General features: G+C 45.0%; 3 protein-coding genes across 13 annotated transcripts in view; all 3 read right to left on the reverse strand.

The window, feature by feature from the left end:
- The window catches only part of HPRT1 (hypoxanthine phosphoribosyltransferase 1), a 71528-nt gene extending 69755 nt beyond the window's left edge, over nucleotides 1-1773 (reverse strand). The window contains exon 1 of one of the 2 annotated variants that reach the window (XM_077285323.1): nucleotides 1568-1773. In XM_077285323.1, coding sequence (XP_077141438.1) covers nucleotides 1568-1588 — 21 coding nt within the window. In that variant the 5' untranslated portion in view covers nucleotides 1589-1773. Of the gene's footprint in view, nucleotides 1-1251; nucleotides 1509-1567 lie in introns of those variants that run through there. The other variant, XM_077285324.1, reaches the window with a different exon arrangement.
- A 73848-nt stretch (nucleotides 1774-75621) lies between these two features.
- Nucleotides 75622-112751, reverse strand: PHF6 (PHD finger protein 6). Of its 3 annotated transcripts, none has more exons than XM_077285335.1 (10): nucleotides 112241-112751; nucleotides 109674-109844; nucleotides 109425-109526; nucleotides 101891-102024; nucleotides 97617-97660; nucleotides 96862-97031; nucleotides 93882-94025; nucleotides 84111-84215; nucleotides 77147-77280; nucleotides 75622-76415 (listed from the first exon to the last, which is right to left on the reverse strand). In XM_077285335.1, exons 2-10 carry the CDS (start codon nucleotides 109809-109811, stop codon nucleotides 76286-76288), a joined length of 1101 nt encoding a protein of 366 aa, XP_077141450.1. In that variant the 5' UTR covers nucleotides 109812-109844; nucleotides 112241-112751; the 3' UTR covers nucleotides 75622-76285. The 3 variants fall into 3 exon arrangements, with proteins under 3 accessions (XP_077141450.1, XP_077141451.1, XP_077141452.1); XM_077285336.1 differs by having other exon boundaries at nucleotides 112276-112413; XM_077285337.1 differs by lacking the exon at nucleotides 112241-112751 and adding an exon at nucleotides 112210-112216.
- Nucleotides 112752-122121: 9370 nt separating this feature from the next.
- On the reverse strand, nucleotides 122122-206135 carry CCDC160 (coiled-coil domain containing 160). Of its 8 annotated transcripts, none has more exons than XM_077285332.1 (3): nucleotides 145673-145708; nucleotides 126325-126383; nucleotides 122122-123248 (listed from the first exon to the last, which is right to left on the reverse strand). In XM_077285332.1, the coding sequence occupies exon 3, from the start codon at nucleotides 123231-123233 to the stop codon at nucleotides 122328-122330; it is 906 nt and encodes a 301-aa protein (XP_077141447.1). In that variant the 5' UTR covers nucleotides 123234-123248; nucleotides 126325-126383; nucleotides 145673-145708; the 3' UTR covers nucleotides 122122-122327. The 8 variants fall into 8 exon arrangements, with proteins under 8 accessions (XP_077141447.1, XP_077141441.1, XP_077141446.1 ...); XM_077285326.1 differs by having other exon boundaries at nucleotides 126268-126383; nucleotides 145673-145705; XM_077285331.1 differs by lacking the exon at nucleotides 145673-145708 and adding an exon at nucleotides 145554-145665.
- Between the last annotated feature and the right edge of the window lie 82223 nt (nucleotides 206136-288358).

A 288358-nucleotide genomic window follows, 5' to 3' on the forward strand; every position in this document is an offset into this window, starting at 1 on the left:
AACACAGAGGGGCTCCAGAGGTGCACATCTGTACAGAAACCACAGGGCCACCATAAGCAGCGCGGAGCGATGTGCACAGTCACACAGGCGGCACAGGATGCACGGGGGCCGCACAGCGCAGGGTGCACTGATCAGTTTCTGACTCCTTAGGCCTCTTTCACACTTCAGTTGTTTGGCGTCAGTCTAAAACCGACAGTTTCCTCAAATAACGGATCCATCATTTTTTTTGGCGGATCCGTTATTTTCCCATAGACTTGCATTGGCGACGAATTGTGACGGATGGTCGTCCGTTCCATCCGTCATGCGACGGATCCGTCGAAATTTGGCGGACGTTGTCTAGACATTGAAACGTTTTTTGTCAACGCCGAAATGACGGTTCGCGGTGGATCCGTCGCGTCCGTCATTCCATAGAATGGCCGCCTATGGGCGACCGTCATTTCGGCGGATCCGTCGCCCCAATCCGCTTTTTCAATTGCGCATGCTCCAAAAAGTAGATACTTTTCCCAGACAACCCCCAAGTAACGGATCCGTCAAAAAAACGGATCCGTTTTCTCAACAATTGTGATGGATCCGTCACTGTCAGAAGTGACTGACGCCAAACAACTGAAGTGTGAAAGAAGCCTTATTGTTGGGTCACCAGGACCCCTTCCGTCAGCCGCTCCTCCATAGTCTCACCTCTGACATTTCAGACTAATCATATGAGATCAGACTTGTGGGACCCTGCAGCTGGTGCCCACATCGCCCCCATCCGGCTACAGTCTGCACAGACCCCACAGCACCACGGGCTGCACGTCTCCCAGGACGCAGTGTCGCCATCTAGTGCACGTCCTCGTCATGACACGTCTCTTATCCCCGGCAGCACGTGCTCCAGGCATGACACGCGATGTGGCTCCTGACATTATCCCCTGTATATAAATCTACAGACTGGGTCACATATCGCAACCCCCTGCTATATCACAACATATCCTGATACACCGCTTGTTCCCCGGCCACACACTCAATATGAAGAAACAAACGCATCCCGACCACTGTAAGCTGCACTCCCTCTATCACGATATATTCCCTGATCTCACCTGTCACATACACAGTTACCCTCCATCTATGCCCCGATAGTTATTGTAAACCCCTCATTACACCAGGGAACTGGCAGTATAAACATACACTACATAATCTTATATCGTGACATGCACGACTCACTGACCACTAGCCAATCCCTTCATTAATACTTCCAGTCCCCAGGCGCACACTTACCTCACATTACCTGCCTCTATCTCGATACCAAACCATTCTCTCCTATACGATATCACAGCTCGCATCCTTATCGTGACATAGAGCGACCTTGGACCCTAACGCTCGGCCGGCACTCCCCACCCTGTATCGCGATATACCGCCCCGTGCAGCAGGTGAGGCAGTTGCCATGGCGCCTGGTGATCACAGCCCGCGCTGCTGCTGCATGGAGGCTGCCGGAGCCGTCCTGTTCCGCCGGTGTCACCTTCCTCTCCTCCACACACAGGCTGAACCGTTACCAGGAGCGGAGTCCCCGAGCACCGGGCCCGGCCTGACTCACCACGACACAGGGGCTCGCCATGTCTGCTGCTCCGGACCGCGTCAGGGAGACGACAGGCTGAGTGTGAGTCCTCCTCCTCCGCCGGCGGCACCGCGCTCTCTGCTCACCTCACAGGCCGCAGCCTGCAGACACACACATGGCCCGGGGCCGCCCGCCCGCCGGAGGAGGAGCCGCCGTGTACCGCGCCGGGGACTGCCGGAAACCGCGTCCTGCACATAGTATTCCCAGCACTCACTTTACTGTCATTTTTCTCCTGCTTAAACCTTTTGCTCAGGACATGCACACGTCCTGTCACACAGCTATACATACAAGTGTACATTATACTGGGATACATGTGTACATTATACTGGGATACATGTGTACATTATACTGGGATACATGTGTACATTATACTGGGATACATGTGTACATTATACTGGGATACATGTGTACATTATACTGGGATACATGTGTACATTATACTGGGATACATGTGTACATTATACTGGGATACGCGCGTGCGTTATACTGGGATACATGTGTACATTATACTGGGATACATGTGTACATTATACTGGGATACATGTGTACATTATACTGGGATACATGTGTACATTATACTGGGATACATGTGTACATTATACTGGGATACGCGCGTGCGTTATACTGGGATACATGTGTACATTATACTGGGATACATGTGTACATTATACTGGGATACATGTGTACATTATACTGGGATACATGTGTACATTATACTGGGATACATGTGTACATTATACTGGGATACGCGCGTGCGTTATACTGGGATACATGTGTACATTATACTGGGATACATGTGTACATTATACTGGGATACATGTGTACATTATACTGGGATACATGTGTACATTATACTGGGATACATGTGTACATTATACTGGGATACATGTGTACATAAGGCTGGGTTCATACCGCGTTCTGGCAGTCCGTTAACGCGGCCATTAACCCCTATTTCAGGCACATCACCAACGCATGCCATAATGGGTGTGCGCTAGCGATGTGCCGCCATTGAGTGACAGACCCTGGGACGCGGGCTGCAGCATTTCCGGGTCCGTCACCGCTAGCGTAGATACAGCATCTGCTAGCTCTATCTGCGCTAGCGCGATCGCATTTCAGCACTTGCGTTAACGCAGTCTATTTAACGCATGCATTGAACGGGCTGCTTTAATGCAGTATGAACCCAGCCTAAATCTGCAATCGGCAATCTCCAAACCCCAGTGCAAACTAGGTTCACAAGCAAAAATCCACAAACTGTCCACAATCTGCAATAAACCAATTCAACAAGACTAAGGCTACTTTCACACTAGCGTTAACTGCATTCTGTCACAATGCGTCGTTTTGCCGAAAAAACGCATCCTGCAGAAGTGTTTGCAGGATGCGTTTTTTCCCCATAGACTAACAATAGACGACGCATTGTGACGGATTGCCACACGTCGCACCCGTCGTGCGACGGATGCGTCGTGCAGTGGCGGACCGTCGGGAGCAAAAAACGTTGCTTGCAACGTTTTTTGCTCCGTCGTAAACGTCTTTTCCGACCGCGCATGTGCGGCCGGAACTCCGCCCCCACCTCCCCGCACCTCACAATGGGGCAGCGGATGCGCTGGAAAAAATGCATCCGCTGCCCCCGTTGTGGGGCGGAGACAACGCTAGCGTCGGGAACGTGGGCCCGACATACAGCAACGGGCCGAGCCCGACGCTAGTGTGAAAGTATCCTAAGGCTTCTTTCACACTTCAGTTGTTTGGCGTCAGTCTGCTCCGACATAGTGACGAATCGACGGATCCGTCACAATTGTTGAGAAAACGGTTCTAATGGATCCGTTTTTTTGACGGATCCGTTACTTGGGGGTTGTCTGGGAAACGTATCTACTTTTTGGAGCATGTGCAATTGAAAAAGCGGATTGGGGCGACGGATCCGCTGAAATGACGGTTGCGACAGATCCGTCGCCCATAGGTGGCCATTCTATGGAATGGCGGACGCGACGGATGTCCGTCTATGTCTAGATGACGTCCGCCAAATCTCGACGGATCCGTCACATGGCGGATGGAACGGACGACCATCCGTCACAATCCGTCGCTAATGCAAGTCTATGGGAAAATAGCGGATCCGCTATTTGATGAAAACGGCGGATTCAAACTGACGCCAAAAGACTGAAGTGTGAAAGAGGCCTAAGGCCTCTTTCACACTAGCGTTGTGCACTGCACGTCGCTATGCGTCGTTTTGCAGAAAAAAAACTCATCCTGCAAAAGTGCTTGCAGGATGCGTTTTTTCTCCATAGACTTTTATTAGCGACGCATTGCCACACGTCGCAACCGTCGTGCAACTGTTGCGTCGGACCGTCGCCACCCAAAAACGTTGCTTGTAACGTTTTTTGGTGCGTCGTCTGCTGCATTTCCGACCGCGCATGCGCGGCCGGAACTCCGCTCCCGCCGCCCCGCACCTCACAATGGGGCAGCGGATGCGTTGGAAAACTGCATCCGCTGCCCCCGTTGTGCGGCGCTTTCTCAGCTAGCGCCTGTACATCGCAACGTCGCATAGCGACGTGCAGTGCACGACGCTAGTGTGAAAGTAGCCTAAGGCTTCTTTCACACTTCAGTTGTTTGGCGTCAGTCAGCTCCGACATCGTGACGGATCCGTCAAAATTGTGAAAACGGTTCCTACGGATCCGTTTTTTGGAAACCGAGGATCTCAATGTGATTGGCTACTGGAAACTACTGGGAAACTATATATACAGTGTATTTACACCACATCTTTGAAAGGTTGTAGAGAAAGTGCTTTGTAGAGAAAGATGGAAGGAGTACTGGCGAATATTGTGAAAATATGTGCGGATTTCACTTTTGAGGCTAATCGGTTGGCAGTCATCGTTCGGGACAAGGAGGAAGAAAGAAAGCGCATCCTGCGGCAGCGGCGGAAGAGAAGGCTGTGGATCCATCCTATCACAGCCCAACGCATGACCCGTGGCGTTTATTCCACACTGTATATTGAATTGAGGGAAAATCCAGAAAAATTCTTCAGCTATGTGTGAATGAAAGTGGAAAATTTTGAAATTTTGTTGGGCCATGTTGGAGAATCTATACGGAGACGAGACACCCAGTTGCGCTTCTCCATATCACCAGCAGAGCGTCTCATGGTGACTATTCGGTAAGTTATTCTTTTTTTTAATGATTCTCATTCATCTGACTTATAACTGTAATGTTGTTTTTTGAAGTTTTTATTATTGTCTTTTCCTTTTGTTAACAGATTCCTTGCAACTGGAGAATCGTTTTCATCCCTACATTTCCAGTACCGGCTTGGGATATCCACAATCTCAGGGATCATCAGAGAGACCTGCCGGGCATTGTGGGATTGCTTACAGGCGGAATACATTCCAGAGCCATCACAGGAGAGGTGGCTGGAGATTGCCCACAATTTTGAGGAAATATGCCAGTTCCCAAATTGTGTGGGAGCAGTCGATGGCAAGCATATGATTGTCAAACCTTATGGCTCTGGATCTGAATTTTACAATTACAAAAAGTTCTTCTCAATTGTATTGATGGCCATAGCCGACGCACACTGCAAATTTATCGCTGTGGATATCGGTGCGTATGGACGCGCAAATGACTCCCAGATTTTTAAAACTTCTCCAATGGGGCGTCGTTTGTATGGAGAGACATTTGACTTTCCGCCGCCTAGACCTCTCCCTGGAACCACCGGTCCACCATTACCATTTGTGTGCGTTGGAAATGATGCCTTCCAGCTTTCCCCACACTTGCTTAAACCCTTTGGAAGTAGTGGACTGACCCAGAGGAAGAACATTTTTAATTATCGGTTAACCAGAGCACGAAGAGTTGTGGAATGTGCCTTTGGGATATTAACTGCTAAATGGAGAATCCTACTAACTGCAATTAAACTGCAGCCTGAGACTGTTGATGTGGTGAACGCTTGTGTGGTACTTCACAATTTTGTATTATCCAAAGAACATGTTTCCATGGAGGAAAATGTGTCAGAAACCACCTTGCGGGATTACCACAACACAAGTTTCCACAGTCCAGTAGCAGTCTCCAGAATGCGGGACAATTTTGCAGACTACTTCATGTCTCCTCAAGGATCAGTTGACTGGCAGTACGAAATGGTGTAAAATGTTAGATTTTTTTCACACTTGTAAATATACCATGTTTCTTGTTTTGTTACAAAACCTTTGGACTTTAACTTCGCAGTATTGTATGTTTTGTACCGGTACCCCTTTACACATTTCCTGCTGTTACTTTTACCATAACCTTGGTGGTTTTTATACAGTTTTAAAAAAAAAAAAGGAAAGACAATAAAATTGTTTTTAAACCAAAAAAAGTTTTATTTATGTACAAGTTTACAGGTTCTCATAATTTGGGGTGGAGTTAGTAGCGGAGGGGCTGACAGGGCGGACCACGTCGATAGTGGGGGACAGGACATCACGGGGAGGAACAGAAGTGGAATGGGTGGTAAAAACATGAGGTTGGGCAGGGAGTTGAGGTACAGATGTGGACTGTGGGAGGTATAGTGAAGGTGTTGGTGGGATTGGGAACGGTGAAGGAGTAGAAGGAGTATGGACGGGAGGATAGACGGCAGCTTGAGGGGGGAAAGGTGTTGAAACATGAAGGGCAGGGGCTTGCGACATCGCCTACGCTAGAGCAGTGTGGCAGCCTTGCATCACATGCATCTGCAGGTCAGGAGTTAAATTTTCCATGTGCCTGAGGACTGAAAAAAACAGTCTTGGTGACTGGTTTGCATCTGAATGCATCCTATCCAGACGACTGCTGAGTTCAAGTATGCTTTTGTTAACCATATTGTACCCAGCAGATGTTTGCTCATCCAAAAGCTGGATGGCATTCTGGAAGGCTGCATTCAGATGCAAAAACTCAGGCGCATAGCTCCTTTCCTGACCTCTCTGGCGCTGCCGTCCTGACCCCAAAGGTGGTCTAGATGTTGCGGCAGTGTCAGAGGGGTGGGGTAAAGGGAACTCTAAATCACCTGCAGCTTCATGTGACAAAGTCCGCCCTGCTGCTCCAGCGCTGGTGGATGGGGCCGAGGGATCACACAAAAGGGAAGGTACAGATACAGAGGGGTCGGGTCTTTCGACGTGGTCCCCGGTGGCAGACTCCTGTGAGATCGCTCCAGAGGGGTGCAACTCTGATGCAGGCTCCTGAGTGCTGCAGACAGTGCTGTTACAGAAGAAAAAAAAATTAGTATCTTGATATTACAATTGCCCTTGTTGCCAAAAAAAATTGAAGGTTACACATTTTAACAGTTTGACTAAAAACATGTGGTGTTGAATATTTACCTTCTGCTCAGCAGCGTCGACCGGAGGAACGACAGGGCTCTGGCATATTTGTACCTGCTCCTGCATCCTCTAGATCCACTCGGAGCCTGCATCTCCTTGTTAAACTCCCTCTTGAAGCGATCCCTGAGTGACCGCCACCGCACGATAACCCTGTTACCTGGAAAGATATAGCAAAAATTGGTTACTATACAACACATTAAATCATGCTAACATAAGTTAATGAAGTGTGAATACTTACGCGCTAGATCCTGGGCCCCAGCGTCGAGTTCCTCCCAGTTCTCCAGAACAGCACCGCACACTTCCTCCCATAGCCGTCGGGTGATGAACTGGTCAGCATGGCGGCGGTCCGCCATGTTCCACAGCGGCTCCCGATTTTGGACCTCTTGGATGAGGGTGTCCACATCTATCCCCTCCTATTCCTCAGCCTGTTCGGGAGCACGCTGTGAAGCCTTAAACAAAAAAAAAATTAAAAAGGGAAAGATTATACCACATGAATTTTAAAATTTACTAAACACCAAACCAAAAAGGAACTTACTCTTCGGTGACCGCCGCGATTAGCATTCCGACGGGAGGTGCTTCGAGGAACTCTAGGGCGAGCCCCGGATTGTGAAGACTAATAAAAAAATAAAATAAATAAATTATGTGCTTGGATGGAGGCATATGTATTGTGTGTGCTGTGCTGAATGTTTGTGTTGGGTGTAGTGTGTTGTATGTGAGGATCTGTCTCTGCAAAACTTACACTATGCGCTCCCGCTCCTTGCATTTCTCCACCCTGCCCGTCTCCTTCTGGAAGCCCCTCTGCTTCAGCTTCCTGTGAAAACAGAATAAATACATATAGGGTTCAAAAACATATGTTACCATAGTTGTACCAAAAAAAATTTATGAAGAAAAAAAATAAACACCTCAGGTGGCTGACGATGTGATGGGGGCTTCCAGAAGAAGACATTATGGTCCCTGTTTCAAACTTAGGGGGCCTGCCTGCGTCTGTCTTGGGTCCCTCTTGGTCCCTAGAATCTGCAAGTATAAAGAGAGTTCTAAGCTACTATACAAAAGGATAGATGCAGCTTTCGGGACTTTATACTTACATCTGTTTTCCAAACTTCGGGGGCCTGCCTGCGTCTGTCTTGGGTCCCTTGCTTGGTACCTCTAAAATCTTCCAATTTAAAGACAGTTTTAATTAGAATGATTATGCATTGGTATGCCAACTTAGGCTGGTTTCACACTTGCGTTTTTATCTGCATGCGTTCTTTAAAAAAACGCATGTAAACGCGGTAAAACGCATGCATTTTTTAGACGCATGTGTTTTTATAGAAAAATACAAGAAAACACAAGAAAAAACAAGAAAACCCTAACCCTACCCCTACCCCTAAACGTGACTGAAATACATGGCACTGAAATACGTGGCACTTAAATACGTGATACGTGGCACTGAAATACGTGGCGCTTAAATACGTGATACGTGGCACTTAAATACGTGGCACTTAAATACGTGGCACTGAAATACGTGATACGTGGCACTTAAATACGTGATACGTGGCACTTAAATACGTGCAACTGAAATACGTGGCACTTAAATACGTGGCACTATGACTGTTAGAAAATGTTCATTAAACGGTTAGGGGTGAGGTTAGGGGTAGAGTTAGGGTTAGGATCCCTTTATCACCTTGATGGTGGTGGGTGGCTTTTCAGTGTGTTTTCTGTTTTTTTTTCTATAAAAACGCATGCGTTTTTAACGCAAACAAACGCATGTGCTTAAAAACGCATGCGTTTACATAGACAGCAATGCATTTTTTTCAAAATACTGCAGGTTGCATTTCTGAAAATGAACGCATGCAGAAAAAAAACGCATGCGTTTGAAAACGCGACCAAACGCGTACAAAAAAACACATGCGTTTTCAATGTTAAATATAGGGAAAAAACGCATGCGTTTTTTTGTGCAAGAAACGCTGCAGACAAAAACGCAAGTGTGAAACCACCCTTACATTTTGATTCCCCCCCCCCCACAAAAAATTATTACCACACCCAAAAAAAAAAAAATGAGTGTTAACTTGATATGCTTGATGCGCAAGCTGCCAAACCCTCCACCTCCTGTTTCCCCCACACAAAAAAAGACAAAATTCCTTGAAAGCAACACCAAAACTACTTCAAACTTGATATGCGCCATGCGCATGCTGGCAAACCTACTCCCCCCCCCCCCCCCCCCCAGACAAAGTATCAACCTTATAAAAAATTTCCCTCATTCAAAGTTAAAATACCAATACCCAAAAATGTCAATTATGATTACCCTACAGTTACTATTTTCTAAAACCAGATAACATTTTCTATACCAATGGTTTGCATTCTGCATTTGTATATAGAACCTTTATTGCATGTATACCCAGTTTTAAATTTATCTTGAAATCCGACTACGGACAGTTTTGTGGAATTTTTATTACTATTTTTTTTTTTTTTTTTTTGGAAAGTAGGAGCTACACTGCTCTTTATTTTAAATACCAGTACAGTATGTTAATGTATGAAAAATAACAAAAATGCAGGACACACACATCACATGGCATTTATACACACACCACACACACACACATGTCCCAGCACAGCCGTTCAAAATACCAGCACAGTATGAAAAATAAAAATATGCAAGGCGGGCACGCACGCACGCACGCAAGCACGCACGCACACAAGCACGCACGCACACACACACACACACACACACCGCAGAACTCATGCTGGATGTCAGTACTCACATGGCAGTCTCTGGCAGGGTCTGTCTTGCTGGCTGCTGGCAGAGTCTGTCTTGCTGGCTGCTGGCAGAGTCTGTCTTGCTGGCAGGGTCTGTCTTGCTGGCTGCTGGCAGGGTCGTCTGTCTTGCTGGCTGGCACTGTGTTCTCTCTCTGCTTCTCCGCTTGATGGCACATTGAGGAATGAGGCCCACCTGTCCTGTTTATATAGTTTTGGGGTTGTCTGGGCAAAGTATCTACTTTTTGGAGCATGCTCAATTGAAAAATGCGGATTGGGGCGACGGATCCGCCAAATGACGGATCGCGACGGATCCGTCGCCCATAGGCGCCCATTTTAGGAACTGGCGGATGCGACGGATCTGTCGCGAACCGCAATTTAGGCGCAGACAAAAAACGTTACAATGTCCGTCAATGTCTAGACGACGTCCGCCAAATTTTGACGGATCCGTCGCATGGCGGACGGAATGGACGACCATCCGCCACAATCCGTCACTAATGCATGTCTATGGGAAAATAGACATTTTTTTGACGAAAATGGCGGTTTCAAACTGACGCCTAAAGACTGAAGTGTGAAAGAGGCCTAATCTAACCTGCCCCTGACTAGATGTCTCCCCTCCCCCCAGACATGCGGCTTTAGGCTCTTAATATTCAGTTATTTAAGTAACTTTGCCCCTTTTTTCTTACTGTTTGTTACATTTTTATATGTTTTGATTTTGCTAAAATTGGGGTAAAGGGTAAACAAAAAAGTAAATTATGTGTGTATATATATATATATATATATATATATATATATATATATATATATATATATATATATATATATATATATATATATATAGTGGGGCAAAAAAGTATTTAGTCATTCAGCAATAGTGCAAGTTCCACCACTTAAAAAGATGAGAGGCGTCTGTAATTTACATCATAGGTAGACCTCAACTATGGGAGACAAACTGAGGAAAAAAAATCCCGAAAATCACATTGTCTGTTTTTTTATCATTTTATTTGCATATTATGGTGGAAAATAAGTATTTGGTCAGAAACAAACAATCAAGATTTCTGGCTCTCACAGACCTGTAACTTCTTCTTTAAGAGTCTCCCCTTTCCTCCACTCATTACCTGTAGTAATGGCACCTGTTTAAACTTGTTATCAGTATAAAAAGACACCTGTGCACACCCTCAAACAGTCTGACTCCAAACTCCACTATGGTGAAGACCAAAGAGCTGTCAAAGGACACCAGAAACAAAATTGTAGCCCTGCACCAGGCTGGGAAGACTGAATCTGCAATAGCCAACCAGCTTGGAGTGAAGAAATCAACAGTGGGAGCAATAATTAGAAAATGGAAGACATTCAAGACCACTGATAATCTCCCTCGATCTGGGGCTCCACGCAAAATCCCACCCCGTGGGGTCAGAATGATCACAAGAACGGTGAGCAAAAATCCCAGAACCACGCGGGGGGGACCTAGTGAATGAACTGCAGAGAGCTGGGACCAATGTAACAAGGCCTACCATAAGTAACACACTACGCCACCATGGACTCAGATCCTGCAGTGCCAGACGTGTCCCACTGCTTAAGCCAGTACATGTCCGGGCCCGTCTGAAGTTTGCTAGAGAGCATTTGTATGATCCAGAGGAGTTTTGGGAGAATGTCCTATGGTCTGATGAAACCAAACTGGAACTGTTTGGTAGAAACACAACTTGTCGTGTTTGGAGGAAAAAGAATACTGAGTTGCATCAATCAAACACCATACTTACTGTAAAGCATGGTGGTGGAAACATCATGCTTTGGGGCTGTTTCTCTGCAAAGGGGCCAGGACGACTGATCCGGGTACATGAAAGAATGAATGGGGCCATGTATCGTGAGATTTTGAGTGCAAACCTCCTTCCATCAGCAAGGGCATTGAAGATGAAACGTGGCTGGGTCTTTCAACATGACAATGATCCAAAGCACACCGCCAGGGCAACGAAGGAGTGGCTTCGTAAGAAGCATTTCAAGGTCCTGGAGTGGCCTAGCCAGTCTCCAGATCTCAACACTATAGAAAACCTTTGGAGGGAGTTGAAAGTCCGTGTTGCCAAGCGAAAAGCCAAAAACATCACTGCTCTAGAGGAGATCTGCATGGAGGAATGGGCCAACATACCAACAACAGTGTGTGGCAACCTTGTGAAGACTTACAGAAAATGTTTGACCTCTGTCATTGCCAACAAAGGATATATTACAAAGTATTGAGATGAAATTTTGTTTCTGACCAAATACTTATTTTCCACCATAATATGCAAATAAAATGATAAAAAAAACAGACAATGTGATTTTCTGGATTTTTTTTTCTCAGTTTGTCTCCCATAGTTGAGGTCTACCTATGATGTAAATTACAGATGCCTCTCATCTTTTTAAGTGGTGGAACTTGCACTATTGCTGAATGACTAAATACTTGTTTGCCCCACTGTATATATATATATATATATATATATATATATATATATATATATTACAGTACAGACCAAAAGTTTGGACAGACCTTCTCATTTAAAGATTATTCTGTATTTTCTTCACTATGAAAATTGTACATTCACACTGAAGGCATCAAAACTATGAATTAAGGCTACTTTCACATTTGCGTTTGGAGCCGCTGCGGAGGGCTGTGGACTTCCTCCGTGAAGCCCCGCCCTCCGCCGCTAGCTCCGCCTACTTCTGCATGCGGCCGGCATGCGACCTGGGTACCTATATTTAACATTAGGTACGCAGGTCGTGCCGCAGTATGCGGATGCTGCCGCATGCGTCGTTTTGACGATGCGGAAAAAAAAAAAATTGCTACGAGCTGCGTCGTGCGCTGGTCTGCGCATCGTCAAAACGACGCATGCGGCAGCATCCGCATACTGCGGCACGACCTGCGTACCTAATGTTAAATATAGGTACCCAGGTCGCATGCAGGCCGCATGCAGAAGTAGGTGGAGCTAGCGGCGGGGGGCGGGGCTTCACGGAGGAAGTCCACAGCCCTCCGCAGCGGCTCCAAACGCAAATGTGAAAGTAGCCTAATACATGTGGAATTATATACTTAACAAAAAAGTGTGAAACAACTGAAATTATGTCTTATATTCTAGGTTCTTCAAAGTAGCCACCTTTTGCTTTGATGACTGCTTTGCACACTCTTGGCATTCTCTTGATGAGCTTCAAGAAGTAGTCTCCGGGAATGGTCTTCCAACAATCTTAAAGGAGTTCCCAGAGATGCTTAGCACTTGTTGGCCCTTTTGCCTTCACTCTGCGGTCCAGCTCACCCCAAACCATCTCGATTGGGTCCAGGTCTGGTGACTGTGGAGGCCAGGTCATCTATACAAGAAAGACAGAGGGCACCATTGACCACAATCAAATGAAGAATTGGGATCAATCCTAAAGCGTGTGATAGAACAATGTATAAATAAAAAAGAGGAAAAAGATACGCTAATATAATAATGCTTTATTTAGGTGTGCAAACAGACCAAAAATTGCCTTAAAAACATTTAAAAACACACAAACAGTTCCCCAATTGATGGAAACCACCCCATGAGACCACAAATGACTGGTAATCACAACATCATGAACAACATAGGAAACTCTGGCATATGTAGCCTGTGCACTAGTAGGCAGTATAGTATAGCAAACACTAGTCTTGGCACCTGGTAGGAAAAGTTATTATTCAGTCATCTATAACAGTATCCTAACCTACAGTCCAAGTGAATGCAAATACCTTTAGTACCAAAATGTCACTCAAATGTATAGCCTATGAATTCAAAATGCCTGGACCCTAATAATATCAAACCTATGGATGATGATACTAATACCCCCAAATATGTCAGGGCATCGATATTAATATAAAGTGCATATCAGTGCAGAGAATGCCTACTGAACACGACCAACCTAAATGCAGATAAAAGGAAGGAAAGTATACATTACAATAGGCAGACTGCAATATGGTGCATGCAGTCGCACTAGATTCCACGGGGGCCAAGGCTGCTGCCAGGAGTCCGGATAGGGTCCATGGGAGGCCAGGTCATCTGGCGTAGCACCCCATCTCTCTCCTTCTTGGTCAAATAGCCCTTACACAGCCTGGAGGTGTGTTTCAGTTCACTGTCCTGTTGAAAAATAAATGATGGTCCAACTAAATGCAAACCGGATGGAATAGCATGCCGCTGCAAGATGCTGTGGTAGCCATGCTGGTTCAGTATGCCTTCAATTTTGAATAAATTCCCAATAGGGTCACCAGCAAAGCACCCCCACACCATCACACCTCCTCCTCCATGCTTCACGGTGGGAACCAGGCATGTAGAGTCCATCCGTTCACCATTTCTGCGTCGCACAAAGACATGGTGGTTGGAACCAAAGATCTCAAATTTGGACTCATCAGACCAAAGCACAGATTTCCACTGGTCTAATGTCCATTCCTTGTGTTCTTTAGCCCAAACAAGTCTCTTCTGCTTGTTTCCTGTCCTTAGCAGCTATTTTACCGTGAGGGCCTGCTGCACAAAGTCTCCTTCTAACAGTTGTTGTAGAGATGTGTCTGCTGCCAGAACTCTGTGTGGCATTGACCTGGTCTCTAATCTGAGCTGCTGTTAACCTGCGATTTCTGAGGCTGGTGACTCGGATAAACTTATCCTCAGAAGCAGAGGTGACTCTTGGTTTTCCTTTCCTGGGGCGGTCCTCATGTGAGCCAGTTTCTTTGTACTGCTTGATGGTTTTTGCAGCTGCACTTGGGGACACTTTCAAAGTTTTCCCAATTTTTCGGACTGACTGACCTTCATTTCTTAAAGTAATGATGGCCACTCGTTTTTCTTTACTTAGAATTTGAATTATGGCAAGAAAAAAGCTGATAACAGTCTATTCAGTAGGACTATCAGCTGTGTATCCACCAGACTTCTGCACAACACAACTGATGGTCCCAACCCCATTTATAAGGCAAGAAATCCCACTTATTAAACCTGACAGGGCACACCTGTGAAGTGAAAACCATTCCCGCTGACTACCTCTTGAAGCTCATCAAGAGAATGCCAAGAGTGTGCAAAGCAGTCATCAAAGCAAAAAGTGGCTATTTTGAAGAACCTAGAATATAAGACATAATTTCAGTTGTTTCACACTTTTTTGTTAAGTATATAATTCCACATGTGTTAATTCAAAGTTTTGATGCCTTCAGTGTGAATGTACAATTTTCATAGTCATGAAAATACAGAGAAATCTTTAAATGAGAAGGTGTGTCCAAACTATTGCTCTGTACTGTACATATAATTACAGTATGTAATCATAAATGACCACTAAAACTCATTTTAAGTTGTGTTTCCCTTCACATAACAATTGATTTTATAGATGGCACATATGTTTTTGCTTTTTTTTATGGGTTTTGGCTATGAACATTGAGTCATTCTATTAGCGGCTTCTTTTTTTTCCATTTATTCAGCTTTTTCCCTGATTACTCTATTTTTGATTTCACGCACTGTATCCTCCATAAAGTTATGAAAGACCTTTGGGGGCATTTCAACATTTTCAGACATTTCTTTCCATAATACAGCAGATCACAGCCCGTTCAAGAAACATCACACAACAACATAAAATGTGTCTTGCCTTTATTTACCCCCCTCTAAGGATCGGGCCCTGGGTGGGGAGTCTTGCACATAACCCAAACACTTAAGGTACTGTCACACTCAGCGACGCTGCGGCGATATAGACAACGAGCCGACCTAAACTAGATCGCTGGAGCGTCGCTGTTTAGGTCACTGTAGAGACGTCAAACACAGCAACTCCAGAACGATGCAGGAGCGATCCAGTAACAACGGCGACTCACTTCTCGTTCTCGCTGGTTGTTAGCTCCATTACATCCATTGTTAGTGTCATTGCTTTTGATGTCAAACATGACGATACACGCCGAACTGGCGACGAAATAAAGTTCTGGACTTCTAGCTCCGACCAGCGATGGCACAGCGGGATCCAGATCGCTGCTGCGTGTCAAACACAACGAGATCGCTATCCAGGACGCTGCAACGTCTCGGATTGTTGTCGTTCTCTTTGCAAAGTTGCTGAGTGTGACGGTACCTTTAAACATCTTTTGATATGTAATGCGCCTTCTTTCAGGAAGGTCCGTAAAGTCCTGTCTGGGGTTGAGCAGCAATGAAGCCCCCTGCAGAGAAGAACAATGATGCACCCCCCTCCCCAGGTGCAGGCCAGGTGAAGGTTAAGACCCTTATGTACATTAAACTGACCTTTGCCCGATGAGACCACAGTATTCTACATAGGGGCCACCACACGTATGTTGGGGGAGAGAAGGATCCGACACGTCTAAGTTTTGGACCCCTGATCCATTAGTTCTCCAGGTGATAAGTTACTGCTAGGGGAATATGGTAGCAGTTCTCATAGGCGACACATGAATGCACGGCCAAGCTGTGGGAGATAGATATCCATTAAATGACCTTATGGGTGACATCTATTGTGTAAGTTACGATTTAGGGTGCATTAACACTGGCTCAATATTGTGAACTAACTTTCCTGGGAACGCACTTCTGCTAATCCTGCATCGTAAACAGGCTGTCAATCACCCAACAACATTCTTGGCAGCACATCGCTGTTTGTAAAGATGTGCTGCCGAGAACACGATGCTTTATGTGCACGGAATGATCTATTAGTCTACGTTCACATTTGTGATCTGCGCCGCAGCGTCGGGCGCCGCAGCGTCGCCGCATGCGTCATGCGCCCCTATATTTAACATGGGGGCGCATGGACATGCGTCGCACTTGCGTTTTGCGCCGCATGCGTCCCTGCGGCGCCCACGTCCGGGCGCAGAGGACACAGCAAGTTGCATTTTTGCTGCGTCCAAAATCAATGAAAAAAGACGCATGCGGCGCAAAACGCAAATGTGAACGTAGCCTTACTGACATTTCTGTCTGTCTATAAGCAGGCTGTTAACTTACCGCCGATCATTTGACGGCTGCTATCGTCTAGTATAAACCCGCTCTTACAAAGGGCAAATTCAGCCTCCTGCCTGCTGTAGAGCTGCTCTGGGTGTGTTAGAATCCCACAGCTCCTGCTTCCTCCCAGTAACAATGAAAACATGGTCGCAAAGACTGGAGGAGGCGTCATCGGTGCTTCTGAAAGTGTATGCACAGTCCGTGAATATAGTGATCAGGAGCGCAGAGATATGAATAAACCATCTCTGCCCTCTGTGAGGAGTACGGCCTTCTCTAATGAGATTGTTCTGTTGCTCACTCTGCAGTGACATTCCAAAATATAATTGCAGAGTAAGATATGAGCTTCCCTGACATTTTAAGAGGAGCTGTCACTAGGTCAAAAGTGGCAATTTTGCTCTTATTTAATTCCTGTTGCTCCCCTGAGAATTCTGCTCTGCTATACAACTCCCAGACATAACGGCCTTTTTATTTAGTGCTAATTTCTATGGTTTTTACCAGAGGGCATGGCTCACAGGATCCTCTGGGGTGTGTCTTCTAGGCTGTTTTGCATTATTATGGTACTTGTGAGCTACTCCCACTGGAAAAAATAAAAATTACCACTAAATATGAACTATATGGTGAATTAAAAACAAAAAAGCAACAAAAAACTTGGAAGCAAAAAGGATAAAATAAGAGCAAATACTGGCCACTTTTCACATGATGACAGATACTCTTTAAATAGCTCAACACAACTAATATTACCAGTGGGTTCTCCAAATTCATAACAAAATGCCACTTTTACCAACTGTCTCAGAATTATTCACCCCGTCTTGACAAGCGTCTTTAGTACTTAGTAACCCCTCCGGCTGTTATGACCGGTTACAAATATGAAGCATAGCCAGACATCTGCATCTGGCAGCTTTCTTGAGGAATCACAGCCCAATTCTCATGGTCAATTGCCTCCAAGATCACTACAATTCTTGGATTTGAGTGTTGCAACCACCTTCTTCAAATCCCATCAAACATTTTCCATAAGTTTCAATGCAGGCGATTGTGACACCACTCCAGAATCTTTTAAAACGTCTTAAACCAAGCATTGGACTTTGAATTATGCTTGGGATCATTGTCTTCTTGGAAGGTCTAATAAGGCCCAAGTTTCAGCATCCTCACAGTAGACATATTTTCTCCTAGGATCTACTGATACTTAATTGAGTGCACCTTGCTCTGTATCAGAGAAAGCAAAGGAGCCTCAGCATCACCAAGTCACCACTGTGCTTCACTGTCGGCATCACCAAGTCACCACCGTGCTTGACTGTAGGCATCACCAAGTCACCACTGTGCGTCATTATACACAGTGTTCTTTTCAAAGTTTTTTTCACTCGTCCTTCAGTCAAATTGCTGATCCATGGGCCCAAAAAGTTTGTTTTGTTTCATCGCTCCATAGAACAGAATCCCAAAACTTTTAGGAATGCTCACTCCTGCTAATCGGCCAGTGTAGATACACCTTAGGAATTCTGCCATAATATGGTGTCTGGCCAAGCATCACGTTTGCAGCAGGTCATAACCAGGATCGTAATGACTGCGGACACACAAATCGTGACCACGCCGGTGCGGTTAGGAGCCCGCCGGTGCCAGCACAAATTTCAACTGGAAGTGCGTCCTCAGATGCACATTCGGCTGAAGTGTATTGCAGCACAAAAAACTGTGGTCCATGGGCTGCAGCCCTGCTCTATGTAGTAAAAGCAATTGGATTATCGCAGCTTCTAGTCTCCCATGGGGACTATTGAAGCAAGTAAAAAAAAAGTTTTTAAAAAATATACAAGTTCAAATCACCCCCCATTCGCCCATTGAAAATAAAGTAAAAAAAATCAAATATACACATATTTATTATTACCGAGTTCAGAATCGCCCGATCTATCAGTATATAAAAATAATTAATCCAATTGGTAAACTGCGTAGAGAGAAAAAAAATCGAAATGCCAGAATTATGTTCTTTTGGTCGCTGCAACATTGCAATAAAATGCAATAACGGGCGATCAAAAGATTGTATACACACCAAAATGGTATCAATAAAAACATTAGCTCGGCACGCAAAAAATAAGCCCTCACCCGACCCCAGATCCTGAAAAATGTAGATGCTACAAGTCACGGAAAATGGCGCCATTTTGTTTTTTTTTGTAAGCCCGCAAGGGCAGGGTCCTCGCCCCTTTGTATCAGTCTGTCATTGTTAGTTTGTTTACTGTAAGGGTACTGTCACACAGTGCCATTTTGATCGCTACGACGGCACGATCCGTGACGTCGCAGCGATCGTATGATTATCGCTCCAGCGTCGTAGACTGCGGTCACACGTTGCAATCACGGCGCTGGAGCGATGCCGAAGTCCCTGGGTAACCAGGGTAAACATCGGGTAACTAAGCGCAGGGCCGCGCTTAGTAACCCGATGTTTACCCTGGTTACCAGCGTAAACGTAAAAAAACCAAACAGTACATACTTACATTCCGGTGTCTGTCCCCCGGCGTCTCAGCTTCTCTGCACTGTGTAAGCACAGCGGCCGGAAAGCACAGCGGTGACGTCAGACGTCACCGCTGTGCTCGCTTTCTGGCTGGCCGGCGCTCACAGTGCAGAGAAGCTGAGACGCCGGAGGACAGACACCGGAATGTGAGTATGTACTGTTTTTTTTTTTACGTTTACGCTGGTAACCAGGGTAAACATCGGGTTACTAAGCGCGGCCCTGCGCTTAGTTACCCGATGTTTACCATGGTTACAAGCGAACACATCGCTGGATCGCTGTCACACACAACGATCCAGCGATGTCAGCGGGAGATCAAGCGACGAAAGAAAGTTCCAAACGATCTGCTACGAGGTACGATTCTCAGCAGGATCCCTGATCGCTGCTGCGTGTCAGACACTGCGATATCGTAACGATATCGCTAGAACGTCACGAATCGTACCGTCGTAGCGATCAAAATTGCACTGTGTGACAGTACCCTAAGTGATATCTGTAACTTGTATGTAACCCCTTCTCATGTACAGCACCATGGAATCAATGGTGCTATATAAATAATAATAATATTATATATATATATATATATATATATATATATATATGTGTATATATATATATATATATATATATATATATATATATATATATATACATATTGCAGAATATAGAAGAAGAGATCAGAGGTTCAAGTCCCCAATTACCGTAACTAAAATTCTATGTGAAAAGTATAAAATATATATATATGATTTTTTTTAAATTTCTGTTTTCTTTAAGCCATTGGAATAGTGAAAAAAAACAAAACAATAGCTATTAGGAGCATTTTCCTATTGTATTTCACTTAATTACTCTTTTACCTTTCTTTTCAAACCAATAAATCTTTGACTTTGAAAAAAAAACAAAACCTATGTTTGTCATTGCCGTAATAATTTTCAGGTCATTTTTACTGCAACAATTATTAGTATAAAATCAAAGCCGAAGCTACAATGGTGAATTGCTTTTTTTTTTTTTCAATATTTCACCTCTTGGAATATTTTTCCACACTTTTCTGTTTAATATAAGGTAAAGTTAATGGCATCTTTAAAGACGACAACTTGTCCTGCAGAAAACAAGATCATAGCATCTGTGTCAATGGAAAAATATCTTGTGGCTTTTTGAAAGAGGGGGAAAAAAAAGGAAAACACACCAAAAAAATTGACTGTGTCCATGATTGCACACTGACATTTCCCAGTTGACTCCAGTATGTGATCTTGGGCTCTTGATAAAGGCCACAGCAGGGACTATGCATGTGATGTAAATGCTGGGTCACATTTCTGTTTTCTCTCTGGTAATGTATTTATTTACATGAACAAAAGCCAACAAAATATTCCTGAGGGAAAAGCAAATGAGCTCCCTGCGTGCATCCCAGTGTAGACATTATAATAACTGAGTCTGATAGCTGAGCGCTCTGCTATTACGATGTGAACAGTGGCTAGTCTCCAAAACCAATATTCAGACATTTCGGGGTAATAAATGATTCTAGTAACAAGAATTATTTCAGACAATCATACATTTCTATTAAAAGATTATGGTAGTTTCAACAAACTTTGTATGAATAAATAGTGTAAGCGAATGTAAAACTTTGTAATATATCTTATGAAGAAATGTCCTTGTTTCTCCAATGATGAGCCCCTTTTTCTCCTTCCACCTGAACTTATCTTTTCGTCTGAAAATAAATAAATAATGGGGTTTCGGGACTTGGACCCTCAACAATCAACACTGCTAATTAACTATTCTACTATAAACACCTTATTAAAACATTTAAAATGTTTTCTTGTCCTGTTAAGTACCTTAATTTTTTTTTTACATTTTTGACAACTGCAGGAAAAATACAGTAAGACACTGTGGCCTCGATTCATCAAAAAGTTAATTTGCTTTGAAGTCATAATTTTGTTTGTGCAACATGGAATTGTGCAGAAAAACTGCGGCTTTTGTCATATTCACAAGCATGATGGGGACGTGACGCCACTGCTTGCCTAATTTATGATAAGTTGTGGCGTAGCTTAAGCCGCAAAGGCAGAGGAGAGGTCGGGCATTGGTAAGCACTCCATGGAGTAGCCGAAGATTAAATGTCATGCTATGTTAGTTGAGGGGATGGAAAGCTTGTGTTACTACAATGGCACATAATGTGACAATTTGGTATATTATGAGGCAATTAAGGGAGATTGTGAACGGGGGCATAGTAGAGCGAGGGACAGTGGGGTGGGGGGTACTTTGAAAGAGGCAGTTTAGGGGGGAAGTATGGAAAGGGCAGTATGTGGGGCAACATTATGGAGAGGGGTGGTGTGGGAGATACTATATGGGGATATCATAGAGGGACAGTGTGGGGACATTATACAGATGAACAGTGTAGGGGAGCATGTATTGACGATGGTTTTGGCGCTGCATTTGCAGCGCCCCCACTGCCACAGGGCCGAGGGGTACCCGGTACCGGGCCTCTGAGTCTCTGTTCTGGGGTTGTCACGGTGGCTAGACCCGGTCCGTGACCCTGCTGAGGGGCGTACAATGATAGGTGTGCGGGATGGTGGTGATGTTGTAGTGGTGCGGTGCAGGTTGCAGTAAATAACGAGGACACCAGGTTGCAGTCTCTTTACCTCTTTACTGAAGGCTTCAGGATCCTCAATCCGGAATACGTTTAACCGGGCTGCGCAAGCCTGGCCGGTCCGATGGCACATCCAGAGCTCCCTTTGCAGGTGGAAATCTGTGCCTACCCTCTAGCGCTTGTGTGTTGTAGTCCTTCCCTGCTAAGCACCACGGGATAGTCCTCACAACTGTTGTGTCTGTTTCTCGTGTTCCCTCACAACTCGATTCTGATGTTCTTCCACGTCCCCAGATCTTATGGTTAGGACGCACCCGTATGACGGGGAGGCTCGGAGCTCTTCCGGGACTCTAGCGTCGCCCCACTCCTGTTGTTACCCCCCTGTGTCTTCCTAGGTCAATGGGGTGAGACAGCCCGCCTATAACTGACTGTCCTGCCGTAGGTTTGAAGTTTGGCCTGGAGCTCTATACTTCCTCGGCGTTCCGGCCACCGGTTATGCGCCTCAGTAGGATGTTGCCTCGTCTTACAGCACGACTCCTACTGGTATTCTCCTTGTTGCGTTGATCTCGTTTCTCACTCAGCACAATATACCTCGCTTCTTGTCCTTTCTTGGGGTACCGCCGCTATATCGTGCAGGCGCGGTCCCGTAACGTTCTCTCTCGTTGCTAGGCCTCTGTCAGGATCCCACCCCTGACAGGGACCCCTCCGAATCTTCCCCTACAACACCCTCTGCCACAAGGTGTTGCCTGGTTCCAACCCAGTCAGCTTTCTCTTCTAACTTCCTGCCTAACCCCCAGTTTTACCAGATTGTGAGGAGTGGCCTAATAAATAGAACCCTTAGCTCCCCCTGGAGGCCAGACTGTGAAATGTATTGGTGTCTGTGATACCTGGTCAGATGAACTCCTTCAGTGCCATCAGACGTACCATAGCCCCCCTTAGCGGCGGAGCAACAGTACTGCAACGACCAGGACTCTGGGGCGCTGCACTCCCCCCCGGTTAAATCCAGTACTCCTGGACTGGGAAGAAAACAACAATACATGTCAGCAAAAAGACATACAATTTTGAAAATGCAAGTACAAGTAAACTTTTTAACAGAGCTTCCCTTTATGGGAGGTGAGGACACTTGAACGTTACAAACATGGTTAAATATTTAAGTAACATACTATAAATAACTTCTTTTACCCAACCGGTTATTCTAATTAGTGCAAATTTCTGAACAATAATTTAACATTGCCTTTAAGGACGTACTCGCTAAATCCACTAAAGACCCTCTTATAAAACATTATAAGGCTATTCAACTTTTATGCATTCTCCTTCTTTACATCTGCAGGACCGCCTGTCCTAACTGCTCCAGACCTACTGCCTCTCCTTTCTGTTACAGGACCGCCCCTTTCTGCCCGGGCCTACTGTCTTTCTACTACTATACACAGTATAGAACATATCATCCATCTTTCAGTTCGGATTACTGAGCCATCTCTGTATGGCTCCTAAGAGGACTCACCACTAACCCCTACGGGTTCACTTCCTGTCCCCATTTTCTAGCACATTATTAAACATTTTCTATTAAATAAAACATTAAACTTCCTTCATTACTTTCTTACTGACATGTATGCAGGACGCTATGTCTACCCCTACGGGTCTGCTGCATCTTTCTTCTAACTTTCACCTTTACAGGACTTTATTTCAGAGCACATTACCAACATTTCTTACAATCAACTAGTTAGTTACATTTAACTTCTTCTTTCAAGACATTATTGCCATTTAACCATCTTAAGGCAACACTGTTCATAAGTGCAATATGTGAACATTCCCTTTAAGAGGGAACCAAGTCTCTATGAGGTAGTGCAACTTCTCAAGCTGCAAGTCTGTTTGCAGTAAGGACTCCGATGCTGGTTCCTAGACCAGTGTCTTCGCAAAGAGTCCTTTCCTTGTGTAAAACCAGTAGAGAGCACCTTTAAGAAGGTGCAAACTATTTACAACATAAGTTTTTGAATCATTCACCGTCCATGATTCGGCAGTCTCTTGATAACTGAGGCAACAAGTAGAAAACAAACAAAAGGCAATAGGGATCCCGGGTCAACAAAGGGATCCCTTTAAGAGTTAACCCTGGACGGGTTTTAGCAAAGCAGCAGAAAAACAATGAACTATTTACAATCAATAAAGCATTCTTGCTTACTCAGTTTTCTTGCGGTGTGTTAGGATAGTTACTTGAACCACTCAGGAGGCAGCACCGGCGGAGGCAACCCCCTAGGGTATTGCGCACCGCCTGGTACTGCGTAAGGGGAAGTGTTGTCCCATCTGGGGGTCTGCGTACCCACTGTCTTCAGTTCTGGAGCAGCAAGAGCACCACCCACCTGAAGAGGTGCCTCCTTTGCCACGAGGGTGGTCGAGGTGACGATGCTGCATGTCGTGGTCCTGACCATAGTGCACGTTGGGGTGACCTCGGTGGTCCTGGTGATGATCATGGGCTGACCACAAGGGGGCACCTTTGCTACAGGGGTCAGCTTCACTGGCACCTTAATCGGGGGTGTCACAGGGTTCTGCCTCTTGTGGACATTCAGGGCAAACCACCCCTTTTCCCCAAAATGCCTGGTGTAACTAACTTCGTCCCCCGGGTAGAGATCCCGGTCTGGGTGGCCCTCTCTGAGATGAGACTCCACATCCCTTCGGTTGACAAACACCTCCGCATACAGACCCGGCTCTTTAATAAATCCCCAGCCTCCGCGGAGCTTGAAGGTGGTGATGGTGCCCTGCCTGCGCGGGGCCTGGTGAGCGGCGGGGTCCTTGCGGGCCCGGTCCTTGACTGCCAGGTCTTTTTGACGGTGGGTCTCCAGCCCGGCCTGGTACTCCTTTTCCTTTTCCTCCCACTGCTGTTCCAGCTGGGTCTGGTATTCCTCCCAGCTCAGAGCCTGCACCATCTCCCCTTCCTGTGTCTACACCCCGGAGAACCCCATGAGGTTGGATCCTGGGTTCACCCAGCGGCATACCGTGCGCTCTGCATGGGCTTCACACAGCAGGGTAGTTGGCAGAATCGGGGCTTTCAGGAGGTGCTCCATACACGTTGTCTCCTCCCATGGTAACAGGCACTGGAGTCTATGGGTCCCAGGGGGAGGGGGTGCCGCAACGGGGCCTACTAGCAAACCCTCTGCCAGCGGGACGGGGTCGGCGAACTCACCGGCCAATGCAGGCTCCTCCGCGGCGGGTTCCGCTGGCGGTGTCGGCGAGGGCCTCAGCAGCAACTCCGGTAGCGGTACAGGATCCGATGCCAGAGGACTTCCTTCTGGCGCTACCTGGTGCGGAGCCTGGGCCTTCACGTTCAGCTGAAGGAGCTGGTGGATCAAGTCTCCCATCTCAGCCTGCAAGAGGTCAGCGCTGTCCGTGGAGAATTGGCTGTGGTGCTCGTCTGGGTAGTTGGGGGAGACTTCTGTTTCAACCCCACATTCGGGTTCCGAGCTGCTGGCCATGGCGTCCTCCACGTGGGTCGCTTCCTGATCCTTTTCCCACTCTCCTTCGTGGGCGGTTTCGTTTTCTGTCTCCGCCCACCATTAAGAATCAGGAGGCGGATCTCGGCTGCTGACGGACACGTCCTCACGGTGCAGAAATATTTAGACTGGGCGGCCATTGTCTTTCGCGCTCTTCAGCTGGTCCACGCCTACTCCACGCCCCTCTTCTCCTGCGCTCTCCTTAGCGCTGTAATGGCGGCGGTTTTTGGCGGCAAATGGCAATCCACAGTCTTTGCAACAAGTCACAGTCCAAGTATAATAAATCACAGTTCCAAGGCACACATGACCTGATTCTTCAGGTTTAAGTAGATCCTGTTCGTGACGCCAAAATTGCAGCGCCCTCACTGCCGCAGGGCCGAGGGGTACCCGGTACCGGGCCTCTGAGTCTCTGTTCTGGGGTTGTCACGGTGGCTAGACCCGGTCCGTGACCCTGCTGAGGGGCGTACAATGATAGGTGTGCGGGATGGTGGTGATGTTGTAGTGGTGCGGTGCAGGTTGCAGTAAATAACGAGGACACCAGGTTGCAGTCTCTTTACCTCTTTACTGAAGGCTTCAGGATCCTCAACCCGGAATACGGTTAACCGGGTTGCGCAAGCCTGGCCGGTCCGATGGCACATCCAGAGCTCCCTTTGCAGGTGGAAATCTGTGCCTACCTTCTAGCGCTTGTGTGTTGTAGTCCTTCCCTGCTAAGCACCACGGGATAGTCCTCACAACTGTTGTGTCTGTTTCTCGTGTTCCCTCACAACTCGATTCTGATGTTCTTCCACGTCCCCCAGATCTTATGGTTAGGACGCACCCGTATGACGGGGAGACTCGGAGCTCTTCCGGGACTCTAGCGTCGCCCCACTCCTGTTGTTACCCCCCTGTGTCTTCCTAGGTCAATGGGGTGAGACAGCCCGCCTATAACTGACTGTCCTGCCGTAGGTTTGAAGTTTGGCCTGGAGCTCTATACTTCCTCGGCGTTCCGGCCACCGGTTATGCGCCTCAGTAGGATGTTGCCTCATCTTACAGCACGACTCCTACTGGTATTCTCCTTGTTGCGTTGATCTCGTTTCTCACTCAGCACAATATACCTCGCTTCTTGTCCTTTCTTCGGGTACCGCCGCTATATCGTGCAGGCGCGGTCCCGTAACGTTCTCTCTCGTTGCTAGGCCTCTGTCAGGATCCCACCCCTGACAGGGACCCCTCCGAATCTTCCCCTACAACACCCTCTGCCACAAGATGTTGCCTGGTTCCAACCCAGTCAGCTTTCTCTTCTAACTTCTTGCCTAACCCCCAGTTTTACCAGATTGTGAGGAGTGGCCTAATAAATAGAACCCTTAGCTCCCCCTGGAGGCCAGACTGTGAAATGTATTGGTGTCTGTGATACCTGGTCAGATGAATTCCTTCAGTGCCATCATACGTACCATAGCCCCCCTTAGCGGCGGAGCAACAGTACTACAAGGACCAGGACTCTGGGGCGCTGCACATTCGTGTACTGATTGTGGTTCTGGCATAACGTTCATGTACTGATGGTGGTTTTGGTGCTGATTTCATGTACTGATTGTGTTTCTGGCACTGCATTCATGTACTGGCAGTGGATCTGGCATTGCATTCATGTACTGACGGTAATTCTGGTGCTGCGTTCATGTAATTGTGGTGGTTCTAGTGCTGCATTCATGTACTGGCAATGATTCTGGCACTGCATTCATGTACTGACTGTGTTTATGGCGCTGCATTCATGTACTAACATTGGATTTGATGCTGTATTCATGTACTGATAGTGGTCTTGAGGCTGCATTCAGGTTCTGATGGTAGTTCTGGTGCTACACTCATGTGCTGACAGTGGTTCTGATCTTGTTCAAATGTAGCAATCCATAACCTGTTTCATGGCTATGTTAAAACTTAAAAAGTGTCAAAACTTAGAGATTATGAGGAGGATTTTGCGAGTTTCTGCTCCATGAACTCCATTTACGTTAGTATGTGTTCACACTGATTTATTTGGAGCATAAACTTTCCAAATCCTTCTGAAAGACTCAAAATTTGGTCCAGCGCTTATGCTTAGCGCATGAATTGGCCAATTTATGCACTAAGCTTTCTAATTTTTTCATATTTCTAGTGGGGTACTGCAATTCAATTTTCATATTTCATGTTTGGAAGCTATGGCACTACAGAGTGCTGCCTTATTTATTTGATTGTATATGAGTTGGTGAATCTAGGTAAGCACCTGTTCACACCTAGTCTATGTTTGGATGTGACGGTCATTTTTTTAAATTTTTTAAGACTCCATGTGGACATCCTAAAGGAGTTTTCCAAAATCTATTCAGAAAACCACTTTAGGGCACGTGTATGGCGCCTTTTTCAGGTAGACTCTGCTTGAATTGTGAATTCAGCAATGTAAAAATGACATTACTGTGCACATGTTCAGTATTGTGTTACTTATTTTAACATCTTCAGGGTTTGGAAGCCTTGGAGTGGCCTGGAGAAGTAACATATTCGCACTGGAGGTGAAGTGTAAAGTATAGGGAAAAGAAGTCTAGTACAGGTGGGCCATTTATATGGATACACCTAAATAAAATGGAAATAGTTGGTGATATCAACTTCCTGTTTGTGGCACATTAGTATATGGGAGGGGCAAATCTTTTCAAGATGGGTGGTGACCATGGTGGCCATTTTGAAGTCAGCCATTTTGGATCCAACTTTTTTTCCCAATGGGAAGAGGGTCATGTGGATTGAAGAGGGTTGCATTGACATTCACTCTTGACACACTGATAGCAACACCGCAGAATAAATGCTAGCACAGGCTCCCAGTAATTCCAAACAGCGTAGATACTCCAGCTCCAGACAGGATGGTTAAAAAAAATTTTTCTTTATTAATCCAACATGATAATAAAAAGGAAAATCCTTACAAAAAGTATACCAGACAGGTGATTGTAAAAGTTACGGCAACGCGTTTCGACCAATATAGGTCTTACTCATGCCTGTGAGATTCCACAATTGAACACTACATATACAGTGGGGCAAAAAAGTATTTAGTCAGTCAGCAATAGTGCAAGTTCCACCACTTAAAAAGATGAGAGGCGTCTGTAATTTACATCATAGGTAGACCTCAACTATGGGAGACAAACTGAGACAAAAAAATCCAGAAAATCACATTGTCTGTTTTTTTATCATTTTATTTGCATATTATGGTGGAAAATAAGTATTTGGTCAGAAACAAACAATCAAGATTTCTGGCTCACACAGACCTGTAACTTCTTCTTTAAGAGTCTCCTCTTTCCTCCACTCATTACCTGTAGTAATGGCACCTGTTTAAACTTGTTATCAGTATAAAAAGACACCTGTGCACACCCTCAAACAGTCTGACTCCAAACTCCACTATGGTGAAGACCAAAGAGCTGTCAAAGGACACCAGAAACAAAATTGTAGCCCTGCACCAGGCTGGGAAGACTGAATCTGCAATAGCCAACCAGCTTGGAGTGAAGAAATCAACAGTGGGAGCAATAATTAGAAAATGGAAGACATTCAAGACCACTGATAATCTCCCTCGATCTGGGGCTCCACGCAAAATTCCACCCCGTGGGGTCAGAATGATCACAAGAACGGTGAGCAAAAATCCCAGAACCACGCGGGGGGACCTAGTGAATGAACTGCAGAGAGCTGGGACCAATGTAACAAGGCCTACCATAAGTAACACACTACGCCACCATGGACTCAGATCCTGCAGTGCCAGACGTGTCCCACTGCTTAAGCCAGTACATGTCCGGGCCCGTCTGAAGCTTGCTAGAGAGCATTTGGATGATCCAGAGGAGTTTTGGGAGAATGTCCTATGGTCTGATGAAACCAAACTGGAACTGTTTGGTAGAAACACAACTTGTCGTGTTTGGAGGAAAAAGAATACTGAGTTGCATCCATCAAACACCATACCTACTGTAAAGCATGGTGGTGGAAACATCATGCTTTGGGGCTGTTTCTCTGCAAAGGGGCCAGGACGACTGATCCGGGTACATGAAAGAATGAATGGGGCCATGTATCGTGAGATTTTGAGTGCAAACCTCCTTCAATCAGCAAGGGCATTGAAGATGAAACGTGGCTGGGTCTTTCAACATGACAATGATCCAAAGCACACCGCCAGGGCAACGAAGGAGTGGCTTCGTAAGAAGCATTTCAAGGTCCTGGAGTGGCCTAGCCAGTCTCCAGATCTCAACCCTATAGAAAACCTTTGGAGGGAGTTGAAAGTCCGTGTTGCCAAGCGAAAAGCCAAAAACATCACTGCTCTAGAGGAGATCTGCATGGAGGAATGGGCCAACATACCAACAACAGTGTGTGGCAACCTTGTGAAGACTTACAGAAAACGTTTGACCTCTGTCATTGCCAACAAAGGATATATTACAAAGTACTGAGATGAAATTTTGTTTCTGACCAAATACTTATTTTTCACCATAATATGCAAATAAAATGATAAAAAAACAGACAATGTGATTTTCTGGATTTTTTTGTCTCAGTTTGTCTCCCATAGTTGAGGTCTACCTATGATGTAAATTACAGACGCCTCTCATCTTTTTAAGTGGTGGAACTTGCACTATTGCTGACTGACTAAATACTTTTTTGCCCCACTGTATATAAACCACCAAGACCTTTGACACACCCAGGGCCGTATTTAGAGTTTCTGCTGCCCTAGGCACTTTTAGTGCTGCCTCCCCCTTTGGTGAGTATGACACTATCGGCAGTGACTTTTGGGAATAATCGCTGATGTGAAAGTCGCCTTTTGCAGCAGATCGGGCAGTTTTTCTGCATGTGCCGCGTAACGGATCACTTACAGCAACACTGCGTTCGGGATCATTCATTCCCTATGGGATTTGTGGCACTTGCCATGATCTGGAAAATGCGGTACCATACCTCCCAACTTTTAAAGAAGGGAAGGAGGTATAAAGTTTGCGGCGCACGTAGTGCGCCGCGGCAAATTTTATGCCACGCCTCTGACCACACCCATTTCACAACTAGTCACACCCATATCCACGTTCCAACCACAGCCATTTAGCACTGCTGATCACACTGTTTTATATACAATAATTATAAACAAAAAAAAATATGGCCACAGTGCTCCATACTGTATAATGGCCAGACATGATGCTCAATACTGTATAATGGCCACACATGATGCTCCATACTGTATAATGGCCACACATGATGCTCCATCCTTTATAATGACCGCACATGATGCTCCATACTGTATAATGGCCATTGGCCACACATGATGCTCCATACTGTATAATGGCCATTGGCCACACATGATGCTCCATACTGTATAACGGCGACATGATGCTCCATCCTGTATAACGGCCACACATGATGCTCAATACTGTATTATGGCCACACACAGTTCTCCATACTGTATATTGACACCCCCCCCCCCCCTCCTGTATGCATGGCTCATATTCACCTCCCTGTATGCATGGCTCATATTCACCCCCCCCATGCATGGCTCATATTAACCCCCCTTCTGTATGCATGGCTCATATTAACCCCCCCTTCTGTATGCATGGCTCATATTAACCCCCCTTCTGTATGCATGGCTCATATTAACCCTTCTGTATGCATGGCTCATATTAACCTCCCCCCCCTGTATGCATGGCTCATATTAACCTCCCCCCCTGTATGCATGGCTCATATTCACCCCCCCCCTGTATGCATGGCTCATATTAACCTCCCCCCCCCTGTATGCATGGCTCATATTAACCTCCCCCCCCTGTATGCATGGCTCATATTAACCTCCCCCCCTGTATGCATGGCTCATATTAACCTCCCCCCCCTGTATGCATGGCTCATATTCACCCCCCGGCCCCGGCCGTATGCGTGGCTCATCTCCCCCCCGGGCCTGGCTCTGGCTGTATGCGTGGCGCCGCGGCTCATCGGCTCACCGACGCTCCCATCCTGTGTGGCCCCGTCCCGTCCACCGCGGGCCTCCTACATCCTCCCTGGCTGACGCTGTCAATCATCATTCATACTCACCTCACACACACCGCGCAGAAGGACGGAATCCTCAGAGTCGGAATCCTCCGCCAGGCTCTGTCCCTGCGCAGCACCGTCCTCCTCGCCTCGTCCTGTGTGAGCGCCGCGGTCAGGTGGTACCGCTTAATGAGGCGGCACCATGTGACCGCTCACACAGGGCGAGCTGCAGTCGTGCAGTCGCTGAGAGCAGACCAGCCGGCACCGCTGGAGCAGGTGAGGTGAGTATGAGACAGACAGTCAATGGGGGCTGTGCCAGCAAGGAGGCATCAGCAGCGGCGGCGGCGCTGGGGGGGGCGGTCGGACCGGACCAGACAAAGTGATATAAAAAAAAAAAAAAAAACCCTGCTCAGGTGCCGCCCCCCCGCATTGCCCCGCCCTAGGCACGTGCCCTCACGTGCCTAGTGGCAAATACGGCCCTGGACACACCCCTCATGTCACATGATTAATCTGGAAGGTCCTGGAACCACACATATTCAGATGAAAATCCAAAATAGCATATAAACAACAAACGTATTAAAATATTAACAATAGTGGTACATAATTTTGTTTCTTTTATTCATGCCTGCGGGGAAGCGAGTATTCAAATTATAAATCCAAAATGCCTCTCTTGTGAGGAGGCGTCTCTTAATATCGCCCCCGCGATTTGACAGATAGATTTTTTCAGTGCCATGTACTCTCAAAGCCGTAGTATTTCCATTATGCTTCGTGCCAAAATGTCTTGAGACCATTGAGACATTCCTATTTATCATATTAAAATTAATGGCATCTCTCAAGTGTTCAGTTACGCGCGTTTTTAATTTACGTGACGTGCATCCTACATAGGATATGTTGCATAACATGCAGTCTATTTTATAAACCACATTTTTAGTGTGGCAATTAATAAAACTATTTATTTTATATTCTTTAGTTTTTTCTGAATCTTGAAAAATATTACCAGGCTGCATGTGTGCACACGTACTGCAAGCGGAAGTACCGCACCTAAAAATAGAATTATTCTTACCGTTAATTCGGTTTCTAGGAACCTTCCACGACGGCATATGGAGGTTGCCTCTTTGCCCTAATGGGGAACAGGAAATGGAGAGGTTAAAAGGCCCTCCCACCTCCCTCTCACCAGTGACTTATAACTGAAAACCATAGCACCGGTTTACCTTGAATCCCAGATTTAAATCCAGGAGTATAGGGAGGGAACTAGCGCCGTCGTGGAAGGTTCCTAGAAACCGAATTAACGGTAAGAATAATTCTATTTTCTCTAGTCACCTTCCACGACGGCATATGGAGGAATACCAACTGATTGGCGCTAGGGAGGGACAACGGCCTGGAGTACTTTCCGGCCGAAGGATAAATCCTTGTTGGGCATTACATCCAATCTGTAATGCCTGGAGAAGGTATGCAAAGAAGACCATGTGGCTGCCCTGCAGATTTGCTCTGCTGATGCACCTGCTCTTTCTGCCCAGGAGACTGAGGTTGATCTAGTCGAATGAGCCTTGATTCCCACTGGAGGAGTTTTGTCTTGAGCAAGGTATGCTTCTGCTATTGCTTTCTTTATCCAGTTGGCAATAGTACTTTTGGCTACCTTTTTACCCCTATTTTGTCCTGATGGGTGGATAAATAGATTGTGGTCAATTCTGTAAGAACTGGTTTGTTCTAAGTAAAACAATACAGACATCCAGCATATGAAATCTCTCTTCTTTGGAATTTGCAGGATTTTGGCAAAAAGAAGGTAGAATAATTTCCTGGGAGCGGTGGAAGTCCGATACGACCTTTGGGAGAAAGGAAGGGTCTAGGCGCAGCACTATAGAGTCATCTCGAATGGTTAGGTATGGTTCTCTTATTGAGAGAGCTTGTAATTCTCCCACCCTCCTTGCTGATGTAATAGCCACAAGAAAAATTGTTTTGTAGATTAGGTTTTTCTGGGAGCAGGAGGATAATGGTTCGAAGGGGGGACCTGTGAGCCCCTGTAATACTAGGTTGAGATCCCACAGTGGTACTGTTATTTGCTTCTTAGGGTTCATTCTAGAAGCTGATATCATGAATCTCTTGATCCAGCGATGATTTGCCAGATCCTGATCAAATATTGAACTGAGGGCGGACACCTGGACTTTTAAGGTGCTAGGCCTGAGGCCTATTTCTAAGCCCTTTTGCAAAAAGTCTAGAATTTTTGAAATATTCGGGTTGAAGGGATCCGGCACCTCAGGAAGACAGAAGGATGAAAATTTCTTCCAGATTTTATTATATATTGCAATGGTTACAGGTTTCCTAGATTTTTGAAGTGTGGAAACCACTGCTTCTGATAGTCCTCTTGCTCTTAATATTTGGGCTTCAGTAGCCATGCTGCCAGATTCCACTTGTGGGCATCTAGGAGATGGATTGGTCCTTGAGAAAGAAGGTCTTTTTCTATCGGAAAATGGAGCGGCCCATCCACCTGAAGGTCCACTATCAGGTTGTACCAACTCCTCTTGGGCCATAGTGGAGCTACCAATATGGTAGGCGTTTGTTCTTCTCGCACTTTCTGTAAGACTTTTGCCAGAATTGGGATTGGTGGAAACGCATAAGCTAGCCGGAAATTCCACTTCTGGACCAGTGCATCCACTCCTTTGGAGCCATCCCTGGGGTTCAGAGAGAAGAATGCTTCGACTTTCGCATTTCGGCTGGATGCAAAGAGGTCGATTTCTGGGAGACCCCATTTGTTCACCAGCATCTCGAAGCTTCGGTTGCTCAGGCACCGTTCCCCCGGATGTATGTCTTGGCGACTTAGATAGTCTGCCTGAATGTTGGACGAGCCTTTCAGGTGAACCGCTGTCAGAGATAAGAGATGTCTTTCTGCCCAGGAGCATATCCGGGCAGATATATTCTTCAGGCAATTGTTTTTTGAACTGCCCTGATGTCTGATGTGGGCCACCGTGGTCACATTGTCCGAATATATCCGAACGTGATGTCCCTTGACAAGATGACCTCCTACTAGTAGGGCTTCTTCTACAGCTTTTAGCTCTCTGTAGTTGGAAGATTTCTTGCTTGTTGACTGGTCCCAGAGACCTTGGAAAGGGGTGTGATTTATCATGGCCCCCCAGCCTCTCTGGCTGGCGTCCGTTGTTACTGTGGTCAGTGGGACTTGCGTCCAGCTGACCCCTTTTTGTAGATTTTTTGGGGACATCCACCAAGCCAGGGAGGCCTTGACACGACCTGGTGTGTACAACCTCTTGTTTAAAGAATTGGGATGACCGTCCCAATTCTGCAAGATATGTGCCTGAAGAATTCTGGAATGGGCTTGGGCCCATGGTACCGATTGAATGCAGGCTGTCATCGAGCCCACAAGAGACATGCCTACTCTGACTGTAGGGGATCTGGTGTCCCTGAACGTTTTGACCTTTGATAAAAGGGTTTGAGGGTGTTCCACTGGGAGGAAGGACATTTGTTTTGCCGAGTCCAGGAGAACTCCCAGGAATTTCCTGCATTTGGAGGGTCGTAGGTGAGATTTTTCCAGATTCGGTACCCATCCAAGAGATGTCAGGATTTCGAGAGTCTTGGATACATGGGACTCCAGGGCCTGTTTGGAAGGAGCTATTATCAGAAGGTCGTCTAGGTACGGCACTATACAGACGCCTTGCTTCCGGATAAAGGAGACTACCTCCCCCATTATTTTGGAAAATACTCTTGGAGCCGAGGAAATTCCAAATGGGAGGACGTTCAATTGATAGTGCTCTATCAGACGCCCTCTCTGTACAGCGAATTTGAGGTATTGGCGATGTCTTTGGTGAATAGGGATGTGAAAGTAGGCATCTTTCAGATCGAGAGTGGCCATGAAGTAGTGTGGACCTATCAAGGGGATGGCATTCTTCACTGATTCCATCTTGAATCTTCGGTACTTTATATGCCGATTGAGATTCTTTAGATTTATAATGACACGGGACTCGCCCGATGGCTTGGGAACCAGGAATAAGCGAGAGTAGTGGCCGTGATCCCTCTCCGATTCCGGTATCTGGGATATCGCACCTGACATCTTTAGGGCTCTGAGACCGGACGCCAATTTTGACTGATCTTTCAGGGAGGGTAGGGAGGTGACTTTTAGACCCCGTGGGGGGGAGGAAATGAATTCTATTAGGAGACCCTCTTTGATGATATTGAGGATCCAGGGGCAAGAGGTGATGTTTTGCCACTGGGAGTAAAAATTTGAAAGTCTCCCCCCCACTGGATCGAAGTCACCGTTTCTCCTGTTGAGACTGCTGCTGCTGTTGCTGAGGGATGAGGATGTTTCTCCCCCCTCCCTTCGGGTAACTCCACCTCCCGGACTTGCCTTTCCCTCTCTGAGAGGTTTGGGACTGAAAGGGACGAAAAAACTTCTTTTTGGGAGTTTTTTGTTCTGGGAGGGCTTTCTTTTTATCGGTTGCTTTCTCCAAGATGTCATCAAGAGAAGGCCCGAAGACGTAGTTACCTTTAAATGGTATGGCGCATAACTTGGCTTTGGAGGTGATATCACCAGACCACATTTTTAACCACAGCGCCCTTCTGGCCGAGTTAGTCTGTACTAACGACCTTGCAGCAATTCTGATCGTTTCCATCGAAGAATCTGCTAGGAAACCCGTGGCTCTAAGGAGACTAGGAAGGGAGTCTAACAACTCAGCTCTTGAAGTGCCTTGGGATATGTGAGACTCCAGTTCACCTATCCAGCGGAATAGAGCTCTAGCCACGCATGTTGATGCGATATTAGCTTTGAGGGCTACCGAGGAGGTCTCCCATGATTTCTTTAATAGACTCTCTATCTTCCTGTCCATCGGATCCTTTAATTGTGACGAGTCCTCAAATGGAAGAGCCGTTCTTTTAGCCACTCTTGCCACCTGAGAGTCAACTTTAGGGACATCCCATTTGGTCATTTCGCCTTCTAAGGGGAATCTACGCTTCATCTCGGATGGAGTACTGAGGCGCTTTTCAGGTAATTCCCACTCTTGGTCAATCATATCGGAAATATTCTGGTGGATTGGAAACCCCACCCGTTTACCCTTAGTTATGCCACCAAACATCTGGTCCTGTATGGACTGGGGTTCTGGCTCCTCCTCCAGCCCCATAGTACTGCGTACTGCGGCTACTAAGTCCTCAATCCAGTCAGAAGAAAAGAGATATTTTCTGGCCTCAGATGTAATAGAGGATGCAGATTCCTCCTGACGACCTGAGGATGAGGCATAAGAGAGGTCTGACTCAGATTCAGAATCCTCTTCCTGGATCTTCCTTTTTTTGGCTGGAGAGTGTGGCGGAGGGGGTGGCGGAGGGGGTGGAGGGGTAAAGGCTGCTAGGGAGGATTGCACCTCTTGCTTGACCAGGGATCGGATTTCCTCTAGTAAAGAAGGTTGCTCTGCCCTGACAACTTTGTCAGTACAGGTCCTGCAGAGTTTTTTCTCCCATGAAGGTGGCAGCTTAATGGTACAGATGGCACACTTCTTTTTAACAGTAGTTTTGGGGGTAGACCTTTCTCCCTGCAATGAGAGGGGAGAGAGAGAGTGACCAAGGATACCCCAAAGTTACTACCTAAGGACCCCTGTCCCTGCGGCACTTACTGTGGCAGGGGCAGCGCTGGGCTCTGCAAGCGCAGGGCAGGTACCGCTCTCCATGACAGGAACAGTCTTACCTGCGACGTTTTCTGGCAGGTTTTATACACGGTGGAATGCACCTGCCCCCAGCGATCACCTCTTCCCCTCCATAGTCCAGCGTGGAGGACGCCGTCCTGCACGAGACACCGCCGGCGGAAGTGCCTCCAGGGAGCGCAGAAAGGACCGGAAGTGACGCGCGCGATCACTTCCGGGTTGCCAGCAGCGTGTGTGGAGGGGAAGGAGACCGGAGAGCTCCAGGAGGACTCCGGTCAGAACACTAGCCTGCTTTGCCCTCACGGGGGCGCGGGAAGGCTAGGCACAGGTCCCGAGGACACCGCAGCGCGGCGCGACAGGAGCAGCATAGGAGGGGAGGTAAGATACGACCCCATGCTGCCCGGTTACACACAAGCCGACGCTTGTAAGATGCAGCAGTCACCGGCCACCACTGCATACGAAGTAAACCTCTCCTGTCCCATGGGGAACAGGAAAAGACACTGGTGAGAGGGAGGTGGGAGGGCCTTTTAACCTCTCCATTTCCTGTTCCCCATTAGGGCAAAGAGGCAACCTCCATATGCCGTCGTGGAAGGTGACTAGAGAAAAAAACCTTACAATCAAGCCATCTATTAGATTTGTCCTTAGGTAAGATTGAATTGGGGGCAATTCTCTCTCCAATAGTTTGCGCTCTCCTTGCTACTACACTTACTCCATCTTTTAATATATCGGATAGTGTATTATCCTCATACAAAATAGGTAATCTGTTATTAATTATTTCCTTGATTTGGTTAAATTGAGAGGAAAATTGTAAACAAACATACGGTTTTCCATCATATTTTTTCTTTTTTGAGCCAATAGCCAAATTAGGCACTAACAACTCTTCTCTCCGTTTTTTATCCACTATATTTATGGCTCTATTCAGAGTCCAATTTGGGTATTTACGGACCCTAAGTTTATTTCTAAGTTCACCAAATTCCTTTAATTTATCTTCCTCCCTGCTGCAATTTCGTTTTAACCTTGTAAACTCCCCCACAGGTATAGACTTAATCGTGTGAGCTGGATGGCTACTATCCGCATGCAAGATCGTATTTCCACTAATTGGCTTCACATGTGTCCTGCTAACAATATATTCCCCAGCATAACCACACAATTCCAGATCCAAAAAGGATATACTGTGCTGATCATACACAAAAGTAAATTTGATACCAAAATCATTAGAATTTATGTATTCCACAAATCCCGGTATGGCAGACACATCACCCCCCCAAATAATGAGGGTGTCATCAATGTATCTGCCATACCAGGAGATGTGGTCAACATTTGGATTCTCCGCAGAGTATATGAATTTCTGCTCCCAATATGCCATGGTTAAATTGGCTAAAGACGGTGAGTACTTCGCCCCCATTGGGACTCCTGACTTCTGAACATATATTTCACCATCAAAGGAAAAAATATTATTCTGCATGAGAAAATAAAGGACCTGTAACGCAAAATTAATTAGATCCTCATAATATTGACCAAAATCTGTCAAATGAAAACTCACAGCTCTCATTGCCACATCGTGAGGTATACTCATGTACAAAGACACGACATCGCAACTCAACCAAATATGATCCTGTCTCCACCTCCAACCAGTAAGTGTTTTCAAAACTGCTCTTGAGTCTTTAATATACCCTGGCATTTTCATAACAATAGGTTGCAATAGTGAGTCCATCCACTCACAAAGATGTTCTAACATAGATCCAATACCCAACACAATCGGACGCATTGCTGGCAAACCATCACCTTTGTGTACTTTTGGAAGACCATACATTATAGGTAATTTCGGGGACTCTACATATAAATACTCGGCTTGTTTTTTACTGATAACGGCCAAATTAACCCCCTCCTCAATCAATTAAGCAATATTAGCATTAGCCTCTCTTGTTGGATTTCTTTTAAGTTTCTCATATGTAGACACATCAGAGAGAAGTTCATACATTTTGTCCTTGTAATCGTTTTCATTCATTATTATTATTAAACCGCCTTTATCACTTTTTTTTATGACAATATTTTTCAAAGATATCAGTTCATTCAATGCCCTCCATTGTTTCTGAGACAGATTATTATGAATCTTTCTGTTCTGACTATCTTGTAAGATTTTTAAATCTCTCTCAATCGCTTCTTGGAACTTATCCATACATTCAACTCTCGTCTGAAGTGGATAAAAAAATGGATTTTTAGTTTTACATTTTTCGGATATATTAAGAGAACCCCCCTTTACTTCTTCCTGATGTTCATTCGATAATTTCATTAGGCAACTCAGTGCCACTTGTTCTCTAAAATCTAGATTTTCAAATTCATTTATCTCCGGATTCATATCATGTCTAGATGTTGTAGCTTCTTCCATAAAAAAAATTTTTTTTATAGTTAAATTTCTTTTAAATTTATTGACGTCCAAGATAGTCATAAACAAGTTGAAGTCGACATCCGGTACAAAATTCAAACCTACAGCAAGTACATCTAGTTGATCTTGAGTTAATATTTGGGAGGATAAATTGACCACATTACTCTTTTGAGTTATTTCTGTTTCTTTTTGTGTCGGGTCATTATTCCTGGCAGATTTTTTGTGCTTCCTTCCACCCCGTCTTGTCCGTTTTTTGATGCTTTACCATATCTCCTCTTATTCTCTGATGTGTTACTTATTGCCGAAACATCCGATGTACTGGCATTCGTATCCGAGGAATCAGGCTCTGTTGAGGAAAAATTCACTTGAGGTCTATTGGTTGGTCTTTGTCGAGCTCGGCTTTTTTTCAAAATGGATTTGGGAGATTTATATACTTTTTCCCAATGTCCCCATTCATATACAGTATCGGTTGAATAGTCATTAAGATCCCTCTCGAACTTCCGTCTCTTACGACTAATTATTTCATCTTCCAGAACACATACATTTCCTTTTACTTGTTCCAGTGATGATTCATAATGCGGTAACGATTTATATTCCTCCAAAGTATGTTTTATTTTTTCCACATTTTCTTGGGTTTCTTTTAGTTTGATCTCCTCATTTTTTATTAGAAGTTTCATTAAATTTAAGGAACAATCCGTTAGTATCTGATTCCATTCCTTCTTAAATTCGTCGGAATAAGAGGTTGTAGAAATTTTCTTAATCCTCAAACCCCTTGGAATCATCTCCTTTGTTAAATAATTCTCCAGAGTGGTATGATTCCACCATTGTCTTGTTTCCATTTTCATGAGTCTTTCAACTTCATTCAGACATGTAGCAAAATCACCACTCCCTGCTGGATCAGATCCAACATCTCTGAACACCTGTGCCACTTTGGCTGATGTATCTTGCGATTGCATCTTGGATAAGAAACGAAATTCAAACAATACACCTTAAGTCTACCTCAATTCAATTGTAGGATAATAGTTTGGAGATCACGGCATAGTCAAGTATTATCACACAAATAAAAAAATCGGCTAAAAAGCCGCAGCCAGCTCACCAACCAGACCATCAAGCACGGGGCACAGGAGTTCGTCCTGACCTGGACGTCGAACAGCAGCAATTCCAAACAGCGTAGATACTCCAGCTCCAGACAGGATGGTTAAATTTTTTTTTTCTTTATTAATCCAACATGATAATAAAAAGGAAAATCCTTACAAAAGGTAGACCAGACAGGTGATTGTAAAAGTTACGGCAACGCGTTTCGACCAATATAGGTCTTTCTCCAGCCTGTGAGATTCCACAAGTGAACACTACATATATATAAACCACTAAGACCTTTGACACACCCCTCATGTCACATGATTAATCTGGAAGATCCTGGAACCACATATTCAGATGAAAATTTAAAATAGCATATAAACAACAAACATTAAAATATTAACAATAGTGGTACATAATTTCGTTTCTTTTATTCATGCCTGCGGGGAAGCGAGTATTCAAATTATAAATCCAAAATGCCTCTCTTGTGAGTAGGCGTCTCTTAATATCGCCCCCGCGATTTGACAGATAGATTTTTTCAGTGCCATGTACTCTCAAAGCCATAGTATCTCCATTATGCTTCGTGCCAAAATGTCTTGAGACCATTGAGACATTCCTATTTATTATATTAAAATTAATGGCATCTCTCAAGTGTTCAGTTACGCGCGTTTTTAATTTACGTGACGTGCATCCTACATAGGATATGTTGCATAACATGCAGTCTATTTTATAAACCACATTTTTAGTGTGGCAATTAATAAAACTATTTATTTTATATTCTTTAGTTTTTTCTGAATCTTGAAAAATATTACCCGGCTGTATGTGTGCACACGTACTGCAAGCGGAAGTACCGCACCTAATAAAAACCTTACAATCAAGCCATCTATTAGATTTGTCCTTAGGTAAGATTGAATTGGGGGCAATTCTCTCTCCAATAGTTTGCGCTCTCTTTGCTACTACACTTACTCCATCTTTTAATAAATCGGATAGTGTATTATCCTCATACAAAATAGGTAATCTTTTATTAATTATTTCCTTGATTTGGTTAAATTGAGAGGAAAATTGTAAACAAACATACGGTTTTCCATAATATTTTTTCTTTTTTGAGCCAATAGCCGAATTAGGCACTAACAACTCTTCTCTCAGTTTTTTATCCACTATATTTATGGCTCTATTCAGAGTCCAATTTGGGCATTTACGGACCCTAAGTTTATTTCTAAGTTCACCAAATTCCTTTAATTTATCTTCCTCCCTGCTGCAATTTCGTTTTAACCTCGTAAACCCGAATTGGACTCTGAATAGAGCCATAAATATAGTGGATCAAAAACGGATCTGTCTATCGCGGGAGCGATATTAAGAGACGCCTACTCACAAGAGAGGCATTTTGGATTTATAATTTGAATACTCTCTTCCCCGCAGGCATGAATAAAAGAAACGAAATTATGTACCACTATTGTTAATATTTTAATGTTTGTTGTTTATATGCTATTTTAGATTTTCATCTGAATATGTGTGGTTCCAGGATCTTCCAGATTAATCATGTGACATGAGGGGTGTGTCAAAGGTCTTAGTGGTTAATATATATGTAGTGTTCACTAGTGGAATCTCACAGGCATGAGTAAGACCTATATTGGTCGAAACGCGTTGCCGTAACTTTTACAATCACCTGTCTGGTCTACCTTTTGTAAGGATTTTCCTTTTTATTATCATGTTGGATTAATAAAGAAAAATTTTTTTTAACCATCCTGTCTGGAGCTGGAGTATCTACGCTGTTTGGAATTGCTGCTGTTCGACGTCCAGGTCAGGACGAACTCCTGTGCCCCGTGCTTGATGGTCTGGTTGGTGAGCTGGCTGCGGCTTTTTAGCCGATTTTTTTATTTGTGTGACAGGCTCCCAGTAGCCGTTGTTTCAGATGCTGCACATCTCGTATCTTCACATGGTGTGGTATATGGAGTACAAAGATAGTGGTGCCATTCTTCATCAATGGAAACCTCAATGCCACTGGATATCTGCTACATGATTATGTGTTGCCCTCTTTATGCACTGAAGATGGCACGTTCCCTGAGTTTTTCCAGCAAGATGGTGCACCACATTATCGGTGTCCGGTCCGAGCATTCCTACATGAACAATTTCCTGGAAAGTTGATTGGTGGCCATTCAACTGGCCCACGACAACCAAGGTCTCCCGATCTGACCCCCTTGGACTTTTATCTTTGGGGTCATCTGAAGGCAATTGTCTATGCTGTGAAGATACGAGATGTGTAGCATCTGAAACAATGGATATGGAAGCCTGTGCTAGCATTTCTTCTGCGGTGTTGCTATCAGCGTGTCAAGAGTGGGAGAATAGGGTTGTATTGACAATCCAACACAATGGGCAGCACTTTCAACACATTTTATAAGTGGTCATAAACTTGTAAATAACTCATGAAGGAATAAAGTTATGTTAAAACCAAGCACACCATTGTTTTTCTTGTGAAATTCTCAATAAGTTTGATGTGTCACATGACCATCTTCCCATTGAAAAAAATAAAGTTGGATCCAAAATGTCCAACTTCAAAATGGGCGCCATGGTCATCGCCCATCTTGAAAAGTTTTCACTCTCCCATATACTAATGTGCCACAAACAGGAAGTTGATATTACCAACCATTCCCATTTTATTTAAGTGTATCCATATAAATGGCCCACCCTGTACTTGCAGATGATGACAAAAGATGTGTTTTTTATGTGGATCTTAAAGTGGATTTGCCTAAAAACAATCCATCACTTTACCACTTTTGTTTTGTTCTGTTTTTGCTTTTCTGTTTTTTGCTCCCCTTCTTCCCAGAGCCATACCTTTTTATTTTTCCGTTAATATGGTGGTGTGAGGGCTTGATTTTTTTGTGGGACGAGTTGTACTTTTGAACCATTGGTTTTACCATATTGTGTACTGGAAAACAGGAAAACAATTGAAAGTGCAGTGAAACTACAAAAAAAAGTGCAATTGCACAATTGTTTTTTTTTATTTTTCTTACCATGTTCAATAAATGCTAAAACTGAGCTGCCATGATAATTCTCTAGGCCATTATGAGTTAGTAGATACCAAACATGTCTAGGTTCTTTTTTATTTAAATGGTGAGAAAAAAAAAAAACAAAGTTTGCAAAGAAAAAAAAAATGGTGCCATTTTCCAAGACCCCCTAGCGTATCCATTTATCCATTTTTTGTGATCTGGGGTTGGGTGAAAACTTATTTTTTGCACACTGAGCTGACATTTTTATTGATACCATTTTGGGATAGATACCATTTTATTGCATTGTGGCTGCGCCCCAAAAAACGTAATTCTGGCGTTTTGATTTTTTTTTCTTGTTACTCCGTTTACCAATCGGATTAATTATTTTTATATATTGATAGAATCGGGCAATTCTGAAAGCGATAATACCAAATATGTGCTTTTTTATGGTTTTAGTTTGAATGGGGTGAAAGGGGGGTGGTTTTAACTTTTATATCTTTTTAATTTTTTATTTTTTTAAAACTTTTTTTTGTTTTACTTTTCACTGTCTCCATGGGAGACTAGAAGCTGCAATCAACCGATCGCCTTGGCTACACAGAGCAGAGCTTCAGCCCTTACATTTCCTGCATCGTTTTTGTTGCATTTGTGACTATTTTTTGCTAAGTATAAAGTACTTGAAAAAAAGAAACGACATTTATTGCATGTTTTACAAGCTAAGAAAATACTTTTAAAAATCAGATGTGAATGAACCTTTATAGGCCCAAGAGCTTGGTCTATTTTTAAGGTCATGTGTACATAGAGAAGTGATAAAAAGTCTGGATTGGCTTAGTTCAACTTTAGTAACTGATGGCAAATAAAAATAAACATCAAAGCTTGGACTTTGATCAAACCTGGACAGGTCAATGATTAATATCCTTTTCAACACAGTTAATTGCAAAATATGCAGTTGGAATGGTTACATTTAGGAGTTTTCTTAGTATCGGCTATCGATGTGTAATTTGTTGTCCCCACTGGTCAATGGAACAAAGGGTTTATGGTCCCCAATGGTCACGTCTGGTCCTTTAATAAGAAATATTCCTTGAGAGGCTCATTTCAGGTGTGAATTAATTTGTAATATTTCTTTCTTCACTTCTTGTGATGCAGATGCTACTTTTGAAACATAGATTTCCTGCTCCGACATTCAGTCTGTTCCCGCACAGCTGCTTCTGAGCCTTCTTCATTTCTCAGCATCCCAAGTCACCTTTTTGCACTTCTTAGGCTCAGTGACATCCAGTCTGGTCATTCGTGTCAGCTGGATCAGAGCAGTGTTCGCTTCTGCACCTGGGATCCCGGGGGCCTTTTCTGCTTCCAAGTCCCTCTGACATACGTCCAAATACACGGGGTCATGCATGCGAGCAGGGAAGTGAAAACTACCAGATTTACTGTAACAGTAAAGGCATTCTCCACTGCTGAGGAACTCCTTCTTAATAGCTAAAATTTGAGCCGCCCCCCCCCCCAAATAAAGTAATATATACGGTAAATATATATCTATAGTGCAGTGAGACCTGGCGGTTCTGAGTGTTGCAGTCACTACCCGACGCCTGTGAATAGCCAGAACTTTCCTGTTATTCGCAGTCACCAGAGCCAGATTCGGAGACTGTGGAACCACACATTGGAGATTAGTGGGAGCATTTTTACAAATTGGTGAACGAGGGAAAAGTCTCTCATGTTTATCTGTTTTATGTTTGTCAGGTATCCATTTCTGGACTACTTCGGATGTGGTGGATTATGGTAGACATGCATTGGATTTTTTTTTTTTTTTCAATTGGGGAAGTCTTTATCCAAAAAGTATTTTTTTCTGTGTTTATTTATTATTGGGTTCATAATGGGGGTGTTTGGTAGACACTTCTCCATTACTAACCAAAGGACTTAATGACAGCTGTGATTTTACCCAAATCATAGCTGTCATCAACCCCATCGACCATTACTCCGATTGCCACCGCACCAGGGCAATCGGGAAGAGCCGGGCAAAGAGCCAGAATGAGCACATCTCATGTGGTGCTCCACGTCTAGGGCGGCTGTGGGCTGGTATTTTTAGGCTGGGAAGGACCAAATAACCAGGGACTGTCACAGCCTGATAATATCAGCCAGTAGCTGTCGGCTATACCTTGGCTAGTTATCAAAAATAGGGTGGACCCCACATAATTTTTTTTTCTAATTTCTTAAGTTAAACCAATCTAAAAACCACCTGCACTTACAATGCAAGTGCTTTTTTTTTTTTTAACTGCAGATTTTCCACATCTATCGCAAGTCGATGGGGAAATTGCACACAGAAGACAGAGCATTCCAGCAAGAGAAATTGACATCCTGTGGCTCAGATTTTTCACAGCTTAAAAAGGAAACACAGTGGGCATGGGATTTCTGTTAATCCCATCCACTGTTCTTGTACTGTAGTGGAAAAGCAGTGAAAGTGCGCTGTGTCCAGAATGGTAGAAGTAGGGAGCGCGAGAACCTTGGAAGACATGACATGCTGCAGATTTAACTCTGCAAGGAAAAAATAAGAAAAGCGTGCAAGAGGTTTCAGGAATCCCATGCGCTTTCCTGGTTTTGTGACAATACTGAGCAGAAAAAATGCAACAAAGATGTGGCAAAACCGTAACGAGATTTTTATCTATATATATTTTTTTCTGGCATCCACTGTACCATGAAAACTCTTATTTGTTCACAGTGCCAAAACATCAAAGCGTAAATAAAATGGGCAATTTCAATTGAGATGGTTCTACTCCTTAGGCCGGAGACACACTGGTGCGAGAGACGGCCGAGTCTCGCTGGTTAAAAGCAAGCTGTGGCACCTGCACTCTGGAGCGGAGCGTGCGGCTCCATAGCAATACATGGAGCCGCACGCTCAGCTCCGGAATGCAGGTGCCACAGCTTGCTTTTAACCAGCGAGACTCGGCCGTCTCTCGCACCAGTGTGTCTCCAGCCTTAATTGGAGGACAGCAGTGTTTAAACTGATTGGACTTGATTTGGAAAGGCACACACCCGTCTATATAAGACCTCACAGTACTTGTCAGACCAAATGAGAATCATGGGGTCAAAGGAACTGGCCAAGGAGATCACAGACAGAATTGTGGCAAGGCACAGATCTGGTCAAGGTTACAACAGAATTTCTGAAGTGCTCAAGGTTCCTAAGAGCACAGTGGCCTCATTAATCCTTAACCCCTTCACCCCCAAGGGTGGTTTGCACGTTAATGACCGGGCCAATTTTTACAATTCTGACCACTGTCCCTTTATGAGGTTATAACTCTGGAATGCTTCAACGGATCTTGGTGATTCTGACATTGTTTTCTCGTGACATATTGTACTTCATGATAGTGGTAAAATTTCTTCGATATAACTTGCATTTATTTGTGAAAAAAATGAATATTTGGCGAAAATTTTGAAAATTTCGCAATTTTCCAACTTTGAATTTTTATGCCCTTAAATCACAGACATATGTCACGCAAAATACTTAATAAGTAACATTTACCACATGTCTACTTTACATCAGCACAATTTTGGAACCAAAATTTTTTTTTGTGACGGAGTTATAAGGGTTAAAAGTTGACCAGCAATTTCTCATTTTTACAACACCATTTTTTTTTTAGGGACCACATCTCATTTGAAGTCATTTTGAGGGGTCTATATGACAGAAAATACCCAAGTGTGACACCATTCTAAAAACTGCACCCCTCAAGGTACTCAAAACCACTTTGAAGAAGTTTATTAACCCTTCAGGTGTTTCACAGGAATTTTTGGAATGTTTAAATAAAAATGAACATTTAACTTTTTTTCACACAAAATTTATTTCAGCTCCAATTTGTTTTATTTTCCCAAGGGTAAGAGAAGAGATTGGACCCCAAAAATTGTTGTGCAATTTGTCCTGAGTACGCTGATACCCCATATGTGGGTGTAAACCATTGTTTGGGCGCAGGGCAGAGCTCGGAAGGGAAGGAGCGCCATTTGACTTTTCAATGCAAAATTGACTGGAATTGAGATGGGACGCCATGTTGCGTTTGGAGAGCCCCTGATGTGCCTAAATATTGAAACCCCCCACAAGTGACACCATTTTGGAAAGTAGACCCCTTAAGGAACTTATCTAGATGTGTGTTGAGCACTTTGACCCAACAAGTGCTTCACAGAAGTTTATAATGCAGAGCCATAAAAATAAAAAATATTTTTTCACAAAAATGATCTTTTCGCCCCCATTTTTTTATTTCCCCAAGGGTAAGAGAAGAAATTAGACCACAAAAGTTGTTGTGCAATTTGTCCTGAGTACGACGATACCCCATATGTGGGGGTAAACCACTGTTTGGGCGCATAGCAGAGCTCGGAAGGGAAGGAGCGCTATTTTACTTTTCAATGCAAAATTGACTGGAATTAAGATGGGATGCCATGTTGCGTTGGAGAGCCCTTGATGTGCCTAAACATTAAAAACCCCCACAAGTGACACCATTTTGGAAAGTAGACCCCCTAAGGAACTTATCTAGATGTGTTTTGAGAGCTTTGAACCCCCAAGTGTTTCACTACAGTTTATAACGCAGAGCCGTGAAAATAAAAATTCTTTTTTTTTTTCACAAAAATGATTTTTTAGCCCCTAGTTTTGTATTTTCACAAGGGTATCAGGATAAATTGGACCCCAAAAGTTGTTGTCCAATTTGTCCTGAGTACGCTGATACCCCATATGTGGGGGGAACCACTGTTTGGGCGCATGACAGAGCTCGGAAGGGAAGGAGCGCCATTTGGAATGCAGACTTAAATGGATTGGTCTGCAGGCGTCACGTTGCATTTGCAGAGCCCCTGATGTACCCAAACAGTACAAACCCCCCACAAGTGACCCCATATTGGAAACTAGACCCCCCAAGGAACTTATCTAGATGTGTTGTGAGAACTTTGAACCCCCAAGTGTTTCACTACAGTTTATAACGCAGAGCCGTGAAAATAAAATTTTTTTTTTTTTTCACAAAAATGATTTTTTAGCCCCTAGTTTTGTATTTTCAAAAGGGTATCAGGATAAATTGGACCCCAAAAGTTGTTGTCCAATTTGTCCTGAGTACGCTGATACCCCATATGTGGGGGGAACCCCTGTTTGGGCACACGGGAGAGCTCTGAAGGGAAGGAGCACTGTTTTCCTTTTTCAACGCAGAATTGGCTGGAATTCAGATCGGATGCCATGTCCCGTTTGGAGAGCCCCTGATGTGCCTAACCAGTGGAAACCCCCCAATTATAACTGAAACCCTAATCCAAACACACCCCTTACCCTAATCCCAACAGTAACCCTAACCACTCCTCTAACCCAGACACACCCAGGGCCGGACTGGCCATAGGGCACTTCTGGCAAATGCCAGAAGGGCCGGTGCCAGTGGTGGGCCGCTCAATCCGCCGCCCCCGCCGTCGCATTCAACTATACCGGCATATAGACGCCGGTACAGTTGAATGCAATGATGGAGGAGAGAGCGTCTACAGACGCTCCTCTCCCATCATTCCCCGCTCTGCCTCTGACACTGCGGGTGCGCGATGACGTCATATCATCGCGCACCTGCTGTGTCCCGGGCAGACTGCAGCTGCTGAGACAGGAGCAGGAACCAGGAAGCAACGCTGGGCACGAGGAGAGGTGAGGAGAGTTTTTTTTTTTCTGGACTGTGGGGCCATTCTCGGAGGAGGTGAGGGGAGGAAGAGATGTGGGCTGTATATAGTTCTCTGTGGGCTGTGCTCTATACTGCTGTGGGCTGTATATAGTTCTCTGTGGGCTGTGCTCTGTGCTGTATACTGCTGTGGGCTGTATATAGTTCTCTGTGGGCTGTGCTCTGTGCTGTATACTGCTGTGGGCTGTATATAGCTCTCTGTGGGCTGTGCTCTGTGCTGTATACTACTGTGGGCTGTATATAGTACTCTGTGGGCTGTGCTCTGTGCTGTATACTACTGTGGGCTGTATATAGTTCTCTGTGGGCTGTGCTCTGTGCTGTATACTGCTGTGGGCTGTATATAGTTCTCTGTGGGCTGTGCTCTGTGCTGTATACTGCTGTGGGCTGTATATAGTTCTCTGTGGGCTGTGCTCTGTGCTGTATACTGCTGTGGGCTGTATATAGTTCTCTGTGGGCTGTGCTCTGTGCTGTATACTGCTGTGGGCTGTATATAGCTCTCTGTGGGCTGTGCTCTGTGCTGTATACTGCTGTGGGCTGTATATAGTTCTCTGTGGGCTGTGCTCTGTGCTGTATACTGCTGTGGGCTGTATATAGTTCTCTGTGGGCTGTGCTCTGTGCTGTATACTACTGTGGGCTGTATATAGTTCTCTGTGGGCTGTGCTCTGTGCTGTATACTGCTGTGGGCTGTATATAGCTCTCTGTGGGCTGTGCTCTGTGCTGTATACTACTGTGTGCTCTGTGCTATATATAGTTCTCTGTGGGCTGTGCTCTGTGCTGTATACTGCTGTGGGCTGTATATAGTTCTCTGTGGGCTGTGCTCTGTGCTGTATACTGCTGTGGGCTGTATATAGTTCTCTGTGGGCTGTGCTCTGTGCTGTATACTGCTGTGGGCTGTATATAGCTCTCTGTGGGCTGTGCTCTGTGCTGTATACTGCTGTGGGCTGTATATAGTTCTCTGTGGGCTGTGCTCTGTGCTGTATACTGCTGTGGGCTGTATATAGTTCTCTGTGGGCTGTGCTCTGTGCTGTATACTACTGTGGGCTGTATATAGTTCTCTGTGGGCTGTGCTCTGTGCTGTATACTGCTGTGGGCTGTATATAGCTCTCTGTGGGCTGTGCTCTGTGCTGTATACTACTGTGTGCTCTGTGCTATATATAGTTCTCTGTGGGCTGTGCTCTGTGCTGTATACTGCTGTGGGCTGTATATAGTTCTCTGTGGGCTGTGCTCTGTGCTGTATACTGCTGTGGGCTGTATATAGTTCTCTGTGGGCTGTGCTCTGTGCTGTATACTACTGTGGGCTGTATATAGTTCTCTGTGGGCTGTGCTCTGTGCTGTATATAGTTCTCTGTGGGCTGTGCTCTGTGCTGTATACTACTGTGGGCTGTATATAGTTATCTGTGGGCTGTGCTCTGTGCTGTATGCTACTGTGGGCTGTATATAGTTCTCTGTGGGCTGTGCTCTGTGCTGTATATAGTTCTCTGTGGGCTGTGCTCTGTGCTGTATACTACTGTGGGCTGTATATAGTTCTCTGTGGGCTGTGCTCTGTGCTGTATGCTACTGTGGGCTGTATATAGTTCTCTGTGGGCTGTGCTCTGTGCTGTATATAGTTCTCTGTGGGCTGTGCTCTGTGCTGTATACTACTGTGTGCTGTATATAGTTCTCTGTGGGCTGTGCTGTATATAGTACTCTGTGGGCTGTGCTGTATATAGTACTCTGTGGGCTGTGCTGTATATAGTACTCTGTGGGCTGTGCTGTATATAGTACTCTGTGGGCTGTGCTGTATATAGTACTCTGTGGGCTGTGCTGTATATAGTACTCTGTGGGCTGTGCTGTATATAGTACTCTGTGGGCTGTGCTGTATATAGTACTCTCTGGGCTGTGCTGTATATAGTACTCTCTGGGCTGTGCTTTATATAGTACTCTGGGCTGTGCTGTATATAGTACTCTGGGCTGTGCTTTATATAGTTCTCTGTGGGCTGTGCTGTATATAGTTCTCTGTGGGCTGTGCTGTGTATAGTTCTCTGTGGGCTGTGCTGTATATATTACTTTGTGGGCTGTGCTGTATATATTACTCTGTGGGCTGTGCTGTATACTACTGTGTGGACTGTGCTGTATACTTCTATGTGGGCTGTGCTGTATACTACTGTGTGGTCTGTGCTGAATACTGCTGTGTGGGCTGTGTTATCTCCTACGCGAGCTGTGCTATAGTATGCAGGCTGTGCTGTATACTATGCGGTTTGTGCTATATAATATGCGGGCTTTGCTATATACTATGGGGAGTATATTATATTCTATGGGGGAGGCCATGTTATGTACTATGTGGCTGTGTTATATACTATTGTGGGGGTATATTATATTCTATGGGGGAGGCTGCGTTATATACTATGGGGGGCTGCATTATATTCTATGGGGGGCTACATTATATATTATGGGGAGGTGGGCTGTATTATATTCTATGGGGGTTACATACTCTGTGGGGTGGCTGCATTATACTCTGGGGTGGCTGCATTATACTCTGGGGTGGCTGCATTATACTATATGTGGGCTGCATTATACTGTATCGAGGACTATGGGGAATACGTTATACTATATGAAGAACTATGGGGTGCATTATACTATGGGAAGTGAATTGTACTACATGGATGACTGTGGCGGTGCATTATACTATATGGAGCACTATGAGGATTGTATTATGCTATATGGAGGACTATGAGGAGTGTATTATACTATGTGGAGGACTGAGCAGTGTATTTTAATATATGGAGGACTATAGGGAGTGTATTATACTATATGGAGGACTATGGAGCACATTATAATATATGGAGGACTATGGGGTGTATTTTACTAAACAAGTAAAATGCTGAATATTCGGATTGTTTTTGCTGGAACAAAAAGCCTTGTTGTCAGCAGCACATTGCCAGTGTAATCTGTAGATGTGCTGCTGAAAACATGATACTGTATGGTGATCTGTTAGTGATCTATTAGTGATCGTTCTGTCTCATCATTATTCCTCAGCTGGTGGAAAGAGGCCGGGAAACAAGCGTTGAACAACTTCAGTATTGTCGATCAAACTCGTTTAGCGGCCTGAACTCAGCGCACGTAAATACAACAGAAAGGCTTCTGTGTGATGTGCAATATGTTAGCATTTGGGGACCCATTTTAAACTTTGCCTAGGGCCCCACTTTGCCTAAAACCGGCCCTGCCTACAAGTGTACAAAGATATTATACAGTCACCATGTGACAAGTGGGCCTGTGTAACTTCAAATGCCAGGGCTGAATTTTAGTCCCAGTCCGGCCCTGCACCCAACCCTATTCCCAACCGTAAATGTAATCCAAACCCTAACCCTATCTTTAGCCCCAACCCTAACTGTAGCCCCAACCCTAGCCCTAACCCTAGCAATAACCCTAGCCCTATCACTAGCCCCAACCCTAGCCCCAACCCTAGCCCTTGCCCTCACCCTAACCCTAGCCCTAACTCTAGTCCTAACTTTAGCCCTAACCCTAATGGGAAAATGGAAATAAATACATTTTTTAATTTTTTTATTTTTCCCTAACTAAGGGGGTGATGAAGGGGGGTTTGATTTACTTTTATAGCGGGTTTTTTAGCGGATTTTTATGATTGGCAGCCGTCACACACTGAAAGACGCTTTTCATTGCAAAAAATATTTTTTGCGTTACCACATTTTGAGAGCTATAATTTTTCCATATTTGAGTCCACAGAGTCATGTGAGATCTTGTTTTTTGCGGGACGAGTTGACGTTTTTATTGGTAACATTTTCGGACACGTGACATTTTTTGATCGCTTTTTATTCCGATTTTTGTGAGGCAGAGTGATCAAAAACCAGCTATTCATGAATTTCTTTTGGGGGAGGCGTTTATACCATTCCTCGTTTGGTAAAATTGATAAAGCAGTTTTATTCGTCGGGTCAGTACGATTACAGCGATATCTCATTTATATCATTTTTTTATGTTTTGGCGCTTTTATACGATAAAAACTATTTTATAGAAAAAATTATTATTTTGGTATCGCTTTATTCTCAGGACTATAACTTTTTTATTTTTTTGCTGATGATGCTGTATGGCGGCTCGTTTTTTGCGGGACAAGATGACGCTTTTAGCGGTACCATGGCTATTTATATCAGTCTTTTTGATCGCGTGTTATTCCACTTTTTGTTCGGCGGTATGATAATAAAGCGTTTTTTTTGCCTTTTTTTTTTTTTCTTACGGTGTTTACTGAAGGGGTTAACTAGTGGGGCAGTTTTATAGGTTGGGTCGTTACGGACGCGGTGATACTAAATATGTGTACTTTTATTGTTTTTTTTTATTTAGCTAAAGAAATGTATTTATGGGAATAATAAATATTTTTTTTAATTATTTAGGATTTTTTTTTTTTTTTTACATACGTGGAGATTTTTTTTAAAACTTTTTTACTTTGTCCCAGGGGGGACATTACAGATCGGTGATCTGACAGTGTGCACAGCACTCTGTCAGATCTGCGATCTGCTGTGCAGGGCTGCAGGCTTACCAGCGCCTGCTCTGAGCAGGCACTCGGTAAGCCACCTCCCTCCCTGCAGGACCCGGATGCCGCGGCCATCTTGGATCCGGGACCTGCGGCGAGGAGGGAGGTTGGAGACCCTCGGAGCAACGCAATCACATCTCGTTGCTCCGGGGGTCTCAGGGAAGCCCGCAGGGAGCCCCCTCCCTGCGCGATGCTTCCCTATACCGCCGGTACACCGCGATCATGTTTGATCGCGGTGTGCCGGGGGTTAATGTGCCGGGGGCGGTCCGTGACCGCTCCTGGCACATAGTGCCGGATGTCAGCTGCGATATGCAGCTGATACCCGGCCGCGCTCCCCCCGTGAGCGCGGCCGATCGCGTATGACGTACTATCCCGTCGGTGGTCATACGGGCCCACCCCACCTCGACGGGATAGTACGTCTAATGTCAGAAAGGGGTTAAAATGGAAGAAGTTTGGGCCCACCAGAAGTCTTCCTAGACCTGGCCGTCCAGCCAAACTGAGCAATCGTGGGAGAAGAGCCTTGGTGAGAGAGGTAAAGAAGAACCCTAAGATCACTGTGGCTGAGCTCCAGAGATGCAGTAGGGAGATGGGAGAAAGTTCCAAAAGTCATCTATCACTGCAGCCCTCCACTAGTACAATACAAATAGCAACAGAGACACTAATTAACTCACTGACGAAGGAAGCTACTTCCGAAACGCACGTCGGGGTGTGCACGCCATAAGGACCTAGTGGACCTTAAAAGGTATAGACCTCCCATTTCCACATCTTTTACAGTCACTATGCACTTTGCTTCTATATGGAGCCCTTTTTTTTTTCCTTTTAGTGTGACATTATTGCACTTTGATCACTCACATTTGTAGCAATGTTATCTCTTTTACTGATAATTTTAACGTATTACTATGTGATTATAATAAATATCAATCTTTTTTTGTGGGAGGTGCTCTACAAGTGTCCATATTGCCACTCTAAATATACTGGTCCACCTTCTTTATTGATTTTATTTATTTTTCAAATATATATTTTAATATGTCCTGTGTTGTGTGCATGTTTTTAATTAGTATCTCTGTTGCTATTTGTATTTAATTTGTATTGTCTATATATATGTATATATAATTGTCTAAGGGGTACTTCTGTCTTTCTGTCGGCAACTTCCGTCACGGAAATCCCACGTCGCTGATTGGTTTCGCCAGCTGCCTGTCATGGCTGCCGCGACCAATCAGTGACGGGCACAGTCCAATTAGTCCCTCCCTACTCCCCTGCAGTCAGTGCCCGGCGCCCGCTCCATACTCCCCGCAGTCACCACTCACACAGGGTTAATGGCAGCGGTAACGGACCGCGTTATGCCACGGGTAACTCACTCCGTTACCGCTGCTATTAACCCTGTGTCACCAAGTTGTTACTATTGATGCTGCCTATGCAGCGTCAATAGTAAAAAGATCTAATGTTAAAATAATTTAAAAAAAAAATAAAAAATCATTATATACTCACCTTCCGCCGCCTTTCCCGCTCCTCGCGATGCTCCAGTGACCACTCCATGCAAGCGGCAGGTTTCAGTGGCAAGGATGGTATGCGAGAAGGACCTGCCATGACGTCACGGTCATATGACCACGATGTCATCACAGGTCCTGCGCTCATACCAACCCTGGGACCGGAAGCTGCCGACACAGGCGACAGGACTACAAGGGGCCCTCGGAAGGTGAGTATATGTTTATTTTTTAACCTGTGACATACGTGGCTGGGCAATATACTACGTGGATGGGCAATATACTACGTGGCTCTGTGCTGTATACTACGTCACTGGGCAATATACTACGTGGCTGGGCACTATACTATGTGGGCTGTGCAATATATTACGTGGACATGCATATTCTAGAATACCCGATGCGTTAGAATCGGGCCACCTAATGGGCAAGAGATTGGGGGGAGGGAGAGGGGGGTTGGTTAGGTGGTAAGGGTGTTGTTTAGTAAAATGAAAATATATTATCAGGTCATGTATCTAATGTACGGTATTTGTCTGGAAATTGTATCGGACTGTGTTAATGGCGTGTCATATGCTTTAATAAAATACATGATTTAAAAAAAAAAAAAAAAAAAAAAAAGAATCGGGCCACCATCTAGTATTTAATAAAGGCATATATTTTGTCGGTATAATCTTGCCTGGTATTTTATAGTTATCCATGGTTGTTGGTATTTTATCCTCTTGGAGTAGATTTTTACTCTTTTGATAGTACATCGGGGGCCTTTTTAATATATATTTTGACATGTAATGATGAGATTTTTTTAAAATTGTTTAGAAAGTTTTTGCTGTTATACCTGAGGTGTTACTATTTTGTTCTGACATATAAGGTAGGTAGCTTTTCTTCCTTAGGGTTTGTAGAGTTAGGACAGAAAGATGGTAACACAATCTCCTGTGACCTATGGAATTTTGAAACTACCTTAGGCAGATAACACGGGTCTAATTTCAAATGTATCCTATCAACCAGAACCTGAGTGAATGGAGGATCTGCTGATAAAGCTTAGATGTCACTTATTCTGTGGGCCGATGTTAAGGCTACTAGCAGGGATGTCTTTAGCTACACTTTTTTTTTATGGCTGAGGCAGAATCCAATGGTTCAAAGGGGCTCTCTGTTAATGCTGTCAAGACTAGATTCAATTCCCAAGAAGGGGCTTTACAGGATGAGATTGGTCTAGATCTACTACAGGCATTGATAAATCTAGAGACCCACTTATTACCCTCTAGATCAGAGGTGTCAAATTGCATTCCTCGAAGGCCGCCAACAGGTCATGTTTTCAGGATTTCCTTGTATTGCACAGGTGATAATTTAATCACCTGCACAGAATGATTCCAGCACCTTGTGGAATGCTAAGGAAATCCTGAAAACATGACCTGTTGGCGGCCCTCGAGGAATGCAGTTTGACACCTCTGCTCTAGATTATAACTGTACAGTGCTCCGAGGGCTGAGACTTGAACCTTAAGGTACCGTCACACTAAGCGACGCTGCAGCGATAGCGACAACGATTCCGATCGCTGCAGCGTCGCTGTTTGATCGCTGGAGAGCTGTCACACAGACCGCTCTCCAGCGACCAACGATGCCGAGGTCCCCGGGTAACCAGGGTAAACATCGGGTTGCTAAGCGCAGGGCCGCGCTTAGTAACCCGATGTTTACCCTGGTTACCAGCGTAAAAGTAAAAAAAACAAACAGTACATACTCACCAGCGCGTTCCCCAGCCTCTGCTTCCTGACACTGACTGAGCTCCGGCCCTAACAGCACAGCGGTGACGTCACCGCTGTGCTTTCACTTTCACTTTGGTGCCGGAGCTTAGTGTCAGGAAGCAGACGCTGAGGGACGCATGTAAGTATGTACTGTTTGTTTTTTTTTACTTTTACGCTGGTAACCAGGGTAAACATCGGGTTACTAAGCGCGGCCCTGCGCTTAGTTACCCGATGTTTACCCTGGTTACCAGTGTAAAATATCGCTGGTATCGTTGCTTTTGGTGTCAAACACAACGATACACAGCGATCAGACGACCAAATAAAGTTCTGGACTTTATTCAGCGACCAGCGACATCACAGCAGGATTCTGATCGCTGCTGCGTGTCAAACTAAACGATATCGCTAGCGAGGACGCTGCAACGTCACGGATCGCTAGCGATATCGTTTAGTGTGACGGTACCTTTAAGGAACTCCAGGATAGATGTTAAGGGTACCCCTCCTTCTAGATTCACCCCTGTAGAGGACAAGAATTTTTTTCAAGTTCTCCCATAAATTTGTGTAGTTATTGGTTTCCTACTGCTAAATTAGGTAGATACTAATCTAGAGGAGAACCCATTTTTTCCCTAGAATTGACCTTTCAAGTTCCAAGCTGTTAAATGCAGCCCGGACACTTGGACGTGATGAAAAGGCCTTTGGGTTAAAATATCCGGGTCTTCTGGGAGAACCCACGGATCCATGACGAGAGATGGGCGAACCTGAACAGTAAAGTTCAGCGTTTTCACTAGGAAGTCCATATTACTGTTTGGGTTCGGCCCCTCGAACACCTAGCATTTGTTGCGCTGTTATGTGCATGACAGAGTGACAAACACAGCTTCTGATCAGCGGTAAAATCATCACCGCCGGTCAGACAGCCGCAGTTCCCACGCTGTCAAATGACTACTGGTCCCATCAGCAGACGCTTGCTGCCGCTAATAACAGTGAGAGAAGGAGCAGCTGATGGGAGTATTCATCAGCCAGTCTGTGCTGTAAATTAAAAAAAAAAAAAAATAATAATACAAACAAGGTGGGTTCTCCTGTATTTTTGACAGCCAGGCAAAACTCACAGCTGGGGGCCGCAACTCTCAGCTGTCATCTTCAGCAAGGCTAGTTATCAAAAATAGAGGGGTCCCCACACTGTATTTTTTAATTATTTAAAACGGCATGGGGTCCCACCTATTTTTCGACAATCAGCCTGGCTAAAGCAGACAGCTGAGGGCTGGTATTCTCAGGATGGTAAGGGGCCATGTATATTGGCCCTCAACAGCCTAAAAATAGTAATCTGTGGGCTTGATGTCACCTGACAATACAAAGGTGACATCAACCCCACAAATATGAACCCCACTTTCCACCGCTACAGGGCATGTGGGAAGAGCGGGGCAAAGCGCCAGAATTGACACATCTAATAGATGCGCCTTTCTAGGAGGCTAGGGCTGCTATTTTTAGGCTGGGGTCCAATAGCCATGGCCCCTTACCAGCCTCAATACCAGCCCCCAGCTGTCTGCTTTAGCTTGGCTGGTTGTCAAAAATAGGGGGACCCCACGTTGTGTTTTTGTTTAAATAATTAAAAAATATGGCATGGGGATCGCTCTATATTTGATAACCAGCCTTTCTGAAGCTGAGGGTTGAAGCCCCCCAGCTGTGAGTTTTGCCTGGCTGGTTATTAAAAAAAAAAAACGGGAACCCAGTTTTTTTTTTTTAAATATTTATTTACAGTGCAGGCGCCGGCTGATGAATACTCCCATCAGTCACTCCTGCTCTCACTGTTATTTGTGGCAGCAGGTGTCTGCTGATGGGAGTAGTCCCATCAGCTGACACCAGTGACCAGAGGTAAACTTTATACTCCGATCACAGCTGCGCAGTCACGCTGTCTTTTGACAGCATGGGAACCGTGGCTGTCTGACCGGCGAAGATTTTACCACCGATCAGAGGCAGTTTGCCACGTTATGTACATGACAGCGAAAACACTGGATGTTCGGGCCCCCATTCAAGTGAATGGGGTCTAGGTTCGGGTGCTATTCTGGTATCCGAACCCGAACTTTTTGTAACTGTTTGGCCGAACTCAAATATCCATGGGTCCGCCCATCTCTGTCTGTGACTGACATTGCTCTCAGTCAAAAGAACCATGGTCCCTTTGGCCAAAATGGGGCTAAGAGTATAATCCTTTCTCTGACCTCCCTGATCTTCTTTAGGACAGACTGGATAAGACATACTAAGGGAAATGCATAGACTAGCCCAAGGGTCCATTTCATACTGAAGGCGTCCACCATATGAGGGTTCTCCCCCCGGTTTAAAGACCAGAATTTCTGGACCTTGTTCTTTTTGGAAGCAAAAAGGTCCATTTGTGGGAGACCCCACATGACTACAATCTGGTCAAACACAGCCTTCGTCAGTGACCATTCTCCCTGACATAATTGTTTGCGGCTTAGAAAGTCTGCCTTGCAATTTTCTTTTCCTCTGAAATGCAGCGCCGATAACGAGAGGAAGTTTTGCTACTGACATGAGTGGTCTGGAACGAGTACCCCCTTAGTAGTTTATGTAGGCTACTGTAACGCTGTTGTCAGAGAGAACCCTCACATGGTGGTCTCACAGCTAAGGTAAGTTTGTTCTTCGTGTCCTTTGTTGCACACCCAGGGTACCTACCTCGGGACCGATTTTATTTCCAGCCACCAAAAGAGAGAATGGACCACAGCCAAAGGCTACTTTGTTTTCCAGGATAAACCACTGCAATTTCCATGTATGAAATTGGGCACACTTGACTACCAGAATACAGGCGGTTAGAGAACCCAGCAGGGACATCGCCTTTCTGAAGGACCTAATTGGATTCATCACTGCAGCAGATATGAGGCTTATAATCGTTTCCTCTTTCTCCTCCGGGACACAGCATTCCTGCTTCTCCAAGTCTATTATAACGCCCAGGAAGACCACGACCATAATGGCTGTAGCTTGGATTTTGTGAGATTTCAGCACCAACCCAAGCTCTCCAAAGCTCTGCTCACCTCACTGACTTGTTTCTGATATTGATGGAAGTCGTCCAGATATGGGACTACTATTTTTTTCCCGGAGGTGAGCTGTCACTTCTGATATTTTCATAAAAGATCCGAGGGGCCATCGCTGGTCCAAAGGAAAGAGCCCTGAACTGAAAGTGTCTGACCCCTACTCGTCTCAGCACTGCTACTCTGAGGAATTTTTTGGTATTGCACATGTATTGGTACATGGTGGTAGGCATCTTTGAGGTCCAGGACTGCCATATAACAGCCAGGGTAAAGAACCTTCACTTTCGTTCTTACAGACTCCATCTTCAACAAGTATTTGTTTAAGGCCTTTAGATTTATTAAATCGCCCTGAATGAAGATTTTTTTTTTTTGAATCACGAATAAAGGGGAATAGAACCCCTTCTTCTGGTGGATCCTTTACCAATACGTAACTCTCTAGTAAAGCTAGGATTTCGGTTTCTAGTTTTTGTGGGGATGTTTGAGGAGGCGTCTCGACATATCTTTCCCATAGATAGGTATGAAACTTCAGTTTTAAGCCTGATCCTATTATGCGAAGGATCCAGGCACTGGAAGAAATCTTCTCACAGGCTGTGAGGAAGAGACAATCTCCCTTGCACTTGGGGAAGTCGGATCTCACCTCCTAGGACCCACTGCTCTGCCACTCCATCACCAGCAGGTAAATCCAAACTAAAAGACGCAACACCCCCCCCCCCCCATTTTCCGAGGCAAAAAGTGCATCTTATAGTCCGAAAAATACGGTAATTGTGAGACAATGCACCAAGGAATATTTAAGATACCCATAAAGTATTGTCCAGAATGCAGCCAATCATATGTTGGAATGTTTGCACATACCATCAACATTCCAAGCTAAGGGTGCTTCCACATTGCGTTCATGCACCCGTTCAGTGGTCCCGTTCGAGCTTACGTCTGAACCCCCAGAAAAACGAGCTTCAGGCATACTCGCCGATGGATTGACCGTGCTCTCTGTGGTATATACGTTTTCAGGCATGTATGCCTTCTGGAGGTGGACACTCAGACATGGAAGACTTCAGCAGGTTGTCAGTCTCTAGTAGGAATAGACACCCAAAAATAATGCATGGCAGAGCACACATTCACCCTGTCAGCACCATTATAGTTTATGGCCCCATCGCTGCACAAGTCCAAATCCCATCTTGCAGGGTACTGGATGCAAGCCCTGAAGGGGCCACTAAACGGAGAGGTGAAAGCACCCCAAGCTGTCCATTCAAGGACAAAAAAAACAAACAAACAAAAAAAAAAAAAAACAACTAACACACAAAAACCTGTCAGAACACATTTTTGGCATAGTAGTCCACTGTCAGCCATCCCAAATGATTATTTGCATATTATTTTCCAGGGAGCCATTTTCTATTTTACCTGACATGTGTGGGGTGCTTTAAATATGATTTTTTTTTTTTTTTTTGCAGGTGTTAAAATAGTATTGAATCAAAACCAGCATGGATTTTATTACCGTTACCAAATAAACAATAGATCTCAGCAAGTCTTTTGTAATCCTTTTAATAAAAAAAAAGTTATTACCATAAGTGTTAATAAAATTAATCCTGTACAGTAGACAATCTTTCGCACTACAGTGGTCAGTTGTGCACTTTATCAAGGTTTCCATCCTTGCTGTACATCAAATAGGAAAAGCATGACAAACCGCTGCCGTTATATCTCTACTTACCCAGAGCCAAGCTTTAGTAATCCCTAGTAAAGCTTACGTGAGAAAATCATAGCTATAAACAGATGGCAGAAGTGAAATAAATGCATGTAAATGTTACATACCACTATAAATAATTCTTCATGCCTAACTAGTACAACTACATATACCGACATAACACTAAGTACACAGCGATACATTATACTAAACTGTCACTATCCAGAAGATGCTCGTCAGGAATATACAAATACAGGTATATACATGGTAAGGCACTTTTCAAGAACAGGACACAACAAGAGCACGCATTATAATAGCAGGGGTTACCAAATCTTTAGAAAGCAGCTCCTATGGGGATCCATGTAAACCATGCATGTGCCCTGATATCCCAGCTGCTCACGATTACCTCGCTGTCATGTTATGGATGTAGGCGATTCTGCATGGTGCATATTAGCAGTACAGGCTGTTCGGATACGGAGAAATGTATATTCTTTACAGCCGCATATTACACTGGTCTCAGAAAGTGATGCAAAACCAAGCACAAGTGTGTATAGGGGTTATGTAATTGTGGAATACAGCGAGCTCCCTCTAGTGGGGAGGGCAGGTAGATTTAAATGTTATCTTTTAACAAGACATTAGACATATTTGGGAATTTATAACATTTAGGGTGCATGAAAGAACTTTTCATGTTGTAGATGCAGTCCAAAAAGTTAGCAGGGAATAAAGGAGAAGCGGAGTAGAATGATATATAGGATTGCGGGACATATTCAGTATAATTTGGATTTTATTCATTGACATCCATGGTGTTTTGTAATGATAGGAGTCCAGTGGGCGGCCCTACTCTGACCGCTCTCTGCGTGCAGAGTCACACATTGTCAATCACATGAAGGACCTCCCACTGGACACACCATACTCCCCCCAATATAAAATGATCATTTTCTCCTGCTGTAGAACATCCCTATCTACAGATCACATTTCTGTAAAAAAAAAAAAAAAAAAAAAGAGGAAACTTTCCTGTTAAAACGACAGTTTTTGGCCTTAAAGATGGAATATCTCTAAAAGAAACTCGATGAGAAACAGGATTTTCTTTTCAAAGTTAAAAAATGTCTGCCTTCATAAATTGCAATGTAGGTGTGGGGGGATTCATGTAATTATCTTCCTTTTAAATGCCAGATGGCTGGACTGTCAGATTCACCCTGCCAAAACCATGGACAGCATGAATCAGAGTCTGGCTGCACAAAAGGTTCCCCCCCCCCCCCATCCCCAGCCTGGGGGATTGTCAGGTCTCGCCCACGTGTGTACATAGGGTGTGCCCTGTCAAGCACCTGGAGACGTACGGGTAAAAGCCGGCTCTTCAAACTAGGTTCTCTGAAATGCAGAAGAATTTCACAGAATCCCACTCACCCTAAAAAAAAACAAACAAAAACCTAAAACATTCCTAGCTGCAATAGAGCACGTTCGATCGCTTATATTACACACAACACGACAGCATTGTTGCAGTATATAGTGAAAAGCTGTCTGTTGGCAGACCAAGATGACAGCATCAATGGGGGCCTTCAGAAGAGCCCCTGCTGTCAGGATAACCCACCTGCGAGACCAGTGACAGTCAGTGATTGCGTGCAGACACAGTTATTTAAAATACCACTGTCAGAAACTGACCACGGTATTTAAAATGGTTAAAGTACAGTGATCAGCAACGACTTAGCTACTGAAATTCTAGGCAGATGCCGGCCATGTATTTGAGCTGGCATCCACCTGGGGTAGGCTCAGCACTTGAGCCTGCCACATACAGGGGACAGCACACAAGATGTACTGTTGCATCCCATGTCGGAAAAGAGTTACAGCATCTTGGCACAGATCCAACAAGATTAGTGTTTTGCATGTCAGCCTTTATGAAGGATCCGCTGTAAGGCTAGGTTCACATTGCGTTAATGGGTTAACGCTAACAAACTGCGTTGCACGGCGAAATTGTCGCAATTAACGCCGTGCAACGGGTCCATTAGCGCAATGTGATTTGTCTCTGTAGCGCATCGCTAGCGCATGCCATTTTCGGCACGCGCTAGCAATGTGCCGTTCTTTTGTGACGGACCTGCGTCCGAGGTCCGGTCCTCGCTAGCGCAGATCGGGGATCTGCGCTAGCGGGAACGATGAACGCAAACCATTATGAAACATTGCGCTAGCGCTATGCGCTTAACGGATTGCCCTAACGCAATGTGAACCTAGCCTAACAAGATGTGCCAAACTCCTTGAGGGTATGTGCACACGTCAGGATTTCTTGCAGAAATTTTCCTGACAAAAACCCGGACATTTCTGCCAGAAATCTGCATGCGTTTTTTTCACGTTTTTCATGCGTTTGATGCTTTTTTTTGCAAATGCATAGAATTGCGGGAAAAATGCGGAAAATCCGCAAAATTAATGAACATGCTGCTTTTTTTTACCGCGACGCGTTTTTTCACAGAAAAAAAACGCATCATGTGCACAAAACATGCAGAATGCATTCTAAATAATATGGATGCATAATGTATGCGTTTTTATCGCGAAAAAAAAAAAAGCACGAAAAAAAAAACCTGAACGTGTGCACATACCCTAAAAGGTGAGCGCCTCAGTTTCTATGCAACTCCTTAACTACAAGGACTGTAGTACAAAAAAAAAAAACAAAAAAAAAAACATCAAAATCTAAAATTAACCCCCGTCAGTAAATGCCATAAAGAGAGAGAATTAGAATCTTCAGAATTGCAGTTTCAGTCGCCACAACACTCACACAAGAAAAAGAACTAATGCAATAAGGTGTGATCACCAATATGGTATATATGGAAAAAACCTGTGAGCTTGTTTAACCCCTTAACGACCGCCGATACGTCTTTTAACGGCGGCCGCTAAGGGTACTTAAACCACAGCGCCGTTAATTAACGGCGCTGTGGAAAAAGGGAATAGCGCCCCCCAGAGTCGGATTTTCTCTGGGGTCTCGGTTACCGGGGGTAGCCGAGACCCCAGAGAACATGATTCGGGTTTTTTTTACCGACCCCCGAGTTGCGATCGCCGGTAATTAACCGTTTACCGGCGATCGCAAAAAAAAAAAACAACAAAAACGCGATTTCCCATTTCATTTCTCTGTCCTCCAATGTGATCGCACATCGGAGGACAGAGAAATGGGGTCCCCGGTTGCCCCCGATACTCACCTGTCTCCCCCGGTGCTCCTCGTGGCTCCCCATGGGCACCGCCATCTTAAAAATGGCGGGCGCACGGCGCCCGCCGGACGGCACCTGGGAGATCTTTGGGGTCTCGGCTGCTGGGGGTAACCGAGACCCCAAAGAACATGATCGGGGTCGGTTTTTACCGACCCCTGTTTTGCGCTCGCCGGTAATTAACTGTTTACCGGCGACCGCAAAAAAAAAAAAAAAAAAAAAAAGTGATGTGTAATTCTCTGTCCTCTGATGTGATCGCACATCAGAGGACAGAGAAATAGGGGGATTCGGGGACCCTATCATACTTACCGGTGTCCCTGGGTCCTCCTGTGTCTTCTCCTGGGCGCCGGCTTCTTCCTATGAAAAGAAAATGGCGGGCGCATGCGCAGTGCGCCCGCTCTCTGCTGCCATCTGCCGGCCGGCAGGAGAGAAGACTTGGGGCTAAAATTAGGGTTAGGGCTAGGGTTAAATTTAGGGTTAGGGTTGGAGCTAAATTTAGGGTTAGGGCTAAAGTTAAGGCTATAGTTAGAGTTGGGGCTAAAGTTAGGACTAGGGTTGCGGCTAAAGTTAGGGTTAGGGATTAGGGTTTGGATTAGGGTTGGCATTAGGATTACGGTTCGGTTTGGGATTAGGGTTAAGGGTAGGGTTGGGATTAGGGGTGTATTGGGATTAGGGTTAGGTTTGAGGTTAGGGTTGAGATTAGGGGTGTGTTGGATTTAGGGTTATGGTTGTTTTGAGGTTAGGGTTGCGATTATCCTTAGGGTTGTGATTAGGATTATGGATCGGGTTGGCATTAGGGTTAGGGCTCTTTCACACTTCAGTCTTTTGGCGTCAGTCTGAAACCGCCATTTTCATCAAATAGCGGATCCGCCATTTTTTTTTTGGCGGTTCCGCTATTTTCCCATAGACATGCATTAGCGACGGATTGTGGCGGATGGTCGTCCGTTCCATCCGCCATGTGACGGATCCGTCGAGATTTGGCGGACGTCATCTAGACATTGACGGCAATTGTAACGTTTTTTGTCTGCGCCGAAATGGCGGTTCGCGGCGGATCCGTCGCGTTCGTCATTCCATAGAATGGCCGCCTATGGGCGACGGATCCGTCGTTACCGTCATTTCGGCGGATCCGTCGCCCCAATCCGCTTTTTCAATTGCGCATGCTCCAAAAAGTAGATACTTTTCCCAGACAACCCCCAAGTAACGGATCCGTCAAAAAAACGGATCCGTTAGAACCGTTTTCTCAACAATTGTGACGGATCCGTCACTATGTCGGAGCTGACTGACGCCAAACAACTGAAGTGTGAAAGAAGCCTTAGGGGTGTGTTGGGGTTAGGGTTGGAGTTAGATTTGGGGGGTTTCCACTGTTTAGGTACATCAGGGGGTCTCCAAACACGACAGACAATTTTGCGCTCAAAAAGTCAAATGGTGCTCCCTCCCTTCCGAGCTCTGCCGTGCACCCAAACAGTGGTTTACCCCCACATATGGGGCATCAGCGTATTGGGGATAAATTGGACAACAACTTTTGGGGTCCAATTTCTCCTGTTACCCTTGTGAAAATAAAAACTTGGGGGCTAAAAAATCTTTTTTGTGGAAAAAAAAAATATTTTTTATTTTCACAACTCTGCATTATAAACGTCTGTGAAGTACTTGGGCATTCAAAGTTCTCACCACACATCTAGATAAGTTCCCTGGGGGGTCTAGTTTCCAAAATGGGGTCACTTGTGGGGGGTTTCTACTGTTTAGGCACATCAGGGGCTCTGCAAATGCAACATAACGCCCGCAGACCATTCTATCAAAGTCTGCATTCCAAAACGGCGCTCCTTCCCTTCCGAGCTCTGCCATGCGCCCAAACAGTGGTTTACCCCAACATATGGGGTATCAGCCTACTCAGCATAAATTGCACAATAAATTTTGGGGTCCAATTTCTCCCGTTACCCTTGAGAAAATAAAAAATTGCAGGCTAAAAAATCATTTGAGGGAAAAAAAAAAAGGATTTTTTATTTTCACGGCTCTACTTTATAAATTTCTGTGAAGAGCTTGGGGGTTTAAAGTGCTCACCACACATCTAGATAAGTTCCTTAAGGGGTCTAGTTTCCAAAATGGTGTCACTTGTGGGGGGTTTCTACTGTTTAGGCACATCAGGGGCTCTCCAAACGCGACATGGCGTCCGATCTCAATTCCAGCCAATTCTACATCGAAAAAGTAAAACGGCACTCCTTCTCTTCCAAGCTCTGCAGTGCGCCCAAACAGTGGTTTACCCCCACATATGGGGTATCTATGTACTCAGGAGAAATTGCACAACAACATTTATGGTTACATTTCTGTTTTTACACTTGTGAAAATAAAAAAAAAAATGGTTCTGAAGCAAAATGTTTGCCAAAAAAGTTAAATGTTCATTTTTGCCTTCCACATTGTTTCAGTTCCTGTGAAGCACGTAAAGGGTTAATAAACTTCTTGAAAGTGGTTTTGAGCACCTTGAGGGGTGCAGTTTTTAGAATGGTGTCACACTTGGTTATTTTCTATCATATTGACCCCTCAAAATGACTTCAAATGTGATGTGGTCCCTAAAAAAAAAAAAAATGGTGTTGTAAAAATGAGAAATTGCTGGTCAACTTTTAACCCTTATAACTCCCTAACAAAAAAAAATTTTGGTTCCAAAATTGTGCTGATGTAAAGTAGACATGTGGGAAATGTTATTTATTAACTATTTTTTGTGACATATCGCTCTGATTTAAGGGCATAAAAATCCAAAGTTTGAAAATTGCTAAATTTTAATTTTTGCCATATTTCCATTTTTTTCATAAATAATCGCAAGTAATATGGAAGAAATGTTACCACTAACATGAAGTACAATATGTCACGAAAAACAATCTCAGAATCAGCAGGATCCGTTGAAGCGTTCCAGAGTTATAACCTCAAAGTGAGTGTGGTCAGAATTGTAAAAATTGGCCTGGTCATTAAGTACCAAATTGGCTGTCACTAAGGGGTTAACAAAATAAATAAATACAAAATTCTCCCAATTTGTTGTGTTAGAAGCTTTTCCTTTATTACTTCTGGCTTTGACTTTTTGTATATCAAAATTGCACCAAAAGTTGAGGGTGTGATCAGCACCCGAGGTGGCACATCAGCAGAGCATTATGGCTACAATCCAACTGCCAAATAGCGATCCAATTAAGATTCCTGACAGTTATCCAGGTCGGGAGAGGACGGATACAGAGTGGGATTGAACAACTAGCTAATGTGGAGACTACCTGGTCCCTCGGTCCTGACAACCAGCTGGAAAGCATTAAGCTACTTACGGATAGCGGCATTTCTCGGAGGCCCATGACAGCACGACGAGAGAGGGGATCCGCCCATCAGGAACAGGAAACCTACAGATACAAAAGGGCGGCACCTCTCCCATGCATCAGTTGTATTTCAGAGCCTTGAGAGGACTACCGCGGTGTTAGTGGCACGCAAAAATATACATTATATACAGTTTATATACAAAATTTTAACCAATATATTGGAACTGGGTATCATACATGAGATCTATACATTATAGGAGGTGCAACCCCCACGTGAATAGGGAGGGAACTAAGGGTGCTGTCATGGGCCTCCGAGAAATGCCGCTACCCGTAAGTAGCTTAATGCTTTACTCGGACTCCCATGACAGCACGACGAGAGATTTACAGAGATGTAAGGTACCTTAGGGAGGGACTATGGCCTGTAGCACCCTTAACCCGAAGGTGAGATCAGAGGAAGCCCCCAAATCCAACCTATAGTGTTTAAAGAAGGTGGACGGGGATGACCATGTGGCCGCCTTACATATCTGGTCGATTGATACTCCAGATTTTTCCGCCCAGGATGTAACCATGGCCCTGGTGGAATGCGCCCTCAGATTCTGCGGAGTCGGACCCCCACCTGCAGTATAAGCCAAAGAGATAGCCTCCCTAATCCACTTTGCTAGTGTGTACTTTCATACCGTGAGTCCCTTTCTAGGACTTTGGAAAGATAAAAATAACGCATTATCCTTCTTCCATGTATTGGTAACAGATGTATTCTAACAGGCATCTCCTAACGTCTAACGTATGGAGTAGCTCCTCTTTAGGGTTGGAGGGATTGGGGAGGAAAGACGGTAAAACTATCTCCTGTGACCTGTGAAACCGTGACGACACTTTTGGTAAATAGGCTGGGTCCGGTCTGAGGACTACCCTATCCGGCAGAAACTCTGTATAAGGGGGAAGTCTGGAGAGCTTGTATGTCTCCCACCCTACGGGCAGATGTTATTGCTACCAGAAATGCTGTCTTAAGGGATAAGGCCTTAATTGAAGCTAATTGTAATGGTTCAAACGGCTCTCTAGTCAATGCTGACAGGACTAGGTTGAGATCCCAAGGCATAGATCTATCCTTATGTATGGGTCTAGCTCTACGAGATGCTTTAATGAACCTTGAAATCCAATAATTATTGGCGATGTTACAGGAAAATAGGGCCCCTAGGGCCGAGACCTGTACCTTTAGAGTACTAGTGGATAGATTTAGCTCCAAGCCTTTTTGCAGGAATTCTAAGATCTGTTTTATAGGTATTCCCTCTTCTAAATTAAAATCAGAAGAGGCCAGGAATTTCCGCCAGGTTCTAGCATAGATTGTTGTCGTAATCTGTTTCCTACTTTTCATAAGGGTCTCAATTAAATTTGGGGAGAACCCTTTGTCTTTCAGTAACGCCCTCTCAAACTCCATGCTGTCAAATGGAGACTCTTTACTTGTGGATGGCTGATCGGACCCTGGTAGAGTAAATCTGGAATGTCCGGAAGCACCCAGGGGTCTTCCACTGACATGATCCTGAGCCAGGTGAACCAGGCCCTTCTGGGCCAGAATGGGGCAATCAATATAACTCTTGCCCGATCTTCTCTTATTTTCCTGATTACCAGAGGTATCAGGCCTAGCGGGGGGGGAACGCATACGCCAGCTGAAAATCCCAATTGATCAGAAAGGCGTCTACCGCCAGAGGATTCTCCCTGGGATTTAGGGAACAGAATTTTATTGTCTTTCGGTTGTCCCTGGTTGCAAATAAATCCACCTCTGGATGTCCCCATTTGTGGACAATCTGGTTGAACACGAGACTGTTTAGAGACCACTCCCCTTGTCTTAAGGTGTTGCGGCTTAGAAAGTCCGCTTTCATTTTCTTTTCCTCTTATATGCAGTGCGGTTAAAGATAGAAAATGGTTCTCCGCTGTCTGGAATAGACGATCCGCCACTTTCATCAGTGATTCGGAATGAGTTCCACCCTGGTGATTTATGTATGCGACCGCCACCTGGTTGTCCGAGAGGATCTTGACATGGTGACCCTGCAGATATATGAGGAATTTTTTAACTGAACGTTCAATTGCCATTAACTCTCTTTGGTTGGAGGAGGCTGATGTTAGGGGGTCCCATAGACCCTGAACTATCATGTCATCCATGTGTGCTCCCCAACCCGAAGGGCTAGCGTCTGTTACAATACGTGTCACCCAGGGAACTCCCGCCGATAAATTGTCATTGTTAGCCACCATCTAAGAGATGTAAGAGCTTCTGGACCCAAAGTAATCTGACTCTGCAAAGACCCTTGTAAAACTCTATCATTAACCAGTACCTCGGATTGTAAAGGTCTGGTGTGAAATTGGGCCCAACGGACAGCGGGAATGCATGATGTTAGAGATCCTAACAGTGACATAGCCTGTCTAAGGGTCATGGATGGTTTATCAATTGCCCTAGACACCTGTTGTTGGATGTGTAACAACTTGTCGGGCGGAAGACAACACTGTTGAGTTTCTGAATTTAACAACAGCCCTAAGAATCTCTGTATTTTTTGGGGCTGTAATCGGGATTTTTCATAATTTACGATCCACCCCAGATGCTCAAGTTTGGTTGTGGTTGTTTCTAGTTGTGAAAGGCAATGGTCTGCTGAACTCCCTACTATAAGGAAATCATCCAAATAGGGGACAATCAGGATGTCAGACTCTCGTAAGTGCGCCATGACTTCGGCCACTAACTTTGTAAATACCCTAGGAGCCGCTGATAAGCCAAAGGGAAGAGCTCTGAACTGGAAATGACGAATTTGTCCCCCCATTGACACAGCTACTCTCAGGAATCTCTGGAAGTCTTCATGTATCGGAACATGATAGTATGCATCCTTTAAATCCACAACTACCATGAAGCAGTGTTTAAACAACATTTTTATTGCTGAACTGATTGTTTCCATTTTGAACGATTCATTGACCAGAAACTCATTAAGGCCCTTGAGATTTATGATCGTTCTAAACGATCTGTCTGGCTTCTTGATCAGAAAAAGAGGAGAGTAAAATCCCCTTCCTCTTTCTGATTCTGGGATTTCGATCAAAACATTTTTGGAGCATAAGTTCATGACCTCTGCTTCCAGGGCTGCTTGTTCAAGGGGGGAGGAACGTAAAGGGGTTAATTTAAATTTATCTCGAGGCCAGTGATCGAAGTCAAGCCTTAGACCTTTTGCTATAATGCCTCGGACCCATTTACTGTTCGTAATGTCAAACCATGCTGAGGAGAATGCTGACAGTCTACCCCCCACAGGGATTGCTAGTCATTGGTCCGGTTTTTTCTGTTCTTTTGAGGAACGGCGAAACATGTAGCCCGTACCTCTTCCGCGTCTATCCTCCTATCTAAAACTCTCTAGAGGGTGAGGTCCCGCGTTTCTTTCCGCGACCAAATCTCCTTCTATTGAAGGGCCGACGGTAGGATGCTGAAGACAGATTAGGAAATTTCTTCTTGTCATCCCCCGCTTTCTCCAGCAACTCATCCAGAGTTGGACCAAAGAGATATTCTCCTTTACACGGGATGGCGCAGAGTTTAGTTCTGGATTGAATGTCGCCTGACCAGCAATTCAACCATAAGGCTCTACGAGCCGCGTTGGAGAGTCCTGCCGCTCTAGCGGCCATTCTGACTGAGTCCACAGATGCGTCCGCCAGAAAGGCCGCAGCATTCTGAATTGTTGGTAGAGCCTTCAGAATAGTATCTCTGGAAGCGCCCTCCTTGAGCTGGGACTCTAACTGATCCAGCCAGACCATTAAAGACCTGGCTGTACATGTCGCGGCAACTGCTGGTCTGAGAGATCCAGCCGCCGTCTCCCAGGTACCTTTAAGGAAAGTATCTGCCTTCCTGTCAAGGGGGTCCTTGAGGGTCCCCATATCCTCAAATGGCAACGAGGCTTTCTTTGATGCTTTTGCCACCGCCGCATCCAACTTCGCACTCTTCTTCCCCTAGAACGATAAAGTATAAGGGGCCCGCGTCACAGAGTGAACTTTCACGTAGATCACTTACCTGTGCGCCAAAGTAAAGTACCGGAATACGAGGGGGTTCTTTCCTAGTCGAAGCTCTGGATCCCTGCCCGGATGAGCTTTTACGACTGGACTGGTCGCTTCTGTCCTTCTCTTTGGGCTTCTGACGCACATCATCCAGCAGCTGCTGCTGCTCACCACCGCTCTTCCATGACGAATTGTGGCCAAAAGCAGGGTTCTAAAGTCGTCACCTGCTTAAATCCCCCTTGGATCCGGTCAGCAGATAGGCCAGCGCTATCCCTATTGGCCCAGGACACAGCAGGGAGGGTAGGAAGCCTTTGGGAAAACCGGCGTTCAGGATGCGATGGACGCCGCCATTTTGGATTGACCGCGCATGCGCAGACATCCGGCGACCCGGAAGCGGCTACTAACTCCGCCTCCCCACGTCACCACACCCGGAAACGCTCCAGCACACGCTGAGAGCGGTGCAGGACGCCGGGGACGGATTGCAGCGCTCCGGTTGTTCACCCACACAGTCCTGACGCCGGCACCCCGCATGCACGCACCGCTGCACCGCCAATGGGAGATACTTACCGGCGCTGATGGAGGCAGGAAATCCTCCGGACTCCGCTCCCTGCTGCGAACGCCACCGACGTGCAGTCCAGCAAGGACCACCGTAGCGTCTCCAGGGATCTCCGCACCGGCCGAGGTAGGAGACCCCCTCGCTACCGGATTCGGCCGGCCTGGGCTCCTTTAAGATTTATCTGTAGGCACCCGTCCCTTCAGGAACAGGAAACCAACTGATGCAGGGGAGAGGTGCCGCCCTTTTGTATCTGTAGGTTTCCTGTTCCTGATGGGCGGATCCCCTCTCTCGTCGTGCTGTCATGGGAGTCCGAGTAAACATGAATTCGGCCATACCTATAAATTGCAGGGAAATAAGGCAATAATGGTACATAGCATTACCTGCTGGTGTCAGTTTTTACAAATTGCAAATTACATAAACAATCAACCAGTTACTAGAAATTTGGGGAACCCATCATTGCCGCCATTAACTTTAGCATGAACTTGAGCTTGATAACTGCCACCAATTGGACAATGAAGGGATCATGGTTATAGCATTAGAAAGTTAATTTCATAACCTCTCTGAAAAGCCCAACAGCAATGTGACAATGTAGGAATATAGTACAACCCACCTGCTGTACACACCATCACCGCGGGGGCCAGTGACTGGAGAAAGCGGTCACTTGTAAGACCAATGTAGTACTAGTAGGGTCCCCTGGAGATATGGCACTGAAGGCGTGGAGGATTTTATAGCCAACTCATGGCCATTTTAAGATGTTATCACATTACGTTGCTGTTAGGGAATCGTCACCAAATCTCAGAAAACCCCATCAGTTGTATAGCAGCAGGCATCAAGTTGGGGTCACATGAGGGATTTTAGCGACACTATACCCACTTCCAGCAACTTAAATGCTAAAAGGTTAAACTCTACGGAAAAAGTAGCGCAAATAAGAATACTTATTTGTGTGATAAGATCCCATCAGATTATATCAACCTGATCCATGACCTTATGGGTTTATAAATTGATGTTCATCTTCTACAGATCCATCGTTTTGTCAAAACCAAAGAGGATGACGATATGGAGAAATTGTGGACACCTCCCACACTGCCTCCTGGAATTGACTACTTCAATAACCGGCCGTATTGAAGGTATTCGCCATATCGTCATCCTCTAAAAAGTTTAAACTCGTGACCAGTTCCTCAAATAACTTGTTCATTTCAAACCTTACACTAAAGGTATGTATCAATCATTGACTTATTTCTCGCATTATCTAAAGTCTGGTAAATTAGTATATCCACATTAAAGGGCATTAGAAAAACAGAAGTGATCTTGAGAAACGGCGCCACTCTTGTCTATGGACTATGCATGGATTTGCAGCTTGGCTCCATTGCCTTAATGGGGCTTAAAACCAATATCAGCCATGCACATGGCTAATAGTGGAGCAGATTCCTGAAGAAGCCACCTAAGTTTTTCTCATTTCATACAACCCCCTTAAGTATGAGATACTGACAGGATAGGGTTACACTGCATCTCCCATCCCGGATGCTCAAAACTCAGGATGACTGCACTCTAAATCAATGTAGACCCTTTATGTAGTCCATGTACCCAAGCAATTATTCCCAAATATGTCAAACGCTTCCCAGGTGTATCCCATCATGCACTCTGATACAAGCATCAAATCTTTGCTTATATTTGCACCGATAATTTGCTTTCACGTTTATTTCAGCATCTGGCATTGTGAAGATGATCAGCAGATCAGTGATCGAACCAAGATTGGTAGTCAGCAAATTAAATCTATACAAAACCCAGTCACTATCTGCTCTGTGCTGGCATTAGACCTATGCAACAGAAGCAAATCCATTACAAGTACCAGATCATAGAAACCGATCTTACAATTGGGATTTAATCACAATCCTAAAGCCAGTCGTTTTTTTCCTTTTTTTTAATAAAATTATTTCATATGGATTGATCCATGACAGCGTGGCACATGATATAGTATATCTATCAGCTAAATGACATTCGCAGACACCCACCATTCAGCGATGACACCTGGAAAAGGAACAGAAAAGGCTTGCCGGATCGCTACAAACAGGTAATTTGGACAATTCCAACATTAATGTGAACAAAACAGGTTTTCCAGTTTTCTGTACAGAACGCTCCATAGCTATATACATAAAGCTACAGACATCTTCTATTTCATCATCTTTACTGCAAGCAAAAAAAAAAAAAAAAAAAAACACCTTTATTGGCTAAAAATCTGTCCATGATCTTCCTATTCATTTCTATGCAAAAACACCTCCTGCTCCATCGAATATTCAGACTTTAGCAGGCCTCCTAAAACAATGATAGGCAATCAAGACAAAAAGAAAAAAGGTCATGTGCAGAAATAAGACTTCATGAATGTGGCGGGTGGGTGTAGCCTTGCCATAACCCAGCTGCCCACATATTTGCAGAGCAGCTTGCAACTGGTGGGCAAAAAATAAAAATATATGCGCAAAAGTTTTAGTGCTATTCAAAGCTATTTGCAACAAGTGCGGTACATGCTTTTTCAGCTGGGAAGATGCTGAATAGGAGTCAATGGGAAGACTAAAAAGATGCCATGGCATTTTTTTTTTTTTTCTTTAGCATTTTTGCTCTTAAAAATAAAACCACATGAGCTTTTTCTTCATTGTTTAATCTAAAAATGGTCTGGTTAATGCCAGTAAGAGCCCCCCCCCACCCCAAAAAAGTTGACTGAAGTTTTCTGCCTGAAAAACAGATATCTTTGACTGCTGAAAAAGTGTGTTGTGATCATACCCTTACTATGGCAGCACATGATCGGGACAGATAACCTACATTGATACAAGGGCTATGTTCATATGCGTTTACCAACATTTCTGGACTGAACACCCATCCCATAGGTATGAATAGATTTCTACAAAACAAAATGAATGGCGGAGGGTGGAAACATCAGTAACAAGTCTATCAAATGGGAACATAGCATTTATGGGCACAGTTCAGACTGGGGTAACTTCAGGCCAGGTCTGCTCATGGACCAAGGCAAGTTAATGGGCCGAGCCCCCAAGCATCAGATTTCCGGAATGGCCCATCGCACACGGACCCGAGTGTGACAAGCGCATAAAGCGATGCAGATGCATCTGCGGTCTATGGGTGTAGCAGGCCTTCACGTGACCTCAGCCTTACACTAGTGAGCAGTCTGCGGTGGACCAACATTACGGTGGTCTGAACTGGACCTTAAGGCTACGCTCCCACGATGAGCTTTTGATGTTGCAGATTTTCTGCACCATTAAGTAAAACATGTTACTTGCATTTTTTCATAAATATACAGTGTAAATAAAAAAAATAAAAAAAAACTCATTGTAGGAACGTAACCCTAATGGTAGACTTTGATTTTCTTGCAGCTTAAAGATTTATTTTTCCTAGAAAAATTAAACAGCAGACAGCCGTAGCGTCTGATAATACACCATGTATTTATGATGGGACAGACATGTACAATATTGCTGTACTAAACAATAAAATGGTGCCATACTGAAAGGCCACAACGCAAATAAAATGTCTTTGATCACTTGTACAGGCTGGAATGCCAAGGAACTGGGAACATTGATATAAAAGAAGAAAAAAAAAAAAAAACCCGACTGACATTGAGAGGAGCAAACATTTCATTTATTTGCTGCCGCATTGTAAGCAAAATACCTTGCAAGCGACTTCCAGCCAGGTTCCGTCCTGAGAGCAGGAATTAAAACTATATATGGGGAAAAAAAAAAAAAAAAAAAAAAGCGAAACCAGCATATAGAAGATGCAGAAAAAAAATCCTGCCCAAAAAGTCTTGGGTGGGTTAATGAAAAAAAAAAAAAATCATTACCCAAACACAGTTTTGGTTGATGTGAAAAATTTACACCAGAATTTTTTTTTTTTTTTTTTGCGCTTTACAATCTTCACTAAAATGCAACTTAAAAAAAAAAAAAAATATGTCCAGCAATCCCCCATCGCTAATGTGTGGCGCACGGCCATGCTTCTGGCACATCCCTCTGATTTTAGTTGCTTTGCTCTTAATTCCCATTGACCTGCGGTGGATTGTTATTGCCTTGTACGTTGGCTGCGTTCCCTTTGCTCCTGCTTTCACGTTCTTCATCCTCTTCGTCTCGCTCATCATTCCCGCTGTGATTTTTACAATACAGCCTGAGAAATACAAGGATATAGTGACAGATTATGGTATGATGGGGTATCCATATTCCCCTATACTGACGTGCCTAAATACTTTCTGCCATAGGAACGTGATGCCAGAAAGCAGGTCAGATTGAAAACCCTTCCCCAAATTGGGTGACCGGCGTGCTTGGCTGCCAAAATGCCTAGTGGCCAGTTGATATTGTAAAACAGGGGCTGGGAATCATCTGCCCCCCCCCCCCCCCCATCATGGCTTACACACCTCCCCCTATGTTTGTACATGTGGAGAAACCTGTCTCTTGGACTAGTCATCTAAAAAGGAATGGTCCTTGGCCCCAGTCTTCGGCCATGCTCAACACGTTATGGAAACTTTCTGCTGTGGACTAGGTCACAAATAAGAGAAAAATGTGGGGGAAAAAAAAAATTGTAATTGTGAGACAGAATCTGCATGTCTATCATGAAGATCTGCATAACGCTTTCATTTTGGTGCAGATTTTTTTCTGCAATGTGCGAGTTGGATTTGGAAAACTCCAAGTTGTACAGTAAATTGCTTTAGACCTGCAAAGTGAAATCCGCACCATGGTAAAATTGCCTTAAGGCGAGTGTTCTCCAAGTCGCCGCAGTGTAACATACAAGAGTCGAGCTCAGATTCACCCCGCACGTGTTTTGGGCAGCATGAATCAGCCAGCGGTCAGGGTCCCTTTAGCATAGTCATTAACATTGCACGTTGGCAGACAAACTCTTACTTGTAAATTCCTCGTGACATGTTTTCGATGTATTTAGCTTTATCTTGTACGCCGCAATGATAATGATACGTTTTCACACAGGCCTTGATCTCACAGCCGATGGTTGCACCTAAAAGGCCACATAACGTACACTTCTACATAACACAAGACACGAAAAAGGGAAAAGATGTGAAAAAATAAACTGAATACAGTATGTCTTATTTAATAAGAAAACAGTAGAAATATGTACAAAAACTAGTCTAAAAAATCGTAGTTACTTACCGATAACGGTATTTCTCTGATCCCATGATGGCACCACGGAGAGAGGGGTCCGCCCCCAGGGACAGGAAACCTACAGGTGAAAAAGGGCGTACCTCTCTCCCACATCAGTTGGTTAACAGAGCCTTATACAGAACTTCAGCTGCAACTTAATGTTTACACAAATTAAATTTAACAATTTTTACTTAACAGAGGCACCGTGACTAAGGGTAACTAACTATACATTATAATGTGCACACCTGTGTGTGAAAAGGGAGGGAATATACGGGTGCCATCATGGGATCAGAGAAATACCGTTATCGGTAAGTAACTACGATTTTCTCTATCCCCATGATGGCACCACGGAGAGATTTACATAGATTGTAACTTTTTAGGGAGGGACCACTGCCTCTAGAACCCTTCGACCAAAGGTGAGATCAGAGGAGGTCAAGTCTAAGCGGTAGTGTTTGAAAAATGTAGACTGGGAAGACCAAGTGGCCGCTCTACATATCTGTTGTATTGAAGCGCCCGCTCTTTCCGCCCAGGATGATGCCACTGCTCTGGTCGAGTGCGCTTTTATATTCTCCGGGATGGCCGCCCCGCTGGAAGAGTAGGATAGGGCGATGGCATCTCTTATCCACCTCGCTAGCGTAGCTTTTGACGCTTTCTGTCCCTTCCGCGGACCCTGGAAGCAGACAAACAGAGCCCTATCCTTCCTGCACTCCCTAGTGGCTGACAAGTATTGGAGTAGGCACCTCCTAACATCAAGGGTATGTAGTGTCTTTTCTCCCTCATTTTTGGGGTTGGGACAAAATGAGGGCAGGGAGACCTCTTGTGTCCTGTGAAATTGTGACGCGACTTTTGGGAGGTAAGCCGGGTCTGTTTTTAGAACGATCCTGTCCTCAAAGATTTGAGTGAAGGGAGGACCTGCGGATAGTGCTTGTATGTCACTAACGCGACGGGCTGAGGTTAGGGCCACTAAGAGTGTTGTTTTTAAAGATAGTATCTTTAGGGGTGCGTCTGCCAAGGGCTCAAAAGGAGATTTGGTTAGTGCATTTAGAACAAGGTTTAGATCCCATGGAGGGGCATTATGCAAAGGAACAGGTCTTAATCTACCCGAGGCTTTGATGAATCTCACGATCCATCGGTTTCTGGCTAGATCACAATTATACAGCGCTCCCAAGGCTGCTACCTGAACCTTTAGGGTACTTGTAGCTAGCCCTTTCTCCAACCCCTTTTGCAGGAATTCAAGGATTTTATCTATTGGGATCTCCCCCCTTGGGTCAGCCCCCGATACGGACATGAATTTTTTCCACACTTTGCCATATATTTTGGTGGTTACGGGTTTCCTACTCTGTAGTAATGTGGACACCAGATTGGGCGAAAACCCTTTGCTGCTTAATAGCTTCCTTTCAAAAGCCAAGCTGTCATGTGTAGGCTTTTTACATTGGGGTGACACACTGGGCCCTGGGATAACAGATTTTGCGTGTCTGGTAGAACCCACGGGCTGACTAAGGACATCTTCCTCAGCCAAGAAAACCATATTCTGCGAGGCCAGAATGGAGCTATGATTATTACTGTTGCCCCCTCCTCCCGAATTTTCCTCAAAACTAGGGGAATAAGGGATATTGGAGGGAACGCGTAGGAGAGGCGATAGTTCCAGGGGACTGTGAGAGCGTCCAGAGCTACTGGCCCTCCCCGGGGGTCGATTGAGCAGAACTTCCTCACTTTCCGGTTCTGATAGTCCGCGAATAGGTCTATTTCTGGCTCTCCCCAACGCTTCACTATTTGGTTGAATACCGACTGTTTCAGCTCCCACTCCCCCTGTTTAAAGCGTGTTCTGCTGAGGAAGTCTGCGGTCTGGTTTTCTGAACCCTTTATGTAAAGGGCCGTTAGGGACTTCAGATTGTGTTCTGCAATGTAGAAGATGGATCGGGTTTCTTCCATCAGTGTTTGTGACCTGGTGCCCCCTTGGTGGTTTAGGTATGCTACCACTACCTGATTGTCCGAGAAGACTTTTACGTGGTGGGAGCGGATGATTTTTAGGAAGTGCATTAAGGCGAGTTTTACCGCTAGCAGTTCTTTCATATTTGACGAGGTCAGCTGTTGATTTTTGTCCCAGTTCCCTTGTGTCACCTGACCGTCTATATGAGCACCCCACCCCCAGGGGCTTGCATCCGTCGTTAGGATTTTTTCTGTTGGTAGTGACCAGGGGACCCCCTTGGTAAGATTTATCGGGTCCGCCCACCACTGTAGGGAGTGTATCGTAGTTGGAGAAATGCTTAACTGCCCGTCTAAATTTTCTCCCAGACACAGGCTTAAACTTAAAGTCTCCCATTGTAAGTCCCGGGAATGGCACTGTGCCCACTGCACTGCCGGGATACAGGATGTCATGGAGCCCAGCAGGGACATGGCTTTCCTGAGTGTGGTGACCGGGGATGTTGACAGCTGTACCGCTGTCTGTGTCATTTTCTGAATCTTCCCTTGAGGAAGATAACACGTTTGTGTGGTTGAGTCGAGGACTATCCCCAAGTACTCCTGTACCTGTGATGGGACTACTTTGGATTTGGTAAGGTTCAATAGCCAACCCAGGCTTGACAGAGAAGTCATAACCAAATCCAACTGCTGTTTGCAGTGATGGAATGATGTCCCTGCTACAAGGAGGTCGTCCAGGTAGGGGACTATCAGGATATTCTGTTCTCGTATATGCGCCATCACTTCCGACATTAGTTTCGTGAAAACCCGGGGTGCGATAGCTAACCCAAAAGGGAGGGCCCGAAACTGATAATGTTTCACCTCCCCCTGGATATTCACTGCTAGCCGGAGGTACTTTTGATGATTCTTGTGGATCGGTACATGATAGTATGCATCCCGTAGGTCTAGAACAGTCATGAAACATCTGGGAAAGAGTATTTTTACGCAAGATTTTATTGTTTCCATTTTGAAGTGTGGGATCTCGAGAAAACTGTTTAACTTTTTGAGATTTATTATTGTCCTGTATGAGCCATCTGGCTTCTTTCGGAGGAAGAGGGGAGAATAGAAGCCCATGCCTCTTTCCTGGTGAGGGACTTCCTGTAGGACCTCCTTCTGGACTAGGCCTAGAATTTCTTCCTGAAGAGCCGACTGTTCTTGAGACTGTCTCTGTGGTGTCACCATGAAGAGGTTGTTGGGGGGAATGCGGAACTTTAGCTTGAGTCCTTCTCGTACTATGCCTAGTATCCAGGGACTGCTTGAAATTTTTTCCCAGGCTGGGAGAAACTTTGTCAGTCTCCCGCCAACCTGGGGGACACCTTCATTGAGTTTTTTTGTTGTCAGGAGTGGGTTTGTTGAATAGGAACCCTCTGGTTTTATTTCTTTTTTCCTCCCATGTTTCTTTGTTCCCTTTCGGAGGCTTTCTCCGCATAAATTTTTTATTCCGAAAGGAACGTCTGTATGATTGGTTGGGGAAACCAGGGAAAGACTTTTTCTTGTCCTCGGCTTTCTCGAGGATGTCATCTAGCGTTGCGCCGAACAAGAATTCACCCTCACAGGGTATTGAGCAGAGTTTTGTCTTTGTCTGAAGGTCCCCTGGCCAACATTTTAGCCACAGGGCACGTCTTGCGGCGTTTGAGAAGGCGGCAGCCCTGGCTGCTAGTCTGGCCGAGTCTACTGATGCATCCGCCAAAAAGGCTGCTGCACCTTTCATTATAGACACTGATTTTTGAATTGTGTCTCTTGAGACTCTTCCCTTTAATTGGGAATCCAAGTGCTCAAGCCACACCATTAGCGCGCGAGCTGTGCAGGTGGCCGCGACAGCTGGTTTAAGCCCGCCTCCTGCCGCTTCCCAAGAGTTTTTTAGGAAAACCTCGGCTTTTTTGTCCATCGGATCTTTTAAGGTACCCATGTCCTCAAAAGGTAGGGCAAACTTTTTTGAGGCCTTTGCTATGGCCACGTCTAATTTTGGTGCTTTACTCCAGGACGAGCATGCTGGGTCATCAAATGGGTATTTTCTTTTGGGGGTGAGGAGAGCTTTTTTGTCTGGCTTTTTCCACTCTCTTTTAATTAGAGAGTGAATTTTCTCATTTACTGGGAATGCTCTTTTCCTTTTTTGTTCCAGACCGCTGAACATTATGTCCTGCGCTGTTCTTTTAGGTCTCTCCTCCACTATCCCCATTGTTGCTCTGACTGCTTTCACTAAAGCGTCTGTTTCCTCGATAGGGAAGCAACTGCGCCCCCCCTCAGAGGATACTGAAGAAGTGTCAGAGGCTGACGAATTATTTGAGTCAGATAATTCACTCTCTGACTCGTCCGCACTAGATACGGGGGACTCGGGTGCTTTCTTATGTTTTTTCTTTGTGGCTTTAATGCCTTTAATGGCACTTTCCACCTGGATTTTTATTAACGACTTTAATTCGGATGCAAATGATGGAGTTTCCTCCTGAATTGTCTTTTTTATACAGACGCTGCATAGTCTCTTTTCCCAGGAGGAAGGCAGCTCGTCTGAACATATGGCACATTCTTTGTGCTTGGTTTTGGCTGTACTTTTTCTCCCCTAGAACAAAAAGAGCCCTATATTAAACTCAGCACTTTCACGTAGATCACTCACCCCCTGTGGATCAGAGATACCGTCTCGGGCCTGGGGACTGTATCCGCTGGAATCGTCGCCGGCCGTGTGGTTTTTGCAGACCCCCGACTGCGTTGAGACTCTGATCGTCCGCTGCTGCTGCGCTGTACAGAGGACGAGTTTCCTTTGCGCTGCTGCTGTGGGTGCAGACGCCGCTGCACTTGTGCCTGCTCAGGAGATCGCTGGACAGCTTCCTGCATAACCTGCTGCTCGCTTTCGCTTATGGTGGCCTCCGCACTGTCTGGTGCACTTTGGAGTTTGAATTTGCCACCCTTTTCCCTATGCTGGCGTTCTTTTATGCATTTGCCGGCGAAACCGGAAGTGACGGTTTGCGCATGCGCCCGCACAACTTCCGGTCTCTGTCAGCTTCACATGAGGGAATGAATGTGGTGGGACGCCGGCGCGCGCGCACTAGCGCTGCGTTTTTGCGGTGATGGCGCCGGTGAGCGCACCAGCGCTCCATTACCGACGCCCACACCAATTTACCGGTAATGACGCCGGTCCGGCCCGTTTTTTACTTGGGCTTTTATGGTAGGATAGCCGCCGCTACCCCCATATTACCATCCAGAGTCCTCCGGTGACCGCCGTCACCCGCTCCTTATCCCCCTCTTTTTTTTTTTTTTTTTTCTGTGGAAGGCAGACTGGATCCTTTTCACTGCCTTCCTCCACTCACCCATGAGGCCCGCCGACCCCTGTGGTGGTGCTTCAGGAAAGGGAGAAAAAAGAGGGAAAAAACCGCTTGATCCAGCCGTAACAGGGCGCCCCCTGTTAGAAAGTCGACTGCATCAGCCCCTGGAACTCCACGAAGAATCCTTCAGGTACGTGCTGTAGGTTCCCCGTCAGGGACAGGAAACCAACTGATGTGGGAGAGAGGTACGCCCTTTTTCACCTGTAGGTTTCCTGTCCCTGGGGGCGGACCCCTCTCTCCGTGGTGCCATCATGGGGATAGAGAAAAATCCTGTAACAAATGACAAATCTTTACATTCGAAGCAACGAACAAGAATTGAAAATTGTTTTACTGAACGTGTTTGTCCCATCAGAACTTTTGGGGACTGACGACCCAACGATCAGCAACTTGTCACCTATCCTGTGGATAAGCGGATAGCCCCTTTAAAATGCCGTTCCACCAAGAACATGCATTACCACCTACACACAGAATAGGTGATCAACGTCTGATTGCTGTGAGGACCCCACAATCTATAGAATGAGGTCCCTTCCTATTGCAAGGATGCAACAAATGTAGTGGTAGTCATCCACATGTCCTGCTGCTCCAATTAATGATACCAACTGGAGAAACAGGATGCATGCAAGATCACCACACCAAGAAAACACTTTATGACACTTGTCCAGCGAGAAGGAATGGGGGCTCAGGATCTAGTGATCGGTTAGAGTCCCAGCCGCGGAGCGCCAAGTAATCAGTCAGCGGATAAAGTAATAAAAGTCCTTGTTAAGGAGGTTTTCTGGGTTTGAGGTAGTCACTATGTGACTGCAAGTTGTCAGGATTCCCCTGAACTACCATATCCGGAGGGCGGTCATGTAAACACCAGTATGAGATCTCCACCCGCTCATCTCTGAAGAACACAGAAGTAAATGAGAATCTACTCAGCAGATGGCTGCCCACACACGGATCACATCCAGACAGTCGTAGGACCACTCGCTTGATCTGGTAATCGACGGGAATCCTAGCAGAGATTGCAGAATGCACAGTGTCAGGATTTGCTAACCAGCAGCCACAAAGTGACTACAGGAATTCCCCTCAAGGCCGGAAGACCACTTTAACATTTGATAACTAGACCTAAAATACTTTTAGTTGGTCTCTTTTAATCAAGAAGAATAAGAGAAATATTGCAAATTCAGCACGATTGTAGAGGAGATTGTTTAAATTTCTGCCCAAATCAAGTGTAAACCGAACAACATGGATCAATATATAGCACGTGTCAGAGCGGTGAAGTCAGAAATTAATATTGAAACACCGTTACAGTAGCTCATTTCATAGTTATAATTATACATGAGCCATATAGCAGCGTGTGGAAAAAGTACGGTAGTCCAAGACAGAGGTTTGACTTACAACCTCCACAAAACAGTAGTTATAGCGTGCGAGTATAATGCATAAAACATAGTTACCATGCGTTTGCCACGTTTCATTTCTTGTATCACAGTTTTTATGTCAAAGTCTCCAACTTCGGCCCTTGAGGTTGTTGTTAGCTGGACTGTACCAGAAGAGAAAAGCTGGGAGGAAAGAAAAAACAAAAACGTAGAATAAATTCTGTGTTTAGTTTATAAGGACTGATATTGACCCACTAATTTAAAAAAGGTGTGCAGCACAACTGAAGATGTTAACACTTGTGACTTTCACAATGAATTTTCCCCCTGTGATTATCTCCTGGCTTTACAGCTCACTACGTTTACTCAGGAACAGTAATATAATGGTTAAGACTGCAAACATCGCTCATGAGCTATAGACATACAATTCGCTAGAAGAAGCCATATATTATATGGCAGCCAGCGAAATGGTTAAAACTTAAGTTTATTACTACATGAAAAATATAAACCCAAGCAAACTTGTCCTCAGTTGTAAGAAATGAACCAATAAACCGACAGTAAGATCACTGCTTAAAGAGAAGCCATGATCAGAAAATTACCTAGTGTTAAATCAGGATTTGAGGTTTTTCTTTTTTGTAAAATTCCATATCACAATCTTTATTAACCCCTTCATGACCCAGCCTATTTTGACCTTAATGACCTGGCCATTTTTTGCAATTCTGACCAGTGTCCCTTTATGGAGGTAATAACTCAGGAACGCTTCAACGGATCCTAGCAGTTCTGAGATTGTTATTTCGTGACATATTGGGCTTCATGTTAGTGGTAAATTTAGGTCGATAATTTCTGCGTTTATTTGTAAAAAAAACAAATTTGGCGAAAATTTAGAAAATTTCATAATTTTCACAGTTTTAATTTTTATTCTGTTAAACCAGAGAGTTATGTGACACAAAATAGTTAATAAATAACATTTCCCACATGTCTACTTTACATCAGCAAAATTTTGGAAAAAAAAAATTTTTTTTGCTAGGAAGTTATAAGGGTTAAAATTTGACCAGCGATTTCTCATTTTTACAACAAAATTTACAAAACCATTTTTTTTAGGGACCACCTCACATTTGAAGTCAGTTTGAGGGGTCTATATGGCTGAAAATACCCAAAAGTGACACCATTCTAAAAACTGCACCCCTCAAGGTGCTCAAAACCATTCAAGAAGTTTATTAACCCTTCAGGTGTTTCACAGCAGCAGAAGCAACATGGAAGGAAAAAAAATGAACATTTAACTTTTTAGTCACAAAAATGATCTTTTAGCAACAATTTTTTATTTTCCCAAGGGTAAAAGGAGAAACTGGACCACGACCGTTGCTGTCCAATTTGTCCTGAGTACGCTGATACCTCATATGTGGGGGTAAACCACTGTTTGGGCGCACGGCAGGGCTTGGAAGGGAAGGAGCGCCATTTGACTTTTTGAATGAAAAATTGGCTCCAATCTTTAGCGGACACCATGTCACGTTTGGAGAGCCCCCGTGTGCCTAAACATTGGAGCTCCCCCACAAGTGACCCCATTTTGGAAACTAGACGCCCCAAGGAACTTATCTAGATGCATAGTGAGCACTTTAAACCCCCAGGTGCTTCACAAATTGATCCATAAAAATCAAAAAGCACTTTTTTTTTTTTTTTTTCACAAAAAAATTCTTTTTGCCTCAATTTTTTCATTTTCACATGGGCAACAGGATAAAATGGATCCTAAAATTTGTTGGGCAATTTCTCCTGAGTACACCGATACCTCACATGTGGGGGTAAACCACTGTTTGGGCACATGGTACGGCTCAGAAGGGAAGGAGCACCATTTGACTTTTTGAATGGAAAATTAGCTCCAATCGTTAGCGGACACCATGTCGCGTTTGGAGAGCCCCTGTGTGCCTAAACATTGGAGCTCCCCTACAAGTGACCCCATTTTGGAAACTAGACCGCCCAAGGAACTTATCTAGATGCATAATGAGCATTTTGAACCCCCAAGTGCTTCACAGAAGTTTATAACGCAGAGCCATGAAAATAAAAAATAATTTTTATTTTCTCAAAAATGATTTTTTTAGCCCGCAATTTTTTATTTTCCCAAGGGTAACAGGAGAAATTTGACCCCAAAAGTTGTTGTCCAGTTTCTCCCGAGTACGCTGGTACCCCATATGTGGGGGTAAACCACTGTTTGGGCACACGTCGGGACTCGGAAGGGAGAGAGCACCATTTGACTTTTTCAACGCAAGATTGGCTGGAATTAATGATGGCGCCATGTCGCGTTTGGAGACCCCCTGATGTGCCTAAACAGTGGAAACCCTTCAATTCTAACTCCAACACACCCCTAAACCTAATCCCAACCCTAACCACAACCCTAACCCCAACACACCCCTAACCCCAATTCCAAACCTAACCCTAAGGCTATGTGCCCACGTTGCGAATTTGTGTGCGGATTTTTTGCACCGTTTTTGAAAAATCTGCAGGTAAAACGCACTGCGCTTTACCTGCGGATTTATCGCGAATTTCCAGTGTTTTTTGTGCGGATTTCACCTGCGGATTCCTATTATGGAGCAGGTGTAAAATGCTGCGGAATCCGCACAAAGAATTGACATGCTGCGGAAAATACAACGCAGCGTTTCCGCGCTGTATTTTCCGCACCATGGGCACAGCGGATTTGGTTTTCCATAGGTTTACGTGGTACTGTAAACGTGATGGAAAACTGCTACGAATCCGCAGCGACCAATCCGCTGCGGATCCGCAGCCAAATCCGCACATAGCCTAATTCTAACTCTAATTCCAACCCTAACCCTAATTCTAACCCTACCCCTAACCGCAACCCTACCCCTAACCGCAACCCTACCCCTAACCGCAACCCTACCCCTAACCGCAACCCTACCCCTAACCGCAACCCTACCCCTAACCGCAACCCTACCCCTAACCGAAAATAAATATAATTTCTGTATTTTATTATTGTCCCTACCTATGGGGGTGATAAAGGGGGGGGGGGGGTTTATTAACTATTTTTTTTTATTTTGATCGCTGTGATAGAACCTCTATTGCAGCATCGGCCATGGCTGGATTGTAATATTTCACCAATTTTCATAGGTGAAATATTACAGATTGCTCTGATTGGCTGTTGAAAGTGAAACAGCCAATCAGAGCGATCGTAGCCACGGGGGGGGGGGGGGAACGAAGCCACCCCCCCCTGGGCTGAAGTACCACTCCCCCTGTCCCTGCAGATCGGGTGAAATTAGAGTTAACCCTTTCACCCAATCTGCAGAGACGCGATCATTCTGTGACACAGCATATACGTCACAGGTCGGATTGGCACTGACTTTCATGACGCATACGCTGTGTCACAGGTCGGGAAGGGGTTAAAACAAAAAAGGAGTAATCTTGCAATTGTCTCACTGGCCATTGGGGCGTTTTAGTCGCTTACTTTCAAGCAGAGTTTTCAGCAGGCTCCTTATCATAGGCAACACTGCTGTATGCAGCTAGTAATACGCGATACACCAATAGGTGATGGCACTGCAGAGCGTCTGCACCACCTTATCGCACTCGTTAGATGAATCAATACAAAACCTAGGCTTGGATTCATTGCTACAAGTGTAAAAGTTGTCAGATTTCCGTTTATTTATTCTTGAGATTGTGATATGGGCAGAAAAATAAGAAGACAGACCCTGCCCAGACCACCCTAAAAAAAGGAAAAGGGATTTTTGGGTACTCACTGTAAAATTCTTTTCTCCGAGCCAATCATTGGGGGACACAGACCGTGGGTGTATGCTGCTGACACTAAGTGATACAAAGAAACTTAGCTCCTCCTCTGCCGTATACACCCTTCTGCTGGCTCTCAGCTAACCAGTTTGGTGCAAAAGCAGTAGGAGATCAATAACATATGAGCGTATAGCATGTCACATTATATATGAGATTATAGCATGTCAAATTATAAAACAAGCACAAGCTAATAACAGGGTGGGAGCTGTGTCCCCCAATGATTGGCTCGGAGAAAAGGATTTTACAGTGAGTACACAAAAATCTCCATTTCTCCTTCGCCTCATTGGGGGGACAGACTGTGGGACGTCCCAAAGCAGTCCCTGGGTGGGGACAACATCAGATCAGGCCCTGTGTATCCGTTACTTACAAGTGCGCCGCCGCGGCATGCAGAGTCTGCCTGCCCAGACTCACATCTGTGGAAGTCTGGGAATTATAGTGCTTCAAGAATTCATGCGGACTGGAGGAACCCACAAGCTTGCAGGCGTGCTTTGCCGACACCTGGTGCCTAGAACCCAAGAAACCTCGATAGACAGGGAGATAGATGTCAGCCTAACACGGAAGGACTGCTGGATGGTGTAACGAATCCACCAGGCTAACATGGCCGATGAAAACGGCTAAACCCTTCCTTTAACCGTCAGGAAGCCTTAATAAAGCGTCCAACCTTTGGAAGGACGCCGTCCTCGAGATTCACCTACTCAGAGCACTTACTTGATGGTAATAAGGGAAAAAAGTCTGAAAGAACAGAGCGGCTAGCTCTGAAGAGTCGTCAGGATGACGAGATCGCAGAGAAAAAAAAAAAGGGGCAACCTTCCCTGATAGTAAAGTCTGTCCAGATCAAAAGGATTCTACTTAAGACTCCCAGGACCATTAAGGTCCTAAAGATCTAACGGTATGCGATAGGGAAGAACCACATGTGAAAACTCCCTGCAAGGAAGTCCATATTTGCAGTTTTGTTGAAATAAGACGGAAAAATACTAGTTCCGCAAACGAAAAATCTGACGTGGTCAGTGCGGATCTCCCAGGATCAATGGGGCCCTTCCTGCTTCCGAAAGGTTCTCGGAAGTAGTGGAAGAGCGGTTATGGAAACTGGTACCATGGAAGAATCAGAGCATACACTGTGATGGCTTTTGGATCTCGAGGCCGAACCGTGAACGAGAGTACATTGGCGTTCAGTCTGGACACCATCCGACCTACATCTGGAGTGCTCCAGAGAAGGAAGATCTGATGGAAGACTTCCGGGTGAAGTTCCCACTCACTTGAGGCGGGACCCTGACGGAGTCTGCCGTCCAGAGTTCTACTCCTGGGATGTGTAGTGCCGAGATCACCTGAATGATAGATCTCGGCCCATCAGAGAGTGTAAGGTACCTAGTCCATGACGCCTGACCATAGGTACCTGCTAGATGACTGACGTATGGCACAGCCGTGGCATTATCCGATTGAATTCGGATGGGGTGATCTGCCAGAAGGCAGTGGACCTGCTGTAGAATTAGCCGTACCGTTCGGATCCCCAGAACAATGATCAGGAGAAGAGGACTGGCATCAGTAGTCACTAATAACCACTGAACCAGGAGAAAGGATCTCCCCTGGATGAGGAAGGAGCTCAGAGACAACCCTCTGAAAGCCTGTTTGACCAGCAAAAAACGAGAGAAGCGAAGGAAACCAATTCCATTGTCGTCACCATTTTCCCTCAGAAACCTCCTAGCAAATCGAATGGAATGAGGGGATGAGTGAACAAGTGCGCGAGCTCCCTGTTGAAGGGCCACGGCCTTGTCTCAAGGGAGAATTACCAACCTTCTGGAAGTGTCCAGGATCATCCTCAAAAAGGATATCTGCTGGGCTGGAAATGAGGAAAAACCTTGTCTAAGATTAGCTGCCAGCCCAGGTGAGAGAGGGCATCGCAAGAGATATAGATGATTCAGCGCAGGCCTGGAACAGCGGCGAGAAAGTCGACCAGATAGGGCAGGACGACCACGCCTCTAGGGTGCAAGAGGGACATGACAGCCGCCATAACCCTAGCGAACACACTGGGTGCGGTAGCAAGGCCGAAGGACAAGGTCGTGATCTGAAAATGCTGTTCGCGAATGGGAAAAAAAAAAAAATGGAATGTGAAGGTAAGCATCCCAAATGTCAGTGGATGCCAGAAACTCCACCTTTTTCCGTTGAAGTAATGGCTGAGCGGAGGAACTCCATCTGAAGAAGGGGGACCTTGTCAAGCTTGGTAGAAGTTTGAGGTCTGGGATCGGTCTTCCTTTTCAGTCCCCCTTTTTGGAACCAAGATCCCTTAGATCTAGACCGTCCTAGACAACTGATCCACTGCTGGTTGGGTCTATAGGAAACATGCAATCCTTTGTTCCTGCGTGGGGAACGCTCCCAACTTCTCATCAAATAACCGATCACTCTGGTAAGGGAGTGATGTCAGAGGCTTTTTGAACGCAGAGTACGCTTCTATTCTCTGAGATATAAAGTTCTTCTGAGTGTAATGGCATTTGCTGCTGACAGCGCAGCGCAACTAGCTGCATCCAAGAGGCGTGAAGCAGCTAGTCTCCCGCTCAAGAAATTTGATTGACCAGCTGTACTGTCTTCGGGAAAAGGTTACTGTTGTGAATGAAAGAAGTTAAGGTCTCCGACCAGGAGACCATTGCTGTAGCAACCCATGCGGCGGCTAAGGAAGGGTAGAGCGCTGAACCTGAGGCCGCAAGACGGAATGAACCAGATTGGCTATCTGACAGTCTGACAGTCTGTTGTATTTTTAATTGATGGCCCATCGGGCAGGGATACTGGAAGGTACACCATTCAACCCGGTTAATATGCCCAGTGGCAGAATGCGCGGCTGCATCCGGAAGGACAGGAAAAGCAGTCTCTTGCAATCGCCGCTCTCTTTTGACGGTGCGGAGTTAAAATGATGAACCCTCGATCCCCCATCCTCTTAACAGGGAAGTGGAAGGGGATCGTCTGCTTTCTTGCATCATCTGCTAAATAGTGGTGATGCAGAGAAGGGTGTTCAGACGCCAAAAAGGGAGCCTCTGTACATCCACAGATTTCAGGTCACCGGGTGGACAGGATTGGTTGTCTGGCGTTAGGCCTGGCTGTAGAAGAGGATACATAGTGTCGCCTCCATGTACTCGTCTATTGATGGTGTGGGGAGATCGGTGCTCTTTAAAAGGACCCGTCGCCCCTAAGAATCAGACCAGGCATGGCATGCCACGTCATAGGGGGGGTATATGTGGAGAGAACACCCCACAAGTTTGCATATTGGCTGAAAAAGGATACCGCGCTTGCAGAGGCTTCTGTCCAGTGAATCGCTTATCCGGACACTGCCTGTCCGGGTGAATGGCAAATGCTCTGCAGGGAGTTTAGTCTCATTATTAGGGACACAGCGTGATCTAGAGTAGAACCGAAGTCCTTGTCAATCTACAGAGATTGGTTGATGATATAAATAAGCGAATCCATCCTTTTCTGATGTTCTGGTGAGTCCAGAACCAAGGCAATATCCGATCCATATTCAGAGTCTTGTTCTCAGCAAATCATTGGAGAGGGATCAGGAATTTAAACTTCCGTTTTCTAGACGCCTGTACGTTTCTAGAATACCTGCGGGTCCTGCTAGCCGACGGCTCGCATGAAGGAGAGGGACCATCTATAATCGGTCCGGCGAGCACTCCGAGCCACAGAGGGTTCACGGAGGGATTCAATCTCTGGGTCAGAGAAACCATTGGTTGCGGCAGTGACGAAGCCCACTCAGGGAACTAGGTACTCTAGGATAAGCTGGGATTGGCGGCGGAGGGCTCCTGAGCTCATTTGGGGTGACAGATTTCGGACTGGTCATGTGGCTTTAAGACCAGGGAATACTGGTCCTGTGCCTTTAAGACAAGGAAATACTGGCCATATGCCTTTAAGCACAGGGGTGGATGAGGGGGCAGGGGGAGCAGTACTTCCTTACCCGGTTGCATGTGCCCCTTTAATGCAAAACCATCGCCCCTGTGTGTGTGCCTGCCGGGTGGACCAAGATGGCCACCAAAGGTGGTAAAGTCTCGAAGAGAGCCTCGTGACTTCCATGAATAGGCCCAAGTCGGGGCCTAAATTTCTGCAGCCGGCGGGAGCAATACCAGGGGTAGAATAGAGGGACGTTGGGGTGGCTGAGAGAAGCGAGCGTTCCAGTGCCAGGCGAGAAGCGCCAAAAGTGGGCGGAGCCGCCTTAGCACGCCATAGTGCGGGCACGGCTTCCGGGATCTGGCCTACACATCGGCTGAATTCGACGGCTACATTTTTTTAGCCAGCCGAAGCGTTACCTCAGGGAGGTGGGCCACAGGGAAGCCATGGCTGAGGCTGCCTGTCTGCATGTGAATATCCCACTGCAGAGGCCCACCGCTGACTGGATCCACTCACCATCAGTGCGCGTCACGGCATTGAGCCGCCGTGGATGACAAAAGCCTGCGCACTCTACTGTTTTGCTGCAGGTCAGGTATTGCAGCGTGGACGGTGCAGGGATGAACCTCAATCCACCATCCCTTTGTTAGGGAGGTGGAGAGGAACCGTCCGCCTCCTTGTGCCATCCGCTTTAACAGAGATGGGACAGTGGGAGCTGCTCGGACGCCAAAGAGAGGGGCCTCTGTACATCCACGGAGTTTAGCCCCCGGGTGGACAGGGCCAGTTGTCCGGCATTAGGCCTGGCTGGGGAAGAGGGTACGTGGAGGCGACACTCCATGTGCTCGTCTGTTCAGGTTGCAGGGAGATCGGTGCCCTTGAAGGGGCCCGTCGCCCCTAAGAATCAGCCCAGGCTTGGCATCCCACATCACAGGAGAGGATACGGAGAGGTGACACTCTCCGTTCTTGCCTGTTGATGGTTCGGGGAGATCGGAGTCTTGAAAGGATCCGTCGCCCCTTCGTTCTAGAAAGTAAAATCAAAAATGTAAAAGGTAAAAATAAATAAGGAGATTTGGGTGTGAATAGCAGACCCGTCCGTGTGCCTCCTACGGACACTAAGCAAGAACTGGTTAGCTGAGAGCCAGCAGGAGGGTGTATACTGCAGGGGAGGAGATCACTTTCTTTGTATCACTTAGTGTCGCCTCCTAGTGGCAGCAACACACACCCACAGTCTGTGTCCCCCAATGAGGCGAAGGAGAAAACAAACATCCTACACATCTGCATGTCACGTCACTGCTGCGTGCCGTTGCAGTGACATTGCCTGCGCTTGCTCCGTCTCCTGCCATCCCCGGCAGGTTCTGTATATACACTATCTTTGGCTTTTTACTGCACTAGAAAAGAACCAGCCAGGAACAGAAATTATACTTTCACAGTAGAACGCAGCTACAGTGAGAGAAGCAATAATGGCTACATACACATGGCCACAAGGCAAGCAGTATTACCAAATCTTCAGGGCACCAGCCAAGTAAAAAGTTATTTTATAAAAGATTTTTACATGAGTAACTTTTAAAAAAGGTCAAAAATACTATTTTCTTCATAAGTAAATAGTCACAACACCCTTAATGCCATGGTTCTTGTGCAGTAGCAATGCAGTTTTTGTGCTTCACTGTTACAGCCTGACATTTACCCCCCCCAATTAAGAACCAAACTGAAAAAATTAGAAAAAAACATTCCAAGGCCCAAAGAGCCATTGAGAAGCTTTTGGCAGCAGAAAATAAATAAACCTGAACAGAACAGAACTCTAAAGTATTCAGTAGTGATGAGCGAACGTGTTTGGAGAAGGTGTTATCTGATCATGCTCGGGTGCTGAGTGTCTGCGGCGTGCTCGGAAAATATCCCTGCATGTGTTGCGGCCCTCTAAGAGCTGCGAGACATGCAAGTGTGGGGTCTTGAACATATTAGAGTACGCTGAAAGCACTTGGTTAGCACCCGAGCATGCTCAGATAACACTATCTGTTCGCTCATCACTAGTATACAGCCTTGGGGTAAAAAAAAAAAAAAAAAATAAGTATACTGTACCACTGTAGAAACCACAAAGTAGTGCAAGTAACCAAACATCTTCTGCAACGTGCAGTAGAACAGACGAGAGAGGACTTTTCTGCTCCACCACAGAGAACAGTCAGATATTGCAGTCGGGATACTCACCATGCACTTGTAGTGGGCAGCTGCTTTTTTTGCATTAAATATATGAAGCTTTCCTCGCGTTTCATTTTCTTCATCTCCAGCATGACAGAAGCCACATTTCGGTCTACTGTCACTAGGGCTGCTTCTGTGGGGTGACCTGTCTCTCTGTAGGAAGGAGAAAAACAAAACAAACGTCATTTTCTTTTTTGCACTTGTCACAAACGTGTCGGCAATGAGTAAAGCTTTTTCTTGTACTTTCCACTTGGGGATACAGACGGAGGCAGATCCGAAGTAAACCTCAGCTAATGAGCAGCACAGTTTATACCCAGTGGAGAAGAGGGAACATATTAAAGAGAAAATACACCAACCAATAAGGCCGCTTTGCATATCTGCGGACTGGCTGCAAAATATGGATTTGAAAGCCTGGTATACGCATAACTGTAGAAAGAAAAATCACTTGGTGGGTGCTGTGTGGCCTCTAGACAGCACGAGAAAAGGCTTTGCCTTCTAACAAAAACCTCGTGTCATTGGGGAGATACAGGATGGGAAGTTCCAAAATGGGTCCGTAGGGAGGAGTCAATAGAGAAGGTTGCAGAGTTTATTGAAAAACAAGCATCCTGTAAAATATGGTAGGAGAGTGATGAAACCACCACCTGGCCGCATTGCACACCTGCGGGGAAGTGGCCGTGTCCACGATGCCCCCAGATTCCGCAATCATGCAGAAGGCTGGCACTTTGCCCTTTTGAGTGATGCGCATCATCTACAGCTGACCAAAAACAGGATACCAGAGAGCGGAAATGGGTCTCTCTGGAATAAAAAAAAAAAAAAAAAAAAAAGCGTCCACCCGAAAGAGGTGGCTTGAGAGCGGTAAATGAGCAATGTGCTGACTATATCCAAATTGAGAAGGAGCCATTTTCTGGCTTGGGAAAAGGAAAAAGCAAAAGGCGGGCAACATGGGGTCTTCATTAAGGTGGAATGTGGCTACTACTTTTGGCAAGGATGGATATCAGTAGAACGACCTTATGCTGATGGAAATCTGTGGAAGGAGACTAGGGCCCCCCCATACACAGACGCAAGTTGCTGAAAATGAATTATTCAAACCAAAACAATCATTGACAGAGGAAGCACTTGTAAAGAAACGCTTCTTTTCATCTGAAAGATCTTGCGCTCAAATAAAGACTATTCGTCCATGAACGATATTTTGTTGAAAGAATATTTCCAGAAATGTAGATTGTTGCCGGGTATCACTACACATGTTAGGGCAGGCTAAATTAATGTGTAATAAGGACTGGAAAAAAATAAAAAATAAAAATATGGCACCTCGGTGTTATGATCACTCAACTGGCAACAAACTTGAACCCCTACATGTCGTGGCCATTTTCCATTTTTTCCCCTCTCTCCTTCCAAGAGCCATAACTTTTTTTTTTTTTTTTTTTTAGAGCTCCATCAATTGATTTTACCATCAAAACGGGAAAAAAATTGCCTCTAATTGCACATTAATACAATGCTGTAGTGACAAAAAACAAACAAAACAAAAACATAATTCTGGTGTTTCAATTTCTCTCGTTACATTGTTCACCGAACTCATTAATTTGTTTTATATTTTGATAAGACATTTCTAACAACACATCTCTGAATGCATCAATGCCAAATGTGTAATTTTTATTATTATTATTTTTTTTTGTTGGAGTATTCAGCCATGTTCACATGTCCAGTAATCATCTGTTCGAATCGATCCAGTACCAGTTCATTCACAAAAGTTGTGCAGACTTTTTTTTTTTTGCTGGACAACAAACAAACAAAAAAAAAAAAACAAAACACACATTTCAACTGGATCCCTTTTTTTTTTTTCCCCTTCTTAAACTGAACTTAAACTGAAATTTATGGGAGGCGCCAGACCAAGAATAGTGACACCCCTATGACCGGACGGCCTCACAGGCGAGTATAATAAATGGTTTTTGGTTTTTTTTTTATCTTGCAGGCCGGGTTTGGGGCAAATATACAGCATTATGGAATGCCATATATCAGCCCTAAAAGGTGGTTTTCTTATCTCATATTGGCCAGACCTGGTGATCGCTCCACTTAAAAAATAAATAAATAAATAAATAAATAAATAAATAAAAAAAAAAAAAAAAAGGATAACAGGTCAAGTTGAAATCAGTTTTGTTTTTTTTTTTTTTGTTTTTTTTTAAGTCGGACAAATGAATTGTATCTGCACAACTTTGTTATCAACGGACTGCAGCTAGGTCCGTTCTGACGGATGATTACTGGTCATGTGAACATAGCCTTAACTGATGATAACAGCAACAACGTAAGAACTCCTGCAGTTAAACAATTTCTCTTCTGTTGGCAATCAGTAGTGTGTAGCGTCTTGCAATAATTAACGTTTGTCCCCTGCTGCAGTTTCCAACGCAGCTCCTGCACCACGTTACCTACCGGCTCATAGAGTGGCTTCTGTGTAGATCACAGGTCACCTCTGTGTAGGTGTATGTTACCCAGAACGATGCTCTCTTCCTACAGATGCAACCAAGGGATGCCACAGCAGACCATGGTGGGAAAGCGTAGAAGACAGCGACCGCCAAGTATTGCAATACACTCTACACACATTGATTGTTAACAGAGAATATGAGAAAAATAAGCACCGCAGCGCTCCAGTAACTAGTGTCTGCCTCCTTGTAGGAATCAGATAACTCAAGGTCTGTTTTCCCTCTATGGATTAAAAAAAAAAAAAAAAAAAAAAAAAACACACCATTTAAAATATGTGGTATATATGCTTTACAGTTTTCCTATATTGCTAAAATTTTATGCATGAATACACATTTGATTACTAGTTTGATGTAATGAGGGCAAAAGTTTTTGGAATATGTACAGTATTCCAATGTTTATACATTCCAACCCAATTGCTGAGGCCATGTGATGGCCATACATGCACCCATGTGGCTAATCAAATAAGATGAGCATGAGCGCAACCATCACAACACTGGCTTTATCCACGACTTACACTGGAGCTGCTTTCGTTCTCCTCTGTACAGTGTGAAGATGTGAGCCTGCTCTCCTCCGACTGTCCTCTGGAGTTTGCAGTCCTTGATTTTCCACGTGAGCCCCTTCCCCGGCCTCGTTTACCTGGTGATGGACTTAAGTCTCTGTGGCCAAACTCTTCTTCTAATTCATCTATATAAAAAAAAAAAGAAAAAAAAAAAAGGCAGATTGTAAAATCATCCCAGTGAATCACCCGAAACATACGTGATATGTTAAAGAAGTGCTCAATGACCACTCTACATCACCTTCTGATGGACGGTAATGCAATCGCTGCCATCTAGAGGAAATTGCTCAATATGGCAGCTGTGTCATGAACATCGCTTATTATATGGCAGGAACGTAATGAGACCATGCAGCAGCAATAAAAGCAATTGAATTATATAAAACAAAAAAAACAAAAACAAAAAAACTCTACATCAATATGTTCATCTTTGATTGCCTTCTACAGCACAAGAGTGGAATTTTCTCACGACTGGTGCAAGAGCAAAAGTAAAGTTGCTTACAGCAACATATATTCCAGCTCATTTTAAGAAAGCCTTTTGGAAAACCAAAGCAGCAAAACAAAGTTGTTGTTTTTTGTTTTTTTTTTTAACTTGCTGTTTTTATAAACATCGCACAAACTTCTTAAATTCGAATGCAACAATAGCATAGAATGAGATCCTTAAACTCTGCCTTACAATTCAGGGCATGTGAAGATGCTTGCAGATTAAAATTTACCTTCTGAGTTGTGCATTTGTTCTTTGTGTTTCCGGCAATAAATCCTAAGTAACAAGAAGAAGAAGAAATTTTTTTATTTTTTCTTAATAAAGCATACAATATGAGAATGTGGATCGCTGCCAACCCATCCAAATCTAGAACCTGGGAAATGGGCAGCGTGGATGGAAAGACACTGGAAGAAAGCGGTGTAGAGATATGTGGGATCACGAGACTGGCAGCGATTCAGCTTGGAAGCATATCTAATATATAAAGCTGAATGTGTGTGTGTGTGTGTATGTATGTATGTATGTATGTCCGGGATTGGCATCTGAACCGTAGCAGCTACAGCCACAAAATTTTGCACAGTCACACGTCTGGACCCCGAGAGCGTCATAGGCTATGTTGTGAGGTGAAATTTTAACCCCGCGCTTTCCAATTCACCAAACAATTTTGCCCCTATCTACATAATGGGGAAAAAGTGAAAGGAAAAGTGTTGGAGGCGTCGCAGCTACAGGCACAAAATTTTGCACAGTCACACGTCTGGACCCTGAGAGCGTCAAAGCTATATTGTGAGGTGAAATTTTAACCCCGCGCTTTCCAAGTCACCAAACAATTTTGCCCCTATCTACATAATGGGGAAAAAATGAAAGGAAAAGTGTTGGAGGCAAATTAACAGCTGCCAGATGTGAACAAGGGGGACTTAAAGAATGACAGCGATGGCACCAAAGAGTATATACTGTACAGTTGCTAAGGTGGGGCCCCAACATGGGATAATCACACCACCACGGGGATATGAACACACACACACAAAATGCGCCACACACTACCACGTGCTCGAACACATATACCACCCTCAGTGCACATTTCACCACACATACACCAACCTCGCCACATAAAAGTAGAAACACAAAAGTCGCCGCTCAAAACTCGCCACGCGCAAAACTCTCCACATGCAAAACTCGCCACACGTGCAAAACTCGCCACACGCAAAACTTGCACACGCAGAAAAATTGCCACACGCAGAAAAATTGCCACATGCACAAAAGTTGCAACACATGCAAAAGTTGCCTCACACAAAACTTGCACATACTCAAAAGGCACCACACATAAAACTCGCCACGCGCAAAACTCGCCATGCGCAAAACTTGCTGCACACAACTTGCTACACTAACCTGTCACATGCAACTCGACACACAAAAAGTTGCTACACGCATGTCGCCACACAAAACTCATCTCACAAAAGTCCCTACATGCATGTCGCCACACGCAACTCAACACACACAACTTGACACACGAAACTCGCCCTAAAACACACACAAGTCTGGTATCCTTCAAAAATAAAAATCTGATTAATAAGCAGACAAACTACAAGAGCAACAAATGTACCATATAGGAATCCGGCAGCTGTCAGTCACATGACCAGTCTATTATGTGTATGTGTGAGCTAATATATACTGCCAGGGGGTGGGCTTACTGTTGGCTGGGGATTTATCAGGCTGCCATTTTAGCTTACAAATACTGAGGTAAAAATACTGACCAAATAACGTGTGAACGAGGGCTAATACAGGAGGAGATGGCATACAGCTATATACTATATACAGGAGATGACACACAGGTATATACTATTTACAGGGGAGATGACACACAGGTATATACTATATACAGGAGGAGATGACACAGATATATACTATATACAGGAGAGATGACACACAGGTATATACTATATAGAGGAGGAGATGACATACAGGTACATACTACATACAGGAGGAGATGACATACAGGTATATACTATATACAGGAGGAGATGACACACAGGTATATACTATATACAGGAGCAGATTACCTACAGGTATATAGTATATACAGGAGGAGATGACACAGGTATATGCTATGTATAGGAGGAGATGACATACAGGTATATACTATATACAGGAGATGACACACAGATATATACTATATATAGGTGAGATGACACACAGGTATATACTATATACAGGAGATTACATACAGGTATATCTAATATATAAAGCTGAATGTGTGTATGTATGTATGTGTGTATGTCCGGGATTGGCATCTGTACCGTCGCAGCTACAGCCACAAAATTTTGCACAGTCACACGTCTGGACCCCGAGAGCGTCATAGGCTATGTTGTGAGGTGAAATTTTAACCCCGCGCGTTCCAATTCACCAAACAATTTTGCTCCTATCTACATAATGGGGAAAAAGTGAAGGGAAAAGTGTTGGAGGAAAATTGACAGCTGCCAGATGTGAACAATGAGGACTTAAAGAATGAGAGCGATGGCGACAAAGAGTATATACCGTACAGTTGCTAAGGTGGGGCCCCGACATGGGATACTCACCACACACGGGGATATGAACACAAACACAAAATGCGCCACACACTACCACGTGCTTGAACACATATACCACCCTCAGCACACATTTCACCACACACACACACCAACCTCGCCACATAAAAGTCGAAACACAAAAGTCACCACTCAAAACTCGCTACATGCAAAACTCGCCATATGCAAAACTAGGCTCACGCAAAACTCGCCACACGTGCAAAACTCACCTCATGGAAAACTCACCTCATGCAAAACTTGCACACACAGAAAAATTGCCACATGTACAAAAGTTGCACCACATGCAAAAGTTGCCTCACACAAAACTTGCACATACTCAAAATGCACCACACATAAAACTCGCCACGCGCAAAACTCGCCATGCACAAATCTTGCTGCACACAACTTGCTACACTAACCTGTCACATGCAACTCAACACACAAAATGTTGCTACACGCATGTCGCCACACAAAACTCATCTCACAAAAGTCGCTACATGCATGTCGCCACACGCAACTCAACACACACAACTTGACACATAAAACTCGCCCTAAAACACACACAAGTCTGGTATTGTCCTTCAAAAATAAAAATCTGATTAATAAGCAAACTACAAGAGCAACAAATGTACCATATAGGAAATACGGCAGCTGTCAGTCACATGACCTGTCTATTATGTGTATGTGTGAGCTAATATATACTGCCAGGGGGGAGGGCTTCCTGTTGGCTGGGGATTTATCAGGCTGCCAATAGCAACCAATCACAGCTCAGCTTCTATTTTGCTACAGTTAATTAACCTGAGCTCTGATTGGTTAATATAGGCAACAAAGACATTCTCAGTATAACAAAGCTAATATATGTTGTGAAATGCTTCTATTTGCTTAGTTTTTGCCTTTTAATAATTACATTTCTATCTATTTGTTTTGTGGTTTTTGTGTGCAGAATAAATTTTTGTTAACACATTCTATTTTGCTAACAGCAGTCATTAACCCGGGCGAAGCCGGGTAGTACAGCTAGTATGTAATAAAGAACAATTATACATATATGTGGTCAGCAGCTGTTAGGACTGCTGGGGGCAGGTTCGAAAATAGTGGACAACTCCTTTAAGCTCTACTTTATTAATGCTGGCTGCAGTAACACAACCTTCTTTTCTCCAAAAAGGACACAAAATTAAAGTGCTCAAAAACATTATCCATGTCTCTCCGACAGCACTTTATGATGAGCAAAGTACAGACAAACCGAGTCAGTCTCCTTAAAGGGGTTGTCCACAGGGTAGATTAATAATGTCTGGTCACTGGGGCTGAGGCTGTTCAGACACTCAATGTTTTAAAAAACGGGAGCACAAAGTCCCCTGTTAATGGAGAGGTAGTGAGCGACACTCCTACAGAAGGCGAATGGTACCATGGTCAGTCGCAGATGCTCACTCTACCACCCTATCTACGGAGACTTTCTTAAAATCAGTGGAGGGGTGGTTCAGCCTACCCCAAGTGAGTATACATTCATCATGTTATTAAAAGGATAAATCCATGATCTGTCCACCATCTCCTACATATAGCAATAGTAGTAGTACCAGGGAGCACAGGCTGACCATCAGAAATCAATTTTACTGCATCATATTCTTGTGGTCTTCCCAAAGCCAACAAAAAGAATACCAAATGCAAGTGACAGCACCCATACATACAGCCACACTAAACAAGAAACCTTCAATGCTCAAGTTCAGAATTAGTACACATACAATTGAGAATTGTTCAACACAGCAAATTACTAAGAGACTATTAAAAGGGGTGGTCAGGAGAAAACAAATTATCACCTATCCGCAGGATAAGGGACCCAAGGGTCGGACCACCAATCAATAAGTTAACCATTTAAATAGGTGATAACGGGGTTGTCCAGTAGGGGAAAAAAAAAAAAAGTTATTTTTTGGAAGATAGAATTCTTTGTTCTTACAGATATACTCCTTGTGATGGGTTTTCCTGCATCTGGGCTTTATCATGCAGAGCGCAGTGGTAATGATAGGTCTTGCGACACGTCTTCACCTCACAACCAATTGTCGCACCAGGACAGTGACACAAAGTGCACATCTAGGAAAACAACCAGAAAGACATTAGAGAAACACATGGGGAAGGCACATTGGACTCAACAGTGGAAAGTGTTCAACAATACTGCAATAATGGAAAGAATGATCAACTCCTCTGCTATAATCTCGGGGACCTGGATTTACAGTTTGCCTTTTCGTTATTTTAAGTTAGTAACAGTATGATTCTTTGTGTCTACATAAAATATGCAATGCACGTCTCATACATTTGGCAGAGCTGTGTGCACAGAGATTGTACGGAGCTGATGGAAATGTCTGCGCCACCACACGGTGATCTGTATGGGGTCACGTAGATAACCTAATAAGAGTGATGCTCTAGAGGATAGTGACTCTCTAATGCCGAGTCCAAAGAAACATTTTATACAATGTATATGGAATTTGACAGAAGATAAAAACAACCAAACTGTATGGGATCGGAGGTATAGTAGGGCCCCACGCAAATCCATGTAGGGAGTTATACAATGCTTGCTCTGCAGTAGCGAAATAACTACTTATTCTCCATCTTCACAACATTCAGTACCGGCCATATACACAAGCGTTGTGTGATCATTGCCTGAAATTCAAATCCAAACCCACATGCTTCTCAATGGCCGATAGTCAGGAACGAGTGAAGAATGATTATTCCTGATCAGCTCGTTTACTAAACAGGCCGCCGATCACTCGACAAGTGAGCAAAATGAAGAATTCACAAGGACAATCTGCTAACGATCAGGTCTAAGAATATCTATTGTCATGCAATTCAACACTAATTATACACAGTCATCTCAATCAACAACCGCACACAGGCAGCTGCGCTCATGGACAACGAGGAGGCTGTGCCAGTGGGGCACCAATGTAGAGGTGCCCAACTGGCACCGCATATCACTAGAATATGGCAACAGTTTATGATCCGTAGGTGGATGAAATCTGATGGATTTTGAGATCAACCATTTTACAATACTTAAAAGTCACAAACCCCTGCACATAAGTAAAAACTTAGAAGAGGGTGCAGAGCTGCGGCCCCTTCATTTTCAGAACTGGGAACGTCTGATATCAGACCTCCAGTGCTAATAAAAGGATGACATGTCTAGGCGATTGGAATAATGTTATAAAAATAAGCTGACCAATGAAGACCACCTCTCCATATTTCCTATTAGGGCATACTGGCGTCACACTCAGGACCTCCCAGTATCAGCCAGCTGCATGCACTGCACATACAATGCCTAACCAACTACACACAACAAAATCTACTTACAGCCGGGTGGGCATCTGCCTGACTGATGGGGCCGCTGGCAATCATCTACCATTGAGGGGACCTCTTTAACAGGGGCTGGCTGGCAAATTTTAGCCAGGGGGCAGGCACACAACAGTGGCCCACAAGTTGTGGCGGCCTGTTTTTAAACAACTTACCTCATGCTGCTGCATAAAACAGCAACCAAGCTTACCAAATAGATATGGGAGCAAAACCGAGCTTAACATAGTAAGGCTGGTTTCACACTTGCGTTTTTGTCTGCAGCGTTTTTTGCACAAAAAACGCATGCGGTTTTTTTCCCTATATTTAACATTGAAAACGCATGCGGTTTTTTTGTATGCGTTTGGTCGCGTTTTCAAACGCATGCGTTTTTTTTCTGCATGCGTTCATTTTCAAAAAAGCAACCTGTAGTATTTTTTTGCGCTTTTTTTTTGCCGCGAAAAAACGCATGCGTTTTTTCGCGGCAAAAAAGTGCATTGCTGTCTATGTAAACGCATGCGTTTTTAAGCACATGCGTTTGTTTGCGTTAAAAACGCATGCGTTTTTATAGAAAAAAAACAGAAAACACACTGAAAAGTCACCCACCACCATCAAGGTGATAAAGGGATCCAAACCCTAACCCTAACCTCACCCCTAACCGTTTAATGAACATTTTCTGACAGTCATAGTGCCACGTATTTCAATGCCATGTATTTCAATGCCACGTATTTCAGTGCCACGTATTTCAGTGCCACGTATTTCAGTGCCACGTATTTCAGTGCCACGTATTTCAGTGCCACGTATTTCAGTGCCACGTATTTCAGTGCCACGTATTTCAATGCCACGTATTTCAGTAAATACGTGGCACTTAAATACGTGGCACTTAAATACGTGGCACTTAAATACGTGGCACTTAAATACGTGGCACTTAAATACGTGGCACTTAAATACGTGGCACTTAAATACGTGGCACTTAAATACGTGGCACTTAAATACGTGGCCACTGATTAGGGTTAGGGGTAGGGTTAGGGTTTTTTGTTTTTTTCTTGTTTTATTGTGTTTTTCTATAAAAACGCATGCGTCTAAAAAACGCATGCATTTTACCGCGTTTACATGCGTTTTTTCACACATGCGTTTTTTAAAAAACGCATGCAGATAAAAACGCAAGTGTGAAACCAGCCTAACATAGTTAGTAAGGCCGAAAAAAGACATTTGTCCGTCCTGTTCAGCCTATATTCCGTCAGAATAAATCCCCAGATCTACGTCCTTCTACAGAACCTAATAATTGTATGATACAATATTGTTCTGCTCCAGGAAGACATCCAGGCCTCTCTTGAACCCCTCGACTGAGTTCGCCATCACCACCTCCTCAGGCAAGGAATTCCAGACATATCACATTGATATGGGAACAGAACTGAGCTCAGGACATGTATATGGGAACAGAATCAAGCTTACTACAGACACACAGATACAAGAACAGATTCGGTTATCAGAAACATCATTTTGTGGCCTGGAAGTTGCATTTTATCCACATAATTTCTGCCATATTCAAACTGCATATTTTCTGTACTTGTCATGTGACTGCTCCATACATAATGCATACGCAAGTATGAGCCAACCTCTTATTTAAATTTCTCTCAGTTGTTACCCCAACATTTGCTCGTGATTGGTTATATGCAAACTGAATAAAGACTTGATGAGCACAGAGAGTGAAATCAATGATATGTTAGTTGTATATTACAAACTGTGAGGGGATGTGCCCACGATCAGTAATTGCTGCAGGTTTGACGCTGCGTACTTATGCAGCGTCAAACCCACAGCGGAAGGATGGTACAGCGAAGTGGATGGGATGTCAAGACATCCCATGTCCATTATGCGTCCATAGTCACCTGCGGATCACCCGCGGACTCGGACATGCAGCGCGTCTCTCCAGACCACAGCCTGTCTATTTCTCTTGTGGAGCGGCTCGTGACTGCAAGAGAAATTTCACCAATAGAATGTATTAGACGCGGTGAATCTGCACGGTTCAGTGAACACATACGTATTCACCTGCATTCAATAGACAGCAGCGCTTTGGACATAGCGGACATGCACTGCATCCACAGCGCTGCTAATTCCCGATCATGTGCACCCGGCCTTAATCTTCTGCATGTGAAAGCAGATTCACACAAGTGTACATAAAATCATTTAAAGAGTTTCAATCCAGAAAAGTCGGATGACTTTTTCTCACTTGTCATCTGTGTGCTGTCCATTTTTTTACAGTAGCAGCTATTAATCATTGACAGGAACATTTACAATTTCCTATGTTACAGGATTGCAATGAAGTAGCAAAAATTGGATGTGGCATCTGATTTTTTTTTTGTAACCATAGACTTGAATGGGCACAGTCAAGAGAAAAATCTATCCATCACCATTATAAAACATAACAAAAACAGTCATCTGAGACATCCTATAGTTTATACACTGCTCAAAAAAATAAAGGGAACACTTAAATAACAGAAAATAACTCCAAGTAAATCAAACTTCTGTGAAAGGAAACTGTCCACTTAGGAAGCAACACTGACAATCAATTTCACTCACTCGGATTCATTTGCCAATCCGCTCCGGATCCGCAGCCAAATCCGCAACATGTGCACATAGCCTTACATTTCTTTGCCACCGCAACATAGCAATAAAATGCATTAAGAGACGATCAAAAAAATCAATAAATAATAAAAACGTCAGCTCAGGATACAAAAAATAAGTTATTACCTAGTCCCTAATCCCAAAAAGCTGGAAACGCTACGTGTCTCTGAAAATTATGATAAATGTCAAAAAAAAAAATGTATACAAATTTTGGAATTTTTTTGCACCACTTAAATAAAAAATGAACTACATATGTTGGGTATCTGCGCACTCATACTGACCTGGAGAATCATATTGCCAGGTCAGTTTTACCATATAGTAGACATGGTACATAAAAACATCCAATAAACAATTTTGGAATTGCATTGTTTTACAATTTCGCTGCACTTGGAATTTTTTTCCCCCATTTCCAGTACACTATATGGTAAAATCAATGGTGCCATTCAAAAGTACAACTCGCCCTGCAAAAAATTAGCCCTCATACAGCTATATTGATGAAAAAAATAAGAAAGATATGGCTCTAGGAAAAAGGAGAGGAAAAAATGAAAACGGAAAATGGCCCCTGGGTTGAAGGGGTAAAAGGGGGTGGTCTGAAACGAAATTTGAAGTTCATCCTAAATGTCTATATCTAATGTAATCATTGAATCACATTTCTAAAAAATTTTAAGTAACAATGTCCGACGGCTCCCTCTCTGCTGTAACTCTTCTTTTTTTTCCACTTCCATTCTGAATACACTAAATTTGTGACCCCTTAGAGCATGCTGGGATACAACAACGGATCTTATCAGGGGGCTCGGCTGAGGTCACTAGGGAATTTTTAATTAAAAGTATACTAGAAAAATGATTCTAATTATTAAATTAAAGGGGTTGTCCAGCTTCGGCTACAAGTCTGCAGTCACTCTATGAGACTGCAGACTTGTGAATCTTCACATTGGGTGAACCACATGCTGTGAGGATTCTCAGGAGCCAAAAGCGGCAGACACGTCTGCGAGTATGTGGTTTACATACTTCCGTCCACATTCCAGCTAGCCTGTTTCTGGCCTCGCTCACTACACTGGCATGGAGTGAAGCTGCGACCATCTAGTCGGCATGTGACCGCATGTATGAAAATGATACATACTGTCAGTCATGCGCCCACAGCTCCTGGCTCCAGAGAAGCCTCACACCGTGCAGCGTCACATAGGTTACAAGTCTGCGGTCACTCTAAGGCCAGACAAGTAGAGAACCCCTTTAAATAGACATTTAGGGTGAAATGTTGTTGCAGACCACCGCTTTAGCTTCTGCATGCTTTCATCCAGATCCACAAACTTCTCATTTGCTCAGGGAAAATCCACAGAGCTCCTGACACAGAGTGTACAGTGTAACACCCCCAGCCCATCACACCACATACAGTGCAGGATTCCCCAGCCCATAGCATTACATACAGTGCAGCACAGTGTAGGATTCCCCAGCCCATAGCATTACATACAGTGCAGCACAGTGTAGGATTCCCCAGCCCATAGCATTACATACAGTGCAGCACAGCCCAGTGTAGGATTCCCCAGCCCATAGCATTAGTCTCACATCCCCACACACAGTGTAGGATTCCCCAGCCCATAGCATTACATACAGTGCAGCACAGTGTAGGATTCCCCAGCCCATAGCATTACATACAGTGCAGCACAGCCCAGTGTAGGATTCCCCAGCCCATAGCATTAGTCTCACATCCCCACACACAGTGTAGGATTCCCCAGCCCATAGCATTACATACAGTGCAGCACAGTGTAGGATTCTCCAGCCCATAGCATTACATACAGTGCAGCACAGCACAGTGTAGGATTCCCCAGCCCATAGCATTACATACAGTGCAGCACAGCACAGTGTAGGATTCCCCAGCCCATAGCATTAGTCTCACATCCCCACACACAGTGTAGGATTCCCCAGCCCATAGCATTACATACAGTGCAGCACAGTGTAGGATTCTCCAGCCCATAGCATTACATACAGTGCAGCACAGCACAGTGTAGGATTCCCCAGCCCATAGCATTACATACAGTGCAGCACAGTGTAGGATTCTCCAGCCCATAGCATTACATACAGTGCAGCACAGCCCAGTGTAGGATTCCCCGGGCCATAGCATTACATACAGTGCAGCACAGCCCAGTGTAGGATTCCCCAGCCCATAGCATTACATACAGTGCAGCACAGTGTAGGATTCTCCAGCCCATAGCATTACATACAGTGCAGCACAGCCCAGTGTAGGATTCCCCGGGCCATAGCATTACATACAGTGCAGCACAGCCCAGTGTAGGATTCCCCAGCCCATAGCATTACATACAGTGCAGCACAGTGTAGGATTCTCCAGCCCATAGCATTACATACAGTGCAGCACAGCCCAGTGTAGGATTCCCCAGGCCATAACATTACATACAGTGCAGCACAGCCCAGTGTAGGATTCCCCAGGCCATAACATTACATACAGTGCAGCACAGCACAGTGTAGGATTCCCCAGGCCATAGCATTACATACAGTGCAGCACAGCCCAGTGTAGGATTCCCCAGGCCATAGCATTACATACAGTGCAGCACAGCACAGTGTAGGATTCTCCAGCCCATAGCATTACATACAGTGCAGCACAGCCCAGTGTAGGATTCCCCAGGCCATAGCATTACATACAGTGCAGCACAGTGTAGGATTCTCCAGCCCATAGCATTACATACAGTGCAGCACAGCACAGTGTAGGATTCTCCAGCCCATAGCATTAGTCTCACATCCCCACACACAGTGTAGTAGCACCCCAGCCCCTTCTAACATACATGGTAACATACAGCCATCACCTCATATACCTGTTAGCAGCAGACCCTTATTATAGCCCCTCACCCCGCCCACCTCAGTACACAGTAATGCACACAAGGCCACCTGTTACCACACAGACAGTAGACACCTCAGTAACACACCACCTTCCCTCACTGCACACAGACTATTAGATGCTTTTTGCATCTTACTATCATTTCTCGTCCAGAGGCTGCTGTGTGCAGCAGGAAGAGAAGCCCCGACGGCAGCCCAGCAGGAGGAAGAGCCAGCACCGAGCACCGCACATGTCCCGGCTGCAGGGGTCCAGGGAAGGGAAGGAGCCCCTGAATCCTCCTCACCAGCCGCTGCTGCTGACAGGAAGTGCCGGCGTCCTTGCTGCAGAATTTAAAGGTGCAGTGCTTCTAAAGCAGCAAGTGGTCAGGAGGCCCTAAATAGCTGCTCAGGGACTGGCCCGGGGGGCATATGCCACCCTGCCACCTAGCCCAGTCCGCCCCTGCTCTTTAACTATGGGCAGACTGGGCCCACACTAGTGTTATTAATGCCTATACTCTGCTCATGGCATGTTACAACCCCTCTTACTCACGCTGGGGTCTGTAAGGTTTTTGTGAAGATGTCCATTATTATACAAAGAGAAAAATCAACAGTTGTGCGGCATGTGACCAGGGACTAGACCCCAGATGTGAGCCGAGCCCAAGAGCAAAACCCATTCAGAATCTAATAGTACAGGACAGGAGCATCTCCAACACTTTGTGACATACCAGCTTCTTGCCCCTTCTCAGTTCTTTCTGTATATCTTCTACAGAAAACCCTCCAAGGCTTTCACCATGAGATTGTGAAGACACAAGCGCAGAAGAAAACAGCTATAGGGTGTATAAGAAAAAAAAAAAAAAAGTCAGAATAGAGAATTTACTACACTTCAAATACACCTAGCCCAACAAGAAATCCTGCACAATGACAGATGCGCTTTAGGCCTCAGGGCACACACATACACTGTATCCGATACCCACCAGACATCGGTGGTGTGCTGCCACCTTCTGGTTACTGGACATCAGCAGCTGCCCGCAATCTTTTTCTCTGTTTGACCTGCAGAATCCACATTTCCGTTGCCGTAAAGATCCTTTTTTCTGTCCTGAAGAGCCCGACATTCTGCAGCTCGATCTACGCAAGTTTACGAAACACTAGAGATAAGACACAAAGGTGAAAAATACAATACTGATCAAGAATTACATTCATTAAGGCTGGTTTCACATGTCCGACATAATTAATCCGACTACGTAGCGGCCACGGGTCTCCGGAGCTGAACTCAAAAGCCTCATATATGCAGGGAGTGTACGGAGCTCGAGTCAGGAGACCTGTGGCCCAGCCAGAAATGGCAGTTTATACTCAAACTGTGAATGATGGACATGATACCGCACATTCAGCGTCTCCCACTCCCACACTACCTCCTCATCCCACCCTCTCTCTGTTGGAGTCCCCCAAGGCTCTGTTCTAGGACCCCTACTCTTCTCAATCTATACACTTGGCTTGGGACAACTCATAAAGTCCCATGGATTCCAGTACCACCTCTATGCTGATGACACTCAGATCTACCTCTCTGGCCCAGACGTCACCTCTCTGCTGTCCAGAATCCCAGAGTGTCTATCAGCCATATCCTCCTCCTTCTCCTCTCGCTTCCTCAAACTCAATGTGAACAAATCTGAACTCATCATCTTTCCTTCATCCCACAAATCTTCCTTACCTGACCTATCTATCACAATTAACGACATCATGCTTTCCCCAGTACCCGAAGTCCACTGCCTCGGAGTAACCTTCGACTTTGCCCTGTCCTTCAAACCGCACATCCAAGCTCTTTCCACCTCCTGTCGCCTCCAGCTCAAAAATATCTCCAGAATCCGTCCTTTCCTCAACCCTCAATCTACTAAAATGCTTATGCATGCCCTCATCTCCCGCCTTGACTACTGCAACATCCTTTTCTGTGGCCTCCCTGCTAACACCCTTGCCCCTCTCCAGTCCATCCTTAACTCTGCTGCCCGACTAATCCATCTCTCTCCTCGCTACTCCTCCGCTTCCCCCCTCTGCAAATCTCTTCACTGGCTCCCATTCCCTCAGTGTATACAGTTCAAATTACTAATACTAACCTACAAAGCCATCCATAACCTGTGTCCTCCATATATCTCTGAACTAATCTCCCGATATCTTCCCTCATGTAATCTCCGGTTCTCCCCAGACCTCCTTCTCTCCTCCACACTTATTCGCTCCTCACCCAACCGCCTCCAAGACTTGTCCCGAATATCCCCCATTCTCTGGAACTCTCTGCCTCAACACGTCCGACTATCAACCACAGTCGGAGCCTACAGCCTGCACTGACCCCGCTGCCTCCTCACCACTATCGAAGCTACCGCCTCACCAACATAGGAGCTCCTGCAACCCCCAACCTACTGTCTCCTTCCCCACCATCCTGTAGAATGTAAGCCCGCAAGGGCAGGGTCCTCTTCCCTCTGTATCAGTCTGTCATTGTTAGTCTGTCTACTGTAAGTGATATCTGTAATCTGTATGTAACCTCTTCTCATGTACAGCACCATGGAATCAATGGTGCTATATAAATAATAATAATAAAGCGATGCAGCCTCCAAGACCGGGGGGCTTCCTTCTCCAACCCGTGCACAGACCCCAGCACGGCTGCATAATCCGACCACGGCACTGCACCCTACTATGCCCTCGGACTTCCCAGGAGGACCCAGGTCGGGCACATGTATGTGATGGTGGATGCACACAATGCGCCAGGTCAGGAAATCTGTCAGTGACTACAGCGTCCCCAGATTTGCTGGAAGTTACACTGTAGGTTCCCCACATGTCAGCGATTCCCGGAATTACAAATACACCGAGTGATACGAGCACTACGAGACTCCGCTGCATCAGAAAGTGGCCAACATGATCCGATAAGGGGCACAGCTTACTGGGGCACACAGAAGCTTACTGGGCTCATATACACCAAGAATGGCACGACTGGTAAGAAATGGGCACACTGACTGTCAGGACCCCTCCAGAAGAGGAGTCAGGATTGGCCAGAGACATTGGCTCATGTCCACCGGTGGATTACGTCCGCCACATACCGCTGATCCCACGGAGGGCGATAAGGTCACCCGTCAGCCGGTATGACCAGACGCTCATCTCAGGGGGTCAGCAGTGTGTAGCAGGACGGACACTGAGCGCTGACACAATGAATGGGGGGGCAGTACCCAGCACTGTGCCAGAACCCCCAGAGGTCAGTCCAGTGTGACCCCTCAGCATACTCCATCTCGGCAGCATCTGTTACCTAGCAACAGCCAGCAGTGGGCGACTACAGGGAGCAGCAGCTGGCGGGGGGAGTGACGCCGCCATGTTCCTGCCCCTCAGTGGAGCCCGTACACATGACGCGTCTTCCAGTGACCGCACTATGTCCTGGACGTGCCGCGGCATCCTCGCCCCCACACTGGGCTGCGGCGGGAGTGAGTGCCAGGCTGGCCGGCCCCCCGCGGCTCTCCAGGAGGCGGCCACTGCCGCCCTCCGCCCCCGGTGCCCCGGCCGCACTCACCCTCCGCCCCCGGCTCCGCTCCCGCCAGCGCTCACCGCCACTCTGATTCCAGGAACAGCTCCGTAATCTCTACTGTTTGTTTCCTTTCATTCGCAGACGCACGACGTGCTGACGTCACGCCAACGGCGGGAAGAGCCGTCACACACACGCCCCCCTGACGCACCGCGCGCATTAACCCCTCACTGCCCTACGGAGAAAGAAAGAAAGGGGACGGCTCATCCGGCCTGCACTGGGTCCTTGCCGGATCACTGGTGAGTGAGGAGCCGCGTCTCCTACAGCCTCTGCCGGTCCTCCGTCACATGGATCCAGCGTCTCCTCTCTATGGAGTCTTCAGTACAGGAGGCCTGTGTGCGATCCCCGGCTCATCACACCCAGATCACATGTTTCCAGGAGGAAGCACAGAGGAACACAGGCTGAACCCCAACAAGCTGCACCACTGTTCTATCCTGGGCATGTGAGAAGTGAGGACAGCGCCTCCCACTGGTCACTACAGGACGGCACTGCAGGCTGCGCCCTGGGCTGAATGCCAGCCATTATATAGTCTGTATATCGTTCATTGCTGTCTCCACCACACACTGGCCATGTCTATAGGACGCAGGTGCTGCCTCCTGTGCTCTGTCCTATCGTCACCAGCGTCATCCAACGTCTTGTAGCCCAGGGAGGACAGTGGGCACACGGCTGGCCCCTCAGTGTCACCTGTCTGTGAGCGTCGCCCAGAAGGATCACCCCGAGCACACCCCAGTGAAGTCATCATTTTTCTAGGAATGGCTGGGGGCCGATGTTTATAGCCTGGGAAGGGGGTAATACCCATGGAGCTTCCCAGGCTATTAATATCAGCTCACAGCTGGATACTTAGCCTTTACTGTCTATTAAAATGGGGGGCCCTAAAATAAATGACGGATCCCCCTATAATTAATAACCAGCAAAGACTATGCAGACAGCTGCGGGCTGATATTAATAGCCTAGGAAGGGGCCATGGATGCTGGCCCCCCAGGCTAAAAACATCAGCACTCAGCCGCCCCAGAAAAGGCGCATCTCTAAGACGCACCAATTCTGGCACTAAGGGCTCATTTCCACTGGCGAGGAAAACGGACGAGTGCAATCCGATAAAAAATCGGATTGCACTCGGACCAATGTTATTCAATAGGTGTCTTTTCATTTGCGATTTTTTTCTCAGCCGAAATCGGACTGAGAAAAAAATCGCAGCATGCTGCGTATTGCTGCGATTCTCGGACGAGACTCGCCAATGCAAGTCAATGGGTGTGAGAAAAAAATCTTTACCACAATGAATTTTAAACAAAACAATTCAGATGCAGTTGAAGTTCAGACTTTCAGCTTTCATTTGAGGGTATCCACATTAAAATTGGATGAAGGGTTTAGGAGTTTCAGCTCCTTAACATGTGCCACCCTGTTTTTAAAGGGACCAAAAGTAATTGGACAGAATCAATAATTTTAAATAAAATGTTCATTTTTAGTACTTGGTTGAAAACCCTTTGTTGGCAATGACTGCCTGAAGTCTTGAGCTCATGGACATCACCAGACGCTGTGTTTCCTCCTTTTTGATGCTCTGCCAGGCCTTCACTGCGGTGGTTTTCAGTTGCTGTTTGTTTGTGGCCTTTCTGTCTGAAGTTTAGTCTTTAACAAGTGAAATGCATGCTCAATTGGGTTGAGATCAGGTGACTGACTTGGCCATTCAGGAATATTCCACTTCTTTGCTTTAATAAACTCCTGGGTTTCTTTGGCTTTATGTTTTGGGTCATTGTCCATCTGTAGTATGAAACGACGACCAATCAGTTTTGCTGCATTTGGCTGGATCTGTGCGCACAGTATGGCTCTGAATACCTCAGAATTCATTCGGCTGCTTCTGTCCTGTGTCACATCATCAATAAACACTAGTGACCCAGTGCCACTGGCAGCCATGCATGCCCAAGCCATCACACTGCCTCCGCCGTGTTTTACAGATGATGTGGTATGCTTTGGGTCATGAGCTGTACCAAGCCTTCGCCATACTTTTCTCTTTCCATCATTCTGGTAGAGGTTGATCTTGGTTTCATCTGTCCAAAGAACGTTCTTCCAGAACTGTGCTGGCTTTTTTAGATGTTTTATAGCAAAGTCCAGTCTAGCCTTTTTATTCTTGATGCTTATGAGTGGCTTGCACCGTGCAGTGAACCCTCTGTATTTACTTTCATTCAGTCTTCTCTTTATGGTAGATTTGGATATTGATACGCCGACCTCCTGGAGAGTGTTGTTCACTTGGTTGGCTGTTGTGAAGGGGTTTCTCTTCACCATGGAGATTATTCTGCGATCACCCACCACTGTTGTCTTCCGTGGGCGCCCAGGTCTTTTTGCATTGATGAGTTCACCAGTGCTTTCTTTCTTTCTTTCTCAGGATGTACCAAACTGTAGATTTTGCCACTCCTAATATTGTAGCAATTCCTCAGATGGGATTTTTCTGTTTTCGCGGCTTAAGGATGGCTTGTTTCACCTGCATGGAGAGCTCCTTTGACCGCATGTTTACTTCATAGGAAAACCTTCCAAATGCAAGCACCACACCTCAAATCAACTCCAGGCCTTTTATCTGCTTAATTGAGAATGACATAACGAAGGGATTGCCCACACCTGTCCATGAAATAGCCTTGGAGTCAATTGTCCAATTACTTTTGGTCCCTTTAAAAACAGGGTGGCCCATGTTAAGGAACTGAAACTCCTAAACCCTTCATCCAATTTTAATGTGGATACCCTCAAATGAAAGCTGAAAGTCTGAACTTCAACTGCATCTGAATTGTTTTGTTTAAAATTCATTGTGGTAATGTCTATAACCAAAATTAGAAAAATGTTGTCTTTGTCCAAATATATATGGACCTAACTGTATATGTATTATTTTTCCAAGCGAGGGCCTGGAAATGGATTGAGAGAGCAATAAATTATTAAAACAACCGCTGTGTTTCTTACATTAAAATAATTTTTAATAATGTGTGTGTGTGTTTTTTAACCCTTTCATACAATTGGATTAATAATGGATAGGTGTCATAATTGACGCCTCTCCATTATTAATCTGGCTTAATGTCACCTTACAATAGCAAGGTGGCATTAACCCTTCATTACCCCATATCCCACCGCTACACGGGAGTGGGAAGAGAGTGGCCAAGTGCCAGAATAGGCGCATCTTCCAGATGTGCCTTTTCTGGGGTGGCTGGGGGCAGATGTTTGTAGCCGGGGGGGGCAATAACCATGGACCCTCTCCTGGCTATTAATATCTGCCCTCAGTCACTGGCTTTACCACTCTAGCGGAGAAAATTGCGCGGGAGCCCACGCCAATTTTTTCCGCAATTTAACCCTTAAATTTAATAGCTACAGCGCCGAAATTTTGCACATACACACTACTAACAGTAGTGTGGAATATGCAAAAAAAAGGGGGATATGAGATGGTTTACTGTATGTAAACCATGTCTCATATCATGTCGGGTTTGGGAAGGAGAAATGAAAAGCCGGCAATTGAATTAGCGGCTTTAATGCTATCTTGCGCTGCATTAAATATAAATATACATATATAGGTGTCTCACTGACATATATATATGTATATATACCTATTCTATGTGTATATATCTATTCTAACTTGTCAGTGTGATTTTACTGTACACAGCACTGATTTGCCGGCTTTTCAAAGGACACCGGTGCGTAAAAATTGGACAGTAATACGGATGTAAAACGGATGGTGCGATTAAAAATCGCATTGCACTCGCATACGCTACATCCGTTTTTTCGGTCCAGATTACGGACCAATTTGTCTCTCGGCAGTGGAAATGTACCCTTAGCCTCACTCTTCCCACTTGTCCTGTAGCAGTGTCAAGTGGGGTGATAGTTGGGGAGGTTGATGTCACCGCCAGCTGACATCAAGCCCTGAGGTTAGTAATGGAGAGGCATCAATAAGACATCCCCATTACTAATCACATTGTATAAAAACACAGACACCCAGAAGAAAGTCCTTTAATTGAAAGAATGACAGACTCCTTTAATAATCTTAGGCTACTTTCACACTAGCGTCGGGAAAGACCCGTCGCTGTGCGTCGGGCCGACGTTCCCGACGCTAGCGTGGTCTCCGCCGCACAACGGGGGCAGCGCATGCATTTTTCCCACGCATCCGCTGCCCCATTGTGAGGTGCGGGGAGGTGGGGGCGGAGTTCCGGCCGCGCATGCGCGGTCGGAAAAAGCGGACCGTCGGGAGCAAAAAACGTTACATGTAACGTTTTTTTCTCCCGACGGTCCGCTACCACACACCCAAGCGTCGCAAAACGGACGCGACGTTTGGCAATGTGTCGCAAATGCGTCGCTAATGTTAGTCTATGACGAAAAAACGTATCCAGCAAGAACTTTTGCTGGATGCGTATTTTCGGGAAAACGACGCATTTGCGACGTATTGCAGTTAACGCTAGTGTGAAAGTAGCCTTAAACCATACTTACCACTTCGTCTAATTCCACCGAAGCCCTCGTTCTGTAGTAAACCAAAAATAAAAAAAACAACCCTATCCCACACCTCTCCATTGTTCTGTCCCACGCCATAATCCATGTCTGGGGGAGAAATAGTTTTCAACCTGGCTTGTGCCAAGATGTGACCGTCCCGGCTGAAAACCACTGGTGAATGAGCTGTTGGGCGCGCAGCGTCAGTGACCGGGGGTGACGTCATCGAGGTTACTCCGGTCACTGAGGCTCCGCTCCCTGCCAGGCTGAACTGCAGTGACCTCGATGTGATCCCAAGAAAGTCGCACGGTGCAGAGGTAAGTTCACCTGGAGAATTTCACTGCAGTGAACTCGCCTCTGCACCGTGCGACTTTCTCACGGTGCTAGCGGGGATCTGACCAAGGTCGCGGCAATTCAGCCCAGCTGGGAGCGCAGCCTCAGTGACCGGAGGTAACCTCTGTGACGTCACCGCTAGTCACTGATGCTGTGCTCGCAGCAGCTCATTCACCAGTGGTTCTCAACCTGGATGGTCGCATCTATATATCCCGCTGGGCATGGACGACCGACAGGTGAGGGATATGGTGGTTTATTATTTTTGGTTTATTACAGGAGAACGAGGGCTTCGGGGAATAGGCGTTAAGTGAGTATAACTGTGTTTGTTATTTTTAAATAAAAAAGGAAAAGTGTGTTTTGTTTATTTCTAATAAAGGACTTTATTCTGGCTGTGTCTTTATTTACGATACAACTATAGGATAAGTAATGAAGAGGCGTCTTACAGACGCCTCTCCCTTACTAAGCCATGGGCTTGATGTCACCAGACAATACAAAGGTGACATCAACCCCACAAATATGAATCCCACTTGCCACCGCTACAGGCCAAGTGGGAAGAGCCGGGCAAAGCGCCAGAATTCGCGCAATAGAGGTGCCTTTTCTGGGCGGCTGCGGGTTGCTATTTTTAGGCTGGGTGGGGCCTATATCAATGGCGCCTAACCAGCCTGAGAATACGAGTCCCCAGCTGTTTGCTTTAGCAAGGCTGGTTGTCAAAAATGGGGGGGGACCCCACGACTTTTTTTTATTTATATACATAAAAAAACAGCACGCAGACCCCTCTATTCTTGATAACCAGCCTTGCTGAAGCTGACAGCCAAGGGTTGGAGCCTCCAGCTGTGAGTTTTGCCTGGCTGGTTATCAAAAATACAAGGGAACCCATGTAGTTTTTTTTTTATTATTTACAGCGCAGGAGCGGCTGATGAATACTCCCATCATCCGCTCCTGCTCTCACTTATTAGTGGCAGCAGGTGTCAGATGATGGGAGCAGTAGTCCCATCAGCTGACATCAGTGACCGGAGGTGAAGTTTATACCTCCAATTACAGCTGAGCGCTCACGCTATATTTTGACAGCGTGGGAAGCGCGGCTCTCTGACTGGCGGGGATGGTTTCATGCATGTGACAGCGTGTCAAACACTGTATTGTGGGACCCTCCATTCAAGTGAATGGGGTTCGGGTCCGTTCTGCTGGATGACAGGCTGTATGGATGCATCGTGCAGCCTGACATCTAGATGTAGCAAAGCTGACTGAGGTCACATCCGGCTGTCCTTGACGTTTCTGCAGCAAATACGCTGCAACAATAGCCTACGTATTTACAGTGTTTTTTTTCACCATCCATTCAAGTCAATGGGTGAAAAACGCTGAAAGAAGTGACATGTCCTTTGTCAAAAAAACACTACAAAGCACAAAATGCTGATGACAGAAACAATGTGTGGGCATGAGATTTCTCAAATCTCATAGGTTTTGTAGGTAAAGTAAAAAGCTGCTGAAAATTAGCATAAAAAAGCAGCAAAAACGCCCTGTGTGAACATACCCTAAAATGCTACAGAATGTTTGCTTAACTTATAGTTGCATTAAAAAAAATATATTGCAACTTTTGGCATAAAAGTGGCCATAAGGCAATAATAGAAACGTACTTCTGTCCATGACCTGCACACAATTAATTTGTCTCTATTCACTCTGGCGTGCAAAACCTCAGGCTTGATCAATTGGGACCTACGCTCTGCAGAAATCTCACTCATATTTGTTTTTTTTAAATGTGCTTTTTTTGTGCATTTATCTAAAAAGATAAATATTCTGGTGCCAAAAAGCAGCAACTGTGGTTTTTATTGGCAGTACGGTGGCTCAGTGGTTAGTACTGTTGCTTTGCAGCACTGGGGTCCAGGGTTCCAATCCCACCAGGGACAACATCTGCAAGTATGCTCTCTCCGGGTTCTCCGGTTTCCTCCCACACTCCAAAGCCACATTGATAGGGAATGTAGATTGTGAGCTCCAATGGGGACAGTGACGATAATGTCTGTAAAGCGCTGCGGATTATGATAGCGCTATATGAGCACGGCATAAATAAAATAAACGTGGTTTTTCAAATGAATATTTCCCAATTAACATGTGTTTTTCCTACCTACCCAACTCATTATACGTAAATTGGCAAGGAGATAAAAAAGGGGGCACATCTGCGGAATGAATCACACCAGGACTGTCCGATACATCTCCATGCCAACAAGAATACACAACAGTTGTTTAATAGACTGGTCAGACAGCTCAACCGTGGGTATGTATGATTGCTTAAAGACCAGTCCTTCATCTTTTTATGGATAGTGTTCTGGAATAAATACAATCTGAGATCACCAGGCACCTTGCAGCAGCTCCTCTGTGAGTAGATAATTACACTAGCTAAGAATCAGTCTACATGGGGAGACCAAGTCCTTTCTGAGCGTTTCCTCGCCAGCAAAAATGTGGCACCGGTAATTCATGCAGGGGAAGATAATTGCACCTAGGCAGACTGGACATCTCCAGTCCATACTGGGGACAGCACATGGCACACTGGAAATGCAATATTTCCATGCCATATCAATACTAATAATCTGATGTCAACACCATCCAGGCATACCTATGATCGGTGGACATAATCGCTTCTGTGGTTCCAAGGAACAGGATTTTCAGCCTTAGGAAACCAAAGAAATGTAATCTCATCCTGAATGCTGTGTATATCATAGCCAAGGTTGGTGTGACTATGGTGGTGAAAGTATACTTGGAAATATGGTGGTCATATTACTTACATAGTTACATAGTTATTAAGGTTGAAGGAAGACTTTAAGTCCATCTAGTTCAACCCATAGCCTAACCTAACATGCCCTAACATGTTGATCCAGGGGAAGGCAAAAAAACCCATGTGGTAAAGAGTAAGCTCCATCATGGGGAAAAAAATTCCTTCCCGACCCCACATACGGCAATCAGACTAGTTCCCTGGATCAACGCCTTATCAAGGAATCTAATATATATACCCTGTAACATTATACTTTTCCAGAAAGGTATCCAGTCCCCTCTTAAATTGAAGCAATGAGTCACTCATTACAACATCATACGGCAGAGAGTTCCATAGTCTCACTGCTCTTACAGTAAAGAACCCGCGTCTGTTATTATGCTTAAACCTTCTTTCCTCCAGACGTAGAGGATGCCCCCTTGTCCCTGTCACCGGTCTATGATTAAAAAGATCATCAGAAAGGTCTTTGTACTGTCCCCTCATATATTTATACATTAACATAAGATCACCCCTTAGTCTTCGTTTTTCCAAACTAAATAGCCCCAAGTGTAATAACCTATCTTGGTATTGCAGACCCCCCAGTCCTCTAATAACCTTGGTTGCTCTTCTCTGCACCCGCTCCAGTTCAGCTATGTCTTTCTTATACACCAGAGACCAGAACTGTGCACAGTATTCTAAGTGTGGTCGCACTAGTGACTTGTATAGAGGTAAAATTATGTTCTCCTCATGAGCATCTATGCCTCTTTTAATGCATCCCATTATTTTATTTGCCTTTGTAGCAGCTGCCTGACACTGGCCACTTAATATGAGTTTGTCATCCACCCATACACCCAGGTCTTTTTCATTGACGGTTTTGCCCAGAGTTTTAGAATTAAGCACATAGTTATACATCTTATTACTTCTACCCAAGTGCATGACCTTACATTTATCCCCATTAAAGCTCATTTGCCATTTATCAGCCCAAGCTTCTAGTTTACATAAATCATCCTGTAATATAAAATTGTCCTCCCCTGTATTGATTACCCTGCAGAGTTTAGTGTCATTTAGTGTCATTTAGTGTTTACCTACTTCACTAGGTAAGATGTGACAAATTAGAATTACGGTATGTTGTGCACCCACCTTACCATCCTTCTCTCACCTGATCAGGAGAGATGTCAGGGATCGATTAAAATCAGGATCCAGGAAACCGCTTAGCCAGAGCCAGGAGAGACGATGTGAAGTGTAGATCTACATTTCCACAATGTCTCCTATGCCAGAATGTTTCACAGAGCCAATCCGTAAGACATTTATGTATTTTATTTTTGTACTTTTGCCTTGTATGCCTTTTTATTACTTCATCTTTTTGTAAGCACTATACCTTTTCATATATTAAAGCTAAAACTTCATACCTTTGTTCCTTGTTGCTATAAACATACCCAAAACCTTGAAGAGGAACAGTATAGCCCGATTGTGTTGCGTTAGAGATAGCACCTAGTTACCCAAGTTATGGTATTACTATGCAAATACTATTGTTCCATATGTAAACTATTACATGCCTCGTTATATTATACCTGCTGCGTAGCACCAACAATGTACTATCGCTGGACAGTATTATGTTATTTAGTTATGGTCAGTGACACCAATGTATATGTCAAGCCATTTTATTGTTAGTGTTGTGACACTTCTGTGTGAGACGCAACAAGTCACGTAAGTGATCAGAGGCATCAGACCTAAAGCAGGGTGGCACTGGGTGGTACTGGGTGGTGGTTTTAACTGTCTGAAGTACCACAAGAAGAAGCAAGGACTCTATAACCCTATTATATAATATTTGGACTAGGTTGCAGATCTAAGGGTTAGGTGGGATCCAAAAAACATAAGTGCTTCTATATACCCTGCCAACACACAGAGCATAAAAACGGTCTGGTAGACAAAGGAGAGAAACGACTGCACTGGAGCTAGCTAACAAGTGGGGGCGAGTATCAATTACTAATAAAAGGTGGGCTATCCCAGTACTTAGTGAGAGCCACAGGAGCAAGCAACATGCTTTACAGCCAAGAGTGTTGGCTGTGAAAGGGGAAGTGATAAGTACTGTGGGCATGTATTTAACTACATAGATAATAAACTAGAGAGCAGGATGTTCTGCTGAGGAAATTGCCAGCAGGCTGTGATAAATTGTCACAAGTGGCAGTAAAGTGTCAGTCCAGCATTGCGCACATCCATTGCCTACCTCTATTGGACTCTTGAAACCAACAAGAACGTTGCCTTTTGACTCTGTAACCATTGCCTTCCTGTAATTAAAGTTGTTGACCTGTAATTTGATTCTGTCATGCCGGAGTGAAAAACTACCCTAATACCAAAGGCCAATACATTCTGTATTAACTCAAAGAAAACACAACACAATCCACAACGACATCTAATCAAGTTTGCAACATTTTTTTGGGTTGCAATATTCTTGATGTCAAAAAGTAACAAATTCAGCAGATTCGAAAAAGTAAAAAAATATAGCGGACACATAAAATATAACCCAAAAATAAGTTCCATGAACAAACAGAAAACCAGTCACTTCTCAAGGATATAGAGTCTCCTTAGTAAATCCAGCTCAGCCACGTCTTGCTCATGCTGATGTCTCGCCACCTGCCTCTCTTCTTTAAGAGTCTCTATTTCTCGCAGCAACTTCTTTATTTGTGAGTCATACTGACGTTTAGTCTTTTCTGAAGCAATGAGGAGTTGCAGTTCCTGTTGCTGCTGTGACGTACATAGCTCCTGTTGCAGGTCTGAATTTTGGAGCTGGAGATGGTGGACCTCCTCTCTGGCTTTACTCATACTTGTGTTAAGTTCTTGCACCATATCATGATTTTTCTGCATGGCTTTCCTCAGGGTCCGCAGATCTGCCTCCCTTTTATCTCCATCTTTCTTCAGTTGATTAATCAGGACACGTTTACATTCACTCTCTCGTTTTGATGCCGCCAATGCCATTTTCAGAGCCTCCAAATTCCTTTCAGTCTCCTTTTGTTTGGCCTTCAATTCAGATATCTCAAGCTTGCAAGCACTAAGCTGAAAATTGAAACGAGCTCCCTCAGAATGTTTTTTATTCATTTCGGCTCTTAAAAGATTTAATTCCTTCTCGTTCCATAGACAATGCCCGCCGCTTTTACTGGCTGTAGAAGAATCATTGTCCGCCTTTAGGCAGGACTCACAGGTGGCATGTTGTGCGGTAACAGCGTGGTCCTGCTCACAACACTCTCGGATGATCATTTTAGACAAGAGCTCTTTTTTCTTCTTTTTTTCCTTTTCCTGAAATTCGCACACTGCAGCCCTGTAGATTTCTTCCTTCTTGCTGGCTCTCTCTTTTGCCCGTTTTTCTGACATCAACAGTTCTGGTTCAAAACTTTCACGCAAGAAATCTTCTGCGCTGAAGCGTGGAGAGAATAGCTCTTCCACCCAATGCTTTGTATTGTTTGCCATCTTTTACTAATGGACCTGTGTGTACAAACCAGAAGAAAAAAAATGTCACATGTAGATTATAGGAAAGCAAAACTTGGGAAAAGTTGTTTTCCAGTGCTTATCTTATACCGGAAGAAGCCCAGTAATAAATATATATCAGCATGGATACAATACAATGCCTCCTCATAGCACTGTGTAAGGCTATGGTCACATGTTGCGTTTTTGCGGCTTTATTTATGTAACTTTTAAGCTGCGTTTTACAGTAACAGCAAAAGCGATGAGTTTTCAGAAATCTCATGCACACACTTTTTTTTTTAATTGCTGCATGTCACTTTCAGTATTTCCTCACCCATAGAAAGCAATGAGTAAATGCAAACATGCAGGTATGAGGTTTTGCTGCTTTTTGGGTGCAAAAACCTTAAGGAAGTTGCATCAGGATTTTTTGAGGGCACTAAACTTTCAGCATGCACAAGAGACACCAAGAACGCAGCAAAAAAAAAAAAAAAAAAACAATCTGCAAAAAAACACAGCAAAACCTGCTTTTTGTTCGCAGCTTCTTTAGGCCAGGTTCACATTGCATTAACAGCAGCCCGTTCAACACATACGGTAACGGGCTGCAGTTAACGCAAGTGCCGACATTCCATCACACTAGTGCAGATAGAGCATCTACTAGCTCTATCTGTGCTAGCAGTGACGGACCCGGAAACGCTGCAGCCCGCGTCTCAGGGTCCGTCACTCAATGACGGCAAATTGCTAGCGCACGCCCATTGTAGCGATGCGTCCGACACAGCAATTAATGGCGGCGTTAACAAACTATGTTATGCCGCGGTGTAACCTAGTCCGTCTAACGGACGCCAGCAACGCAATGTGAACCCGGCCTCCCAAGAGAGCAAGTTTTGCCTGGAGAAAAAAATGCAGCAAAAACGCAACATGTTAACATAGCCCAACACTACAGTGTTCTAGCAGGTCACAACCTGCACAAGACCGACCGCAGCAACACTGATAGATGAAGATGGCGACTTAAATTAGTGACACCACTACAGCGGTAAAATTAAAAAACAAACAAACGGCTGGAGTGGTGCTATAAAGGCATTGTTCTCACTTTTGCAACAGGAGGGAGGAAGCATGCAGACATGGTGCCCGGCAGGTTTTGCGTACCTGTCCTATACTTAGCATAGGATAGATGAACAAAATTAACCAATGCATATCAAGTAGTGATGAGCGAATATACTCGTTACTCGAGCACGCTCGGGGGTCCTCCGAGTATTTATGACTGCTTGGAGATTTAGTTTTCATCGCGACAGCTGAATGATTTACAGCTATTAGCCAGGCTGAGTACATGTGGGGGTTTCCCTAGCAACCAGGCAACCCCCTCATGTACTCAGGCTGGCTACTAGCTGTAAATCATTCAGCTGCCGCAATGAAAACTAAATCTCCGAACACTAACAAATACTCGGAGACCACCCGAGCATGCTCGAGAAATCTCGAGTAAAGAGTATATTCCCTCATCACTAATAACAAGTGCTTAGCGGACGTCACATCACCAGAGCCTTCCACCTCCCGATCAGGAAGCAAGAGGCGCTGGATAACCCATTTGATGGCACACAAAAAAATGTAACCACTGTAATCAGCATTCATTAAAGACAAAAATGGTAAGGTAGAAGCCTAAATAACACTTGCCTTTTCATTCTTCAGGAAAGCGTATGGTTGCTTACTTCAGCAAACACTTGTATTTGGGAGCGATCGGGCTGCCATTGTAATGCTCCCCACTGACTGAGCACTGTGGGGATCTGGCAATGCTTCTGGAGGAGAATAGTGTAATAATGGAGAAGCAACCAGAAGAGATGACATCCACCAGTCATCTGACCATGGACTGGCGGTCAGGATGACATCTTTTCTGGTGGGAGTTTAAGCATTAGACCAGAGGGCAGAATCTGGGGGTAGGCATGCCTTCTTACTTTCTTTTAACAGTGTTCCAGTGTTCCATCCCATGGCTGACTTTTAAAAATGACTTTCAAACCCCTTTAATCCGATGCATTTTGCTCTGGTGATCTCTAATGCTGAAGCTTACTCGGCTCTGCAGTAAGAGCTCCACAACCTCTCCCCTATGCGTACTAAAAGGGTGCAGCCGATCAGCTGCAGCGGTCACAAGACATAACTGTGTTACATGACAGCTGGGAAGCACGATGTCATATCAGAAGAGCAGTGCTGTTATGGGAGGTAAGCTAAAAAAAAGGATATGGGATACTTTAATTGTTAAAAATGGGTTTCAGTAGTGGACAACCCCTTTAAAGGGCACCTGTCACCCCGTTTTTTCCGTATGAGATAAAAATACTGTTAAATAGGGCCTGAGCTGTGCATTACAACAGTGTATTTTGTGGACCCCGATTCCCCACCTATGCTGCCGAAATACGTTACCAAAGTAGCCGTTTTCGCCTGTCAATCACGCTGGTCTGGTCAAAAGGGCGTGGTGTCTTCCCCCAAATCTTGCTTAGTTTTCCGTTGGTGACGTAGTGGTTTGCGCATGCCCAAGTCCAGAATCCACTGCACAGGGGAGGGAAAAGAGCGCGATCTGCGCTATTCCCCTGGTGATCGGTGGGGGCGGCCATCTTCCTGTGGCCGCGCGTGCGCAGATCGAACGCTCTGCTGCCCGGGGCTTCAGGAAAATGGCCGCGGGATGCCGCGCGTGCGCAGATGGAGATCGCGGCGGCCATTTTCCTGAAGCAGAGTTCGCAGAGCTTTAGATGAGTTTTTGAGGTTGTGTATTTATTGCACCCATTAATTAAAATAGGTTACTTACAGTTTTCAAAAATACGCAGTGGAAAAAAAAAAAGTCACCAAATGCTCATCATATGAACAGAGTTAAAGGGTTGTCTGCACCAAATCTGTAAGACTCCTCCAGAAGAAGACACACAAGGCGAAACGTGCGTAGGGGCCGTGGCACCGCAGGTAATCAATTACTATCAATATGTTTTCTCTGCCCCTCTCTCTTTTGACTATTCACTGGTGAATTCACCAGTGGCTTTATCTTTCATTATAGTGGTTTGGTATTTACCTGCATTACACATGTATACTTGCTGATTGGAGTGGGCTTCTTGTATTATTTAATTACCATATTGCCTCTTGCCTGCAGTTCCACTTGCTTTCGTGGTCCTCACTGTCTGATTATTCCTTCAATAATGTTATGGATAGTTTTTAATATTTATCAGTAAAGTGACTTTTTGGTTATTTTTGGTTCTTATGTGCTCATTTTTCTTTATATGTTCTAAACAAATCTGTAAGTCTACAGTCACTCTGCTTGAGTGCAGACTTATGAATACCCCCAGCGCACGAACTGCGCATTGCAGGGATTCACTCAGTTCAGACCTGGGACCAGAGGGGATGTATGAGTTATTTACACCCCAAGCCAGTGGGCGCTGCCTCCCTTTAAAGGGAACCTGTCACCCCCAAAATCGAAGGTGAGCTAAGACCACCGGCATCAGGGGCTTATCTACAGCATTCTGTAATGCTGTAGATAAGCCCCGATGTATCCTGAAAGATGAGAAAAAGAGGTTAGATTATACTCACCCAGGGGCGGTCCGGTCCGATGGGCTTCGCGGTCCGGTTCGGGGCCTCCCATCTTCATAGGATGACGTCCTCTTCTTGTCTTCATGCTGCTGCTCCGGCGCAGGCGTACTTTGTCTGCCCTGTTGAGGGCAGAGCAAAGTACTGCAGTGCACAGGCGTGGGCCTCTCTGACCTTTCCCGGTGCCATTGTAAGAAGATGGGAGGCCCTGGACCGGACCGCGATGCCCATCGGACCAGAACCGGACAGGGTCCGCCCCTGAGCGAGTATAATGTAACCTCTTTTTCTCATCTTTTAGGATACATCGGGGGCTTATCTACAGCATTACAGAATGCTGTGGATAAGCCCCTGATGCTGGTAGACTTAGCTCACCTTCGATTTTGGGGGTGACAGATTCCCTTTAATACACTTACATGGAATGAGGCTGCGCCCTCTAGTCGGCCACAACCACCGGATGGCCGAGTCATTAGACTGAGCGTGGCCTCAATAAACACAAATGTGAGGAGCGAGGCCACGCCCACTGGCTCATACATACCCTCCGGCCCTGGGTCAGAAACTGGCAAATCCCAGCAATGCACAGTGCAACCAACAGGGTAATATGTACCAGTGCCTCTGCACCTACAGGGTAATGTAATGTGTACCAGGCCTGTGCACCTGCAGGGTAATGTAATGTAATGTGTACCAGGGCTGTGCACCTACAGGGTAATGTAATGTAATGTAATGTGTACCAGGGCTGTGCACCTAAAGGGTAATGTAATGTGTACCAGGGCTGTGCACCTACACGGTAATGTAATGTGTACCAGGGCCTGTGCACCTACAGGGTAATGTAATGTGTACCAGGGATGTGCACCTACAGGGTAATGTAATGTAATATGTACCAGGACCTGTGCATCTAAAGGGTAATGTAATGTAATGGGTACCAGGGCTGTGCACCTACAGGGTAATGTAATGTAATGTAATGGGTACCAGGACTGTGCACCTACAGGGTAATGCAATGTAATGTGTACCAGGGCTGTGCACCTACAGGGTAATGTACTGTTTTGTGTACCAGGGCTGTGCACCTACAGGGTAATGTAATGTTTTGTGTACCAGGGCTGTGCACCTACAGGGTAATGTAATGTTTTGTGTACCAGGGCTGTGCACCTACAGGGTAATGTAATGTGTACCAGGGCTGTGCACCTACAGGGTAATGTTAATGTGTACCAGGGCTGTGCACCTACAGGGTAATGTAATGTAATGTGTACCAGGGCTGTGCACCTACAGGGTAATGTAATGTGTACCAGGGCTGTGCACCTACAGGGTAATGTAATGTAATGTGTACCAGGGCTGTGCACCTACAGGGTAATGTAATGTGTACCAGGACCTGTGAACCTACAGGGTAATGTAATGTGTACCAGGACCTGTGAACCTACAGGGTAATGTAATGTAATGTGTACCAGGGCTGTGCACCTAAGGGTAATGTAATGTAGTGTACCAGGGCTGTGCACCTACAGGGTAATGTAATGTAATGTGCACCAGGGCTGTGCACCTACAGGGTAATGTAATGTAATGTGCACCAGGGCTGTGCACCTAAAGGGTAATGTAATGTGTACCAGGGCTGTGCACCTACAGGGTAATGTAATGTAATGTGTACCAGGGCTGTGCACCTACAGGGTAATGTAATGTGTACCAGGGCTGTGCACCTACAGGGTAATGTAATGTAATGTGTACCAGGGCTGTGCACCTACAGGGTAATGTAATGTGTACCAGGACCTGTGAACCTACAGGGTAATGTAATGTGTACCAGGACCTGTGAACCTACAGGGTAATGTAATGTAATGTGTACCAGGGCTGTGCACCTAAAGGGTAATGTAATGTAGTGTACCAGGGCTGTGCACCTACAGGGTAATGTAATGTAATGTGCACCAGGGCTGTGCACCTACAGGGTAATGTAATGTAATGTGCACCAGGGCTGTGCACCTAAAGGGTAATGTAATGTGTACCAGGGCTGTGCACCTACAGGGTAATGTAATGTGTACCAGGGCTGTGCACCTACAGGGTAATGTAATGTAATGTGTACCAGGGCTGTGTACCTATAGGGTAATGTAATGTGTACCAGGGATGTGCACCTACAGGGTACTGTAATGTAATGTGTACCAGGACCTGTGCACCTACAGGGTAATGTGTACCAGGGCTGTGCACCTACAGGATAATGTAATGTGTACCAGGGCTGTGCACCTACAGGGTAATGTAATGTAATGTGTACCAGGGCCTGTGCACCTACAGGGTAATGTAATGTGTACCAGGGCCTGTGCACCTACAGGGTCATGTAATGTGTACCAGGGCTGTGCACCTACAGGATAATGTAATGTAATGTGTACCAGGACCTGTGCACCTACAGGGTAATGTAATGTAATGTGTACCAGGGCTGTGCACCTACAGGGTAATGTAATGTGTACCAGGGCTGTGCACCTACAGGGTAATGTTATGTGTACCAGGGCTGTGCACCTATAGGGTAATGTAATGTAATGTGTACCAGGGCTGTGCACCTACAGTGTAATGTAATGTGTACCAGGGCTGTGCACCTACAGGGTAATGTTATGTGTACCAGGGCTGTGCACCTACAGGGTAATGTAATGTGTATCAGGGCTGTGCACCTACAGGGTAATGTAATGTAATGTGTACCAGGGCTGTGCACCTACAGGGTAATGTAATGTAATGTGTACCAGGGCTGTGCACCTACATGGTAATGTAATGTGTACCAGGGCTGTGCACCTACAGGATAATGTAATGTAATGTGTACCAGGACCTGTGCACCTACAGGGTAATGTAATGTAATGTGTACCAGGGCTGTGCACCTACAGGGTAATGTTATGTGTACCAGGGCTGTGCACCTATAGGGTAATGTGATGTAATGTGTACCAGGGCTGTGCACCTACAGGGTAATGTAATGTGTACCAGGGCTGTGCACCTACAGGGTAATGTTATGTGTACCAGGGCTGTGCACCTACAGGGTAATGTAATGTGTACCAGGGCTGTGCACCTACAGGGTAATGTAATGTGTACCAGGGCTGTGCACCTACAGGGTAATGTAATGTAATGTGTACCAGGGCTGTGCACCTACAGGGTAATGTAATGTAATGTGTACCAGGGCTGTGCACCTACAGGGTAATGTAATGTAATGTGTACCAGGGCTGTGCACCTACAGGGTAATGTAATGTGTATCAGGGCTGTGCACCTACAGGGTAATGTAATGTAATGTGTACCAGGGCTGTGCACCTACAGGGTAATGTAATGTAATGTGTACCAGGGCTGTGCACCTATAGGGTAATGTAATGTAATGTGTACCAGGGCTGTGCACCTACAGGGTAATGTAATGTGTACCAGGGCTGTGCACCTACAGGGTAATGTTATGTGTACCAGGGCTGTGCACCTATAGGGTAATGTAATGTAATGTGTACCAGGGCTGTGCACCTACAGGGTAATGTAATGTGTACCAGGGCTGTGCACCTATAGGGTAATGTAATGTAATGTGTACCAGGGCTGTGCACCTACAGGGTAATGTAATGTGTACCAGGGCTGTGCACCTACAGGGTAATGTTATGTGTACCAGGGCTGTGCACCTACAGGGTAATGTAATGTAATGTGTACCAGGGCTGTGCACCTAAAGGGTAATGTAATGTAATGTGTATCAGGGCTGTGCACCTAAAGGGTAATGTAATGTAATGTGTACCAGGGCTGTGCACCTACAGGGTAATGTAATGTAGTGTACCAGGGCTGTGCACCTACAGGGTAATGTAATGTGTACCAGGGCTGTGCACCTACAGGATAATGTAATGTAATGTGTACCAGGACCTGTGCACCTACAGGGTAATGTAATGTAATGTGTACCAGGGCTGTGCACCTACAGGGTAATGTAATGTGTACCAGGGCTGTGCACCTACAGGGTAATGTTATGTGTACCAGGGCTGTGCACCTATAGGGTAATGTAATGTAATGTGTACCAGGGCTGTGCACCTACAGGGTAATGTAATGTGTACCAGGGCTGTGCACCTACAGGGTAATGTTATGTGTACCAGGGCTGTGCACCTACAGGGTAATGTAATGTAATGTGTACCAGGGCTGTGCACCTACAGGATAATGTAATGTAATGTGTACCAGGACCTGTGCACCTACATGGTAATGTAATGTGTACCAGGGCTGTGCACCTACAGGGTAATGTAATGTGTACCAGGGCTGTGCACCTACAGGGTAATGTAATGTAATGTGTACCAGGGCTGTGCACCTACAGGGTAATGTAATGTGTACCAGGGCTGTGCACCTACAGGGTAATGTAATGTGTACCAGGGCTGTGCACCTACAGGGTAATGTAATGTGTACCAGGGCTGTGCACCTACAGGGTAATGTAATGTAATGTGTACCAGGGCTGTGCACCTACAGGGTAATGTTATGTGTACCAGGGCTGTGCACCTACAGGGTAATGTAATGTAATGTGTACCAGGGCTGTGCACCTACAGGGTAATGTAATGTAATGTGTACCAGGGCTGTGCACCTACAGGGTAATGTAATGTGTACCAGGGCTGTGCACCTATAGGGTAATGTAATGTAATGTGTACCAGGGCTGTGCACCTACAGGGTAATGTAATGTGTACCAGGGCTGTGCACCTACAGGGTAATGTAATGTAATGATGTAATGTGCACCAGGGCTGTGCACCTACAGGGTAATGTAATGTAATGTGCACCAGGGATGTGCACCTAAAGGGTAATGTAATGTGTACCAGGGCTGTGCACATACAGGGTAATGTAATGTAATGTGTACCAGGGCTGTGTACCTATAGGGTAATGTAATGTGTACCAGGGATGTGCACCTACAGGGTACTGTAATGTAATGTGTACCAGGACCTGTGCACCTACAGGGTAATGTGTACCAGGGCTGTGCACCTACAGGATAATGTAATGTAATGTGTACCAGGGCCTGTGCACCTACAGGGTAATGTAATGTGTACCAGGGCTGTGCACCTACAGGGTAATGTAATGTAATGTGTACCAGGGCCTGTGCACCTACAGGGTAATGTAATGTGTACCAGGGCCTGTGCACCTACAGGGTCATGTAATGTGTACCAGGGCCTGTGCACCTATAGGGTAATTTAATGTGTACCAGGGCTGTTCACCTACAGGGTAATGTAATGTAATGTGTACCAGGGCTGTGCACCTACAGGGTAATGTAATGTAATGTGTACCAGGGCTGTGCACCTACAGGGTAATGTAATGTAATGTGTACCAGGGCTGTGCACCTACAGGGTAATGTAATGTAATGTGTACCAGGGCTGTGCACCTACAGGGTAATGTAATGTAATGTGTACCAGGGCTGTGCACCTACAGGGTAATGTAATGTGTACCAGGGCTGTGCACCTACAGGGTAATGTTATGTGTACCAGGGCTGTGCACCTACAGGGTAATGTAATGTAATGTGTACCAGGGCTGTGCATCTAAAGGGTAATGTAATGTAATGTGTACCAGGGCTGTGCACCTAAAGGGTAATGTAATGTAATGTGTACCAGGGCTGTGCACCTACAGGGTAATGTAATGTAGTGTACCAGGGCTGTGCACCTACAGGGTAATGTAATGTGTACCAGGGCTGTGCACCTACAGGATAATGTAATGTAATGTGTACCAGGACCTGTGCACCTACAGGGTAATGTAATGTAATGTGTACCAGGGCTGTGCACCTACAGGGTAATGTTATGTGTACCAGGGCTGTGCACCTATAGGGTAATGTAATGTAATGTGTACCAGGGCTGTGCACCTACAGGGTAATGTAATGTGTACCAGGGCTGTGCACCTACAGGGTAATGTAATGTGTACCAGGGCTGTGCACCTACAGGGTAATGTTATGTGTACCAGGGCTGTGCACCTACAGGGTAATGTAATGTAATGTGTACCAGGGCTGTGCACCTACAGGATAATGTAATGTAATGTGTACCAGGACCTGTGCACCTACATGGTAATGTAATGTGTACCAGGGCTGTGCACCTATAGGGTAATGTAATGTGTACCAGGGATGTGCACCTACAGGGTACTGTAATGTAATGTGTACCAGGACCTGTGCACCTACAGGGTAATGTGTACCAGGGCTGTGCACCTACAGGATAATGTAATGTGTACCAGGGCTGTGCACCTACAGGGTAATGTAATGTAATGTGTACCAGGGCCTGTGCACCTACAGGGTAATGTAATGTGTACCAGGGCCTGTGCACCTACAGGGTCATGTAATGTGTACCAGGGCTGTGCACCTACAGGATAATGTAATGTAATGTGTACCAGGACCTGTGCACCTACAGGGTAATGTAATGTAATGTGTACCAGGGCTGTGCACCTACAGGGTAATGTAATGTGTACCAGGGCTGTGCACCTACAGGGTAATGTTATGTGTACCAGGGCTGTGCACCTACAGGGTAATGTAATGTAATGTGTACCAGGGCCTGTGCACCTACAGGGTAATGTAATGTGTACCAGGGCTGTGCACCTACAGGGTAATGTAATGTAATGTGTACCAGGGCCTGTGCACCTACAGGGTAATGTAATGTGTACCAGGGCCTGTGCACCTACAGGGTCATGTAATGTGTACCAGGGCCTGTGCACCTATAGGGTAATGTAATGTGTACCAGGGCTGTGCACCTACAGGGTAATGTAATGTAATGTGTACCAGGGCTGTGCACCTACAGGGTAATGTAATGTAATGTGTACCAGGGCTGTGCACCTACAGGGTAATGTAATGTAATGTGTACCAGGGCTGTGCACCTACAGGGTAATGTAATGTAATGTGTACCAGGGCTGTGCACCTACAGGGTAATGTAATGTAATGTGTACCAGGGCTGTGCACCTACAGGGTAATGTAATGTGTACCAGGGCTGTGCACCTACAGGGTAATGTAATGTAATGTGTACCAGGGCTGTGCACCTAAAGGGTAATGTAATGTAATGTGTACCAGGGCTGTGCACCTACAGGGTAATGTAATGTAATGTGTACCAGGGCTGTGCACCTACAGGGTAATGTAATGTGTACCAGGGCTGTGCACCTACAGGGTAATGTTATGTGTACCAGGGCTGTGCACCTATAGGGTAATGTAATGTAATGTGTACCAGGGCTGTGCACCTACAGGGTAATGTAATGTGTACCAGGGCTGTGCACCTACAGGGTAATGTTATGTGTACCAGGGCTGTGCACCTACAGGGTAATGTAATGTGTATCAGGGCTGTGCACCTACAGGGTAATGTAATGTAATGTGTACCAGGGCTGTGCACCTACAGGGTAATGTAATGTAATGTGTACCAGGGCTGTGCACCTACATGGTAATGTAATGTGTACCAGGGCTGTGCACCTACAGGGTAATGTTATGTGTACCAGGGCTGTGCACCTACAGGGTAATGTAATGTAATGTGTACCAGGGCTGTGCACCTACAGGATAATGTAATGTAATGTGTACCAGGACCTGTGCACCTACAGGGTAATGTAATGTAATGTGTACCAGGGCTGTGCACCTACAGGGTAATGTAATGTAATGTGTACCAGGGCTGTGCACCTACAGGGTAATGTAATGTGTACCAGGGCTGTGCACCTACAGGGTAATGTTATGTGTACCAGGGCTGTGCACCTACAGGGTAATGTAATGTAATGTGTACCAGGGCTGTGCATCTAAAGGGTAATGTAATGTAATGTGTACCAGGGCTGTGCACCTAAAGGGTAATGTAATGTAATGTGTACCAGGGCTGTGCACCTACAGGGTAATGTAATGTAGTGTACCAGGGCTGTGCACCTACAGGGTAATGTAATGTGTACCAGGGCTGTGCACCTACAGGATAATGTAATGTAATGTGTACCAGGACCTGTGCACCTACAGGGTAATGTAATGTAATGTGTACCAGGGCTGTGCACCTACAGGGTAATGTAATGTGTACCAGGGCTGTGCACCTACAGGGTAATGTTATGTGTACCAGGGCTGTGCACCTATAGGGTAATGTAATGTAATGTGTACCAGGGCTGTGCACCTACAGGGTAATGTAATGTGTACCAGGGCTGTGCACCTACAGGGTAATGTAATGTGTACCAGGGCTGTGCACCTACAGGGTAATGTAATGTAATGTGTACCAGGGCTGTGCACCTACAGGATAATGTAATGTAATGTGTACCAGGACCTGTGCACCTACATGGTAATGTAATGTGTACCAGGGCTGTGCACCTACAGGGTAATGTAATGTAATGTGTACCAGGGCTGTGTACCTATAGGGTAATGTAATGTGTACCAGGGATGTGCACCTACAGGGTACTGTAATGTAATGTGTACCAGGACCTGTGCACCTACAGGGTAATGTGTACCAGGGCTGTGCACCTACAGGATAATGTAATGTAATGTGTACCAGGGCCTGTGCACCTACAGGGTAATGTAATGTGTACCAGGGCTGTGCACCTACAGGGTAATGTAATGTAATGTGTACCAGGGCCTGTGCACCTACAGGGTAATGTAATGTGTACCAGGGCCTGTGCACCTACAGGGTCATGTAATGTGTACCAGGGCCTGTGCACCTATAGGGTAATGTAATGTGTACCAGGGCTGTGCACCTACAGGGTAATGTAATGTAATGTGTACCAGGGCTGTGCACCTACAGGGTAATGTAATGTAATGTGTACCAGGGCTGTGCACCTACAGGGTAATGTAATGTGTACCAGGGCTGTGCACCTACAGGGTAATGTAATGTAATGTGTACCAGGGCTGTGCACCTAAAGGGTAATGTAATGTAATGTGTACCAGGGCTGTGCACCTAAAGGGTAATGTAATGTAATGTGTACCAGGGCTGTGCACCTACAGGGTAATGTAATGTAATGTGTACCAGGGCTGTGCACCTACAGGGTAATGTAATGTGTACCAGGGCTGTGCACCTACAGGATAATGTAATGTAATGTGTACCAGGACCTGTGCACCTATAGGGTAATGTAATGTAATGTGTACCAGGGCTGTGCACCTACAGGGTAATGTAATGTGTACCAGGGCTGTGCACCTACAGGGTAATGTTATGTGTACCAGGGCTGTGCACCTACAGGGTAATGTAATGTAATGTGTACCAGGGCTGTGCACCTACAGGATAATGTAATGTGTACCAGGGCTGTGCACCTACAGGGTAATGTAATGCGTACCAGGGCTGTGCACCTATAGGGTAATGTTATGTAATGTGTACCAGGGCTGTGCACCTACAGGGTAATGTAATGTGTACCAGGGCTGTGCACCTACAGGGTAATGTAATGTGTACCAGGGCTGTGCACCTACAGGGTAATGTTATGTGTACCAGGGCTGTGCACCTAAAGGGTAATGTAATGTAATGTGTACCAGGGCTGTGCACCTACAGGATAATGTAATGTGTACCAGGGCTGTGCACCTACAGGGTAATGTAATGTGTACCAGGGCTGTGCACCTACAGGGTAATGTAATGTAATGTAATGTGTACCAGGGCTGTGCACCTAAAGGGTAATGTAATGTAATGTGTACCAGGGCTGTGCACCTACAGGGTAATGTAATGTAATGTGTACCAGGGCTGTGCACCTACAGGGTAATGTAATGTGTACCAGGGCTGTGCACCTACAGGGTAATGTTATGTGTACCAGGGCTGTGCACCTATAGGGTAATGTAATGTAATGTGTACCAGGGCTGTGCACCTACAGGGTAATGTAATGTGTACCAGGGCTGTGCACCTACAGGGTAATGTAATGTGTACCAGGGCTGTGCACCTACAGGGTAATGTAATGTGTACCAGGGCTGTGCACCTACAGGGTAATGTTATGTGTACCAGGGCTGTGCACCTACAGGGTAATGTAATGTAATGTGTACCAGGGCTGTGCACCTACAGGATAATGTAATGTAATGTGTACCAGGACCTGTGCACCTACATGGTAATGTAATGTGTACCAGGGCTGTGCACCTATAGGGTAATGTAATGTGTACCAGGGATGTGCACCTACAGGGTACTGTAATGTAATGTGTACCAGGACCTGTGCACCTACAGGGTAATGTGTACCAGGGCTGTGCACCTACAGGATAATGTAATGTAATGTGTACCAGGGCCTGTGCACCTACAGGGTAATGTAATGTGTACCAGGGCTGTGCACCTACAGGGTAATGTAATGTAATGTGTACCAGGGCCTGTGCACCTACAGGGTAATGTAATGTGTACCAGGGCCTGTGCACCTACAGGGTCATGTAATGTGTACCAGGGCCTGTGCACCTATAGGGTAATGTAATGTGTACCAGGGCTGTGCACCTACAGGGTAATGTAATGTAATGTGTACCAGGGCTGTGCACCTACAGGGTAATGTAATGTAATGTGTACCAGGGCTGTGCACCTACAGGGTAATGTAATGTAATGTGTACCAGGGCTGTGCACCTACAGGGTAATGTAATGTGTACCAGGGCTGTGCACCTACAGGGTAATGTAATGTAATGTGTACCAGGGCTGTGCACCTAAAGGGTAATGTAATGTAATGTGTACCAGGGCTGTGCACCTACAGGGTAATGTAATGTAATGTGTACCAGGGCTGTGCACCTACAGGGTAATGTAATGTGTACCAGGGCTGTGCACCTACAGGGTAATGTTATGTGTACCAGGGCTGTGCACCTATAGGGTAATGTAATGTAATGTGTACCAGGGCTGTGCACCTACAGGGTAATGTAATGTGTACCAGGGCTGTGCACCTACAGGGTAATGTTATGTGTACCAGGGCTGTGCACCTACAGGGTAATGTAATGTGTATCAGGGCTGTGCACCTACAGGGTAATGTAATGTAATGTGTACCAGGGCTGTGCACCTACAGGGTAATGTAATGTAATGTGTACCAGGGCTGTGCACCTACATGGTAATGTAATGTGTACCAGGGCTGTGCACCTACAGGGTAATGTTATGTGTACCAGGGCTGTGCACCTACAGGGTAATGTAATGTAATGTGTACCAGGGCTGTGCACCTACAGGATAATGTAATGTAATGTGTACCAGGACCTGTGCACCTACAGGGTAATGTAATGTAATGTGTACCAGGGCTGTGCACCTACAGGGTAATGTAATGTAATGTGTACCAGGGCTGTGCACCTACAGGGTAATGTAATGTGTACCAGGGCTGTGCACCTACAGGGTAATGTTATGTGTACCAGGGCTGTGCACCTACAGGGTAATGTAATGTAATGTGTACCAGGGCTGTGCATCTAAAGGGTAATGTAATGTAATGTGTACCAGGGCTGTGCACCTAAAGGGTAATGTAATGTAATGTGTACCAGGGCTGTGCACCTACAGGGTAATGTAATGTAGTGTACCAGGGCTGTGCACCTACAGGGTAATGTAATGTGTACCAGGGCTGTGCACCTACAGGATAATGTAATGTAATGTGTACCAGGACCTGTGCACCTACAGGGTAATGTAATGTAATGTGTACCAGGGCTGTGCACCTACAGGGTAATGTAATGTGTACCAGGGCTGTGCACCTACAGGGTAATGTTATGTGTACCAGGGCTGTGCACCTATAGGGTAATGTAATGTAATGTGTACCAGGGCTGTGCACCTACAGGGTAATGTAATGTGTACCAGGGCTGTGCACCTACAGGGTAATGTAATGTGTACCAGGGCTGTGCACCTACAGGGTAATGTAATGTAATGTGTACCAGGGCTGTGCACCTACAGGATAATGTAATGTAATGTGTACCAGGACCTGTGCACCTACATGGTAATGTAATGTGTACCAGGGCTGTGCACCTACAGGGTAATGTAATGTAATGTGTACCAGGGCTGTGTACCTATAGGGTAATGTAATGTGTACCAGGGATGTGCACCTACAGGGTACTGTAATGTAATGTGTACCAGGACCTGTGCACCTACAGGGTAATGTGTACCAGGGCTGTGCACCTACAGGATAATGTAATGTAATGTGTACCAGGGCCTGTGCACCTACAGGGTAATGTAATGTGTACCAGGGCTGTGCACCTACAGGGTAATGTAATGTAATGTGTACCAGGGCCTGTGCACCTACAGGGTAATGTAATGTGTACCAGGGCCTGTGCACCTACAGGGTCATGTAATGTGTACCAGGGCCTGTGCACCTATAGGGTAATGTAATGTGTACCAGGGCTGTGCACCTACAGGGTAATGTAATGTAATGTGTACGAGGGCTGTGCACCTACAGGGTAATGTAATGTAATGTGTACCAGGGCTGTGCACCTACAGGGTAATGTAATGTGTACCAGGGCTGTGCACCTACAGGGTAATGTAATGTAATGTGTACCAGGGCTGTGCACCTAAAGGGTAATGTAATGTAATGTGTACCAGGGCTGTGCACCTAAAGGGTAATGTAATGTAATGTGTACCAGGGCTGTGCACCTACAGGGTAATGTAATGTAATGTGTACCAGGGCTGTGCACCTACAGGGTAATGTAATGTGTACCAGGGCTGTGCACCTACAGGATAATGTAATGTAATGTGTACCAGGACCTGTGCACCTATAGGGTAATGTAATGTAATGTGTACCAGGGCTGTGCACCTACAGGGTAATGTAATGTGTACCAGGGCTGTGCACCTACAGGGTAATGTTATGTGTACCAGGGCTGTGCACCTACAGGGTAATGTAATGTAATGTGTACCAGGGCTGTGCACCTACAGGATAATGTAATGTGTACCAGGGCTGTGCACCTACAGGGTAATGTAATGCGTACCAGGGCTGTGCACCTATAGGGTAATGTTATGTAATGTGTACCAGGGCTGTGCACCTACAGGGTAATGTAATGTGTACCAGGGCTGTGCACCTACAGGGTAATGTAATGTGTACCAGGGCTGTGCACCTACAGGGTAATGTTATGTGTACCAGGGCTGTGCACCTAAAGGGTAATGTAATGTAATGTGTACCAGGGCTGTGCACCTACAGGATAATGTAATGTGTACCAGGGCTGTGCACCTACAGGGTAATGTAATGTGTACCAGGGCTGTGCACCTACAGGGTAATGTAATGTAATGCGTACCAGGGCTGTGCACCTAAAGGGTAATGTAATGTAATGTGTACCAGGGCTGTGCACCTACAGGGTAATGTAATGTAATGTGTACCAGGGCTGTGCACCTACAGGGTAATGTAATGTGTACCAGGGCTGTGCACCTACAGGGTAATGTTATGTGTACCAGGGCTGTGCACCTATAGGGTAATGTAATGTGTACCAGGGCTGTGCACCTACAGGGTAATGTAATGTGTACCAGGGCTGTGCACCTACAGGGTAATGTAATGTGTACCAGGGCTGTGCACCTACAGGGTAATGTAATGTGTACCAGGGCTGTGCACCTACAGGGTAATGTTATGTGTACCAGGGCTGTGCACCTACAGGGTAATGTAATGTAATGTGTACCAGGGCTGTGCACCTACAGGATAATGTAATGTAATATGTACCAGGACCTGTGCACCTACATGGTAATGTAATGTGTACCAGGGCTGTGCACCTATAGGGTAATGTAATGTGTACCAGGGATGTGCACCTACAGGGTACTGTAATGTAATGTGTACCAGGACCTGTGCACCTACAGGGTAATGTGTACCAGGGCTGTGCACCTACAGGATAATGTAATGTAATGTGTACCAGGGCCTGTGCACCTACAGGGTAATGTAATGTGTACCAGGGCTGTGCACCTACAGGGTAATGTAATGTAATGTGTACCAGGGCCTGTGCACCTACAGGGTAATGTAATGTGTACCAGGGCCTGTGCACCTACAGGGTCATGTAATGTGTACCAGGGCCTGTGCACCTATAGGGTAATGTAATGTGTACCAGGGCTGTGCACCTACAGGGTAATGTAATGTAATGTGTACCAGGGCTGTGCACCTACAGGGTAATGTAATGTAATGTGTACCAGGGCTGTGCACCTACAGGGTAATGTAATGTAATGTGTACCAGGGCTGTGCACCTACAGGGTAATGTAATGTAATGTGTACCAGGGCTGTGCACCTACAGGGTAATGTAATGTGTACCAGGGCTGTGCACCTACAGGGTAATGTAATGTAATGTGTACCAGGGCTGTGACCTAAAGGGTAATGTAATGTAATGTGTACCAGGGCTGTGCACCTACAGGGTAATGTAATGTAATGTGTACCAGGGCTGTGCACCTACAGGGTAATGTAATGTGTACCAGGGCTGTGCACCTACAGGGTAATGTTATGTGTACCAGGGCTGTGCACCTATAGGGTAATGTAATGTAATGTGTACCAGGGCTGTGCACCTACAGGGTAATGTAATGTGTACCAGGGCTGTGCACCTACAGGGTAATGTTATGTGTACCAGGGCTGTGCACCTACAGGGTAATGTAATGTGTATCAGGGCTGTGCACCTACAGGGTAATGTAATGTAATGTGTACCAGGGCTGTGCACCTACAGGGTAATGTAATGTAATGTGTACCAGGGCTGTGCACCTACATGGTAATGTAATGTGTACCAGGGCTGTGCACCTACAGGGTAATGTTATGTGTACCAGGGCTGTGCACCTACAGGGTAATGTAATGTAATGTGTACCAGGGCTGTGCACCTACAGGATAATGTAATGTAATGTGTACCAGGACCTGTGCACCTACAGGGTAATGTAATGTAATGTGTACCAGGGCTGTGCACCTACAGGGTAATGTAATGTAATGTGTACCAGGGCTGTGCACCTACAGGGTAATGTAATGTAATGTGTACCAGGGCTGTGCACCTACAGGGTAATGTAATGTGTACCAGGGCTGTGCACCTACAGGGTAATGTTATGTGTACCAGGGCTGTGCACCTACAGGGTAATGTAATGTAATGTGTACCAGGGCTGTGCATCTAAAGGGTAATGTAATGTAATGTGTACCAGGGCTGTGCACCTAAAGGGTAATGTAATGTAATGTGTACCAGGGCTGTGCACCTACAGGGTAATGTAATGTAGTGTACCAGGGCTGTGCACCTACAGGGTAATGTAATGTGTACCAGGGCTGTGCACCTACAGGATAATGTAATGTAATGTGTACCAGGACCTGTGCACCTACAGGGTAATGTAATGTAATGTGTACCAGGGCTGTGCACCTACAGGGTAATGTAATGTGTACCAGGGCTGTGCACCTACAGGGTAATGTTATGTGTACCAGGGCTGTGCACCTATAGGGTAATGTAATGTAATGTGTACCAGGGCTGTGCACCTACAGGGTAATGTAATGTGTACCAGGGCTGTGCACCTACAGGGTAATGTAATGTGTACCAGGGCTGTGCACCTACAGGGTAATGTAATGTAATGTGTACCAGGGCTGTGCACCTACAGGATAATGTAATGTAATGTGTACCAGGACCTGTGCACCTACATGGTAATGTAATGTGTACCAGGGCTGTGCACCTACATGGTAATGTAATGTGTACCAGGGCTGTGCACCTACATGGTAATGTAATGTGTACCAGGGCTGTGCACCTAAAGGGTAATGTAATGTAATGTGTACCAGGGCTGTGCACCTACAGGGTAATGTAATGTAATGTGTACCAGGGCTGTGCACCTACAGGGTAATGTAATGTGTACCAGGGCTGTGCACCTACAGGATAATGTAATGTAATGTGTACCAGGGCTGTGTACCTATAGGGTAATGTAATGTGTACCAGGGATGTGCACCTACAGGGTACTGTAATGTAATGTGTACCAGGACCTGTGCACCTACAGGGTAATGTGTACCAGGGCTGTGCACCTACAGGATAATGTAATGTAATGTGTACCAGGGCCTGTGCACCTACAGGGTAATGTAATGTGTACCAGGGCTGTGCACCTACAGGGTAATGTAATGTAATGTGTACCAGGGCCTGTGCACCTACAGGGTAATGTAATGTGTACCAGGGCCTGTGCACCTACAGGGTCATGTAATGTGTACCAGGGCCTGTGCACCTATAGGGTAATGTAATGTGTACCAGGGCTGTGCACCTACAGGGTAATGTAATGTAATGTGTACCAGGGCTGTGCACCTACAGGGTAATGTAATGTAATGTGTACCAGGGCTGTGCACCTACAGGGTAATGTAATGTGTACCAGGGCTGTGCACCTACAGGGTAATGTAATGTAATGTGTACCAGGGCTGTGCACCTAAAGGGTAATGTAATGTAATGTGTACCAGGGCTGTGCACCTAAAGGGTAATGTAATGTAATGTGTACCAGGGCTGTGCACCTACAGGGTAATGTAATGTAATGTGTACCAGGGCTGTGCACCTACAGGGTAATGTAATGTGTACCAGGGCTGTGCACCTACAGGATAATGTAATGTAATGTGTACCAGGACCTGTGCACCTATAGGGTAATGTAATGTAATGTGTACCAGGGCTGTGCACCTACAGGGTAATGTAATGTGTACCAGGGCTGTGCACCTACAGGGTAATGTTATGTGTACCAGGGCTGTGCACCTACAGGGTAATGTAATGTAATGTGTACCAGGGCTGTGCACCTACAGGATAATGTAATGTGTACCAGGGCTGTGCACCTACAGGGTAATGTAATGTGTACCAGGGCTGTGCACCTATAGGGTAATGTTATGTAATGTGTACCAGGGCTGTGCACCTACAGGGTAATGTAATGTGTACCAGGGCTGTGCACCTACAGGGTATTGTAATGTGTACCAGGGCTGTGCACCTACAGGGTAATGTTATGTGTACCAGGGCTGTGCACCTAAAGGGTAATGTAATGTAATGTGTACCAGGGCTGTGCACCTACAGGATAATGTAATGTGTACCAGGGCTGTGCACCTACAGGGTAATGTAATGTGTACCAGGGCTGTGCACCTACAGGGTAATGTAATGTAATGTGTACCAGGGCTGTGCACCTAAAGGGTAATGTAATGTAATGTGTACCAGGGCTGTGCACCTACAGGGTAATGTAATGTAATGTGTACCAGGGCTGTGCACCTACAGGATAATGTAATGTAATGTGTACCAGGACCTGTGCACCTACATGGTAATGTAATGTGTACCAGGGCTGTGCACCTACAGGGTAATGTAATGTAATGTGTACCAGGGCTGTGTACCTATAGGGTAATGTAATGTGTACCAGGGATGTGCACCTACAGGGTACTGTAATGTAATGTGTACCAGGACCTGTGCACCTACAGGGTAATGTGTACCAGGGCTGTGCACCTACAGGATAATGTAATGTAATGTGTACCAGGGCCTGTGCACCTACAGGGTAATGTAATGTGTACCAGGGCTGTGCACCTACAGGGTAATGTAATGTAATGTGTACCAGGGCCTGTGCACCTACAGGGTAATGTAATGTGTACCAGGGCCTGTGCACCTACAGGGTCATGTAATGTGTACCAGGGCCTGTGCACCTATAGGGTAATGTAATGTGTACCAGGGCTGTGCACCTACAGGGTAATGTAATGTGTACCAGGGCTGTGCACCTACAGGGTAATGTAATGTAATGTGTACCAGGGCTGTGCACCTACAGGGTAATGTAATGTGTACCAGGGCTGTGCACCTACAGGGTAATGTAATGTAATGTGTACCAGGGCTGTGCACCTAAAGGGTAATGTAATGTAATGTGTACCAGGGCTGTGCACCTAAAGGGTAATGTAATGTAATGTGTACCAGGGCTGTGCACCTACAGGGTAATGTAATGTAATGTATACCAGGGCTGTGCACCTACAGGGTAATGTAATGTGTACCAGGGCTGTGCACCTACAGGATAATGTAATGTAATGTGTACCAGGACCTGTGCACCTATAGGGTAATGTAATGTAATGTGTACCAGGGCTGTGCACCTACAGGGTAATGTAATGTGTACCAGGGCTGTGCACCTACAGGGTAATGTTATGTGTACCAGGGCTGTGCACCTACAGGGTAATGTAATGTAATGTGTACCAGGGCTGTGCACCTACAGGATAATGTAATGTGTACCAGGGCTGTGCACCTAAAGGGTAATGTAATGCGTACCAGGGCTGTGCACCTATAGGGTAATGTTATGTAATGTGTACCAGGGCTGTGCACCTACAGGGTAATGTAATGTGTACCAGGGCTGTGCACCTACAGGGTAATGTAATGTGTACCAGGGCTGTGCACCTACAGGGTAATGTTATGTGTACCAGGGCTGTGCACCTAAAGGGTAATGTAATGTAATGTGTACCAGGGCTGTGCACCTACAGGATAATGTAATGTGTACCAGGGCTGTGCACCTACAGGGTAATGTAATGTAATGTGTACCAGGGCTGTGCACCTACAGGATAATGTAATGTGTACCAGGGCTGTGCACCTACAGGGTAATGTAATGCGTACCAGGGCTGTGCACCTATAGGGTAATGTTATGTAATGTGTACCAGGGCTGTGCACCTACAGGGTAATGTAATGTGTACCAGGGCTGTGCACCTACAGGGTAATGTAATGTGTACCAGGGCTGTGCACCTACAGGGTAATGTAATGTGTACCAGGGCTGTGCACCTACAGGGTAATGTAATGTGTACCAGGGCTGTGCACCTACAGGGTAATGTAATGTGTACCAGGGCTGTGCACCTACAGGGTAATGTAATGTGTACCAGGGCTGTGCACCTACAGGGTAATGTAATGTGTACCAGGGCTGTGCACCTACAGGGTAATGTAATGTAATGCGTACCAGGGCTGTGCAGAGGTCATTGAACATTTCCACAAACCTAAAACACAAAGCTATGTAAAGAGTGGGGGACGCAGTGCTGCATGGATGGGGTAACTGCCATTCAGGAGTCTGGGGAAGTTGGGTGTAATGTCATATATAATACTAGCACCTAGATGATGCTGATCATGGACAGACAGGAATACTTCTAGCTGATGTGTGTGGACACGGTTTCCCCTCTGCCTCAGCAGCACGCAGCAGATTACAGCGGCACAGCCATCAGCTCCTCACCTCCCGCTCAGCTTTTCCCCACGACTCAGTCTACAGCAGATATTCACACCCGCGCATGAGCAGTAGATGTTCTCCCACAGGAAGTAGTTGTGCTGCCCTCATCTCCATAACAACAGGATCCACGCAGCAGCCCTCAGCACACACGTGATCTGCACCAGCCAATCAGCTGTGGAGATGGAGACCCAATGGCCAGGACTATATATATATATGTATACACATCATCTCTTATTTCATTTTGTAGAAAGTTACACTGTAAAGAAAACATTAAATGTCATAGCAAGGGCAGGGAAATTTCTTTAATTCAGCATTCAATAATCTAGAATTTCATATTGTCCAGCTGTGTGTGGACTTTTTAGAATCGGTGCCTTTCTTGTAGTGCCTCTCCGGTGGTCTCCACTGAAATCAGATGTAATGTCACCTGACTTCACAGCCAATCAGTGGCCTCCGTGGTCAGGTGTCTGACCAGACGTCATCTCGTTTCCAGTTGCACAGAATGGCGTTGCCGCAGCCCAGTAACATATTGCCATAGTCAGCAGGCCATGCGACTGCTATAGTGCCAGTGGGCAGGGAAAGCCTGGTGCCAGTCGCCCACTTCCACCCAGCTGGCACATGCGCACTCAGAGTCAGGAGGGTTTGTGTGCAGTGAGCTCTGGCCCTGAGCAAGCGCCATACTGGGCATGTGCCGGCTGTGTTAGGCTACGTTCACATTTGCGTTGTGCGCCGCAGCGTCGGCGCCGCAACGCACAACGCAAACAAAACCGCAGCAAAACGCATGCACAACGCTGCGTTTTGCGCCGCATGCGTCCTTTTTTTGATTGATTTTGGACGCAGCAAAAATGCAACTTGCTGCGTCCAATGCGCCCGGACGCGTGCGCCGCAGGGACGCATGCGGCGCAAAACGCAAGTGCGACGCATGTCCATGCGCCCCCATGTTAAATATAGGGGCGCATGACGCATGCGGCGACGCTGCGGCGCAGAACGCTAATGTGAACGTAGACTTACACTGCAGTCACCCATCAATAACTGCTGGGCCTGGAGCTGGCTCTGCTGGAGTATAACCTGTTATGTGCTGCAGGCACCATGGCAGCTGAGTGGTTAGACATGGAGGACCACCTGGGACTTCCATATGGGGTCCGCAACCTGATTGCGGGGACCTGATAGGTTGTGTAATGGCAGTCAGGGTCACGTAGGAGGCCCCAGCTTTCTATGTACACCACTGCTTGACAGTTGAGGGTTCGGGGTGATAAGTAACACTTAGGGCGCAGTCAGATGGCCGTACACATCGGACCTAGATTGCCCCCAATGACTGAACTGCCCGGTGGCTCTCCTGACCTGAGCGTGGCAGAGTCATAGATTTCTATACCGCTGCCACATTTGGGTCAGGAGAGTCACCTGCCAGCCCGTACATTGCTGTCCCAGTTATATGGCTCCCTGACTGCTCCATTATTAGTTCATAATTACCCCATTACAGCCAACACATGATTGGGAGGAGCAGTGCACAGCTGCTCTAAGTCATTTTTCTGCATCATACTAAAGCCGTATTCACACATTGGTATTTCTTGGTCTAAGCATGGATCGTGATGCAGACTGGACGCAGGCCTCATTACTTATACATGACAGCCTAACCGTATAGGCATACATGAGGCTGTCAGCTTTGTGTCAGGGGACATGTCACCAGGCCGTGCATCACGGTCCGTATTCGTGACACGATAAATGGATTTGTGAATCCAGCATTAGGCAGAGAGATTAGCCAAGGTCATGTTTAGCATTGTACTAACATACAGTATAGCGGCATCCCCTGGGGTCAGCAGGTTGGTCTGACCTACAGGCAGGGCCGTATTTAGAGTTTCTTCTGCCCTAGGCACTTTTAGTGCTGCCTCCCCCTTTGGTGAGTATGACACTATCGGCAGTGACTTTGGCAAGAATCGCTGATGTGAAAGTCGCCTTTTGTAGTAGATCCAGCAGTTTTTCTGCATCTGCCGCGTAACGGATCACTTACAGCAACACTGCGTTCGGCCTCATTCATTCCCTTTGGGATTTGCAGCACTTGCCATGATCTGGCAAATGCAGTACCATACCTCCCAACTTTTGAAGAAGGGAAGGAGGTATAAAATTTGCGGCGCGCGTAGTGTGCCGCGGCAAATTTTAGGCCACGCCTCTGACCACACCCATTTCACAACTAGTCACACCCATATCCACGTCCCAACCACAGCCATTTAGCACTGCTGATCACACTGTTTTATATACAATAATTATAAACAAAAAAAATATGGCCACAGTGCTCCATGCTGTATAATGGCCAGACATGATGCACAATACTGTATAATGGCCACCACACATGATGCTCCATACTGTATAATGGCTACACACAGTTCTCCATACTGTATAATGGCCACACATGATGCTCCATACTGTATAATGGCCACACATGATGCTCCATACTGTATAATGGCCCCACATGATGCTCAATACTGTATAATGGCCACACATGATGCTCCATAGTGTATAATGGCCACTCATGATGCTCCATACTGTATAATGGCCACACATAGTGCTCCATACTGTATAATGGCCACACATGATGCTCCATACTGTGTCATGATTCTCAATGGCGAGAGAACATAGCCCAGCATATATGAGAACTAGCTCTTGGAAGATGGAAACTATACTGACCATGAACTAAACCTGCCGCACAACTAGAAGTGGCCGGGTAGCATGCCTACGTTTTTTTATCCCTAGATGCCCAGCGCCAGCCGGAGAACTACCTAATCCCAGCAGAGGAAAAGACAGTCCTGGCTCACCTCCAGAGAAATCTTCCCAAAAGGCAGACAGAGGCCCCCACATATATTGGCGGTGATTTTAGATGAAATGACAAACGTAGTATGAAAACAGGTTTAGCAAAAATCGAGGTCCGCTTTCTAGACAGCAAGAAGACAGAAAGGGCACTTTCATGGTCAGCAGAAAACTCTATCAAAACACCATCCAGAAACCACTTTAAGACTCTAGCATTAACTCATAACACCAGAGTGGCAATTTCCGCTCACAAGAGCTTTCCAGACACAGTAACGAAACAGCAGCTGTGAACAGGAACAAAATGCAAAAACACACAAGGACAAAAGTCCAACTTAGCTGGGAGTTGTCTAGTAGCAGGAACATGCACAGAAAGGCTTCTGATTACATTGTTGACCGGCATGAAACTGACAGAGGAGCAAGGTTATATAGCGACTCCCACATCCTGATAGGAGCAGGTGAACAGAGGGGATGATGCACACAAGTACAATTCCACAAGTGGCCACCGGGGGAGCCCAGAATCCAATTTCACAACAGTACCCCCCCCTCAAGGAGGGGGCACCGAACCCTCACCAGAACCACCAGGGCGATCAGGATGAGCCCTATGAAAGGCACGGACAAGATCGGAGGCATGAACATCAGAGGCAGTGACCCAAGAATTATCCTCCTGACCGTATCCCTTCCATTTGACCAGATACTGGAGTTTCCGTCTGGAAACACGAGAGTCCAAGATCTTTTCCACAACGTACTCCAACTCACCCTCAACCAACACCAGAGCAGGAGGCTCAACGGAAGGCACAGCCGGTACCTCATACCTGCGCAACAATGACCGATGAAAAACATTATGAATCGAAAAGGATGCAGGGAGGTCCAAACGGAAGGACACAGGGTTAAGAATCTCCAATATCTTGTACGGGCCGATGAACCGAGGCTTAAACTTAGGAGAAGAAACCCTCATAGGGACAAAACGAGAAGACAACCACACCAAGTCCCCAACACAAAGCCGAGGACCAACACGACGACGGCGGTTGGCAAAAAGCTGAGTCTTCTCCTGGGACAACTTCAAATTGTCCACCACCTGCCCCCAAATCTGATGCAACCTCTCCACCACAGCATCCACTCCAGGACAATCCGAAGATTCCACTTGACCGGAGGAAAATCGAGGATGAAACCCCGAATTACAGAAAAACGGGGACACCAAGGTGGCAGAGCTGGCCCGATTATTGAGGGCGAACTCCGCCAAAGGCAAAAAAGCAACCCAATCATCCTGATCCGCAGACACAAAACACCTCAAATATGTCTCCAAGGTCTGATTAGTCCGCTCGGTCTGGCCATTAGTCTGAGGATGGAAAGCAGACGAAAAAGACAAATCTATGCCCATCCTAGCACAGAATGCCCGCCAAAATCTAGACACGAATTGGGTCCCTCTGTCAGAAACGATATTCTCCGGAATACCATGCAAACGAACAACATTTTGAAAAAACAGAGGAACCAACTCGGAAGAAGAAGGCAACTTAGGCAAGGGAACCAGATGGACCATCTTAGAGAAACGGTCACACACCACCCAGATGACAGACATCTTATGAGAAACAGGCAGATCCGAAATAAAATCCATCGAGATGTGCGTCCAAGGCCTCTTCGGGATAGGCAAGGGTAACAACAATCCACTAGCCCGAGAACAACAAGGCTTGGCCCGAGCACAAACGTCACAAGACTGCACAAAGCCTCGCACATCTCGTGACAGGGAAGGCCACCAGAAGGACCTTGCCACCAAATCCCTGGTACCAAAGATTCCAGGATGACCTGCCAACGCAGAAGAATGAACCTCAGAGATGACTCTACTGGTCCAATCATCAGGAACAAACAGTCTACCAGGTGGGCAACGATCAGGTCTATCCGCCTGAAACTCCTGCAAGGCCCGCCGCAGGTCTGGAGAAACGGCAGACAATATCACTCCATCTTTAAGGATACCTGTGGGCTCAGAATTACCAGGGGAGTCAGGCTCAAAACTCCTAGAAAGGGCATCCGCCTTAACATTCTTAGAACCCGGTAGGTAAGACACCACAAAATTAAACCGAGAGAAAAACAACGACCAGCGCGCCTGTCTAGGATTCAGGCGCCTGGCAGACTCAAGGTAAATTAAATTTTTGTGGTCAGTCAATACCACCACCTGATGTCTGGCCCCCTCAAGCCAGTGACGCCACTCCTCAAAAGCCCACTTCATGGCCAAAAGCTCCCGATTCCCAATATCATAATTCCGCTCGGCGGGCGAAAATTTACGGGAAAAAAAAGCACAAGGTCTCATCACGGAGCAGTCGGAACTTCTCTGCGACAACACCGCCCCAGCTCCGATTTCAGAAGCGTCGACCTCAACCTGAAAAGGAAGAGCAACATCAGGCTGACGCAACACTGGGGCGGAAGAAAAGCGGCGCTTGAGCTCCCGAAAGGCCTCCACAGCATCAGGGGACCAATCAGCAACATCAGCACCCTTCTTAGTCAAATCAGTCAATGGTTTTACAACATCAGAAAAACCAGCAATAAATCGACGATAAAAGTTAGCAAAGCCCAAAAATTTCTGAAGACTCTTAAGAGAAGAGGGTTGCGTCCAATCACCAATAGCCTGAACCTTGACAGGATCCATCTCGATGGAAGAGGGGGAAAAAATGTATCCCAAGAAGGAAATCTTTTGAACCCCAAAAACACACTTAGAACCCTTCACACACAAGGAATTAGACCGCAAAACCTGAAAAACCCTCCTGACCTGCTGGACATGAGAGTCCCAGTCATCCGAAAAAATCAGAATATCATCCAGATACACGATCATAAATTTATCCAAATAATCGCGGAAAATGTCATGCATAAAGGACTGGAAGACTGAAGGGGCATTTGAAAGACCAAAAGGCATCACCAAATACTCAAAATGGCCCTCGGGCGTATTAAATGCGGTTTTCCACTCATCCCCCTGCTTGATTCGCACCAAATTATACGCCCCACGGAGATCAATCTTAGAGAACCACTTGGCCCCCTTTATACGAGCAAACAAATCAGTAAGCAGTGGTAACGGATATTGATATTTAACCGTGATTTTATTCAAAAGTCGATAATCAACACACGGCCTCAAAGAGCCGTCTTTCTTAGACACAAAGAAAAAACCGGCTCCTAAGGGAGATGACGAAGGACGAATATGTCCCTTTTCCAAGGACTCCTTTATATATTCTCGCATAGCCGCGTGTTCAGGCACAGACAGATTAAATAAACGACCCTTAGGGTATTTACTACCTGGAATCAAGTCTATGGCACAATCGCACTCCCGGTGCGGAGGTAGTGAACCAACCTTGGGTTCTTCAAAAACGTCACGAAAGTCAGACAAGAATTCAGGAATCTCAGAGGGAATAGATGATGAAATGGAAACCAAAGGTACGTCCCCATGAGTTCCTTTACATCCCCAGCTTAACACAGACATAGCTCTCCAGTCGAGGACTGGGTTATGAGATTGCAGCCATGGCAATCCCAGCACCAAAACATCATGTAGATTATACAGCACCAGAAAGCGAATAACCTCCTGGTGATCCGGATTAACACGCATAGTCACTTGTGTCCAGTATTGTGGTTTATTACTAGCCAATGGGGTGGAGTCAATCCCTTTCAGAGGTATCGGAGCCTCCAATGGCTCCAAATCATACCCACAGCGTTTGGCAAAGGACCAATCCATAAGACTCAAAGCAGCGCCAGAGTCGACATAGGCGTCCGCGGTAATAGATGACAAAGAACAAATCAGGGTCACAGATAGAATAAACTTAGACTGTAAAGTGCTAATTGAAACAGACTTGTCAGGCTTCTTAGTACGCTTAAAGCATGCTGATATAACATGAGTTGAATCACCACAATAGAAGCACAACCCATTTTTTCGTCTAAAATTCTGCCGCTCGCTTCTGGACAGAATTCTATCACATTGCATATTTTCTGGCGTTTTCTCAGTAGACACCGCCAAATGGTGCACAGGTTTGCGCTCCCGCAGACGCCTATCGATCTGAATAGCCATCGTCATGGACTCATTCAGACTCGCAGGCACAGGGAACCCCACCATAACATCCTTAATGGCATCAGAGAGACCTTCTCTGAAAATCGCCGCCAGGGCGCACTCATTCCACTGAGTAAGCACAGACCATTTGCGGAATTTTTGGCAGTATATTTCAGCTTCATCTTGCCCCTGAGACAAGGACATCAAGGCCTTTTCCGCCTGAAGCTCTAAATGAGGTTCCTCATAAAGCAACCCCAAGGCCAGAAAAAACGCATCCACATTGAGCAACGCAGGATCCCCTGGTGCCAATGCAAAAGCCCAGTCTTGAGGGTCGCCCCGGAGCAAGGAAATTACAATCCTGACCTGCTGTGCAGGGTCTCCGGCAGAGCGAGACTTCAGGGACAAAAACAATTTGCAATTATTTTTAAAATTTTGAAAGTGAGATCTATTCCCCGAGAAGAATTCAGGCAAAGGAATTCTAGGCTCAGACATAGGTGCATGAACAACAAAATCTTGCAAATTTTGTACCTTTGTGGCGAGATTATTCAAACCTGTAGCTACACTCTGAAGATCCATTTGAAACAGGTGAACACAGAGCCATTCAAGGATTAGAAGGAGAGAAAGAGAGGAAGGCTGCAGTATAGGCAGACTAGCAAGTGATTCAATTAAGAGCACACTCAGAACTAGAGGAAAAAAAAAAAAAAAAAAATGTAGCAGACTTCTTTTTTCTCTCCTTTCTCAGCCAGTAATTTAACCCTTTTTTTTGGGCCGGTCAAACTGTCATGATTCTCAATGGCGAGAGAACATAGCCCAGCATATATGAGAACTAGCTCTTGGAAGATGGAAACTATACTGACCATGAACTAAACCTGCCGCACAACTAGAAGTGGCCGGGTAGCATGCCTACGTTTTTTTATCCCTAGATGCCCAGCGCCAGCCGGAGAACTACCTAATCCCAGCAGAGGAAAAGACAGTCCTGGCTCACCTCCAGAGAAATCTTCCCAAAAGGCAGACAGAGGCCCCCACATATATTGGCGGTGATTTTAGATGAAATGACAAACGTAGTATGAAAACAGGTTTAGCAAAAATCGAGGTCCGCTTTCTAGACAGCAAGAAGACAGAAAGGGCACTTTCATGGTCAGCAGAAAACTCTATCAAAACACCATCCAGAAACCACTTTAAGACTCTAGCATTAACTCATAACACCAGAGTGGCAATTTCCGCTCACAAGAGCTTTCCAGACACAGTAACGAAACAGCAGCTGTGAACAGGAACAAAATGCAAAAACACACAAGGACAAAAGTCCAACTTAGCTGGGAGTTGTCTAGTAGCAGGAACATGCACAGAAAGGCTTCTGATTACATTGTTGACCGGCATGAAACTGACAGAGGAGCAAGGTTATATAGCGACTCCCACATCCTGATAGGAGCAGGTGAACAGAGGGGATGATGCACACAAGTACAATTCCACAAGTGGCCACCGGGGGAGCCCAGAATCCAATTTCACAACAATACTGTATAACGGCCACACACAGTTCTCCATACTGTATAATGATCCCACATGATGCTCAATACTGTATAATGGCCACACATGATGCTCCATACTGTATAATGGCCATTGGCCACACATGATGCTCCATACTGTATAACGGCCACACATGATGCTCCATACTGTATAATGGCCATTGGCCACACATGATGCTCCATACTGTATAACGGCCACACATGATGCTCAATACTGTATAATGGCCACACAGTTCTTCATACTGTATAATGATCCCACATGATGCTTAATACTGCATAATGACCCCCCTCCTGTATGCATGGCTCATATTCCCCCCCTGTATGCATGGCTCATATTCCCCCTCCTGTATGCATGGCTCATATTCCCCCTCCTGTATGCATGGCTCATATTTCACCCCCCCTGTATGCATGGCTCATATTCCTCCCCCTGTATGCATGGCTCATATTCCCCCCCCCCCTGTATGAATGGCTCATATTCCCCCCCCTGTATGCATGGCTCATATTCCCCCTCCTGTATGCATGGCTCATATTTCACCCCCCCTGTATGCATGGCTCATATTCCTCCCCCTGTATGCATGGCTCATATTCCCCCCCCCCTGTATGAATGGCTCATATTCCCCCCCCCTGTATGCATGGCTCATATTTCCCCCCCTGTATGCATGGTTCATATTTCCCCCTCCTGTATGCCCCTGTATGCATGACTCATATTTCCCCCCCTGTATGCATGGCTCATCTCTCCACCCCACCCCCGCTCCCATCTTGAATGGCGCGGCTTACCGTCCTCCTTCATCCCCCCTCCGTCCCTCATACTTACCTGTTCCTCACCGTCCGGCCGCGCCGACATCCCTCTGGCTCTGTCCCGACTCCCGGCGCAGCAACTTCTTCCTGCGTGAGCGGTCATGTGATACCGCTCATTAAGGTAATGAATATGCGCATATTCATGACCTTAATGAGCGGTACCACGTGACCGCTCATTCAGGAGCGCTGCAGAAGCCGAGACTAGGCATCGCCGGAGCAGGGTGTGTATCGTCTTCATTAGGCGGGCGGGCGGGCGGGGAGGGGGAAGGCCGGGGCTGGGGGGGTGAGGGGGTTTGGGTCGGTTGGGAGGCGACCCAGCTTTAATAAAAAAAAAAAAAAAAACCTTGCTCAGGTGCCACCCCCTGTATTGTCCCCGCCCTAGGCACGTGCCCTCACGTGCCTAGTGGCAAATACGGCCCTGCCTACAGGTCGCCTATATGTTGTAATTGTGGGTTAACACATTTATGTAGGTTGATATTGGAAGACTTTTGGCTGGCGCCATTAGGGTGCCCACACATATAAGAGCAAAGTTGTCCAAACAAGGCAACTATCTTATGTGGTCTCCAAACTGTCACCTAAAAGACGAGACCTGGGAAAAGTAGGATTGGGCATGTTGAATTAATATGCCCATACCTTTGTTTTTATGGGAAATTAGGAAGGAATCTGTGGAATGGACCTACTCACCTAAATACATGCTTTGATGTACCAACTGCTCATGTCTATGGATGACCGGACTAATAGCTGTCAGTTGAACAAGGCTTTCATGAACTGCAGTTTACGAGATATGGGCGTAGGGAAGCTGCTTTCATACAGCCATAAACTGTCCCCAATTCCCGGACCTCCTGCAGTTTGAGCTAACTGGGAAGTAATCACCAAAGGATGAACCATTAGATCAGAGAAGGCACTGGAGGCTCAAGCACTGCGACTCTGGCTGCCACCATGGTTTGGGGAAATCTTTCCTTTTTTTGTGTAAAACTAGAGCAAGTAAGGCCACGTTCACACGTTCAGTATTTGGTCAGGATTTTACATCAGTATTTCTAAGCCAAAACCAGGAGAGGAACAATCAGAGGAAAAGTATAATAGAAACATATGCACCACTTCTGCATTTATCACCCACTCCTGGTTTTGGCTTCCAAATACTGATGTAAAATACTGACCAAATACTGAGTGTGTGAACATGGCCTAAAATAAATGTACGCTGGTCCACAACCTGCTGCTCCTGAGATGGAATGTCTCATCACAGGAACATGAACTTTCTATAAGTGCTAGTAAATGTATAGACTGCAGGACAGGTCTCTGCTCCTATTCTTCAATCTCTAGTTCACAGCGGATAGACAATTTCTGGTTACTATTTCTCCAGTGAAACTCAAGCTGCAGCTAATGGAGGGAGCAGATGTCCGATTCCTGTGTGAGCACTAATGCTCTGCTGTGAGTCAATTAATGTCCAATACTGACTTTATGCACAGGAGTCATGTGATGGTATCATCATCTCCATTTTGGTGTCACGTTAGCCGTTATGTAACCAGATGTGGTCCATAGCGATAGTGTAGCCGTCAGGGTTTTTACATAGAGATCATATGTGTCATTGTGGCATCATCCAGACTTACTAGTGATGTACACATACTGTACATGGCTGTAAGTATTACTATGTGGCCATGTAACTAAGTTATGCTCCCACTGATGCCATGAAAACAGTATAGGTAACCATTATAGCAAAGAAAGCAACCGCAAAATGTCCAACCGACACTAAAGGGGGTCTGACCATTTGTAGCCAGGTCTTATCTACGGTGATAAAATCTGTTTATGACTGGGATTTCTGAGGAATATGTTATGTGGTCACAGCTTATAGTCTCACATTACTCATGCAAAACAGGGATGTGATGACCTCTAGTGGTAAAATATGGCAATGCACAGAACTGTTTAAGGCCGGTTTCACACGTCAGTGGCTCCGGTACGTGAGGTGACAGTTTCCTCACGTACCGGAGACACTGACACACGTAGACCCATAAAAATCAATGCATCTGTTCAGATGTCATTGATTTTTTGCGGACCGTGTCTCCGTGTGCCAAACACTGAGACATGTCAGTGTTCGTGGGAGCGCACGTATTACACGGACCCAATAGAGTCAATGGGTCCGTGTAAAACACAGACCACACACGGACCTTCTCCGTCTGGGGTCCGTGTGCGTGCAGGAGACAGTGCTACAGTAAGCGCTGTCCCCCCCACATGGTGCTGAAGCCGCCATTCATATGTTCCCTGCAGCAGCGTTTGCTGCAGAGAAAATATGAATAATAGTGTTTAAAATAAAGATCTATGTGTCCGCCGCCCTCCCCCCCCTGTGCGCCCCCCCCGCTGTTCTGAAAATACTCACCCGCTCCCACGTTGGCTGTCACTCCTTCCTCTCTGCCCCGCGCCTCCTACTGTATGCGATCACGTGGGGCCGATCATTTACAATCATGAATAGTCGGCTCCGCCCCTATGGGAGGTGGAGCCACATATTCATGACTGTAAATGATCGGCCCCACGTGACCGCATACACTAGAAGCCGCGGCCAGACCAGGAAGCAGCGAGGGAGCGGTTAAGTATTTTCTGAACAGCGGGGGGGCGCACAGGGGGTGGAGGGACGGCGGACACATAGATCTTTATTTTAAACACTATGATTCATATTTTCTCTGCAGAAAACGCTGCTGCAGGGAACATATGAATCGCAGATTCAGCAAGATGCAGAGTGGGTACCACACGCTCCGTGTGGTACCCACTCGCTATACGGGCGGCACACGTGTGCCGCACGTATGGCCTACGTGAGTTCCCAGGCACATGGACACGGATAACTCCGGTACCGATTTATTCCGGTACCGGAATTATCTGGACGTGTGGGACAGCCCTAAGAGCTAGAGTTCCAGTCGTTCAGGACCTTTTAATTCCTTACAGCAATCATTACAACTGCAATCCACTGTGCTTAGTAAAGGATACATGAGCATAAGGGTATGTACTCATATGCAAGAAAAGCGGACGAGTGCAATTCGATAAAAAATCGGATTGCATTCTGACCAATTTTTTTGTGATTTTTTTTTCTCAGCTCAACTCAGACTGAGAAAAACATCGCAACATGATACGATTTGCAGCGTATCTCAGACGAGACTCGCCAATGCAAGTCAATGGATGCGAGAAAAAAAACGCACGGCACTCACACCATGCGAGTTCTGTCAGTTTTTATGCACCGGTGTCCTTTGAAAAGCTGGGGTCTAAGGGGTAACGTTTCTCCTTGTGGAGAGTGACATACCAGCTGGCTTGTCAAGGTAAGGAGGCTTATTCGCCGTGCAATGCTCCTCTGGGAATTTACATATGCAAATTGCCTCTTCTGAGAAAAAGAGGACTTAACTCTATAGCGCCACCTGTTGGAAGTAGCGATCCTACAAGTCACAATCAACCCTTTAAAGGGAACCTGTCACCCCGTTTTTTCCGTATGAGATAAAAATACCGTTAAATAGGGCCTGAGCTGTGCATTACAATAGTGTATTATGTGGACCCTGATTCCCCACCTATGCTGCCGAAATACGTTACCAAAGTCGCCGTTTTCGCCTGTGAATCAGGCTGGTCTGGTCAGATGGGCGTGGTGACATCACTGTTCCTTCCCCCAGATCTTGCTTATTTTTCCGTTGGTGGCGTAGTGGTTTGCGCATGCCCAAGGCCCGAATCCACTTCATAGGTGTGGAAAAAGAGCGCGATCTGCGCTATTCCCCTGGTGATCGGTGGGGGCGGCCATCTTCCTGTGGCCGCGCATGCGCAGATGGAGCGCTCTCCTGCCCGGGGCTTCAGGAAAATGGCCGCGGGATGCCGCGCGTGCGCAGATGGAGATCGCGGCGGCCATTTTCCTGAAGCCGAGATGCGAACTCTGCCTCTCACCTAGCCAAATCAGTTCTCATGCTTCGTACTGACGAGGGCCAACAGCCCGAAACACCGTGTCTGCGAATTGAGATACTGATTTGGCTTTTATCCTAAGTCATATTGCACGACTCGTTAAAGGGTTGATTGTGACTTGTAGGATCGCTACTTCCAACAGGTGGCGCTATAGAGTTAAGTCCTCTTTTTCTCAGAAGAGGCAATTTGCACTTTGAAAAGCTGGTAATTCATGTGCTTTGTACAGTTAAATCACACTGACAGGTTATAATAGAAAAGATAGAATAGATATATACACGAAGAATACATATGTATATATATATATATATATATATATATATATATATATATATATATATATATATATATATCAGTAACACACACATATATATATGTGTTTATATTGCACAGAAAGATAGAAGAAAAGCCAGTAATTCATCTGCCGGCTTCTGTAAAATCACTGCAGGAGCCGACAGGATGGAAGACATGGATTACATACAGTAAAGACAAATAAAATATGTACTGTAGATATATAGATGTCAGTGACAAATACAATTAGTATAGTGTGTGTGCAAATTACTGGACATGCATTTAATAAAAGATTATTTTACGGTAAAAAAGGGCGCTGGCTCCCGCGCAAATTTCACAACCAGCAGAGGGAAAGCAAACAACTGGGGGCAGATGTTTATAGCCTGGGAAGGGGGTAATACCCATGGAGCTTCCCAGGCTATTAATATCAGCTCACAGCTGTATACGATACGATACACTTTATTGATCCCGGGGGGGGGGGGGAATTGCAGTATTACAGCAGCAATACAAACAGCAGTACATAAAATATTTGGACACAAATCTTGCACAGGTATACCAACATTACATAACAAATAAATTAGGGACCCCCAAAAAAATTGATGTGGGGTCCCCCATAATTAATAACCAGCCTAGGCTATGCAGACAACTGTGGGCTGATATTAACCCCTTAACGACCGCCGATACGCCTCTTAACTGCGGCAGTTAAGGGTACTTAAACCACAGCGCCGTTAATTAACGGCGCTGTGGAAAAAGTGAATAGCGCCCCCCAGAGTCAGATTTTCTCTGGGGTCTCGGTTGCCGGGGGTAGCTGGGACCCCAGATAACATGATTCGGGGTTTTTTTACTGACCCCCGAGTTGCGATCGCCGGTAATTAACCGTTTACCGGCGATCGCAAAAAAAAAAAGCGATCTCCCTTTTAATTTCTCTGTCCTCTGATGTGATCGCACATCAGAGGACAGAGAAATGGGGTCCCCGATAGCCCCCCGATACTCACCTGTCTCCCCCGGTGCTCCTCGTGGCTCCCGATGGGCGCCGCCATCTTCTTCCGGCAAAAAAATGGCGGGCGCATGCGCAGTGCGCCCGCCGGCTGGCACCCGGAGGGTCTTTGGGGTCTCGGCTGCCGGGGGTAGCCGAGACCCCAAAGAACATGATCGGGGTCGGTTCTTACCGATCCCTGTTTTGCGATCGCCGGTAATTAACTGTTTACCGGCGGTCGCAAAAAAAAAAAAAAAAAGCGATCGGTCATTCTCTGTCCTCTGATGTGATCGCACATCAGAGGACAGAGAAATAGGGGGATTCTGGGACCCTGCTATACTTACCGGTGTCCCTGGGTCCTCCTGCGTCCCCTCCTGCTCGCCGGCTTCTTCCTATGGAAAGAAAATGGCGGGCGCATGCGCAGTGCGCCTGCTCTCTGCTGCCATCTGCCGGCCGGCAGGAGAGAGGAGTTGGGGCTAAAATTAGGGTTAGGGTTAGGGTTGGGGCTAAATTTAGGGTTAGAGTTAGGGTTGGGGCTAAATTTAGGGTTAGGGCTAGGGTTAGGCTTCTTTCACACTTGCGTCGGTACGGGGCCATCGCAATGAGTCTGTTATGACCCCAATGGCGAGGGTCTCAGAGGAACAAGTAAGTCTGCGAAGTACAAAAATCCAGCTCATAGGGCAGTGGTAACTGGGTTGACCATATATCTACTCCTAACGCCAACACTAGAAGTAGCCGGGGAACATGCCTACGTTGGTCGCTAGATGTCTCGCGCCAGCCGGAGGACTAACTACCCCTAGAAGAGGAAAACAAAGACCTCTCTTGCCTCCAGAGAATAGACCCCAAAAGTTGGATACAAGCCCCCCACAAATAATAACGGTGAGGTAAGAGGAAATGACAAACACAGAGATGAACTAGGTGTAGCAAAGAGAGGCCCACTTACTAATAGCAGAATGTAGTAAGATAACTTATATGGTCAACAAAAACCCTATCAAAAATCCACACTGGAAATTCAAGAACCCCCGAACCGTCTAACGGCCCGGGGGGAGAACTCCAGCCTCCCTAGAGCTTCCAGCAAGGTAAGGATACAGATTATGTACAAGCTGGACAAAAATGCAAACAAAAACAAATAGCAAAAAACAAGAAAGCAGACTTAGCTTAATCTAGCAGGAACCAGGATCAGTAGACAAGAGCACAACAGATTAGCTCTGATTACAACGTTGCCAGGCATTGAACTGAAGGTCCAGGGAGCTTATATAGCAACACCCCTGACCTAACGACCCAGGTGAGCATACAAGGGATGGCAGACATTCCCAGAGTCAAATCACTAGTAACCACTAGAGGGAGCCAAAAAGGTAAATTCACAACAGTACCCCCCCCTTAGTGAGGGGTCACCGAACCCTCACCAAGACCACCAGGGTGATCAGGATGAGCGGTGTGAAAGGCACGAACCAAATCGGCCGCATGCACATCAGAGGCGACCACCCAGGAATTATCCTCCTGACCATAGCCCTTCCACTTGACCAGGTACTGAAGCCTCCGCCTGGAGAGACGAGAATCCAAGATCTTCTCCACCACGTACTCCAACTCGCCCTCAACCAACACCGGAGCAGGAGGCTCAGCAGAAGGGACCACAGGCACAACGTACCGCCGCAACAAGGACCTATGAAATACGTTGTGAATGGCAAACGACACCGGAAGATCCAGGCGAAAGGATACAGGATTAAGGATTTCCAATATCTTGTAAGGACCAATGAAGCGAGGCTTAAATTTGGGAGAGGAGACCTTCATAGGAACAAATCGAGAAGACAGCCATACCAAATCCCCAACGCGAAGTCGGGGACCCACACCGCGGCGGCGGTTGGCAAAACGCTGAGCCTTCTCCTGTGACAACTTCAAGTTGTCCACCACATGACTCCAGATCCGCTGCAACCTATCCACCACAGAATCCACCCCAGGACAGTCAGAAGGCTCCACATGTCCCGAGGAAAAACGAGGATGGAAACCAGAGTTGCAGAAAAATGTCGAAACCAAGGTGGCGGAACTAGCCCGATTATTAAGGGCAAATTCAGCCAACGGCAAGAAGGTCACCCAATCATCCTGATCAGAAGAGACAAAACACCTCAAATAAGCCTCCAGAGTCTGATTAGTTCGCTCCGTTTGTCCGTTGGTCTGGGGATGAAAAGCGGACGAAAACGACAAATCAATGCCCATCCTACCACAAAAGGATCGCCAGAACCTGGAAACAAACTGGGATCCTCTGTCCGACACAATATTCTCAGGAATGCCGTGCAAACGAACCACGTTCTGGAAGAACACAGGAACCAGATCAGAAGAGGAGGGCAGCTTAGGCAAAGGAACCAAATGGACCATCTTGGAGAAACGATCACATATCACCCAGATGACAGACATGCCCTGAGACACTGGAAGATCCGAAATGAAATCCATAGAGATGTGTGTCCAAGGTCTCTTCGGGACAGGCAAGGGCAAGAGCAACCCGCTGGCACGAGAACAGCAAGGCTTAGCTCGAGCACAAGTTCCACAGGACTGCACAAATGACCGCACATCCCTTGACAAGGAAGGCCACCAAAAGGACCTGGCCACCAGATCTCTGGTGCCAAAAATTCCCGGGTGCCCTGCCAACACTGAGGAATGAACCTCGGAAATGACTCTGCTGGTCCATTTAGCAGGCACAAACAATCTGTCAGATGGACAAGAGTCAGGCCTACCAGCCTGAAATCTCTGCAACACACGCCGCAGATCAGGAGAAATAGCTGACAAGATAACTCCTTCCTTAAGAATACCCACAGGTTCAGCGACTCCAGGAGCATCAGGCACAAAGCTCCTAGACAGAGCATCGGCCTTCACATTCTTAGAACCTGGTAAATACGAGACCACAAAGTCAAAACGGGAGAAAAACAATGACCAGCGGGCCTGTCTAGGATTCAGGCGTTTAGCAGACTCGAGATACACCAGATTTTTGTGATCAGTCAAGACCACCACACGATGCTTAGCACCCTCGAGCCAATGACGCCACTCCTCAAATGCCCACTTCATGGCCAACAACTCCCAATTGCCCACATCATAATTTCGCTCTGCCGGCGAAAACTTCCTGGAGAAAAAGGCACAAGGTCTCATAGTAGAGCAACCAGGGCCTCTCTGCGACAAAACGGCCCCTGCCCCAATCTCCGAAGCATCCACCTCCACCTGAAAGGGAAGTGAGGTGTCAGGTTGGCACAAAACAGGCGCCGAAGTAAACCGGCGTTTCAACTCCTGGAAAGCCTCCACGGCAGCAGGAGCCCAGTTAGCTACATCAGAGCCTTTCTTGGTCATATCCGTCAATGGTTTAACAACGCTAGAAAAATTTGCGATAAAACGACGGTAGAAGTTAGCAAAACCCAAGAACTTCTGAAGACTCTTAACTGACGAGGGTTGAGTCCAATCATGAATAGCTCGGACCTTGACTGGGTCCATCTCCACAGCAGAAGGGGAAAAAATGAACCCCAAAAAGGGAACCCTCTGTACACCAAAGAGACACTTTGAGCCTTTAACAAACAAAGAATTTTCACGCAAAATCTTAAAAACCATCCTGACCTGCTCCACATGCGAGTCCCAATCATCAGAAAAAAACAGAATATCATCCAGATAAACAATCAAAAATTTATCCAGATACTTCCGGAAAATGTCATGCATGAAGGACTGAAAAACTGAAGGTGCATTAGAGAGCCCAAATGGCATCACCAAGTACTCAAAATGACCTTCGGGCGTATTGAATGCGGTTTTCCATTCATCGCCTTGCTTAATGCGCACAAGGTTGTACGCACCACGAAGGTCTATCTTGGTGAACCACTTGGCACCTTTAATCCGGGCAAACAAGTCTGACAACAGCGGCAAAGGATACTGAAATTTGACAGTGATCTTGTTTAAAAGCCGATAGTCAATACAAGGCCTCAAAGATCCGTCCTTTTTGGCCACAAAAAAGAATCCCGCACCAAGAGGGGAAGAAGAAGGACGGATATGCCCCTTCTCAAGAGACTCCTTGATATATGAACGCATCGCGGTATGTTCAGGTACCGACAAATTAAACAGTCTCCCCTTAGGAAACTTACTGCCAGGAATCAAATCTATTGCACAGTCACATTCCCTATGAGGAGGCAGTGCACTGGACTTAGACTCGCTGAAGACATCCTGATAATCAGACAAATACGCCGGAACTTCCGAGGGCGTAGAAGAAGCAATAGACAAAGGCAGGGAATCTCCATGAATTCCATGGCAGCCCCAACTTGACACCGACATTGCCTTCCAGTCCAAGACTGGATTATGGGTCTGTAACCATGGCAAACCCAAAACAACCAAATCATGCATTTTATGCAGAACAAGAAAACGTATCACCTCCCGATGTTCGGGAGTCATGCACATGGTAACCTGTGTCCAAAACTGCGGTTTATTTTTTGCCAAAGGCGTAGCATCAATACCCCTAAGAGGGATAGGATTTTCTAATGGCTCCAGAACAAAACCGCAGCGCTTGGCAAATGACAGATCCATCAGACTCAGGGCAGCACCTGAGTCTACAAACGCCATGACAGGATACGATGACAGTGAGCAAATCAAAGTTACAGATAGAATAAATTTAGGTTGCAAATTACCAATGGCGACAGGACTAACAACCCTAGTAAGACGTTTAGAGCATGCTAAGATAACATGTGTAGAATCACCACAGTAGTAACACAAGCCATTCTGGCGTCTATGAATTTTCCGCTCATTTCTAGTCAGGATTCTATCACATTGCATTAAATTAGGTGCCTGTTCAGACAACACCATGAGGGAATTTGCGGTTTTGCGCTCCCGCAACCGCCGGTCGATTTGAATTGCCAGGGCCATGGAATCATTCAGACCTGTGGGAATGGGAAAACCCACCATCACATTCTTAATGGCTTCAGAAAGACCATTTCTGAAATTTGCAGCCAATGCACACTCGTTCCACTGGGTCAGCACGGACCATTTCCGAAATTTTTGGCAATACACTTCAGCCTCGTCCTGGCCCTGAGACATAGCCAGCAAGGCTTTTTCTGCCTGAATCTCAAGATTGGGTTCCTCATAAAGCAAACCGAGCGCCAGAAAAAACGCATCAATATCAGCCAATGCCGGATCTCCTGGCGCCAGCGAGAAGGCCCAATCCTGAGGGTCGCCCCGTAAAAAAGAAATAACAATTTTCACTTGCTGAGCGGAGTCTCCAGATGAACAGGGTCTCAGGGACAAAAACAATTTACAATTATTCCTGAAATTTCTAAATTTAAATCGGTCTCCGGAAAACAGTTCAGGAATCGGTATCTTAGGTTCTGACATAGGATTTCTGATAACATAATCTTGTATGCCCTGCACACGAGCAGTAAGCTGGTCCACACCTGTAATCAAGGTCTGGACATTCATGTCTGCAGCAAATACAAGCCACTCAGAGGTAAAGGGGAAAAGAAAAAAAAATGAGAAAGAGAAAAAAAAACTCAGAATTTTCTTTCTTATAATCCCGCTTCTGCAATGCATTTAACATTTAATACTGGCCTGGCAAACTGTTATGACCCCAATGGCGAGGGTCTCAGAGGAACAAGTAAGTCTGCGAAGTACAAAAATCCAGCTCATAGGGCAGTGGTAACTGGGTTGACCATATATCTACTCCTAACGCCAACACTAGAAGTAGCCGGGGAACATGCCTACGTTGGTCGCTAGATGTCTCGCGCCAGCCGGAGGACTAACTACCCCTAGAAGAGGAAAACAAAGACCTCTCTTGCCTCCAGAGAATAGACCCCAAAAGTTGGATACAAGCCCCCCACAAATAATAACGGTGAGGTAAGAGGAAATGACAAACACAGAGATGAACTAGGTGTAGCAAAGAGAGGCCCACTTACTAATAGCAGAATGTAGTAAGATAACTTATATGGTCAACAAAAACCCTATCAAAAATCCACACTGGAAATTCAAGAACCCCCGAACCGACTAACGGCCCGGGGGGAGAACTCCAGCCTCCCTAGAGCTTCCAGCAAGGTAAGGATACAGATTATGTACAAGCTGGACAAAAATGCAAACAAAAACAAATAGCAAAAAACAAGAAAGCAGACTTAGCTTAATCTAGCAGGAACCAGGATCAGTAGACAAGAGCACAACAGATTAGCTCTGATTACAACGTTGCCAGGCATTGAACTGAAGGTCCAGGGAGCTTATATAGCAACACCCCTGACCTAACGACCCAGGTGAGCATACAAGGGATGGCAGACATTCCCAGAGTCAAATCACTAGTAACCACTAGAGGGAGCCAAAAAGGTAAATTCACAACAGAGTCGGCCCGACGTACCGACGCACATTGTGAAAATTGTGCACAACGTGGGCAGCGGATGCAGTTTTTCAACGCATCCGCTGCCCAGTCTAAGTCCTGGGGAGGAGGGGGCAGAGTTACAGCCACGCATGAGCGGAAATTGCGGACGCGACGTACAAAAAAAAGGTTACATTGAACTTTTTTTGTGACGACAGTCCGCCAAAACACAACGGATCCAGTGCACGACGGACGCGACATGTGGCCATCCGTCGGCAATTCAAGTCTATGGGCAAAAAAGGCATCCTGCGGGCACATTTGCAGGATCCGTTTTTTGTCCAAAATGACGGATTGCGACGGATGCCACACGACGCAAGTGTGAAAGTAGCCTTAGGGCTAGGGTTAGGGTTGGGGCTAAAGCTAGGGCTAGGGTTAAATTTAGGGTTAGGGTTAGGGTTGGGGCTAAATTTAGGGTTAGGGCTAAAGTTAGGGCTAGGGTTGGGGCTAAAATTAGGGCTAGGGTTAGGGTTGGGGCTAAAGTTAGGGTTAGGGCTAGGGTTGGGGCTAAAGTTAGGGTTAGGGCTAGGGTTAGGGTTGGGGCTAAAGTTAGGGCTAGGGTTGGGGCTAAAGTTAGGGCTAGGGTTGAGGCTAAAGTTAGGGTTAGAGTTGGCATTAGGGTTTGGATTAGGATTGGTATTAGGGTTAGGGTTGGCATTAGGGTTACGTTTGGGATTAGGGTTTGGTTTGGGATTAGGGTTAGGGGTGTATTGGGATTAGGGTTAGGTTTGAGGTTAGGGTTGAGATTAGGATTAGGGGTGTGTTGGATTTAGGGTTTTGATTAGGGTTATGGTTAGGGTTGAGATTAGGGTTGTTTTGGGGTTAGGGTTGTGATTATCGTTAGGGTTGTAATTAGGATTAGGGGTGTGTTGGGGTTAGGGTTGGAGTTAGAATTGGGGGGTTTCCACCGTTTAGGTACATCAGGGGGTCTCCAAACACGACAGCCAATTTTGCGCTCAAAAAGTCAAATGGTGCTCCCTCCCTTCTGAGCTGTGCCGTGCGCCCAAACAGTGGTTTACCCCCACATATGGGGCATCAGCGTACTCAGGATAAATTGGACAACAACTTTTTCGGTCCAATTTCTTCTGTTACCCTTGTGAAAATAAAAACTTGGGGGCTAAAATATCTTTTTTTGTGGAAAAAAATATTTTTTATTTTCACGACCCTGCATTATAAACTTCTGTGAAGCTCTTGGGCATTCAAAGTTCTCACCACACATCTAGACAAGTGGCTTGGGGGGTCTAGTTTCCAAAATGGGGTCACGTGTGGGGGGTTTCTACTGTTTAGGTACATCAGGGGCTCTGCAAACGCAACATAATGCCCGCAGACCAATCTATCAAAGTCTGCATTCCAAAATGGTGCTCCTTCCCTTCCAAGCTCTACCGTGCACCCAAACAGTGGTTTACCCCCACATATGGGGTACCAGCATACTCAGGACAAATTGGACAACAACTTTTGCAGTCCTATTTCTCCTGTTACCCTTGTGAAAATAAAAACTTGGGGGCTAAAAAATCTTTTTTGTGGAAAAAAAAATATTTTTTATTTTCACAACTCTGCATTATAAACTTTTGTGAAGCACTTGTGAGAGAACTAAGTAATGTAATAAACCATTATTTCTTATTTTTAGGGACTCTATAGCGACGGGGTCTGTTCCGCAGGACTGGCAAATAGCAAATGTGGTGCCAATATTCAAAAAGGGCTCTAAAAGTGAACCTGGAAATTATAGGCCAGTAAGTCTAACCTCTACTGTTGGTAAAATATTTGAAGGGTTTCTGAAGGATGTTATTCTGGATTATCTCAATGAGAATAACTGTTTAACTCCATATCAGCATGGGTTTATGAGAAATCGCTCCTGTCAAACCAATCTAATCAGTTTTTATGAAGAGGTAAGCTATAGGCTGGACCACGGTGAGTCATTGGACGTGGTATATCTCGATTTTTCCAAAGCATTTGATACCGTGCCGCACAAGAGGTTGGTACACAAAATGAGAATGCTTGGTCTGGGGGAAAATGTGTGTAAATGGGTTAGTAACTGGCTTAGTGATAGAAAGCAGAGGGTGGTTATAAATGGTATAGTCTCTAACTGGGTCGCTGTGACCAGTGGGGTACCGCAGGGGTCGGTATTGTGACCTGTTCTCTTCAACATATTCATTAATGATCTGGTAGAAGGTTTATACAGTAAAATATTGATATTTGCAGATGATACAAAACTATGTAAAGCAGTTAATACAAGAGAAGATAGTATTCTGCTACAGATGGATCTGGATAAGTTGGAAACTTGGGCTGAAAGGTGGCAGATGAGGTTTAACAATGATAAATGTAAGGTTATACACATGGGAAGAAGGAATCAATATCACCATTACACACTGAACGGGAAACCACTGGGTAAATCTGACAGGGAGAAGGACTTGGGGATCCTAGTTAATGACAAACTTACCTGGAGCAGCCAGTGCCAGGCAGCAGCTGCCAAGGCAAACAGGATCATGGGGTGCATTAAAAGAGGTCTGGATGCACATGATGAGAGCATTATACTGCCTCTGTACAAATCCCTAGTTAGACCGCACATGGAGTACTGTGTCCAGTTTTGGGCACCGGTGCTCAAGAAGGATATAATGGAACTAGAGAGAGTACAAAGGAGGGCAACAAAATTAATAAAGGGGATGGGAGAACTACAATACCCAGATAGATTAGCGAAATTAGGATTATTTAGTCTAGAAAAAAGGCGACTGAGGGGCGATCTAATAACCATGTATAAGTATATAAGGGGACAATACAAATATCTCGCTGAGGATCTGTTTATACCAAGGAAGGTGACGGGCACAAGGGGGCATTCTTTGCGTCTGGAGGAGAGAAGGTTTTTCCACCAAAATAGAAGAGGATTCTTTACTGTTAGGGCAGTGAGAATCTGGAATTGCTTGCCTGAGGAGGTGGTGATGGCGAACTCAGTTGAGGGGTCCAAGAGAGGCCTGGATGTCTTCCTGGAGCAGAACAATATTGTATCATACAATTATTAGGTTCTGTAGAAGGACGTAGATCTGGGGATTTATTATGATGGAATATAGGCTGAACTGGATGGACAAATGTCTTTTTTCGGCCTTACTAACTATGTAACTTGTGCATTCAAAGTTCTCACCACATATCTAGATAAGTTCCTTGGGGGGTCTAGTTTCCAAAATGGGGTCACTTGTGGGGAGTTTCTACTGTTTAGGTACATCAGGGGCTCTGCAAACCCAACATAACGCCCGTCGACCATTCTATCAAAGTCTGCATTCCAAAACGGCGCTCCTTCCCTTCCGAGCTCTGCCGTGTGCCCAAACAGTGGTTTACCCCCACATATGGGGTACCAGCATACTCAGAACAAATTGGACAACAACTCTTGGGGTCCAATTTCTCTTGTTACCCTTGTGAAAATAAAAACTTGGGGGCTAAAAAATCTTTTTTGTGTAAAAAAAAATATTTTTTATTTTCACGACGCTGCATTATAAACTTCTGTGAAGCACTTGGGCATTCAAAGTTCTCACCACATATCTAGATAAGTTCCTTGGGGGGTCTAGTTTCCAAAATGGGGTCACGTGTGGGGGGTTTCTACTGTTTAGGCACATCAGGGGCTCTCCAGATGCGACATGGCGTCCGATCTCAATTCCAGCCAATTCTACATTGAAAAAGTAAAACGGCACTCCTTCTCTTCCAAGCTCTGCGGTGCGCCCAAACAGTGGTTTACCCCCACATATGGGGTATCGACGTACTCGGGAGAAATTGCCCAACAACTTTTGTGGTCTAATTTCTCCTGTTACCATTGTGAAAATAAAAAATTTGGGGACAAAAATATCATTTTTGTAGAAAAAGTGTGATTTTTTATTTTCATGGCTCTACGTTATAAACTTCTGTGAAGCGCTTGGGGGTTCAAAGTGCTCACCACACATCTAGATAAGTTCCTTAAGGGATTTATTTATGTTAATTAATCTTTATTATTAATCATTTAACACTGCGGTAACACTTATGAGTAATATTAGCATGATTATTTCTATATGATTGGAGATTATCTTTGTTTTATTCCATCAAGCTCTTTGCCCTTTCTCGTAATGGCTGCGGGGATGCTGTGCGCCGATATGCGCGTGCACCGCTCCCGTCCTGTGATGGGAATCCTGGGATGTGTGTTGTTAACGGTGTCAGATGACGCTCTTGATGACACACTTCCGGGTTCCGGTCATGGTGACGGCGGCGGCTGTATGCGGTATCTCGGCGCCATGTAACCATGGCATCTCCTGATTAAACATGATTTTCAGCTGATATTTAGCTATATATGAGCCCTCCTGCCCCACTCACATCACTCCCTGACGAAGCAACGAGCGAAACGTGCGTTGGAGTGGTGTGTGCGGGGCAGTGGCATCCCTATACTGGTTGGTATAATATATTATTTTTTGCACCAGGTTGCGGTACAATTGGCAGGATTGTGGTATAAATAGAATTGTATTATGGTGATGGATTTTTTATTCACTCCTTGATTGATTGAATTTTATGTGTTTTGTATATAATTCAAATATTTTTCATTGATTGCACTATTGCACTTTATTATAATTAAATATTTGGTTGTAATACACAAGGGGTGTATATATATATATATATATATATATATATATATATATATATATATATATATATATACTTTTCCGCAATTTTATCACATTATTTATTTATATAAATATGGTTTATTTTTATCACATATTATATAATTAAAATTTATTTGCTGCGTATGAAATTATATATTTTCACAAGGAATATAATTTTATATACCAATCAGTTTTGGTTTGCCCTGTCCTGCACATACAGGGTTTATGAAATTTGTAAAATATTGAAACCCCCATAAAACCTCATTTGAGGAGATAATTATATCTGCATGTATATTTTATGTGTTTTTAATAAATATAGTCATCTATTTTAATTGGTTTTATTTTTATTTCTAATAAAGATTTCTATATATATTTTTGGTGATATTATTGTGATTGTATTTTTAAATATAAATAAAAATTATATTTTTATGGAATAATTTTTGGTCTGATGGAATTTTTTAAGGGTTAATCTTTATAGTTGTTATTTCTGGTATCTTTTTCTATATAGGTTTTTTTTTTTTTTTTAAGTTCCTTAAGGGGTCTAGTTTCCAAAATGGTGTCACTTGTGGGTGGTTTCCACTGTTTAGGCATATCAGAGGCTCTCCAAACGCGACATGACGTCCGATCTCAATTCCAGCCAATTCTACATTGAAAAAGTAAAACGGCACTCCTTCTCTTCCAAGCTCTGCGGTGTGCCCAAACAGTGGTTTACCCCCACATATGGGGTATCGACGTACTCAGGAGAAATTGGACAACAACTTTTGTGGTCTAATTTCTCCTGTTACCCTTGTAAAAATAAAAATTTGTGGGCGAAAAGATCATTTTTGTGTAAACAAATGCGATTTTTTATTTTCACGGCTCTACGTTATAAACTTCTGTGAAGCACTTGGGAGTTCAAAGTGCTCACCACACATCTAGATACGTTCCTTAAGGGGTCTAGTTTCCAAAATGGTGTCACTTGTGGGGGGTTTCCACTGTTTAGGCACATCAGGGGCTCTCTAAATGTGATATGGCATCCAATCTCAATTCCAGCCAATTCTGCATTGAAAAAGTCAAACGGCGCTCCTTCACTTCCAAGCTCTGCGGTGCGCCCAAACAGTGGTTTACCCCCACATATGGGGTATCGGTGTATTCAGGAGTAATTGCACAACAAAATTTATGGTTAAATTTCTGTTTTTACACTTGTGAAAATAAAAAAAAATTGTTCTGAAGTAAAATGTTTGCAAAAAAAAGTTAAATGTTCATTTTTTCCTTCCACATTGTTTCAGTTCCTGTGAAGCACGTAAAGGGTTAATAAACTTCTTGAATGTGGTTTTGAGCACCTTGAGGGGTGCAGTTTTTAGAATGGTGTTACACTTGGCTATTTTCTATCATATAGACCCCTCAAAATGACTTCAAATGTGATGTGGTCCCTAAAAAAAAATGGTGCTGTAAAAATGAGAAATTGCTGGTCAACTTTTAACCCCTTCACCCCCGGAGCTTTTTCCGTGTTTTCGTTTTTCGCTCCCCTCCTTCCCAGAGCCATAACTTTTTTATTTTTCCGTCAATTTGGCCATGTGAGGGCTTATTTTTTGCGGGACGAGTTGTACTTTTGAACGACATCATTGGTTTTACCATGTCGTGTACTAGAAAACGGGAAAAAAATTCCAAGTGCAGTGAAATTGCAAAAAAAGTGCAATCCCACACTTGTTTTTTGCTTGCCTATTTTGCTAGGTTCACTAAATGCTAAAACTGACCTGCCATTGTGATTCTCCAGGTCAGTACGAGTTCATAGACACCTAACATGACTAGGTTATTTTTCACCTAAGTGGTGAAAAAAAATTCCAAACTTTGCAAAAAACAAAACAAAACAAAATTGCGCCATTTTCCGATACTCGTAGCGTCTCCATTTTTCGTGATCTGGGGTCAGGTGAGGGCTTATTTTTTGCGTGCTGAGCTGGCATTTTTAATGATTGCATTTTGGTGCAGATATGTTCTTTTGATCGCCCGTTATTGCATTTTAATGCAATGTCGTGGCGACCAAAAAAACGTAAATCTGGCGTTTCGATTTTTTTTCTCATTACGCCGTTTAGCGATCAGGTTAATGCTTTTTTTTTATTGATAGATCGGGCGATTCTGAACGCGGCGATACCAAATATGTGTAGGTTGGGTTTTTTTTTTATTGATTTATTTTGATTGGGGCGAAAGGGGGGTGATTTAAACTTTTATATTTTTTTTATTTTTTTTTCACAATTTTTTTTACTTTTTTTTTTTACTTTTGCCATGCTTCTATAGCCTCCATGGGAGGCTAGAAGCAGGCACAACGCGATCGGTTCTGCTATGCAGCAGTGATCATAAGATCGCTGCTACACAGCAGAAATGCCGGTGTGCTGTGGGCGCCGACCACAGGGTGGCGCTCACAGCCACCGGCGATCAGTAACCATAGGGGTCTCCAGGACCTCTATGGTTACAATGTACAAGCATCGCCGACCCCCGATCATGTGACGGAGGTCGGCGATGCGCTCATATCCGGCCGCACGGCCGGATGCGGTAGTTAAATGCCGCTGTCTGCGTTTGACAGCGGCATTTAACTAGTTAATAGCGGCGGGTGATCGCGATTTCACCCGCCGCTATTGCGCGCACATGTCAGCTGTAAAAAACAGCTGACATGTCGCGACTTTGATGTGCGCTCACCGCCGGAGCGCACATCAAAGCAGGGGACCCGACATCTGACATACTATTACGTCAGATGTCGGGAAGGGGTTAACCCTTATAACTCCCTAACAAAGAAAAATTTTGTTTCCAAAATTGTGCTGATGTAAAGTAGACATGTGAGAAATGTTATTTATTAACTATTTTTCGTGACATATCTCTGTGATTTAAGGGCATAAAAATAAAAATTTTGAAAATTGCAAAATTTTTAAACTTTTCGCCATATTTCCGTTTTTTTCATAAATAATCGCAAGTAATATCGAAGAAATATTACCACTAACATGAAGTACAATATGTCACGAAAAAAAAATCTCAGAATCAGCAGGATTCGTTAAAGCGTTCCAGAGTTATAACCTCATAAAGTGACAGTGGTCAGAATTGTAAAAATTGGCTCGGTCATTAAGTACCAAATTGGCTCTGTCACTAAGGGGTTAATAGCCTAGGAAGGGGCCATGGATATCGCCCCCCGCTGGCTAAAAACATCAGCACTCAGCCGCCCCAGAAAAGGCGCACCTCTACGATGCACCAATACTGGCACTTAGCCTTGCTCTTCCCACTTGCCCTGTAGCAGTGGCAAGTGGGGTAATAGTTGTGGGATGTTGATGTCACCTTTGTATTGTAAGGTGACATCAAGCCCACGGCTTAGTAATGGATAGGTGTCAATAAGACACCTATCCATTACTAATCCTATATTTGTTACATGTTAAATAAAGACACAGCCAGAATAAAGTCCTTTAATTAAATAAAACAACACAGTTTTCCCATTTTATTATTACTCTTAATCCATGCAACGCCCTCGATTTCCTGTAATAAAAATAACAAACCAACATTAAACCCATACTTGTCCGTCATTGTGTCCCACGCAGTAATCCGTATCTGGGGAATATATTGCTTTCAACCAGGACATGCCAAGATGCGACCATCTCGCCTGAAAACCACTGGTAAATGAGCTGCTGAGACTAGCGGTGACGTCACTGAAGCTGTGCTCCCTCACAGCCTGAACTGTGGTGAACAATTGACCGTGGGAAAATGACAGAGCATAAGATGAGTCAGTTATATTGCTACAATGCATGAATACTAATAATCTATATAAGATGGTGTAAAGAGAGACCTGCTTTGATGCTTAATGTATTAGTGGCTCTTCCATGCACGTAGTTGAATTTTACAATTTAATGTGGAACAGGCACGGCGTCTCAGAACATCCCACATTGTGGTGACAGCACTATTATAAACACCGTATATACTCGAGTATAAGCCGAGATTTTCAGCCCCCAAAAATGGTCTGAAAGTGCCCCTCTCGGCTTATACTCGAGTCATGGTCGGCGGGGGGGTCAGCGGGTGAGGGGGAGCGACGACGGTCACATACTCACCTGCTCCTGGCACTCCTGATGCGGTCCCTGCATGTCCCATGGTCTCCGGCACCGGCACCTTCTTGCTCAGTTCACGTGGTACCGCTCATTAAAGTAATGAATATGGACTCCACTCCCATAGGGGCGGAGCCGCATATTCATTCCTGTAATGAGCGGTACCAGTGACCGCTGACAGAGGAAGAAGCTGCCGCGCCCGGAGACCATCTGTCCGGGAGAAGCAGGGACCGCGCCGGGAGCAGGTGAGTATTTCATATTCACCTGTCCCTCTTTCCAGCGTCGGCACCGCTCAGTCGTCCACGCGTCCTCTGCAGTGACTGTTTAGGTCAGAGGGCGCGATGAGGTATTAGTGTGCGCACCGCCCTCTGTCTGAACAGTCAGTGCGGAGAGACGGGACGCTGAGGAGCAGCGATGAGAGGTGAGTATGTCATTTTTTTTATAGCAGCAGCAGCATTATATGTGGCACATTGTTATATGGACCATCTATGGGGCCATAATGAACTGCATGGGGCATTACAAGTGGCACATTGTTATATGGAGCATCTATGGGGCCATAATAAACTGCATGGGGCATTACATGTGGCACATTGTTATATGGAGCATCTATGGGGCCATAATGAACTGCATGGAGCATTATATGGGGCATATTTGTATATGGAGCATCTTATGGGGCCATAATGAACTGTATGGAGCATTATATGTGGCACATTTTTATATGGAGCATCTATGGGGCCATAATGAACTGTATGGAGCATTATATGTGGCACATTGTTATATTGAGCGTCTATGGGGCCATAATGAACTATATGGAGCATTATATGGGGCATATTTGTATATGGAGCATCTTATGGGGCCATCATGAACTGTATGGAGCATCTTATGGGGCCATCATGAACTGTATGGAGCATTATACGGGGCTCCTGATTCAATATGGATATTCAAAAACACTTAACCTACTGATGTCTCAATTAATTTTACTTTTATTGGTATCTATTTTTATTTTTGAAATTTACCAGTAGCTGCTGCATTTCCCACCCAAGAAAGGGGTCACAGCAGGAGGACCTAGGACACTTGTAACTATGGGTGAGTGACGGCATCCTATTGTTATGTGTAGGGAGTTTGGGGATCTTACATTGATGGTAGCATCCATAGATGTTCATGCGCAGAGCCTGGATGTGTGACCCACTTAGATTCTATTTTTTTTCCTCCCTCCTCACTTAGTTTAGGATTAGCTTAACCTGCCCTTACATATATTGTATTATTGGTCCATATAGCCTGCTGTGCTAGTAGGTTCCCGGTATTCTTCCTCTTTTTTGTATTATGCCCTTTGATTGGGCTGTTTTTGTATGTTGTATATGCAATAATAAAATGATTGTTTTTACTTTTTCTATCTATTGGTGTTTTGTTGTACTCCATGGTCTCTAGTTTTTTATATGTCTTAGGAGTAGTACACCCATGACTATTTTGGTTGCATTTATGTATTTACGGAGAGAGCAGGGCTTTAGCCCCTCCCAGTCTCGATATTTTGCTATATTTGTTGTGATTTTCGTTCCAAATTTCCCACCCAAGGCTTATACTCGAGTCATTAAGTTTTCCCAGTTTTTTGTGGCAAAATTAGGGGGTCGGCTTATACTCGGGTCAGCTTATACTCGAGTATATACGGTAAACGCAAAAGTTGCTAAAAATAACACTAAAATAAAAATCCTAAATAATTATAAATAATATAATAAATTATAAGATTAAACCTAGAGATGGAGATGTGTCACACAATATTCAAATCACAGTGTTGCATTGCGTTATCGCACCCAAAGATTTTCTATGGTGTCCCACTGCTATCTCCTGTGGGGGCACAGTCAGACGGCGGTATAACACGGACACCGATCGGACCGCAATGCACGGACTGGCTGGCGGCTCTCCTGACCTGAGCATGACAGCACATATTCCTATGCAGCTGTCACGCTCGGGTCAGGAAAGCACATGGTCAGTCCGTCCACTGCGATGCAATTGTTAATCGTTATGTCCCAAGCCCCTCCACCTACCCTTCATGTTTCAACACCTTTCCCTCCTCAAGCCGCCGTCTATCCTCCCGTCAATCCTCCTCCCGTCCATCCTCCTCCCGTCCACCCTCCTTCTACTCCTTCGCCATTCCTTCCTCCCCCCCTCAGTATTTCCCAGTACCTACCTTCCCCTTTCCATTCTTCCCCTTTAATTTCACCATTCCCAATCCCACCAACACCTTCACCATACCTCCCACAGTCCACATCTGTACCTCAACTCCCTGCCCAACCTCATGTTTTCACCACCCGTTCCATTTCTGATCCTCCCCGTGATGTCCTGTCCCCCACTATCGACATAGTCCGCCCTGTCAGCCCCTCTGCTACTATCTCCACCCAAACTTATGAGAACCTGTAATAAACATGTAAATAAATAAATCTTTTTTTAATTTAAAAACAATTTTATTGTCTTTCCTTTTTTTTTTAAACTGTATAAAAACCACCAAGCTTATGGTAAAAGTAATAGTAGAAAATGTATAAAGGGGTACTGGTACAAAACATACAATACTGCGAAGTAAAAGTCCAAAGGTTTTGTTACAAAACAAAAAACATGGTATATTTACAAGTGTGAAAAAAATCAAACATTTTACACCATTTCGTACTGCCAGTCAACTGATTCTTGAGGAGACATGAAGTAGTCTGCAAAATTGTCCCGCATTCTGGAGACTGCTACTGGACTGTGGAAACTTGTGTTGTGGTAATCCCGCAAGGTGGTTTCTGACACATTTTCCTCCATGGAAACATGTTCTTTGGATAATACAAAATTGTGAAGTACCACACAAGCCTTCACCACATCAACAGTGTCAGTCTGCAGTTTAATTGCAGTTAGTAGGATTCTCCATTTAGCAGTTAATATCCCAAAGGCACATTCCACAACTCTTCATGCTCTGGTTAACCGATAATTAAAAATGTTCTTCCTCTGGGTCAGTCCACTACTTCCATAGGGTTTTATCAAGTGTGGTGAAAGCTGGAAGGCGTCATCTCCAACGCACACAAATGGCAATGGTGGACCGGTGGTTCCAGGGAGTGGTCTAGGCGGTGGAAAGTGAAATGTCTCTCCATACAGACGATGCCCCATTGGTGAAGTTTTAAAAATCTGGGAGTCATTTGCGCATCCATACGCACCGATATCCACAGCGATAAATTTGCAGTGTGCGTCGGCTATGGCCATCAATACAATAGAAAAGTACTTTTTGTAATTGTAAAATTCAGATCCAGAGCCTTAAGGTTTGACAATCCTTATATGCTTGCCATCGACTGCTCCCACACAATTTGGGAACTGGCATATTTCTTCAAAATTGTGGGCAATCTCCAGCCACCTCTCCTGTGATGGCTCTGGAATGTATTCCGCCTGTAAGCAATCCCACAATGCCCGGCAGGTATCTCTGATGATCCCTGAGATGGTGGATATCCCAAGCCTGAACTGGAAATGTAGGGATGAAAACGACTCTCCAGTTGCAAAGAATCTGTTAACAAAAGGAAAAGACAATAATTAATAAAAACTTCAAAAAACAACATTACAGTTATAAGTCTGATGAATGAGAATCATTAAAAAAAAGAATAACTTACCGAATAGTCACCATCAGACGCTCCGCTGGTGATTTGGAGAAGCGCAACTGGGTGTCTCGTCTCCGTATAGATTCTCCAACATGGCCCAACAAAATTTCAAAATTTTCCGCTTTCATGCACACATAGCTGAAGAATTTTTCAGGATTTTGCCTCAATTCAATATACACTGTGGAATAAACGCCACAGGTCATGCGTTGGGCTGTGATAGGATGGATCCACAGCCTTCTCTTCCGCCGCTGCCGCAGGATGTGCAGTCTTTCTTCCTCCTTGTCCCGAACGATGACTGCCAACCGATTAGCCTCAAAAGTGAAATCCGCACATATCTTCACAATATTCGCCAGCACCCCTTCCATCTTTGCCACTTTCTCTACAACCTTTCAAAGATGTGGTGTAAATACATTGTATATATAGTTTCCCAGTAGTTTCCAGTAGCCAGTCACATTTCCAAGTACTTTGTATTAGCCAATCACATTGAGATCCTCTGTTTTTAAAAACAGATCCGTCAAAACCGGTTCCAACGGATGTAAAAAACGGTCGCAACAGTTCTAACGGATCCGTTTTTTTTTAAGCATCCGTGTAACGGATCCGTCAAAAAAATGGATCCTTTAAAATCGTTTTCTCAACAATTTTGATGGATCCGTCGATCCGTCACGATGTCAGAGCAGACTGACGCCAAACAACTGAGATGTGAAAGAAGCCTTAGAAACATAAAAAAGTATATTAACAAATTAAAATGTAAAAAAAGTTTTCCACTTAACACCATTATAAATTCTCACTTAAATCTAAATTTAAAGGGGAAAACATACTTAAAAGATAGGTAAACCGCCCTGTTACACGCCACAGATATTTTTGTAAGAAAACAGCATCCGCCTTTGACAATCAACTTCTTGATGGACACTAACACTCACTAACTCAAGATCCCCAGGTTCAGGTCATGACCTGTTGATAGGGTCAATGAGTAACTGGGAACTAAGGCTTTTACTGAGGACGAAAAGTCCTTTCATAAAGGGTAAAATGTTCCTTTATGCACTTATGCTAGGAAGAAAGGAAAATTGTGTATGTGTTTTTTTATGTTCTAGTTTTTTAATTACTTAGTTTGTTTCTTACTTGAATGGGATAAATATTTAGAATTGAGAGTCCTCAGTGAGACTCCTCAGTCCTCAGAGTCCTTTGAATGGGATAGAAAGTAATGGGTGTGATTAGCAAATGAGTCCTGCAGGGTATCAGCCTGTAAAATGCTAATATGAGTGCATATATCTGGAGCGCCCCCAGTAGTAGGGCTGTGGGGTACTCGGCACCGGGTCCTTCGGTTCGCAGCGGGGATGTCACGGTGGCTGACCCAGTCCGTGGCCCTAGGGACGTCCGTATTAAAAGGGAAAGGTCTTTAAAGGGATAGTGTTGGTGATGCCACCTGTGGTATTCGGTCAGGGTGACCGACGCTGCTTAGGGGTCCACTGGGGTGATGTTATGGCAGCTAGATGGTATACCTTCCCACAGGTGAAGTGTATCCCCAGGGCTTCCCAGATTGTAGATGGTGGATGGTGTAAAGCGCGGTGAATAACGAGGACACAAGGTTGCAGTCTCTTTACCTTTTACTGAAGGCTTCAGTGTCCACAGTCCTGAGCGCCAGATCACAGGGTAGGCAGAGTCTGGTTGGTCTGAAGGCAAATCCAGAGGCTCCTTATCCAGGTGGAATGCAATAGCCTTCCTATGCGCACAGCAACACAGTAGGTTCCCACTTGCTTAAGCTCTAATGAAGTCCTCACTGTTATTACTCTTCTCTCTCTGTTCCCCGTGGTCGGATAGAACAAAACCCGTATGACTGATGGCCTGAGGCTTGTTTATAGGGACCTTAGAGACGCCCCGACCCCCCACAATTTGCCACCGTGTCTTCTTAGGTATTAGGGTCGGGCAGCCAACTTGGAATTGACTGTCCTGCCAGTCTCTGAAGCAACGGCGTAGAGCACTTTACTCCCTCGGTATTCTGGCTACCGGAACGTGCACCAGAAGGATGCAGCTCGTCTCGTCTACTATCCTCTCTGGTATCCACTTGTTGCTATACCTTCGTTTCTCACTCACTACAACACGCTTCCTTTCAATGTCTCTCTCTTTGGATGCTGCCGCACGTGGGGCAGGCACAGCTCCGTGAACCCTCGTCTTCCACAGACCGCAGTCTGGATCTGGCTGGAATCCACTCCAGCCAGCTTCTGCCAAACTCCGTCTGGACTGACTGTCTGTGCGAAGCCCAGTCAGCTTCTGTCTGATGCTCACTGGATGAGATCCAGCTAGCTTCTCCCTTACTTTCTAACCAACCCACCAGTTTTACCTAACTGTGAGGAGTGGCCTAGTAGATAGAACCTTTGCTCCCCCTGGTGGACTGGAGTGTGAAGTGTGTGGTGTGGTTGTGATACCTGGACAGGAGTTCTCCTTTATTGCCTCCAGACGTAATATCACCCCTCCTGGTGGAGGAATAATACTACTGCAGCAACCAGGACTCTGGGGCGCTGCATATCCATCATTGGACGTTAAGGGTTTATAGGGTTTTTGGGTGTAAAAAGAAATTCATAACATAGCACGTGATCGGAAGCAGCAGAGAACATGGAGGACATTCTACAGTAATACTTGTGTTACAGTTGTGTGAAAAAGTGTTTGCCCCCTTCCTGATTTCCTATTCTTTTGCATGTTTGTCACACTTAAATGTTTCAGATCACCAAACAAATTTAAATATTAGACAATGATAACACAAGTAAACACAAAATGCAGTTTTTCAATGAAGGTCTTTATTATTCACCCCTTTACCCATAAGGGTGGTTTGCACGTTAATGACCGGGCCAATTTTTAAAATTCTGACCACTGTCCCTTTATGAGGTTATAACTCTGGAACGTTTCAACGGATCCCGGTGATTCTGACATTGTTTTCTCGTGATATATTGTACTTCATGATAGTGGTAAAATTTCTTTGATATTACCTGCGTTTATTTGTGGGAAAAAAAAACAGAAATTTTGCGAAAATTTTGCAATTTTCCAGCTTTGAATTTTTATACAATTAAATCACAGAGATATGTCACACAAAATACCGTATATACTCGAGTATAAGCTGAGATTTTCAGCCCACTTTTTTGGGCTGAAAGTCCCCCTCTCGGCTTATACTCGAGTCATACCCAGAGGTTGGCAGGGGAGGGGGAGCGGGGGCTGTCTAAAAATACTCACCTAGTCCAGGAGCAGTCCCTGCAGGTCCCTGGCTTCACCGGCGCCGGCAGCAGCAGCTTCAGCTTCTTCCTGTACTGAGCGGTCACATGGTACCGCTCATTACAGTAAATGAATATGCGGCTCCACCTCCCACAGGGGTGGAGCCGCATATTCATTACTGTATTGACCGGTAACAGTGACCGCTCAGTACAGTTAGAAGCTGCGGCGTCGGGAAAGCAGGGACTGCACAGCGCCAGGACCAGGTGAGTATACGGGGAGTGGAGCGCAGCGCTGCGCGATAGTCACCTTTCCTCGTTCCGGGCGCCGATCTGTCTTCAGCAGTGACGCTCAGGTCAGAGGGCGCGGTGACGTAGTTAGTGTGCACCCTCTGCTGAACGTCGGTGCTGAACATGGAGCGGCACCGGAACGAGTGACTATTGAAAGTGCCGGGGGCCTGACCGACGGAGAGGTGAGTATGTAATTTTTTTATCGCAACAAATGGGGCAAATATCTGTATGGGGCATCTATGGGGCCATAATGTTTGTGCAGCACTATATGGGGCCATAATGTTTGTGCAGCACTATATGGGGCCATAACGTTTGTGCAGCACTATATGGGGCCCATAATGTTTGTGCAGCACTATATGGGGCCATAACGTTTGTGCAGCACTATATGGGGCCATAACGTTTATGCAGCACTATATGGGGCAATAAAGTTTGTGCAGCACTATTTGGGGCCATAACGTTTGTGCAGCACTATATGGGGCCATAAAGTTTGTGCAGCACTATATGGGGCCATAACGTTTGTGCAGCACTATATGGGGCCATAAAGTTTGTGCAGCACTATATGGGGCCATAACGTTTGTGCAGCACTATATGGGGCCATAATGTTTGTGCAGCACTATATGGGGCCACAACGTTTATGCAGCACTATATGGGGCCATAACGTTTGTGCAGCACTATATGGGGCCATAATGTTTGTGCAGCAATATATGGGGCCATAAAGTTTGTGCAGCACTATATGGGGCCATATTGTTTGTGCAGCACTATATGGGGCCATAACGTTTGTGCAGCACTATATGGGGCCATAATGTTTGTGCAGCACTATATGGGGCCATAATGTTTGTGCAGCACTATATGGGGGCCATAACGTTTGTGTAGCACTATATGGGGGCCATAACGTTTGTGCAGCACTATATGGGGCAAGTGTCTGTATGGGGCCATAATTAACGTTTGTAGGGCACTACAGTATATGGGGCAAGTGTCTGTATGGAGCATCTTATAGGGCCATAAACAAGGTTTGTGCAGCACTATATGGGGCAAATATCTCTATAGAGCATCTTATGGGGCCATAATCAGCATTTGTGCAGCATTATATTGGGCAAATGTGTCTATGGAGCATCTTATGGGGCCTTTATTAACCTTTATGCAGAATTATATGGGGCATATTTTAATATGGAACATCTTATGGGGCCATCATAAACTGCATGGAGCATTATATGGGGCTCCTGATTCAATATGGATATTCAAAAACACTTAACCTACTGATGTCTCAATTCATTTTACTTTTATTGGTATCTATTTTTACTTTTGACATTTACCGGTAGCTGCTGCATTTCCCACCCTAGGCTTATACTCGAGTCATTAAGTTTTCCCAGTTTTTTGTGGCAAAATTAGGGGGGTCGGCTTATACTCGGGTCGGCTTATACTCGAGTATATACGGTACTTAATAAGTAACATTTACCACATGTCTACTTTACATCAGCACAATTTTGGAACCAAATTTTTTTTTTGTTAGGGAGTTATAAGAGTTAAAAGTTGACAGCAATTTCTCATTTTTATAACACCATTTTTTTTTAGGGACCACATCTCATTTGAAGTTATTTTGAGGGGTCTATATGATAGAAAATACCCAAGTGTGACACCATTCTAAAAACTGCACCCCTCAAGGTGCTCAAAACCACATTCAAAAAGTTTTTTAACCCTTCAGGTGTTTCACAGGAATTTTTGGAATATTTAAATATTTTTTACACAAAAAATTTACTTCAGCTCCAATTTGTTTTATTTTACCAAGGGTAACAGGAGAAAATGGACCCCAAAAGTTGTTATACAATTTGTCCTGAGTACGTCAATAACCCATATGTGGGGGTAAACCACTGTTTGGGCGCATGGTAGAGCTCGGAAGCAAAGGAGTGCCATTTGACTTTTCAATGCAAAATTGACTGGAATTCAGATGGGACGCCATGTTGCGTTTGGAGAGCCCCTGATGTGCCTAAACATTGAAACCCCCCACAAGTGACACCATTTTGGAAAGTAGACCCCCTAAGGAACTTATCTAGATGTGTGGTGAGCACTTTGACCCATTAAGTGATTCAAATAAGTTTATAATGCAGAGCCGTAAAAATAAAAAATCATATTTTTTCACAAAAATAATCTTTTCGCCCCCAATTTTGTATTTTCCCAAGGGTAACACATGAAATTGGACTCCAAAAGTTGTTGTACAATTTGTCCTGAGTATGCTGATACCCCATATGTGGGGGTAAACCACTGTTTGGGCGCAAGGGAAAGCTCGGAAGGGAAGGAGCGCCATTTGACTTTTCAATGCAAAATTGACTGGAATTGAGATGGGATGCCATGTTGTGTTTGGAGAGCCCCTGATGTGCCTAAACATTGAAACCCCCCACAAGTCACACCATTTTGGAAAGTAGACCCCCTAAGGAACTTGTCTAGATGTGTGGTGAGCACTTTGACCCACCAAGTGCTTCACAGAAGTTTATAATGCAGAGCCGTAAAAATAAAAAATCATATTTTTTCACAAAAATAATTTTTTTGCCCCCAATTTTTTATTTTCCCAAGGGTAAGAGAAGAAATTGGACCCCAAAAGTTGCTGTCCAATTTGTCCTGAGTACGCTGATACCTCATATGTGGGGGCAAACCACTGTTTGGGCGCATGGCAGAGCTCAGAAGGGAAGGAGCGCCATTTGACTTTTCAATGCAAAATTACCTGGAATTGAGATGGGACGCCATGTTGCGTTTGGAGAGCCACTGATGTGCCTAAACATTGAAACCCCCACAAGTGACACCATTTTGGAAAGTAGACCCCCTAAGGAACTTGTCTAGATGTGTGGTGAGCACTTTGACCCACCAAGTGCTTCACAGAAGTTTATAATGCAGAGCCGTAAAAATAAAAAATCATATTTTTTCACAAAAATTATTTTTTTGCCCCCAATTTTTTATTTTCCCAAGGGTAAGAGAAGAAATTGGACCCCAAAAGTTGTTGTCCAATTTGTCCTGAGTACGCTGATACCTCATATATGGGGGTAAACCACTGTTTGGGCGCATGGCAGAGCTCGGAAGGGAAGGAGCGCCATTTGACTTTTCAATGCAAAATTACCTGGAATTGAGATGGAACGCCATGTTGTGTTTGGAGAGCCACTGATGTGCCTAAACATTGAAACCCCACACAAGTGACACCATTTTGGAAAGTAGACCCCCTAAGGAACTTATCTAGATGTGTTGTGAGCACTTTGACCCCCAAGTGTTTCACTACAGTTTATAACGCAGAGCCGTGAAAATAAAAATTCTTTTTTTTTTCCCACAAAAATTATTTTTTAGCCCCCAGTTTTGTATTTTTCAAAGGGAAACAGTGTAAATTGAACCCCAAAAGTTGTTGTCCAATTTATCCTGAGTACGCTGATACCCAATATGTGGGGGGAACCGCCGTTTGGGCGCATGGCAGAGCTCAGAAGGGAAGGAGCGCCATTTGGAATGCAGACTTAGATGGATTGGTCTGCAGGCGTCACGTTGCATTTGCAGAGCCCCTGATGTAACTAAACCGTAGAAACCCCCCCATAAGTGACCCCATATTGGAAAATAGACCCCCCAAGGAACTTATCTAGATGTGTTGTGAGATCTTTGAACCCCCAAGTGTTTCACTACAGTTTATAACGCAGAGCCGTGAAAATAAAAAATATTTTTTTTGACACAAAAATTATTTTTTAGCCCCCAGTTTTGTATTTTCCAAGGGTAACAGGAGAAATTGGACCCCAAAAGTTGTTGTCCAATGTGTCCTGAGTACGCTGATACCCCATATGTTGGGGTAAACCCCTGTTTGTGCGCACGGGAGAGCTCGGAAGGGAAGGAGCACTGTTTTACTTTTTCAATGCAGAATTGGCTGGAATTGAGATCGGACGCAATGTCGCGTTTGGAGAGCCCCTGATGTGCCTAAACAGTGGAAACCCCCCCAATTATAACTGAAACCCTAATCCAAACACACCCCTAACCCTAATCTCAACTGTAATCCTAACCACACCTCTAACCCAAACCAAACCGTAAATGTAATCCAAACCCTAACCCTAACTTTAGCCCTAGCCCTAACCCTATCCCTAACCCTTGCCCTAACCCTAACCCTAGCCCTAACCCTAACCCTAGCCCTAACTCGAACCCTAACCCTAACCCTAATGGAAAAATGAAATAAATACATTTTTTAAAATTTTTAATTTTTCGTAACTAAGGGGGTGATGAAGGGGAGTTTGATTTACTATTTATAGCGCGTTTTCTAGCGGATTTTTGATTGGCAGCCATCTGTTATGGTTCTCAATGGCAAGAGAACATAGCCCAGCAAACATACGAACTAGCTCTTGGAAGGATGGAAACTAAACTGACCATGAACTAAACCTGCCGCACAACTAACAGTAGCCGGGTAGCGTAGCCTGCGTTTTATCCCTAGACGCCCAGCGCCGGCCGGAGGACTAACTAATCCTGGCAGAGGAAAATATAGTCCTGGCTCACCTCTAGAGAAATTTCCCCGAAAGGCAGACCGAGGCCCCCACAAATATTGGCGGTGATTTTAGATGAAATGACAAACGTAGTATGAAAATAGGTTTAGCAAAATTGAGGTCCGCTTACTAGATAGCAGGAAGACAGAAAGGGCACTTTCATGGTCAGCTGAAAACCCTATCAAAATACCATCCTGAAATTACTTTAAGACTCTAGTATTAACTCATAACATCAGAGTGGCAATTTCAGATCACAAGAGCTTTCCAGACACAGAAACGAAACTACAGCTGTGAACTGGAACAAAATGCAAAAACAAACAAGGACTAAGTCCAACTAAGCTGGGAGTTGTCTAGCAGCAGGAACATGCACAGAAAGGCTTCTGATTACAATGTTGACCGGCATGGAAGTGACAGAGGAGCAAGGCTAAATAGCGACTCCCACATCCTGATGGAAACAGGTGAACAGAGAGGATGATGCACACCAGTTCAATTCCACCAGTGGCCACCGGGGGAGCCCAAAATCCAATTTCACAACAGTACCCCCCCCTCAAGGAGGGGGCACCGAACCCTCACCAGAACCACCAGGGCGATCAGGATGAGCCCTATGAAAGGCACGGACCAAATCGGAGGCATGAACATCAGAGGCAGTCACCCAAGAATTATCCTCCTGACCGTATCCCTTCCATTTGACCAGATACTGGAGTTTCCGTCTGGAAACACGGGAGTCCAAGATTTTTTCCACAACGTACTCCAACTCGCCCTCAACCAACACCGGAGCAGGAGGCTCAACGGAAGGCACAACCGGTACCTCATACCTGCGCAATAATGACCGATGAAAAACATTATGAATAGAAAAAGATGCAGGGAGGTCCAAACGGAAGGACACAGGGTTAAGAATCTCCAATATCTTGTACGGGCCGATGAACCGAGGCTTAAACTTGGGAGAAGAAACCCTCATAGGGACAAAACGAGAAGACAACCACACCAAGTCCCCAACACAAAGCCGAGGACCAACCCGACGCCGGCGGTTGGCAAAAAGCTGAGTCTTCTCCTGGGACAACTTCAAATTGTCCACTACCTGCCCCCAAATCTGATGCAACCTCTCCACCACAGCATCCACTCCAGGACAATCCGAAGATTCCACCTGACCAGAAGAAAATCGAGGATGAAACCCCGAATTACAGAAAAAGGGAGACACCAAGGTGGCAGAACTGGCCCGATTATTGAGGGCAAACTCCGCCAAAGGCAAAAAAGCAACCCAATCATCCTGATCTGCAGACACAAAACACCTCAAATATGTCTCCAAGGTCTGATTCGTCCGCTCGGTCTGGCCATTAGTCTGAGGATGGAAAGCAGACGAGAAAGACAAATCTATGCCCATCCTAGCACAGAATGCTCGCCAAAATCTAGACACGAATTGGGTACCTCTGTCAGAAACGATATTCTCCGGAATACCATGCAAACGGACCACATTTTGAAAAAACAGAGGAACCAACTCGGAAGAAGAAGGCAACTTAGGCAGGGGAACCAAATGGACCATCTTAGAGAAACGATCACACACCACCCAGATGACAGACATCTTCTGAGAAACAGGAAGATCCGAAATAAAATCCATCGAGATGTGCGTCCAGGGCCTCTTCGGGATAGGCAAGGGCAACAACAATCCACTAGCCCGAGAACAACAAGGCTTGGCCCGAGCACAAACGTCACAAGACTGCACGAAGCCTCGCACATCTCGAGACAGGGAAGGCCACCAGAAGGACCTTGCCACCAAATCCCTGGTACCAAAGATTCCAGGATGACCTGCCAACGCAGAAGAATGAACCTCAGAAATGACTTTACTGGTCCAATCATCAGGAACAAACAGTCTACCAGGTGGGCAACGATCAGGTCTATCCGCCTGAAACTCCTGCAAGGCCCGCCGCAGGTCTGGAGAAACGGCAGACAATATCACTCCATCCTTAAGGATACCTGTAGGTTCAGAATTACCAGGGGAGTCAGGCTCAAAACTCCTAGAAAGGGCATCCGCCTTAACATTCTTAGAACCCGGCAGGTAGGACACCACAAAATTAAACCGAGAGAAAAACAACGACCAGCGCGCCTGTCTAGGATTCAGGCGTCTGGCGGACTCAAGATAAATTAGATTTTTGTGGTCAGTCAATACCACCACCTGATGTCTAGCCCCCTCAAGCCAATGACGCCACTCCTCAAAAGCCCACTTCATGGCCAAAAGCTCCCGATTCCCAACATCATAATTCCGCTCGGCGGGCGAAAATTTACGCGAGAAAAAAGCACAAGGTCTCATCACGGAGCAATCGGAACTTCTCTGCGACAAAACCGCCCCAGCTCCGATTTCAGAAGCGTCGACCTCAACCTGAAAAGGAAGAGCAACATCAGGCTGACGCAACACAGGGGCGGAAGAAAAGCGGCGCTTAAGCTCCCGAAAGGCCTCCACAGCAGCAGGGGACCAATCAGCAACATCAGCACCCTTCTTAGTCAAATCAGTCAATGGTTTAACAACATCAGAAAAACCAGCAATAAATCGACGATAAAAGTTAGCAAAGCCCAAAAATTTCTGAAGACTCTTAAGAGAAGAGGGTTGCGTCCAATCACAAATAGCCTGAACCTTGACAGGATCCATCTCGATGGAAGAGGGGGAAAAAATATATCCCAAAAAGGAAATCTTTTGAACCCCAAAAACGCACTTAGAACCCTTCACACACAAGGAATTAGACCGCAAAACCTGAAAAACCCTCCTGACCTGCTGGACATGAAAGTCCCAGTCATCCGAAAAAATCAAAATATCATCCAGATACACAATCATAAATTTATCCAAATAATCACGGAAAATGTCATGCATAAAGGACTGAAAGACTGAAGGGGCATTTGAAAGACCAAAAGGCATCACCAAATACTCAAAGTGGCCCTCGGGCGTATTAAATGCGGTTTTCCACTCATCCCCCTGCTTAATTCGCACCAAATTATACGCCCCACGAAGATCTATCTTAGAGAACCACTTGGCCCCCTTTATGCGAGCAAACAAATCAGTCAGCAGTGGCAACGGATATTGATATTTAACCGTGATTTTATTCAAAAGCCGATAATCAATGCACGGCCTCAAAGAGCCATCTTTCTTAGCCACAAAGAAAAAACCGGCTCCTAAGGGAGATGACGAAGGACGAATATGTCCCTTTTCCAAGGACTCCTTTATATATTCTCGCATAGCAGCATGTTCAGGCACAGACAGATTAAATAAACGACCCTTAGGGTATTTACTACCCGGAATCAAATCTATGGCACAATCGCACTCCCGGTGCGGAGGTAATGAACCAAGCTTAGGTTCTTCAAAAACGTCACGATATTCAGTCAAGAATTCAGGAATCTCAGAGGGAATAGATGATGAAATGGAAACCACAGGTACGTCCCCATGCGTCCCCTTACATCCCCAGCTTAACACAGACATAGCTTTCCCGTCAAGGACTGGGTTATGAGATTGCAGCCATGGCAATCCAAGCACCAACACATCATGTAGGTTATACAGCACAAGAAAGCGAATAATCTCCTGGTGATCCGGATTAATCCGCATAGTTACTTGTGTCCAGTATTGTGGTTTATTGCTAGCCAATGGGGTGGAGTCAATCCCCTTCAGGGGTATAGGAGTTTCAAGAGGCTCCAAATCATACCCACAGCGTTTGGCAAAGGACCAATCCATAAGACTCAAAGCGGCGCCAGAGTCGACATAGGCATCCGCGGTAATAGATGATAAAGAACAAATCAGGGTCACAGATAGAATAAACTTAGACTGTAAAGTGCCAATTGAAACAGACTTATCAAGCTTCTTAGTACGCTTAGAGCATGCTGATATAACATGAGTTGAATCACCGCAATAGAAGCACAACCCATTTTTTCGTCTAAAATTCTGCCGTTCACTTCTGGACAGAATTCTATCACATTGCATATTCTCTGGCGTCTTCTCAGTAGACACCGCCAAATGGTGCACAGGTTTGCGCTCCCGCAGACGCCTATCGATCTGGATAGCCATTGTCATGGACTCATTCAGACCCGCAGGCACAGGGAACCCCACCATAACATCCTTAATGGCATCAGAGAGACCCTCTCTGAAATTCGCCGCCAGGGCGCACTCATTCCACTGAGTAAGCACAGCCCATTTACGGAATTTCTGGCAGTATATTTCAGCTTCGTCTTGCCCCTGAGATAGGGACATCAAGGCCTTTTCCGCCTGAAGTTCTAACTGAGGTTCCTCATAAAGCAACCCCAAGGCCAGAAAAAACGCATCCACATTGAGCAACGCAGGATCCCCTGGAGCCAATGCAAAAGCCCAATCCTGAGGGTCGCCCAGGAGCAAAGAAATCACAATCCTGACCTGCTGAGCAGGATCTCCAGCAGAGCGAGATTTCAGGGACAAAAACAACTTGCAATTATTTTTGAAATTTTGAAAGCAAGATCTATTCCCCGAGAAAAATTCAGGCAAAGGAATTCTAGGTTCAGATATAGGAACATGAACAACAAAATCTTGTAAGTTTTGAACTTTCGTGGTGAGATTATTCAAACCTGCAGCTAAACTCTGAATATCCATTTTAAACAGGTGAACACAGAGCCATTCCAGGATTAGAAGGAGAGAGAGAGAGAAAGGCTGCAATATAGGCAGACTTGCAAGAGATTCAATTACAAGCACACTCAGAACTGAGAAAAAAAAAAAAAAAATCTTCAGCAGACTTCTCTTTTCTCTCCTTTCTCTGTCAATTAATTTAACCCTTTATGGCCGGTCAAACTGTTATGGTTCTCAATGGCAAGAGAACATAGCCCAGCAAACATACGAACTAGCTCTTGGAAGGATGGAAACTAAACTGACCATGAACTAAACCTGCCGCACAACTAACAGTAGCCGGGTAGCGTAGCCTGCGTTTTATCCCTAGACGCCCAGCGCCGGCCGGAGGACTAACTAATCCTGGCAGAGGAAAATATAGTCCTGGCTCACCTCTAGAGAAATTTCCCCGAAAGGCAGACCGAGGCCCCCACAAATATTGGCGGTGATTTTAGATGAAATGACAAACGTAGTATGAAAATAGGTTTAGCAAAATTGAGGTCCGCTTACTAGATAGCAGGAAGACAGAAAGGGCACTTTCATGGTCAGCTGAAAACCCTATCAAAATACCATCCTGAAATTACTTTAAGACTCTAGTATTAACTCATAACATCAGAGTGGCAATTTCAGATCACAAGAGCTTTCCAGACACAGAAACGAAACTACAGCTGTGAACTGGAACAAAATGCAAAAACAAACAAGGACTAAGTCCAACTAAGCTGGGAGTTGTCTAGCAGCAGGAACATGCACAGAAAGGCTTCTGATTACAATGTTGACCGGCATGGAAGTGACAGAGGAGCAAGGCTAAATAGCGACTCCCACATCCTGATGGAAAAAGGTGAACAGAGAGGATGATGCACACCAGTTCAATTCCACCAGTGGCCACCGGGGGAGCCCAAAATCCAATTTCACAACAGCCATCACACACTAAAAGACGCTTTTTATTGCAAAAAAATGTTTTTTGCGTTACCACCTTTTGAGTGCTATCATTTTTCCATATTTTGGTCCACAGAGTCATGTGAGGTCTTGTTTTTTGCGGGACGAGTTGACGTTTTTATTGGTAACATTTTTGGGCATGTAACATTTTTTGATCGCTTTTTATTCCGATTTTTGTGAGGCAGAATGACCAAAAACCAGCTATTAATGAAATTCTTTTTGGGGAGGCGTTTATACCGTTCCACGCTTGGTAAAATGGATAAAGCAATTTTATTCTTCAGGTCAGTACAATTACAGCGATACCTCATTTATATCTTTTTTTATGTTTTGGAGCTTTTATACGATAAAAACTATTTTATAGAAAAAATAATTATTTTTGCATCGCTTTATTCTGAGGACTATAACTTTTTTATTTTTTCGCTGCTGATGCTGTATAGTGGCTCGTTTTTTGCGGTTCAAGATGATGTTTTCAGTGGTACCATGGTTATTTATATCCGTCTTTTTGATCGCATGTTATTCCACTTTTTGTTCGGCAGTATGATAATAAAGCGTTGTTTTTTGCCTCGTTTTTTTTTTTTCTTTTTTACGGTGTTCACTGAAGGGGTTAACTAGTGGGACAATTTTATAGGTCGGGTCGTTACGGACGCGGCAATACTAAATATGTGTACTTTTATTGTTTTTTTTTTTATTTAGCTAAAGGAATGTATTTATTGTAACAATATATATATTTTTATTATTTATTTAGGAATTTTTTTTTTCTTTTTTACACATGTCATTTTTTTTTCCTACATTTTTACTTTGCCCTGGGGGGGGGGGGCATCACAGTAAAGTGACAGATCGCCGATCTGACACTTTGCTGTGCACTGTGTCAGATCAGCAATATGACATGCACAGCTCCAGGCTTCCCGGCTCCTGCTCTGAGCAGGCGCTGTGAAGCCACCTCCCTGCAGGACCCGGATGCAGCCCCGCGGCCATTTTGGATCGGGGGCCTGCAAGGAGGAGACGCTCGGTACAAGGTGAGCACATCGCCTTGTACCGATCGTCTCAGGGAAGCACGCAGGGAGCCCCCTCCCTGCGCGATGCTTCCCTGTACCGCCGGAACACTGCGATCATGTTTGATCGCAGTGTGCCGGGGGTAAATGTGCCGGGGGTGGTCCGTGACCGCTCCTGTCACATAGTGCCGGATGTCAGCTGCGATAGTCAGCTGACACCCGGCCGCGATCGGCCATGCTCCCCCTCTGAGCGCGGCCAATCGCTCTGGACGTACTATTCCGTCCTTGGGAAGTAGGGCCCACCCCACATGGATGGAGTAGTACGTCCAATGACAGAAAGGGGTTTAAGTAAAAAGAAATCTAAACCTACAGGGCTCTGTGTGAAATAGTGATTGCCCCCCCTTAAAACATAAATTAACTGTGGTTTATCACATCTTTGGGAAGCTGAGTGTCAAATTCCCTAGTCACATCCAGGCCTGATTATTGCCATACTTGTTCTTAATCAAGAAATCACTGAAATAGGACCTGCCTGTGAAAGTGAAGTAGACCAAAAATTCCTTAAACGCTAGACATCATGACGTGATCCAACGAAATTCTGGAACAAAGGAGAAACAAAGTAATTGAGATCTATCAGTTTGGAAAATGTTCTAAAGCCATATCTAGAGCTTTGGGACTCCAGCGAACCACAGTGAGAGCCATTATCCCCAATGGCAAAAACATGGAACAGCAGTGAACCTTCCCAGGAGTGGCCGACCAACAAAAATTACCCCAAGAGCGCAGCAGTGACTCATCCGAGAGGTCACAAAAGACTCCACAACAACATCTAAAGGACTGCAGGCCTTACTTGCCAAGTTAAGCTCAGTGTTCATGACTCCACCATAAGAAAGAGACTGGGCAAAAATGGCCTGCATGGCAGAGTTACAAGACGAAAACCACTGCTGAGCTTGTCTCAGTTTTGCCAGAAAACATCTTGATGACCCCCAAGAGTTATTGGAGAATACTCTGTGGCAGCGCTGACAAGACAAAGTTGAACTCTTTGGAAGGTGTATGTCTCATTAAATCTGGAGTAGAAGTAACTCAGCATTTCAGAAAAGGAACATCATACCAATAGTAAAATATGGTGGTGGTAGTGTGATGGTCTGGGGCTGTTTTGTTGCTTCAGGACCTGGAAGACTTGGTGTGGTAAATGGAACCATGAATTCTGCTGTCTACCAAAAAATCCTAAAGAAGAATGTGCAGCCATCTGTTTGTGACCACAAGCTGAAGTGCACTTGGGTTATGCAGCAGGACAATGATCCAAAATACACCAGCAAGTCCACCTCTGAATGGCTTAAGAAAAACAAAATTTAGAGTATGGAGTGGCATAGTCAAAATTCTGACATTAATCATATTGAGATGCTGTGAGATGACCTTAAAAGGCAGTTCATGCTTGAAAACCCTCAAATGTGGCTGAATTAACACAATTCTGCAAAGATGAGTGGGACACAATTTCTCCAGAGTGTTGCAAAAGACTCATATCCAGTTATCACAAATACTTGATTGCAGTTGTTGCTGCTAAGGTTCGACCAACCAGTTATTAAGTTTACTTTTTCATGCAGGGCCCTGTAGGTTTGGATTTATTTTTCCCTTTATTTAAATTTAAATCTCCTGGTCCAGATGAATTACATCCTAGGGTACGGAAAGCGTTAGCAGAGGTAATGGTGGAACCACTAGCCAGAATCTTTGAAAAAGCCTGGAAAAGAGAGGTCCCAGAATAATGGAGAAGGGCAAATGTTGTCCCTATCTTCAAAAAAAGGAAAAAAGACAGAGCCCGGAAATTACAGGCCAGTAATCCTTACTTCTATACCAGGAGATATATTTGAACAAATTATTAAACAGCATGTATGTAAGTACTTGGATAAGAATACAATAATTAACCAGAGCCAGCATGGTTTTGTAGCAAACAAGTCATGCCAGACTAATCTAATTTCCTACTATGATGAAATCACTGACTGGGTGGATCAGGGAAATGCGGTAGATATAGTGTATCTCGACTTCAGCAAATCATTTGAAAAAGTATCTCATACTATACTTATTGAAAAATGACATTGACAAAGCTGACTGATGGATTCATAACTGGCTCAGTGATCTTATTCAAAGAGTAGTTATAAATGGTTGCACTTCCAATTGGAAAAGTGTTTTATGTGGGGTACCACAAGGCTCTGTCCTGGACCCATTGTTGTTCAACATTTTTATAAATGATCTAAATAAGGAAACAGAAGGTAAACTAATCAAATTTGCAGATGATTCAAAGCTGGGAGTGACAGCTAATACTAGAGAAGACAGATAAAGGATTCAGAAGGATCTAGATAAGCTTGAACAATGGGCAGAGACTAAAGGTACCTTCACACTGAACAACTTTCCAACGAGAACGACAATGATCCGTGACGTTGCAGCATCCTGGATAGCGATATCGTTGTGTTTGACACGCAGCAGCGATCTGGATCCCGCTGTGATATCGTTGGTCGGAGCTAGAAGGCCAGCACCTTATTTCGTCGTTAGGTCGGTGTGTATCGTCATGTTTGACAGCAAAAGCAACGATGCCAGCAATGTTTTACAATGGTAACCAGGGTAAATATACTCACCTTCTGATGTCTGTCACGTCCCCCGGCGTCCGCGCTGCTGCTCAGAGCTTCCTGCACTGAATGTGTCAGTGCCGGCCGTAAAGCCGAGCACAGCGGTGATGTCACCGCTGTGCTCTGCCGGCCCTGACACATTCAGTGCAGGAAGCTCTGAGCAGCAGTGCGGACACCGGGGGACGTGACAGACATCAGAAGGTGAGTATGTAGTGTTTTGTTTTTTTTTACTTTTACAATGGCAACCAGGGTAAATATCGGGTTACTAAGCGCGGCCCTGCACTTAGTAACCCGATGTTTACCCTGGTTACCCGGGTGCTACAGGGGACTTCGGCATCGTTGAAGACAGTTTCAACGATGCCGAAGTCGTTCCCCTGATCGTTGGTCGCTGGAGAGAGCTGTCTGTGTGACAGCTCCCCAGCGACCTAAACAGCGACGCTGCAGCGATCGGCTCGTTGTCTATATCGCTGCAGCGTTGCTGAGCGTGACGGTACCTTAAGAGAATGGTATTGAACAGGGAGAAATGCAAGGTTCTACATCTGGGCAAGAAAAACAAAAATGACATGAACAGAATGGGAGGAATAGAACTAAGCAACAGCACATGTGAAAAAGTGTTGGGTATACTAATAGATCACAGACTGCACATGAGGCAACAGTGTGATGCAGCAGCAAAAAAATGCAAACACAGTTCTGGGATGTATTAAAAGAAGCATACAGTCTAGATCACATGTAGTAATTATGCCCCTCTGTCCTCCTTGGTTAGACCTCATCTTGAATATTGTGTACATTTTTGGGCACCACACTTTAAAAACAGACATAGAAAAACTGGAGCAAGTTCAGAGAAGAGCTACCAGGGTGGTGAGCGCAAACTATGTCCTACGAGGAACGGTAGCATTGCAAAAAAGAAGGCTAACAACAAAATCAAAAGCTGTCTACAAATATCTAAAGGGCTGTCGAACTGTAGATTGATCAGCTTCATTCTCATTTGCACAAGGAAAGACTAGAAGCAATGAGATGAAACTGAATGGAAGGAGACACTGATTAGATATTAGAAACAACTTTTTAACAGTCTGGGTGATCAACGAGTGTAACAGGCTGACAAGAGAGATGGCAAGTTCTCCTTCAATGGAAGTCTTCAAACAGAGGCTGGACAGACATCTGTCTGGGATGATTTAGTGAATCCTGCACGGCCCAAATGACCCAGGAGGTCCCTTCCAACTCTATAATTCTATGATAGCTTAATGAATCTTGCATTAAGCAGGGTGTTATTATTATTATTTATATAGCACCATTGATTCCATGGTGCTGTACAAGAGAAGGGTTTACGTGAGGGAAGATATTGGGTGATTAGTTCAGAAATATACGGAGATGAAAGGTTATGGATGGCTTTCTAGGTCAGTGTTAGTAGTTTAAACTGGATACGCTGGGAAATTGGGAGCCAATGAAGGGATTTGCAAAGAGGGGAAGCAGGAGTGTAGTGAGGAGAGAGATTATTAGTATTTTTCACTTTGTAAGACGCTCCTGATTATAAGACACGCCACAAATTTTGAGGAGAAAAATAGGAAAAAACGTTTTTTAAATAAAATGGTGGTGTTTCTTATAATCCATTTGTCTTATTGCTTACCGGGGGGGGGGGGTGGCTGCAGTGAAGCGGGATTCCAGGGTCGCTGCTGGAGGAGGCAGGAGTGGAGCGTTGCTGCAGGCCGCAGGCTGGGATGATGGGTTGTGCAGGTGTCCTGTGCTGCGGGGGTCTCCTGTGCTGCGGGGGGGCTCCTGTGCAGCAGGGGTGTCTCAGCTGATACTGGCGTCTCCGGTGCTGCGGCGGGGGGGTCTGCTGACATTTTGAGAAAGGCCAGAGACCCCCGGCAGTTCATCCATGCTTTCCTGTGCGGTGGACTTTGGGAAAATGGCCACCGGGAGGCAGCACATGCGCAGATGGAGATCTCGGCACCAAGGTCTCGGGAGATGAGATATCAGCGCTGACATCTCATCTCTCGAGATCTGCCTCCGGCAGCCATTTTCCCAGAGCCACGACACAGGAGGAAACCACGGAACTGCAGGGGGGCTCTGGCCTTTCACGAAATGTCGGCAGAGCCCCCCCGCAGCATGCAACGGTACCGGTAAGCGGTATATCCGCATTGTAAGACGCATCCCCATTTCCCCCTCAAATTTTGGGGAAAAAAGTGCGTCTTAAAAAGCGAAAAATACGGTAGTCAGGCAGCAGAGTTAAGGATGGACTGGAGAGGTGCAAGAGTGTTAGAAGATAGGCCACAGAGGAGGATATTGCAGTAGTCAGGCGGGAGATGATTAGGGCATGCACAAGCATTTTGATAGAGTGAGGGTTGAGGAAAGGATGGATTCTTGAAGTATTTTTGAGCTGGAGGCGACAGGAGGTGGAAAGAGCTTGGATGTGCGGTTTGAAGGACAGGGCAGAGTCAAAGGTTACTCCGAGGCAGCGGACTTCCGGTACGGGGGAAAGTGTGATGTCCTTAATTGTGATAGATAGGTCAGGTAGGGAAGATATGTGAGATGGAGGAAAGATAATTAGTTCAGATTTCTCCACATTGAGCTTGAGGAAGCGAGAGGAGAAGGAGGATATGGCTGATAGATACTCCGGGATTCTGGACAGCAGAGAGGTGACATCTGGGCCAGAGAAGTAGATCTGAGTGTCATCAGCATAAAGGTGGTACTGGAAGCTATAGGACTTTATGAGTTGTCCCAGGCCAAGGGTATAGATTGAGAAGAGAAGCGGTCCTAGGACAGAGCCTTGAGGGCAGGAGCGGATTATAATAGGGTGAATATGGGTGGTAACCCAGGGCCTAGTGGTGTGGGGGGCCCTGGGCTACCGCTCAGATTGCTCGCCGCCATCAGGGCATTACTGCCCTGACTGGCGTATGGGCCCGGTGGGCAGAGAGGGGGCCCGCATCGGGCCCCGTCTCATCTGCTCACTGGGCCCCTACCGGCGCTGCGGCAGTTTCACCTATTGACGTGCGGGCACGCGCCCGCATGTCAATAGTTAACAACAGCCGCCAGCCAATTGGAGGCCGTCAGTCGCTGGCGAGTGCGCGCTGCTGGAGGGAGCTCGCCGCTGGAGCGCACAGGTCAGGTGAGGAGAACTCGTTTTTTTTTTTTGCTAACGGCAATCCGGGGGCCCGGGCGGGCCAGAATGCTGGACACTGTGGGCAATATGCTGGACACACTGGGGCAGATTGCTGGTGGACACACTGTCTGGAGGCAACGCTGGAGACACTGGGGCAGATTGCTGGACACACTGTCTGGGGGCAATGCTGGACACACTGGGGCAGATTGCTGGACACACTGTCTGGGGGCAATGCTGGACACACTGGGGCAGATTGCTGGACACACTGTCTGGGGGCAATGCTGGACACACTGGGGCAGATTGCTGGACACACTGTCTGGGGGCAATGCTGGACCCACTGGGGGTAATATGCTGGACACACTGGGGCAGATTGCTGGACACACTGTCTGGAGGCAATGCTGGACAAACTGGGGCAGATTGCCGGACACACTGTCTGGGGGAAATGCTGGACACACTGGGGGTAATATGCTGGACACATTGGGGGTAATATGCTGGACACACTGGGGCAGATTGCTGGACACACTGTCTGGGGGCAATGCTGGACACACTGGGGCAGATTGCTGGACACACTGGGGGTAATTGTTATGACCCCAGTGGACAGGGTCTCAGAGGAATGTGTAAGTCTGCAAGATACAAAAATCCAGCTCATAGGGCTGTGGTAACTGGGTTGACCAAATAGCTACTCCTAACGCCAACACTAGAAGTAGCCGGGGATCATGCCTACGGTGATCGCTAGATGACTCGCGCCAGCCGGAGAATCTAACTACCCCTAGGAGAAGAAAACAAAGACCTTTCTTGCCTCCAGAGAAAGGGACCCCAAAGCAAGATACAAGCCCCCCACAAATAATAACGGTGAGGTAAGAGGAAATGACAAACACAGAAATGAACCAGGTTCAGCAAAGAGAGGCCAGCTTACTAATAGCAGAATATAGCAAGATAACTTATCTGGTCAACAAAAACCCTATAAAAATCCACGCTGGAGATTCAAGAACCCCCGAACCGTCTAACGGTCCGGGGGGAGAACACCAGCCCCCTAGAGCTTCCAGCAAAGGTCAGGATACAGATAGGAACAAGCTGGACAAAAATACCAAACAAAACAAAAGCAAAAAGCAAAGAAGCAGACTTAGCTTGAAAAACAGGAACCAGGATCAGAGGACAAGAGCACAACAGATTAGCTCTGATTTCAACGATGCCAGGCATTGAACTGAAGGTCCAGGGAGCTTATATAGCAACGCCCCTGAACTAACGGCCCAGGTGAGGATATAGGAAAAGACAGACGCTCCAGAGTCAAATCACTAATGACCACTAGAGGGAGCAAAAAGCAAAATCACAACAGTACCCCCCCCTTAGTGAGGGGTCACCGAACCCTCACCACGACCACCAGGGCGATCAGGATGAGCGGCATGAAAGGCACGAACTAAATCGGCCGCATGAACATCAGAGGCGACCACCCAGGAATTATCTTCCTGACCATAGCCCTTCCACTTGACCAGGTACTGAAGCCTCCGCCTGGAGAGACGAGAATCCAAGATCTTCTCCACCACGTACTCCAACTCGCCCTCAACCAACACCGGAGCAGGAGGCTCAGCAGAAGGAACCACAGGCACAACGTACCGCCGCAACAAGGACCTATGAAACACGTTGTGGATAGCAAACGACACAGGTAGATCCAGGCGAAAGGATACAGGATTAAGAATTTCCAATATCTTGTAAGGACCAATAAAACGAGGTTTAAATTTGGGAGAGGAAACCTTCATAGGAACAAAGCGGGAAGAAAGCCACACCAAATCCCCAACACGTAGTCGGGGACCCACACCGCGGCGGCGGTTGGCAAAGCGCTGAGCCCTCTCCTGTGACAACTTCAAGTTGTCCACCACAAGATTCCAGATCCGCTGCAACCTATCCACCACAGAATCCACCCCAGGGCAGTCAGAAGGTTCCACATGACCCGAAGAAAAACGAGGGTGGAAACCAGAGTTGCAGAAAAACGGCAAAACCAAGGTGGCGGAACTAGCCCGATTATTAAGGGCAAACTCAGCTAACGGCAAGAAGGTCACCCAATCGTCCTGATCAGCAGAGACAAAACACCTCAAATAAGCCTCCAAAGTCTGATTAGTTCGCTCCGTCTGTCCATTAGTCTGAGGATGGAAAGCAGACAAAAACGACAAGTCAATGCCCATCCTACTACAAAAGGATCGCCAGAATCTGGAAACGAACTGGGATCCTCTGTCTGACACAATATTCTCAGGGATGCCGTGCAAACGAACCACGTTCTGGAAAAACACAGGAACCAGATCGGAAGAGGAAGGCAGTTTAGGCAAAGGAACCAAATGGACCATCTTGGAGAAGCGATCACATATCACCCAGATAACAGACATGTCCTGAGACACAGGAAGATCAGAAATGAAATCCATGGAGATATGTGTCCAAGGTCTCTTAGGGACAGGCAAGGGCAAGAGCAACCCGCTGGCACGAGAACAGCAAGGCTTAGCTCGAGCACAAGTCCCACAGGACTGTACAAATGACCGCACATCCCTAGACAAGGAAGGCCACCAAAAGGATCTGGCCACCAGATCTCTGGTGCCAAAAATTCCTGGGTGACCTGCCAACACCGAGGAATGAACCTCGGAAATGACTCTGCTGGTCCACTTATCAGGCACAAACAGTCTGTCAGGTGGACAAGAATCAGGCCTATCAGCCTGAAATCTCTGCAACACACGTCGCAGATCAGGAGAAATAGCTGACAAGATAATACCATCCTTAAGAATACCAACAGGTTCAGCGACTCCAGGAGCATCAGGCACAAAGCTCCTGGAAAGAGCATCGGCCTTCACATTCTTTGAACCTGGTAAATACGAGACAACAAAGTCAAAACGGGAGAAAAACAATGACCAGCGGGCCTGTCTAGGATTCAGGCGTTTAGCAGACTCGAGATACATCAGATTTTTGTGATCAGTCAAGACCACCACACGATGCTTAGCACCCTCGAGCCAATGACGCCACTCCTCAAATGCCCATTTCATGGCCAACAACTCCCGATTGCCCACATCATAATTTCGCTCCGCAGGCGAAAACTTCCTAGAGAAAAAGGCGCAAGGTCTCATAACAGAGCAACCAGGGCCTCTCTGCGACAAAACAGCCCCTGCTCCAATCTCTGAAGCATCCACCTCAACTTGAAAGGGAAGCGAGACATCAGGCTGGCACAAAACAGGCGCCGAAGTAAACCGACGTTTCAACTCCTGGAAAGCCTCCACGGCAGCAGGAGCCCAATTAACCACATCGGAGCCCTTCTTGGTCATATCCGTCAAAGGTTTCACAATGCTAGAAAAGTTAGCGATAAAACGACGGTAGAAGTTAGCGAAACCCAAGAACTTCTGAAGACTCTTAACTGACGAGGGCTGAGTCCAATCAAGAATAGCTCGGACCTTGACTGAGTCCATCTCCACAGCAGAAGGGGAAAAAATGAACCCCAAAAAGGGAACCTTCTGTACACCAAAAAGACACTTTGAGCCCTTGACAAACAAAGAATTTTCACGCAAAATTTTAAAGACCATCCTGACCTGCTCCACATGCGAGTCCCAATTATCAGAAAAAAACAGAATATCATCCAGATAAACGATCAGAAATTTATCCAGATAGTTCCGGAAAATGTCATGCATAAAGGACTGAAAAACTGAAGGGGCATTAGAGAGCCCAAAAGGCATCACCAAGTACTCAAAATGACCTTCGGGCGTATTGAATGCGGTTTTCCATTCATCCCCTTGCTTAATGCGCACAAGGTTGTACGCACCACGAAGGTCTATCTTGGTAAACCATTTGGCACCTTTAATCCGGGCAAACAAGTCAGACAACAGCGGCAAAGGATACTGAAATTTGACAGTGATCTTATTTAAAAGCCGATAGTCAATACAAGGCCTCAAAGATCCGTCCTTTTTAGCCACAAAAAAGAATCCCGCACCAAGAGGGGAAGAAGACGGACGGATGTGTCCTTTCTCCAGAGACTCCTTGATATATGAACGCATAGCGGTATGTTCAGGTATCGACAGATTAAACAGTCTTCCCTTAGGAAATTTACTGCCTGGAATCAAATCTATTGCACAGTCACATTCCCTATGAGGAGGCAATGCACTGGACCTGGACTCGCTAAAGACATCCTGATAATCAGACAAGTACTCCGGAACTTCCGAAGGCGTAGAAGAAGCAATAGACACAGGCAGGGAATCCTCATGAATACCACGACAGCCCCAACTAGACACTGACATAGCCTTCCAGTCAAGGACTGGATTATGGGTCTGTAACCATGGCAGCCCCAAAACAACCAAATCATGCATTTTATGTAGAACGAGAAAACGTATCACCTCGCGGTGTTCAGGAGTCATGCACATGGTAACCTGTGTCCAATACTGCGGCTTATTTTCTGCCAATGGCGTAGCATCAATACCCCTAAGAGGGATAGGATTTTCTAATGGTTCAAGAATAAAACCACAGCGCTTAGCAAATGAGAGATCCATAAGACTCAGGGCAGCACCTGAATCTACAAACGCCATGACAGGATAAGATGACAGTGAGCAAATCAAAGTTACAGACAGAATAAACTTAGGATGCAAATTACCAACGGTGACAGGACTAACAACCTTAGATATACGTTTAGAGCATGCTGAGATAACATGTGTAGAATCACCACAGTAGTAGCACAAGCCATTCCGGCGTCTATGAATTTTCCTCTCATTTCTAGTCAGGATTCTATCACATTGCATCAAATCAGGTGTCCGTTCAGACAACACCATGAGGGAATTTGCGGTTTTTCTATCACATTGCATCACATCAGGTGTCTGTTCAGACAACAACATGAGGGAATTTGCGGTTTTGCGCTCCCGCAACCGCCGGTCAATTTGAATAGCCAGGGACATGGTATCATTCAGACCTGTGGGAATGGGAAAACCCACCATAACATTCTTAATGGCCTCAGAAAGGCCATTTCTAAAATTAGCGGCCAGTGCACACTCGTTCCAATGTGTCAGCACGGACCATTTCCGAAATTTTTGGCAATACACCTCAGCCTCGTCCTGGCCCTGAGACATAGCCAGCAAGGCTTTCTCTGCCTGAATCTCAAGATTGGGTTCCTCATAAAGTAAACCGAGCGCCAGAAAAAACGCATCAATATCAGCCAATGCCGGATCTCCTGGCGCCAACGAAAAAGCCCAATCCTGAGGGTCACCCCGTAAGAATGAAATAACAATTTTTACTTGTTGAGCAGAGTCTCCAGACGAACAAGGTTTCAGGGACAAAAATAATTTACAATTATTCCTGAAATTCCTAAACTTAAATCGGTCTCCTGAAAACAGTTCAGGAATCGGAATCTTGGGTTCAGACCTAGGATTTCTGGTAACATAATCTTGTATACCCTGCACACGAGCGGCAAGCTGGTCCACACTTGTAATCAAGGTCTGGACATTCATGTCTGCAGCAAGCTTAAGCCACTCTGAGGTAAAGGGGAAAAGAAAAAAAAAATGAGAGAGGGAAAAAAAAAACTCAAAATTTTCTTTCTTATAATCCCACTTCTGCAATGCATTAAACATTTAATACTGGCCTGGCATACTGTTATGACCCCAGTGGACAGGGTCTCAGAGGAACGTGTAAGTCTGCAAGATACAAAAATCCAGCTCATAGGGCTGTGGTAACTGGGTTGACCAAATAGCTACTCCTAACGCCAACACTAGAAGTAGCCGGGGATCATGCCTACGGTGATCGCTAGATGACTCGCGCCAGCCGGAGAATCTAACTACCCCTAGGAGAAGAAAACAAAGACCTTTCTTGCCTCCAGAGAAAGGGACCCCAAAGCAAGATACAAGCCCCCCACAAATAATAACGGTGAGGTAAGAGGAAATGACAAACACAGAAATGAACCAGGTTCAGCAAAGAGAGGCCAGCTTACTAATAGCAGAATATAGCAAGATAACTTATCTGGTCAACAAAAACCCTATAAAAATCCACGCTGGAGATTCAAGAACCCCCGAACCGTCTAACGGTCCGGGGGGAGAACACCAGCCCCCTAGAGCTTCCAGCAAAGGTCAGGATACAGATAGGAACAAGCTGGACAAAAATACCAAACAAAACAAAAGCAAAAAGCAAAGAAGCAGACTTAGCTTGAAAAACAGGAACCAGGATCAGAGGACAAGAGCACCAGGGAGCTTATATAGCAACGCCCTGAACTAACGGCCCAGGTGAGGATATAGGAAAAGACAGACGCTCCAGAGTCAAATCACTAATGACCACTAGAGGGAGCAAAAAGCAAAATCACAACAGGTAATATGCTGGACACACTGGGGGTAATATGCTGGACACATTGGGGGTAATATGCTGGACACACTGGGGCAGATTGCTGGACACACTGTTGTCTGGGGGCAATGCTGGACACACTGGGGCAGATTGCTGGACACACTGTCTGGGGGCAATGCTGGACACACTGGGGCAGATTGCTGGACACACTGGGGGTAATATGCTGGACACACTGGGGGCAATGCTGAACACACTGGGGCAGACTGCTGGACACACTGGGGGCAATGCTGGACACACTGGGGCAGATTGCTGGTGAACACACTGTCTGGGGGCAATGCTGGAGACACTGGGGCAGATTGCTGGACACACTGCCTGGGGGCAATGCTGGACACACTGGGGCAGGTTGCTGGATACTGGGGCAATATGCTGGACATACTGGGGCAGATTGCTGGACACACTGGGGGTAAAATGCTGGACACACTGGGGCAGATTGCTGGACACACTTGGGGCAGGACTGGAGGCATGGGCAGAATGTAGATACGGGGCATGATTGGAGACACTGGGCAGAATGAAAGACATGGGGCAGGATTGGATCATGGGTCAGGATGGATACGATGGAGGCAGATGGGGCAGGATGGGGAGATCATATGGGGTAGAATGGATACTCATGAGGGCAGGATGCGAGAACATATGGCTGGAGCCAGGAATGAGATAAACCGGGCCAGGATGGGGAATATTATTACCATAGGGGCTAATTAAAGGGCCACTGTCACCCCCTCCAGCCGTTATAAACTAAAAGAGCCACCTTGTGCAGCAGTAATGCTGCATTCTAACAAGGTGGCTCTTTTAGTTTTTGGTGCATGTATTGCCAAAATAATGCGTTTTATAAATTCTCCAAAATACCTTTCTTTCGCCAGGGAGGCAGGTCCTCACCCCCCTGCTTGAAACGCCAGGCTGCAGTCACTCAAATCTTCAGGGGCGCTGGGCGCCGCCCCCTCCGCGCTGTGTTTGCATGAAATCCGGCGCCTGCGCTGTGTAGTACTGTCTGGTGCAGGCGCAGTGAGCTCTGGCCGTCTGACGTCACAGCCAGGCTTGCAGACTGCCCCTGTGTGGCCGCCCTGCTTGTGAATCCCAGCCCCGCACTCTGCATAATGCATAACAGAGTGTGTGCGTGTGTCCCTGCGCCATTAGGTATGTGATTGGAGACGCTGCCACTGTGCATTATGGCCTTTGTTTATTTATGGCCTTTGTTTACTGATGTCTGTAACCTAGTGATGTCTCCCAGGGCTTCCACATGCTCTTTCACCGCCGTTTATGTAGTGGTAAGATCTGTCACTTTTTAGCCATGTTTCTGCGATTTGATCTTTTGTAAATTATTAATAAATCTTTTTGCAATATACTTTTGTATTATTTGGACCTTATTACACTGTATACTATATACAGAGGTCCTGTGTATAATATCACCAGTGATCTCTGTATAACCTCTACACAAACACTGCATACTAAGTACAGATCTCCTGTGAATACTGGCACTTATGGTGATAGTATTGTGTTTTGGTTTTTTTTATTACTGATCAGTATTGTAGTACTCAGTCACTATGTGGTGGTAATATGTGGTCTGGAAATGGTGTTGCGGTATTTGTCCCTTGTATGTGCTATTTGGTCACGAAGTGGTGGTAATATGTGGTCTTGACATGGTGTAGCGGTATTTGTTCCTTGTATGTGATATTATTCAATCACTGTGGTTGTAATTTGTGGTCTGGTCATGGTGCGGTGGTATTTGTTCCTTGTATGTGATATTGGTCATTTTAAAAATTGAAAAATAAATCAAAATATACCTAAATTGTAATGCATATTTTAACAAATATTTAATATTATTATTATTATTATTATTATTATTTATTGTTATTGCGCCATTTATTCCATGGCGCTTTACATGTGAGGAGGGGTATACATAATAAAAACAAGTACAATAATCTTAAACAATACAAGTCATAACTGGTACAGGAGGAGAGAGGACCCTGCCCGCGAAGGCTCACAATCTACGAGGGATGGGTGAGAATACAGTAGGTGAGGATAGAGCTGGTCATGCAGCGGTTTGGTCGATCGGTGGTTACTGCAGGTTGTAGGCTTGTCGGAAGAGGTGGGTCTTCAGGCTCTTTTTGAAGGTTTCGATGGTAGGCGAGAGTTTGATGTGTTGATATTTAATAGGTTACAGTAGAGTAGGGCCCGGCCATTTTTCTGGAATAATCTGGTTCAGGTATATCATGACCCCCGTCACATGACCCCAATCACATGACCGGGGGGGCCCACAGTGTCTGAACAGCCCGGGGCCCTGGCTACCCTTAATCCACCCCTGCTTGAGGGACACCAACAGAGAGAGGGTGAGATGAGGAGGTAGTGTGGGAGTAGGAAACGCTAAATGTGTGGTTGGTAAGGTATGAGGAGATCCATGATAGGGCAAGGTCTTTGACACCAATGGAAAAGAGGATCTGTAGTAGGAGACAGTGGTCAACTGTGTTGAAGGCAGAGTGCGGGTCAAGGAGGAGTATAGAGGAGGAGTATAGAGGTTGGACACGATGACCCTGGAGGTCCCTTCCAACTCTAACATTCTATGATTCTATGATCTGAAATTCAGAAATAGACTCTGAATATGGGAAAACTTGTGAAAAGTGAAGGATGCAAGATGTATAAGGGGCAGTATTTGTGTTATTCCTAATGGTCACACACATCTCTGAAAACTCTTTCTCTGAAAACTTATATGAGACTACAGGTATAACTTTAAAGGGGTTGACCCGCCATTCAATATTATATTTATGTGATAATACAAATCATAACTTTACAGTTGGAATCATAATTAAATTCCTATGTTAAGAAATTAGTTTTATATGCTTGTGTTCTTGTCATTTATTTTTAGAACACCCATCTAATTTATCTACAATTTGTGATCACACATGCTCCATAGCTGTGACCCAATCTTTCAATGCACAGGTAACACATTGATTCCTGTTATTGCACAGGTCAGCCATACTGTCTGGATGTTCTTTTAATTGGAAATGGAAGGAACACCAGGAGATGCCTTATGTGTGTAACAATAATCTTAGAAGCACTTTAAAAATGTGATTTAAATTGAAAAAATATTTTTCCATAATCTTCCGGAGCAATGTAATAATTAATTTTGAAACAAGCTGTTAAAACATTAATAACTATTTAACTGTTATACAATTTTATATAAATAGCTCATGATAGTAGTTATGGTTTTCACATTTTTTTCACTTTCTTGACCAATCCATACCTATTCCTATTTTTATTTTATGCACTGTTTATTGAAGTGCGTTTTCTGTATACTTTCCCTTGTTGTGCTGTCGTGCTGACTCACTAGTGCTTTTATCTTTGGTCTAAACATTTAACAAAATTTCTTGTATTTATTTTTTTATCTGATTAATAAACGTTTTTGAATTCTAGATTTTTGGTTCACTGTGCAAATTCTTCTTCTATGCTTTGGAATATATATCTCATACGTACAGTGCTTTATAATGTAGTAAATGTTTAGGGTTTATACATTCATTATGGCACAAAGGAATATAACAACTTTAGAATTTTGTTTTGGGAATAAGTATATAAAAGGTAAATAACTTCATACATATAATTAAATAACTGAATACAGTCTGATAATTTAGTAAATCATAGAAAAAATTTATTTTTACTAAAGTGATGTCTAGCGTGATAATAATATTCCTCTGGGTAAGGTTAGGTATCTTTGGTATAGGCATTCTATTCAATCACTGAACTGGAAATACTTAAAATGAATTTTGTATACTGTATGAAGTTACCTATTAACTGAGCATCATAGAGGATACAACATTTACAGTTCTGTGTGACATCTATTTAAAGGAAGATACAGTTATGAGAAATACACCTGTCTTCCAAATATATGTATATATACACTGCTCAAAAAAATAAAGGGAACACTAAAATCCCACATCCTAGATATCAATGAGTGAAATATTCCAGTTGTAAATATTTATTCATTACATAGTGGAATGTGTTGAGAACAATAAAACCTAAAAAAGATCAACGTAAATCACAACTAATATCCCACGGAGGTCTGGAGTTAGAATGATGCTCAAAATCAAAGTGGAAAATCACATTACAGGCTGATCCAACTTCAGTGGAAATGCCTCAAGACAAGGAAATGATGCTCAGTAGTGTGTGTGGCCTCCATGTGCCTGTATGACCTCCCTACAATGCCTGGGCCTGCTCCTGATGAGGCGGCGGATGGTCTCCTGAGGGATCTCCTCCCAGACCTGGACTAAAGCATCCGCCAACTCCTGGACAGTTTGTGGTGCAACGTGACATTGGTGGATGGTGCGAGACATGATGTCCCAGATGTGTTCAATCGGATTCAGGTCTGGGGAATGGGCGGGCCTGTCCATAGCTTCAATGCCTTCATCTTGCAGGAACTGCTGACACACTCCAGCCACATGAGGTCTGGCATTGTCCTGCATTACGAGGAACCCAGGGCCCAACGCACCAGCATATGGTCTCACAAGGGTTCTGAGGATCTCATCTCTGTACCTAATGGCAGTCAGGCTACCTCTGGCGAGCACATGGAGGGCTGTGCGGCCCTCCAAAGAAATGCCACCCCACACCATTACTGACCCACTGACAAACCGGTCATGCTGAAGGATGTTGCAGGCAGCAGATCACTCTCTATGGTGCCTCCAGACTCTGTTACATCTGTCACATGTGCTCAGTGTGAACCTGCTTTCATCTGTGAGGAGCACATGGCGCCAGTGGCGAATTTGCCAATCCTGGTTATTCTGTGGCAAATGCCAAGCGTCCTGCACGATGTTGGGCTGTGAGCACAGCCCCCATCTGTGGACGTCAGGTACTCAGACCATCCTCATGGAGTCAGTTTTTAACCATTTGTGCAGACACATACACATATGTGGCCTGCTGGAGGTCATTTTTCAGGGCTCTGGCAGTGCTCTTCCTGTTCCTCCTTGCACAAAGGCTGAGGTAGCAGTCCTGCTGCTGGGTTGTTGCCCTCCTACGGCCCCCTCCACATCTCCTGGTGTACTAGCCTGTCTCCTGGTAGCACCTCCAGCCTCTGGACACAACGCTGACAGACACAGCAAACCTTCTTGCCACAGCTCGCATTGATGTGCCATCCTGGATGAGCTGCACTACCTGAGCTTCTTGTGTGGGTTGTAGAGTCCGTCTCATGCTACCATGAGTGTGAAAGCACAACCAACATTCAAAAGTGACCAAACTATCAGCCAGAAAGCATTGTTACTGAGATGTGGTCTGTGGTCCCCACATGCAGAACCACTCCTTTATTGAGTGTGTCTTGATAATTGCCAATAATTTCCATCAGTTGTCTATTCCATTTGCACAACAACATGTGAAATTGATTGTCAAACAGTGTTGCTTCCTAAGTGGACAGTTTGATTTCACAGAAGTTTGATTTACTTGGAGTTATATTCTGTTGTTTAAGTGTTCCCTTTATTTTTTTGAGCAGTGTATTTTCAAAATTACAACTAGTATATTTGGTGTTTACAATTGTATACAACCCTAAGCATGCCTACAAATCAACAAAGAATGGCTTTGCCAGAAGATGAGCATTTTTGAATGGCCCAGCCAGAACCCAAACGTTAATTCAATTGAAAATATGTGGTTGACCTGAAGAGGGCGCTGCACACAGGAGATGCCCTCAATATCTGACAGATTTGGAGCTACTGCATGGAAGAGTGGGCAAAGATTGTCAATTGTAGATGTGCCATGCTGATAGACTCCTTCCCAAAAAGACCAAATGCTGTCATAAATTCATGGGGTATGTCAAAAAAGTTTAAGGGTGTGTCTATCTATGCAACCGCATTATGATAGTTATTTATATTTGTTTTTTCACCCGAAAAATCCAGTTTGTTTTTTCATGGATTTGTACAAATTATGAGTGACATTAAAGGGAATCTGTCACCCCAAAATTCGAGTATGAGCTGTGGCCACCGGCATCAGGGGCTTATCTACAGCATTCTGTAATGCTGTAGATAAGCCCCCGATGTATCCTGAAAGGTAAGAAAAACAGGTTATATTATACTCACCCAGTGGCGGTCCCGGTTCGGGTCCGACGGGTGTCGTGGTCCAGGTCCGGCGCCTCCCATCTTCATGCGATGACGTCCTCTTCTTTTCTTCCTGCTGCGGCTCCTGCACATGCATACTTTGTCTGCCCTGCTGAGGACAGAGCAAAGTACTGCAGTGAACAGGTGCCGGGCCTCTCTGACCTCTCCCGGCACCTGCGCACTGCAGTACTTTGCTCTGCCCTCAACAGGGCAGATAAAGTACGCCTGTGCAGCAGCCGTGGCAGAAAGAAAAGAAGAGAACGTAATCGTATGAAGATGGGAGGCACCGGACCCGGACCGCAACACCCATCGGACCCGAACCGGGACCGCCACTGGGTGAGTATGCTCTAACTCGTTTTTCTTATCTTTCAGGGTACATCGGGGGCTTATCTACAGCATTACAGAATGCTGCAGATAAGCCCCTGATGCCTGTGGCCACAGCCCATTCTCGAATTTTGGGTTGACAGACTCCCTTTAAGGGCTCATTTCCACTTGCGAGAAACACATCCGTGTCTCGCATGTGGAAACCAAGCTGTGGCGCCGGCACTTTGGAGCAGAGCTGTGGAGCTCCATGTGTTCCTATGCGGCCGCACACTCCGCTCTGGAGTGCCGGCGCCACAGCTTGGTTTCCACATGCGAGACGCGGACGTGTTTCTCGCAAGTGGAAATGAGCCCTTAAGGTGGAAAAAGTCACAGTGTTTAGAGAAATGGTCTCTGGGGAAAAAAATGCTATTTTTGTGCTCTACCAGTGGGGAATACTTAGTAGGACTGCAGATAGCAAAGTAATTTTCTTTACTTTCATTGGTCTTCCCTGTGTAGAAATATCCCATGGTGCTATCTAAAATTGTATAAGAAAGTATTCTAAGTTACTTGTTGAGAATAATAATAAATATTATGTATAGCAAAATCAAAACTGTAGCTTATTAAATGGCAAGTAATCCACACTCTGTCATTGATGGTCCACAGAGTCATGTGAGGTCTTGTTTTATGCGGGACGAGTTGATGTTTTTATTGGTACCATTTTCGGGCACATGATATTTTTTGATCGCTTTTTATTCCGATTTTTGTGAGGCAGAAAGAACAAAAACCAGCAATTCATGAATTTCTTTTTTTTGTGTGTGTGTGTGGGGGGGGGGCGTTTATACCGTTCCGCGTTTGGTAAAAATTGATAAAGCAATTTTATTCTTCGGGTTAGTACGATTGCAGCGATGCCTCATTTATATCATTTTATGTTTTGGCGCTTTTGTAAAATAAAAACTATTTTATGTAAAAAATAATTATTTTTGCATCGCTTTATTCTGAGGGCTATAACTTTTTTATTTTTTCGCTGTATGGCGGCTCGTTTTTTGCGGGACAAGATGACGTTTTCAGCGGTACTATGTTTATTTATATCCGTCTTTTTGATTTTGTGTTATTCCACTTTTTGTTCAGCAGTATGATGATAAAGCATTGTTTTTTGTCTCGTTTTTTCTTTTTTACGGTGTTCACTGAAGAGGTTAACTTGTGGGACAGTTTTATAGGTCGGGTCGTTACGGACGCGGCAATACTAAATATGTGTACTTTTATTGTTTTTTTTATTTACATAAAGAAATGTATTTATTGGAACAATATTTTTTTTTTCTTTATTTAGGAATTTAAAAAAATATATTTTTACACATGTGAATAATTTTTTTTAACTTTTTTGCATTGTCCCGGGGTGGGACATCACTATATAGTGTCAGATCGCTGATCTGACACTTTGCACAGCACTGTGTCAGATCAGCGATCTGACAGGCAGTGCAGGAGGCTTGCCGGCGCCTGCTGTTAGCAGGCACTGAAAAGCCATCACCCTGCAGGACCCGGAAGGAGCCCTGTGGCCATCTTGGATCCGGGGCCTGCAGGGAGGAAGATGGAGGAGACCCACGGAACAACGCGATCACATTGCGTTGTGAGGGTCTCAGGGAAGCACGCAGGGAGCCCCCTCCCAGAGCGATGCTTCCCTATTCCACCGGAATGCTGCGATCTTGTTTGATCGCAGTGTTCCGAGGGTTAAAGTGCCGGGAGCAGTCCGTGACCGCTCCTGGTACATAGTGCTGGATGTCAGCTCTGATAATCAGCTGACACCTGGCTGCGATCGGTGGTGCTCCCCCCGTGAGCGCTGCTGATTGAGTTGGACGTACTATTCCGTCCATGGGAATTAGGGCTCAGGTCACATGGACGGAATAGTACGTCCAATGGTAGAAAGGGGTTAATATTTGGTTGCACACCCTTTGGAATATATAATTGCAATCAATCACTTCCTATAACCATCAACAAGCTTCTTACACCTCTCAACTGGAATTTTGGACCTCTCTTCTTTTGCAAACTGCTCCAGGCCTCTAACATTTGAAGGATGCCTTCTCCCAACAGAAATTTTAAGATCTCTCCACATGTGTGCAATGGAATATAGATCCGTAGTTATTGCTGGCCACTTCAGAGCTCTTCAGCTCTTTGTTACCATCTATTTCTGGGCGCTTCTTGAAGTATGTTTAGGTTCATTGTCCTGCCCTGTCCATGACCTAAGACACAAACCCAGCTTTCTGACACTGGGCAATACATACATTGCCACCCAAAATCCTTTGGTAATCTTCATATTTCATGATACCTTGCACACCCTTAACCCCTTCAAGACCCAGCCTGTTTTCACCTTTCTGACCCAGCCAATTTTTACAATTCTGACCACTCTCCCTTTATGAGGTAATAACTCTGGAATGCTTCAACGGATCCCACTGATTCTGAGATTGTTTTCTTGTGACATATTGTACTTTATGATAGCAGTAAAATTTCCTTGATATGACTTTCGATTTTTTGTGAAAAAAAAAACGGAAAATTGGCAAAAATTTTGAAAATTTCGCAATTTTCCAACTTTTAATTTTTATGCCCTTAAATCAGAGAGTTATATCGCACAAAATAGTTAATAAATAACATTTCCCACATGTCTACTTTAAATTTTGGAACCAAAATTTTTTTGTTAGGAAGTTGTAAGGGTTAAAAGTTGCCCAGCGATTTCTCAATTTTTCGACAAATTTTACAAAACCATTTTTTTAGGGAACACATCACATTTGAAGTCACTTTGAGGGGTCTATATGATAGAAAATAAACAAAAGTGACACCATTCTAAAAACTGCACCCCTCAAGGTGCACAAAACCATATTCTGGAAGTTTATTAACCCTTCAGGTGCTTCACAGGAATTTTTGGAATGTTTAAAAAAAAATGAACATTTACCTTTTTTTCACCAAAAATTTACTTCAGATCCAATTTGTTTTATTTTACCAAGGGTAACAGGAGAAATTGGACCCCAAAAGTTGTTGTACAATTTGTCCTGAGTACGCTGATACACCATATGTGGGGGTAAACCACTGTTTGGGCGCATGGCAGAGCTCGGAAGGGAAGGAGCACCATTTGAACTTTTCAACGCAGAATAGGCTGGAATTGAGATCAGCCCATGTCGCGTTTGGAGAGCCCCTGATGTACCTAAACGGTGGAAACCCCCCACAAGTGACACCATTTTAAAAAGTAGACCCCCTAAGGAACTTATCTACATGTGTGGTGAGCACTTTGAACCCCCAAGTGCTTCACAGAAGTTTATAATGTAGAGCCGTAAAAATAAAAAATCTAATATTTTTTTCACAAAAATTATCTTTTGGTCCCCAATTTTTTATTTTCCCAAGGGCAACAGGAGAAATTGGACCTCTAAAGATGTTCTACAAGTTGTCCTGAGTACGCTGATACCCCATATGTGGGAGGGAACCACAGTTTGGGCTCATGGCAGAGATCGGAAGGGAAAGAGCGCCATTTTGGAATGCAGACTTTGATGGAATGGTCTGCAGGCGTCACGTTGCATTTGCAAATCCACTGATGTACCAAAACAGTAGAAACCCCCCACAAGTGACCCCATTTTGGAAACTAGACCCCCCAAGGAACTTATCTAGATGTGTTGAGAGAACTTTGAACCCACAAGTGTTTAACTAAAATTTATAACGCAAAGCCTTGAAAATAAAAAATCCTTTTTTTCCCACAAAAATGTTTTTTAGCCCCCAAATTTTTATTTTCTCAAGGGTGACAGGAGAAATTGGACTGCAAAACTTGTTGTCCAATTTGTCCTGAGTACGATGATACCCCATATGTGGGGGTAAACCACCATTTGTGCGCATGGCAGAGCTCGGAAGGGAAGGAGCACCATTTTACTTTTTCAACGCAAATTGGCTGGAATTGAGATCGGACGCCATGTCGCGTTTGCAGACCCCCTGATGTGCCTAAACAGTGGAATCCCCCCAATTCTAACTCTAACCCTAACCCCAACACACCCCTAAACCTAGTCCCAACCCTAACCATAACCCTAACCACACCCCTAACCCGAATACTTCCATAACCCTAATCCCAACCTTAACCACAACCCTAACCCCAACACACCCCTAACCCCAACACACCCCTAACCCTAATCCCAACCCTAACCATAAGCCTAACCACATCCCTAGCCCTGACAGACCCCTAACCTAATCCCAACCCTAATCCCAACCCTAACCCTAATCCCAACCCTAAATATAATCCAAACCCTAACCCTAACTCTAGCCCCAACCCTAACCCTAACTTTAGCCCCAACCCTAACCCTAACTTTAGCTCCAACCCTATCCCTAACTTTAGCCCCAACCCAACAGTAACTTTAGCCCCAACCCTAACCCTAACTTTAGCCCTAACCCTAGCCTTAACCCTAACCCTAGCCCTAATGGGAAAATTGAAATAAATACATTTTTTTTTATTTCATTATTTTTCCCTAACTAAGGGGTTGATAAAGGGGGGTTTGATTTACTATTTATAGCAGATTTCTATAGTGGGTTTTTATGTTTGGCAGCTGTCACTCACTAAAAGACTCTTTTTATTTAAAAAAATAGTTTTTGCATCACCACATTTTGAGAGCTATAATTTTTCCAAATTTTGGTCCACAGAGTTATGTGAGGTCTTGTCTTTTGCGGGACGAGTTGACGTATTATTATCATTTTCGGGCACATGACTTTTTTTATCGCTTTTTATTCTGATTTTTGTGAGGAAGAATGAACAAAAACCAGCAATTCATTAATTTCTTTTTTAGGGGGGCTTTTATACCGTTCCACTTTTGGTAAAATTGATAAAGCAGTTTTGGTCAGCTGTGTTCAAAACTGAGGTTTATTTTTAGCCAATGGTGTAGCATCAATGCCCCTCAAAGGAATAGGACTCTGCAAAGGCTGCAAGGGGAAACCACAACGTCTGGCAAATTCTAAGTCCATTAAGTTTAGAGCGGCGCCTGAATCCACAAATGCCATGACAGAAAATGACGATAATGAGCAGATCAGGGTCACAGATAACAGAAATTTAGGTTGTACAGTTACTGATGGTAACAGAACTAGCGATTCTCTTGGTACACTTAGGGCAATCAGAAATAACATGAACAGAATCGCCGCAGTAAAAACACAACCTATTCTGACGTCTGAATCCTTGTCGTTCAGCTCTAGACACAATCCTATCAAACTGCATAGGCTCAGGACTCCGCTCGGAAGACAATGCCATAGTGTGCACAACTCTGCGCTTGCGCAAGCGCTGATCAATCTGAATGGCCAGAGACATAGAATCACTCAGACCAGCAGGCGTGGGGAACCCCACCATAACAACTTTAACGGATTCAGAAAGACCCTTTCTGAAGATTGCCGCCAAGGCATCCTCATTCCATTTAGTCAGTACAGACCATTTTCTAAACTTCTGGCAATATGATTCTGCCGCTTCTTGACCCTGAGACAGGGCCAACAAGGTCTTCTCAGCACGATCCACTGAATTAGGTTCGTCATACAATAACCCAAGCGCCTGAAAAAAGGTGTCTACATTAAGCAACGCCGGATTCCCAGGTTCCAGGGTAAATGCCCAATCCTGGGGGTCACCACGCAGCAGAGATATAACAATTTTAACCTGCTGGATGGGATCACCAGAGGAACGGGGTTTCAGAGCAAAAAACAGTTTACAGTTATTTTTAAAGCTCAGAAATTTGGACCTATCCCCAAAAAACAAATCAGGAGTTGGAATTCTAGGCTCTAAAACCGAAGTCTGAACGATATAATCGGAAATACCCTGTACTCTAGCAGCAAGTTGATCCACACGAGAAGCCAATCCCTGAACATCCATACCAGCTTCGAACTCTTGAGCCACCCAGAGGTAAAGAGGGAAGAAAAAAAAAACACAACAGACTACAGAAAAAAAAATGGCTCAGCACTTTCCTTCCCTTCTTCTGAGATGCGGTTAACTCATTCTTGGCCAGTTGTACTGTTATGATCTGGTGGCCTAAGAGCAGCATGAGACGTACTCTGGAAAAGGTGGTACCTGTACTGACCGCAGACCCTGAACTTAACACCGCAACTAGAAGTAGCCGTGGAATGTACCTAGCACTCCCTGGACATCTCGACACAGCCGGAGGACTAATTACCCCTAGAGATAGAAAAGGGAAAACTATCTTGCCTCAGAGAAAATTCCCAAAGGATAGGAAGCCCCCAACAAATATTTACTGTGAGAGGAGAGGGAAAAAACATACACAGACTGAAATCAGAATTTAGCAAAGGAGGCCACTTCTAGCTAAATAGAAAGGATAGGACAGAGTACTATGCGGTCAGTATTAAAACACTAGAAAATATCCACCGCAGAAAATACAAAAATCTCCACAGCTAACTAAAGATATGGAGGGTATATCTGCATCTCCAGAGATACCAGCTTGGCTAAACAAATCCTTATACAGACCAAGCTGGACAAGACAAAAAAACATGGGAAAGAACTGAACAATAAGGCCACAGCATGTGGACAGCAAAAAATCAAGGCCAGAACTTATCTTTGATGAAAAGAGCTGCAAAGCAGGAGAGACCAGGCAGAGATGTGAATCCTCCAGGAACAATGGACAACTGGCACTGACTAAAGGGTGAGACAAGACTAAATAGCCCAGTCAGATTTGCAAAAAGTGAACACACCTGTCAAATGCTGCGACTCAGAGACAGCAGCGCTACCACTTACAACCACCGGAGGGAGCCCAAGAGCAGAATTCACAACAGTACCCCCCCTTGAGGAGGGGTCACCGAACCCTCACCAGAGCTCCCAGGCCGATCCGGACGAGCCAAATGAAAGGCACGAACCAAATCATCAGCATGAACATCGGAGGCAACAACCCAAGAATTATCCTCCTGGCCATAACCCTTCCATTTGACAAGATACTGAAGCTTCCGCCTCGAAAAACGAGAATCCAAAATCTTCTCAACCACATACTCCAACTCCCCATCAATCAACACCGGGGCAGGAGGATCAACAGAGGGAACAACGGGCACCACATATTTCCGCAACAAAGATCTATGAAAAACATTATGGATGGAAAAAGAGGCTGGAAGGGCCAAACGAAAAGACACTGGATTGATAATCTCAGAAATCCTATAAGGGCCAATAAACAGAGGCTTAAACTTAGGGGAAGAAACCTTCATAGGGACATGACGGGAAGACAACCAGACCAAATCCCCAACCCGAAGCCGGGAACCAACACACCGACGACGGTTAGCAAAACGCTGAGCCCCCTCCTGAGACAACACCAAATTGTCAACAACATGAGCCCAAATTTGCTGCAACCTGTCAACCACAGAGTCCACCCCAGGACAATCAGAAGGCTCAACCTGCCCCGAAAAAAAAACGAGGATGAAAACCAGAGTTACAAAAGAAGGGTGAAACCAAGGTAGCAGAACTAGCCCGATTATTAAGGGCAAACTCGGCCAATGGCAAGAAAGCCACCCAATCATCCTGATCAGCAGACACAAAGCATCTCAAATAAGTTTCCAAAGTCTGATTAGTTCGCTCGGTTTGGCCATTTGTCTGAGGATGAAATGCGGAAGAAAAAGACAAATCAATGCCCAGCCTAGCACAAAAGGCCCGCCAAAACCTAGAAACAAACTGGGAACCTCTATCGGACACAATATTCTCCGGAATGCTATGCAAACGAACCACATGCTGAAAAAACAACGGAACCAAATCAGAAGAGGAAGGCAACTTAGGCAAAGGTACCAAATGAACCATCTTAGAAAACTGATCACAAACCACCCAGATAACTGACATCCTCTGGGAAACCGGAAGATCTGAAATAAAATCCAGAAAGAATCACTCCTTCCTTCAGAATACTGACCGGCTCAAGGACCCCAGGAGAATCAGGCAAAAAGCACCTAGAGAGGGCATCAGCCTTAACATTCTTAGAACCCGGAAGATACGAGACCAAAAAATCAAAACGGGAGAAAAACAAGGACCATCGGGCCTGTCTAGGATTCAGCCGTTTGACAGACTCGAGATAAATCAGATTCTTATGATCGGTCAAGACCACAATACGGTGCTTGGCCCCCTCAAGCCAATGTCGCCACTCCTCAAATGCCCACTTCATAGCCAACAACTCACGATTGCCGACATCATAATTGCGTTCCGCAGGCGAAAACTTTCGAGAAAAGAAGGCAAACGGTTTCATCAAGGAACCATCAGAATTCCTCTGAGACAAAACGGCCCCTGCCCCAATCTCAGAAGCGTCAACCTCAACCTGAAAAGGAAGAGAAACATCCGGCTGACGCAACACAGGGGCAGAAGTAAATCGGCTTTTAAGCTCCTGAAAGGCCGAAACAGCCGCAGAGGACCAATTCGTCACATCAGCGCCTTTCTTCGTCAAATCGGTCAGGGGTTTAACCACACTGGAGAAGTTGGCAATGAAACGGCGATAAAAATTAGCAAAGCCCAAAAATTTCTGAAGGCTCTTCACGGATGTGGGCTGGATCCAATCATGAATGGCCTGTACCTTAACCGGATCCATTTCTATAGATGAGGGAGAAAAAATGAAGCCCAAAAAAGAAATCTTCTGTACTCCAAAGAGGCACTTAGACCCCTTCACAAACAAGGCATTATCACGAAGGATCTGAAATACCATCCTGACTTGATTCACATGAGACTCCCAATCATCTGAAAAAATCTAAATATCATCCAAATATACAATCATGAATTTATCAAGATAATTCCGAAATATATCATGCATGAAGGATTGAAACACAGATGGAGCATTAGAGAGTCCGAATGGCATCACAAGGTATTCAAAATGGCCTTCGGGCGTATTAAACGCAGTTTTCCATTCGTCACCCTGCTTAATACGAACAAGATTATATGCCCCTCGAAGGTCAATCTTAGTAAACCAACTAGCCCCCTTAATCCTAGCAAACAGACCAGAAAGCAAAGGCAAAGGGTATTGGAATTTGACCGTGATCTTATTCAAGAGGCGATAATCAATACAGGGTCTCAAGGAGCCATCTTTTTTGGCAACAAAAAAAAAACCTGCTCCCAATGGTGAAGAAGATGGCCGAATATGCCCCTTCTCCAAGGACTCCTTAACATAGCTCCGCATGGCGGTATGTTCTGGCACAGACAGGTTGAAAAGTCGGCCCTTAGCGAACTTACAGCCTGGAATCAAGTCAATAGCACAATCACAGTCCCTATGCGGTGGAAGGGAACTGGACTTGGGCTCATTGAATACATCCTGGAAATCTGACAAAAACTCAGGAATTTCAGAAGAGGGGGAGGAGGCAATTGACATCAAAGGAACGTCACCATGAACCCCCCGACAACCCCAACTAGTCACAGACATAGATTTCCAATCTAATACCGGATTATGCACCTGTAACCATGGGAAACCCAGCACAATAGCATCATGCAAATTATGCAACACCAGAAAACGACAATCTTCCTGATGGGCTGGCGCCATGCACATGGTCAGCTGTGTCCAAAACTGAGGTTTATTTTTAGCCAATGGTGTAGCATCAATGCCCCTCAAAGGAATAGGACTCTGCAAAGGCTGCAAGGGGAAACCACAACGTCTGGCAAATTCTAAGTCCATTAAGTTTAGAGCGGCGCCTGAATCCACAAATGCCATGACAGAAAATGACGATAATGAGCAGATCAGGGTCACAGATAACAGAAATTTAGGTTGTACAGTACTGATGGTAACAGAACTAGCGATTCTCTTGGTACGCTTAGGGCAATCAGAAATAACATGAGCAGAATCGCCGCAGTAAAAACACAACCTATTCTGACGTCTGAATCCTTGTCGTTCAGCTCTAGACACAATCCTATCACACTGCATAGGCTCAGGACTCCGCTCGGAAGACAAAGCCATAGTGCGCACAACTCTGCGCTCGCGCAAGCGCCGATCAATCTGAATGGCCAGAGACATAGAATCACTCAGACCAGCAGGCGTGGGGAACCCCACCATAACATCTTTAGCGGATTCAGAAAGACCCTTTCTGAAGATTGCCGCCAAGGCATCCTCATTCCATTTAGTCAGTACAGACCATTTTCTACACTTCTGGCAATATGATTCTGCCACTTCTTGACCCTGAGACAGGGCCAACAAGGTCTTCTCAGCATGATCCACTGAATTAGGTTCGTCATACAATAACCCAAGCGCCTGAAAAAAGGTGTCTACATTAAGCAACGCCGGATTCCCAGGTTCCAGGGCAAATGCCCAATCCTGGGGGTCACTGTTGTGAACTCTATTTTTGGGCTCCCTCTAGTGGTCACAAGCGGTACTGTGTAGTGTTGTCTTTCTGCAGGTTGCAGCATCAGCTGGTTCGTTATCCTTGGTTGGTTTTCTATTTAGCTCACCTGGATACTCAGTTCCTTGCCTGCTATCAATGTATTCAGTGCTCTTCAGATTCCTTGTGGCTACCTTGCTCCCAGTCTCTCCAAGACAAGCTAAATTTTTGTTTGATCATTTTTTGATTATCAGCGTTCATTATGTTTTTAGTCCAGCTCGCTAAAATGTGATTTCCTCGCTTGCTGGTTGCTCTAGGGGACTGAGTTTCTCCCCCCACACCGTTAGTTGGTGTGGGGGTTCTTGAAATCTCAGAGTGGATATTTTGTAAGGGTTTTTTACTGACCGCATAGATTCCCTTTTCTATAATCTGCTATCTAGTATTAGTGGGCCTCATTTGCTGAATCTGCTTTCACCCCTGTGTATGTGCCTTCCTCTTACCTCACCGTTATTATTTGTTGGGGGCTTCTATATCTTTGGGGATTATTTCTCTGGAGGCAAGAGAGGTCTTTCTTTCTCTCTAGGGGTAGTTAGTTCCTCAGGCTGGCTCGAGACGTCTAGGATTTTTAGGCACGTTCACCGGCTACTTCTAGTGTGTTTGGATAGGTTCAGATTTGTGGTCAGTCCAGTTTGCCACCTCCCTAGAGCTTGTCCTATGTTTGTTACTTAGCTGAAGTATTTTGTGATCCTCAACCACTAAGGATCATAACAGGTCACCACGCAGCAGAGATATAACAATTTTAACCTGCTGGATGGGATCACCAGAGGAACGGGGTTTCAGAGCAAAAAACAGTTTACAGTTATTTTTAAAGCTCAGAAATTTGGACCTATCCCCAAAAAACAAATCAGGAGTTGGAATTCTAGGCTCTAAAACCGAAGTCTGAACGATATAATCGGAAATACCCTGTACTCTAGCAGCAAGTTGATCCACACGAGAAGCCAATCCCTGAACATCCATACCAGCACCGAACTCTTGAGCCACCCAGAGGTAAAGAGGGAAGAAAATAACCCACAACAGACTACAGAAAAAAAAATGGCCCAGCACTTTCCTTCCCTTCTTCTGAGATGCGGTTAACTCATTGTTGGCCAGTTGTACTGTTATGATCTGTGTTGTGAATTTGCTTTTTGCTCCCTCTAGTGGTTACTAGTTTTTTGACTCTGGTTTTTCTGTCATTCCTTTTATCCGCACCTGGGTCGTTAGTTAGGGGTGTTGCTATATAAGCTCCCTGGACCTTCAGTTCAATGCCTGGCAACGTAGTTATCAGAGCTAGTCTGCTGTGCTCTTGTCTACTGATCCTGGTTCCAGTTATATCAGCTAAGTCTGCCTTTTGCTTTTTGCTATTTGTTTTTGGTTTTGTATTTTTGTCCAGCTTGTTCCAAATCTATATCCTGACCTTTGCTGGAAGCTCTAGGGGGCTGGTGTTCTCCCCAAGGACCGTTAGACGGTTCGGGGGTTCTTGAATTTCCAGTGTGGATTTTGATAGGGTTTTTGTTGACCATATAAGTTACCTTTCTTTATTCTGCTATCAGTAAGCGGGCCTCTCTGTGCTAAACCTGGTTCATTTCTGTGTTTGTCATTTCCTCTTACCTCACCGTCATTATTTGTGGGGGGCTTCTATCCAGCTTTGGGGTCCCCTTCTCTGGAGGCAAGAAAGGTCTTTGTTTTCCTCTACTAGGGGTAGCTAGATTCTCCGGCTGGCGCGTGTCATCTAGAATCAACGTAGGAATGATCCCCGGCTACTTCTAGTGTTGGCGTTAGGAGTAGATATATGGTCAACCCAGTTACCACTGCCCTATGAGCTGGATTTTTGTATTCTGCAGACTTCCACGTTCCTCTGAGACCCTCGCCATTGGGGTCATAACAGTTTGCCAGGCCAGTATTAAATGTTTAATGCATTGCAGAAGAGGGATTATAAGAAAGAAGATTCTGAGGTTTTGTTTTTTTTCTTCTTCCCCTTTACCTCAGAGTGGCTATGCTTGCTGCAGACATGAATGTCCAGACCTTGATTACAAGTGTGGACCAGCTGGCTACTCGTGTGCAGGGCATACAAGACTATGTTATCAGAAATCCTAGGTCAGAACCTAAAATACCGATTCCTGAACTGTTTTCCGGAGACAGGTTTAAGTTTAGGAATTTCGTGAATAATTGTAAATTGTTTTTGTCCCTGAGACCCTGTTCATCTGGAGATTCTGCTCAGCAAGTAAAAATTGTTATTTCGTTCTTACGGGGCGACCCTCAGGATTGGGCTTTTTCGCTGGCGCCAGGAGATCCGGCATTGGCTGATCTTGATGCGTTTTTTCTGGCGCTCGGTTTACTTTATGAGGAACCCAATCTTGAGATTCAGGCAGAAAAGGCCTTGCTGGCTATGTCTCAGGGGCAGGACGAGGCTGAAGTGTATTGCCAAAAATTTCGGAAATGGTCCGTGCTGACACATTGGAACGAGTGTGCACTGGCCGCTAATTTTAGAAATGGCCTTTCTGAAGCCATTAAGAATGTTATGGTAGGTTTTCCCATTCCCACAGGTCTGAATGATACTATGGCACTGGCTATTCAAATTGACCGGCGGTTGCGGGAGCGCAAGACCGCAAATTCCCTCATGGTGTTGTCTGAACAGACACCTAATTCGGTGCAATGTGATAGAAAAACCGCAAATTCCCTCATGGTGTTGTCTGAACAGACACCTGATTTAATGCAATGTGATAGAATCCTGACTAGAAATGAGCGGAAAATTCATAGACGCCAGAATGGCTTGTGCTACTACTGTGGTGATTCTACACATGTTATCTCAGCATGCTCTAAACGTATAGCTAAGGTTGTTAGTCCTGTTGGTAATTTGCAACCTAAATTTATTCTGTCTGTAACTTTGATTTGCTCACTGTCATCTTATCCTGTCATGGCGTTTGTAGATTCAGGTGCTGCCCTGAGTCTCATGGATCTCTCATTTGCTAAGCGCTGTGGTTTTACTCTTGAACCATTAGAAAATCCTATTCCTCTTAGGGGTATTGATGCTACACCATTGGCAGCAAATAAACCGCAGTATTGGACACAGGTTACCATGTGCATGACTCCTGAACACCGCGAGGTGATACGTTTCCTGGTTTTACATAAAATGCATGATTTGGTTGTTTTAGGGCTGCCATGGTTACAGACCCATAATCCAGTCCTGGACTGGAAGGCTATGTCAGTCTCAAGTTGGGGCTGTCGTGGTATTCATGGGGATTCCCTGCCTGTGTCTATTGCTTCTTCTACGCCTTCGGAAGTTCCGGAGTATTTGTCTGATTATCAGGATGTCTTCAGTGAGTCTGAGTCCAGTGCACTGCCTCCTCATAGGGACTGTGACTGTGCTATAGATTTGATTCCGGGCAGTAAATTTCCTAAGGGAAGACTGTTTAATCTGTCGGTACCTGAACATACCGCTATGCGTTCATATATCAAGGAGTCTCTGGAGAAAGGACATATTCGTCCATCTTCTTCCCCTCTTGGTGCGGGATTCTTTTTTGTGGCAAAAAAGGACGGATCTTTGAGACCTTGTATTGATTATCGGCTTTTGAATAAGATCACTGTCAAATTTCAGTATCCTTTACCGCTGTTGTCTGACTTGTTTGCCCGGATTAAGGGTGCCAAGTGGTTCACCAAGATAGACCTTCGTGGTGCGTACAACCTTGTGCGCATTAAGCAAGGTGATGAATGGAAAACCGCATTCAATACGCCCGAAGGTCATTTTGAGTACTTAGTGATGCCTTTTGGGCTCTCCAATGCGCCTTCAGTTTTTCAGTCCTTTATGCATGACATTTTCCGGAAGTATCTGGATAAATTTTTGATTGTTTATCTGGATGATATTTTGGTTTTTTCTGATAATTGGGATTCGCATGTGGAGCAGGTCAGGTTGGTCTTTAAAATTTTGCGTGAAAATTCTTTGTTTGTCAAGGGCTCAAAGTGTCTCTTTGGTGTACAGAAGGTTCCCTTTTTGGGGTTCATTTTTTCCCCTTCTGCTGTGGAGATGGACCCAGTCAAGGTCCGAGCTATTCTTGATTGGACTCAGCCCTCGTCAGTTAAGAGTCTTCAGAAGTTCTTGGGCTTCGCTAACTTCTACCGTCGTTTTATCGCTAATTTTTCTAGCATTGTGAAACCTTTGACGGATATGACCAAGAAGGGCTCCGATGTAGCTAACTGGGCTCCTGCTGCCGTGGAGGCTTTCCAGGAGTTGAAACGCCGGTTTACTTCGGCGCCTGTTTTGTGCCAGCCTGACGTCTCACTTCCCTTTCAGGTTGAGGTGGATGCTTCGGAGATTGGGGCAGGGGCCGTTTTGTCGCAGAGAGGCCCTGGTTGCTCTGTTATGAAACCTTGTGCCTTTTTCTCTAGGAAGTTTTCGCCTGCCGAGCGAAATTATGATGTGGGCAATCGGGAGTTGTTGGCCATGAAATGGGCATTTGAGGAGTGGCGTCATTGGCTCGAGGGTGCTAAGCATCGTGTGGTGGTCTTGACTGATCACAAAAATCTGATGTATCTCGAGTCTGCTAAACGCCTTAATCCGAGACAGGCCCGCTGGTCATTGTTTTTCTCCCGCTTTGATTTTGTTGTCTCGTATTTACCAGGTTCAAAGAATGTGAAGGCCGATGCTCTTTCTAGGAGCTTTGTGCCTGATGCTCCTGGAGTCACTGATCCTGTTGGTATTCTTAAAGATGGAGTTATCTTGTCAGCTATTTCTCCGGATCTGCGACGTGTGTTGCAGAGATTTCAGGCTGATAGGCCTGAGTCTTGTCCACCTGACAGACTGTTTGTCCCGGATAAGTGGACCAGCAGAGTCATTTCCGAGGTTCATTCCTCGGTGTTGGCAGGTCACCCGGGAATTTTTGGCACCAGAGATCTGGTGGCCAGGTCCTTTTGGTGGCCTTCCTTGTCAAGGGATGTGCGGTCATTTGTGCAGTCCTGTGGGACTTGTGCTCGAGCTAAGCCTTGCTGTTCTCGTGCCAGCGGTTTGCTCTTGCCCTTGCCTGTCCCGAAGAGACCTTGGACACATATCTCCATGGATTTCATTTCTGATCTTCCGCTATCTCAGGGCATGTCCGTTATCTGGGTGATATGTGATCGCTTCTCCAAGATGGTCCATTTGGTTCCTTTGCCTAAGCTGCCTTCCTCTTCCGATCTGGTTCCTGTGTTTTTCCAGAACGTGGTTCGTTTGCACGGCATCCCTGAGAATATTGTGTCAGACAGAGGATCCCAGTTCGTTTCCAGGTTCTGGCGATCCTTTTGTAGTAGGATGGGCATTGATTTGTCGTTTTCGTCTGCTTTCCATCCTCAGACTAATGGACAGACGGAGCGAACCAATCAGACTTTGGAGGCTTATTTGAGGTGTTTTGTCTCTGCTGATCAGGACGATTGGGTGACATTCTTGCCGTTGGCTGAGTTTGCCCTTAATAATCGGGCTAGTTCCGCCACCTTGGTTTCGCCTTTTTTCTGCAACTCTGGTTTCCATCCTCGCTTTTCTTCGGGTCATGTGGAGCCTTCTGACTGTCCTGGGGTGGATTCTGTGGTGGATAGGTTGCAGCAGATCTGGAATCATGTGGTGGACAACTTGAAGTTGTCACAGGAGAAGGCTCAGCGCTTTGCCAACCGCCGTCGCGGTGTGGGTCCCCGACTACGCGTTGGGGATTTGGTATGGCTTTCTTCCCGCTTTGTTCCTATGAAGGTCTCCTCTCCCAAATTTAAACCTCGTTTTATTGGGCCTTACAAGATATTGGAAATCCTTAATCCTGTATCTTTTCGTCTGGATCTTCCTGTGTCGTTTGCTATTCACAATGTATTTCATAGGTCCTTGTTGCGGCGGTACATTGTGCCTGTAGTTCCTTCTGCTGAGCCTCCTGCTCCGGTGTTGGTTGAGGGCGAGTTGGAGTACGTGGTGGAGAAGATCTTGGATTCTCGCCTCTCCAGGCGGAGGCTTCAGTACCTGGTCAAGTGGAAGGGCTATGGTCAGGAGGATAATTCCTGGGTGGTCGCCTCTGATGTTCATGCGGCCGATTTAGTTCGTGCCTTTCATGCCGCTCATCCTGATCGCCCTGGTGGTCGTGGTGAGGGTTCGGTGACCCCTCACTAAGGGGGGGGTACTGTTGTGAATTTGCTTTTTGCTCCCTCTAGTGGTTACTAGTTTTTTGACTCTGGTTTTTCTGTCATTCCTTTTATCCGCACCTGGGTCGTTAGTTAGGGGTGTTGCTATATAAGCTCCCTGGACCTTCAGTTCAATGCCTGGCAACGTAGTTATCAGAGCTAGTCTGCTGTGCTCTTGTCTACTGATCCTGGTTCCAGTTATATCAGCTAAGTCTGCCTTTTGCTTTTTGCTATTTGTTTTTGGTTTTGTATTTTTGTCCAGCTTGTTCCAAATCTATATCCTGACCTTTGCTGGAAGCTCTAGGGGCCTGGTGTTCTCCCCCCGGACTGTTAGACGGTTCGGGGGTTCTTGAATTTCCAGTGTGGATTTTGATAGGGTTTTTGTTGACCATATAAGTTACCTTTCTTTATTCTGCTATCAGTAAGCGGGCCTCTCTGTGCTAAACCTGGTTCATTTCTGTGTTTGTCATTTCCTCTTACCTCACCGTCATTATTTGTGGGGGGCTTCTATCCAGCTTTGGGGTCCCCTTCTCTGGAGGCAAGAAAGGTCTTTGTTTTCCTCTACTAGGGGTAGCTAGATTCTCCGGCTGGCGCGTGTCATCTAGAATCAACGTAGGAATGATCCCCGGCTACTTCTAGTGTTGGCGTTAGGAGTAGATATATGGTCAACCCAGTTACCACTGCCCTATGAGCTGGATTTTTGTATTCTGCAGACTTCCACGTTCCTCTGAGACCCTCGCCATTGGGGTCATAACAGATCTGGTGGCCTAAGAGCAGCATGAGACGTACTCTGGAAAAGGTGGTACCTGTACTGACCGCAGACCCTGAACTTAACACCGCAACTAGAAGTAGCCGTGGAATGTACCTAGCACTCCCTGGACATCTCGACACAGCCGGAGGACTAATTACCCCTAGAGATAGAAAAGGGAAAACTATCTTGCCTCAGAGAAAATTCCCAAAGGATAGGAAGCCCCCCACAAATATTTACTGTGAGAGGAGAGGGAAAAAACATACACAGACTGAAATCAGAATTTAGCAAAGGAGGCCACTTCTAGCTAAATAGAAAGGATAGGACAGAGTACTATGCGGTCAGTATTAAAACACTAGAAAATATCCACCACAGAAAATACAAAAAACTCCACAGCTAACTAAAGATATGGAGGGTATATCTGCATCTCCAGAGATACCAGCTTGGCTAAACAAATCCTTATACAGACCAAGCTGGACAAGACAAAAAAACATGGGAAAGAACTGAACAATAAAGGCCCCGTCACACATAGCGATTTACCAACGATCACGACCAGCGATACGACCTGGCCGTGATCGTTGGTAAGTCGCTGTGTGGTCGCTGGGGAGCTGTCACACAGACAACTCTCTCCAGCGACCAACGATCAGGGGAACAACTTCGGCATCGTTGAAACTGTCTTCAACGATGCTGAAGTCCCCCTGCAGCACCCGGGTAACCAGGGTAAACATCGGGTTACTAAGCGCAGGGCCGCGCTTAGTAACCCGATGTTTACCCTGGTTACCAAAAAAAACAAACAGTACATACTCACCATCTGATGTCCGTCAGGTCTCTTGCTGTCTGCTTCCTGCTCTGACTGAGATCCGGCCGTACAGTGAGAGCAGAGCGCAGCGGTGACGTCACCGCTGTGCTGTACTTTCACTTTCACTTTGCGGCGCTCAGTCAATGTGGGAAGCAGACGGCAAGGGACCTGACGGACATCAGATGGTGAGTATGTACGTTTTGTTTTTTTTTTACATTTACGCTGGTAACCAGGGTAAACATCGGGTTACTAAGCGCGGCCCTGCGCTTAGTAACCCGATGTTTACCCTGGTTACCAGTGAAGACATCGCTGGATCGGTGTCACACACACCGATTCAGCGATGTCAGCGGGACCTCAACGACCAAAAAACGGCCCAGGCCATTCCGACACGACCAGCGATCTCACAGCAGGGGCCGGGTCGCTGGTACGTGTCACACATAGCGAGATCGCTACTGAGGTCGCTGTTGCGTCACAAAACTTGTGACTCAGCAGCGATCTCGCTAGCGATCTCGCTATGTGTGACGGGGCCTTAAGGCCACAGCATGTGGACAGCAAAAAATCAAGGCCAGAACTTATCTTTGATTAAAAGAGCTGCAAAGCAGGAGAGACCAGGCAGAGATGTGAATCCTCCAGGAACAATGGACAACTGGCACTGACTAAAGGGTGAAGCAAGACTAAATAGCCCAGTCAGATTTGCAAAAAGGGAACACACCTGACAAATGCTGCAACTGAGAGACAGCAGCGCTACCACTTACAACCACCGGAGGGAGCCCAAGAGCAGAATTCACAACAAACAACGCGATGATCGCGTTGTTCCGGTAGGAGAGCGCAGGGAGCCCCCGTTCCTGCGCGATTGTCCTCTCTGCCGCTGACTGTACTGACAGCGGCATTAGAGGGGTTAAATGCCCGCGATCGGTGCTAGCACTGATCGTGGGCATTGCGGCGGGGTGTCAGCAGTCACATACAGCTGACACCCGCACACGATCACCGCGGCACTCAGCGTGAGGCCGCGGTGATCGTGCCACCGTACTAGTACTGCGCTGGTTAGAAATGCACCTCCCGCAGTGCAGTACTAGTACGGCGGAGGTTGGGAAGGGGTTAAGGGACTCAGTGCCAGAGGCATCAAAAACAACCCCAAAACATATTTGAACCTTCTCCATATTTGAGTGTAGGTACTGTGTTCTTTTCTTTGTAGGCCTCATTCCATTTTCGGTAAACAGTAGAATGATGTGCTTTACCAAAAAACTGTATCTTGGTCTCATCTGTCCGCAAGACACTTTCCCAGATGGATCTTGGCTTACCCACATACATTTTGGCAAACTTCAGTCTAGCTTTTTTATGTCTCTATGTCAGGAGTGAGGACCTTCTGGGTCTCCTGCAATGGCGTTTAATTTCATTCAAATATTCACAGATAGTTCACGCTGACACTGATGCACCCTAATCCTGCAGGACAGCTTGAATTTCTTTGGAGCTTGATTGGGGCTGCTTATCCACCATCCGGACTGTCCTGCTTTGCAACCTTTCCTCAATTTTTCTCTGCCGTCCACGTCCAAGGAGAATAGCTACAGTGCCATGGATTGTTAACTTCTTGATTCTGTTGTGCACCATGGACAAAGGAACATCAAGATCTCTGAAGATGGACTTGTAACCTTGACATTGTTAATATTGTTCATCAATCTTGGTTCTCAAGTCCTCAGACAGTCTCTTTTTTTATATTCTCCGTGCTTAGAGTGGCACACATAGACACACAATGCAAAGATTAAGTAGACATCTCCCCTTTTTATCTGGTTTCAGGTGTGATTTTCATATTGCCCACACCTGTTACTTGCCACAGGTGAGTTTGAACGAGCATCACATGCTTGAAACAAAGTAGTTTACCCACAATTTTGGAATATGTCAACAATTTTTCTGCCTCTTTTGGGGGTTTTGTGTGAAATGATGTCCAATTTCTCTTTTTTCCTCCGTTTTTCTTTTGCATTGTTCCAATACACACAAAGGAAATAAACATGTGAATAACAAAACATGAGTAATTGCAATAATTTTCTGGGAGAAATAAATCATTTTTTGGAATAATTTCAAGGGTGCCAACACTTTCAGCGCATATATATTTACAACAGAGTTTGAGAGTAATAAATCACTTGAAAGTGATTTGTGTACCTTCCATAGATCACATGGCATGTATGACATTACATGTTAAATTTAATAGAATTAATAAGGTACTTTATACTATTTGTTTATGGCCAGCTTTATGTGATGTAAAGTGTCTAATCATGTATTACTTGCTTAACTTTCAACTATACAATAAATAAATAGTTATAAAAGTAAATAAAGAGAACCAAATTAAACAAATTAGTCAAAAATATTAGGCTGAGAAGCTGGGGGAACAAACAAGCGCAATAGGGCATTATCCAGACAAGAACGTTATGGGGTGAAGCGCAGGGGCAGGCTGGGCTGGGGGGCAGAGAGGCAAATGCCACTCCCCAGCAGGTGTAGAGGGCCGGCTGCCGGATGGCTGCGCACTGCAAACTGCGCGCGGCCGTGTCTGCTGTACTGTGATGCAGCCGGCAGCAGACACGGCCGCGCAAATCACAGTCTGTCTCATAAGCCCTTCTGCTTTCAAACATGCCACAATCATGCCTATCCTTAAAAAGCCAACCCTCGATCCAACAGCTATGTCCAGCCATCGCCCAATATCACTGCTTCCATTCACTTCCAAATTCCTGGAGCAGCACGTCCACGCTGAACTTTCCTCCCACCTCTCATCTAACTTGCTATTTGACAATCTACAATTTGGTTTACGCCCCATCACTCAACTGAGACAGCCCTGACCAAAATCACTAATGACCTACTTACAGCCAAAGCTAACGAACAATATTCTGTACTCCTCCTTCTAGACCTGTCCTCTGCTTTTGACACAGTTGACCATTGCCTCCTACTACAGATCCTCTCCTCCTTTGGCATCAACGACCTCACCCTATCCTGGATCTCCTCATACCTTTCCAAACGCACATTCAGCGTCTCACACTCCCACACTACCTCCTCATCCCACCCTCTCTCTGTTGGAGTCCCCCAAGGCTCTGTTCTAGGACCCCTACTCTTCTCAATCTATATACTTGGCCTGGGACAACTCATAAAGTGCCATGGATTCCAGTACCACCTTTATGCTGATGACACTCAGATCTACCTTTCTGGCCCAGACGTCACCTCTCTGCTGTCCAGAATCCCAGAGTGTCTATCAGCCATATCCTCCTTCTCCTCTCGCTTCCTCAAACTCAATGTAGACAAATCTGAACTCATCATCTTTCCTCCATCTCATAGATCTTCCATACCTGACCTATCTATCACAATTAACGACATCATGCTTTCCCCAGTACCGGAAGTCCGCTGCCTCGGAGTAACCTTCGACTCTGCCCTGTCCTTCAAACCGCACATCCAAGCTCTTTCCACCTCCTGTCGCCTCCAGCTCAAAAATATCTCCAGAATACGTCTTTTCCTCAACTGTCAATCTACTAAAATGCTTGTGCATGCCCTCATCATCTCCCGCCTTGACTACTGCAACATCCTTTTCTGTGGCCTCCCTGCTAACACCGTTGCACCTCTCCAGTCCATTTTTAACTCTGCTGCCCGACTAATTAATCTCTCTCCTCGCTACTCCTCCGCTTCCCCCCTCTGCAAATCTCTTCACTGGCTCCCATTCCCTCAGTGTATCCAGTTCAAATTACTAATACTGACCTACAAAGCCATCCATAACCTGTGTCCTCCATATAACTCTGAACTAATCTCCCGATATCTTCCCTCACGTAATCTCCGGTTCTCCCCAGACCTCCTTCTCTCCTCCACACTTATCCGCTCCTCACCCAACCGCCTCCAAGACTTCTCCAGAATATCCCCCATCCTCTGGAATTCTTTGGCCCAACACATCCGACTATCAACCACATTCAGATCCTTCAGACGGAACCTGAAAACCCACCTCTTCAGGAAAGCCTACAGCCTGCACTGACCCCGCTGCCTCCTCACCACCATCGGAGCTGCTGCCTCACCAACACCGGAGCTCCTACAACCCTCAACCTATTGTCTCCTTCCCCATCATCCTGTAGAATGTAAGCCTGCAAGGGCAGGGTCGTCACCCCTCTGTGTCAGTCTGTCATTGTTAGTTTGCTTACTGTAAGTGATATCTGTAATTTTTATGTAACCCCTTCTCATGCACAGCACCATGGAATCAATGGTGCTATATAAATAAATAATAATAATAATAAGCTGCAGACCGCTGCTTTCTCCCTGCAATCCTGCTATGTATACTGTTGTGTTTCTGTGTGAATATTTAGATGGAAGTTTTTTTGAAGTTTGCTGTTGGTCATCAGAGGGATTTGACACCTATTTGTATCAGGACTTATATTTCTACCAAACACAGTAAGCCCACTTATGCTACTGTTTTTGCACTATGTCTAAAGCTGTATTCAATTATCTGTCAGTGCTAAGTTTATTATATGCCAAAACATGGATTTGATCCCATTAGATGGAAACCAGAAAATATTTTCTAAATGTAAAATTTTCCTTCTTTAATGAGACGCCATCCCTTTTAGCGGAGCTCATAAAAAACTACCAATAGGGTGGTTCCAGATTAACTCTGAATTGATGTTAATGCACTTGCTTACAAATGATAAGATTTAATGGGTTTATTAAACCCACTCAGCTGCCACAGTGGTCACTTGTTCTCCTGTTCCTCCTACACTAGCATGATATTACTAGTATGGCACCTGACTGTGGACATCACTAATTCGCCACAGGCAGGAGAATCAGTGTTGGATCTGTGGGGGGAATGATAAAATTGGTATTTTTTTTTTTGTTATTTGCAACTGTTTTTTTATGTAAAAATGTAAATAATCCCTTCAGTAAAGAAGAATATTTCTATAAACATAAATAGTTTAAATATTCAAAATTGCACAAATTTAGTGGACGGTAATTTGAGATATTTAATTAATACTTTGCTAACTAGTATGCCAGTCAAAATAAATTAATGCTGACTGAGTATGACTAAACACACGGACAAACAACAAAGAATCAATGCATAAATTCAAAATGTGATTCTTAGAATTAGGGAAGAAGAAGGATTTTCTCCAGCGATGACAGGTAAAGTATAAAATTAAAACTTCAGGTTTATTAATTCAAAAATGAAAAGTAACATACTAGCAACTACAGAGTATCCAAAGATAAACTGACGCGTTTCAGCTGAAGAGCCTTGATCATGGTTACCACTGGTTGCCTGTATGTTCATTTTAATTTTCGGATAAATAAAAGTGAAGTTTTCATTTTATACTTTACCTATCCTTCTTCTTCTCTGCATTTTGTGATACGCCCCGGACCAGGGCAGCTCCGTGTGGTGATCTTTACTTGGACAAGGTGCATCTGAATTTGGTGAGATTACTTTCCTGCATGTAATTCTTAGAATTAGTAGCTATTACACAAAGATATAACTTTTATAGTGTCTGCATTTAAGCAACTACAATCTGTTTGTTACAAAATGTTCACATGTGACAGATTTGTTGCAGAAATTTATGAAATCTGTATATATGATGCCCATCCATTCACAAATCAGATGTGAACACATTGGTCATGTTTGAACATACTGTCACAATTTTACTTGATTGTGTGATGAGCAAAATACATTGCTAAATAAGATTGACAATATACCATAAATATAAAAAAATCCTTTTATTTATATAGTACTAATAAAAAAAAACAGGGACCAACAAGTCATTACACGCATTTCCAATGATTCGAAAGAGAGATAGATCTAGATCAATAATGAGAAATACAAAATGGAATTTTAAACACACACTTTAATCATCAAAGGGTATCCAACAATTTAACTGTACTGCTTCTCTTAATTATGTCACATTTTCTGTCTATTGCACATGAGAATTCCTATACACTAGCCTAAAGAAATATCAGTAAAGTCAGGTAAGAATGAAAAATATTTGTGTCATTTTGAATTAAAAAAAAAAGAAGAAAAATTGCAACGTGGGTGGTGTGATCAGAGAATGTTAACAACATACATAAACTTTGTATCAAACATTATTTTTTCTTAACTCACTGATAGAATGTAGATTTATTCCAATCTCTTATTGCTAGTAAATATCTACACAACTAATTGATATTAAAAGTCATGTCAGATCTTGAAAAAAGCTGACATCCTGCAACATCTAGAAAGGGGTATAAATAAAATTATATGGGGTGAGCAATCTATACATATATAGTTTTAGCTCCCTTACAGCATGTGTTCAGTTTTAAGTTAGAAAGTAATTTCTTTCTTCTTTTGAATTAGTTCCCTCCATCTTTTGCATGTGTTTTGTGCAACTTGGTGCTGGTGGTATAAAGGGGGATGGGGGAAAGGGATATACTAAACACAACAGGAGTTTAAGGGTCATCAGCTTTTAGCCTCAGCATGACCACCTCTTTAAAGTATGAGAAGATCACGTGGCCCATTCCAGGCTGTTAATAATTCATTCAGAGCACGTTTTACTCTTGAGGAAATGCTTTGTTCTTCAGATTTCCCCTGTACCCCTCCCCCAACCCAACACTAGGAAAAAAAATAGTAATTTTCTTGCACACCACTCTCACATAACACACACAAAAAATCTAGATGTAAGTTATGCAATCTCCGCCAATCATTACAATGTTTGAGCACATCATGTGATCTTGTAATTAGATGATTATTTATTCATAAAATATTAACTGTTATCTAACGAAGTGTTGAAACTTGCAACCTGAAAACGAGCCTGTATAGCTGGATTAAAATTCTATATTATTACTGTCATGTGTTGACAAGTTGATTTCGACTCCTGGCAACCATAGTACTGAGATTTCTCCTAAATTTTAGGCTATCTAGACTTTGAAAATCTAAATAAAAAATGTGTATACTCTGCTGTTGCAAAGACATGCACAACTTACGTGCATACAATTTTATGTTTTGTATGTTTTATTATTTTAGCAAGGAAAAATACATTTATTTTGTGTATTTTTGTTTATGTTCATTTATTTCTTTTACAATGCAATTACAATTTTTTTTTTTACAGAATATTAATTATACTATAATACTCTCTCAATAAGTATAAATACATGTAGGACTATAAATAAAATACTAACTAGAATTTATTTTTCACGTGCATTTTTATAAATATCTCAACATTCCTATACACCACATATTTGCATATAAATTATTTTTTTTTATGTACAAAATGTTTTTGCGACATTAATTATAGATTTTGGTTTGATTAAAGGGAAAAAAATACAATAAAAATCCTTAATATGACCTTAAATAACCTCCAATTTGTAAAAAAAAAAAAAGTCTTGGCGGTAAAACATTTCTGCAGATCATCAGCAACCCCATCTTATTTTTGCAGCATCTGCAGTTTTTTTGTGTGTATGACCATGTCAGGAATCATATTGTCAGCATGTCTCATCTATTTTGGCTGGAGCTGCAGACGATCATCAGATTAATATGTATTAATATATCTATGGTCAGTTATAAAGAGTTAATGCATAAACTTTCAACTAATCACATTGTATCAGCTTATAAAATGAAAGCAGCAATGTGATTGGTTGTTATCAGAAGTTTTAATTAGCACTAGTGGTGCTATATGCATAAAAAGCAACATATTTTGGGTGCTTAGAAAGATATTTGTTATTGTGTGATACATGCCTTAAGCAATTTTCAGTGTAGTATTGGGGTATGTACAAACTGAGCTTTTTAACATGGATATTTAAACAGATTCTGTTTCAAAATCCACATGAAAAAACGCTTCAATTGCTCTGTAAATAACTTTCCTGTTCATTTACACACGAAAAAGAAGCGACATGTCAATATTTGAGATGCTTCTGCTTGAAAAAAATGCTCCTAACTTGACTATTGAATCACTTAAATTAGAAAATAATGCTATAAATACATAAATTGTCTAAAAAAATCCACACACTAAAAACCGTTTAGAAGCATTTTTTTATGTGAATTTTGCTGCCTGAAAAATCCACGATAGAAAACTTAATGTGAAAATACTCTTAGGAAGAGGTTTTTTTTTTAGTTTTTAACAAATGACAATCACTTCAAGTGGGAACTGCTTCAGGAAATGCTTCTTAATTGGGGAGTTTTTATTTTACTGAAGAGTTTCCTGCAGAGCTTTTTAACTTTTTTCTAAAGAAAGGTTTTTTTTACAGCCTTTTGATTTGACAGTGCCTCGATTGGAGCAGATTCTATCAGGATATACATTGTTTTTGTCTACAATGTATTTTGTAACTGCTTCAAGAAACTCCTTTTTGAGGGAGGATTAGAGGAGTTTTCTTTCATTTTTCTGAAGCATTTCCTGACGTTGCCTTGGGGTATGTGCACACTATGTCTTTAAGTTGTTACCAGTGATTTTCCTAGGCAAAGAAAATCCTTTTTCCTGAAGCGGCTTCGACTTTGCTGGTATTTCTTTTGTCGCTTTTTGCTAGCTTTTTGCCCTGAACTTTAAACTATAAGGGTAAGTTCACACTAGGCTTTTTTTCAGCATTTGATCTATTTTCAGGAAAGAATCTGCAGAAAAAAAAGCTTGTTTTCCTTGTTTTTTTTTCTCTGGCGTTTTTGTGCGGTTTTTGCTGCGGTTTTGGCATGCTAGATTTGTCTCTTGAGCATGCTGATAAAGTTTAGTGCTGGAAAAAAAAGTCCTATTCTATAGAATCAGGCTTTGGTACAAAAAAACGCAGCAAAACCTGATACCTGCGCTTTTCCACCACCTATTAATTTCAAATTATGAAAATGCTAAAAAAAAACACTGAAAGAAGAGAGATGCTCCATTGTACAAAAAACATGCAAAGCACAAAATCCTGATGAAAAAAAAACCAAGCAGTGTGCATGAGATTTCTGAAATATCATATACTTTGCTGGTACTGTAAAACACAGCTGAAGTTTGCATTAAAAAAGCTGCAAAAACTTCTAGTGTGAACTTAGCCTTCAGAGTGGGCAGTTTCCAAACTAGGCAGCCCTCAGAATGAATGTAACTTTTGTTAACTACTTCACTGTTTCCGAGGTAATAGAAGACTGAACATGTGCACAGCAATGTCGCTTTTACATTGCTGCGCATTATGTATATTTTTAACTGTGTTTTTACAGCGCTTTTTCAGGATGTTCTAGGCAGAATCCATCTGAAAATATTGTGTGCACATATCCTTGAAGAGTTTTGGAATATTTTTTTCTTAATAGTTTTATGCAGGCTTTTGATTAGACAATGGCATTTTGGAGAGGTTTCCTTGAGGATCTGCTTCAAAGACTTGACATGCATTTTCTTTTTTCCATCTTTTGTTTTTTTCAAAAACGTCTTCAGGAAGATTTAAAAAAAAAAAAAAAAAAGCTCCAAAAACTCCTCATATGAACAGCAAAGTGGATTTTCCCATTGAAATGAATTGGAAGAGTTTTCCAACAAACATATGAAGCATTTTTTGAGTAGGATTTTGAAGAGTTTCTGCTTCAAAATCTCCATCTTTTGGTGAGTTTTTGACTCCTCATATTTTTGCTGCACAAAAAATGCTGCATCTTAAAGTTCCAGCAAACTGGAGGTGATGTATAGAAATCTCCTGCCCACTGTACATGTAAAATTCTCTTGTGGTCACAATTACTTTTACCCCACAGACTTGCATGAGATGCAGAAAATCTGCAGGTAAAATGTGCATATGCATTTTTTCTGTGTTACCGATGTAGAAGCACACTAAAAATGCGTGTTATCTGCACATGACTATATCATTTACATTTTTTTCAAAGCCCAATACCAGGAAGTATCAAAAATAAAGCAGCCTTATTTAAAGCATGACATACCAAAAAGAGACAAAAAATGCGTTAAAAACAAGATAAAAATGCACAAAAAACACAATGGAAAACGCAAGAAACCTTAGGGTATGTGCACACGTTGCGGATTTGGCTGCTGATTACAGTTCCATGTAAACCAATGGAAAACCAAATCCGCAGTGCCCATGGTGCGGAAAATACTGCGCGGAAAAGCTGCATTGTATTTTCTGCAGCATGTCAATACTTTGTGTGGATTCCGCAGCATTTTACACCTGCTCCTCAATAGGAGTCCGCAGGTGTAAGGCTACGTTCACATTTGTGGTCTGCGCCGCAGCGTTGGGCGCCGCAGCGTCGCCGCATGCGTCATGCGCCCCTATATTTAACATGGGGGCGCATGGACATGCGTCGCACTTGCGTTTTGCGCCGCATGCGTCCCTGCGGCGCCCGCGTCCGGGCGCAGAGGACGCAGCAAGTTGCATTTTTGCTGCGTCAAAAATCAATGAAAAAAAGGACGCATGCGGCGCAAAACGCAGCGTTGTGCATGCGTTTTGCTGCGTTTCTGTTTGCATTGTGTGTTGCGGCGCCGACGCTGCGGCGCACAACGCAAATGTGAACGTAGCCTAAAACCGCAGGTGAAATCTGCACAAAATCCACGGGTAATCCACAGGTAAAACGCAGTGTGTTTTACCCTGAGATTTTCCAAAACGGTGTGGAAAAATCCGCACACGATTTCGCAACGTGGGCACATAGCCTAATAGATGCAGAAATGTTGCAGAAAAGCTGCAACATCAAAAGCTCATCGTGGGAACATAGCATAGAGGAAAAAATACATGCATAAAAAATACACAGTTCATCAGCGTCTTTAAACGCACAGGGGGTGCGAATTTTCATGAAATAACATCTACTTACTTGTACTATTAGGGTATGTGCACACGCTGCGGATTTTGCTGCGGATCCGCAGCGGATTTGACGCTGCGGATTTGACGCTGCGGATCCACAGCAGTTTTCCCAAAGTTTACAGTACCATGTAAACCTATGGGAAAAAAAAAACGCTGTGCACATGCTGCGGAGAAATCCGCGCGGAAACGCAGCAGATTATTTTCCTCAGCATGTCAATTCTTTCTGCGGATTCCGCAGCGGTTTTCAACCTGCACCAATAGGAAAGTGCAGTTGAAAACCCGCAGAGGAATCCGCAGAAGAAACTGTGATAAAATCTGCAGTGAAAACCGCAGTGTTTTTGCACTGCGGATTTTCCAAATCCGCTGCGGAAAAATCCGCAGCAGAATCCGCAACGTGTGCACATACCCTAAAACGCTGCAGGAAAAAAACAACATTTACGCTACGAGGGAACATGGCGCAAATACTGATTGTGGCCGTGTGAACTGGCGGCTTTAGTGAGTGTAAGTACACGCAGCGTTTTTTTTCTAATTATTAGTGTTAATTTTTCCACATCATATTTGAAATAATTTAAGACAGATGACCTGGGGATGGGAATCTTTAACTGCGACCATGTCGCCAGCTGAGAAGGACTAAAGGGGCACATTTACAAGATGGAGACACGTGAAACAAAAGGACTGCATTGTACGAAAAATGGCATAATGCATATCACAAAGCTGTACAATATGGATTTATGCACTGTTATAAGGGACTTCTCTACGCCATACATTCACACATTTTTTATATGTGTAATTTCGCCCGGGCTAAATTTACTTCAGTCATGTTGGTTTTACGTCACCTCCATTTTGTTCTATGCTGTAGATTCACACATTTTTTATATGTGTCATTTGGCCCCCACCAAATTTACTTCACACATTTTGGTTTTATGTCACCTCCATTTTGTTCTACGCCATACATTCACACATTTTTTATATGTGTCATTTGGCCCCCACCAAATTTACTTCACACATTTTGGTTTTATGTCACCTCCATTTTGTTCTACGCCATACATTCACACATTTTTTATATGTGTAATTTTGGCCCAGGCTAAATTTACTTCACACATTTTGGTTTTATGTCACCTCCATTTTGTTCTACGCCATATATTCACACATTTTTATAAGTGTTATTTGGCCCAGACCAAATTTACTTCATACATGTTGGTTTTGCGTGAACACCATTTTGTTCTACGCTAAACATTCACACACTTTTTATAAGTTTAATTTTGCCCTGACCAAATTTACTTCATACATTTTTTTTTTTTTTAGCATGACCTCCATTTTGTAAAAAAACATGACAGGGAACAAAAACCTAAAGGTAAGGAATACGCGCCATTTTATATAGCAATTTGACATGCACTTTGTAAATAGACATTTCTATATATTATTCACGTTTGAACTGCAATTATGACGCTATATAAAAATATAATAATGAAGAAGAGAATAATATTTAGAAATGTTTAGTCACAAACTACATTTCTGAGTTTCAGCCTGGTTTTTGCATGAACATAAAATATTTAGAAATGTTTAGTCACAAACTACATTTCTGAGTTTCAGCCTGGTTTTTGCATGAACATAAATATAAAATATATATAAAAATAGTTTATATAACTATATTTAATATTATTTATTTGATATATAATTATTTTTTACCACATGTAAAAAAAACACTAAAACACTACACAGCAGGACGCCATGTTATGACCCCCTCAGGAGCCATTATAGCCTGTGACAGACTGTGACTAGAAATCACTGAGTTTATCTATTCAGGTGTTCACCACACACTGACGATTATCTGAGGGGCAATGGTGTTTTTTTTTATTATTTTGGTGGGCGGCTTATCGGGCAGCTGCAGGACATCATTAATTATGCTAATTATGTGAGCGGATATACTCCCCCCCACCACGGCTGGTTGGGAAAGTGAAGGAGCCGCCCTGGGCTCGGGTCATGTGATGTGCAGCTCTTCGCGCCACTTTTGTAAAGCCCCCTTTTACCCCACTCTCAGGACATGAGGTAACGTCGGGTTTTATTTTTGGGGTGGTGCGGTGTATTTGGGTGTGTGGTGGGCTCTCTCCGCTCCTGCCTGCTTGGGTGAGGTGAGCGCATGGCCGGCTGTGCAGCAGCAGTTCCCCCTCTTTCTTTTACTACGTACTTTACAAAACAAGGCAGTGAGCTAGCGCGCTGTTTATAGGTGGCAGCCCCCACCACCTGTAGGAGTGAACCTCCATGGATGTGCTGCCATTAAAGGGATGGGGCGTGTTGGAGGAAGAAGTGTGGCGCTTTCTCGCAGTGTGTTGTACTTTGCAGCCCACATGGCGCCCGGGGCTGCGGGCACAAACAAGCAGTGATGGTGGCGCGGCGTGTGAGGCTGCAGGCAGTGCGCAGCTGAGATTGTCCGGGGAGGAGGGGGTGCATTTCTTTGTTTGTGGCCTGGACTTGTTTCCCTTACTTTCTAGCTGGTGTAGGAGCTCAGCTTGCACGCTCCATATTGCCTCTGCATTGTCTGGATGGGGTGAGCACTCATACACAATGTATCCCGAGCACATTGCGTTATGTAGAGAACAAGGGGTGGGCGACCACTTTTTTTTTTTTTTTTATTTTTTTTTATGTTCAGGCCTTGGGAGATGTTTGTCCCACATGGCGCCTGTCTTCCTACCGGGCTGCACCATGGGACTTGTAGTCTTTCCTTTTGGGTGATAGTTCACAACCCCCCATGTCTTCCACTGTTCTCGGTACGCAGCCATTACCGGCTGTGGATCGCAAGCTTGTGGCAGTCGCTCTCGGTGATGGAACGTCGAGGTCTCCAGCGTTCTAGCCACGTGACCCTACACCTGTTTACATCGCTGCAATGTATCACGTAGGCGCAGAGCACGTGCACCGGCCATTTAAATGCTGCGCTCCAGTGTATGGTGCGGGAGGCCCCCCTTAGGGTAACGTTGGTGGTCCTTGTTTGTCAGGGATGTCATGCATTGCGGTCCAGCTCTGAAGGGGTTAAGATTTGGCGCGTTTTTTTGTGGCATTTGAATTGCCGGGACTTCATTTCCCATCATGCTCCGCTGTTCTCCCTCCTCCCCCTCTTTAATCTGAACACGAGGGACAGGGACGCATGGTGTGGAGTCCGGAGTGGGAGCTTGCTGAAGCTTCAGGTAACTGGCCGGTGGAGATGGATGTGGAGGGATAGGAGTCTGGATGCAAGTGAAAGTCCTGGGGCTGAGTATTTCTAATGCATCACAATGGAGTGGGGCAATGGCCATTGTGTCCTGGGAGCATGGCACTCCACTGCTTGCTACTTCATCAGCTTATGCTAATTGTAGTAAGTTGCATCTGATTAACTCCTTTTATTTGGGAAGGAATCACTTTAGTGTCCAGATCCCAAGTCATAGCTAGTGCTACTGTCCAGTAGCAGTTTCCTTTTTTTTTTTTGTAGACTTGTGTATAAACAAACCGCATTAGTTTATAGATCCCACTACTGCTTGTAACTAAGGCACTGCTAGATCTGCAATGTGTATAAGGGCCTCTACTAAACTTCCAATGTGGTGATTACTGTACACAATTGGATCAGGCCTCTAGCCTTGTGCCTGCTAGGTATACTCGCTTGCCTGTAGAAATGATTTAGTCAAGGTATAAAGTTAATTATGTCAGCAAGGTTTAACTTTTTTTTTATATATATTTGACTTGTTTAATTTTTATTTATTCTTTCTCCTCTAGGTAATGTGAGTGCTTCATTTGGCAGCTGTGATCAGTCTAGGTTATGCAAAAGTGCTTATAGTGCAGGTAGCAATTAGTACCTACTGCACTCTAAGCACTTCCAGCATTGCCATGGCAATTGAATCAATTGCAGCCGGACACCTGTGTTTCGGTCATCTTGCTGCTTTGTGTTAAGGTGCATCTAGTGCAGTTAGTGGCATAGCTTAGAATCTACTGCTCTAAATGCTCCTTTTGGCACAAGGTGTCTGCATATCTATGTATATGGAATTATGTCACTGACCATTTCTCTCCAACGATCAGTCCAGGCTGTGCCAAAGTGCTCATAGTGCAGGTAGCTTTTGTGTAGTTCCTACTGTAGTATGGGCACTTACAGTACTGCCGGAGATATGCGCTATGGAATGACCTTCATGTCACACGATTATTACCATTACTGTTAGTTTGGCAGGTTTGCACCAGCTGATTTCAATTGCTGTGCAAATCCATGCAAAACTGACAGTGGTGGTTATCTGCAGCTGAGATTCCCTATTGGAAGTGTTGGTTGTAATCCTCTGGCTCCTCCATGGGTGGGGATTGGTTGCATTACTTGTATGTGTTCTAAAAGTATTGCACTTGTCCCGGCCTGTGGAAGAAAAAGGACTATCCACTGGGTTGTGTTGTCATATTTTGTTATTGTTTTGCTGTTGTCGGGTGGATCACGATGCAATTTTATCTAGTTTGGTAGGAGAAAAATTGCACGGTATCCATCTGTAAACCGCATAACTATTCTGTGATTTTTTTTTTTTTTAATTTTGCTTTCAGTCTATTTTAAACTAATATATTTTACTATTTTTCCATACTTACAGTATTGAGATCTGCAAATTAAGCTTGTGATGTTGTTTATAGGACTTTAAGTAGCATGTTGATATTGCTCCAAAAAAGATGGCAGTCATGTGGAGGATTCCAGACCCCTGTTCTTGTCCTATCACTATTGACTGTTGCTGGGGGAACTGGTTATGTATATGGTGTAGTTGAGCAGTATGAAGGAAAAAAAACACTGCACTTAAAGATTTTAGTTGCTTTAGCTATACAGCATTAAAATGAGCAAGATGGCAGTTAACTTGCATTTTCATGCAAAGAGCATTTTTCATGGCGTACAGCAGCCCTGCTCCGTAGGAATTCAAGTGCTTGCTCAGACCTTGGGCCATTGTGAGCAGTAGTTTCATTCCAGGAGAGGATGAACTCCTAACATCCCAGCCACCGCTGTACAGCCCACTGATTTCTATTCACTAGTTGGCTGCTCTCCTCCCTCCCAACTCCTGACAAGCTGCTGCTATAAATTTTGCAAAACCAGCCCCCACCATTGGCTTTTTTTTTTGAGCAGTCCTAGGCTCAGCAGTACTTGTGCTGAATTTAAGTTCTATAATACTACAGAACTGCCCCTCATTTCTGGGGAACTAGAGCACTCCTACTTGCTGTAATGTGACAGCATGGCTCTGAGCTGCTCAAGAGAATTTGAGAATGCCTCTTAAAGCAATGAGCAGCTGGACTGGCTTCCCATGAAGAGAAGTGTTCCTGATGGGGCACTTAGATTGTGAGCCCCATTTGGGACAGAATGATGTCTGTAAAGTGCTATACAAGCAATTCATAATAAAATAAATACTGGTACTGTAAAGTAATATCTAGTAAGTTGTATCTGAACTCTACTGTTTTAACTATGCATTTATATCTAGCAAAATCTGTATCTGGCTACCAGACATTAAATATTATCCACTTATGTTCCTCGCTCCATACCAGTTACTCAACCTAACCAAATTCATTTTAAATGATTTGTATGCAACTAATATTATGCAGATAATAAAAACATATTTTGACATCTAGTCATGCCTGTCTTGTATTGGTCATTCTTTATTATGCATTTTTATAGTGCCATTTGTTCCATGGCGCTTTACATGTGAAAAGGGAACAAATACAAATAAAACATGAGCAAGAACAAGGCACACAGGTACTCTTTGGGTACTCTTTGGGTATGTGCACACGTTGCAGATTCAGCTTAAAAATTTCTGGTGCGGATTCTGTCTCCTGGCAGAAAACGCACCTGGTTTTTTTTGTGCGTTTTTACTGTGGTTTTCTTGCGGGGTTGCTGTGTTTTTACCCCTGCGGCTTTCTATAATGGAATGGGTACAAAAACGCTGCAGATTCACAAAAAAGAATTGACATGCTATTTCTTGAAAACCACAGCATTTCCGCAGCGGATTTTCTGCAAAGTGTGCACCGCATTTTCTTTCTCATTGATTTACATTGTACTGTAAATCACGGATCTGCAGCGTTTCTGCACTGCAAAAAACACTGCGGATCCGCAGAGAATCTGCACCGTGTGCACATACCCTTAGGGTACTGTCACACAGTGCCATTTTCATCGCTACGACGGCACGATTCGTGACGTTCTAGCGATATCATTACGATATCGTAGTGTCTGACACGCTACTGCGATCCGGATCCCCGCTGAGAATCGTACGTCGTAGCAGATCGTTTGAATCTTTCTTTCGTCTAGTGTCCCGCTGTGGCGGCATGATTGCATCGTGTGACACAGGTTGTATACGATGTGCGCACAGTAACCAACGGCTTCTACATCGCAAATACGTCATGAAATTATCGCTCCAGCGCCGTGTATTGCAACGTGTGACCGCAGCATACGACGCTGGAGCGATAATCATACGACGCTGCAACGTCACGAATCGTGCCATCGTAACTATGAAAATGGCACTGTGTGACAGTACCCTTAGACTTGATAAGTGAGAATTGATCAAATTTGTACTCCACTGCCCAGTATTCTGGGGCAGTGTCCACTTCTACACTTGGTTGCCTCTAGCACTTGCTAGGCCCAGCATCCTGGATCTTTTTGTTCCACTACAAATATTGCCTTAAGTGTTGCAGTCTTAGGGTATGTGTCCACGTTCAGGATTTGGTCAGGATTTTCCATCAGTATTTGTAAGCCAAAACCAGGAGTGGAATAATTAGAGGAAAAGTATAAAAGAAACATGCTCCACTTCTGTATTTATCACCCCTCCTGGTTTTGGCTTACAAATACTGATGGAAAATCCTGATGCAATCCTGAACGTGGACACATACACTAAGGGTTTGTTCACGCATTCTGCTGGTTTTGCATTTAATCTTTTGGTTAAAGAAACTTACAGCTGTAATCCAAAACTGTGGTGGCTGTCAAACGAGATACCCAAACTTAGGCCACGTGCACATGTTGCAGAAAGTGGTGCGGATTTTTCCAGACTGATTTTGGTAAACCGCACTGCGGAATTACTGCAAATTTACCACATTTTGTGCAAATTTCACCTGCGGTTTTACACCTGCAGATTCCTATTATGGAGCAGGTATAAACCACTGCAGGATCGGCACAAAGAATTGACATGCTGCAGATTAAACACTACATTTCCATGCGTTTTTTTTTTTCTGCAGCATGTGCACTGCGGATTTTGTTTTCCATAGGTTTACATGGTACTGTAAACTCCAGGAAGACTGCTGCGAATCCCCAGCGGCCAATCTGCTACAGATCCGCAGCAAAATCCGCAATGTCTGCACATACCCTGAGGGTATGTGCACACGTCAGGATTTCTAGCAGAAATTTCCTGAAGAAAACCAGAAATTTTCTGCAAGAAATCCGCTTTTTTTTTTTTTTTTTTTAGCATTTTGCAAGCGTAATTGGCTTGCAGAATGCTAGTTTTCCAAGCGATCTGTAGCATGGAAAACTGACAGGTTGGTCACACTTGCCAAACATAGGGTTTGATAAGTGTGACCAACTTTTTACTATAGATGCAGCATCAATAGTAAAAGATAGAATAGAATGTTTAAAAACAAAAAAAATGGTTACTCACCTGCAGACAGCCGATGACCTCAGCGGCTTCTGTTCCTATAGATGGTGTGTGTGTGCAGGACCTTCGATGACATCACGGTCTTGTGACCGTGACGTCATCGCAGGTCCTTCACATACCATCTATAGGAACGGAAGCGGCAGCATGCACCGCTGAGAGGCGGGAAGACTCCGGGGGCCATCGAAGGTGAGTATATGACTATTATATACCAATTATACGGTGCCCAATCCGTGGAGGAGTCTCCTCTCCTCCACCCTGGGTACCAACCGCACGTGATCTGCTTACTTCCCGCATGGTGGACATAGCCACATGTGGAAAGTAAGCAGATCAATGCATTCCTAGGTGTGCGGAATCCCCGCAATTCCACAAATTTAATGAACATGTTGCTTTTTCCGCGATGCAATTTTTTTTTTTTGTAGAAAAAAATGCAACATTTGCACAAGAAATGCAGAATACACTGAAAATAATGGGGGCATATGTAAGTGTTTTTATCGCAAAAAAATACTGAACGTGTGCACATGGCCTCAAAGTTAAGGTACCTTCACACTAAACAACTTTCCAACGAGAACGACAACGATCCGTGACGTTGCAGCGTCCTGGATAGCGATCTCGTTGTGTTTGACACGCAGCAGCGATCTGGATCCCGCTGTGATATCGCTGGTCGGAGCTAGAAGGCCAGAACTTTATTTGGTCGCTAGATTGGCATGTATCGTCATGTTTGACAGCAAAAGCAACGATGTCAGCAATGTTTTTACATGGAGTGTGAACGATAAATGAGTCGCCGTTACGTCACTGAATAGCTCCTGCATCGTTCTGGAGCTGATGTGTTTGACGTCTCTACAGCGACCTAACAACGACACTCCAGCGATCTAGTTTAGGTCGGATCGTTGTCTATATCGCTGGAGCGTCGCTTAGTGTAACGATACCTTTAAAGACAGGAGAAAAAAAACCTGCAAACAAAGGGGTGGATACAAACTGATAAATTTCCACATTGCTGATAATATTCATTGTTAAAACATGCTGTGGTTACAATGGGCCTCTCCAAAAGTATGCAGATTCTGTAATCTAATCTCTTGACAACTACATGTCATCTTGAAACTCCAAGTAAAGGTACCTTCACATTAAGCGATGCTGCAGCGATAGCGACAACGATGCCGATCGCTGCAGCGTCGCTGTTTGATAGCTGGAGAGCTGTCACACAGACCGCTCTCCAGCGACCAACGATGCTGAGGTCCCTGGGTAACCAGGGTAAACATCGGGTTGCTAAGCGCAGGGCCGCGCTTAGTAACCCGATGTTTACCCTGGTTACCATCGTAAACGTAAAAAAAACCAAACAGTACATACTCACCTGCGCGTCCCCCGGCGTCCGCTTCCTACACTGTGTTAGCGCCGGCCCTAACAGCAGAGCGGTGACATCACCGCTGTGCTTTTACTTTCACTTTAGGGCCGGCGCTCAGTCAGGGGACGCGCAGGTGAGTATGTACTGTTTGGTTTTTTTTTTACTTTTACGCTGGTAACCAGGGTAAACATCGGGTTACTAAGCACGGCCCTGCGCTTAGTAACCCGATATTTACCCTGGTTACCAGCGTAAAACATCGCTGGTATCGTTGCTTTTGGTGTCAAACCTGACGATAAACGCCGGTCTGACGACCAAATAAAGTTCTGAACTTTATTCAATGACCAGCGATATCACAGCAGGATCCTGATCGCTGCTGCGTGTCAAACACAACGATATCGCTAGCCAGGACGCTGCAACGTCACGGATCGCTAGCGATATCGTTTAGTGTGAAGGTACCTTAAGGTGAAAGGGATCTTAAGGCCATGTGCACATGTTCAGTATTTTTCGCGTTTTTTTTTTTTGCTATAAAAACATGATAAACGCAAAAAAAGCTTACATATGCCTCCCATTATTTAGTGTATTCCGCATATCATGTGCAAATGTTACATTTCCACAAAAAAATCGCATCGCGGGGGGAAAAAAAGCAACATATTCATTAAATTTGCAGAATTGCGGGGATTCCGCACAACTAGGAATTCCGCACAACTAGGAATGCATTGATCTGCTTACTTTCCGCATGTGGCTGTGCCCACCATGCGGGAAGTAAGCAGATCATGTGCGGTTGGTACCCAGGGTGGAGAAGAGGAGACTGTCCTCCACGGACTGGGCACTGTATAATTGGTAAAAAAAAAAAAAAAAGGAATTAAAATAAAGTCATATAATCACCTTCGATGGCCCCCGCAGTCATCCCGCCTCTCAGGTGCACGCCGCCGCTTCCGTTCCTATAGTGTGTGTGTGTGTGTGTGTAGGACCTGCGATGATGTCGCGGTCACGTGACTGCAACATCATCGAAGGTCCTGCACACACCATCTATAGGAACGGACGCCGCTGAGATCAGCTGTCTGCAGAAGGTGAGTATAACCCTTTTTTTTTTTTTTAACATTCTATCTTTTACTATTGATGCTGCATCTATAGTAAAAAGTTGGTCACACTTGTCAAACACTATGTTTGACAAGTGTGACCAACCTGTCAGTTTTCCAAGCGATGCTACAGATCGCTTGGAAAACTTTAGTGTTCTGCAAGCTAATTATGCTTGCAAAATGCTAAAAAAAAAAAAAAAAAACGCAAAAAGAAACATGCGTATTTCTTGCAGAAAATTTCCAGTTTTCTTGAGGAAATTTCTGCAAGAAATCCTGACGTGTGCACATACCCTAAGGGTATATGCACACGTTTGCAGATTTGCCTGTGGAACTTTCTGTGTGGATTCTGCCTCTTGGCAGAAAACAGTTGACAATCCACATGGATTTGTTTTTGATGCAGATTTGTAAGCTAAATAAAGACTCTTTAGGGTATGTGTTCACGATCAGGATGGCTGGCGGTTTCGTCGGAGCTGCAAACCTGCTTGGCGCTAAGCCCTGCCCCCCTTCTGGGACGCGATTATGCCGGATGTGTTCATTGCACACATCTGGGATCATCGCACCCCACGCATAGGGCCCTGTGTTATTCCTTGCAGCGGCGCCGTAAGCAACATGGACATGCTGCGATCTTAAGACGCGCAGCATGTCCAGAGTCGCAGGGCCGACGGATGCGTGTTATTACGCATAGTGGAGATGGGATTTCATAAAATCCCCTCCACTATGCTGGAACATCTGGACCCTGCGTGTTTGACGCTGCAGCCCCTCGCAGCGTCAAACACAGCGTTTCCTGAACGTGGACACATACCCATAATACAGAATTGATGTAATTTCCTAGTCCAACCCCTTCATTTACATACTCCATTGAATGTTATTACAAATCTATATTGGATAGATGGGGAGAATGGTTAGATAAAAATAAACAATCAAATGGTACATAAAGAGTTAAACACTCACTCTTGTTAGGCCGGGGTCACACTTGTTAGAAAGTTTGCACGAGTCTCGCACCTCAATACTCGGCACTGCCGCCAGCTCTTGAACCAGAGCGTTCAGCTCCATAGAAATACATGCAGCTGCACACTCCGGTCCTGAGTGCCGGCAGCAGTGCCAGGTATTAAGGTGTGGGTTTCCCGTACATGTGACCCCCGACCTTAAACACTATCTGTTTAATCATGTGAAAAAAAAAAAAAAAAAAAAATGGCATGGGCTTGCATGCAACTTTCCAAACCAGAGAGGGAAGAGCTAGTGACTGGGGGCTGATGTTTATAGCCTGGGAAGGGGGGGGGGAATACCCATGGAGCTTCCCAGGCTATTATCAGCTCACAACTGCATAATTAGATTTTAATGGCTATTAAATAGGGGAGCACTCCAAAAAATGATGTGGGGTCCCCCTATAATAACCAGAAAAGGTTATACAGACAGCTACCAGCTGATATTACTAGCCTAGGAAGGGGGCATGGATATTGCACACCAGCTCTAAGCTACCCCAGAAATGGTGCGTCTCAAAGGTGTGACAATTCTGGCACTTGGCCTCTCTATTCCCACTTGCCCTGTAGCGGTGGCAAATGGAGTTGATGTCACCTTTGTATTGTAAGGTAACATCAATCCCACAGCTTGGTAATGGAGAGGTGTCAAGATGCCTATCCATTATTAATCCTATAGTTCTTATATGTTAAAGACATGGCCAGAATAAAGTGTTTAAATGAAATAAAACACCAGTTTCCCATATTTATTCGCCAAATTCCTGCGATGCCCTCGATCTGCGCAAAAAAAAATTAACACTAACACATACTCCCTGTTCTGATATCCAAGAAGTGTTGTTTCTCCTTGCGGAGATTGACATGCTAAGCATGCCAAGATGAGGAGACTTAAAGCTGCAATGCTTCTCTAGGAAATATGAAAAACGGTGTCTGCAAATTGAGATTCTGGTTTGGCTATTATCCTAAGTCATGTGACAAGGCTCACTAAAGGGTCGACAGACTTGTAGGATTGCTACCTTCCAATATGTGGCACTAGAGTTCTAGTTCTCCCTCTCTGAAGAGACAATTTGCATAATTAGAATATTTCTGTGTTCTGATGTAATCATCTAATAACGACTGTCCATCTAATAACGATCTCCTGTGTAGCGCTGTCACATCAGGAGATCGTTACTGCTCTACAGGGGCCTCCAAATGACATGCTGACCTGAGATAATACTCCCACAGTGTATCATTGGAGTTCATGCACTCTCTTTACGGCACTGCAGCTACGTGAGAATTTATTCGGATTCCCATGACAGCACTACGAGAGAGGGGATCTGCCCTTCAGGAAACCTACAGATACAAAAGGGCGGCACCTCTCCCTATGCATCAGTTGGTTTCCTGTTCCTGGAGGGACAGGATCCTGCAGATGAAAATCCTCGTAATGGATCCCCGGCCGGCCGAATCTGGTAGGGGGGGGGGGTCTCCTACCTCGGCCGGTGCGGATCTCCCTGGAGACGCCACGGTGGTCCTGGCTGGACTGCACGTCAGTGGCGTGTTGCAGCAGGGAGCAGGGTCCGGAGGATTCCTGATCTTCATTCTGTGCCGGCGTTGGTGAGTATATCCGTCCCCCTTGGTCCATGCGGTGGGGTAGCGGTGGCAGGAGAGGAACGCCGACCGGAGCGCTGTTGTACATCTCCGGCGTCCTGCACCGCTCTCAGGAGCGTTTCCGGAGTGCTGTGATGCCGGGGGCGGAGTCAGCAGGCGCTTCCGGGTTCCTGGATGACTGCACATGCGCAGTCTATCCAAGATGGTGGCGCCCATCGATCCTGGACACCGGATTCCTCATTAGCCACCGCTGACCTCCCAGCTGCGGTCTGGTCAGCAGAAACCAATGGGATGACGCCAGGCAGCCTGCTGACCGGAACTCAGGGGGATTTAAGCAGGTGTCGGATTTAGAGCCCTGCTTTTGGCCACATTTCCATCATGGAGAGTGATGGTGAGCAGCCTCAGCTACTGGATGTGCGACAGAAGCCCTTGGAGAAGGAGCATGTCAGGAGTGACCAGTCCAGCCGCAAAAGCTCGTCCAAGCAGGGATCGAGAGCTTCGACTGGGAAAGAACCCCCTCGTGTTCCGGTACCTTTGTTTGGCGTACGCTGGTAAGTGATCTACGTGAATGTTCACTCAGTGACGCGGGCCCCCCTTATACTTTGTCATTCTAGGGAAAGAAAAGTGCAAAGACGAAACATAAGGAGTGCGCCCTATGTGGAATCCCTTTACCAGATTCTTGTCCCAAAAAATTATGTGCCCCCTGTATACAGCAGACGGTGAGGTCTACAGGTGTGGTAGGGGTTAAGGGACATCAGGTTGGATAGAAGGTATCACCTTATTGTCCTCCCCTAGGTAGCGGAAGAATCTGCAAGTACGGCTAACTTAAAAGAGATGATCCGTATGGAAGTAAGGGAATCCCTGCGGTCTCTATCCCAGGCGGGAAGTTCGAAACATAAAACTCCCTTAATCTCTGAGTCTTCGGAGGAAGTTAATTCTCCGAGAGTGGAAGAAACCGGAGAAGAAAGGCTCGTTACCACCAGCATTAAAACGCAGGTATCCCTTTGAGGATGCAGCCGTTGATACCTGGGACAAGGCCCCTAAACTAGATGCTGCGGTGTCGAAGGCATCCAAAAAAGCCTCATTACCCTTTGAGGATATGGGGACCCTTAAAGATCCACTTGATAGGAAGGCAGACACCTTCCTTAAAGGTACCTGGGAGATGGCGGCCGTATCTCTGAGACCAGCAGTGGCCGCAACATGTACAGGCAGATCTTTAATGGTCTGGCTGGATCAGTTGGAGTCACAACTTAAGGAAGGTGCGTCCAGGAATACAATCCTGAATGCGCTCCCAGTAATTCAAGATGCTGCGACCTTCCTGTCGGACGCTTCATTGGATTCTCTCAGAATGGCGGCCAGAGCAGCAGGTCTTTCCAACGCGGCTCGTAGAGCCTTATGGTTAAAGTGTTGGTCTGGTGACATCCAGTCAAGATCCAAGCTCTGCGCTATCCCATGCAAGGGGGAATATCTCTTCGGACCAACTCTGGATGAGTTGCTTGAAAAAGCAGGAGATGATAAGTTGTTCCCTAATCTGGCATCAGCATCTTACCGTCGCCCTTTCAACAGGAGGAGGTTTGGTCGCGGAAGGAAACGCGCGTCCTCACCCTCTAGAGATAATTTCAGATGGGAGGATAGACGCAGGAGAGGTACGGGCTACATGTTCCGCCGTTCCTCAAAAGAACGTAAAAAGTCAGACCAATGACTAGTAATCCCTGTGGGAGGGAGATTGGCAGCCTTCTCTTCCGCATGGTCTGACATCACTAATAGTGACTGGGTCCGAGGCATTATATCAGACGGTCTGAGACTGGAGTTTAACCATTGGCCTCGTGATAAATTTAAATTAACCCCCTTACGTTCCTCCACTGTGGAACAGACAGCTTTGGAAGCGGAAGTCGTGAATCTATGTCTTAAAGTGCTGATTGAGATTCCAGATTCAGAAAAAGGAAGAGGGTTCTACTCTCCTTTATTTCTGATTCAAAAACCAGATAAGTCGTTTAGAACTATCATTAATCTTAAATCCCTTAATGAGTTCCTGGTTAATAAAACCTTCAAAATGGAGTCTATCAGTTCTACAATAAAGATGTTGTTCAAACACTGCTTTATGGTAGTTGTAGATCTTAAGGACGCATACTATCATATACCTATCCATGAGAACTTCCAGAGGTTCCTGAGGGTGGCGGTGTCTATAGAGGGAATTGTTCATCATTTTCAATATACAGGTCCTTCTCAAAAAATTAGCATATAGTGTTAAATTTCATTATTTACCATAATGTAATGATTACAATTAAACTTTCATATATTATAGATTCATTATCCACCAACTGAAATTTGTCAGGTCTTTTATTGTTTTAATACTGATGATTTTGGCCTACAACTCCTGATAACCCAAAAAACCTGTCTCAATAAATTAGCATATTTCAACCGTCCAATCAAATAAAAGTGTTTTTTAATAACAAACAAAAAAACCATCAAATAATAATGTTCAGTTATGCACTCAATACTTGGTCGGGAATCCTTTGGCAGAAATGACTGCCTCCATGCCACGCCGCATTGAAGCAATCAGCCTGTGACACTGCTGAGATGTTATGGAGGCCCAGGATGCTTCAATAGCGGCCTTAAGCTCATCCAGAGTGTTGGGTCTTGCGTCTCTCAACTTTCTCTTCACAATATCCCACAGATTCTCTATGGGGTTCAGGTCAGGAGAGTTGGCAGGCCAATTGAGCACAGTAATACCATGGTCAGTAAACCATTTACCAGTGGTTTTGGCACTGTGAGCAGGTGCCAGGAAGCATGAAGTGCTCCAAAATCTCCTGATAGCTAGCTGCATTGACCCTGCCCTTGATGAAACACAGTGGACCAACACCAGCAGCTGACATGGCACCCCACACCATCACTGACTGGGTACTTGACACTGGACTTCAGGCATTTTGGCATTTCCTTCTCCCCAGTCTTCCTCCAGACTCTGGCACCTTGATTTCCGAATGACATGCAAAATTTGCTTTCATCAGAAAAAAGTACTTGGGACCACTTAGCAACAGTCCAGTGCTGCTTCTCTGTAGCCCAGGTCAGGCGCTTCTGCCGCTGTTTATGGTTCAAAAGTGGCTTTACCTGGGGAATGCGGCACCTGTAGCCCATTTCCTGCACACGCCTGTGCACGGTGGCTCTGGATGTTTCCACACCAGACTCAGTCCACTGCTTCCTCAGGTTCCCCAAGGTCTGGAATCGGTCCTTCTCCACAATCTTCCTCAGGGTCCGGTCACCTCTTCTCGTTGTACAGCGTTTTCTGCCACATTGTTTCCTTCCAACAGACTTACCATTGAGGTGCCTTGATACAGCACTCTGGGAACAGCCTATTTGTTGAGAAATTTCTTTCTGGGTCTTACCCTCTTGCTTGAGGGTGTCAATGATGGCCTTCTTGACATCTGTCAGGTCGCTAGTCTTACCCATGATGGGGGTTTTGAGTAATGAACCAGGCAGGGAGTTTTTAAAAGCCTCAGGTATCTTTTGCATGTGTTTAGAGTTAAAGGGAACCTATCACCCCGTTTTTTTCGGTATGAGATAAAAATACTGTTAAATATGGCCTGAGCTGTGCATTACAATAGTGTAGTTTGTGGACCCCGATTCCCCACCTATGCTGCCGAAATACGTTACCAAAGTAGTCATTTTCGCCTGTCAATCAGGCTGGTCAGGTCGGATGGGCGTGGCTTCTTCCCCCAGATATTGCGTAGTTTTCCGTTGGTGGCGTAGTGGTGTGCGCATGTCCAACGTCCCCAATCCTGCACGGGGGGGTGAAAATAGCAGCGATGTCCGTTATTCCATTGGTGGTCGGTGGGCGCGGCCATCTTCCTTTGGCCGCGCGTGCGCAGAAGCGGCGCTCTGCTGGCCGCGGCTTCAGGAAAATGGCAGCCGCGATCTCCATCTGCGCACGCGCGGCATCCCGCGGCCATTTTCCTGAAGCCGCGGCCAGCAGAGCGCCGCTTCTGCGCACGCGCGGCCAAAGGAAGATGGCCGCGCCCACCGACCACCAATGGAATAACGGACATCGCTGCTATTTTCACCCCCCCGTGCAGGATTGGGGACCTTGGACATGCGCACACCACTACGCCACCAACGGAAAACTACGCAATATCTGGGGGAAGAAGCCACGCCCATCCGACCTGACCAGCCTGATTGACAGGCGAAAATGACTACTTTGGTAACGTATTTCGGCAGCATAGGTGGGGAATCGGGGTCCACAAACTACACTATTGTAATGCACAGCTCAGGCCATATTTAACAGTATTTTTATCTCATACCGAAAAAAACGGGGTGATAGGTTCCCTTTAATTAGTTGATTCAGAAGATTAGGGTAATAGGTCGTTTAGAGAACCTTTTCTTGATATGCTAATTTGAGACAGGTTTTTTGGGTTATCAGGAGTTGTAGGCCAAAATCATCAGTATTAAAACAATAAAAGACCTGACAAATTTCAGTTGGTGGATAATGAATCTATAATATATGAAAGTTTAATTGTAATCATTACATTATGGTAAATAATGAAATGTAACACTATATGCTAATTTTTTGAGAAGGACCTGTAGAGCCCTTCCCTTCGGCATTTCAGCAGCACCTAGGGTATTTACTAAAGTAGTTGCTGAGGTTATGGCACATTTGCGGGAATTCAATATCCTCATAATGCCTTATCTGGATGATTTTCTTATTGTGGGGAATTCAGCAGATCATTGCCTTTCACAAGCAAAGACAGCCATAGCCAAACTAGAACGTCTGGGCTGGATTATAAATTATGACAAATCCCGTTTACAGCCCCTAAAAATTCAGAGATTCCTCGGACTGTTATTAAATTCAGAAACCCAACAATGCTGTCTGCCGCCTGATAAATTGCTCCACATTCAACAACAGGTGTTAAAGGCGATTAATAAACCATCCATGACCCTTAGACAGGCTATGTCACTATTAGGATCCCTAACTTCGTGCATTCCTGCCGTCCGTTGGGCCCAATTCCATACCAGACCTTTACAGTTTGAGGTTCTAGATAATGATAGAACCTTACAGGGGTCCTTGCAGGGTCAGGTAATGTTAAGTCCAGTATTGCTTACATCTCTCAGATGGTGGCTAGTAGAAGACAATCTGTCGGCAGGAGTTCCCTGGGTGACGCATGTAACTCGTGTAATAACAGACGCCAGCCCTATGGGATGGGGGGGCACACATGGGTGACATCGTAGTTCAAGGGCTATGGGACCCTCAAACATCAGCCTCTTCTAATCAGAGAGAGTTAATGGCAATTGAATTTGCAGTTAAGGAACTCCTCGTGTATCTACAGGGTCACCATGTCAAGATCCTCTCCGACAACCAGGTGGCAGTAGCCTACGTAAATCACCAGGGTGGAACACATTCCGAATCTCTGATGGAAGTAGCAGACCGCCTTCTCCAGACAGCAGAGACCCATTTACTATCTTTAACTGCACTGCATTTAAGGGGGAAAGAAAACATAAAAGCAGACTTTCTAAGCCGCAACACCTTGAAACAAGGGGAATGGTCCCTGAACAGAGACATCTTCAGTCAGATTGTCCACATGTGGGGTCATCCAGAGGTGGACCTGTTTGCCACCAGGGACAACAGAAAAACAAAAAAGTTCTGTTCCCTGAATCCCAGGGAGAATCCGTTGGCAGTGGATGCCTTCTTGATCAAATGGGACTTCCATTTGGCTTATGCGTTCCCCCCCGCTGGGCCTATTACCTCTGGTGGTCAGGAAGATAAGGGAGGACCGAGCAAGGGTCATACTGGTCGCCCCTTTCTGGCCCAAGAGGGCTTGGTTCGCTTGGCTCAGGACCATGTCGGTGGAAGACCCCTGGGTACTCCCGGACATTCCAAATTTACTCCATCAAGGTCCGATCACCCATCCGCAGGTGAAGGGGCTCCATTTGACGGCATGGAGTTTGAGAGGTCATTATTAAAGAACAGAGGTTTTTCCCCAAGTTTAATTGATACCCTTATGAAGAGTAGAAAAAATATAACAACAAAGATCTACTCTAGAACTTGGAGGAAGTTCTTGGCCTCTTCAGATTTTAGAATCGAAGAAGGGTTACCAATTAACCAAATTTTAGAATTCCTGCAGAAAGGGTTAGAGCTAAACCTATCTACAAGTACGCTAAAAGTACAAGTCTCAGCCCTGTGGGCCCTGTTTTCTTGTAACATTGCTAATAATTATTGGGTATCAAGGTTTATAAAAGCTTCTAGTAGAGCTAGACCTATACACAAGAACAGGTCGGTACCTTGGGATCTCAACCTAGTCCTGTCAGCCTTGACTAGAGAACCGTTTGAGCCCTTACATTCGGCTTCAGTTAAATTATTGTCCCTCAAGACAGCATTTTTGGTAGCAATAACATCTGCTCGTAGGGTAGGGGACATACAAGCGCTCTCTAGACTCCCCCTGTATACAGAGTTTCTACAGGACAGAGTAGTCCTAAAACCGGACCCCGCCTATTTGCCAAAAGTCGCCTCACATTTTCACAGATCACAGGAGATAATGTTACCATCATTCCTCCCTAACCCCTCTAATACTAAGGAAGAACTACTCCATACGTTAGATGTTAGGAGATGCCTGTTAGAATATATCACAGTCACTAACGCTTGGAAGAGAGAGGATGCGTTATTTTTATCCTTCCAAGGTCCTAGGAAAGGGCTTAGAGTTTCGAAGTACACACTAGCGAAGTGGATTAGGGAGGCTATCTCTCTGGCTTATACTGCAGGTGGAGGTCCGGCTCCGCAGAATCTGAGGGCGCATTCCACCAGGGCCATGGCTACATCCTGGGCGGAAAGATCTGGAGTATCAATCGACCAGATATGTAAGGCAGCTACGTGGTCGTCCCCTTCCACCTTTTTCAAGCACTATCGGTTGGACTTGGGGTGCTCCTCTGATCTCACCTTCGGGTTAAGGGTGCTACAAGCTGTAGTCCCTCCCTAAGGTAGTTTTACATCTCTGTAATTCTCTCGTAGTGCTGTCATGGGAATCCGAATAAAGCATTAAGCTACTTACGGGTAGCGGCATTTTTCGGAGGCCCATGACAGCACCCTTAGTTCCCTCCCTTTTTCACGTGGGGGTTGCACTTCCTATAATGTATATAATGAGATATATATATAGATCTCACGTGTGGTATTTGCATTGGATTAGTTTTGTATATAAACTGTATATAATATTTGTGTGCTACTAACCGCGGTAGTCCTCTCAGGCTCTAATATACAACTGATGCATAGGGAGAGGTGCCGCCCTTTTGTATCTGTAGGTTTCCTGTTCCTGAAGGGCGGATCCCCTCTCTCGTAGTGCTGTCATGGGCCGAAAAATGCCGCTACCCGTAAGTAGCTTAATGCTTTTCTCACGCAGCGGTGCTGCAAGTGACAGGATGAACTCCGGTGACATCTCTCAGCTGTGGAGTGATACAATGCAGAAGGATACTTCCTGTCACTGTACACCAGATCTCCTGTAGAGCATCACATCTACCGATGTGACAGCTCTACAAGGGAGATCATCGTGTGGGACACATGAGTAAATGGATTACATCACAACAGGGAGTATATTGTTGGTTTATTTTCTTTGCAGGCGATCAAGGGTGTTGGGGATTAGCTGTTTGAGTATGTACTGTATGTTTTTGTCTTTAATATGCAACACAGTAACCGGTTGTTGTGACTACTACTGTGCCATCATCAGCTAATGCTGTCACTGTTCTATGTGACAGCAGACATAGCCGGCTGGCACTAGTAGTCCCATCAGACGATGCCTGCACATGCGCGTGCACACAGACATGCACATCTTCACCCACACTCTTCCTCCTTTCTGCAGTATTTTTCACATGCAGCTCCACAGCAAAACGACATCTTTACATCGGATTTGACTGACTTTATGGAAGTCAATGGGTGCAGATCCACTAAAAGAACTGACGTGCTGTGGAAAATAAAACTCTGCAAATCCACACGGATTTTTCTGCATCATGTGCACACCAATTCTGGATTTCCCGTTGATTAACTTTGGTTGTGTACTACAACTACACTGATGCAATTCCGTGCATCCAAAAAACGCAGCAGAACTGCAGCAAAATCCGCAACGTGTGCACATAGCCTAATAGTTCTCACCTGTTTAACTGCTCTCAAAGTACTCATTCAGTGTCTCAAATGCAAATTACTGTTGCAAGTTTTTAATGTGGGTCAACCTTTTTTTTTTTTTCCTTACAAAGTGTATGTATGTATATAAATATATTGTATGTGGCCCGATTCTAATGCATCGGGTATTCTATAATATGTATACTAGTATATTGCACAGCTATGTAGTATCTAGCACAGGCCACGCAGTATATAACAATGTGGGCACCATATCCCTGTTGAGGAGAAAAAAAAGTTATATACTCACCTTCCAGCGGCCCCCGGATCCAGCCCAGGCATTTAGCGATGCTCCTCGCGACGCTCCGTTCCCAGTAATGCCTTGCGGCAATAACACGAGATGATGTAGCGGTCTCGTGAGACCGCTACGTGATCTCAAGTCATTGCCGCAATGGATTCTTGGGACCGGAGCGGGAAAGGCGCCAAAAGGTGAGAATGTAATGAATTTTTTTTTTTTTTTCACCAGATCTTTTTACTATTGATGCTGCATAGGCAGCATCAATAGTAAAAAGTTGGTCACACAGGGTTAATAGCGTTAACAGACTACGTTATGCCGTGGTGTAGCGCAGACCGTTTAACGGACTGCTAAACCGCTTTGTGGGCACTGACTGGAGGGGAGTAGGGAAGGGCGACTTCACGGCCGGACTGTACCCGTTACTGATTGGTCGCGGCCGGCCGATCAGTGACCGCGGTATTTCCGTGACAAACAGAAGTGACCCTTAGACGATTATATATCTACTATATAATTGTCTAAGGGTCCTGTCTGTCACGGATATTCATTGGTCACGGCCTCTGTCTGTCATGGAAATCCAAGTCTCTGATTGGTCGTGGCAAAACGCCCACAACCAATCAGCGACGGCCATAGTCTGGCAGCGAAATGGCCGCTGCTTTACTGCCCTGCAGTCAGTGCTGAGCGCTCAAACAAGGGTTAATGCAAGCGTTAACAGACCACGGTGTAACACACTCCGTTAACGCAGCTATTAACACTGTGACCAACTTTTTACTATTGATGCTGCGTATGCAGCATCAATAGTAAAAAGATCTAATGTTACAAATAATAATAAAAAGTTATTCTCACCTTCCGACGTGGCGCTCTGTCCTCTGCAGTGCAAGCGGCAGGTTCCGGTGCCAAGGATGCTATGCAAGAAGAACCTGCCATGACGTAACGGTCATGTGACCGCGACGTCATCACAGGTCCTGCGCTCATACCAACCCTGGGACCGGAAGCCGCCGTGTGCACCGCACACAGGCGCCAGGACTAAAAGGGGCCTTCGGAAGGTGAGTATATGTTTTTTATTTATTTTTTTATTTTAAGTCTTTTTTTAACCACGCATATAGTGCCCACGTTGCTATATACTATGTGGGCTGTGTTACATACTGCGTGGGCTCTGTTATATACTACGTGGCTGTGCAATATACTACAGTGAACTGCTACTGTGGGAGCCCAGCCTGCAATCACTATCGGGGCTGACTTTAAAAGTTCTAATAAACTGGTATCTTCCATAGGAAATCAAAAGGTAGGGCTGTGAGGAACTGGTTAATAAAACCTCGTATCATGAAAGTGCCTTCAAGCCTGATGTTGGGCATTCTGCATGCAGGAACTGCTGATCATCGCATGGCTGGCGCATGATAACCAATGTAACCGCTGCTACTGAGATTTCTTAAACTTTGTACTTGTAGTAGCTGTTAAAGCCATTGTGTATAGGCATTTTTAGGTAATCTCACTAGCTCCACACACTTGTATTTGATTAGCAGCACCACGAAACCCTCTAGTACAAACATTTTTTGGAGGGGTCTAGAGAACTGTCTAAAAGAGAACTCAGCCTAATTTTGTAAAGTACAACCATTGCTGTAATACTAATTACATTGATACCTTTTGAAGAAATCTGCTTTGTTCTGAAATCTGCATTTGAATAATTTCTGCTAATTCCAGTAGGTCTTCTGTCTCTGATTTCCCCAGCTCCTCTTCTGCCTGTGACCTGTCTTTCCAAGACCGGAGAAGGGGTCGGGGAATAAGACAAGGACACCCGATGCACAGTCCAGACCCTGTGCACTGAAATCTAATTGGTAAACATCAAATTGAAAAAAAATTCCACCACCAGTTTAATCAATCTTGGTGCCATTGCAAGCTTCTCAGTTTACATGACAAAATTGTGCCTACTAGTTCTCTTTAAAGGGAACCTGTCACCCCCAAAATCGAAGGTGAGCTAAGCCCACCGGCATCAGGGGCTTATCTAAGATATCTAAGATAAGATTAGCCCCCATCCCCCCCCGGTATGTATCCTGAAAGGTGAGAAAAAGACGTTAGATTATACTCACATGGGGGGGAGGCAGAGCAAAGTACTGCAGTGCGCAGGCTCTGAGCCCCTCTGACCTTTCCCGGCGCCTGCGCACTGCAGTACTCTGCTCTGCCCTCAACAGACAAAGTACGCCAGAGCCGCAGCGTGAAGACAAGAAGAGGATGTCATCCTATGAAGATGGGAGGCCCCGGACCGGACTGCGACACCCATCGGACCAGAACCGCCCCTGGGTGAGTATAATCGAACCTCTTTTCCTCATCTTTCAGGATACATCGGGGGCTTATCTACAGCATTACACAATGCTGTAGATAAGCCCCTGATGCCGGTGGGCTTAGCTCACCTTCGATTTTTGGGGGTGACGGGTTACCTTTTAACCTTGTTGGAACATGTCTGGATACGGACTTACTGCGGCCACCCTCCTCCAGTCCGGGACATGGTTGGGGGGGGGGTGGGATTGGGGATCAGAAGGTGGGTTGGGTTCACATTTCTTTCTCCGTTAACGGCAATCGCAATGCTGGGGACAGTAAAAACCGACCCAAATCATGTTCTGTGGGCGGGGATATCCCCCCCCAACTTTAACCCCTATTCTACGCCATATCATAACGACACTAATCTTACTATTACTTGCACTTCATATCCTTCTTTTAATTGTGCCCTTTGGAATCCACGGTCTGTATGTAACAAACTTCCTTTTCTGCACTTCCTTTTCTGCACAATTACTTTCTGCACAACTCTCGGAATCTGTTGGCCCTCATTGAAACCTGGATTCAGGATTCTGACACTGTTTCCCCTGGTGACATTTCCTATGGTGGCCTGCAATTCTCTCATTCCCCGAGACCCACAAACGGACGTGGTGGAGTTGTCATACTCCTCAGTTCAATCACTCTCATTCCCTTTTGAGGTCCACACCATCAGGCTCTTCCATCCCCTCTCCCTCAGAGTAGCGGTCATATATTGGCCCTCAGGTTCGCCCACCCAGTTCCTTGACCACTTCTCAGCCTGGCTGCCGCACTTCTTGTCCTCAGAACGCCCAACCCTTATCCTGGGAGACTTCATCCCCATAAACAGACCAACTTCCACATCTGCATCCCAGCTTCTATCACCAAGACTTTGCCTGATGAAGAGACGTATGTAGTCTCGAAAGCTTGCAATTTGTTACCATCTTTTCAGTTAGCCATTAAAAGGTATCAACCACTGAGGACTCTCAATTCTAAATATTTTTGTAAAAAACCTATAATTCTGCCCCTCACCTCACCAAACAGAACTACTTCACCACCCTGATCTCACTATCCAGCAACCCCAAGAAACTTTTTGACACCTTTCACTCCCTCCTCAGGCCAGAAGCACAAGCCCCTATTACAGACATTTGTGCTGATGACCTGGCCTCCCACTTTATAGAGAAAATAGATAACATCTGTCAGGAAATCCGCTCCCAGTTGTCACAACTCACCTAACTACAATCTTTAATCTCTCCGTCTCCTCGGGCATCTTCCCATTCTTCAACACTATCATTACTCCACTATTAGACCGGGATCACACATACGCGAGATACGGCAGAGTCTCGCAGGTGAAAACCCGGCTCTGGCGCCGGCACTCCAGAGCGTGCAGCCACACAGCAATACATGGATCTGCACACTCCGCTTCCAAGTGCCGGCGACAGAGCCGGGTTTTCACCTGCGAGACTCGGCCGTATCTCGAGTATGTGTGTCCCGGCGTTAAAGAAACCCTCTCTCGATCCATCCTGCACAACTACAGACTAGTCTCCAACCTCCCCTTCATCTCTAAACTCTTGGAGCGCGTGTTCTACTCCCACCTTACCCGTTACCTCTCCATTCACTCCCTCCTAGACCCTTCACAGTCCGGCTTCCGCCCCCTACACTCGACAGAAACTGCACTCCTCAAAGTGACCAATGACCACCTGACAGCAAAGTGTAATGGTGACCACTCTCTGCTCATTCTTCTCAGCCTCTCTGCAGCTTTCGACACTGTTGACCACCATCTCCTACTCTATAGGGTCAAGTCACTAGGCATTAAGGACACTGCTCTCTCCTGGTTCTCTTCCTATCTTTCTGACCGCTCCTTCAGTGTATTATTCGTTGGCTCCACTTCGTCCCCTCTTCCTCTCACTGTAGGGGGACCTCAGGGCTCAGTCCTTGGCCCTCTTCTCTCTACACGGCCCCAATTGGACAGACAATCAGCATAAAGATGGTACTGAAAGCCAAATCTGCTGAAGACACACAACTATATACGTCATCCCCTGACCTTACCCCCGCTGTACTACAGAACTCCAGTGACTGTCTTCAGTCTCTGACATCATGTTCACCCTCTGTCTGAAACTCAACCTCTCCAAAACTGAACTTGTTCTGCTCCCACCGCCTACTAACCTCCCTAAATCTGACATTTCCCTCTCTATGGGTGGCACCATAATAACACCCCAGCAGCAGGCGCACGGTCTGGGTGTTAAGTTTGACACCAATCTCTCCTTCACTTCCCATATACATATACAATCTCTTGCCGCTTACACCTAAAGAACATCTCTAGAATCCGCCCTTTTCTCACCATGGAAACAACAAAAATCCTCACTGTCGCCCTGATCCACTCCCGCCTGGACTACTGTAACGCTCTATTAATTGCCCTCCCCCCCTCACTCGACTTTCCCCTCTCCAGCCCATCCTTACTGCAGCACCCAGGGTCATCTACCTGGCTAATCTGTATTCAGATGCAGCCGCTCTTCGCCATTTGTTACACTGGCTGCCCATTCACTAGAGGATCCAATTCAAAGTACTTGTTCTCACCCACAAAACTCTTCACAGTGCCGCACCCCTTTAGGCTATGTTCACACGTTGCGGATTTTGCTGCGGATCTGCAGCTGTTTTCCATGCATTGTACAGTACCATGGAAATGTATGGAAAACAAAATTCGCAGTTCACATGCTGCGGAAAAAAATGCTCGGAAACGCGGCGTTTTTTCCGCAGCATGTCAATTGTGCGGATTCCGCAGCGGTTCACACCTGCTCAATAGGAATCCGCAGGTGTAAAACCACAGGTGGAATCCGCACAAAAAATGCGGCAAATCCGCAGTACGGTTTACCTGTGGATTTTGCAAAAACAGTGCAGAAAAATCTGCACACCAATCCGCAACGTGTGCACATAGCCATACATCTCCCTTATTTCTCTCTATTGGCCTAGCCGACCGCTGCGCTTTGCAAATGACTTTTGACTAACCTCTGCACTAATCCGTACCTCCCGTCTCCAAGACTTCTCCCGTGCTGTGCCAATCCTCTGGAATGCTCTACCCCATGAAATTGAGGACCATTCACAATTTGCATAGTTTTAGGCGCACCCTCAAAACATATTTGTTCAGAGCGGCCTATAACATTCCCTAATAAGTAATTTTATGTTTTTGTGTGTGTGTGTGTGTGTGTGTGTGTGTGTGTGTGTGTGTGTGTGTGTAGCCTATTCACTATCTCAATCTATCCCCCACCCCCTGAAGATGCCTGGACCATCATTGTAAATACACACCTGTACTTTGTATCCCCCTCACTTCATTGTAGATTGTAAGGCTATGTGCACACGTAGGAAATGTGGTGCAGAATTTTCTGCACTTAAATCTGCATCTCCTGGCAGAAACCGCAGGTGCAGATTTTCTGCAGTTTTTGTTGTGTATTTTGTGCAGATTTTACCACTGCGGATTTTTATCATGGAGGGGTGCAGAAATGCTCCAGAACTGCACAAAAGAAGTGACATGCACTTTTAAATCTGCAGCAATTCCGCACTGATTTTTCTGCACAGCTTTTTTTTTTTTTTTCTTTAACCATTGATTTACATTGAACTGTAAATCACAGTGCGGAACTGCACCTTTTCTGTGCAGAAAGATCTGCAGGAAATATGCAACGTGTGCACATAGTCTAAGCTCTCACGAGTAGGGTCACCTTATTGTGCTTTAATTATTGTATTGAACGATGTTACTTATGACTTGCGTTTGAAACTGTTGGGCTATGTGCACACGTTCAGGAATGTCTGCAGAATTTTCCTGAACAAAACTGGACTTTTTCTGCAGGAAATCCGCTTGCGTTTTTATCGTTTTTTTTTTTGTTTTTTTTTCCCGGAGCTTCCCAATGCAATAATATAGCAGCAAATAATGCGAAAAATCTGCAAAATTAATGAACATGCTGCTTTTTTTTTTTTACTGTGATGCGTTTTTTTTCGCTGACAAAAAACGCAGCATGTGCACAAATTGCGGAATGCATTAAAATGATGGGATGCTTAATGTAAGCTTTTTTTTTTTTTTTTTTTTTTTTTTTTTTTAGCGTTTTTGTTCCCCTGTGGAAAACGGGCCAAAAAAATCCAAAAATCCTGAACGTGTGCACATAGCCTTAAACTGTAAAGTGCTGCGGAATATGTTGGTGTTATATAAATAAAGATTATTATTATTAGTGTGAATTCATATTGATTAGTTCAAACTCTACAGCCAAAGCAAACTGGTGGGTATAATTTAACTTCTTAAAGCTAGAGCTTGTCTGCATATTTTATTTATTTTTTGTTTGTAGGAAGAGTGTTTAACCGCTTATTGGTTACCAGTTTACCATTTCAAAATTCCAGTGACTGTCCTTATGCTCTACAGTCACTCAAGCAAAAACATACAATTGTTGGTTACAAATGTTGTATTGAGCACATGACTTTCTCCCCTGTAATTTGAAATCACATGATTTGTGGTCTTTTACCATCAAAGGCATTTACCCCCTTCATGTATCTGGAGGTAGGTGTAATTGCTGAGGTCACCACGTTTGGAGGGAGGCACACAAATTTATATATACTTTTTTTTTTTTTTTTAATTTCTTTTTGTCCTGATGTGATGGTGGATCTCGTACAACTGTCTTAACCTAGTGCTACCACTGGGCAGAAGTGAGGCAGAGGAGCACAAAGGATCTTTGTAGGATAAACAGTAATTCAGCGCTCTCCTCACGTAACCCCCAACTCTATGAAGTGCTGAGGTTTGTCTGGAGTTTTTTTTTCTCCTTCAGTTTATAAAGAAATCATTTTAAAATATTTGATTTAAGGGTGAGCTCGCTAGCTGGTTACATGTACCATGATGACCAATGTCCACAAGACTTTGAAACTAAATTGTGAGACCATTTGGCTTCCTTCACATGCAACCAGATACAGTATGTGAGATTGCCTTTTTCCCCATTCTGACATCAGACATAATAATCCTTCCCTGTGCCCTGGCCCTATTTGACCAGGGACGGACTATTATTTCTGAGCGTGTGTGTGTGAGAGATCGCCACTTTAACCCCCAAAATGCTGCAATCTGCAGCATTCTGTCTGAGGGCTGGGGGGCGCGGGGTTCTGATCATTACCATGGTGACCTGATGTTGTTATGATGACATCCAGGTCACCAGAGCTTGCGAATTTGCTGATCATGCCCAGTGCACGGTGAGCAAGTTTGTCAGGGCAGAGCTGACATGTTCTGCAGCATGGGGATGCTGCTTCATCTCCATGCTGTACAAGTGATCAGCTTGCAAAAAAAATGATTGTCCCATAGTGGGACAAAGTAAAAAAAAAAAAAAAAAATTAAATTCTTTTTTTCAAATAGTAAAAATAATAAATAGTTTGATTTTTTTTCAATGTCCGCAATGACCCGACCTATAAATTGTCCACCCCCCAAAAAAATCCTGAATTGCTGTTTGTTTTTTGTTTTAATTCTTTCTGCCTCACAAAAATCAGAATAGAAAGTGATAAAGTCATGTGCATGAAAACGGTACCAATAAACTCGTCCCGCAAAAAACCAAGGCCTCACATGACTCTGTGGGCCAAAATATTGAAAAATTATAGCTCTCAAAATATGGTGATGTGGTTATTTTTTGTGATAAAAAGCGTATTTAAGTGTTACAGCAGCCAAACATACAAACCCGATATAAACCTGGTATCGCTTTAAAGAGAACCTGTCACCCCCAAAATCGAAGGTGAGCTAAGCCCACCAGCATCAGGGGCTTATGTGCAGCATTCTGTAATGCTGTAGATAAGCCCCCGATGTATCCTGAAAGATGAGAAAAAGAGGTTATATTATACTCACCCAGGGGCGGTCCCCCTCTTTTTCTCATCTTTCAGGATACATCGGGGTCTTATTTCCAGCATTACAGAATACTGTAGATAAGCCCCTGATGCTGGTGGGCTTAGCTCATCTTCGATTTTGGGGGTTACAGGTTCCCTTAAATCACACAAACCCAAAGTTGCCTAATTACTTACACCGCACGAGAATTGGTGTAAAAAAAAATAAATAAATCCAATTCTTCACATGATTATTATTTTTTTTTCCCATTCTGCCTCCTAAAGATCGAGTAAGGTTCAGCTCGCACTCATCCTGCGTTGAATGTTTACACCAAGGTTTCAAGAGAATGCCAAGAGTGTGTAAAGCAGTCATCAAAGCAAAAGGTGGCTACTTTGAAGAACCTAGAATATAAGACATAATTTCAGTTGTTTCACACTTTTTTTTGTTAATTCCACATGTGTTAATTCATAGTTTTGATGCCTTCAGTGTGAATTTACAATTTTCATAGTCATGAAAATACAAAAAAATCTTCAAATGAGAAGGTGTGTCAAAACTTTTGGTCTGTACTGTACATGTGTGAACAATAACCAAGTCGTCTCTACATTCCATCAGTGTCCGTTACCTGCTTGTCAGGGAACTTGGTCACATCTCCCTGTGGCAGTGAACCAGATGTCTGGGAGTGGCAGCTGCAGTACTGGCGCCTGCCTAGGAGTGGTACCTGGCGGCTACTTGCAGCTCAGTCTGTCTCCATCAGCAGTAGCTCCAGCAGGTCGGGCCCTGTGTCATAGTGGGTCCACGAGCCACCTGCATACGTGACATCCCAATTATAAGCTTGGTTCAAAAGAAGTCCTGGGACATTCTGGATGGTGACCTGACTTAAACCCCAGAAAAAAAATATCCTTGGTCAGATTTAACGAAAGTTACTTAACACCAACCCAAGATTATTAGTGAAGTGGATGCCTTTGTCCATGATGAATCCGCTGAGACGCCACAAAACTGCCAGGATTTGGTAACATCACATTTGCAGCAGATCATAAAGGTATGTGCATATTTGAGGAGAACTCCTGATGAAGCTGTGTGACCGTGAAACGTTGAGGCCCTAAAGCTTTTGGGCTCCCCATATACTGCATTCACCATGAATAAAGGTGCATTTAACTGTATACTTCAGCTCAGGGGCAGACACTGACAGCTTGGGGCCCCTGTACAAGACATGTCTGGGCCCCTCACCTTTTATGGCAACAAAGCTATAATATATAGATACACATATCCACACACGCATACATGTGTATATATATTAGGTAGTCTCCTTTATTATGCATATTGCTGTCCCTTACATATTGGATTATATAGAGCCCGGTTTTGTTTTGTTTTTTTACATACCATCCTGTCTTGTTAGCTGTATAATGCAGTGATGGCTGATGGAGCATGGGAAAGCTTTTCTAATGGAGGAGCTGATGGACTGGCCATCTGGTCACCGACTCCTCCATCAGCAGTCATATATTTAAAAATAGAGGGGACTATGTAATAAAAGGGCGCTGTGAATAACAAAATTAACAAGAATACACTATGTAAGAGACAGTACTGTACATAACAGCAGATGAAGCTATATAATAAGGGATGTATATGTATGTAGTATATAACTAGAGAGGATGGTCCGTAATAAGGGACGATGCTATACATAATAAAAAAGGAAACTATGTAACTAAGGATGGTGTTATACAGAATTAGTCAATACACTATACTAAGGGACTGTTAGACATAATAAGCGATAATAATGTCTTCCTCCACATCCCCCTGTACCTAAGTCCATTTTAAGTCTCCCATCCCAATCCCCCACACCCCTCATTGTCCTCCCCCGCATCTGATTACTGTCCTCACCCACCCCATCATTGCCCTCTTCACCAACGCAATCATTGCTTTCTTCCCCATCATTGTTCTTTCCACCACCTCCATCATTGCTTTTTCCCCCACCACCCCATCATTGCCCTTTCCACCACTTCCATCATTGCTTTCTCCCCTACCACACCCAACATTGCCCTCTCCATCAACCCCATCATTGCCCTTTCCACCACCACTATCACAGGCTCCTTCCCCACCCCTCCCAGCATTCTTTTCCACTACCACCATCATTGCCTTCTCCCCCACCACCCCCCATAATTGCCTATTCCCCCCACCACCTGTCAGATGACGGCGGGCAGGCAGATCCCCTGGGCCACCATTGATGTCATCTGACAGGTAACATTGCGGATTGCACATACCACTAATTATTCCTGCATACTGATTATATACCTCAGCACTTTATGTTGCAGTCATGATAGCAAGGGCTCCTATTGAATAGGTTCCATATATTTATATTAGATGGCAGTAACACTGTCTCTGGAGGCATGTAAATTCTATTGTGATAAGATTTGATAAATATATGCTGCTATTATGCAAGATTATGTACTACATGCCTCCATATTTGTGATGGAAGCATTTATTATTTAATCCCCCTTTTTCTTGTCTGAATTTTTGGTCCATTTGGGTCTTGCCTGTCCCTAGCGTTTGTGTGTCTTACAGTAGCTGTACTATCCTCTTTCATTGTCCCCTGTGTTTTTAGTAGGAAAGAGACTTGTGGACAGATGAGACTAAGATAGTGCTTTCTGGTAAAGCACCTCATTCTACTGTTTAGCAAAAATGGAATCAGGACTACAAGGTAAAGAGCAACAGTACCTACAGTCAAATATGCTGAGTGACAAAACATTCAAAATTGACAAGAAATTGAAGTTTACTGGAAAAAATTTACCCCTTCACGACAAGCGCTGCACATTTTGGATTTTTTTTTCGCCACGTAAGCCTTTTACCTCCAAGGGTGGTTTGCATGTTAATGACCAGGCCAATTTTTACAATTCTGACCACTGTCCCTTTATCAGGCTATAACTCTGGAACGCTTCAATGGATCCCGGTGATTCTGACAATTTTTTTCTGGTGACATATTATACTTCATGACAGTGGGAAAATTTCTTTGATATGACTTGCGTTTATTTGTGAAAAAAACGGAAATTTGGTGAAAATTTAGCAATTTTCCAACTTTGAATTTTCATTCCCTTAAATCACACAGGTACTGTATGTCATACAAAATACTTAAAGGGAATCTGTCACCCCAAAATTTGGCTATAAGCTAAGGCCACCGGCATCAGGGGCTTATCTACAGCAATCTGTAATGCTGTAGATAAGCCCCCCATGTAGCCTGCAAGATTAGAAAAACAGGTTATCTTATACTCACCCAGGGGCGGTCCCGGTTCGGTTCGCAGTCTGGGTACAGCGCCTCCCATCTTCATACGATGACGTCATCTTCCTACTGCGGCTGCTGCGCAGGCGTACTTTATCTGCCCTGTTGAGGGCAGAGCAAAGTACTGCAGTGCGCAGGCATCGGGAATCTCTGACCTTTCCTGGTGCCTGCACACTGAAGTACTTTGCTCTGCCTTCAACAGGGCAGACAAAGTACACCTGCGCAGGAGCTGGGCAGGAAGAAAAGAAGAGGACATCATCGTATGAAGATGGGAGGCGCCGGACCCTCAGCACGACACCCATCGGACCCGAACCGGGACCACCCCTGGGTGAGTATAATATAACCTGTTTTTCTTATCTTGCAGGTTACATCGGGGGCTTATCTACAGCATTACAGAATCCTGTAGATAAGCCCCTGATGCTGGTGGCCTTAGCTTATAGACGAATTTTGGGGTGACAGATTCCCTTTAATAAGTAACATTTCCCACATGTCTACTTTACATCAGCATAATTTTGGAACCAAAATTTTTTAAGTTATAAGGGTTGAAAGTTGACCAGAGATTTCTCATTTTAACACCTTTTTTTTAGGGACCGCATCGCATCTGAAGTCACTTTGAGGGATCTATATGATAGAAAATACCCAAAAGTGACACCATTCTAAAAACTGCACCCCTCAAGGTGCTCAAAACCACATTCAAGAAGTTTATTAACCCTTCAGGTGCTTCACAGGAATTTTTGGAATGTTTAAAAAAAAATGAATATTTAACTTTTTTCACAAAAAATTTAATTCTGATCCAATTTGTTTTATGTTCCCAAGGGTATCCGCAGAAATTGGACACCAAAAGTTGTTGGCCAATTTGTCCTGAGTACGCTGATACCCCATATGGGGGAAGTAAACCACTGTTTGGGTGCATGGCAGAGCTCGGAAGGGAAGGAGCGTTGTTTGACTTTTCAATGCAAAATTGGTTGGAATTGAGATTGGACGCCATGTCGCATTTGGAGAGCTCCTGGTATGCCTAAACAGTGGAAACACCCCACAAGTGACACCATTTTGGAAAGTAGATCCCCTAAGGAACTTATCTAGATGTGTGGTGAGCACTTTGTACCCCCAAGTGCTTTACAGAAGTATATAATGTAGAGCTGTAAAAATAAAAAATCATATATTTTTTTTCAAGAAAAGATCTTTTTGCCCCCAATTTTTTATTTTCCCAAGGGTATCCGGAAAAATTGGACCCCAAAAGTTGTTGTGCAATTTGTCCTGAGTACGCCGATACCCCATATGTGAGGGGGAACCACCGTTTAGGTGCATGGCAGAGCTCGGAAGGGAAGGAGCGCCATTTTGGAATGCAGACTTTGATGGAATAGTCTGCGGGCATCACGTTGCGTTTGCAGAGCCCCTGATGTACCTAAACAGTAGAAACCCCCCACAAGTGACCCCATGTTGGAAACTAGTCCCCCCAAGTAACTTATCTAGATGTGTTGTGAGAACTTTGAACCCCCAAGTGTTTCACTAAAGTTTATAACGCAGAGCCGTGAGAATAAAAAATCTTTTTTTTTCCCAAAAAAATGATTTTTAAGCCCCAATTTAGTATTTTCCCAAGAGTAACAGGAGAAATTGGACCCCAAAAGTTGTGCAATTTGTTCTGAGTACACTGATACCCCATATGTGGGAGAAAACTATTGTTTGGGCACATGTCGGGGCAGGACTGGCATTCGGAGCAGGCAGACCAGGCAGCTGTGAAACACAATATAAGAAACAAAAAGCCAGCTCACCAGGCAGCCTCAGCAGGTGCACGGAACTTCCACGTTGATGTGCGTGGTGTTGAACAGACAAAGGAAGAAAGGATTCGTTCCAGCTCCAAAATATAAAATTCCAATTCTTTATTGATCCATATTAAAAATACAGGCTGAATAACTCTTCATGGCACGGTAGGAATCTCCTACCGTGCCATGAAGAGTTATTCAGCCTGTATTTTTAATATGGATCAATAAAGAATTGGAATTTTATATTTTGGAGCTGGAACGAATCCTTTCTTCCTTTGTCAGACCAGGCAGCTACCTAGGGCCCCCAGCTAGCGGCACATCACACAGCCGCTATGGGGCTCCTGTGAGGCAGGGGGGCCCGCCTGCCTCCAGCACCGACTCTCCCGCCGCCGCATTGAACTATACAGGCGTCTGCCGGTACAGTTCAAAGCAATGATGGAGGAGAGAGCGTCAGCTGACGCTCCCTCTCCCATCATTCCCCGCTCTGACACTGCGGGTGCGCGATGGCGCTCACTTACCGTGTGCCAGGCAGTACAGCCGTTGAGACCGGAGCAGGGAGCAGCATGTGAACGAGAAGAGGTGAGCAGTTTGTTTTTTTTTGTTTTTGTTTTTTTTACTAGACTGTGGGGCCATTCTCCGGGGGGAGGGGCTGTGCTTTATACTATGCGGGCTATGATATATATACTATGCGGGCTGTGTTATATACCATGTGGGCTGTGCTATATACTATTGGGGGTATATTATATTCTATGGGGGAGGCTGTGTCATATACTATTGGGGGTATATTATATTCAATGGGGGAGGCTGTTTTATATACTATTGGGGTATATTCTATGGGGGAGGCTGTTTTATATACAGTTATATGAAAAAGTTTGGGCACCCCTATTAATCTTAAGCTTAGTGTTTTATAAAAATTGTTTTTTTTGCAACAGCTATTTCAGTTTCATATATCTGATAACTGTTGGACACAGTAATGTTTCTGCCTTGAAATGAGGTTTATTGTACTAACAGAAAATGTGCAATCTGCATTCAAACAAAATGAACTTTGAACCCCCAAGTGTTTCACTACAGTTTATAACGCAGAGCCGTGAAAATGAAAAATATTTTTTTTCCCACAAAAATGATTTTTTTAGCCCCCAAATTTTTATTTTCACAAGGGTAACAGGACAAATTGGACCCCAAAAGTTGTTGTCCAATTTGTCCTAAGTACGCTGATACCCAATATGTGGGGATAAACCACTGTTTGGGCGCACGACAGAGCTCGGAAGGGAAGGAACGCCGTTTGACTTTTTCAAAGCAGAATTGGCTGGAATTGAGATCGGACGCTATGTCACGTTTGGAGAGCCCCTGATGTGCCTAAACAGTAGAAACCCCCCAATTCTAACTCCAATACTATCCCCAACACACCCCTAATCCCAACCCTAACCATAACCCGAACACACCCCTAACCCGAACACACCCCTAATCCCAACCATAACCCTAAACACAACCCTAATCCCAACCGTGAACGTAATCCCAATCCTACAACTAATCCTAACTTTAGCCCCAACCATAACCCTAACTTTAGCCCTAACCGGAAAATGGAAATAAATACATTTTTTAAATTTTATTATTTTTCCCTAACTAAGGGGGTTTGATTTACTATTTATAGCGGATTTTATGTTTGGCAGCTGTCACACGCTAAAAGACGCTTTTTATTGCAAAAAAAATAGTTTTTGCATCACATTTTGAGAGCTATAATTTTTTGCATATTTTGGTCCACAGAGTCATGTGAGGTCTTGTTTTTTGCAGGACGAGTTGACGTTTTTATTGGTACCATTTTCAGGCACATTACATTTTTTGATCGCTTTTTATTACGATTTTTGAGAGGCAGAATGAACAAAAACCAGCAATTCATGAATTTCTTTTGGGTGGGGCGTTTATACCGTTCCGCGTGTGATAAAATTAATAAGGCAGTTATATTCTTTGCGTCCGTACAATTACAGCGATGCCTCATTTATATCTTATTTATGTTTTTGCGCTTTTATACAATAAAAACTTTTTTATAAAAAATAATTGTTTTTGCATCGCTTTATTCTGAGAGCTTTTTGTTCGGCGGTATGATGATAAAGCATTGTTGTTTGCTTTTTTTTTCTTTTTATGATGTTCACTAAAGGGGTTAACTAGTGGGACAGTTTTATAGGTCATGGCGTTATGGACGCGGCGATACTAAATGTGTACTTTTATTGTTTTTTATAAATTTACATAAAGAAATGTATTTATTGGAACAATATTTATTATTGTTTTTCTTTATTTAGGAATTTAAAAAAATATATTTTTACACAGTATAATATACACATATATATATATATATATATATATATATATATATATATATATATATATATATATATATATATATATATATATATATATATATATATACACACTATATACAGTGATGTCCCACCCTGGGACATTGTAAAAAAGTAAATTATAAAGTCAGATTGCTGATCTGACACTTTGCACAGCACTCGTGTTTTTGGTGTGGTTCTCTCTTGTGGTTCTCCTTGTAGCGTAGGTCTAACAAGATGAACAACCAGAACCCCTTTTGGCCAAGATGAATTTAACGCGAGGGTCACGGAAAAGCAGCCGTACATAAAGTCAACCATATGTGCCCAGGTCCCCACAGGCAACACTTCCCTGTCTCCACCATGATGACTACTCTCCACCTCCTCCATCTTACTCCTCATTCCCCTCCTCAGCTCATCCATGTAGGAGAGACTGGATGAAGCTTGTGGGTACTAGCCTCTTTTGCGCTTTTTTTTCAGCCAGCTGCTGTTCCTCCACCTCCACATTGTTGCTCAATCTACGCTGAGCAGATGAGATGAGGCTGCACAGGGTAGTTTCTACCTGTCTCATGTCATTTCCACCTGGTCTATATGCAAAACTTCATGTTTGTCAGCAGTGACTGTTTAAGTAGGCACAGAAGCAGTATCATTGTGCTGATGATGGCGTCAATCCTGCTCATCATCTTTGCTGAGTCCTCAAAGTCTTGGAGAACTGCACAAATGTTAGACATCCATGCCCAGTCTTCAGTTGTTATGTGCGGAGAGTGATTAGAATACCGACTGGGGTGTTGGATGTGGTACTCCACAACTGACCTCTGCTGCTCACAAAGCCTTGCCAGCATGTGCAGTTTGAAGTTCCAGCGCGTGGTCAAATCAAACAACAGTTGTTATGCTTACACTTGCATGCACTGCTGCAGCACTGCCAGAATGGCGACAGCTGTAGCTGACTTGCGGAACTGGGCACTGACAAGGCGTACAGTGACCAGAAGCTCTGGCAAATCTCGGTAGGTTTTCAGAAAATGCTGAACTAGCAAGTTAAGCATGTGGGCCAAGCATGGTACGTGTGTGAGCTTGTAAAGCTTCACAGCCACCACCTCGTTATGGACATTACCATACACGACCATGCCTGGTTGTAGATTCAGCAGCAAGAGTCACAGATTTGTCTGGTCTGTTATTCCTTTCAATAATTCTGCCGCTGTGTGTGGTTTGCGGTTTGTTTCCTAGACAAATTAGCTTCAGCAGAGCCTGTTGCCGTTTTGCTGATGCAGTGCTGCAGAGCTTCTGGCTGCTGTGGACGACATGCTCTCAGAAAGCACATCGGAGATGGAGGATGTGGAGCAGCAGGAAGGTGTGCAGGAAGTGGTGTAATGGGTGGAAGATACCCTGATAGTAGTAGGGCCAGCAATCCTCGGTATCGGTAGCACATGTGCCATTCCAGGGTGGGACTTGGCCCAACCTCCACAATGTTTACCCAGTGTGCCTTTAGGGGATTGTAGTGTCCCTAGCCACAAGCGCTTGTCCATGTATCATTCATTAATTGTACAATCCCCGTAACCACGTTGCAAGGTCACGGGTGATGTTCCTGGCCACCCGGGCAAGTGCAAGGGCCCTGAGCAAGCGTGGGTGCCACTCTCAGCCAGGGACACCAGCGCTCTATGGGGCCTTTGAGCCGAGGGCTGGCATCGGGCCCCCCATGCTTTAAACTGTTTCCAATACTTACCTCTCATTTTCCTCTGGCTGTAGGTCCTGTCTCGTCTGTGTCTTGTGACTCAGTGACTTTTCAGGGCAGAAGGTGTGATGACGTCACTACAGCATGCAGAAGTCGCTGAGGAGACTGGATCTGCAGCCAAAGAGGAGAGGTAGAATTTTTTTTTTAACCCCTTCACCCCCAAGGGTGGTTTGCACGTTAATGACCGGGCCAATTTTTACAATTCTGACCACTGTCCCTTTATGAGGCTATAACTCTGGAACGCTTTGACGGATCTTGGCGATTCTGACATTGTTTTCTCGTGACATATTGTACTTCATGTTAGTGGTAAAATTTATTCGATATAACTTGCGTTTATTTGTGAAAAAAATGGAAATTTGGCGAAAATTTTGAAAATTTTGCAATTTTCCAACTTTGAATTTTTGTGCCCTTAAATCACAGACATATGTCACGCAAAATACTTAATAAGTAACATTTCCCACATGTCTACTTTACATCAGTACAATTTTGGAACCAAAATTTTTTTTTGTGACGGAGTTATAAGGGTTAAAAGTTGACCAGCAATTTCTCATTTTTACAACACCATTTTTTTTTAGGGACCACATCTCATTTGAAGTCATTTTGAGGGGTCTATATGATAGAAAATACCCAAGTGTGACACCATTCTAAAAACTGCACCCCTCAAGGTGCTCAAAACCACATTCAAGAAGTTTATTAACCCTTCAGGTGTTTCACAGGAATTTTTGGAATGTTTAAATAAAAATGAACATTTAACTTTTTTTCACACAAAATTTATTTCAGCTCCAATTTGTTTTATTTTACCAAGGGTAACAGGAGAAAATGGACCCCCAAAGTTGTTGTACAATTTGTCCTGAGTACGATGATACCCCATATGTGGGTGTAAACCATTGTTTAGGCGCATGGCAGAGCTTGGAAGGGAAGGAGCGCCATTTGACTTTTCAATGCAAAATTGACTGGAATTGAGATGGGACGCCATGTTGCGTTTGGAGAGCCCCTGATGTGCCTAAACATTGAAACTCCCTACAAGTGACACCATTTTGGAAAGTAGACCCCCTAAGGAACTTATCTAGATGTGTGGTGAGCACTTTGACCCACCAAGTGCTTCACAGAAGTTTATAATGCAGAGCCGTAAAAATAAAAAATCATATTTTTTCACAAAAATGATCTTTTCGCCCCCAATTTTTTATTTTCCCAAGGGTAAGAGAAGAAATTGGACCCCAAAAAATGTTGTGCAATTTGTCCTGAGTACGCTGATACCCCATATGTGGGTGTAAACCATTGTTTGGGCGCATGGCAGAGCTTGGAAGGGAAGGAGCGCCATTTGACTTTTCAATGCAAAATTGACTGGAATTGAGATGGGACGCCATGTTGCGTTTGGAGAGCCCCTGATGTGCCTAAACATTGAAACTCCCTACAAGTGACACCATTTTGGAAAGTAGACCCCCTAAGGAACTTATCTAGATGTGTTTTGAGAGCTTTGAACCCCCAAGTGTTTCACTACAGATTATAACGCAGAGCCGTGAAAATAATTTTTTTTTTTTTCTCAAAAATGATTTTTTAGCCCCCAGCTTTGTATTTTCACAAGGGTAACAGGATAAAGTAGACCCCAAAAGTTGTTGTCCAATTTGTCCTGAGTACGCTGATACCCCATATGTCGGGGGGAACCACTGTTTGGGCGCATGACAGAGCTCGGAAGGGAAGGAGCGCCATTTGGAATGCAGCCTTAAATGGATTGGTCTGCAGGCGTCACGTTGCATTTGCAGAGCCCCTGATGTACCCAAACAGTACAAACCCCCCACAAGTGACCCCATATTGGAAACTAGACCTCCCAAGGAACTTATCTAGATGTGTTGTGAGAACTTTGAACCCCCAAGTGTTTCACTACAGTTTATAATGCAGAGCCGTGAAAATAAAACATCTTTTTTTTCCCACAAAAATGATTTTTAGCCCCCCAAATTTTTATTTTCCTAAGGATAACAAGAGAACTTGGACCCCAGAAGTTGTTGTTCAATTTGTCCCGAGTACGCTGATAACACATATGTTGGGGTAAACCCCTTTTTGGGCGCACGGGAGAGCTCGGAAGGGAAGGAGCACTGTTTTACTTTTTCAACGCAGAATTGGCTGGAATTGAGATTGGACGCCATGTCGCGCTTGGAGAGCCCCTGATGTGCCTGGACAGTGGAAACCCCCCAATTCTACCTGAAACCCTAACCCAAACACACCCCTAACCCTAATCCCAACGGTAACCCTAACCACACCCCTAGCCCTGACACACCCATAATTCTAATCCCAACCCTAATCCAAACGTAAATGTAATCCAAACCCTAACCCTAACTTTAGCCCCAACCCTAACTTTACCTCCAACCCTAACCCTACCCCTAACCCTAAACGTGACTGAAATACGTGGCACTGAAATACGTGGCACTGAAATACGTGATACGTGGCACTGAAATACGTGGCACTGAAATACGTGGCACTGAAATACGTGGCACTGAAATACGTGGCACTGAAATACGTGGCACTGAAATACGTGGCACTGAAATACGTGGCACTGAAATACGTGGCACTTAAATAAGTGGCACTGAAATATGTGATATGTGGCACTGAAATACGTGGCACTGAAATACGTGGCACTGAAATACGTGGCACTGAAATACGTGGCACTGAAATACGTGGCACTGAAATACGTGGCACTGAAATACGTGGCACTGAAATACGTGGCACTGAAATACGTGGCACTGAAATACGTGGCACTTAAATAAGTGGCACTGAAATATGTGATATGTGGCACTGAAATACGTGGCACTGAAATACGTGGCACTGAAATACGTGGCACTGAAATACGTGGCACTGAAATATGTGATACGTGGCACTTAAATACGTGGCACTGAAACACGTGGCACTGAAATACGTGATACGTGGCACTGAAATACGTGGCACTGAAATACGTGGCACTGAAATACGTGGTACTAAAATATGTGGCACTGAAATACGTGATACGTGGCACTGAAATACGTGGCACTGAAACACGTGGCACTGAAATACGTGATACGTGGCACTGAAATACGTGGCACTGAAATACGTGGCACTGAAATACGTGGCACTGAAATACGTGGCACTGAAATACGTGGCACTATGACTGTCAGAAAATGTTCATTAAACGGTTAGGGGTGAGGTTAGGGGTAGAGTTAGGGTTTGGATCCCTTTATCACCTTGATGGTGGTGGGTGGCTTTTCAGTGTGTTTTCTGTTTTTTTCGATAAAAATGCATGCGTTTTTAACGCAAACAAACGCATGTGCTTAAAAACGCAAGAAAATACTGCAGGTTGTATTTCTGAAAATGAACGCATGCAGAAAAAAACCGCATGCGTTTGAAAACGCGACCAAACGCGTACAAAAAAACCGCATGCGTTTTCAATGTTAAATATAGGGAAAAAACGCATGCGTTTTTTGTGCAAAAAACGCTGCAGACAAAAACGGAAGTGTGAAACCAGCGACGCTTTTTATAGCAAAAAAGTTTTTGCGTCTCCACATTTTGAGACCTATAATTTTTCCACATTTGCTCCACAGAGTCATGTGAGGTCTTGTTTTTTGCGGGACGAGTTGACGTTTTTATTGGTAACATTTTCGGACACGTGACCGTTTTTGATCGCTTTTTATTCCGATTTTTGTGAGGCAGAATTACCAAAAACCTGCTATTCATGAATTTCTTTTGGGAGAGGCGTTTATACCGTTCCGGGTTTGTTAAAATTGATAAAGCAGTTTTATTCGTCGGGTCAGTATGATTACAGCGATATCTCATTTATATCATTTTTTTTATGTTTTGGCGCTTTTATACGATAAAAACTATTTTATAGAAAAAATAATTATTTTGGTATCGCTTTATTCTCAGGACTATAACTTTTTTATTTTTTTGCTGATGATGCTGTATGGCGGCTTGTTTTTTGCGGGACAAGATGACGTTTTCAGCGGTACCATGGATATTTATATCAGTCTTTTTGATCGCGTGTTATTCCACTTTTTGTTCGGCGGTATGGTAATAAAGCGTTGTTTTTTGCCTCGTTTTTTTTTTTTTTTTCTTACGGTGTTTACTGAAGGGGTTAACTAGTGTGGCAGTTTTATAGGTTGGGTCGTTACGGACGTGGCGATACTAAATATGTGTATTTTTATTGTTTTTTTTTTTTTAATTTAGATAAAGAAATGTATTTATGGGAATAATATTTTTTTTTTTTTTTCATTATTTTGGAATATTTTTTTTTATTTTTTTTTACACATTTGGAAATTTTTTTTTTTTACTTTTTTACTTTGCCCCAGGGGGGGACAATACAGATCGGTGATCTGCCAGTTTGCATAGCACTCTGACAGATCACCGATCTGCGAGAAGTACAGGCTGCTTCACAGTGCCTGCTCTGAGCAGGCGTCTGTGAAGCCACCTCCCTCCCTGCAGGACCCGGATCCGCGGCCATCTTGGATCCGGGTCTGGAGCAGGCAGGGAGGGAGGTAAGACCCTCGCAGCAACGCGATCACATCGCGTTGCTGCGGGGGGCTCAGGGAAGCCCGCAGGGAGCCCTCTCCCTGCGCGATGCTTCCCTGCATCGCCGGCACATCGCGATCATGTTTGATCGCGGTGTGCCGGGGGTTAATGTGCCGGGGGCGGTCCGTGACCGCTCCTGGCACATAGTGCCGGATGTCAGCTGCGATATGCAGCCGACACCCGGCCGCGATCGGCCGCGCTCCCCCCGTGAGCGCGGCCGATCGGCTATGACGTACTATCCCGTCGGCGGTCATACGGGCCCACCCCACCTCGACGGGATAGTACGTCAAATGTCGGGAAGGGGTTAAATGCATGGAGCTTTAAATGGGGCTCATCCTGTATGTAGCATTATATGAGGCCCATTCTGTATGGAGCATTATATGGGGCTCATCCTATATGGAGCATTATATGAGGCCCATTCTGTATGGAACATTACAGGTCCTTCTCAAAAAAATAGCATATAGTGTTAAATTTCATTATTTACCATAATGTAATGATTACAATTAAACTTTCATATACTATAGATTCATTATCCACCAACTGAAATTTGTCAGGTCTTTTATTGTTTTAATACTGATGATTTTGGCATACAACTCCTGATAACCCAAAAAACCTGTCTCAATAAATTAGCATATCAAGAAAAGGTTCTCTAAATGACCTATTACCCTAATCTTCTGAATCAACTAATTAACTCTAAACACATGCAAAAGATACCTGAGGCTTTTAAAAACTCCCTGCCTGGTTCATTACTCAAAACCCCCATCATGGGTAAGACTAGCGACCTGACAGATGTCAAGAAGGCCATCATTGACACCCTCAAGCAAGAGGGTAAGACCCAGAAAGAAAACGCTGTACAACGAGAAGAGGTGACCGGACCCTGAGGAAGATTGTGGAGAAGGACCGATTCCAGACCTTGGGGAACCTGAGGAAGCAGTGGACTGAGTCTGGTGTGGAAACATCCAGAGCCACCGTGCACAGGCGTGTGCAGGAAATGGGCTACAGGTGCCGCATTCCCCAGGTAAAGCCACTTTTGAACCATAAACAGCGGCAGAAGCGCCTGACCTGGGCTACAGAGAAGCAGCACTGGACTGTTGCTAAGTGGTCCCAAGTACTTTTTTCTGATGAAAGCAAATTTTGCATGTCATTCGAAAATCAAGGTGCCAGAGTCTGGAGGAAGACTGGGGAGAAGGAAATGCCAAAATGCCTGAAGTCCAGTGTCAAGTACCCACAGTCAGTGATGGTGTGGGGTGCCATGTCAGCTGCTGGTGTTGGTCCACTGTGTTTCATCAAGGGCAGGGTCAATGCAGCTAGCTATCAGGAGATTTTGGAGCACTTCATGCTTCCATCGGCTGAAATGCTTTATGGAGATGAAGATTTCATTTTTCAGCACGACCTGGCACCTGCTCACAGTGCCAAAACCACTGGTAAATGGTTTACTGACCATGGTATTACTGTGCTCAATTGGCCTGCCAACTCTCCTGACCTGAACCCCATAGAGAATCTGTGGGATATTGTGAAGAGAAAGTTGAGAGACGCAAGACCCAACACTCTGGATGAGCTTAAGGCCGCTATTGAAGCATCCTGGGCCTCCATAACATCTCAGCAGTGTCACAGGCTGATTGCCTCCATGCCACGCCGCATTGAAGCAGTCATTTCTGCCAAATGATTCCCGACCGAGTATTGAGTGCATAACTGAACATTATTATTTGATGGTTTTTTTGTTTGGTATTAAAAAACACTTTTATTTGATTGGTCGGGTGAAATATGCTAATTTATTGAGACAGGTTTTTTGGGTTATCAGGAGTTGTATGCCAAAATCATCAGTATTAAAACAATAAAAGACCTGACAAATTTCAGTTGGTGGATAATGAATCAATAGTATATGAAAGTTTAATTGTAATCATTACATTATGGTAAATAATGAAATTTAACACTATATGCTAATTTTTTGAGAAGGACCTGTATATGAGGCCCATTCTGTATGGAGCATTTTATGGGGCTCATCCTTGTATGGAGCATTATATGGGGACCATTCTGTATGGAGCATTATATAGGGTCAATGCTGTATGGAGCATTATATAGGGTCAATGCTGCATGGAGCATTATATGGGGTCCATTCTGTATGGAGCATTATATGGGGTCTAGGCTGTATGGAGCATTATATGGAGTCCATTCTGTATTGAGCATTATATGGTGCCCATTCTGTATTGAGCATTATATGGTGCCCATTCTGTATGGAGCATTATATGGTGCCCATTCTGTATGGAGCATTATATGGTGTCCATTCTGTATTGAGTATTATATGGGGTCCATTCTGCATGGAGCACTATATGGGCCCATTATGTATGGAGTATGACATGGGGTTCATTCTGTATGTAGCATTATATGGGGTTCATCCTGTATGGAGCATTATATGGAGCTCATCCTATATGGAGCATTATATTGAGCCCATTCTGTATGGAGCATTATATGGTGCCCATTCTGTATGGAGCATTATATGGTGCACATTCTGTATGGAGCATTATATGGGGTCCATTCTGTATGGAGCATGATATGGGGTTCATTCTGTATAGAGCATTATATTGGGCCCATTCTGTATGGAGCATTATAAAGGGATCATTCTGTATTGAGCAATCTATGGGGCCCATTCTGTATGTAGTATTATATAGGGTCCATTCTGCATGGAGCAATGTATGAGGCCCATTATTCTGTATGGAATATTATTTATTATTAAATTTAAACCACCATAATTTTACACAAAGCACGTTAAAGTGTATGGATGACTTGAATCCAGAAATTTTTTTTGAACGCTTTACCACAAAGCACATAATACTTTATGGATGACTATCTGAATCCAGAAAAAAAAATTCAACACTTTTTTGGAGTGTTATATACCACCGAAATGTAAAACAAACCATGTAATACTCTATGGATTACAAATTCAATCCAGAAAAAAAATTCAACGCTTTTTTGAAATGTTACATACCACAATTTAACGTCATGTCACGTCATTTTTAGCAACTAAACCGTCCCCAGTGTGTTATTAATGATTCATTGTGCATCACTAACACGTTTTTTTTTCAATCAAAACGGCGCTGTAATCATCTACAAAAATCACTTTGTATAGTTATAAAGTATCTTCTCTTTCAGTCATAGGGGTGGCGTTTCATGTTCTTTCAGTCACTGGCTTGTCATATTGTTGACATCCACGCACGCTGATTGATATACTGGAGTGTGCCCCTGTCACGGGAATTTGCTCTAAAATCCTGTGATTTCACAGTGATGAGCGTCTCTCTGTTAATGCGTAGTGATGAGTGGCTCCCCGTACTTGCGCACTGAATCTGTATGTGTAAACCCAGCTTCACCGGGGTCACTGCGAGTCACAGGCTCTTTGACCAAGCTCATCACTGTGCATACGCAGAGAGCCGCTTCACACTGCACAAGCGTTAGAGGCCGTTCGACACTGTGCAACGTTGGGATTTTAGAGCAGATTCCTGTGACGTCAGTGCACCCCCGGTCATCAGAGTTTGTGGGCGTCGACAATATGATGAGCCCGTGACTGATAGAGGAGGTACTATATAACTACCCATAGAATGTAAGTCCGCAAGGACAGGGTCCTCTCCCCTCTGTACCAGTCTGTCACTGTAAACGTGTTTATGGAAAACTATATCTGTAACTCTGTATGTAACCCCTTTCTCATGTACAGCACCATGGAACTAATGGTGCTATATAAATAAATAAATAATAATAATAATACAAAGTGATTTTTGGAGATGATTACGGTGCCGTTTTGATTGAAAACAATGTGTTAGTGATGCACATTGCATCACTAGCAACACATTTTTAGTTTAGTTGCTAAAAATGACGTGACAGGTTTCCTTTAACAGAAAGCAAGTAATATTTTATGGATAACTAATTGAATCCAGAATAATTTTTCAACGCATTTTAGGAATGTTATATACCCCCAAAATTTAACAGAAAGCACATAGTACTCTATGGATGACAAATTCAATCCAGAAAACATTTTGAACGCTTTTTTGAGATATTATATACCACCGAAATGTACCACAAAGCACATACTATTTTATGGATGACTAATTGAATCCAGAAAAAAAATTCAATTCTTTTTTGGAGTGTTGTATACAATCGAAATTTTACAGAAAGCACTTAATATTCTATGGATGACTAATTGAATTCAGAATGAATTTTCAAGGTTTTATAGGAGTGTTAACATCCCAAAAAAGAATGTGGTCACGTGCAGCAGTTATATATTTAGCAACGGACTGAAACGCCTCAGGCTACTTTCACACTAGCCCCGTGCACTGCACATCGCAATGCGATGTAACGACGCTAGCGTTGAAAGCGCCGCACAACGGGGGCAGCGGATGCAGTATTTCAACGCATCCGCTGCCCCATTGTAAGGTGGAGGAGGGGGCGGAGTTCCGGCCGCGTTGCACAAAAAAAGTTACATGTAGCGTTTTTTTTTGTGCCGACAGTTCACCAAAACACGACGTATCCGTCGCACGACGGATGCGACTTGTGGCAATCCGTCGCAATGCGTTGCTAATGCAAGTCAATGGAGAAAAACGCATCCTGCAAGCACTTTTGCAGGATGCGTTTTTTCTCCAAAACGACGCATTGCGACGGAGGACAAAAGACGCTAGTGTGAAAGTAGCCTTAACCCCTGCCTAGACACTGTATTCTGCCACTTTCCCTGCTCCTGCAGCTGTCCCTAGGCTAAAAGCTGAATGTATTTGTAGAAAAAGAAAAAGAACAAGATGAGCCCTTAGAAGGACTGTTAATATTATAGTACGGCTTCAGGACCAGTCTCAACACAACAGGACGCTGATTCGTTAAACTGTGCATACACATGCCTGCACAAGCACTCTCGTCCTCCAATCAGAACTGTCCCTGAGCGGTGCAATTGTCAGTGTACCGAGAGTGGTGGTGCCTGTCCTTTTATAACCTTTGATGATGTAATGCGGCCAGCATTACCAAGATGGCTACGGCATTACAGTGACTGGCAGGCAACCCCTGCATGCTTATTGGCTGTGTAACAGGTGGCAAACCTGCGAAACAGAGATTTGAGGTTCAAATCTGAGCACCGCTTAATGCTCGCCGAGTGCCGAACATATCCGAGCACCCAGACACTCGATTGATATCTGAGTATCACCGAGTGGGCAACCAAATATGAAGTTGAGGTTGCCAAAAAAATTTCTGGCCCATTTTGGAGGTTTTGTTTAAAGTTATGTCCAATTTGCCTTTTTTTCTCTTTTTTTTGTTTTGTCCCAATACACACAAAGGAAATAAATGTGTATAACAAAACGTGTAATTGTAATAATTTTGTGGGAGAAATACTTCACTTTCTAGAACACTTTCAAGGATGCCAACACTTTTGGCC

Source organism: Ranitomeya variabilis, chromosome 2, assembly GCF_051348905.1.
Source record: "Ranitomeya variabilis isolate aRanVar5 chromosome 2, aRanVar5.hap1, whole genome shotgun sequence".
In the NCBI taxonomy this organism is placed as follows: domain Eukaryota; kingdom Metazoa; phylum Chordata; class Amphibia; order Anura; family Dendrobatidae; genus Ranitomeya; species Ranitomeya variabilis.

What these genes read in the sequence shown, in the direction of transcription:
- PHF6 (XM_077285335.1), bottom strand. Translation starts at nt 109,811, where the DNA reads ATGTCGGGCTCTTCAGGACAGAAAAAAGGATCTTTACGGCAACGGAAA. An exon ending in CAGCACACCACCGATGTCTG is followed by an intron (nt 109,527 to 109,673) that starts GTGGGTATCGGA and finishes TACACCCTATAG; the next exon opens with CTGTTTTCTTCTGCGCTTGT. An exon ending in AGAACGAAAGCAGCTCCAGT is followed by an intron (nt 94,026 to 96,861) that starts GTAAGTCGTGGA and finishes TCCTTCCTACAG; the next exon opens with AGAGACAGGTCACCCCACAG.
- CCDC160 (XM_077285333.1), bottom strand. Translation starts at nt 123,233, where the DNA reads ATGGCAAACAATACAAAGCATTGGGTGGAAGAGCTATTCTCTCCACGC.